The sequence below is a fragment of the Hypomesus nipponensis genome, chromosome 23 (assembly GCF_054491055.1).
Source record: "Hypomesus nipponensis isolate SF chromosome 23, ASM5449105v1, whole genome shotgun sequence".
Classification (NCBI taxonomy): Eukaryota; Metazoa; Chordata; class Actinopteri; order Osmeriformes; family Osmeridae; genus Hypomesus; species Hypomesus nipponensis.
The window spans coordinates 11,513,893-11,759,233 of record NC_140383.1 but is presented as its reverse complement, the minus strand read 5'-3'; the positions used below and the strand labels follow the sequence as shown (position 1 = coordinate 11,759,233).

Sequence of the window (245,341 nt, the reverse complement as noted above, 5' to 3'; positions counted from 1 at the left end):
TGATCATTCCTTTCTTTGCACAAGAAGTGTTACTGTGTCATTGGGCAGTGCTATAGTATCACTTGTTATAGAAATGAATACAGTAGATACGGTACATCATTATTTGGAGAAAGCAATATTTATGAAGGGGTATACAACTGAATATATTTGGAGAAAATGTTTGCAAGAGGAAGACATTTTTTGCATCAGAGGAAGTTTGTGTGTGTATGTGTGTCTCACCCTGATTTGTTTCACCTGTCTCGAGTTTGTTTCCACCCCCCCAGGTGTCTCTTATCTTCCCTCATTACAAATTGAATATTTATCCCTGCATTAGCTGTTTGTGGGTTGCGAGCTCACCTTGTTTGTCAAGCCTACTAGCTCCCTTTGTCTGTTGTATGCCTCTTAGTTCTACTGGATCTACCTGGCCTGATTCCAAGCCTGCCTGCTGCCTTGTACCTACCTGACTCTGCATTGTGAATTACACTTGCCTACTTTGACTCTGAGCCTGCTTGCTGTACTGCACCTGCCTAACTACTCTTTTGTCAGCCCCTTGTATCAAAATCAGTATCTAAACAATGCTTTCTCCTCATCTGCATTGGGTCTAGCTTGGGTTCTGATCGTTTGAGTGAGCTGTATGATTTGGGGTAAGCAGCTCATATTTCCCATCACTCCAGGTACACAACCTGTGACCGAAAAAGAGATGGCAACTCTGCCTACTTCTGAAATCTAACCCTACTCTCAGTGGTATGATCACCATGGCAATATCTGCTCTTGTCAGAGGTATCTGAAAGCATGCCACTCCTCTGCTTGCTGCTGGTGTAGGTGTGTCAGGAATGAGTATAGGCTTACAAGTGTGTGCGTGTAGGGGGGGGGGGGGGGTCAGTCGACACTCATTGTTGAGTCACTCCACCTCCAAATGCCCTTTGTAAAACTGGAATGCCCACGTGTGTGTGTACTTTATCATAGACAAACCATTAGCTTGATATTTGTAACTTTTTTGATTGTTCTTTTCTCCAGTGTTTCCTTTTCTGGCTATGCAGTTAATGTACAAACAAGGACAGACACACACAGACTAGCATTTCTGTGACTGTGTTTCCGTATATGCACACATCAATAGCCCTGTTTATTATGTGAGAAGGCTGCCAAGATAACATCTAACAGTTTGTTAGTATTGCTTAACAGCAAGGGGAACAGACCTAACCGTGAACTTTGTGTTTGATGGATTATACGTGTGCGTGTGCTTGTGTGTATTATCACGTAAACACACAGGCACAACCTTCCAAAAGACCTAGTTTTTCTTTCAAGCAATAAACAATGTGATTGGACAGAATGTAACATCAACATGAACACAGAGAGAGATAGAGGAAATGAATACAAGGAGTCCAATGGAAAGACTAAGAGATAAATAAAAATGGTTGGGGCCAGACCTGGGTTGAGCAAGGTGATGAACGTTGCCAGTTGCCAGACAGTGACAGTGTGTCCACCTGTCTGGTTCATAATGAAGAGGGTGAGAAAGTAGAAGCAGTAATATTCACCTGCTGATGAAACAACAATGCTCTGCTCCTGTTATTCCCCCAGTGGTCCTGTGACCCAGGTGCTGCAGTATGAGTGTGTGAAGTGTGAAACTGCAGGTTTTACAGAAGGTTACCACAGGCTCACTTTAACAGGTTGGAGATATTTGGATCTAGGCTGGAGAAAAATAACTGGAGTTGGAGATTGAGAGGGAGATAAAGAGATGATAGGTCTAAAATGACAGGTCTAAAATAAGTAGTGTTCAGTCATTTTATATTAATACTCTGCATTAGGAATCTATAATGAATAATTGATGGAAAATGAAGCAACGTGGTTGCTTCCGGTGGACTACTTGAATGTTAAATCAGCTGTGTGTTTGTGTAAGTGTGTGACAGTTGTAAAACATGTGAGGGTATATGTTAACTTGTGTGTGTTAACTTGTGTGTATCCACAGCTAAACATTCAGCTTGTTCTTTACTTTATCTCTTTCTTCATCTTGGTTTACATTTACATGTATTCATTTAGCAGACGCTTTTATCCAAAGCGACTTCCAAGAGAGCTTTACAAAAGTGCATAGGTCACTGATGGTTGTCTCTTCCAGTGAGTGAAGTTAGAGTTTGTTGTGTTGGCCATAGACGGTGGAGTGGGGCAAAGGGGAAAACAATGGGAACTTGATGGGTTTGTATTGTACCAATACTGGAGAGAAGTAGAAGTGGGTCGAACCCAGTGAAACTGACAGGACTAAGGCCTGCACCAAGGCATAAAGGGTGTATAAGAAGGATTCTAACATTGCACACCAGGGCAAATATGTGCACGTGTGTGTGCCTGTGTGTGTATACATGTATGCATACATTTTATAAGATGTAGAGAGAGAATACAGGTTTTCAACATCCTGCTCTTTAACCCTGACAAATTCCTGTGAAGAGGAGAGAAATCAAATGAATCATTTTTTACAATCTGGTCGGACATTGAAAATATGTTAAAGTCATAAGAAAATACGTTTAACAAATCATTTTTCTCTCGGCAATACACAAAGTCTCAACTCTTTCTCTACATCTAACCTCCTCAACTGCAACCCAGAGGAGTCACATAAATTCAAGTTTTACTTTCTCAGATGATGTTACTTTTGATTATAGGGCTTTTCTCACATGCAGGCAGATGTATCATTGCTGGATATAATTGTGGAATGTGAGTTAAACGGCGACTGTGTGATCTCTGCTTCCATGGAGACTGACCAATTTGGAGTACCTAGGTCCCCGGTCAATGGTGCAACCTGCAACTAAACCGACACGTGGTAGCTGTGTTTATGTCTGTGTATGTTTGTGTATATGGGTAGGAAAGTTACCTGGAGCAATAAAGGGCTGGAAGAAGGAATATCCAAGTGTGTGTCTGTGTATGTACGTGAGAGCGAAACATTTTCCTATTAAGTTATTCTTACTTACTGAGTAGATATGGGATAGAGGTCTAAATATACTGACAGATACCCTGTCATATTTATTGATGCCGATAGCAACTACTACAGACTTAAACTAATGCTGCACAGCACACTACTACAGCTTAACTGTATGCAATATTAAAATCCTTTATCCCATGACCAATGATCAATATTTACAATCCCAAATGGATGACGCTAGTTTAACAATAAAGATCCACCTTTTTAATCTATCAAACATATATAGCCTATACTTTACTGCTTCCTCTATCGGAAATCGTTGTAAGCCAAAGCGCATGGAGACATACAAGATCAGTAAGATGCCAAATCAACTGACTTGAGTAGACTTGAATAGACCAGTGGGCTTCAACCCTGGTCCTTAGGGCCTACAGACAGTCTCGTATAGATCTTTCCCTGCTCTAACACACCTGATTCAAATTAATGGGTCGTTATTAGGCTTCTGCAGAGCTTCACAACGGCATTCATTTGTGTGTTGAAGAAGTTCCTGTTTTTATGTTTTCAGATAATTTTAAAAGTGGGCTACTTCTCATCTTTTCTACTATCGTCAGGAAGCTTAGCTTTTTTTAATTTCTTTTACCACATTGTTCCTTAATCTGCCATGGCTCAGTTTATTTTTAATTGCCGTTTTAAAGCGTTTCCCGTTCTTTCATTGGTATTAAAATATCCGCATCTATTAGAAAACAGTGTTTCTGTAACAGGCTACTTAATACGTAACTTAAGAATGAGTACGAAAACAGACAATGTGAATGATTGGAATTTATTGGAGTTTATTCGGCACCCTCAGCAGAAAGTGTACGCATTGATTTCAAGTCGCTGTCCGCTCTTTCTGAAGAGGTGAGGTGTCGCGCTTCACTAGGTCCAGAGAGGTGGAGCTGGACTTGGTCAGCTCCACCCATTTGGCTCTGCAGTGAGCACCACTTGGTTATTGGGTGGGACATGGAAAGTAGGCTAGCCCCACGCATTGGCCACGGTGAGACTGTGGGGTGGGAGAAGCCTATGCTAAACGCTGCTTCGTTTTCAAATTACAAATAAGGAAAACAACAGTAGCCCATTCACGATTCCGAGACTCATACCAGGAAATATCAAGAAATGCATCCACGCCTGGAAATTTGAAAGAAAGTAAACGTTATTTGACTTTGAACTAAGGAGACAGACGACTGGCGAGACAGACGTCGGAGAATATACGCAACTAGTAGCCTTGTGTAGTTTTATTTTTAGGCGGAATGCCTGGAGGTTATTCCGTTTGCAAGATACACTAAAAGCCTACACTAATAGCCTATACAACTCTTGAACTGTCCTTAAGAATCTGAAGAATTAAGATTAGGGTTGGCTATGGGCTGGATTTTGTGCACCATTGTCCACATTTAGTAATATTCCTATTGAATTACGTTTATCCAACCCACAGTTTTGCTTCCTTAATTGCAAACGCTACGAAATTGATCCTATATATGGCATCAACTGAATAGAGAATAAAACTAGTGTGTCTGGTTTACCCTATCGCCGGAGAAAATTTGTGATTTAGGCTATATAGGCAGGTCAGTGCAGGACAGATTCGCGGAACTTTATATGTAGAACGGTAGAGTTTCTTGGGTCATTGTAGCTTATGTGTTATCAAAGCTGATCCTCTTGGACTTCTTCTGAGACTGCTCACCAACAATTCTTTTGAGAATCGCCTCTGCAGTCTCTTGGATGCGTCGGGAAGGGATAATAGGTTGGGTCGCCGAGGCGGAGTTATAGGGGCATGTCGTCATTGTGAACAAAAGCTATCTGAAGGTGATAAGTGAAAGGAATACACCCGCTTCTCTAGTTTAACCTAGTCTACTTTACTATCTCACGGAACGTGAGCGGAGGGCATCGCGCGGGCTGCTGGCTGGGCGACCTTTCTTCACAGTGGAAAAGATTTCACTCAAAGGGACTGTATAGGAGCGTCCGTCCCACGGTAGTTGGTCAACTGCCACTCGTTTTTTTGCAACAAACCTTTGTGACCCGAGACGGATTATAGGCTCCTAACATCTTTGTGGGACTGCAGACAATGGGAATCCGTACGCTCCTTATTGCGTGTTCGGTGCTTGGTAAGTCTCGCCTGTTTGAGTGCTTCTCTTCAATGTAGCCGTGTCGGTCTGAGATACCGATTTCTCACATTTTGTTTACTGAATAGCAACACTTGAAGTCTGTTTCGACACACCCAAATAAGGGCACACCTGGCTGTATGTCGACAGAATCCAATCTGAGTAATAATGTGAGTGTGAGGGTGCGTCGGCCAATACGCCATTTAAGAGGTTTTGGGTGATGTGCAATTTTATTAGTCAATCAAATAACATGCCCTTGACCAACTGTAAGGTTTTGTATATGATATCGACCTGGACGAAAGATAAGTGTACGTATGTTTGTGTGGTATTCTAGGTTAATGTGATATTTGGACGTAAATCTCAGATTAACCCTCTGTGGACTGAGCTCCTCTGTTTAAGGATGAGCAGGATCAAACATGACAGGCCGCATAACTGTGTAATCTTGATACACACACACACACACACACACACACACACACCTACCTACATGTCAGTGTGTGTCTGTGTGTGCATGTGTGTTAAATGTCAGATAGTGAGGCTCTCCAGGATACTTTGGCGATGCTGATATTGTCTCAGATAAACAGTATGCCTGTAATGTTCTGTTTCACCCCTCACTTTTGCTCACTCACACACACATGTGGATAGCCAGTCTCACTAATTTACTAACACACACACACACACACACACACACACACACACACACGCACACACTCATTGCAAACTGTTCCAAACAAACACCAGATGGCTGGTCTGTTTCTGGACAGGAAGCATGTCAGAACGGGTGTGCATGTATATGTATGTGTGACCCAAGAATGGATCCTTGCCCACTAAAGAGCTCTGATTGGAAGAAAGGATTAGCTGTCTTCTTGTTAGTTCTGTATTCTTTCAGACGATGATGCACAAGATGATGATGCTGATGATGACACACACACTTACAAAATAAATATATAGTGTGTGTGTGTGTGTGTGTGCGCGCGTGTATTTAATGACTGACTCGGTAATGGCCCTTTTCCCTAGGAGAAGGACAGGTATTCATACAATTTGTTCAGTTCATACAAGTCACTGTCCTAGACTGTAGAGCACATACATCTTCACCTCTTCAGCTGTAGACGTGTCCTTCTCAGTCCTGCTGCTTTAGTTCTTATATAAATGCTGAGTGTTACAGACAAAGTGGCTGGCTTGGATCCTCCCAGAAACAAATAGCTTTCTAACGAATTACAAATTCACATTGTTAATGTGCATTGACCACACTTTACCATGAATGTGGGCATCGAGTTTGTGTGTGTGTGCATTTGTGTGTGTGTGGGAGAGGGGTAGAGAGGTACAAGTGTGGCTTGTGTATGGGAAAGAAAAGTGAGAGACTGTGTGTAGGTGTGTTCATTTGGTTTGTCTATGTGAGAGCCCAGAGTCTCAGCCATCAAGGTGTTTATAGCTAAACAGAGCGTGGTGGGATGTATGACTGTTGGGTCCATTGTTAATGTTCACACGTTACTGTTCTCCTTGTCTCAGATCAGCCTCTCAGTGCCAGTCAGAACCCATAGATGAGCCATAGTCTGATCTTAGACCACCAAACTTTGTATTTATCATTTTGCATGCCATGGAAATATCCAGCTTCTCAACTATTGTACATGTAAATGTAACTCCATCTCTGCTTAAGCACAAAGTACATTATTTCAGTCCTCATTAGTTGAGGTGTTTTCTTTCTTTCTCTCACTCTCATTATCTATATGGTTGCAGTTGTACATTTGTCAAATGCAGACTTTTTAAAGGATAACTCCCTCACATTTAACCAATGCCCCTCACCCCGAGGTATGTCAGAATGACAGCTGTGTGTCACTCACAGCCCAATTGACATGTGTTTTACACACACACACACACACACACACACACACACACTGTCCCATAACGGAAGGAATCTCATCCCTGGGTCAAGATAGACAGCCCTGTAAACATGTCTCCATCAGACTTGCTAATGTTACTCTGATGCTACAAGTAATTGGTTCTCAACGATATTTTAGAGTCTCTTACATTTACCCCAAATGTTTGGCCAGTAGGAGCAAGACAGTCTAAACTTGGATGGTAATGTGATCAGTCAGCCTTTGTATGTGTGTGGTCCTTCATCTGTGTGCATTCTACAGCAGTCAAAAGTTATTTTTGGAATTAGGTTTGCCTGAGTGTCTCTAGATTTTGTCTTGATTAATAGTTGTGTGTACATGTTGTGTGTGTGTGTGTGTGTAGTCTGTTTATATCCATCACAGTATGTCTTCAGACATTTTCTTTTAATCAGGCTTGTTGTTTCACCTGTCAACAAATGTAACAGTCATTCTATTCAACGGTCCGCTAGGGTGCTGATCAGCAGCTGCTTATGAATATTCACATGCAGAGCTAATTATTGGTCATTATGCAGTTGTAGGCTGAGGGTGGACAGTCCTGATTTGTCAGGGATTGATAGAGCTTTATGTTAGGGCCTGCATGGATGTCAGGCATGCCTGTCTGCCAACTGGCAATATAACACACAGTGGGTATGCATGTGTGTGGATAGGTGTGTGGGTTTGTGTGAGTGTCATTGTCATGCTTGCCCTCAGGACTGTTTACTCCCCTCCCAAATAGGGTTGGCTCTAACTCCCTCCTCACTCTACAGTCCTCACAAATTGTAGGCTGGTCACAACTGACTGTATATTATTGCTTCTAAAAATGACACGTGTGTTTGTGTGTGCACTTTATTCCTGAGGACCAGTCCTGATAAGATCAAAGGCTGTAGAAGTATTCTGTTGGCTGCCCTCTCTTTCTCCGCAGACACACACACTCCCTCCTTTAACATATTTAAGACTTAAGCTCCATCCAGTTTACAGCATGCTAATTATCTATGGACCACGGGTAAACCAATGTGTCTGTCACAACATACATAGGGTGCTAAGTAGACAGCAAATGGAGAGATATAGAATAAGGAATGTTTAATCATTCCAAAGACCTCTGTCCACCAAGTCCAAGTATGTGGTACTAGAATTGTACCACATACCATCTCTAAAATTATGGGAGACAGCATTGCAGCCCCAATGCAGCCCCATGGTCATCAGGCGATTGGAGTGTTCGCACAGGATCTGGGATTCACAGGGTTTTACTTTTCCACAAACACCCACAACCCTCTCTGCTTCAGTCTCCCACCTATATCCAGCCTTGCTGGTTCACACAAGACGCTGTTGCTATGGTGACAGCTCCCCCACTGCACCCACAATCCTCAAGCATTGTCTGTCTCTCCCTCTTCTTTCTTTCTTTCTTTCTTTCTTTCTTTCTCTCTTTCTTTCTCTCTTTCTCTCTCTCTCTGACACACGACTCACACATGCTTACTTATTCTACTACATTTTAATAAAAACATAAATGATGTAACTTTTATAGTCATCCCACATACATCAGCACTGTAATATTTTATCTGATTAAATCTTACACATACAGGGGCACACGCACATGTCCATGGCAGCCTATTGGTGGGTGCTGCTGTTATTTTAAATATGGTTAAAAAGACGAGCCAGTTATCATGGGAGTGAGCTAATAAGAAATTGATTGATGGATTTTGTGTGTGCGAATGTTAAGCCTGAAAGTACAAATGATTGACAAAGGCAGAGAAGTCTATTTGAAGAGACTAATTAATAGTTAATTAGTTTCCACTCCAAATCTGCATCTTAATACACAAACATAGGAAGTGATTGACAACTAGCTAGCCTGTCTATCTCACCCACCAACACACACCCATACACACCCATACACACACACACACACCCACACGCCCACACAACACAACAACAGAAAAGGACATTGTGCTACTGTGTCCTAAGTAAGTTATATATTTAATGAACCTGTCCAGTGTTTGGGTAGTGTTTTGGAATTACTCTGTGGCCAATGTTCTGGTTGAAAAATAGAGTTATCAGTCAAGTGGTGTGTTGATGGTAGTGAGGTTGGAGAGCAGTGAGAGGTTCACACTGCCTTAGTGCTGGATTATTATTTATTGCTCAATTGTTTTGGTGTCAGATTCCAATGTTAACTGGTCACAGTGTTGAACTGAGCCGCATGTGCAAAAGAACATAAAGATGTCAATGACAGCACACTTCTGTAGTAGGTAAGTCACTGAAGCCAGTGGTTTTATGTATAAATTGATGTGCAGTGGAAGCCAACAAATGATGAGCAGATGATGAGGAGAAAGGGAGACACATTTTTTTATTTGTATTCACTGAGTAACTCCTACTAGCGTAGATTTGCGACAAATGTTAAACTACAGTGGCGTAAAGTTGCAGAAAATCCGATATGATTGTTCAGGCTGAAGGGGTGTTGCATAAAATCAGACCCTCAATCAGATTTAGGACCACATATGAAAGTGGCTCATATCCCAATTGAAAATATTAGATACCATCAGATTTCTGCTGTTCACACTGTAAAAAATCCGATCTGAATCATGACCCAAAATCTTTGATTTGGAACACTTTTGCCTGCAGTCGGAATGTAGCCTTTGTCATTCAGTCTGGGTGTGTTGGATGGTGGACTTGGGAGGGTAAAGGGGGTGGAGACTAGGGAACACTGGGGGATGGAGGGACTACAGGAGAGTGGTGTTGGAGTTGGGAGCAGGTGGCTTTAATGGAGTTAATTGACTAGGAGGGCGGAAACTCGTGGCTGAGCTGGGAGTAGATGACAGAGTGTGTGTGTGTGAGTGCGTGTGTGACCTGAGTCCTATAGTGCCAAATATGATTTGGGGGTTGGCAAGTTAACAAGTTAACCATGGTTTTTTCCATGGTTGTCAGTGTTACAACGGTTACATCTCCATGGTAACTTATGCTGCACACCTAACCTGTTTGGGAGAAGGTTATGTTTGAAATAACAGACCGTGTACAAATAGTGAGAGGTTCAAAGGTAAGAGTTTAAGAGACCGACACAATCCTTTGATAATGGCTTTCCATGATCTAGAGATAGACCTTCGCACCTATATCTGTAGATATATATTTTCAGCAGAGGAAATTACTTATTTGTCAGCTTTTTGAGCCTTTTAAGTTTATTACCTTATGTTAGATTTGAAAGTAGTAATTTTTATATTTGTACTGTATTTGCTCGCAAATCCTGTGAACACTACCAAGGATGCCGCTGAAAGAATATGGCATTGTAATTATTGTCAGATCAACTTGTGATTGGATAGTGATACTGATAATATAAATGCCTAATAACTAGGTTATTTTTTAACAGTCTGTCACTTTTTGCCAACTTTCCATCCTGCCTTTGGCAGTAGCAACTGTGTTGCTTTTAGCCTGGATGATATTTATTTATATATTTTTGGTAAAAATAGCCTACTCCTTTTATAGTTTTCTCAAAATATTTGGCTCTGGTAACCATGCCCGTGTTTGATATCGATCATGTGGTGCAAAAACCAACCCTTTTACGCAAACCTGCTCAAAGCCTGATTAGGAACCAGATTTAACAAGTTGATACCCGGTGTTGTGACACCGCTTATGCATTATAGCTTTTGTCAGGCCACTAACAAGATACCCTGGGTATGTTGATCTTGCTTCATAGTGTAGGCCTCTGGACTGTATGTCTCAGTTCAGTTGGCCACAAAAACAAAATATTGAAGTGTCCATGATGGATGGAAGCAAAGAAAGAGAGCAGGGAATATGGGGGAGAAAAAGAAGCGACGCTGCCCATCCCTGACTCCTCTCAATTATTTATTAATTATATGATGGCTACAGTGTGGCCCTAAGCATATGTAAGCACACACCCATGTCCTGGTCCGCCCCTGCTGCACCTAGCCTGGCCCGAGCATCTGTGGCTGATGGGCCTGCTGGTGTTTTGTGTGAATACGGATGCCCTGAGGGGACATCATTCAGTGCCGGCTCATAGAGCACCGGGTCTTACTCTACTGTCTTCACTGGAACCACGGCGAAAGACAAAAACTGCACTCTAGTAGATAGATGTGTGTGTCAAATGAAGTTGGATGTGTATATATGCTTGTACAGTATGCGAGGAAGGGATAACGGGGCAGTTTGTGTGCATTTGTAAGAAAGAATAAGATCAGGAGAGAGGGTGTGTGCATCTGTGTGAGAGAATGTGTGTCTGTATGAGCGTGTCGGCAGCATTTTACTCCGCTCCTGTGTAATAAAGCTGTCACGTCAGTAACACTTTTCATGCCACCATGGGTGTTCGTGGTAATTCTGCCAAGTTTGACCAATATTGGTAATAGATGCCACTTGGATATTTCAATGGAGACACCATGGGGCTGTAGGCAACGTGATGGACAGCTAAATGAGCAAACAAGGGAATTGCAACCACGGTAAATGGGGACCCTTAACCAAAATGCAGTTTCCGTTGGTAAGTGAATCCCCATAGAAGTAGGAGGGGCGGCTTATGTTATTTTTTCCAATAAAGGTGCTGAAGTCGTACTTTTAAAGTGGTACCACTGCTTATATGGTCCCTGGACCAACTTTCACAAACAAAAAGCACAAAACAACCTTGATGACATCAGAGGACAGTATTTTCCTTTCTGTTGAGGCAAAATTGAACTTAAAGATTTAAATTGCGTTATTATATTAATGGACAGAGATTTGTTTTCCAACGTGGATGGGACAGCTTTTTTTAACAACTGAGGATATGGCTGTTCGATATAATTTTCTTAAGAAAAAGTGGAGGGGACAGATATCCAGCATCATCCTACCCCACACCTGATCTGACACTGCACACATTATGTTAAGGACCCTTGTAGATTTCCCAACTACTCTTCTCTTCTCTGGTATTTGCCTTTTGAAGAGTGCCTCTCTGAATATGTGATGGGATGCACGTGTCTGATAGGAAGCAGTTTGCGGAGAAGCGGGAAGCGACCAGAAGATGCCTACTAACTCTATCCAATGTTCTGAGTCGCTGCTCGTGGCTAAAGTAGACTTGCGACAGTTTGTTTACTCAGGGGGTTGCTACAGTGTAAGAAAGAGAGTGTGTGTGTGTGTGTGTGTTAGTGAGAAGTGCTTAATGTCTTCAATGTCTTCAAGCCACTGTGTCTGCTATTGAACAACGGTTGGTTCCTCCACTTTTCTGTGTGCGTCTCTCTCTGGCGCTTTCTGTCGTTCTTTCAAGCTGTCATCTCCCTTCTTGCTATTCACTTCCTGTCTTCCTCCTTTTCTACTGTTTCTCTCACCCAGTCCCGCAGACCCCAATATAGAGGCAAGAGTCTGACATGCCCTCATTATCCTTCACTTCATCCCTTCCGTGTCCCTTCTTATATTCTCATCCCTCTCTTTTTAAGTATTGCTTTCGGTAACGCATTATACTACTGTTTTTGTAATAAGCATTAGTTAATAGGTGCAAAGGCCCTTGAAAAGATGCTTATTAGTGTGCTTGCGATCAGCAAGGCACACTATTGTTATCTCACATATTCTTATTATTAGGGTTCCTCCATCATGAGGAAAGCTATTGTTACTGTATTAAGGTTTCACCACCAGGTGATGGTAGGCTATTAATAATTGTACAGTTGTTGAGACCTTTTCGAGGCAATGTTTATTTTTGTGCTTTCCTGCTACAACGTAATTTTTTCATAGAGATTCAGCATTGGTTGAAGGACAGAAACTACAGAGTAGTTTCTCTCTCTCAATCTCTCTCTCTCTGTGAGTGGCCGTAATTGTCAGTAGTTAAAGTTCTCTGCACATCTTTTACTAGCCTTTAATGTCTGCAATTACTGCTGTCCTCTCTCGTCTCTCCACTGTTTAATTCCACCCTATTCTTTGTTCCTCTTTTCTCTGTTCTCTGCTCCTCCCTTCCTTTCTTCTCTTCATCCTCTCCTCTCCTTTTTGGTTCCACTATTTTCTGTACTCGGAAACGGTTTAACCTGGAGTTTGGAGTGTACAGAGGCAAATGCTTGCGTGTGCGCACACACAGAAGTTGTGTACACCAGTCCCTCAGCGTGCCTCATGCAGTACCCTTGAGACTGCCTCGGCCGCTCTGTCTCTCCTCTCCTTCACTCCTCCTCCACTCCCTCCCTCCCTCTCTCCCTCTGCCTCTCTGATGATCTTCACAGGACTTCTCAGATGAGAGTGAGGCTCCCACTGGGAGGGAGGACACTTGCTCGGTCCTGCTCTTTATTTCCTTCTTTTTATTTTTTTTTGTAGTGGATGCATATTTCATCACCTCATGCTGCCTTGTCTCGCGGAAAGTCTGAGGGGCTCATTCAGATGAGCTTCTATCCTCCTGTGTGGGTGACAGAAATGGCCCCTCCTGTTGTATTTTTGCGAGGGGACACAGGATATTCCTGTCCTCACTAGCTATTCACATGGGCTGCACACATCCCATAATAACGACCTTCGTCAATGGTGATTTTCCATGATGCTGGAAAAAAGCATTACGCAAAAACACCACCCATCCCACACGCCCAGTGACATCACATACAAAAAGGCAGCTGATTGGCCACACCTCAGAGTCTGATGGGACTCGGAAGTTGAGCCCTGAGATATTGTGATCAGAATGTGATTGAATAAATGCCTTTTATAATGGTCAGGTCACGTACTCTGTCCAGTTTTGCGGCGTTGTTACCGCAGTGAAGTTATGTGGCGATATTCACGCTAGGAAAGAGAAACTAGTGAAGAGACAGAAACCTTCTGTCAACACAAGTTAACATTTACAAAAAGGAATGCAGAGATTATCACAATTGAATGTACATGCACGTAAGGTGTAAAGTGGTTTGTAGACCCTGTTCAACTAAAGAGGAATGGGGAGAGGGGGGGGGGAGAGGAGAGAGAGATCCCAGCTGCTTCATACAAAGCGACAAGAGAAGTGGTTGAAGTGTGTGTGTGTGTGTGTGTGTGTACATGCATGTCTGAACAGTGTAAGGTGATACAGATAGTAGGTCCCTTTCCAGTCCAGATGTGCTATGTGTCACAGGCTAAACTAGTGGTGTGTGTTTGTGTGTGTGTGCTTCCTGCTGTTTTAACTCAGGAGGAGACACCAACCACAAATGATTGGATTAGTGTTTAACCCCCCCCCCCCCTCCACCCCGCTCTTAGCATAATCCTCTTAGTAGCTTCCGCTATGTGTGTGTATGTGTGTGTTTGTAATTCTCAAATCTTCTGTCCCTGTTGCTTGATGGTCAGTGTCAGCCAGCAGTTAAGCACAGAGGTCATACCAAAGGTATGCAAGTGTATACTGTGTGCGTGTGTGTGTGTGTGAGGAGACAAAGGCTGAGGTTTGTAGACACAAATGTTGGGGGGTGGGGGAGGGAGTGTCTCCAGCTTGATAGATGAGTGGTTGTTTTAGGGCTTTAGTGTGGTAAATGCAGTGCAGCCAGAGGTGACGAACAGAAGTGAAAGAGGGATTATGATGGAGGGATGGACAGAAAGTGATCAGTTTGAGGTTTGCTTTTGGAGCGTCATTGTCAGACTTCCTCAAATAGCCTTCAGAGAGACGGGAGCTTTGAAGTTCCGAGAGCCGCTTATATCCGACACTAAAAGACACAGAGAACCGCAAGGCATGGAAGAGACAGCAGTTTACTCTGGGGTGTGTGTGTGTGTGGGGGGGGGGGGGGGGGGGGGGGGGGGGGGGGGGGGGTGGGTGGGTTGAGAATGAAGAATTTACCCAGAGGGAGGGAGTGGGGGAAGAGAGATGGAGGGAGAGTGTGGCACGTGGAGTTTGAAAAAAGCAGGGAGAGAAGACTGGAGGAAGGCACTAAGAAATTAAGGGGAGGGGGGGGGGGGAATGAAGATGCCAGCAGAGAGAGTGAGAGAGAAGGAGGGAGGGACGGATGGAAGATTTATTTTTATTACTACAAACATACAGTAGTGTACAGTTTCAGAAGCAGGAATGTGGATGATGTCAGTCTCAGGAAATGACACTACTGCTATCAGTAATATGAACAGGCGTTATTTGAGAAGCTGAAATGTAGCAGCATGACTGTGCTGTATGTGGTCAGACGGAGGGGCTCCGTGCAAGCGCTGCTAATCCTGTTAGCCCTGCTTTTCAAGTTAGCCCTAGTTAGCGTTGTTAGCCATGCTAAATGGCATTGTGACATTACCATACTGGCACCATAACATCACAAAGCAAAAGACAGCAGGATGCTTCTTGACCTCATACATGAGTTTTCCCTATTTTTCCCTTAAACATCTCTTCCTCGTTCTCTTTCTCTTCTTTTAGTTGTGTTCATTTCAGACCAGTTAGTGTGTTAGGAGTGATCCACTGGAATCAGCTGACCAGAGAGTTATTTATGTCTGTTAATTCTTCACTCTTATTGACTGAAAATCCTATTGAGTTGCGTCAGCCAACAACAAATCAGAGATTTGTGACGTTTTGCGAGAGCTTGATCAAATGTGCCTGCAACTAAAACGGAGACAAGTAGGAATAAGAGTATAAAATGGGAAAATGGAGGCTTCACTCGTAGTGTGGTCAGCCGAAACACTGAACACATATGTTGTAACTGAGATGTTTCTCCAAGAGAAAGAAAAACTGATCAATCTTGATCCTGGGTAAGGGTTATCCTGATCCAGATCCGGCCTGTTGAAAAGCACTGCCATGGCGTAATGGTCATTGTGCCTGAACAGACAAAAACCCTGTGACCTCACCCACGCTATACACCCCACATCTCCTTTCTCCATCTCTCTCTTTCTCTGTCTATCTATCTCTCTCTCTCTCTCTCTCTCTCTCTCCTTTGCTCTTTCTCCTTCTCTCTCTTTCTATGTCTCTCTCTCTCTCTCTCTCTCTCCTTTGCTCTTTTTCCTTCTCTCTCTTTCTATGTCTCTCTTCTCCAGGGAGGCTGCGGGAGCTTCAATTGGGCTGGCAGAAAACAACATGTTGACACCAGTTCTGTAACCACCGTTCGATGACACCTGTCTCTCCTCCCCCGATCTCTGTATGCATCTCACCTTCTGTCCCCCTTGTCTTTCTCTCTTCGCTTCCCCAGCTGGAGTGGGCCTGGCCCAGAGGGTCGTGACGGTGCAGGGTGGGCCGCTGGTACGCACGGAGGGCTCCCACGTGACCATCTGGTGCAATGTGACTGGCTACAAAGAGGGGGTGGAGCAGGACTTTGAGTGGTCCATGTACCTGACGTCGGTGCCAGACAGGGAGATCCGTATCGTCAGCACGGCCCAGTCAAACTATGCCTACGCCGTGTACGGCCAGCGCGTCAACAGCAAGGAGATCTACGTGGAGCGCCTCAGTCAAGATTCAGCCCTGCTCCACATCACCAAGGTGCAGACCAGAGACCAGGGCCTCTTCGAGTGCTACACCCCCAACACCGATGGCCAGTACTTGGGCTCCTACAGTGCACGCACCAACCTCACAGGTAAGACTGCTAGAAATGACGCACACACACACACTGAGATAGATGGCACCAGTCCTAGAAAAATCCTCACCCCTTAACCCCCTAGGGCTGTTTTAATGAATGTGTGTGTGCATGCTTGCGTGGGTGTGTGTTTGCCTTGCATTTTGCCAACATCTGTTCCCATGTGCCACTCCCTGAGACAGACAAACACATATGCCCACCATCCAATGCCATCTGAACTTTCATAGAATTCCAGGGGCACAGCTGGTGTGGTTGGATATCCGGCCCCCTTCCTGTCATCATTCTTGAGATGCTGACCTTGATACGGGTCAGAGGTTAAACCCTTGTGGGATTATGGTCAATTAGTTGGGAAGAGTCCCGGAGCAGGCTCTGGTAACAGCATCCTGAAAGCAGTATGAGGGAGACAGGTTTCTTACCGTTGTGCTGCATTAGCTTGTGTTACAGTAGCTAGTATTACTGTAGCTTGTGTTAAATTAGCCTTTGTTGCTTTAGGATGTGTCACCAGAGGCTGTGTTACAGACAGTGTTGTAGATATTTAAGGATGTAGTTAGTATATTATTGTAGTGTTACGGGAATACACGGTAGAGTTGTAGTTAATTGTCATATGGTATTGTAGGTGGTTTTTGTGGTGTATATTGTCATGCTGTGTTTGTGTACACTCGTGTTAAGGTACTGGGGTTAAGATTAGGGCTGTGAATCCAAGCTGTCTGCAGAATGAGAGCTATGCTGTCAATGTGGGCCATGGCTCAGATGTAAAATAGTGCTGCAGATAGCGTACCGTATTTATAGACCTGTGTGTGTGAGTTAGGAGGTGTTGAGGGACGGCCTTAACTCAGCCCTTCTATGTATCTCTAACCTCTTAACCCACTTCAGGGGGAACTTGCTCTCCCCACCCTCCCCCCCCCCCAAGCAGCTGCACATGTCCAGACACACAATACCCTTTCTTCTCTCTCTGAGTCTCTCTGTCTCTGTCTGTGTCTCGCTCTCTGTACGTTTGAACAGAGGACCCTGTCTTAGAGCAGGAAGTGTGTACGCTTCGGCTGTCACATGGCCATAGGGAAGTTAAGGGAGAGCTACCGACAGGAGGATAGTTAGGGGCGAGGGTAAGAGGAAGGAAATGAGATCATGGAATAAAAAAAGAATTCATTAAGCAGACTCTTTTATCCAAAGCGAAGTACAGGAGAGATCTATCCCCCCCCAAAATCTGTGTGTGTGTGGTGGTGGTGGTGGGGGGGGGGGTGGGGTGTATACTGAGTACCAATGACACACACAGAGTCTGAACGTGTAATGTGTCATTGGTATCTGTACGTACTTGATTGATGATGAGGGGAACCTTACACCTGCTGCACTGACAAAGGTGTAAGAAATACAGAAGAACACCTGGCTCCAATCTTGCCTGAAACTGTCTGTCTACGTGTATCAAATTGACTGAGTCACTGTCTATTGTTTGACACCTCAGACCTCAGCGGTGTGTGTGTGTGTGTGTGTGATGCTTCAGAAGATTGATACTGTTCTGTTAGAGCTTTTGAGAGACAACTGAGACAACCATCAGTCAACAACATATGTTTGTGTGAATCATGTATTATTACGAGGCTGGCCCTTGGCCCAGGATATGCCCCAGAGATAAAAGTTAACCTATTTTGGCCTCAGCCTCTATTTCTAGGTCCTATCCCTGCATCTCAAAACCGCATGTATTTCCTTTTTCTTTTAGTACGTACTGCAGCCTTAATTACGAAGTAAGGGCTGTGAGGTACATGCAGTATGCATACATTTGGGACATACTACATCTACATTTATTCATTTAACAGACGCCTTTATCCAAAGCGACTTCCAAGATACTTCCAAGAGAGAGCTTTACAAAGTGCATAGGTCACTGCGTTTCCCAGATTCGTTAAGAAGCTCTTAGCGTTAAGAGTTTCTTAACAAATCTGGGAAATGCGTCCAATCACAACAAGATAGCCCCAAAGCATTGCGGGCAGCCAAAACATGAAGTACACATTGTGAACAACCAAAAAGTAAGTGCCTAAGGGAAGAACCATAAGAGCATGTAGTTAAGCAAGTTACAATTTAACAACATGAATCGCTAAGTGCAAGTGTACCTGTAGAAAAGCAAGCAACAGTAAAAGTAACTAAAATAGAATATTTCACAGCGAATACAACAGTTTAAATCAGTTACCACTAACCAACAAGAGCAACAAGTCTCAAAGCAAGAGTCATTGTGATCCTTGAGGAAACTAGCATTGGGTTCAGCAAAACATTCCTAAGTACCATTATACTCCTGGAACAAGGGCGTCTTGAGCCTTCTCTTGAATGTGGAGGGACAGTCTGTATCTCTGATGGAGGTGGGGAGTTGATTCCACAACTGGGGGGCCAGGCAGGAGAAGAGCTTGTGTTGGGACCGGGCGGTCTTGAGCGGTGGGACCACCAGGCGGTTGTCTGAAGAAGACTGCAAGTGGAGGGTGGGGGTGTAAGGCTGGAGGAGAGACTTGATGTAGTCGGGTGCAGTCCCATTCACTGCTCGGAAGGTCAGTACCAGGATCTTGAATCTGATGCAGGCCGTGATGGGTAGCCAGTGGAGGGAGATGAGGAGCAGGGTAACGTGGGAGCGTCTGGGTAGATTGTAGACCAGGCGGGCTGCTGCGTTCTGAATCCTCTGAAAGAGGGCGGGTTGCGCATGCTGGCAGACTGGCAAGCAGCGAGTTGCAGTAGTCCAACTTGGAGAGGACAAGTGCTTGGACAAGCAGCTGGATGGAGTGCTCAGACAGGTATCTCCTGATCTTCCGGATGTTGTAGAGGGTGAATCTACACGACCGAGAGACCGCAGCAATGTGGGCCGTGAGGGAGAGCTCGTCATCCATGGTAACCCCAAGGTTCCTGGCAGAGGATGAGGGGGTCACCGTGGCAGAACCCAGGGTGATTGAGAGGTCGTGGGAGATGGAGGGGTTCGGCCGGAATGATGAAAAGTTCTGTTTTGGCGAGGTTCAGCTGGAGGTGGTGCTCGGTCATCCAGGTGGAGATGTCTGCGAGGCAGGCCTCAATCCTGGCTGAGATCCCCGGATCGGTCGGGGGGAACGACAGGTACAGCTGCGTGTCGTCAGCGTAGCAGTGGTAGGAGAAGCCATGGGAGGTGATGATTGGTCCAAGTGAGGTATTGTACAGAGAGAAGAGGAGAGGTCCAAGGACAGAGCCCTGTGGGACACCAGTGGAGAGCTGGCGAGGGTCTGACAGTTTGCCTCCCCAGGAGACCTGGTAGGATCTTCCCGACAGGTAGGATGAGATCCACTGAGTGCAGTGCCAGTGATGCCCATCACAGAAAGTCTGAAGAGCAGGATCTGGTGGTTAACCGTATCAAACGCTGCAGAAAGGTCTAGCAGAATGATGACGGATGACCTCAAGCCGCTCTGGCAGACTGGAGGGCAGTAGTGACTGAAAGGAGGGCTGTCTCTGTGGAGTGGCTGGTCTTGAAGCCCGATTGGTTGGGCCGACATACTACTTTGTCAACACATTCTACTTTGGCCCTCTTGCATCCATCACAGTTGACCAGAGATCATGCGCATACTGTCAGATGGCAACCAGAGCTCTGCTGTTGTTACTTTGTAATGTCTATTAGTTCAGTTGATGTCACATATCTTCTGCTACGCTGAAGATTGTGGGTCAGAATAGCCCAAACAGCCTGCTGGTTTGCGTACTGCAAAATGCGACCGGATGCAGTCGGACATCCTGGTATTGGTTCTAGCATACTAGTAGGTAATATGAGTATTGACACGCAAGGTATGTTGAAACTGTACATAAGTTCTTTGAGAAGTAGGAACGTTTTTGGTTCAGATCCTCACATGGTCTTTGGCCGAATCCCAATACTCCCCCTTACCCCTTCCCCTTAGTTTTGCGCGTTCCCGTGAGAGCCAGTGGTGTCCCAATACTCTTTTTAAGCTAGGGCAGGGCTAAGACTAAGGGGTATACACCCCTTAAAACCAAGTAAGATCGGGAGCTTACTTGAAACCTAGGGCTATGTGAATACTGCGCGACCGGCAACAATGGCGGCCAGATCATCCAGAGTCCGATAAATTTAATATTTTCGGCTTAATTAATTGATAAAAAAATTATGACAGTCTTGTTTTGTGTTGTACTCAGTCCTGAACATATATATTTGCAACCATTTTCCTAATTGAAACGTTTCTAAAAATCACTAGTTTGGTACGCTAATATTACAGTGCTGAATTGCACAACAGTCGCGCATTTCTCTGACTAGCATGTCTACAGTTTTAAGTAAACTCTATTAGCAGCGAATTTTGTTTAATATCAGTGCATAACACGACTTGCTTCGGAGATATTGATACGTGCTAGATGACGTACCTGTAACCAAGTGGTGTTCCATTTCTTAGGGATATGTAGCCCTTCCCCCTCAGTTTCGAGGGCCAAGGGCTAGGGGTAAACTAAGGGTAAGGGGAAGGGGTAAGGGGGAGTATTGGGATAGTCACACACACACACACACACACACACACACACACACACACACACACAGAAGGAGGATTCATGGGCAGCTTGTGGGAGACGAGGACAACAGCATGACACAGCCATGTGGACGGTGCTTGTCCTACGCACCAGCCTGTGTGTGAGGCTGTCCAACTCACACCAGGCTGTGTGTGTGTGTGTGTGTCTACATGTGTGTGTCTGTGTGATGGAGAAAGATTCTGTTCAGGCTCTGTGAGAATTGAAACAAGCAGCAGACTGCTCTTACACACTGTACTACTCACAGTCACCATCACAAGGGAGCTGCAATGAGTCAGACTAAATTACAAAAAGACAGCCTGCTAGTTATAGACAGGGTACTTTACTGTAGGAAAGGGGAGAGAGATAAGGAAGGGGAGAGGGGGAAGGAGAAAAATGAGAGGGTGGTGGAGAAGACCAAAGGAAGGAAGCTTGCATATGAGGAAAAAGAGAGTAAGAGGTGTGTATGTGTGTATGTATGTATGTATGTACTGTAGCAAGCATTACTTACTCCTGAAGGTGTCAGCAGGCTCATTCATTTTGTTAAAATATTTTTAAATTGAGAAGCAAATGTGTGAGTGCGAGAGGAGATACAGCGAGGGAGCACATTGTGGGATGGATCAGGAAAGAAGAATTCAACATTGAGAGTTGAGCAGTACAGCAGATGCACAGGACAGATTTACCGACAGACAGTGACGGAAAGAGTGGAGAAGAGATAACGTGACAACTTGATAGGGAAGCTGGAAGAGGACAAGACCTGAGAGAGAGGAAAGATGGAGTAGGGAGGCATAATCTGTCTCATGTTTGTGTATTGATTACGAGTGCAAGTGTACTGCCTTTGACTGGAATACATTCTCTCTCTCTCTCTCTCTCTCTCTCTCTCTCTCTCTCTCTCTCTCTCTCTCTCTCTCTCTCTCTCTCTCTCTCTCTCTCTCTCTCTCTATCTCTCTCTCTCTCTCTCTCTCTCTCTCTCTCTCTCTCTCTCTCTCTCGCACACACACATCCACACACTTCCTTCCTTCCTTCCTTCCTCTCTCTAATATGTTGTGTTACGGGGATATTGCATTTGTAATGTGTATATGTCATCTGTAATGTATATGTGTGAGGTTCTGTACAGACTGTGGCAACAAATATCCTTGGAAAAGGACGAGAATCTATTTATCCATGCATATCTATTTATGCATCTCACTGTCTCTCTGTCGCTCTATAAATCTAATCTAATTTGATTTGTACAAGCAGTCTCACAGAGGACTTCCCATACACCCATAGTACTGCACCTAAATTAATCAACAACAACTCAATCACTCACACACTAATACACTCCCTAACAACATCAGCTTTTGCGATGGTGATCTGGCCACTTGTCTGCTCTGAATCCTTCTCTTTATTCTTTAACCTTTGCCCTTTCTGACCGCACCTTCTCCTTTTCATTTGCTACCACTTCTATTTGACTGTGTATGTGTATGCGACATTGAGCTTGTGAACACACAACATTTTATTAGTCGAATACTCCATTTCCCAGCATACTGCCATTTCCCAGCAGATCTCATCTCCCCTAACAGACAGATCTGCTTGCTCAATGGCATTACCACTGGTCTGACTCGCGTGCGCGCGCACACACACACACACACACACACACCACATCCCGCATCCATCCGCTCTCTCTTTCTCACTCTCACACACACACCCTGGTGGGCTGTCAGTAAAGATGGATTTTCCACCAGTTATTGACTCTAGAGGGCCAGTGTTGAAGAGCTCCCATTGGAACACATTCACGCGAAGCATGGCAGAACATTAGAAAGGGCACAACGCACTCATACACACATGGGCCCAGTAGGACAGAATGTCTTCAATCAAAAAACAAATGCAATGCATGGCCCATGATGCGGGTGATTAAGATGTTTGACAGTTGATTTGGTTTTATCTTCCTTGGAGTTTGTGTGCATGGGTAAAACCGTTTCCGTTTTATTATAGATTCTTCTGTACATCCACATTGATTATCAGTAAACGCATTAATTCGACATAACAAAATTAACTGATCTATGCGAAAATATATTCAAATATTAATATTGCTGTTAGCTAGTCAGCATTTCATCCATAAACTAAACTCTTAGAAATAAGATGATTCAAACAATTGTGCCAGAGTTATCAATGAGCACTGCTTATTTGGCCTCATCTCGCTGTAATAGTGATACAATATCATGCTAATAAAGTGACAGTATGCCCTGTTGAACCAGATGTATTCATTTTTTGGAACTGTAATGAGTCTTTCAAATGTAACACATTGGTAATACAATAACATTTGCACGAAACCTTCCTCTTCACTCTATACCACGGATTTCCAACATTCCTCATGAAAACATCCGCAATCCAACAAAACAACATTCAGTAACAAGACATTCAAAAAGGGTCTACATAAGCACTCATAACACTTACATACACGCTACATAATGCCTGGCATCAGCATACATAAGCTATCATAAATGTTTGTACCATCTTGTCATAAAGAGTTATCATGCACTTTCACTGTCAAATTGTGTCAGTGACAAATGTGACAGTGGACAGTTGACATATCATATTGATATGTTATGACACTTTCAACAACAAAATGACAGTACTTTACAACAACTGACATTGTCGTTCTGCGTGTTCCTCATTAAAGGGACCAATCACCCAAACATTTGAAATACATATTTTTTCCTTTTACCTGTAGTGCTATTTATATATCTAGATTGTTTTGGAGATGTCAGCCGTAGAGATGTCTGCCTATAATGGAACTAGATTGTGCCTGCCTTGTGGTGATCAAAGCAACACAAAATACATAGTAAAATCTCATTAGCAGTGTCCTTCCAGAAACCATGGCTTAGCACTAACCTTGTTGTTGGCAGTTTCATATAGGAACAATTTTTTAAGTAACTGAGCCACGCAAGAGACCTTGCTGTTGAGTTTCAGAATAATATTTGATCACCTCTTCTTTAGTATTGTGTTGTTTGGTTGAAATTGCCACTGTGGAGAGGTTTGTGTGTCCCAGGGATCCTGGGAGCTGTGTTGTCAAGGGCAATACCCCTGGGAGGGTCTCCCAGGGAAAATGCACAACACATTTACACCGCACCCACTCAATAACTACACAAATACACTCCATGGAAATGTTTTTTTTACAACGATGAAATGAATGTGAAATGAGAAGGGATTTTAAATGCTAGTATTATGAGGGCGTTATCCATGTGTGTATGTTTAAATATGTTTCAAAATAAAATAGAAAATGGGCCAGAAAAGCGGCAGTGTTCCTCTGTGTTGATTAGCTTAGCTAAGTGCTAGGCTAACCCTCAGGGCCTTGCTGCCTCCTCTCAGTGGGAGATTAACGCTACACAGCGGCACAATGAATATGAATGCCCCATGAATATGAATAGAAATAGGAAAACTAATGTTACCAATGTGTGCTTTAAAGTGTATATCTGTTAATAAGGCTGTGTGTGTTAGTTTGAGTGTCTAAAGTCAGAGAATGGAGGAGGGATGTGCCACGTGTCTAGGACAGCGTAGTGCTCTGATGTTTGGTGTTTGTTTGGGCTAAAAAGGAAGCAGGATAAAACAAGGGGTCCGGAATTTTGCGGACTCTGTGTCAGTCTGTCTTTCACTCTCAGCTTTCAATGTCACTCTTTTTCTCTCTCCATGTCTCTCTTTCCCAAACACGCCCACACGCCCTCACGCTTGCGCAAACACACCCGCTCATGTCAAAACCTGTGAGTGTGAATACACACTGAGAGAACCATCTTTCAGTCTCCCTACAACCTTCTCTAAGGGACGTGTGGATGTTCAAACTGTTTCTCTCTCTCGTTTCTCTTTCTCCTTCTCTCTCTCTCTCTCTCTCTCTCTCTCTCTCTCTCTCTCTCTCTCTCTCTCTCTCTCTCTCTCTCTCTCTCTCTCTCTCTCTCTCTCTCTCTCTCTCTCTCTCTCTCTCTCTCTCTCTCTCTCTCTCTCTCTCTCTCTCTCTCTCTCTCTCTCTCTCTCTCTCTCTCTCTCTCTCTCTCTCTCTCTCTCTCTCTCTCTCTCTCTCTCTCTCTCTCTCTCTCTCGCACGCACACTCATTCACTTTCTCCAAGACAGACGGGTACACACAGAAGACACACGCTGCCACCTGTGTCTTAGTACAAGGGTTGCACCTTGCCTGGGGGGACTGTGAGAGACAATTGAGAGTGTGTGCCCCCTCTCGTTTGCTTCAGCTCAGACAGACAGAAGCTGTCCTCATTTGCTACCCTCCTTGAATGGTGCCCCATCTGCACACTCATAGAGTCCCCATCCTGTGTGACCACCTTCCCAGTCACACACACAAAGAGACACACACAGCATAACAGCATTTTCTTCTTTGTCAGCTAGCACACACCGTCCCCAGTCAAGCCCGGCTTGCCTGTTGTCCTCGTCCTCTTCGTCTGACCAGATGAGAGATGCACAGCCTGCCCCGGTTTAACACTAATACATGACTCAGTGCTTCCATACCACACACACACACACACACACACACACACAACCACCTTTGAAGATACTGACAGCACCTGGTATTGCCTAGGAGACAAACTGATGAACACACACACACACACACACAGAGACAAAGCCATGGTCAGATGTCAGGTCTATTACTGTCAGCAACCCTCGGGATATCTTTAATTGTTCACAGTTCCTGACCATCTGCGTTTGGGGAGATGGAGTGAGAGAGGCAGCATAGAAGGATGAAGGAAGTGGGAGTGGGAGCGTGGGGAACGTTGTGAAATGGGAGGGATGAGTAGGAGGGGATGAAAGAGAGGAAAGATTTGGGAGATTGAGAGAAGCTGTCAACTCATTTAACAATTTATCGGATCTGAATGTGCTTATGCATCTTCATAAATGTGACAGGTTCAGATATTTTTGTAGGTTGTGGTCATTGTTATCAGATCAAGTGCTTTCAAATGGTGTTTCATGTATTGAAATCTTAATTGTTTTTAAGGGGAGATTTGAATGAATGCTCGTTTGAATGTTGGTACCCCTTAAATCAACGAGCAGAGAAAAATCACATTGAAAGATGTTTACTTTTTCCAGCCAGGTAATGGGTGAGAACAATAGCTGGTTAACTCAACCCCCCCCAATCCCTCCCCATCCCCCCTCTCCAAATGGACAACGATGTAGCAACTGCGCTAGCTAACATTGCTAACAACTATTTGACTAAGGAAGGCACACAGACTCATGGCTATCGATTCTCTGCATGTTTACCACATAATACCTTCAGAAAGAATATGCAGTCATTTTATTCAGCACCTATCACAAATGTTTCCCTCATGCACAAGCTTTTTAATGCCACTTAGATGGATAAGCAAGAGAGAGAGAGATTCATGGGAGACAGAAAATCTCTAGGACAGTGCAGACACACACACACACATGATGAGGAATAACCTATATCCCTCAGTCCTTTCTCTTGGCTGGTGTATTCAAATTGTATTTACAGTTCGACAATTGGGTGAGACAGGAAAAAGCAAGCGTGGAATTAGGAGGTGGATAGAGTAGAGGGAGATAAAAAGGAATAGAGAGCAAGAGAGAGAAGAGTGACAAGGGAGCGTGAGATGGGATAAAATGGAGGGCGAGATTGAAAGTAAATGACGAGGAGACGTGAAGAGATGCAATGTTCTGTGTTTTTGAGGTATTGATGAGGGTTCCTTTGATGCAATCAGAGGATTCAAGGCAGCGATTGCTTTTCTCCTAACACTCTTCCATGCTCTCAGGGAAATCGGTCTTTCATACACCCACCTCTTTCTTCAAACTACCTCTCATCTCCCACCCCTCCTTCTAATTGTTCACTTTTCTGCCTCCCATGAATCTCTCTCTCTCTCTTGCTCCTTCCCAAGATGAGGTTCTGTGAGAAGGAGTAGGGTGTGTGTGTGTGTGTGTATGTGTGTCTGTTTGCGTGTGTGTTGTTACACCCAATTAGCCCAGGTTAGTCCAAGCTGGTGCACACACAAGGTTGAATCCAAGGGCCACACCTGAGCTATTTTAATTACCTAATCATTTTGAAGGGGATGTTTGGTTAAAACAACACCAACTTCATAATTGTAAGAAATAGGGCATAGAATTGATGTGAAAGAAGTGTTTGGCTGTTTGTGTCCTTTTTCATTATACTGCAAAATGTGCTCAATATAATGTACCGGTATTTGTCTATGAATCCCTCCTATCCTTATAGTCAGCCTGCTAACTCAACTCCACCATCCCATATCACTCCATCTATGGTAACACAGCCCACTGGCAATCTCTATGTCTGTCTGATGCTCTCTGTCTGTATTTTTCTCTCTCTCACTTTTTAATCCAATCTGTCTAATACAAACAATGCCTTTTTGCGACCTCTTTTTCTCTAACATGTCCTCACTCGCACTCTCTCTCTCTTATTTTATGCACACACACACACACACACACACACACACGTGCACGAGCCTGAGGTGGTCCGGCTGTCTTCCTGAGTGCTGGGTGTGTGTGTGTGTGTCTGTGTGTTGTGAGTCAATGACAGTGAGCAGTCCTTCTCCTGCCTGTCACTGGCCTGTGGGCAGTGGAGGAGAGTGGTGGTGGTGGTGGGGCGGGGGGGGATGTAGTCGAAGGGGCTGGGGGGGTTAGATTTCTCTGTGTGTCAGAGCAGCTGTCCCCTTTGGGCTCCCTGCTCTGTGTGTGTGCGTGTTGAAGAGAGGCTTATTCTCATTCCGCCATCTGCCTTGAGGTATAATGAGCGGTAATATCTGCAGGGGTTCTCCTGTCATACAGATACAGGCAGAAATACATTTTCACACTCACCATAAGGCCAGTTCTAAATTCAGTGACGTTGTATTTGGAACTCTTTGACGTGTGTGAGTGAAGAGCTTATCACTTCTGGTTGAACTGGGCTGGGTAGTGTAGTGTGAGAGGACACAGACCTGCACCACTCTCTCTGTGATAAACCATGTGTAAGAGGAAAGGGAGGAGGAGAAGACAAAACAATAGGATAACACTTTATTATCCCCAGGCGGGGACATTGTTATAGCAACAGAGACAGGCGACAAATATGAATAAAACATGAATAAAATATATATTATTTATATATCATAAGAATATATATAAAAATACAATGGACAAATAGTAAACATATAATATGAACATGTAAACAACAACACCAACAACAGTATAAACATATAAACAAACAATATGAACATGTAAACAACAACAACAACAACAACAGTATAAACATATAAACAAACAATATGAACATGTAAACAACAACAGCAAAAATAGAAACATATAAACAATCTAAAACATGTGACATGCAAAGAAAGCCTCTCCGACTTCACTTTATCTTTCTTTCTGTCCCTCCTCTCTGCTGCACTCTCTCTCTCTTTTCTTGTCAGATTATAGGAGATTGGACATGGTGTATTTTTATAGAACCGTGTGGGAGACTGAGAGATGGCTAGGTGTATATGTGTCAGAGTGAACACACACGCACACATGGAAACGTGCAGAATGTGGAGCTGTTCACTGCAACTTAAGCAGGCACACATGTACACACACACACACACACACACACATATATAGAGTATCATAGGCATTGCTGGGAGAAAGGCTCATATGGCTGTATGTGTTGTATTATAGATGCCTCCCTGCTGCGTGGGGGCAGGGAGAGATGGAGAGGGAAGGAGAGGGAAGGAGAGGTAGAGAGACACAAACAGTGGGAGTATGTGTCATCCTCCTCTCCCTCTTCCTCTTTCTCCTCCCTCACCCTCTCTCTAGAGGGCTTATTCAATCTTTTCTCCTACTCATCATCAGCCTTTTAGAGATGGAGGGGGAGACAGACAGACACAGACAGACAAAATACTTTTCTTCAGAAGAACGGTTTTGGTAGTACACATTTGTTTTTGGGGGGGGGGGGGGGGTTCACTGAACAGTAAATGACGTCATGTACAATGCTAAGCTACTTAGATTCACTTTGATACACACACTTTGATAGTACTAATCAGACAGTATCCCACACGCTCTGAGAGGGTTTCATCCACTGCTTTCTTTCTCAGCAGTTGTCTTTATTTTCCACTGTGCAATTACTGCCAATTCCTCTCTCGTGTCACCAAAGGACCATTCCTTGCACGCACACATGCATACCCACTCGTGCATTCTTTGGGTCTGCATTGGCTCATTTTGTGCTCCCTCTTTTTTCGTGTGTGTGTGTGCTCAGGAGTACCGAGGGCATGTTCAAATGGCGGCAACCCAAACTGAGGAGGAGTTCTTATGGCGACACAGTAAACAGGATGTCAGATATCTGACCTGTCTCTCTCTCTCTCTCTCTCTCTCTCTCTCTCTCTCTCTCTCTCTCTCTCTCTCTCTCTCTCTCTCTCTCTCTCTCTCTCTCTCTCTCTCTCTCTCTCTCTCTCTCTCTCTCTCTCTCTCTCTCTCTCTCTCTCTCTCTCTCTCTCTCTCTCTCTCTCTCTCTCTCTCTCTCTCTCTCTCTCTCTCTCTCTCTCTCTCTCTCTCTCTCTCTCTCTCGCTCTCTCTTAAACACAAACACACCGACTTGCTGTATTTTATTTGTATTTATTTATTTACTTTTATTGTGATTGACGCTGACCATTTTGACCATAGAACCACCAGAGTGCAGTACTCTTTTGCAGTACCTCTGTTGACTAACCTATAGGGGATGTGCAATGTTCTATATTAGGACTCCTAAGGTCAGCTGAAGGCCCCACCAGCTGTTCACAGCCAGACAATGAAACAGACATGACTTACTTTTGACAAGGTTGACCACAATCACTGTAACTTTCAGTTGTAAATATGGTGGGGCAGAGGGGGAGTAGAGATGTATAGAGATGTTACAGTAATGTTGTGACATGGGGTGGGGGGGGGCAGTGTTGTGTAGGAGGGTCGTAATTGCAACAGCAAGCTGTTGCGTAGGTGTGTTGTTATGGCAACAGCAGTGAACCATCTTCTCTTAAGCTCCTTTTCATACAGAAAACCCCTTAATATTGCCGTAAAGTAGTCCTGTCATTATGCCGGCATTGCTCGTTTACATTGAAACAAACAAAGCCAGAACCGTGTGTGATTTTAGAAAGCGTGCTGGGGTTCTGGAATCAGAGGTGCAACGTCAATGTTGTTTTATAGTCCCTCCATGCCAGTTCTCTCTTTTACACAGATGTCGAATCAGCTCTGTGACTACCTCCATTGCTGGCTTATTGCAGGGACAAAAATGACCCGGCATTCCGTTTTCATCGTTTTTTTACAGACCTGTGAGGCGGCATAAAGGCGCAACATTCCTATCTTGAACAGGCGGTGTAAAAGGGGCTTTAGATTCCCTAATCTCCTCCCACTCCCCCTCTCCTCTCCCGTCTCTACTCTCTAACAGCAGTGAGCCAGTATTTCTCCCCCCCCACCCACTCCCTCTTCTCTCCTTCGCCCTCTGCCGTCTCTCTTGTCCCATGCCCTCTCTCGTCTTCTCACCTCTCCTCTCGCAGCACCAGCCTGGATCTCTTTCCCTCCCTTGACCTCTCCTCCCTTTCACGCATCTTCTCTTAGTGTCCCTAATCTCATTTCATCTCCACTCCTCTGACAGGACCACCTTCATTCCGGCCTCTTCATTCTCTAAGTAAAACTTTTGTCACGCCTGTAAGCCCCTTTTCCCTCCTGCTGCTGTCAGAATATTTCTGCCTTGCCACTCCTGTCGCCCTGTAAAAGAACACTGAGTCTCACACTGAACTGCTTGCCTTCATCTAGACTGAATCCCAATGTGACATCCCCACAACTTCCCCAAATGTTTCTTTCTGCTTTTATTTTGGCCCTATGCAATGCTGACATTATGCACAGATACAAACCAAATAATGACATTATACACAGGTTTGGATCTGTTTCTTAATGTTTTCTGTCTTACATGTTTGTTTGTTGCTCCAGAGCATTGCACACTTCCTGATTTTGGTCAGTGGAAAATTGAAAGCGGGGTGGGGAATGAGCCTGTGTTAAGTTGTAAACGTAAGCAGTTTGTGGATTGTCTAATGTCAACTTACTGTTGTTATACATGGGAAGGAGGATGCAAATTGTATTTGTTAAATTAAGATAAATGGTAAATGTAATTTAGGGTTTAACGTTTGTCTTTCCCCATGGCTCTTGTGGTTTGGCCAGCCTGTATAAATACCATCCTTTTGTCTCATTAGAGAGGAGAGTTATCTTATGCAGACCTGCTCTCCTCCCATGCATGTGCATTGTTTGGGGAAATAAACCATTCATGTAACGCATTCCACCTACGACTGTTTGGTTCCGCACACTCAACATGGTCAACTCTTCTCCCCCCTGGCCTCCGTGCCTCACCTCACCTCTGCTTTGCTCCTCCCTCCTCCTGTCCTTCTTGTCGCCCCTCTCCTCCTTGCCTCGCCCCACCTCCCCCTCTTCTCCTCCCTTCTTTTTCATGTGTCTCGTTATTGAGTGGAGCTTGTTAAACAGCCCTAACCTGATGTCATCCTCCTCCTTTTCGATCTCTTCTCCCTGATCTCTGCCTTTGTTCCATTATCTTACTAGCTGTCTCTTTTCTGCTCCCGCTATCTCTTCATGTTGCTCACAAGCGCATGCACACACACACACACACACACACACGCAAATGCACGTACGTGCTCACCATGGACTCCCGCTGTTTTTAGCAGCTGTCCAAAGTGCTAACCAGCTGACTTCAGGATTGATGCAATGTGGCCTTAGACATACTGCTGTGCCAATAGAATCCTTTACAATCATCTAAGAGCTTCTGTAGGCTAGCACACAAACACACACACACGCACACACACACACATCTAGACAAAGCACTTCCAATTCCCAGCATGTAGACAGAGCTCAGCACAGTGTTACAGAAAGGCATGATGGCTGAAAGGCTGCCTGTTGTGTCTCGACCGTTGATGCCTTTATACACGCTGTCTGTTCTACATGCGTGTTCACAACTGCATGTGCCTGTGAGTCACCCCCCAGCCAGACTGTGGTCCCCTTCATTGAAAGTGAACCACATCCGAGCCTGCTCCGGCCAGTCTAGTGATGGGCCATTTCCTAATGAGATAATACACACAAAGGAAATGAGTCAAAGACAGGCAGATGTTCAGCAGACTTGCACGCACACACACACACACACACACAGAGAGACACAGACACACACACACACACACACAGACACAGAGAGAGAGAGAGAGAGAGAGAGAGAAAATCTGGTACATGTCATCATGCTCGCTCACGGAATAGTCTTGTCGTCAGCGGAACCTCGTCTCCCGAGCAACCACATTGTGTTTAGAGCGGTGTGGGGCTGACACGTTTCTATCCTCCTTCTCTCCTCTCATTTACACTTTCCTTTCTCTCTTTTCTATGACCCTCTCTATTAGTCTTCTGTTCTGCTGTCCCTGTCCCTCTGTTCCCTGTCTTACATTCTATTTTTCTTTTCTTTATCTCTCCCCCCTCTTCTCTCTCCACTCACTCCATATTCCTTCTGGTTTTACAGCCATAGATCATTAGATGACACGTCCTCTTGTGCTCCTAAGATCATTGTCTGTATATTTAGAACATGTGATCTTCTCAATCTTCAGGGATGGGGCTGGGTGTGAAAATGGATGGGAAGGGAGAGAAAGGTGGAAGAAAGATGTTGAAGGTGTAAGATATGTGGAGAGAGTGTGGATAGGAGTTGTCCATTGTGGGAAGGTGCTCTGCGGTTAGTTTTTTCGGCTGAGAAAAGCACGGGGGGGGGGGTCTGTGTATGGTGGTTACAGGGGGTGGATGTAACGCCAGCGTTCGACCTGTTTCAACAATATCCTGGGCTTGTACCTGTTGTAATACATGACATTAACACCCCTCGGTAAACATCCAATCGCATCATAAATAGCCCTTTATATGAGAAATGTCTCATAGGGCATAGTATTTCAGTGAGAGATTCTCCTCCAGAGACGGTTGGTGATGCAGAGAGAGACCAGGTGCAGACCACAGGCTGAATACAATAATGCAGCATGAACAGAGATAACCAAAGTAAACAAGGGGATTGGATGGTGAAGACAAGAGTTTTTAATTAGCAGAGCATTCGTCATGTTATGGTGTTGGGAAGTTTGGGCAGGGGTCAGCTCCAGGGTTATTAGAGAGACTTACGTCCACGTCGTCGACGAGGTCCAAACATTAGCGAGCTGGCAAATGTTGACAGGGGGAGGGGAGAGGAAAGAAGAGTTGGAGATAGCGGAGGAGCAAACCACGGTAACCGCGAGGTTACCATCTCCCTTCTACCTCCTTGAGGTCCGCCTCCACAAAGCTGTTTCTATCCTGTCATGTCAGAACTGCGATCTGGAGGTGCTTGAACAGGAACAGAATAACTCCCACTGTGGTCATGTCTTTTTGAACTCACCCATTTCTCCGTTTCTCTCTCCCATCTGCAGTCATCCCCGACTCCCTGTCCGTTACCGCGGCAGCCCAGACCCTCTCCGAGGTAGAAGGCAACACCCTCCAGCTCACCTGCGAGGTCTCCAAGACAACCGCCCAGCACACACACCTGTCGGTGGGCTGGTACCTACGCTCAACCGAGGATGCGGCGGCTCCATCCCAAGAGCTGATCACCTTATCACGGGACTTTGTGCTGCGCTCGGGAGGGCCATACAGGCAGAGGATGGCTGCCGGGGACCTGCGATTGGACAAGACCAGCGCCACAGCATACAGGCTGACGATTCACATGCTGCAGCCAGTGGACCAGGGCCTGTTGTACTGCCAGGCGGCCGAGTGGATACAGGACCCAGACGGAAGCTGGTTTGCCATGACACGCAAACAGGGGGAGAAGACACAGCTGCGCATCCAACCCACTGGTAACTCTATTTCTCTCTCTCTCTCTCTCTCTCTCTCTCTCTCTCTCTCTCTCTCTCTCTCTCTCTCTCTCTCTCTCTCTCTCTCTCTCTCTCTCTCTCTCAAAGACAGAGACCACCCTCCCGACACACACACACAACATACTTGGTCTCCGAGTAATGATCTCCATCTCACACTAAGCTCATTACAGTACTAACGAGGACTTAACCAAACCCCCACAGACCACCCCTTGTTTTGTGTGTGCACATGTGAATCTGTGAGTGGGTTTTCTGTACAAAGCCTTTGTTTGTGTGTGCGCACGCACGCACCAATCATCATATCCTGCAGCTGTTTAACCTGCAGGCCAGGGGTGAAACGCCTCCTCAGCTCCCCGCTTCTTGCTCACAGATTAAAGCTTGTCTCTATTAGAGTCCGTAACAGGGGACGAGTGGAGGGGTGAAGGAGTGGAGGAGAGAGATGGTGGCACAGTTGCCTCTATTATGCAGCATGTTCAAGGTGGGAATGTCGTGCCTTTACCTTGCCTCGCAGTAACGTATAAGTAATGAGATATCACTGTTGTACCTGCAATAAGCCGGCAGCGCAGGTAGTCACAGAGCTGAATTGATCTTTGTGTAAAAGGGAAAGCCGGCATTGGCGGAACTACACCCACGCGACGTGACGTCATGCCTCTGATTCCGGAACGCTGGCATGCAATTTAAAATCACACATGGTGCGGCATTATGCTGACTTTGGTTCAGTGTAATCAAGCAAAGCCAGCATAGTTATGGGTCTTATTTATGCCAATAGGGAGCTCTGTATAAAAAGGGTTAGAGACAGGGAGAGAATGGTGGAAAGAGCAAGAGAGAGTGAGGGATGGAGGGAAGTAGGGTGAATCAGCTTATGATAATCAACTGGAAATAAGGACACACTTACATACTCGCACAAGCACCATAACAAACACCTGTATTGCATAATACTGTCCAAAAGACTCTGCCAAGACTCTCAAGAACACAGGCATATGGGTGATGCTTGAGTATGTACAACAATGAGCTCAGTGTTCCCCTCAGAAAGAACAGCAGGCCCTGAACCAAAGGCAATCTCTCAGCCGATTCTGATCAGGGAGAGAGAGAAAAGAAATGAGACGGAAGAGAAGAAAGAGGGTTATAGAGAACTACAGAGCCAGAAGGTGGTGGTGGTGGTGGTGGTGGTGGTGGGGGGGGGGGGTAAATATGAAGACACTTACAGAGACGAGTGCATGCTAGCTCTTCTCTCTCTCTCTGCCTTGTTCTCAGTCCCCCATCACTACCATGCTCTCCTATAATCTATAATGGATGGGAGTGTTGTAGCGTGACAACAGGAACAGTGAGTGTGAGTGTGTGTGAATGAGAGAGAGAGAGAGAGGGTGTCTGTGATAGATGTCAGTATGATGTCAGTATATGTGTGCATGCAAGCGTCTCGGCTTGTCGTGTCTTCAAGTGTTTCGAAGATGTTTGTGTGCTTGTGTTACGACCACATGTTAATGTACTCTGATCAGCCATAACATTATGACTACTGACAGGTGAAGTGAATAACACTGATTATGTTGTTTTCATGGCTTCTGTCAGTGAATGGGATATATTGGGCATGAAAGTGCACTTTTTGTCCTCAAAGTTGATGTGTTAGGAGCAGGGGCGAAGCTAGGTTCCCATTTTTGGGGAGGCTAAGCCCCTATAACCTATTATTTTTCCTCTGACCCAGCAAAACTAGGGGGGTCTGGGGGGCATATTCCCCCGAAGAAGTTTTTGAAAATATCCTTTTAAATAGTGTCCTTTTTATTTTTTTTATAAAAAATCTTTGGGGGAGGCTAATGAAACTTAGGGGCTAGATACAACCATGGTTAGGAGCAGGAAAAATGGGCAAGCAAAAGGTTTTGAGCAACTTTGACGAGGGCCAAATTGTGATGGCTCGACGACTGGATCAGAGCATCTCCAAAAGTGCAGCTCTTGTGGGGTGTTCCCGGTCTGCAAAGGTCAGTACCTATCAAAAGTGGTCCAAGAAAGGATAAGCGTGAACTGGCAAACTGGTCATGGGCGGCCAAGGCTCATTGATGCACGTAGGGAACAAAGGAGGACAGGGTCCGAACCAACAGACAAGCTACTGTAGCTGCAATTGCGCAAAAAAGGTTCCCAACTTACAGGACCAACGACTGCTGCTAGCGTCTTGGTGCCAGATACCACTGCACACTTTCAGAGGTCAAGTGGAGTCCATGCCTCAACGGGGGACACCTACACAAAATTAAGCAGATGGTCGTAATGTTAACTTATGGCTGATATATTTCTATCTGTAAATTTGTGTTGTATATTATTTTTCTCTCTGGTTCTCTCCCTCACTCTCATTCATACATTGAGGTGCATATTTACATTTACATTTATGAAATATGAAATACATTGGTGTCAAAGCTGTTGCTGGTAAAACCACTGACAAAGGAAATCTAATTTTATCATGGAGTACAGTACATGAATATTGAAATTAAATGACTATTCCCCTGCATAGGTAGGGACAAATGTAGGAGGAAGAAAATGGCAACTAGAGTTTGCCCACCCAGATGATACCCATAGGTCTGGCTCAGGGACTATAATACACCTCTATTAACCATCCTTCACCTCCCTCCCTCCCTCCCTCCCTCCCTCCCTCCCTCCCTCCCTCCCTCCCTCCCTCCCTCCCTCCCTCCCTCCCTCCCTCCCTCCCTCCCTCCCTCCCTCCCTCCCTCCCTCCCTCCCTCCCTCCCTCCCTCCCTCCCTCCCTCCCTCCCTCCCTCCCTCCCTCCCTCCCTCCCTCCCTCCCTCCCTCCCTCCCTCCCTCCCTCCCACTAGCTCTCATCTTTCACTGCATCTCATCAACTGTTCTCTGTCCCTCTCTGCAGGTTTGAATTTGAACATAATCGTAATCAGTTGTCACTCTCCACCTCTCGCTCTGTCTACATGTGTTTTTCTTTCCTTCTCTCTCTCCGTCCATTTTCATCAGCTCTCTGTGGCTTCTGGGAGAGTTGAGACTGCATGTCCTTGTCGAAATAGGTCAGAGCTTAGACCCTGAAAAACAATCTTGCATGAATATGGGCACAAACGCAAACTTGAACACACAGAGTCCTACAACCCCCAGGCCCTCAGACAAGCTTAGATGTCACAATACAATCTCCTGCCGGTCCATTGGACAGTGCAGGACGGGCCGCCACTGGCCTTTGTTTTGGCAACTGGGTTTCTGCTCTGTTCCTGCTGACCTGTGTGAGTCGTGTCTGTGTGTGTGCATGCGTGAGAGCACGAGCAAGATCGACTTTTTTTTGTGATGGGTGTTATTATAAGGCTTGCTGCGTGTGTGTATGTGTGTGTGTGTGTGTGGGGGGGGGGGGTTGTGCGTGAGTAGCATGGCTCCCTTCCCACATCCCTTTTGCGCCCCTGTAGGTAAAGTTTGACTATTGCCATGGCAGGCTTTGAACTTTTCCACACCAGGCAGCCTGTTTAAGGTCTTGGTAATTACAGCCTGGGGCAGGCATTTCAGCCTCTGGTAGAGAACACACACACTCTCCATGCCTACAGGGCTACACACACGAGGGATGGTAAGATTCACGCATTTGCATCGGCACACCGGCATTGAAGTTCACAAAGCAATTGCCCCGATTTTAAAAAGTGTGCATTGGAGACAATTTGGAATGAACTCGGGTTAGTTCATGGAAGGTTGCAAGGAGGCAGGTGTCTTGCTCAGGCCTCAAGGACTTGCAGTGTTGACTGTTTGGTGTATTTTGACTAGAGTTCATGAAATTCAGAACGAGACGGGGGCCACAATGGAAATGCACTACCGTGCTCCCCAATCTTGACGTCTCAGCGACAGACAGTGTGTTGGCTTCCACAGGCTGGTAGAACGCCAAAGGACCCAAAAGCCTCCAAAGAAAGAACAGTCCTCTCTGTTCTGCCCGATAAAGGGCCTCAGTGTTGGCCGTCCAGTTTACTGTTCATGTGCACTCCCCGGAACTTGTACAAGTTTACCATCTCAATATTCTCCCTGTTCGTTTCATACATATATCATACAAATAGCCACTGATAAACTTCCCTCCTTCAAATCGGTCGCTAAACTAAAACTTTGCGAATGCCTGAGAAGGCGAAAGTGAGCCAGCTTGATGACTTCCTTGTCCTTTTTCAAGATTCAGGATCATTGCCATTTATGGCCCACTACTAACTCATTTGTTTGGCATACATAGAGCCTAGAGTATTTCAGACAAAATCCCTCCATAGCATTGTTGAGTAGAGTGCTGCTTTGCCTGTCATAGTTTACATCTCTATGAGCCCGAAGAAATGGGATCAAATAAAATCTATTGACAAAATAAAGTACAAAAATGAAAAATGTAACCCTTGAAGAAATATTGTGATGCATAGGTGTCCCACCATCAAAGCATCACTGTAATTGATGGAACAACTTGTAAATGTGCATAGTTATGCCTAGTGTTTGGATTGGTAACATTAAAAGCAGACACAGATTTATAAACAATTGAAATTGATATTGAAATCGGGATAAACAGTATCATCATGGTCAAGTTAACTGCAAGCACTTAAGGTGAGCCATTGCTTAGCCAAATACACTTAAAATGACACTCCCAAGAAATCTGAATGCACTAGGTATTTGAGAACTGTTGGAGAGGCGTTCAGGTGATGTGGGTACAGGGCTATTTTCAGATTTTTTTTAAGTACCAGACTGAATAGTTTAGGCTGGGAGGCACCCTGCCCCAACTCCTTATGCTAAAGACTAGACATGCTGGGTGAAGTCTGTGCTTGAATTCAATTATACAGTTAATAGGCTGACATTTCCCCTTATTTCGGTGTAACTGTATTGTCTGGTTTGGGAACTGCACAATAGAAAGCACACAAAATCTGTTTATTTAGAAGAACTAGCAACCGGTCAGTCACAGTCTGCAATATACAGTATACCACAGGCACTGCAGGTTAGATTTCCCCTCTCTAAACTGTTTCTCAAGCCCTCTCTCTCATTCTCACAGCTGTCAGTGGTCAATTCTCATCAAATCTCTTGGCCAAGTCTTGCACGAATTCGAGGCATATCCAGGCCACAGATTATCATGGAGGACAAAAGAGCTACAGGTTCCACCTAATTGCTACAAATCAAATGTTTGGCGACACTTCAGTTAAAATAAAGAGGGGGACAATTCGCATGCAATTTGCAAAAGTACACACTGGAGAAACAAATATGTGTAGAAGAAAACCACTGTTTATGAGCAAAATTATGATTTGTGTTCTGCTGGAGAAGAACTGAAGAAATACAATTCTCAACTTTTCAAAACGCAACTTTCCTTCTGTACCATATTGAATATTGAGTCGCATCGTACCATGTTCAATTGCATTGAGTTGAATGAAATTGTGTTGAATCGCACTGCCTCACAAAATGGGTGAACCATATTGTGTCACAAGAATAGTTACTTCATATGTATCTTTACAGTATCGGAATGTGCATCAAGATGTGTATTACATTGGCATCAGTGGTGGAGATGCACATCCCTATCACACACCAAGCACACACACACACACACACACTCACACACACACACACACACACACACACACACACTGATGCAGCTCCTCTTGAGCATATTAATACTGTAAATAACAGCATTCATGAGAGGCATCTGCAGGGAGAGGACATGGTCTTTTAAGACTGCTTGCAGGGAATCATAATAAGATGTGTGTTCTTGGGGAGGTCAAATCAAGGGGAGAGGAAGGAGCTATGTTTTTGAGGGGAAGGTTCACCTTAAAATCTTCACTAAAACACCTATAGGCCACGGATATTATTGAATATTTTGCATATTTATGTCAGGCATATTTTATGAGTTCATTTGACTGGAGAGGAGCACAGCCATGCACGTTCAGCTACAGAAACATGATGTTCTTTTAACTCATAGTTATTTTATTTCATAATAAATTATGGAACCGATTTCAATATTGATAATGAACTGCTTTTGGTAATATAAAGGATTTAACAAGGAACGTTTTCTCCTACAAAATAGTTCTGTATTTTGACTTGTTTCCTCCACTTCTCCTCTCTCTCACCCCCTCTCTTAACCCTCTCTGACCCCTTCTCTTATCCTCTCTTATCCTCCCCTTTCCCCTCTCTTCCACCAACAGACCGTGACTTCAGCATCCAGGTGAGTGTGGAGCGCCGCTCCTTGACAGCAGGTGAGCCCCTGGAGCTGCGCTGCACCATAGAGGGCCAGAGCGTTGCCGAGCGCTTCTTCTCCGTGTCCTGGGTGTTCAGCAGCTCGCCGCTTGCCCTCATCGGACCCAGCGCCGTGCCTGTCCTGGGGCCCGACTATGTGGCCCGTGAGGCCGCCGGTCACATGACCATCCGCAAAGAGGCTCCCAACGTGCACCTGTTGAAGCTGCAGCGCCTTCGTCCCGAGGATGCTGGGAAGTACATCTGCCGTGTAATCGAGAGGGAGAGGACACCGACAGGAGTTTTTATTGAACGCAGCAAGAGGTCCCGTAATGTACAGATCACCGTCCAGCCCCTCCGTGAGTAGAAGCTTCCCATTGGCCCCTGTGGTAGCAACCTAGCCTCTGCTCGTCTGACTGTTACCCTACGCCCCATTGATGCATTGGTTAAAACAAACTCCTTTTTAAGTTTGATCGCCACGTCTCTACCTCTCTTGTTTTCTCGCTGTCCCATCACTCTGTACCCCTCTCTCTCCTCCTTTATCGCTCTCTCTCACAATAAAGAAACGGTCTCTATTTCAGTTTGTGTTCAGTAGTGATGCGATCTCTCTTTGTACTCCTCTGTTCTGCTGCCCTCTTTTGTGTGTATAGGGCCAAAGGGTGGTAATGCTCTATTATTGTTCTCCTCTTCCCTGGATGAGCCAGGGGCTGGGGCCAGGATAATGGAGGGAGAGAGATGGAAAGTAGCAATGGCTGGCAGAGGCAGAGCTAACAGCCGTGAAATGAGAGCGTAGAGAAGTGAGAAAAGCAGAGAATGAGGCCTTACTCTCCAGGGCAAGCTAATGGATCCCCAGGCTAAATTAATGTGTTCTGCTGGGTCAGAGAGGCCCCAGCTGGGCAATGCGGTGTTGCCAGTAGGGTGTGGAGAGACAAGGAGATGATTGAAACTCATTTTCTATAAAGGCTTCAATGCTACTGCATAATCTCTCACTACACTCTCTGTCTTCTACAGCTATCCACTCTCTCTATGCTCCTCTCTCCCCGTTAGTACCTAGTTCCTGCCATCTCCGAGTCCCATAGAGAGAGACTGTAGTGTAGGTCTCTCTTTTGGTCACTTTCTGGGGCGGTGTTGGTCTTCCCTAACAAAGACCCATAAGGCAACCCCTCCAAAATACCACCACCTCTATCTCCCCGGCCCCACACCCATCTCTACCCCTCCCTACCAGCCCTGCAACACCATCAGGCCAAACAATGCCCCCGCCCACAGAATTCCTCGCGAACCATGTGTTTGTCTAACAAAGAGCCCGCCTGTCCCATAACAGCTGTTTAATATGGTCCTGTGAATGTCTAATAACTATGATTACTGAAAGCAACGGTCTTGTAGGTTGAGTCTGCTAGAGTTGGTGCTGTAGGTTTAGACCGAATGTTTGGGAGGAGACAAACAGGGGAGACGGGGAGTGAGGTGTGGGGCTGGACAGGGCTGGTTGGAAGAGAAGAGAGATGTAAAACAGAGTTGACACACCAAACCGGATGGATGAGTTTATCTTGAGCTGCACGTAAAGCCCCTCGCACACTGCTGTGAATCCCAAACAGAGGGAGGACAAGGGAGGGAGGGATGGAGAGAGGGAGCGAAATTCGAGTTGAAACGAGGAGACTGAGGAAAAGGGACTAAAAAAGAGAAAAACAGAGATGGAAGAAGGCGAGGAGAGAGAGAAACGCCACCATAGAGTGAGACGAGAGCAGTAGTATAAAGAGTAGTATAAAGTATTTAGCTTGCAGGGAGACATGAAATGAATCAGGTGAGACTCCGAGAGAGGGATGAGAGATGGAGAGGGGAAGGGGAGAAACAGAGGGATGTCCTTTTGTTCAGTGCAGTGTGAAAGAGCTTAAAGGAAGCTTTACTCTGTACTTTTATGGAGAGCCATGTCTAGTTACCAACGGTTTCACTCTTCTATCACACCCTGAACAAAGAGGGAGAATAAGGGTGGGGGTGGGTTACAGAGGCTGTTAGGGGCCTGTCCTTTCCCTTCTTTCTTTCTCCTCTGAGACCCTCTTCTCTCTCATCCTCTCCTGGGTCTGGACTCCTGAGACAGAAATACTGATCCCAGCTATGTTGAGTCTGACATGCGAGCTAGGATACACCAGCTCATTCTTCTGCAGGGGTCAGGAAAACCTTAACTCTCTCCGTCTGTCTGCTCAGCCGCCTGTCTGTCTGCACAGCTGCTGTCTGCGCAGCTGTTTGCCTGCACAGCTGTCTGTCTTATCTGCTTAGCTGCCTGTCTGTCTGCGCAGCTGCCCGTCTGCAAACCTGTCTGTCCGCTCAGCTGTCAGTGCCTGGAGACAGTATGGGTTGACTGATCTGTGCAGACAGTCAGTCCCTGTCAGAAACATGCATGACCTGCTGGTCTGCCTAAGGTTCTGTCAGTCGGTTGGTCCTTCATATTGTGAAATATGTCATACCTGTACATAGAAGTACATTTGTTTCCTTTCCAGTTTCGACCCTTGACCCCTATACTTTCTCTCTTTCCAGTCTGTTACATCTTTGTACGCCTACATTTTGTACATCCATCCTTCTCTTCAAAATGGATCTGGCCCATAAGTCCATGAACCAGCATGTGATGAATACATGCTTTGCAATTATATTACAGACAAAGAAGATCATTATGTATCAAGGGGAAGGTTAAGTCCTGTGGTTAGGGCAGTTGAATTCAGATGAAGAGGTTACAGGATAATATTCTGTGCTGTTTGTTGTTTTGGATTAAAGTGTATGAATGATTATTATTCATATTACAGACCATAAGCAACATTTCTGCATTAATTCCTTTTTTCCTTTCAACTTTTTTCCTTCTTCATTACATGTTGTTTGCACTCCCTCCCTATGATCTCATCTAAATCATATGTCTGAATCTCTTTCTACCGTATATTCATCATCCCTTACTTCTTCCCCTTTACTCCACATCTCCACCCTCCACCCCCTCTCCTTGTTTCCTCCCATGCACCATCTCCCTCCATTCCATCCATCCAACTTCTCTCCCTGTCTTTCTCCTCCACCCATTCCCCTCTCTCATCCTCCCACAGAAAGCAACATCACCATCTCCTTGTCCACGAACTCCTCCGAAGTTCAGGAGGGGGGCATGGTCCAGTTCACCTGTACTGTCCGCTCCTACACCGGCCCTCTCTCCATGGCCTGGCAGTGGACCGACCAGTCGAGCTCGGAACCTGCCCAGGACCTGGCCACAGTGGACCAGGACGGCAGCGTCCGACCCGGCCCTCGATACATGGAGCGGGCCAGCTACGGGGAGGTCCGGGTGGAGCGCGTCCGTCCTGCCACCTTCATCCTTTCTCTGTACAACGCCGGGCCCGGGGATGAGGGTCAGTATCGCTGCTCGGTGTCCGAGTGGCTTCAGACCGGGACCGAACCAGAACTGAGTTGGGAGAAGATAGGAGAGAGGTCTGCCACCAAGAGCGTCACCATCAAGACTGTCGGTAGGTCCACACGAAGACGCACACGCGTGCACCCTCACATGCGGTCTCACTAGGATTTCATGCGGGGACGTTTTCATAGTGGCAGTAAAGGTGTGATGAAGAGAGAGAAGGAAGGAGAGGGGAAAAGAGAGCGGTGCACAGAGGGAGGGAGACAGAGCGAGAACAGCATGGTTAATTCATAGGGTCTTCAGAGGGAAGGTGCCAACACAATGTCTTTATCCCAATAGAACAAACAAGAACACTGAAGAACACTGAATAATATTGGACAGATGAAACTGAGAGACAAAATCAAGCGTGTACACGGTGTACTCGTTCGAGCGCTCTCTTTTACCGCTGCACACATTCACACTTGACGACAAACTAACACAAATGTGCAGAATGCCAATGCAGTAAAATGTGTTCAGCAGTTATGTGGCTGCTGTCTGTCAGAGCAAGCTGGATACTCCTCATGTAAAGCCCAGTTCAGCTACACACACAGCTGAACAGCCTCGTACAGGAAGTCACTGAAGATGTACTTTGAAGGGCTAAAAAGCCAAGAGCTTAGCTCAGCCCTCACACACACACACACACACACACACACACTTTGCCGGGATTTGGCCCTATAGCATGCCACTGGGAAGTAGGGAAGACAATACATCAGCTTCTATGTGGCCATTTGTTGAGACAGAGCAACAACAGCTACATTATGTAAATACAGTGTGTTGGAGGGAGTGCTGTTCTTGTGAGAGTGTTTTGACATTGACACATTGAGAAAGGGGACAAAGAGAGTTGGGACGGTTGAGGGGCCCCCTGCTGGGGTTTTGTGTCGCCTTCCTCCATCTATGTCATATTGAGTCTGTATATTGATCAGAAAAACATTTCTGTATATCCTCATTTCATGTATTTCTCCTGTCATACACAAATACTCAAACGTGCACAAAGACTCGCAAGGTCTGCAAATAGATCCCTGTCAGGTTCTGTTTCTCAGTACAGACGGACAGAGAGGGAGAGTTATGGGAAGTGGGAGAGGGAGATGGGCTGAAGGAGAGATGGAGGGAGAGAAGAGATGGATGGATTGAAGGAGATACGGAGGGATGGGTTGAAGGAGAGATGGAGGGAGATAGTTTTAGTGTGATGAAGAGTTATGGCCTGTGGTGGCACTCCCAGCAGCGTCCGGTGCTCCAGACATAGAACCATCGATTATATACCCTGAAGGACGTCAGGGACGAGAGAGAGAGACAGACAGAGAGAGACAGAGAGAGACAGAGAGAGACAGAGAGAGACAGAGAGAGACAGAGAGAGACAGATAGAGACAGAGAGAGACAGAGACAGACAGAGAGAGAGACACACACACACACACACACACAGAGACACACACACACACACACAGAGACCAGTGTATCACCATTGTTTTAAGCCTCACACACATGTCAAATTGTGTTCCCTGTGTTGTCTCTCCACCCCTGGGGAGTCCACAGGGATCTAGCCAGCTTTCTGGTGCATTAGAGCAGACTATGGAACTAACCCCTATGCACTTTGGGTAAAGAAGAGTAAGGCTGTATCTCACTTTCCTGTGATGGGGAGGACTACTATCTTAAACATGGAAGTCAATTAACTAATCAATGTGATTTATGAGGCCAAATATAATTTTTTAATTGGACACTAAAGCTTCGTAAACTCAAATCTAACCTTGCTACGCCTTCCTGCCTTCCCAGAATCTTCCTTTGTTGTGTCTGCCTCATCAAGAACGCCCAGCGTGACCTATGGTGAATCATTCGACCTCCAGTGCCTGGTCAAGCCTCGCCACAACCCCCGTGTGCCTGCCTCCGTCACCTGGCGCTTCCTTCCTGCCTCGGCCAGCGAAGGAACCGAGTTCCGTGACCTGGTGACCTTCACACGAGAGGGAACCCTCCAATGGGGCGAGCAGCTACTGGGCCTGGGCACGCGCACCACTGTGGACCGTTCCCATGCCAATACCAACTTCCGCCTGTCTATCACACGGGCAGGAAGGCGGGAGGCGGGGACTTATCAATGCTCCGCCCAGCTATGGAGAAGAAACTATGATGACACCTGGAGCAAGATCGCCAACCGCACCTCCAACCTGCTGGGGATCAGTGTTCTACAGCCTGGTAGGATACCCTTACACACACACACACACAGCATGAATCCTGTATAGCTTCGGGGAATTCTTTCAGTTCTGTCCTCAAACTCTTTCTGTCTGTTGTTTTCAAAATCCCACTGCCTTCACACCCCTGTGCCCTGTGCACATTAGAGGAGCAATAATGAGACGTTGAGTGTTCTGCACACTCTTTCTCTCTCTCTTTCTCTCATACACGCACACACACTCACATCAAGCTGATCAGTCAGTAGAATATGTTCATTCTTGGTTCACTCTTTTTCTTGCTAATTCCCCTCCTACAGTTATAAGCATGCACATGTATATGTTGCCACCACTTACAAGAGATGACACATGCACACACCTACACACATGCACACACCTATACACACACACACACACACACACACCGTGGTGTTTATCAGTGATTACCCCTGGCAGCATGTTGTGTAGAAGTAACTTGGAGGCTCCTTTCTGTGTGTTTTTCTGTGTGTGTGTGTGTGTGTGTGTGTGTGATGGGGTGAGTGGGTGGGTTCTTTGAGGATTTTTCAGGTGAGGAGGAGGACCTGCCCAACCATGAGATTAGGCCAATGACTACTGGTCAATATTTGTCTGACACAGACACACACACTCTTCCATATGGCCTAGCTTCCTCTGAAGATCTGGCTTACTTGAACTCACACAAAGATACACATGCACACACACAGGAAGACAACTGTGCTTGATTGGCTGTCTAACCTCAGCATCTCAAGAAGAGTGATCCGTCCGTCTGCACCCTTCAGGAGGCATTTGACCATCGACATCTCATCCTGAATGCTCCTTTAGTCTCCATTATGTGCTTTTTGCTCTGTTTACCTTCCGTGCAGACCAGCAGGGAACACACACTCTGTTTCTCACACACACAACACAGACAGACAGACAGACAGACAGACATTCCTTTTGTTTTCTCTCAGCACCCCTGGGGAAACAGGATCTATCCAGCTTTCTGATGCATCAGAACAGACTACGGAGCTAACACTAAGGCACTATGCTACCGAGGCGTAAGGCTGTATCTCACTTCCTTGTGATTGCGAAAAGGATCGTCTTGGTTGAATAAGAACCCTATGTGTCTTGTGAGGCCAAATTATTCACTCTGGTTGGACCATAAAGTTTGCAGTTCAAATAAAAGAGTCAGAAATTTAGCTCTTTTCTGGTCCAATCTCTGTGACTATTCGATCAGTTACCTTGGAGATGCGTGAGATAAGAGTTCCTGAGGCAACGATCAGTTATCATGGCGAAGCCATCGGTTACGGCAATTTCAGGATTGTTCAGTCCTTAAGCCAGCATGTTATTGTCAGTTTCCACTACACACACAGAAGCACGTTGTTCATCTCATAGTTCCTGTGTTTGCTTCAGAAGAGGTCCTTCCGTTGTCAGGCCTTCACTGATGATTCATCTGGCTGAAAATATCTCTCATCTCATCAGTTTTTTTTTGTCTTTCTCTCTCTGTCTTTCTTTGTCTTTTTTCCCCTCTGTATATTTGAACCACTCATGGCTACGGTAAACAGTTTAATGGCATTTGCAGTGCTCTCTCTCAAAGAAGCAGAAAGGCTCGCTGTGTGATGGAGTGTGAAAGGCAGCGTCTGACCAAATGTATTATTGAGAGCCTTTAAATCCTGCTTCCAGAGGCTCTCGCTCATTATGCACGTATTCGTCTGAATGCCTATGTGACATCTGCCTTGCTTGCTTATACATTTAAAGCAACTGCTTGTTCATAAAGAGGAGGCAGACCTGGACCCAAACCACTAATCTCAGTCCCTTCCTGGGTCTGTCCCTATTCCTTTGTCTCTTTAATCGTGGTTTAGGCTGGACAGGGCTAAAATTGGGAGGTGTACACATGTGATGTGCCAATAATGTTTGCATGACCTCATACAACCTATAAAATGAGTAGTGAGAGCCGTACCGTAACCCCAGCTTTCTCCCCCAAGCCCCCAGAGCACCATAACAAGCTACTGCACATTGCTAGTCCTCTCCAGAGGTGTGCTCTTTTGTAGACCCAGAGTGTCTCTGTTTTTCCTCTATTTCCTCCAGAGCTCCATATTTGTTATTTTGTTGGACAGTTGTACAGAACACACACACCATCTCCTCTCTCATACACACACACAAACTCAATGTACTGAATCTCTGTAATGAAGATGCTGCTCAGAGCGGCTGGTTTGGGGAATTGAGTACATTTTCGTGTGTGTGTGTGTGTGTCTGTGTGTGTGTAGTTGAGGAATAGGATATTAACGATCACATTTTATTGGCTCTGCTGGAATGGGGAGGATGTGAGATGATGATTATGAGATCCACATTATTACACCCTTCATAATGTTCCCTACTGTACATAGCAGACTGTACATGATTAAACAGATGTACTTAGACTGGAAGTTGTCCATCCTCTAAACCATCCTTATCTGTCATTGATCCCTCAGTGACTGTCTCTCTGTCTTTCTCTCTGTTTCTGTTTACCTCAGAAGGAGAGCAGACTGCAGCAGCAGTAACTTACTTGTGTCCACGCTCCCTCCATGCTACTCAAACGTCTCTTCCTGACCCCTTCCGGTTGTTTGTGTTGCTACAGTGACAAGATGTCCCGGCTTATCAGAGAACGGATTTTCTCTGTCCATTTCCATTAGTCTCTTCCTGCTGATTCACTGTCACACAACCCCCCCCCCCCCCCCCTCTCTCTCTCTCTCTCTCTCTCTCTCACTTTCTGACCCCTACCTCCTCCCCCCTCCCTACCCCCATCCCTCTATCAATCTCCGTTCCCATCCTTCCTCACTCCCAGATTGCCTGTGGGCTCTTCCCCAGTCAGTGTTAGGGGAGATTCTCAGAAATGCTGCCAGGCCTATCGGTGTTGTGTTCTTATTGTGACGGGGACCTGTCACTGTTACCATGCCACGTTACCATGCCACAAGATGTGCCCTGTAGCGTGCCCCAGGCACAGCGCTGTCTCCTGTCTGAACACCAATCCACTCTCTCTCTCTCCCACACACACACACACACCATGCGTAATATATATGAAAAGCCGCTGTCTAACTAAATTATTTCATGGAAGGCCCTCGATTAAACACAACAAATTCTCTCAAGGTCAGCCCATCCCCATTGCTCCGCTACTGCACCCTCTGCCGTTCTCTAACTTACTCCCTTATCTCTCTCTCTCTCTTTCTAGACACGTCCACTCTCCATTTTGCATAGGCACATACCCTAAACCCAATTGCCCTGAACCCACACCCTGCCATCCTTCCCAGACTCCTTCGGCTATCCAATCTTGAGTTCATCTCTTTGTCTTCCCCAAATCTGCAGACACAACCATATTTTCTCGGTTGCTTTCTCCATCTCTTTCTCTCTGTTCCTACTGCAGACTGTGTGTGTGTGTGTGTGTGTGTGTGCACAACTGTAATTGAAACTCAGGGAGAGAATCTCACTGCTTGTGCCCGTCATGAGCTGCGTCTTATAGAAGGAAATGGGGATAAGTAGCAGAAGGCACCATCAATGCCAAATGGTTTGGGCCAAATGGACAAAAAAATGGTATATAACTGGCTCATCTCCTTTATAACTGGCTCATCTCTCTCTTTCTCTTTGACTCTCTCTCAGTACTGTGGCTCTCACACGCACAGGCATGCCCATGTAATACGGTTGTGCTACTTCCCATTCTTTTTGTGGTTGCTGTGGTCATCGGGTTCCCATCATCTGTGTCCATCCTCAACCCTTTACCACCCTCATCTTATCTGAGCCATGTTTTTTCCTCCCTGATTTCCTGTTCTGCTGCTCTGCAATCAGTGATCAGACAGAAAGAGGCAATGTGTGTGTGTGTGCATGTGGTTGGAGCTTCCATGTAGTGCTCCGATTCCATAATCAACCCAATCTTAATGCCATTGCTGGTGTGAGAGGAGGTGAGGGGGCGGGGGGTGGAAAGCTATCTCTGACACAAAAGGATCAGAGATACATGACCATCATTAGCATAGAAATGAGGCTCTATTAGAGACTGTTCTAACCCAGGGACAGTCCCATCCTTCCTCTTTCCTCCCTCCCCCCTCAGCCAGGAACAGCCCTTCCCCCCTCCATTCCTTCATCCTTTTTTCCATTCATTCATTTCTACTCACCGCAGACAGCCCACTTACTCCTCCAACCCTCCCGCATCTCTCCTCAGTCAGGGATAGTCCCCTCCCTCTGCCCCTCCAGTCCATCTTCCCTCTGCCGAGGGCAGCCCCTACTTCTATCTCTCCTTCCCCCACACTTCCATTCATTCCTACATCCTCCTGAAAGATCTTCCCACAGTGACAGGGCTTCACACCAGTGGGGAGTCTCTGTGAGGTCACACCAAGCCTGAGTGAGCTGTACCTGGAGAACGGGAGGCGCTACAGCCCTGGCTCTGACATGCCCTGGGGCGAGGGGTGGATTACCTTGTGGCTGGGCTGATGCTAATGCTAGCAGAGAAGCAAGTGGTCTGTAAGGCAGGATAAGCCCTCTGGAGAGGAACTGCAGAGATGCCTGCCGTTCTCTAAGCCTCAAAGAGAAAATCCTGGGAATATTGTCTGTACATGTCTCTCCTCCTCTTCTCTGAATGTCTCTTGCTCTGTCTCTCTCGATTTTCATCTAATTGTCTGTCTCAGTGGTGGGGTGGTGCACTTTAGTTTACTTTTTACATTTAAGAAAATACTTCCATTTGAAGCAGTACCCTCATATGGCCTCTTCATTTTAGGTCATGAATAATCATCAGGCATCAGATGAGCTTCCTGAATATTCATGAGTTGGCAAGTGACAAGGCGACCGGTGATTGGTAGAGCCACATAACCTGTCTAGCACAGCAGGGGTGAGAGAAAGGGTGAGGGAAAGAGGATTGAGAGTGTCAACATAAAGTGTGAGATAGGGAGGGGGCAATAGACAGACTGAGGAAGAGAGACGCGTGATGGAAAGATGGAGACGGAGGGAGACCATTCATTTATGAAATATTAGGTCACCAAATTCTTGCCCCCTCTCTGCGTGTGGTTGATTTGGGTGATTTTAAACGTCTCTTAGAGTTTCACAGTCAAAGAGAGGGGTGGCGGCTGTGTGCCCTTTATGTAAATGTTACATTTAAATGAATAAAAGCGTCTTCGTCTCAGTTCTGCAGCTGCATTAAGAGGCATCAACACCAAGTTGGATACACATGATGAGGGGGGACCCAATCAACTTTATAGAGAAGTGGTTACCGCTTGGTCAACACACTCCACACTCGCACACATACACTGACAAATGTACCTAACCCTGCAGAGAAGCTGAACTATTTGATGATGGTGGGTGGGGGGTCTCCAGTCCTGTAAAAATGCCTCACACAGGTTGATTTACTTTCTGTTTCTGTATTTGGGGTGGAAAACGAGCAGAGCAGCAGAATCTTAACAAACTGATCATTTGGTTGTGCCTGGCAGCATTTAATCAGATCTTCTTCAACTCAGACTGGGATTCACAGCGGTGCACTCACAGGTATGCCGTCGTCCTGGGAGACGGGGTTACCGTGGTAACAGGAGTTGCGGGGGTGGCAATTGAAAAGGGGGAAGGAGGTGGGTGTGATGGCACCATTTGTGTTCAAGGTTAACTCCTAAATGATTATTGTCTGCGCCCTGATTGGCTCCCAGTTCCCTGAACATTTCTTCTGTCTGACTTGAACACTACGGAGGTCTCGGAGGGACAATTGAAGCAGGATAACTTATCTTGTGGAGAGAACAAAGAGAGAGAAGAGTACTGACTTGAACCGGTTGTTCTTGCCCACACACATACAGGACTCTGCACTGTAAGCGAGTTTGGTACCAACTAATGCAAAACTGGGATGACAAGTGTTTCCAATTATGGATCTGTCTTATTCTAGGTTGACACCCCTGAGACTCATTAAAGAAACACACTGCACAGAACATATAACAAATATTCTAGTAGTCAACCATCTCTCACTTGCTCTCTCACTCTCTCTCACACACACAAACACACGCACACACACAGCTATACATGATAGATGACCTGGTTGAAAATGTATGATTGAAAACTCCACAGATACATAGTGTACATGCTGTGATTTCCCAGCACAGTGTACAACTCTCATCAGAAACACACACACACACACACACACACATGCACTTATCCTCATCCCTACTCCATGCTCAGTCCCTCATGTCCCGAGTCTATGCTCTGTGTGACTGGCGTGTGTTAGTTAATGTATGTATGTGCACTGTGGTTGGAGGACCCTTCTTTTCTCCTCTGTGGATGTAAACTTGGATTACGACCCAGGCCCACAGAGGCACAGTGCCTCAAGTCAGTCCCATCCAACATGGTTGTGGGTTGTGGGTTTCTATGGGTAGCTCTCCCTGAGAACCATAGCCAGAATTCTGTAGCTCTGTGCAGGATTCTGGTCAGGGTGATTGTCAGGCTTTCAGAGAACTGTCCAATGGGCCAAGAAGGAGATTTCTCATTTCAGAGTCTCTGGAGATGTTGTTGTCAGAAGCCCCAGTGCGGGTGAGCTTGAACGCCGCTAAGCTGTGAAAATGTTTCTCATAGCATTGCAAAACACAAGACCACACACACACAATCAAAAACATACAAACACAAGAACCAATAGTTGTGCATTCACCAGGCTGTGAGTTGTTAACATTATCTCGGCAGGTAGCTGTGCGGGCAGTCAATCCTATTGCGTCTTAATGTGTGTGTGTGTGTCTGTAGAAAATGTGTGTGCGTACATTTATGTATCCCATGGCCCAGTGTAGTAAAGAGCGTGAGCTGAACCCGTGACATTCATTGTCATCATGATGATGCTGCACCTTATCCATGTGTTCTGCTGTTCCTGTGTGCAACGCATTCCTCTATGTATGTGCTGTATGCCTGTCATTCTGAACTTGGAACATAACGCACGTTAGGTCTAATCCTTCCTGTGTGCGTGCGTCCGTTTGTGTATGCCTGTTTGTGTAGATGCTTCATCCCCAGGGAGCCAGCAGGAGATGTGTGTGTGCAGTCACACCTAGTAAACCTGCAACTAATCCCATGTTACACCTGGTCTCTCTGTGACCAATCCTGTCACAGTGCCCTGAGCAGGCAAAAAAACACAGCTCCTCCCTGACGTCTTTTTTCCCCCGTCGACTCTACACTCTTTCTCTCCCTCCGCCTTTTCTGTCTTGCCCACTTTTTTGGTCTCTGCTTCTCTCTTTCTGTCAATAGTCTGTCGTCTGACATTTGTCCCTTTTTCTGGTTTTCACCTACACATGCACCCGAAAGCAGACACTCCCCCAAATGTCTCCAATTATATCACTCAACAGAAATGGTGTAGTGTAACTGTACCCGTCACTACTTACTTCTGGCAAAAAGAATTACTGTTCTGTTAAAATTCACGTTTGTCTTTACTTTCTCTTTGACCCCTCCCCTCTCTATCCTCCCTCCCTCCCTCTGTCTTTCTGTCCATCCAGTGAACAAGCTGCGGGTCCAGAAGTCCAACCAGTCTCTGGTCTACCTTGAGGACAGCAGAGTCCGCGTCAACTGCTCCATCACCTCCCAGACGAGCTCAGACTCCCAGCATGCTGTGTTGTGGTACGTGCGGCGTGCAGCGGGGGCGGAGCAGGACGAGCTGCTCCTGAGGATCGAGCGCTCGGGGGCGTTCCAGTACGGGGCCTACGCCGACGAAGAGTGGCTTCGCCGGCGTGTGCAGGCCGAGCGCCTGTCTCCACACCTGTATGCACTGACAATGAACAGGGCAGAGGCCAGCGACTCCGGAACCTACTACTGCCTGGTGGAGGAGTGGTTGACCGACCCTGAAGGAGCTTGGTATCGGCTTGCTCGAGACTCTTCTGGCTACACTCATGTCCTCGTCCAACAGCCAGGTACTGGTGCAGGCTAATTCATGTGAGGGTTCTGGTGTCGCAGATAGATGCGACGTGGTGCGTAATGGGTGTAAAAGTGCTAAGAATGTGTCACCTATGTGATTGACCCTGTTACCGGTCATGGTTATTTTTGAGACCGTTAACTGGTTGGGAAATAGAGACAATGACGTTGCGTACAATTAAATACACCGGTATGTGCCTTCTGAATTCTCGTATACTTTAATTTTTAATTATACAATTTAGTTTTCCTTTTCTTTCGTTGATGTTTTGACTATGGCCAGAGGCCATTACCTCCCCTCCTGTAGGAGCGTTAATGTTAGCATAAAGGGGGTCATTGTAGGTGGTGAATTGAAAGGCCAGAGACGCTTGGTGTTTGTTCATGGCTTGGGAACCACAATTCACTTTTGGTTAGATTCTCAGGGAGATAATTGATTCCTTTATATCTGACTCCAATTTTAGAAATGTGCACAAGTGCGTTACCTGTAACCTTGAGCTCTAACAGTTAATGACATGAAACTCTGACGTAGGTAAAAATCGTCTGCTTGATCAGAGCACCGACCCTAAAGTATGCGTGCCGTTTATCATTACTATAATATGGATTTAACCATAGTAGACCTAGTATGTAAACCAATCACGCAGAGGCTCTGGTAAATTCCTTCATAGCGTGGAGATCCACTGTAAGTGACTCAGAGGCCTTAAGTTAAAACCTACTCCAAAAGTCTATGTTTATAATCAGTTAGCCGCATCAACCAGACTGGATCAAAGTTTTCACAGCCGTAGCTTAATAGATACATTTCAAGGAGAACAAATAACTTAAAAATGCACAATAATGGTTTATTATCTAAATAGTAAGATAATCAATACAATGATAATGAAATATCATCAAATGCAAAACATACCTTCAGAGCAAAGGTTAACAAAGGTATTCACAATGAAGACTAGGCGCCTAACGCACCGGAGCTGTATCGTAAACAGAACTCGAGGTGATTGGTAAAACTTCTTCCTATATACACCCAAACCTGACTAAAATGGGGACACCGGTCATATGACTGAAAAGTTTGTCTAACGCATACAAATTCAAATTGGATCATTAATCAAGGTTGCAGTAGACCAAGTTGTACCCTTGCAAGACAAGGTAATGTGTTAAACACATGTTGGTCTGCTGCAGGCACAAACTCTGTAAACCCTGTACATGTTACAGTATTACAATTATTACTAAAATGTAATACATAAAATAAGAAACAAAAGCATATCAAACATGACATTAAAAGCTGTTTAGAACGATATTTACAAAAACACAACTTTTAATGATAATTTCCGAGTCTTTCTCTGTCCACCTTCCTCTTCAACTGTTGAGACCACCTCTCCAGAGGTGTGTCATTAAGGTGTGATTGTCATTTTAGCATTCATGCAAATCAACAACTGTCCCAGACGAGTGTCTGGGTGACCAGTGACAAAGGGGCTGCAAAAACAGCCTCATATCTGTTATTGAAACTCTCCAACCTTTCAGACAAAACTATCAGTCCTATATATAACTATAACCCTTATAACAAGACTGTTTCTTATGATGAAGAGTTGCGGCACCAACAAAAGAAACAATTGTATTTATACACCTTTTAATGTCTGTACACAAAATTCAGCCACCTACTTTAATATTTAAATATACAAACACGCTTTCAAACCATAGGCCTAGGTGTAGTATCAAGTTGATTATTGACAGGCAAGCTCTCGACCCTCATCAGAAATCTTACATTAATGTAAAAAAAATGTGTCTACCTTTACACACCTAGTTCAAACAGTTTAGGTTTAAAAAATCCAATAGTGATATGAAGGGAAATTTTATTTTTCTCATTTTGACAGTAAATGTAGGTGGTCTTTTGTCTGTTATTCACACTCTCCAACGAGAGTACAAAATGTCAACTGTGGGTTTTCTGTCATTTTACAGTGTGGGGGTAGGGCGATTGCAATGTAGCCAGCTGTGACTCCTCTTACATTTACATGTAAATAGGTTCACTGTCTTGATAATAGCCCATTTGGGATTAAATAGCAACTGGCCAGTTGGTAAAATGGGACTAGCCACCAACATTTTGGCAAAAATAGACCGGCATCTGAAATGGTTGCCTGTATTTGATATAAAGATATCCAAAATCTCAATTTATTGCTTGATTTATTTCCTCCAAAAGTTGGTCAAATGATTTAGTTCCTCCTAGTTGGGCCATTATTTTATTTTTTTATTCCATGTGTTTAAAAGGAATAGGCATAAACACTCTCACACTCTTTCCAGCCTGTGAGGGCAGTAAAGCTGGTTTGAGCCATGGCTGTGAGTTACGTGTGTACAGCAGTGAGTTTGTTTCAAAATATCTCCACGGTATGCCACCTAACCCACAGCAATAAGTGTAAACGTGATTACATCTTTATTCCAGTTAATAAAGCTAAGAAGTTAGTTAGGAAATTGCCTGTTGACTAGTTAACAGGCAATAGAAAATGTTGGCTAGAAGTGAATTGGCTCCCACAGTGACTACACTCCACCTCCTTCCTTTGCCTTTCTCTCTCCCCCACCGCCTTGGAGGCTGTCTTGCACCGATGACCTCATCATGTCTGGCTGTCCCGGGCAGCGCTCAGGTGTCAGAGCAGGGCACGGGAGTGGATCGAGCTCTGGTTCCAGCTGGATCACACACCCACACACACTGACAGGCATGGTCTGGCAGAGCTCTGGAGCCTCATCCATATGTTCCCCCACAAACCCCCTAGTGTCCCTGACCCACACTTTATCACCCATATCATCAGAGCTCAGCCTCAAACCAAGAACAACTGCCCTCCATGCGAGACACTCTCTCTTGGCCCCTTGATGTCTCCATACGGTATTAAACACACACACACAGTCTAGTTGTGCCAACACCACCTGATTCACACCTCAAGTGCACTTGGAGCCCCTTTCTAGCTGAAAGTGACGGCATCCAGATACAGTGGGTCCCTCCGTTGACCATCTCCTTCCTTGAGATCTGAGCATGTTTCGAATGCAGGATGATATCCCTAGGTGTCTGTGGCATTTGCCCGAATTGAACAGGAAAGTCAAACGGAAGGGCTTTAGCAAGGGCAAGGCTAAACTTGTCTTTTATGCAAGGAACAAAGTGGACACAGTTCTGCTGCAAAGAAAAGTCAAATGGCCCCACATGCTTATCTTTGTGTGGGTGTGTGTTTTACTTTGAGCTCCTTTCTTGTTTTCCTAGAGTGTGACACCTGGGCGAGATGGTAGAATGTGTTTGTGTGTTTGGATGATTGTGTGTTCAGGAGAGGGTAAGGTGTGCCTGCAGGTACCAAAGCTCACCTGTGGATTAGGTTATCATCAAATAGGCCACAACCACATGAGATATAGCTCTGCCTCCATATCTATTTATAACCATATAAATATAGAGATGTGAATATATATAAGATAAACAGCAGACTGGGGTTGATTTCCCTCAGGGGCGTCATAGGGGGGCGTTGTGTGTGTGTGTTTGGGAGGGGGAGGTTCTCATTAAGGTGCACTCAGCAAGGAAGGCATAATATATTAAAGGGATCTCTCTGCCTATCTGTAAGACTGAAAGGGGAAGTGGAAAGGCTATTGCTGGCAGCTGACACCTTGTGTTCCCCTGCTCTCCTCTTATTTTCTTCTCTCTGTTATCCTCTTCCCTGATTTTGCTGCACTGCATTTAAGTCACTGAGATATTGTTATTGCACTGTTCAATTGTTGTTGGTTCACTATGCCTTAATTAGCTAGCTACTGTAAATAAGATGTTATTGATGCACTGTAGTTTATTGTTGCACTAGCATTTTCTTTTACTTCACTATGCACTTCTGATCCTCTGTCTTTTTTTGCACGTTGCTTCAGATAAGTGTCTGCTTAAGAATGAAATGTAAACAGGAACTCTCATTTGGCTCGGATGAAGTCTCTCTACTTAACTGGATTGTAACCAGATGCTACCCGTCAGACAGACAGCCTAGTTCTGGGCAGCTCTTTCTCTGTGTGAGAAACTAAGAGGCCATCAACCGCTGGTGGCATGAAGTAGCCTGTTAGCCTAGTTATCTAGGATACAGTTTTAGCCTTGGGTGTTTTGGAGTTTGTTGTGCGTCTCTGTAAGCAGAGGCCGGGGAAGGAAGGGGGTAAATTCATTGGAAACGCTGTTCCATAATGTTTAGATTGTGTTTGTTTATGTGTGGTCATATTTAGAAGTACAAAATATATTAAAGAGCTGCAGTTTTTCAGGAGGAATCAAATGAGAACCATGATTCTGCACCCAGTAATGGATTTTCATCTAATGACTTATCCCCTTGCCCCTTCTCTTTCTCCCTCTGTCTATAGAGGTGCGCCTGCAGATAGAGGAGGCAGAGTCTAATGTGACAGTACACGAGGGGGGTCCTTTCCGTCTGGGCTGTAGCATTCTGTCACAGTCCTCCCGGGATTCCCGCTTCTCTGTGTCCTGGTATGTCCAGCGTTCCTCCGTAGGCCCCAGGGACGAGGAGGAAGGTGAGGAGGAGGAGGAGGAGGAGGAAGAGGAGGAGAAGGAGTGCGTGTTCTCCATCGGCCATGACGCTGTGTTTGGGAATGGGAACTGCAGCCCGGCAGAGGAGGAGGGGCCAAACTCCCGTCTTCAGTTTGAGAGGACGAGCTCGGACCTGTACAGTCTGGTCATCCAGGAGGCGCAGCCTAGTGATGCGGGCCGGTATTACTGCCATGTGGAGGAGTGGCTTCTGAATCCCCGCAATGCATGGTATCGCCTGGCTACCAATAATTCCGGGGTGACCCTCATCAACGTGCAGCAGCAGGGTAATTTCTGAATGTGCTCCTTCACTCCTTTCTTTGTTCTCTTTCCGTCCTCCATTGCTGTTCCCACTCTGCTCCCCCTCTACTCCCTCCATTATCTCCATCTCTCTTCTCCCTCCATTATCTCTCTATACTCCCTTTCACTATTGCTGCTTATTTGGTCCTTGACCCACCCTGACATTAAGTACACCCTAATTTCACCGTCACAGATATGCCCCTTGGCTCAGTTAACTTGATAGTTATTTCCACAAGCACATTGGTTATTCACTGCCTGTTTCCTTCATATTCTCATAAGTAAGATAATCCGATTTATTGTCAAAGCACACTCTGACATATGCCACAGTAATTATTTATTGTGAAATATGTGCATACATACATGCATACATACATACATGCATACATACATACAACATCTGCATTTATACACATGCTATCATGGGTATTGAAGCATAGGCTACAAACAGAATGGCAAATGGCCCATGTCTCTCTGATGCTGGAGGCTTTGATTAAGAGCTCTCAGGTCTTTGAGTTAGTTTCGAGACCCAGGTAATGGATATGGGTAACTGCCATAAAAAAACATCTCTACGTATCCCTATTCCGGGATATTCCCTCCTGGTGCCATCACTTTTATATAACCACTGAGACGTTCATGGATAAGAGAAAAACATGTCCCCCCCGCCGATGTCATCTTTTTTTTACCTGTTATACTCCTACTTTTACTTGTGTTGAGGTGCAAACACATGTTCTTGAGGTCTGTGTAACCATCATAATAACTTTCTCTCTTTCTCACTCTCCTCCCCAGTCTCAACCCTGCAGTCGGTGGTGTGCTCCAATGACTCTCTCTTCTATTTCATCTTTTTCTACCCGTTCCCTATCTTTGGGATCCTGCTCATTGCCGTGCTCCTGGTGCGCTACAAAAGCCGCAACAACAGCAAGAGCCAGGAGGGCAAGAATGGCGCCCCCTTGCTGTGGATCAAGGAACCGCACCTCAGCTATTCCCCAACCTGTCTGGACCCACCTGCTCTCAGCCTGCACCCTGGCTCTGTGGAATAAAACAAATGCGACCACAAATGTGCACACATACTGCGGACCAGATCAATTCCAAACCATAAAGGGGCTTTTTGCTCTCCTCTGGACCTCATCTGGCCTATCACAATTGTGTTCAATTAGTCAATCAACCAATCAATGAAAACATGTTAACCCCGCTCTATTCACCGTGGCTGTGATTGGATATATTTACAGCAACAGTGCTGTGTGTGTGTGTGTGTGTGTGTGTAAAATGGAAACGGATGTGAGCGTGTGCTATTTTGTTTGTAAGAGAGACGTCTAGAGAGTGTGCCAATATGAACACTTGTTTATAAGCTCGCCCATTTAGTCTTCTTTTCCCCCTCAAAATGATCTCCTAATTCCTAGCCTGTTGTGTTTCCTCTCTCCTAACGGTTGTCGGTTCTTCACTACATGTGTATATCAACGACTGCTTGTGTGGACAATTCTAGGAACTCTGGTACTGTATCAAAACCTCTAAGGATGAAGTTTTACTGTGGATCTGAATTCTGACCAGCCACTTCTCATCCCCTGACTTTGTTACCTTGAGGACAGCTCTGCTACCATTGACTCTGGATCTGTTGTCTCCTGCACAAAGACTTGCTGTAGGCTGAGATGAGGTGCGTGTGTGTGTGTGTTAGAGAGGGACCGTAGAGAAATGGGAGAAAGAGACAGTATTTGTTGCGCTCACTTGTTTGCCCTTGCAGACATAAAGAGAGACGTGGCAAGAGACTTGTACACATACATGCACAAATCTTAAATATGGCTGCTTCCCTTTTCTCCTCCTCTCCAGAAAGGGAGAGGGAAGGAGGGATGGAAGGACTGAACTGCTTTATCCCACTGTGGAAAAACCTGAGGGAAGATCTTCTTACTCCTTTCTGTCCTCTGCTACCAATGGCTGAGATCTATAGCATGGGCGGCAAAGCAGATTGGCTTGGAAGCAAGCTGTAAAAATGGCTGCCGACCTCCTGTTGAGGGATTATGGGACAGAAAGGGCGATATGTATGCTTCTGTTTAATCTGTTGATTTGTTCTGCATAAATGTATTGACACAGTGGGAATTATGTGCCGAAAAGAAAATTGATTCTCACACATTTTATACATTTCACAAATATTACATCCTTCTACTGTCTGTAAAAGATATGAATTGATCCTACAGAATTCTACTGAGTCGCTAGAGATCACTGCTAGAAATGAATGCACTGGAGCGATTGTACAGAGACACACTGCTGAATCTTTTTGGACTTTGCTCATGACAAGAAAGAATAACTTAACAGTAATGTTATAGGCAGTACAGAAAAAATGTATTTAAAGTGATTCAAATCCAATTTATGTTCGTTTTAGGTGTTCTCTTATTTATTTATGTGATACTATTGCTTTTTTATTAATTTTTTTTACAATTTTTTTTTCGTATTTGCTCTGAAATTCCTTAAGGACTGCAATGCTGATGTTGCCAGGAAACCGAGTCAAACAAATCATTCGCCTGTGCTTTGTGTCAATGGCAACCCAACAACTGGTGGCAACGTAGTAGATGATGAGTAGAAATGCTAGATGTGTCCTCAGAGCTGTTCCACAAAAGGTTTCATTCATTCAGGACTCAGTGGAACACTTTAGAAGTGCTTATAGACATGTGCAAAGATGCCTAGCCGCTTTACATACAGTGTAATGTACAGTTACACACAGCCACACACTAACATGGAGCCTCTGCTAGTTTAGTTTATTTATTGAAGAGTGCTGTGTGTGTATCACTAGTTAGGATGTTTGAGATGTGTGGAAGCCTAGGAAGGACTGAGACTGCCCTCTCTGTCCAGCAGTTTTTAACTGGGAATCGGAGAAGTAACATTCCCGTGTCTGACGTTGAAACTAACCCTGTCACTGCCAGACTGACAAAAACCTTGTCCTTCTCTTCTCAACAATCGTGTCAAAGTGTATATTTGCATGACAGTGTTGCAGGAGGTGTTCTATGTTTTATAAACTTTTGAACTCATTGTTGTGTTTTTTTTGACAGAGCAAAGCTACACCCTTCCACTTCCTGTGCCAAACCAAATGAGGGACCAGGAAGAGAATGATCTCTTGTCAATCATACTTTACTTTTCATTTTCCAGTACAGCCTTGATCGCTGGGAGGCATTATCGTCTCCAAATGTGTTTGCTACAGCTATTGGTTAAGTTGGATCTATAGCAGACAATGATGATAAATTAGTTCATACTTAAACTTAATCCATACATCCGAGGCTATATTGGTTTATCTTAACTCGCACAAGACAAACTGTCTAAAGGGCAGAGTGCATCCAGTACAAGGAAATGGAGGTACTGCCACTGATGTGTGACGTTCCACCATGATTGGCATGATTGGCATCCATCATTGGCAGAGCTGTACAGCTGACATCTGAACTCTGCTCCAGTACATTGTGTTTCCATATGGAAGCCATCCCCTAACCGCCTCTCGACGTGTCCTCAGCGTTCTCCAAACGTTCCACAGACGTTCCGATAGTATTGTGTCTGCGTTCTGAGGCGTTGCGTTGCATGCAGTGTTTAGTGCTGCCTCTAGGTTTAGCTGTAATGTAATATACCAACGTGGTGGTGATGATGATGAAGAAGATTATGTTTTCAGTTCGGCAAGTGCTGCTTTCTCCAGTGATGTCTTTTTTATGTTCTTTTTTATCTACAAAGTGCACTGATAGTGAAAAGGAAGGCCATAGCTTTTTAATAATGCTTACTGTGTTTTGTTGTATAATAACAAGTTTTATTTTTTATTTTAGACATATATTCTATTAAATAGTAACCTTTCAGACACATTGCTATTCTGTCAAGTTAATTGCAATAAAACATGTTCAGTGCAAACCAAACGTATGTACGTTCTCTCTAACTTTCCTTTTTTTGGAAACCCTAGTTTGATCACGGTTAGCCTGCGAGCTTGGGGGGTGGACTAGCACTCCCCTCATAAGCCACCCAGACACAAGTACTTTTGTTTCCTCTCTCCCTCTCTTTCACACTTACAAAATCCCATAATAGGTACATACTCACTCTATGACAGTGGCACTCTGTCTAGCCTGCTTTGTCCCTCTCTCTGTCTCAATCACATACACACAGTAGCAACAGTAAGTAAGTAAGACTTTATTTACATATCACAGTAGGACTTATCAACCTCCTATCACCCTCCTAAGAACTCCACCAAAATGTTCAGTAGAAGTAATCCAATTCCTTTTTGTCACATTGACATAGTCTGTTAAGCGATTCCATCCAGGGCTCTGTGGAGCTGCAGATGCAGGTGTGGATCTGTCAGGGATGACAGCATAACCCATACTGATGGGCCTGCTGATAATTCTGTCACTGATGCTGACAATTCTGATGATTCTGTTGATGGTGTCAGTCTTCACAACATGGCTGACTGAGACTAAAAGGTGTGAGGGGAGCCTCTGTCTCCTTTAATATCCCTCAATCAATTTTTCTCTGACTAGTCTCTGGTACACTGAATTCTCACCCTTCTCACAACCACAGCCCTCAACTAGTGCTGTCAATCGTTCTTTAGTTCTCACCGTACTCTTACACCGTACTCTTATTTCCTTTATCTCCTGTGTAGAAGGAAAGTAGAGAGCTGCTTGGATCAGCGGTAAATAAGAGCCAAAGTGAAGCTGGTGCCTGAGGACACTCCGATGCACAAACACATGTATACAGGCAGACAGCTCCTAAGCACCAGGGCCAGCAGGCAGGCCAGTTAGATAAAGATCCTTGGAGAAACATCTTTGTTTCCTGCAGATGGACAAATTCACTTCAGTATTCAACGCACATAGTTTATCATCAAGGGGAGAGGTCTGGCGTGGTCACAGAAGCACATGGTGTACAAACACCCACACACTCCAAAACGCCCACGCTCCTTCATTCATAATGGCCCACTCAGACACATGCAGGCCTTGTCCCAGCTCATCCATAATAGATAACAGATAAGATACCATGTGTGTACTTCCGATGGCTCTCTGCTAAAGATAAGAATGAAGTAAAGGGGTCAGCATACCCTCAACAACAAGCAGTATCCAGGAAGTGGAATGGGCCTGGAAGGTCAGGGTCAATGTAACCGCAAACATTCATTTAAGTGTTCCGAGCAGTGCTCTTCACCATAGGAAGACCTGCAGACGTATTACTGAGCTTTCCATTCAGCTCTCTTCAATCAGCCTATTATGTTATGTTTGTTTTTTCTTTCCTGTTATTTTTCTCTGGATCTATTCTGGTATTTCATCTCCAATAAAAAGATGTACCCCGAGCTTTACTCTGAGCATTACAATCAAGAAAATCTCTCAAACAAATCTCTCCAGATCCCCGCAGCATAGATTCTGAGTACGTAGTAGTGTTCTGAGTGTGTATGTGTCAGCCTGAGGGCAGTGCAAAGAGATATTTTGTAATGTTATTTAAAGCAATTAAAGTTGTTTTTTAAATTCTTAATTAGACTACATACCCTCAATCAGACTAGGAGGTTGTTATGCATAAGTAACGCCTGCTTTGGCAATGAGCTAATCAGTACCATGCTTCCTGCTGTCTTGAGGGATTCTGGGTAATTATGAATGAACTCAGAGAGAGAGATGTGCTTTTTGTACTGAAGATGAGAACAAGGAAAGAATGGAGGTGAAAAGTGTGGGGGAGAGAGGAGCAGACAGGTAATGTAATGTTTCTACCGTTGAGGAGTGGAGGGCCAAAGTTGGAGAGGAGATGAGGAAAATTGTGGAGAATGGGGGGAAAGGGGTTATTTGATTTTGTACACTATGAGGAGAGCATAGCAGAAGAGGTGAGTGAAGGAGAAGAGATCAGAGGAAAGAAGAGGGGTTTGGGGGTGAGACACTAAGAAGTAAAAAAAACAAGTGAGGAAAAGAGAGACGATAGGGCTCCTAAATAAAAGTAAGGGATTCGGCACTCTATATGGGCTCTCCATGTGCTCTGTACATGAACAGCCTCAATATCTCAGGATGGCTTCCGAATGGATGATGTTCCAAAAGCAACTCTGTATAGATTTCTCTCGTCACTCCCTACTGGTGGTGCAAATTAAAATGCACTCCATCATGCAGTACACATGCACACACACACACACACAGGTGTGCTCATGCTGAAGCTCGTAGACAGTGTGTTCCTGTGAGGGGGCCCCCAGGGGCCCTGCTTCCTCAGCAGCTGCTGACTCAATACAAGCTGGCTCTGGCGGGGCTGGGCTGAGTAGCTGTGTGGGTGTGCGCTCTGGCTGGGTGTCCTACTCCTGCTGCTGCTTTTCCTTCGCTTCCATCCCATGTAACGACACACAAACCCTTCACACGACATGAAAAATTCATCCTTTCCTGACTCATGATTAGTGGTATGTCCTCTTCAGGGGTTTGGTATGTTATTATGTGACTGTGTGTGCATGTGTTATTTGCCTGTCTGCAGTTAACGTTCTTGTACCATAAGAGCCTGCAGACATAAAGTAGAAACATGTTGCCACCACACACATACAGTATATGCACAGGTGTGTGCCTGTGTGAAATTGTCTATCCTGTTTTTACTGCATGTCTACATTTAGTTGCCATGGCACCAGTGCAATACATTCAGCATTCCTTTGGGTAACAACTTTATGAGTCGTGCCCATTAGAGGGCTGAGGGTCTGTGAGAGAGGGCATGCCTGTGTCAGTCTATTGGAGTCAGAGCTGGGGAATTGGGGTTGTATAACCTCCATTACTGCTGCCATCAAGAGTATTCCTATGTGAGCACTACTCACTAGTTTCACCTTCTTAATGGCCATTCCCCATTAGTACACAGGTTCCACAAGGCCAAGGCAGACCAATCTGTGGTGTGAAAAATTCTCTGTCAAACACACTTTTGGTATGTGATCCATTAAACATACAGATCTATTAGTGCATGGAAGATCGGATAAGTAATCATCTCATTTGACAAATGATCCCCAATGGTGCAATGTGATACTAAAAGGGAAAATCTACATTTCCAACATTCATATTTTCGCGGGATATGAACACCCTTTCAGTGAGATGCTTAATTGAAAAGGAAGTGCGGGCAGTTGAAACTATGGAATGTGTTCTTGTCGGGAGGTTTGTTCTCAAAGGGGGTGACACGAAGGAGTCCTGCATTCCTCCTTCCATTTCTGCTCTCCTTATTTCTTTATCTGCTCCCTCCCTTTGTCAGAGATTTGTTCCTGCATCTAATTCTCTTTTGAGAGATGTGTCTGAATGACCAGGAACCTTGTTTTTATTTTTAGGAAAAGATCATATACAGAACACAATTTCCCAATTAAAAACACATAATAAATTACTGAAATTAAAGGTGAAGTTATTGAAGTTCATTTTGGAGAAGGCATTTATTAACATACATGCATTTCACATATAGTTATAATTCAACGTATTGGTTACAACTCTGAATGTATTTGTCCATGCCTGCCACCTTGTGTCTGATTAAGAACATCCTACTGGTGAGAAAATTTAAGGCGGAAGACAATTTCACATAGAAAGGCTAACTGACTACCTTTCAGAACTCGTGACAACTCACACAACTTATCTAAGAGATGGTAGATATCACTGACCATGCTACATCTTTAGACTTTCTGATCTCCCCAGAAAGCCTTCCCAGCTCTCCCTGCTGCAGATTTCAAGCAGCCACTTTGAACAAATTCCAGCTCCCCACTCTGCAAACGAGCTGCACAGCTGCGACCCATTCACTAATTAGCAGCCCGCTCCACAAAAACGGAGCCGACAGGGCTCACAGGTACCAACCTGTAACCTCCAACGCAAGTACTGTAGTCTGATTACTTTAAGTGTGGCGTCCTGTGACTCCCAGATTGGGAGGGGCCAACCCGTATGAAGAGAGGTTCCCTGTGGAGAAGCACGGCGAGATGGGAGTACTTTTAAGAGTTTAGGTATCCATTGGTAAATAAAACACACGGCAGTGCAACTGTCTCAGACCTCCTGAATTGTATACATCTCAACGCTCTGACGCTGTGGTTTTCACAACTTCCTGTAAGATGACCATCAGTCTACTCCACCCCCACCCCTCAAGTAACACACTAAACAGTTACATTTGAACACATTTAATTGAACATATTAAATGTTATAATCATTTTGCAATTTTTCTAACTCACCAAAAATACTATTAAAAAAATTATAATACCGGAATGTTTACAATTCAAGTGTGAAATCATATATAACCAAGACTCCTCTGGTATCAGTTGTCGCATAATTGTTTGCAGGCCTATGCTGCTGGTGGTGGATAACCGTGGAGTTAACTGGAGAAGCGTTGGTGAAGGTATGGTAGATCTGATGATGATTTAAAGAGGGTCCAACTTCTGTGACTTCAGCACCCAATCTGCAATCCCCAACCCTCGTCATATACTGTTCCCATAATCACTCCTTGACCCTCCTGACAAGTTTGTCTGCCGCTTTGCTAGAACAGGCTGCAGTGGGCCATTTGCCGCAGGGTCATTCTGACGGTAGATGAGTCAACGATCCAGCGAGCGTTTCTGGATTGCCTCAACAACCACAGTACGCAGTAGAGCGATGACAGAGCGAGGATCGGGGCTGCTCACCACTGCACTGCCGGACACAATCATGTTAGCCCCCGCCTGGAGAACACACACACAAACAATTGTTATATTGGGGATCATGCTCCGATGGTGATGGTGATGATGAGGATTTTGTGTGTGTGTGTGTGTGTGTGTGTCTTACCTCGGCACACTTGTGGATGGTGTCAGGGCCCACTCCTCCATCCACCTCAATGTCCAACGAAGGGAATTGATTCCTCAGCCATGCCACCTGGGAACACACACATGGCACTGAATAAGAATTAGATCTCATGAGATTCTCAGTGTCCTTTATTAGGTAGACATCTCTTCACAAATCCTCCCACCACCAGTTGAAACTAAATGCTATACTTTCTACACTATTCGATGCTTTGGATGAAAGCATCTGCTAAATGGACTAAATCAAATAAATGTGATAAAGTGTCTCACCCACTCTCACACACTTGTTACCTTGGGCATCATGTCCTCCATAAACTTCTGTCCCCCAAAGCCAGGTTCCACAGTCATGACCAGGGCCATGTCTATCTGTCCTGCCCAGGGAGCCAACTCCTCTACTGTAGTACCAGGCTTGATGGCCACGCCCACCTAAACACACATTATAAGGATATTTTAAGAGGTTTAGTACACACGTCTTACAGCCATGGTTCAATGTTAACAACAACCCAACATCTACCGTTTGCATTTCTCTCTCTCACTTTCCCCCCCTACTCACCTTCATCCCACTCTCCCGGATGTCTTTAATGAGGTTGCCAGGGTTGGTGGTGGCTTCCAGATGGAAGGTGTACTGGTTGGCCCCTGCTGCTGCCATGGCCTTGACCCACTGCTCTGGCCTGGACACCATCATGTGCATGTCTACACACACACGTTTAGATCAGCATTCAATTGCTGTGTGTGTGTGTGTGTGTGTGTGGGGGGGGGGGGGGGGGGGTGCAATTTGTGCTGCCTCACCAAAAAAAGGGTCCAGTCCCACCGACTTCCTCAGGCACTCCACCATGGGATGGCCAAACGTGATGTTTGGGACGAAATGCCTATAGGGAACAGTTTAAGAAATAAGGGCCATTCTTGACGTGGGTACCAATAACCAATTAAGTTGTTTAAAACATACACGCACAATGTCGATTTGCTTCCGTCTACTAGATATCACAACTTGTTAGCCAACTCACTGGCTGTGTGCACAGAGAAAGTTTGAGTAAACAATGTTGCAATGTTGAGCAACCTTAAGTCGCTGTGGACTCTACACACGATACAAACCAGGGTTGCTTAATTAATGCAAGCATAAGCCACCAAGCAAGCTAGCTTCCCCTCTTGTTGAGCTCTTGACATCTTGGCATCTGTCAAAAGGTTAGTCAGCTCGCTAACGAGTTAGCTACTAGCTACTACAAGCTTGCCAATGCGTGTTAGCGCAGCTCACCCGTCCATAACGTCGAGATGAAGGTAATCTGCCCCGCACTCCATCATCCGCTCACACTCACTACCCAAGCAGGCGAGATCACTGCTTAGAATGGACGGGCCGATCATGGCACTGTAAGCCATTCTGGATATTGTACTGAGGTGCTCTGATGTCTTCTACAAGTGGGCTAGAAGCCTATGTTATCTTCCTTGCGGTAGACTTCCGCTGTTAAACGGACTTTCAAAATAAAAGTTTGAACAAACTACTTGATTTCACACACAACAAATGTACGGAATGTACAAATGTTCCGTACACAAAATGTACGGAATCCCGTTTTCACCACACAAGAAACGAAAGGGTTTTCTTAATTGCGATTCATAATTCCAAATCTCAGGGTTATTCTGCGGGGGGGGCTCATGTGTTTCCGTTACGGTAATGTATGTGTGTGTGTGGAGTGTGTTGACCAATCGGTAGGGTGAATTCAGGTATATTGGGACATTTTTTTAAATTCTATCTTCTGAGTTTAAGTTTGTCATCAAGTTCCAAACATAACCCAATAAATGAGATATTTCTGAATTCCTCAAGGTATCCACATTATTTAAGTGTAAAAAATAAGTCTTCATAATGTTTTAGAAATGCATGGCTCACTATTTTAGTGGAGCTAACCAAAAACTAATTTTAAGCAACTTGTTTGGTAATTTGGGACAGTATATGTTTGGTAATTTGGGACACAGACTCATTGTTGTAGATTAATGTATTGAACAATGATTAAACACTTAAAAAAACATTTAATGGATTTGTTAACCATAAATCCTTGAACTCCTGCAATGCTCCCTCCATTCTGTTCTCCTTCCACATGTTGTATTCGTCCTTTACTTTTCCCTGTTTGTTCACTCTCCCTTGGTCTGTCTGTCTCTTTCCTGGGTGCTATTCTATTTCACAAAATGAATTTGTTTCATAAATGAACAATTTGTAGATGCAGAAGACACCTACATACATTAAAAGAAGGCTAGGTTTAATGCTTGATAGCTCACTTAATATGTATTGTGACTACCACACAAGGCCTAAATATGCTTTTACTTCAAGGTTTAATAACATGGCCTTTATCAATAGTAATGTTTCAGGATATTATTTACATTAAATAATCTGACCCAAATTACAAGGCCCACTACACACAGCTCTGATGGTTATCAACTTTAGCCTCTAATTCCTTCTGCAAAAGTTGCCAAGGATACATCACTTAGGTTTTGTGTTGTTATAAATGTGACTTTTTCACTTTTAATCAGGATATGTATGACTAAACTATTGACACATTTTATTTTATAACCTGAAAATGTTGTCCCAAATTACCTGAAACATGCTGTCCCAATTTAGACCACACCATGTTTGGTAATTTGGGACACCAAGGAAATGTTTAAATTAGAATAAATATAAACAACTTCAAAACTGTTTATTTTTTATCTCTATTAACAGTACTAGTACTAGCAAATGTACAAAAAACACGAGCTAATGGTGTGTGTGTGTTTGTGTGTACACCCTTTTGCACAGTCTTTTAAATCTAGGAATGTGGCACCTTTATGCCGCTTCGCAGTTCTGTATAAAAGGTAAGGACATGGAATCTGGGGTCATTGTTGTACCAGCAATAAGCCAGCAGAGGGGGCGATCACAGAGCAAAATCGATGGCAGAGAAGTTTAGCGAGCCCAGGTATACATTTGAAGTTGACGAATAATTTTGAACTCCCCATTGAACAAAAAAATACTGCTTGGAAGGGTTACTGGTTTTACATGGACACACAAGTAAATTATTTGGGCACCAGTGTTTTGATCGCAGAGATAATAGATTATTGTTTATGTGGTCCCTGACAGAGTGGTAGGATATACAAGGCTAATATACAGTATATCTCCTTCAGTTCTCAACCTTTATTGTCTATTTTCCTATTTTATCTTTTACTCTTTTTTATCTCTTACTCTGTCAACCATCCAGTACATACTGTAGTGACAAGTTAATGTCTCACTCTCTTTTTGTTCTCTCTCCAATCGCCTCTCTCCTCTTCGTTTCTCTCTCCATCTCTATTCTCTCTGCTCCCCCTCACTCCTCACATCTCTCTCTCTTTGCTGACACCCTGCTCTGAGTTGTCATTTTTGATGACAGGCCCTAACATGTCAGATCCAAACACAATCTCATTCACTGGCCTGTCAACACTAACCAGTTAGCAGGGTAACGGATTAATCACCTGCTTTTTACTGGCTCATTATCTGAGCTGCGTTATCTAGTATCGAATAAAAAGATACAGTATATACTGCAATATATCCTGTACCCACCTCTCATATGTTAAAGCCTTGCGTTGATTTTGCATGGTGGTTCACACACCTCTGTGTGACTTGCATTGGTAGTCATAACTTGATAAGGGTAAAGATGTGGTCTGTTTAGTTGTTCTTACAATAGCTGGATATAAAAGGGAATGTGGAGCATTGTTCTCTGAATTCTGAGTTTGTTCCCCTCTGTTCCTTCTACTAGCTCTTACTTTCTATAATAATCATGATTTCAAACTTTCATTGTCACATGTTTGCCTTGTATTTGACTTATCGTAATTCATTCAGTGTTCTTAAAATATCTTCACTTAACTACTTAGAACACTTTTGTTTAGAGTTAACCCATAGTTAATTCCAGCATATTTGGTCAATAAAAATAAAAGTATCCAAACCAGTTTGCCTTTTTCCTTACACCAAGGGATTTTGTTTGGGCAATAAAACCCCTACACCGCTCTGCGGTGTGAGCAAGGATTTATAGAACTAGATTCACTCCTAAAACTGCTTTTGAATGTGCAGAAGGGTGGGCTCCCCCCATACAAACAAAACGCTCAACCTTGGGAAGAGGTGCTACTGGAAACCAAGTAAGAAGTCCATGGCAACAGTTCACATTTGTAGGTATAATGCAAGTAAAGCACATGAGCCTGGATAGATTTGACTTTTTATTTATTTCAAAACTCAAACCCCAGCCTTGATCTGGTTGTTGGGAGGGAGGGGTTTCCCCAGATGGGTTCCGACCGTCAAGCCAAACTCTTGGAGTGCATGCTTCTCCTGAAGCTCTGGTTTAAGCTGGAAGCCATGCTCCCTATCAAAACTATCCGAAGGGACAAAGGATAGCGGAGTTTCTCCTTGCAGCCCCTGAAGCCTGGTTCGCCAGAGCTCCAGCATTGTGGTGCGGGCTTCAGAGGTGATACCAGATGGAGCCCAGAAAATCTGAGGAGCCAGAACTTCAAAGCCACAGTAGTGGAGGATCCCATTCTACACAGGGAGAGATAGTACATGCATCAAATCAGCATGTCTTCCAAATCTCAAAGCAAAAAGGCGTAAGGCTCAGTAACTCCCACCTGTAGAGGCCACAGGGTTACATTCATGTCTCCATTGATGCCGTTGGAAGAGAACATGGACTCTTGAGAGCCAGTGGTAAAGGATAGCATGGCTTTCTTCTCCTAGGAAAAGGGAAGAGAAGTATGCATCAGTATAGACTAGAGGCCAGGGGTTCCCAATCCTGGTCCTCGGGTCTCCCTGCCCTGCATGTTTTAGATGTTTCCCCTGCTCCAGTGAATGGGTCATTATCTAGTTTTGCAGAAACCTGCTAACGACAATTCATTTGAATCAGGCTTGTTGAAACAAGGAAACATCTAAAACATGCAGGGCAGGGAGGCCCGAGGACCAGGATTGGGAACCCCTGGACTGGCCTGTAGAATAGTTGAAATGCTTAATCTCTGGAAAAAGCTGTACCATGGGAAAAGGGTTTCACTACCTTGAAGATACCCTGGCTGTACCTCTTCTCTGGGGTAAAGGCATAGCCCAGAGTGAGCACACGGTCGATCCATCCCTTCATGATGGCAGGAACAGAAAACCAGTACATGGGGAACTGAGGATATAACAAGTCAAATCACCAAATTAAAAGTTAAAACAACCAACACCATAAGACAAATGGGTGTTTATAATGCAACAACCTGAAAGATGATGATGTCGGCTTTGGTGAGTTTGCGGTGCTCTGCCATGATGTCATTAGAGAGACGGCCCTCCTGCCAGGCTAGTTTGGTTTCTTCTGCATAACAGAAATGCGTCGAGTCCTTCACCTCTCCTGGATGGAGAAGAAAAACTAATGTCAAGGAAAGCACCAAGAAGCCGAGTATAGCTTCCAACAAGCTAGGTCCGCTTTGTCTCCGTCGAGCAGTTAAGACTGCTGCCTCACCTGTAATATCCTCTGCAGTGGCAACAGCTGTGAACTTCATACTGTAGAGGTCAGACACCTCTACCTTGCAGCCCTGTGCAGTCAGAACCTCCACAGTAGCATCTTTAGCTGCGGCATTGAATGAACCAGCACTCTGGTGGGCATACACGATCAGAACATTCTTCTCCGCTGGAATACGACAAGACTTAAAATCAGTTCCTTGACATAGTTACACTGTTAAAAGCCCTGAACATGCTAGAAATCCTATGAAGACATCAAGTTGTTTCATCTGAAGCAATGGCAAACCAAACCTTTGAAAATATGACTACTCACCCATTCTTATCTGTGTGGTTTCTGCAAGTAATGTTGGGCTGAATCGTAAATAACTTGACTGGCCAGAGAACTCATACTTGCTCTGACCTGAGGCTACTGTTTTTATACTGCTGACCTGCTCACGCGTGTTCGTGCAGCACCCACTCACACAGCTGCTTATCAATCAGCGATCAGCTGAGACTTGATTGCTGATACTTGATGAAATCCATCCAGGCCCTTTCTTTGGCCCACCCACTTGCTCAACTTCCGTGTAATCATTGACGGAACAATCAACTTAAAGTAATTGCATTTCTGAACGTTTTCTCTAAGTTACAAAAAAGTGTGCCAAGCATGGTTAAAGCTGGCTCATGTCGACCAAAAAAGTATCCTAACCAGTTTACCTCTCTTCCCCATTATATCAAGGGATATTGTTTGGGTTGTTTGGCCTGAACAAATGTTCAGAAGTATACAATTGGGCTCCCTCCATACTGCCCATACTTTTCCCAATATAAAACCAAATGCTCAACCTTGGGAAGAGGTGCTACCGGAAACCAAGTTTTGTAACATTACATTCAATAAAGCCAATTCACGGGTTCAGTGACACACCAGCGATTGTATAAATTACATGTTTTCATTGAGGTGGAGGAGGCTGGTAGCAGAGCCAAGCCTGATGCAGTTGGAAAAACTCATTAGAGGAGAAAAAATTGAAGAAACCTTGGGAGGAGCTATTTAGTGAGGGATAACCTCTTCCAGAGACGGTTGGTGAAAGAGAAGTGCAGAACACAGGCTAAACATAGTCATACAACAGGAAAGTGTCAATGGGTGTTGAAACACCAAAATCCAGTGTTCAACTTGGGTCAGAGTTGGTACATGTAAGTTTAAGCAGTGGTAGCCAGAGGGCTGGGGGGCGTGGGATCGGCCCAGTATCACAGGCAGATGCATGGACAGGAAAGGACCAGGAACTCGCTGTTGTCCATCAGGGAGACCGATGTCAACTTGGCGACTAGATCCAGCTATGGCAGACTCTCACAGATCGATGTTCACTGGCAACCAGGTCAAACGTTGGTAGACCAACAACCAGGCAGATGCTGACAGCTCAAACCCCCCACACCACAAGGGAGGTGTGGAGGGGTGTGTGGATGGGGGACAGAGAGAAAACAGCAGGAATTAGAGAATGCAGGCAGCAAATAACAGTTACAGTAATAGTAAGAATGAGGTTAATAGTAAGAATGAGGTCCCCACCGGTCAAGTGTGAACTAGTGCAGCAATTTAGCAGACCCAAAAGGGTATTTGATGTAGCTCTAGACATTCAGACAGTGCCAACCCCCCTCAATTGGAACATGAAATCTGTTCCAGGGAAAAGAAACTCTAAAATAAGAATAAGATTGCCCCTTCCACGGTGTCTCCAACGAGCAACAGTGACAATATAAAGTAACAGGTTTACTTTATTTTTAAATTCAAGTTATATGATTCCTATGCACACATATAGATACTTTATTTGTAATTCTTTCTGTATTTTTCAAGGTACAAAAATGTGCATGTCTGTTTCATCCGAGTTGAGAAGCAGGAAATTAGCTTTCATCCAAGTTCTTATCCCAGAAACACATGTTTCCATAGCGGTAGTTCTACAGGCTTTAGGGACATGTATAGCTGGGTATCATCTGCATAGCAGAGAAAATGTACTCCAGAGCTTCTAATTATGTTTCCTAGAGGCAACATGTAGAGATATTAGCAGAGGGCCTAGAACAGAACCCTGCGGTACTCCGTATTTGACAATGGATGAGCGGCCATCTGTAAACAAATTGTGATCTGTCAGATTCTAAATCACTGTAGTTTTGCACCAGAGATCCCAACATCGTTCCCCGATGTTGGGATTGGATCAAATTCTCCTGGATACGTTCCAGGAGAATTTGATCCAATGTCAAATGCTGCACTTGGTCCAGGAAAACCAGGACTGAGAGCCCTTGTGTCAGAGATTAATAAGAATTGAGTACCTTTAGGACGAAAACCAAACTGGAGGGGTTCATACAAGTGATTTGAGGAAAGGTGTTCAGTGAGCTGTTGTACAACTTAATCCAGATTTTTTGCAAGAAATGGCAGATTTGAAATTAGCCTGTAGTTGCAAAGAGACCCGGGATGCATGTTTTTTTTTTTAAGTAGGGGCTTAATTGCTTGTTTAGAATAGTCAGGGACTTGGACAATTGAAAAATTCATTAATGTACCATGGGTGGTCCAATAGAGTTCCTTACAAAGTTTGGCAGGAAGGGGGGGGGGGGGGTTCAAGAAGCCAGCTGGTGGTCAGAGGGATTTTGTATTTCTTACCTCAGGATGAGCAATTCTCCCCAGTAGAATATAATCAAGTTGAGTTTACCAGAAGTAGGTTATGCACATGTAAATCCAGTTTTTCCCATTATTGGAGCGGGCCTGTACAGGATCGATTCTCAGAAAATAAGATCTGAAGCCAATTCAGGTTCTTGATCACTAACAGAACTAGCATGCAAAAACTGTATGTCTACAAACAGTCCACATTTGTAGGTATAATGCAAGTAAAGCACATGAGCCTGGATACATTTGACACGTTTTTTATTTCAGAACTCAAACCCCAGCCTTGATCTGGTTGTTGGGAGGGAGGGGTTTCCCCAGATGGGTTCCGACCGTCAAGCCAAACTCTTGGAGTGCATGCTTCTTCTGAAGCTCTGGTTTAAGCTGGAAGCCATGCTCCCTGTCAAAACTATCCGAAGGGACAAAGGATAGCGGAGTTTCTCCTTGCAGCCCCTGAAGCCTGGTTCGCCAGAGCTCCAGCATTGTGGTGCGGGCTTCAGAGGTGATACCAGATGGAGCCCAGAAAATCTGAGGAGCCAGAACTTCAAAGCCACAGTAGTGGAGGATCCCATTCTACACAGGGAGAGATAGTACATGCATCAAATCAGCATGTCTTCCAAATCTCAAAGCAAAAAGGCATAAGGCTCAGTAACTCCCACCTGTAGAGGCCACAGGGTTACATTCATGTCTCCATTGATGCCGTTGGAAGAGAACATGGACTCTTGAGAGCCAGTGGTAAAGGATAGCATGGCTTTCTTCTCCTAGGAAAAAGGGAAGAGCAGTATGCATCAGTATAGACTAGCCTGTAGAATAGTTGACATGCTTAATCTCTGGAATAAGCTGTACCATGGGAAAAGGGTTTCACTACCTTGAAGATACCCTGGCTGTACCTCTTCTCTGGGGTAAAGGCATAGCCCAGAGTGAGCACACGGTCGATCCATCCCTTCATGATGGCAGGAACAGAAAACCAGTACATGGGGAACTGAGGATATAACAAGTCAAATCACCAAATTAAAAGTTAAAACAACCAACACCATAAGACAAATGGGTGTTTATAATGCAACAACCTGAAAGATGATGATGTCGGCTTTGGTGAGTTTGCGGTGCTCTGCCATGATGTCATTAGAGAGACGGCCCTCCTGCCAGGCTAGTTTGGTTTCTTCTGCATAACAGAAATGCGTCGAGTCCTTCACCTCTCCTGGATGGAGAAGAAAAACTAATGTCAAGGAAAGCACCAAGAAGCCGAGTATAGCTTCCAACAAGCTAGGTCCGCTTTGTCTCCGTCGAGCAGTTAAGACTGCTGCCTCACCTGTAATATCCTCTGCAGTGGCAACTGCTGTGAACTTCATACTGTAGAGGTCAGACACCTCTACCTTGCAGCCCTGTGCAGTCAGAACCTCCACAGTAGCATCTTTAGCTGCGGCATTGAATGAACCAGCACTCTGGTGGGCATACACGATCAGAACATTCTTCTCCGCTGGAATACGACAAGACTTAAAATCAGTTCCTTGACATAGTTACACTGTTAAAAGCCCTGAACATGCTAGAAATCCTATGAAGACTTCAAGTTGTTTCATCTGAAGCAATGGCAAACCAAACCTTTGAAAATATGACTACTCACCCATTCTTATCTGTGTGGTTTCTGCAAGTAATGTTGGGCTGAATCGTAAATAACTTGACTGGCCAGACAACTCATACTTGCTCTGACCTGAGGCTACTGTTTTTATACTGCTGACCTGCTCACGCGTGTTCGTGCAGCACCCACTCACACAGCTGCTTATCAATCAGCGATCAGCTGAGACTTGATTGCTGATACTTGATGAAATCCATCCAGGCCCTTTCTTTGGCCCACCCACTTGCTCAACTTCCGTGTAATCATTGACGGAACAATCAACTTAAAGTAATTGCATTTCTGAACGTTTTCTCTAAGTTACAAAAAAGTGTGCCAAGCATGGTTAAAGCTGGCTCATGTCGACCAAAAAAGTATCCTAACCAGTTTACCTCTCTTCCCCATTATATCAAGGGATATTGTTTGGCCTGAACAAATGTTCAGAAGTATACAATTGGGCTCCCTCCATACTGCCCATACTTTTCCCAATATAAAACCAAATGCTCAACCTTGGGAAGAGGTGCTACCGAAACCAAGTTTTGTAACATTACATTCAATAAAGCCAATTCACAAGTTCAGTAACACACCAGCGATTGAATAAATTACATGTTTTCATTGAGGTGGAGGAGGCTGGTAGCAGAGCCAAGCCTGATGCAGTTGGAAAAACTCAGTGGTAGCCAGAGGGCTGGGGGGCGTGGGATCGGGCTAGTATCACAGGCAGATGCATGGACAGGAAAGGACCAGGAACTCGCTGTTGTCCATCAGGGAGACCGATGTCAACTTGGCGACTAGATCCAGCTATGGCAGACTCTCACAGATCGATGTTCACTGGCAACCAGGTCCAACGTTGGCAGACCAACAACCAGGCAGATGCTGACAGCTCAAACCCCCCACACCACAAGGGAGGTGTGGATGGGGGACAGAGAGAAAACAGCAGGAATTAGAGAATGCAGGCAGCAAATAACAGTTACAGTAATAGTAAGAATGAGGTCCCCCACCGTTCAAGTGTGAACTAGTGCAGCAATTTAGCAGACCCTAAAGGGTATTTGATGTAGCCCTAGACATTAAGACAGTGCCAACCCCCCTCAATTGGAACATGAAATCTTTTCCAGGGAAGATAAACTCTAAAATAAGAATAAGATTGCTCCTTCCCCGGTGTCTCCATCTAGCAACAGTAACAATATAACACTATAACAGTAACAGGTTTACTTTATTTTTATATTCAAGTCAAATTCCTATGCAGACATATAGATGCTTTATTTGTAGTTCTTTCTGTATTTTTTAAGGTACAAAAATGTGCATGTCTGTTTTATCCGAGTTGAGAAATAGGAATTTGCTGTCACACAAGTTCTTATCCTAGAAACATGTTTCCAGAGAGTTAGTTCTCCAGGCTTTAGGGACATGTGTAGCTGGCTGTCATCTGCAGAGCAGTGAAAATGTACTCCAGAGCTTCTAATGTTTCGTAGAGGCAACATGGATATATTAGGAGAGTGCCTAGGACAGAACCCTGCGGTACTCCGTATTTGACAATGGAGCTCCTGGATGAGTGTCCGTCAGTGGACATATTGTGTCTGTCAGATTCTAAATCACTGGAGTGTTGTACCAGAGATCCCAACATCGTTCCCCATACGTTCCAGGAGAATTTGATCCAATGTCAAATGATGCACTTGGTCCAGGAAAACCAGGACAGAGAGCCCTTGTGGCAGAGGCTAATAAGTTCATTGAGTACTTTTAAGACAAAATCTAGACTGGAGGGGTTCATACAAGTGATTTGAGGAAAGGTTCAGTGAGCTGTTGTACAATTTTCTAGAACTTTTGCAAGAAATGGCAGATTTGAAATTAGCCTGTGGTTGCAAAGAGATCCGGGATGCACGTTTGTTTCCTTACGAAGTTGGCAGGAAGGGGGGGGGGGGGGGTTCAAGAAGCCAGCTGGTGGTCAGAGGGATTTTGTATTTCTTATGTATAACTTACCTCAGGATGAGCAATTCTCCCCAGTAGAATGTAATCAAGTTGAGTTCACCAGAATGAGGTTATGCACATGTAAATCCAGTTTTTCCCATTATTGGAGCGGGCCTGTACAGGATCCATTTTCAGAGAAAAAGATCTGAAGCCAATTCAGGTTCTTGATCACTAACAGAACTAGCATGCAAAAACTGCATGACTACAAACAGTCCATGGCAACAGTTCACATTTGTAGGTATAATGCAAGTGAAGCACATGAGTCTGGATACATTTGACACGTTTTTATTTCAGAACTCAGACCCCAGCCTTGATCTGGTTGTTGGGAGGGAGGGGTTTCCCCAGATGGGTTCCGACCGTCAAGCCAAACTCTTGGAGTGCATGCTTCTCCTGAAGCTCTGGTTTAAGCTGGAAGCCATGCTCCCTGTCAAAACTATCCGAAGGGACAAAGGACAGCGGAGTTTCTCCTTGCAGCCCCTGAAGCCTGGTTCGCCAGAGCTCCAGCATTGTGGTGCGGGCTTCAGAGGTGATACCAGATGGAGCCCAGAAAATCTGAGGAGCCAGAACTTCAAAGCCACAGTAGTGGAGGATCCCATTCTACACAGGGAGAGATAGTACATGCATCAAATCAGCATGTCTTCCAAATCTCAAAGCAAAAAGGCATAAGGCTCAGTAACTCCCACCTGTAGAGGCCACAGGGTTACATTCATGTCTCCATTGATGCCGTTGGAAGAGAACATGGACTCTTGAGAGCCAGTGGTAAAGGATAGCATGGCTTTCTTCTCCTAGGAAAAAGGGAAGAGCAGTATGCATCAGTATAGACTAGCCTGTAGAATAGTTGACACGCTTAATCTCTGGAATAAGCTGTACCATGGGAAAAGGGTTTCACTACCTTGAAGATACCCTGGCTGTACCTCTTCTCTGGGGTAAAGGCATAGCCCAGAGTGAGCACACGGTCAATCCATCCCTTCATGATGGCAGGAACAGAAAACCAGTACATGGGGAACTGAGGATATAACAAGTCAAATCACCAAATTAAAAGTTAAAACAACCAACACCATAAGACAAATGGGTGTTTATATTGCAACAACCTGGAAGATGATGATGTCGGCTTTGGTGAGTTTGCGGTGCTCTGCCATGATGTCATTAGAGAGACGGCCCTCCTGCCAGGCTAGTTTGGTTTCTTCTGCATAACAGAAATGCGTCGAGTCCTTCACCTCTCCTGGATGAAGGAGAAGAAAAACTAATGTCAAGGAAAGCACCAAGAAGCCGAGTATAGCTTCCAACAAGCTAGGTCCGCTTTGTCTCCGTCGAGCAGTTAAGACTGCTGCCTCACCTGTAATATCCTCTGCAGTGGCAACAGCTGTGAACTTCATACTGTAGAGGTCAGACACCTCTACCTTGCAGCCCTGTGCAGTCAGAACCTCCACAGTAGCATCTTTAGCTGCGGCATTGAATGAACCAGCACTCTGGTGGGCATACACGATCAGAACATTCTTCTCCGCTGGAATACGACAAGACTTAAAATCAGTTCTGTGACATGGTTACACTGTTCAAAGCCCTGAACATGCTAGAAATCCTATGAAGACTTCAAGTTGTTTCATCTGAAGCAATGGCAAACCAAACCTTTGAAAATATGACTACTCACCCATTCTTATCTGTGTGGTTTCTGCAAGTAAAGTTGGGCTGAATCGTAAATAACTTGACTGGCCAGACAACTCATACTTGCTCTGAGCTGAGGCGTCTGTTTTTATACTGCCGACCTATTCAAACGCGTTTGTGCAGCACTCACTCACACAGCTGCTTATCAATCAGCGATCAGCTGAGACTTGATTGCTGATACTTGATGAAATCCATCCAAGCCCTTTCTTTGGCCCACCCACTTGCTCAACTTCGGTGTAATCATTGACGGAACAATGATTAGTTGTTACTTGATTTTTGAAAGTAATTACATTTCTGAACGTTTTCTCTAATGCTGGGGACACACTACAGGATAATTGGGCCGATTTCGCCCCTTCCGACAATCCTAGGTAACGTCCCGATTATCTTGATGGTTCTACAGATTATTTTATCAAATGTTCCCTTGGTGTGAGCCAAGTCATCTGAGACTTGATTGCTGATACTTGCTTGAAGGAACAATCAATTTAAAGTAATTACATTTCTGAACGTTTTCTCTTAATTATCTAAAAGTGTGCCAAGCATGGTTATAGCTGGTTCATGTCGACCAAAAAAGTATCCTAACAAGTTTACCTCTCCCCATTATATCAAGGGATATTGTTTGGCCAGAACAAATGTTCAGAAGTATACATTTGGGCTCCCTCCATACTGCCCATACGTTTCCCAATATAAAACCAAATGCTCAACCTTGGGAAGAGGTGCTACCAGAAACAAAGTTTTGTAGCATGATGCGCGACAAATGTGTAGCGGCCTGCGGAAACCCGTCGGATGTCGCAGCCGCTCATTGTTGGCTAGGCTATGGGCTAACAGATTGAAAATCGTTTTCTGTCAATATTGAGATGTGAGTTAACACCCTAAACTTTATTGTAATGTTCAAAAAGTATTGCTTATTAAAACCAGTTAATTTCAACGGTTTATGGACATGTTAGCTAGCAAGATTTTCAAACCATGTCAAATTGAATTATGAATTATAAGATGTCTATTCAAATTTTAACCAATCACATCTATCTTGCTAAACGTTAGCCTAGGAAAAATTTAAAATGACTAAACATGGATCCTGCCATTCTCAGGAATATTCAATCATAATACATTTAATAAAATTTACAAGCAATATTTCACCTAGGGTGATTTCAGGTAATGTGGGACACTTTTTGGTAGAGGCTCCAGTAGACTTACAAAATAACTGGTAACTCGCCCCAGTGGTGTTTTTCTAAATCGTTTTAGGGCTTAGGAACATTTTCATGCTGGAATGAAATGGGAATACACAATATTTTAGAAGCTACACACTTTCAAACATAACATGACCCCCTCTCTCACTCAGGCAGCATTTTCAGGTAATGTGGGACAGCTTGTCTAGTAAAGTGGGACAGTGATTGTCTGTCGTCCTAGTCTGCTGATATAATAATTATTAGTTTATATACAACACTACTAGTAGGTGCAAGGGTGTGGCAAGATTAATTTAGTTGTGGGGGTTGACTTATACAATAGGCATAAAGTGTAACTGATGTAAGCCTTAGTGATCTGCAGTCCATGTGCTAGCTAGCTAGTCCCCATTTGTTGGACTAACGTTTGCGGTCACGCTTACAAGTCTGAAAGCGCTGGTTCAATGACAGTGTAAGTTGTTATGTAGTTGGGAACTTAAGTGCAGTTTGATGCATTGGTATAAAACATTTGACAACTGTCGAATTAAATTATTTTTATAGCATAAACACAGCAATACTAGATGTCCCACTTTACCTTAAAAATGCTGTCCCACATTAACTGACATGATTAGGTAATGTGGGACAGTCACATTAAATGCGTTTTTTCTTCTAATAAAGCATTATTTTACAAATGTTTTTGTGTGTTTCAATCAGTGGTTAAACCCCTTCAATATGCTGCAATAGTACTCATTGTAACTTCATTTAAATTCCTTTGCCAGCCTTATCATTGAGAAATATAATGTCATATGCCGCTGAACTTTCGATGCGTTTTTTCTGTATAGACCTCTTGTCAAGCCAGATCACGCCTACTCTGATGTCAGACAAATAAAAACCACTGCATAGTGACTAGAAGTGTTGTATTTACGAGTCAAGATCAGCTCTGGTGATGGGATGTCAGTTGTGCACATATTAAATCATCAAAATGCATAACTGTCCCACTTTACCTGATGTCCCACATTACCTGAACTCACCCTACATGCCGACATTGCTCGTGATTTGAAGGAGACAATGCCCGTTATTATGGCAGGTTGTTGGCGTCCACATTGACACGTTAATGTGTTAATGCTAACATTGGAAGAGACATCTGATAGGCTGCAGAGAATATATTTTTTGAAAAAATGCATTTGTGAATCTAACCGCGTCAGTAAAGTTCCAAAAATCCACACACAAATGCAGGGATTTGTAACTTGTGTTCGTCGGGTTGCAAACAAATGTGGCGGGGTCTTTTATTTGTAAATCACAAAATACATTTGTGAATGGCGTAAAATTTATTTGTGAATCATGAAATACATTTTTACTCTATAGGTTTCCGCAGGCCGCCACACAAATGCATTCAACAAAAACAATTTGCCAGCTCAAAAAGACACTTGACGGAACTTTCTTTTGGGATTCTGTTTCCGACAGTTAAAAGTTCTTTGTAACACAGTTAGATACAGCCAGATTCTCTGCCTGAGCTCAGTAGTTAGCCTGCCACTGAGCAGCCTGGGTGATAAAAGTTACGCTAGTCTGCGCTGGGAAACCAACAAACCACGGCAATGGAACGAATCCCTCTCAGAAATAAGCGCGATTTATCGAAATAAACCTGGACTTTCCTTCATTTACTTTGATGGAATACCACCTGGCCAAACATTACAGATGCGGTGACCGAGTTTTCAATCCATCATCCGGTTTTGTGGATATGTGCCCTATCACTCAATCTACACTTGTTTATCATGCCAGAGGTACGTAAACTTAAGTGTTGTGCCTCAGGTTCATATAGAGTTCGGATGTATTTTAAATTCAAAGTTGCAAATCTTACAGCTACTAAGGTTAGCATTTCATGCGTTGTTATTGTGACTTTTTGCCTATTCAAAAATATCTCAAACCTTTTGAGATCACCACGTTGTTGTATTCTACAGTAAGGAGGACAATTTGACATGTTTTGATAGTTATTCCAGAGAGAGGGAATTGTTGATTTACATAAGTTTATCTAATAAAACGTGTGTGTGTCATCTACTTAAGAACAGTGTAGTTTTATTGTATTATTTTGTACTATTATTGGATCTGAAACTTGACAGTTGCAATACAATGTCATGTTATTGTTCATTTTCACGTAGCCTAATGCGTAATGCATTATAATATCACTATAATGCTAGTATAATCACATTGTATTGTGTGTTTCTCCAGACATAATGAATCTAAGTAACACACTTCTCACCAAATGATCAACATTAAATATGCAAAGAAGACATTATGATAGACAAAATATTAATGTGAAAGCTTGAGTTCGTATTCACTTGAAACTGTTTCTTCCAGATCTCCTATCGGTCAACATACTTGATCGTGGGCAGAGACTAGACAAAGAGGTCATCTTAAGGCTCCTGAGAGACTCAACCAGAGATGGGCTCAACCAGAGAGAAACAAGCTCTGGATAAGAGGGTCTGCTAAATGACCAAATGTAAGCTTCCAGAGACTAGATACCAGACAGGACCGAGAGACCAGGCAGAAAACAAAGAGAGACCTGAATTATGGAGACACATAAGTGTGACACCTGTGGGAAGAGCCTTTCCTCATCCAGTATCCTCAAGCAGCACATGATGATCCACACTGGAGACAAGCCCTACAATTGTGACCTCTGTGGTTATAGTTTTACAACAAACAGCATTCTGAAACGCCACATGTATATCCACTCTGGAGAAAAGCCTTACAGTTGTGACCTCTGTGGTAAAACCTTTATCCTGTCTAGCCAATTGACAGTTCACCGCAGAATCCACACAGGAGAGAAGCCCTACATCTGTGACCTCTGTGGCTATAGTTGTACAACAAACAGCAGTCTGAAAAGCCACATGTATATCCACTCTGGAGAAAAGCCTTACAGTTGTGACTTCTGTGGTAAAACCTTTGGAAAATCGAGCCAATTAACAATTCACAGCAGGATCCACACTGGAGAGAAGCCCTATTACTGTGACTTTTGTAATACATTATTCTCTACTTCTGGTGGATTGAAGGAGCACAGCAAGATCCACACTGGAGAGAAGCCCTACAGCTGTAACCTCTGTGGCTATAGTTGTACAACAAACGGCAGTCTGAAAAGCCACATGTATATCCACTCCGGAGAAAGACCTTACAGCTGTGACCTCTGTGGTAAAACCTTTAGCCGTGCTTCCCGTTTCAGAGATCACAGCAAGATCCACACGGGAGAGAAGCCCTACAGCTGTGACCTATGTAGTCAAACTTTTCGCAACTCTGGAAATTTGAAAGTTCACCGGAGGATCCACACCGGAGAAAAGCCCTACAACTGTGACCTATGTGGCTATAGTTGTAAAACAAACGGCAACCTGAAAAGCCACATGTACATCCACTCCGGAGAAAAACCTTACAGCTGTGATCTCTGTGGTAAAACCTTTAGCCATTCCGGCCAATTGACAGTTCACCGCAGAATCCACACAGGAGAGAAGCCCTACAGCTGTGACCTCTGTGATAAAACCTTTAGCCATGCAAGTACTCTCACTCTTCACAGCAGAATCCACACAGGAGAGAAGCCCTACAGCTGTGACCTCTGTGATAAAACCTTTAGCCGGGCAGGCACTCTCACTCTTCACAGCAGGATTCACACAGGAGAGAAGCCCTACAGCTGTGACCTCTGTGATAAAACCTTTAGCCGGGCAGGTACTCTCACTCTTCACAGCAGAATCCACACAGGAGAGAAGCCCTACAGCTGTGACCTCTGTGGTAAGACCTTTAGAAAGAATGACCATTTAATAGCTCACAGCAGGATCCACACTGGAGAGAAATTCCTACAGCTGTGACCTCTGTGGTAAGACCTTTAGAAGTTGGCAGTTTAACCCATAGACATGTAAATATGTCTATAGTTTAACCCTTGTGTTATCTTCGGGTCATTGTGACCTTTCAGGCATTGTGACCTCCCCACATGTTGCGACAAGTTTACCTCATACAAAAATTAATTGAAGCATTGTCTTTTAACCGTCGGGGTGTCTCATTTACATTACATTTAGCAGACGCTCTTATCCAGAGCGACTTACAGTAATTACAGGGACACTCCCCCCGAGGCAAGTAGGGTGAAGTGCCTTGCCCAAGGACACAACGTCATTTGGCTCGGCCGGGACGCGAACTGGCGACGTTCAGATTTCCAGTCAGATTCCCTCACCGTCCAGCCACCTGACTTCCCGTCTCACACACCCCCCACAGTGCAAAGGTTAAAAGAAAATGCTTTTTATTTGCTTTTGTATTGGGTAAAGTTGTCGCAGTACAATGATGGGTCGTTGTGAACCTTCGGGTCATTGTGAACCGAAGGCAGTACAAGGGTTAATATTTCACAGCCGGAACCACACTGGAGAGAAGCCCTACAGCTGTGACCTTTGTGATAAAACTGTAGTGTGGTCAGCCAGACCACATGGAGCCAAGATCTTGTCACACCTGAAGAGTCTGAGGGAGGGGGGGTTTGAACAAAGAACATACCTAAATTTTTGACAAGAGTTCTTCAAGACTTCACCTTTACCAGAAGAGTAAATGGTGGAGAATTATGAGGGATATTTCTGTAATGTTTGTTACTTTGTTTTAATGTTGTTTACTGAAATCTGGATTCTAGTGACTACTCCTTTTTCCTGAAAGATAACCAAGTCATCCTTGGTACCTACACAAAGCTATCATAATAAAACCATCATCAATCATTCAACTATATTTTGTAACTGTACCAAGATGTCCAAAACAATATTTGAACAATCTTATGAACCTGCCAGAGACCAGTTCACACCTTTCGTAGGTGTGAACGAAGGAGGGGGGAGTTGCAAACTCTTATTCCCCCAATCAACGTCTGACCCCAGACAGGTTCTCCTTCTAACTCTGAACTGTATAAAACTCTGAGATGACAATCAATCTCTGACTCCAGTGAAACCAACCATGGCGTGAACGCCATCAGGATTGGTTTTCCAAAGGTTGTCGCCCAGCTCCTGAGGTTCAACAATATAGGGATTGCAACATTTTCTGAACGATTCACAGAACAACCAAAAACGCAATTCTAATTGCGACCTGACCGCCCTCAACCTCATGGATCAACCCTGATCAAACGTAACTATGGCTAACGCTCTTTCCTTCCCAACATGGCATTGGCATGAGCTCTCTTTATGATTTGTAAGGATGTAATCATTGACTGTACAATTTCTGTCTTTTAAGTTAGACCATTTCATTTTGTTCATTGAAACCAATCTCTCATATCAAATTCATAATCTAACTTGTTCATATGATCCATAAATACCTTACTTGAATAAATTCATTGTGAAGATATTTTGACTTGTGCATGCTCACCAATGCTACAATTGGCTCTACATTTACATTTAGTCATTTAGCAAACGCTCTTATCCAGAGTGACTTTCAGTAAGTACTGGGACATTCTCCCTGAGGCAAGCAGGGTGAAGTGCCTTCGAACCGGCAACCTTTTGAGTAATAGCCCGATTCCCTAACCGCTCAGCCACCTGACTCACTTAGAACAAATTCATTCCCCGAGAATGACCCGAGTGTCTCGGGTGCCCCGAGACTTTATTATAAATTAAGTATTTCTATTTTATGACGAGCAAACCCCGCTACAAAACCTTTAGACGGATAAGGGAGTTCATAATTCACTGCAGAATCCACACTGGAGAGAAGCCCTTCACCTGTGACCTCTCTGTGGTAAAACCCTAAGACAATCTGGCCAATTGACAGCTCACAGCAGGATCCACACTGAAGAGAAGCCCTACAGCTGTGACCTCTGTGGTCAATCCTTCAGCCAAACTTGCACTTTCAGAGTTCACCTCACAAGGAAACACACTGGGGAGAAGCCTTACTTCTGTGACTGCTGCAATAACTGCTTCTTTTCCTCTAGGGAATTGAAGCACAGCAGAATCCACACAGGAGAATGGCCATACAGCTGCCCACTCTGTGACTATTCAAGTAAAACAAATGACCACCTGCGTATCCACAATAAAAAACAAAACACTTGAGATAACTTCTGTATGACCCACAGCTGGAAGAGCTATATTACCGATACACAGAATTTCTGTGAGGCTTCTCTCCTTTTCAGATCAAGAGGTCATGTTGTGGCGTTCCCAGGGTCTCACTTGTCCAGAATGACTTGAGTCAGTGAGGAAAAACTGCTGGAAAAGGCTTCAATGAGTTACAATGCTGTCAGGTATAACCTTTCAAGAACACACATGCAGACCACATGCTGTGCCATGTATGGAAATATAGTAAGGAAACTATATCTGAACTTGTCTACTCCATTGTATAAAGGCTGTTTGTAATCCATGGCCTCACTCATCTGACCGCTCTGCCTTGGACTGGTTAAATGATTCCAGCTCGTTCTAATAAACCAAGTCAACTCTTTTTAATTGTCGTTCTTCTTTCCGGCCACCGATTGACATCATCCTTACAATTAGCTAACCAGCCAACAACATATTATTGTTTATGAACCAAGCTAGGTAACATCTGTTTAGACTACACAACACTCATGTTGGCTGTGAGCTACTTTTTATTGTTTTGAAATCAGTTCAGTAACCTTCACATTAGCCTATTTGTCCTTTCTGCTCATCTTTAATTAGTCCTTGTGCCAAAAGTGCAATTCTCACTGCTTTCTCACTGCTCGCCACGACGCCTCCAGCTGCCCATAGCGTGGCCCCCTCTGCCTCCAGGCCTCCCCTCCCCGTGTCTGCAGCCCCCCAATTCAGTGTGATGGAGAACCAAGCCTCAGGCTTGGCTCTGTTACCAGCCTCCACTACAGTGCATCATGCTTGGCTCTGTTACCAGCCTCGCCCATACTGCATCAGGCTTCGCTCTGCTACAAGCCTCCATGAACCACAACAGGTTTGTCTCTACTACCATTCTCCATCACACTGAATTAGGCTAGGCTTTGCTACCAGCTCCTACCACACTGCATCAGGCTTGGCTCTGCTACCAGCCTCTACCAAAGAGCATCAGGCTTGGCTCTGCTACCAGCTTCTACCGCACTGCATCGGGCTTGGCTCTGCTACCAGCTTAGGCTTGGCTCTGCTACCAGCCTCTACCACACTGATTCCTGTACCATCTTCATACGACGGCACCCCTCCACAGCCTTCACTCCACACCCAAGAGGCCATCCTCCAAGCTTCATTCCCTGCACACATACACCTCTCCAGCCGCACTTCCACTATCCCTGTGTACCTTGGCGGCATCAACTTCTTCTTCACGTTGCTCTCCCTCTGCACGGCTCCCCCTCACTGCCGACCTGCTAGCCGCCTGCATATACACTGCGCACTAGCTACTCCTCCCCTTCCACCATTTCCACCCAAGAGGCCTGGCCTTTTTCGGCTCCCTTAGGCGCTTGAGTTCACGTCCACCTTCGACCCCTACGCTCACCCATGCATCGCCGGCATCCATGGGCGGCGCTAGGGAGGGGCTAGCAGGTGGGAGAATTCATCGGGAGAATTTACGGTGGGCCGCTCTGCCTGCTCATAAATTGGTCCAGCAGATTGCCCGCTTTTTTTCACACACCGAATAAAACGATGTGTTAAGTTACTGTGTGACTGTAACTTAACATAAGTAAGCTAATAGGCTACACTAGGTTTTAATCTAAATAACACAAGTGCGTGTACCAAGTTTGTTGCCACGGAGACAACCCTAAACAATGATTTATTGTTGTGAAGTTAGCAAGATTAAGCTGATGCAAAAATAATAAAATGGATGGGGAAAAGATGCAAGGAAGGAACTGAAAAAGCCAGGTAAAAAAATAGAGATCTGTCACTTCGTAAATCTAGGTTCCTGCTAGGGTGGGAAAAATGTTTTCTCAAAAGCCCTGAATTTTTCAGGTACAAATTTGGGTTGTAATTTCGAGCCCTAGGCGCGCTTGCATTCATGTGAAGTTCCGTTTTCACCTCGCATCAAAACCTTGACTAGGTTCTCGGTTCGGGTTAAGCCCCGATTGTTCAACGTATGGCTCAGCCCCTGGTGGGGGATGGGCTGGCTTTGGCCATTACACTGCCGGGCTGAAAATGGGTCCCACTCCAGCCCAGGCGGCCCTGATAGTATTTATATAATATATTGAATTGCGCAGCTCCCCCTGTCAATGATCTAACACCCCCTTAGCACCTGCATTAAAAATTATCTGCCGCCGCCCCTGCCGGCATCACGCTACATTCCCCAGACACATTCATCTTCACCCTAAAACGCAGAAGATCAGGCCAGCTGTTCCGATCTTCCTCTTCCGCCTTAACTCTCCACTCAGCCCCTATGAGTCCCTGGATAACCTGGCTCTCTCCAAATCAAGAAGCCATGCCCTCCCCTCCAGCCCACCATTCCTCACGGAATCAGGACACGTCTCCTCCCGCTTCTGGTTTCACCATCATCCTCGCCAAATCAGGTATTGACCCTTCACACTATTCTGCACATTCATTCAGGATCGGTGTAGCCTACTCGGCTTCCAGCCAGAGCGTTGCCGACCAAACCATCCAGCTCCTGGGTCGCTAGTCCTCTCCAGGCATACTGCTCATACGTCAGGACCAACATCCCCAACCTCTACCACAGTCAGGCTCGCATCAGCCTAACTGCAGCCTGTAGGTGAGTCGGTTCCTTTTGGGGATCTGCTTGAGCTGCTGCTCAGCCGTGATCCATTAGGGCTCTCTGCCACACCCCGAGTCCATGCCCGGACCCCAGGCCCGGCTCTGCTACCGGCCTCCACCAACCGCTCAAGGCTCGGCCCTGCTACCAGCTTCCACCACCATTGGGCTTGGCTAATGCTTCAATAAAAGCTATCTATTCAATCTATGTGTGTGATAACTGAACGTGTGAACCATCCAAATACTGTTAAAACTCTGCACTGTTCTTTATTTTCTACTGTACTTTCTCTTCCCTTGTCAGTACTTCAATTTTGGGATCAGCCTTTGTCCACATCCCTCAGTTCAATGGTAGCATCACAAGCTTTACCTGTGTTCTGTCTAAATTGATTATCACTATCTATTGTTGGGGCCCTGCCAGATTGTGCCAATATTTTTCCAGTGTTTGCTAGTGTCAGATTCCGTACAGACACCTTTTTTTGACCATGATTTTGTCTGTCATTTATGGATTCTGTATTTGCTGTTCATCTGTCCCTGTAACATGACTACCTTTACAAAAAAGAAGTATACTTCAAATGCATTTGTAAGTCTACTTAGTATAAAAAGTATACTTTTATCATGTTACTTAAAGTATACTAGCAGTGTTCGTATTTATATACTATTTATGTACTAAGTAAACTGAATTGGCCCACTTTTTAGGTCGATTTGTACACTTACAGTGTATTTCAAGGTTTACTTTTGAATACTGCGAAGTAGCCTGTGTAGTGCACTTTCAGTTCATCGAGTATACTTCCTAAAGTACTTCAAAGTATACTTTGGAATTCTCTTAAAGTAACCTGTGTAGTGCACTCAGTTCATTAAGTATATTTCCTAAAGTGCCTCAAAGTATACTTTGCAATACTTTCAAGTTCACTTTCAATTAATGTAAGTACTTCAAGAAAGAAACTAAGAATTTTACTATGACTTACTAGTATATTAAAATGTTCAGGGGCCCCTCTAATGCCTCTGATTTTGCATATTATCCATATTTTAGTATACTTATAGTATACTCGAATTCGAATATACTTGTTTTTTGTAAGGTAGACGTAGTGCTGTAGTTTAGGTTTGTCAATTAACCAATTGCGTTTGAAAGTTTAACGTGTTTTATTTAAATGTATTTGTTCTTTGGAGAAAGTAAATACGTAAAGTCACATTGTGAGAGTCTGCAGCAGCCTTTATGAACAGCACTTTCTGAACACGGACAGGACAAAAGCTCTCCTAGGGCGAAAATACACTGAAAAAAAGCACTGCCTGTTGAAAATGCTTTGTTACACAGCTCGCTCTATGGTCCAGAGCAGATGATATAAAAGGTTTTTTAGATAGATATTTTTTTATATGGCTCTGGTCCAGAGCCATCGAGAGAAACGTAGGGCTCTGGCAGAGTCGTTCAAAGGGAGTGTGGGCTGCAGCATTGGATAATTTGAGAGATGCTTTCAATGAAAGCACATCAACGCCCTCTAGCGGTGTATTTCACGCCTCCTATCCCCACCAGAATCCATTCTGAGCGATCGCATGGGGGAGTAGGTCAGCCTTTTAACGACGATGTATCAATTGGTTCTGCAATTTAGGTGAGCCCAGCGGCAAAGCGATTCTGACGCACCCAGGTGATGGAATCCGATCTCCATATGAAGGTGAGAATGCAATGCGGTGCATTTGGGATTTTGCATAGAATTTTCTGATTCGCCGACCCCGTCGTTATCCAGATACATTTGATGCTTAATGTAATGTAGCCTAACCGGAGAAAGGGTGTACTATACACCGGAATGAGAGTGAAGTTCAGTGCTACCGAATTCTGCTTTTGTTTCTCCGACAGACCCGGTTTGATTTGCATTGTGGTGCACAGACATCCACATTATTTTATATGCTAGGGGTACTCCTCACTAGGTAGACAACATTGTAACATTACGTTGTAAGCCCATGGGCTCGGTCTATGTCACAGACACGTTATGTGTAGATTTCCCAAATTGTTTGCAGTGTATGCGTCCTGTATCTCTCTCAGGCATGGCATTTTTCTCAGGCCTTTGCTTTGAACCTTCTAGAAATTCACCCTAATTGGAACACATCTAGTAGTCCTGTAACGGAAGACAGTGGTGAGAGATTGGAAGGAGGAGGCGGGCACATCTGGATGGGTCTGGAGAACAGGTCTGTTAGTCATGGTGGTTTGGGGTGTGTGGATCTGACAAGATCAATGTTTCCATTTATGAAGTTGTTGCAGGAACCTCATCTTTCTGCTTTCAGACTGTATTGGTTCAGAAGTCCTTATTGCATTTTCTGTTACACTATTAGTATTGGGTGTATTTTTTTACCTTACATAGGCTGGGGAACTGGTGTGCTGCCTTCACACAAAATAAAGTTGAGATTTAAACCCAATATAACTGTACATGTACTACAGGTATGTGCTATATGTAGCCTAGCACGTGTATGCTGTGCAAGTAGAAATAGGGACATACTATATGTACCCCTGAACACTGCCCAAGTCTGCTTCAGGTCTCCCATAGCAGAGTTATAATTGTAAAGACTAAGGTGTACAGGCCTATATAATTGTATTATTCCTTTTTGAAAGAGTTGCAAGGGAGTTAGCATACCAACCAAGTGGGTCAGTTCTCAACTCTGTGTGTGTCTGTCTAGGCCTATGTGGGTGTTGTGTTCAGTACTGTAGTCATGTGTTAATCAACAGCTGTTATACAGGGTTGTGTCCAGTGCATGAACAGATTGCAGATTACCCATCCTTTAAATAGCACTAGAAGGGTTTCTGTCCAAAAAATGAATTTGCTTGTTTGTCTTGAAAGTTGAAAAGACACAGTTTGTTTGTGTGTGTGTGTGTAGGTATGTGTAAGTTTACTGGGCATGACAGTCACTTGTTTAATGTCATCTTGCACTGATCTGCTTTGCATTGGTTATGGTTAGTAAATATGGTTTAAGACTTTATTATGGATGTGTGTGTATGTATGAGGAAGTGAATATGGATTAATTTAACTAACAGCCCCAGAGTAAGGCAGATGCCAGGGGCTGTGGTGCCGTAACTGGCACTGCATGACACAGAGCCACAAGGGCAGGGCACACTGAGGGCTGGACATGGGGGAGGGGATGAGAAGGGAATGGGGGGGGGGGGGAATAATGGGTGTGGGAGAGAGCAGATGTCATGGTTACCATGGCTGTCCACAGGGTTTATTTGTGCCACCCAAAGTGCCAGGCAGCACACGGATGCTGTGCTGGCATCTCCCATCACTCAACCCTCCTCTCTGCCTTGACATTGGGCCAAATGGTTCTGCAGCTGGGGGAATAGTTAATCATACACACACCCCCAGAAAAAAACACAGCCTCTGAAACACACACACACCACCTACAGAAAAATACACTCCCACATATACAGACACACACAGCAACAGAAGCACACACATCACCACCACCACCACAGTAACACATGCTCTACTACAGAAACACATACTGCATTCAGACACACGCACACTGATACTGACTATCACTCACACATCACACACAAATGATACACACTGTAAATTCTTACAATGACTGTACAAAATACACACAGATTCCTGGATCCAACAGCTGAAACACATTATTCCTCCCAGCGTGACCTAAGAGCAAGAGTGGAACCCAAAGAGAAAAACATTTCGGATCTGACCTTTGCGAGTTCTCCTGGGGAGTTCAGTTCATGTAGAGTCTCATGGACAGTAATGTCACTCCTAGTTTGGACCTCGATGTGACTGTCTGTGACTCTGTGAGTGAAGAAGATAATGTATGCAATGATGTATAGAGTAATGGGCCTATATGGCCTTAAGCCTTGTGTTCGCTCAACTGGCTTGATGCCTCAGTGCCTCTGCGCTTCTTCTACACAAACACGCTAACGACTGTGATTCTAAGATCAGTCTCACTTTCTGCTCCTGTGCACCGAACCAGAAATGTGAGGAGACACGTGGTTGGTTATCCTGAATATTTTATACATACATTACTGAATTTGCTGATGTTCACATATTCTGACAGCAGACATGAAGACAGATAGAAAGACAGGACAGGTAGATAAGCAGGAGACAGGCAAGCCAACCGACAGAAAGGCAGACAGAACGACAGGCAGGTTTGCTGGTGGGAGGGCGGGCAGACAGACAGACAGACAGACACAGATAGGTAGAAAGACAGGCAGACAAGGCTGGCAGACACAGATAGACAGACAATCTATGTAATTTATGTTAAACTGAATACTTATATGTTATGTTATGCCAGGTTGCTTTGCGTTGTCTTGTCCCAAGAATTCCAGTGCCCAGTCTGACCTTGTGTTGTTCTGGACAGACAGACAGACAGACAGACAGACAGACAGACAGACGGTGATTCCAACAGGCCCTATTTATGCAGTGAGGACTTAGTGTGTTACTGATAGTTGTTCTTTCCCACTGGGTATGATTTTATGCCTGGCCTGATAGTGTGTGCATCTGTGTCTCATACTATGGATGACTGACTACTTTGAGGGGAAGACCTGCCCCATATACATCTAGTGCACATGTGCAGTCAAACCCTCCAGGTTATACCTCTTCTCAGGGTGACCAGATGTAGGAGTGTGTGGTGTGTGTGCCTACATGCATGAGTGTGAGAGAGAGAGAGAGAGAGAGAGAGGTGGTGATGGAAAAAGAAATGAGCATGGGCCACATGTATTGTTTGAAACGTGAAACTGTCCACATCTGCGTCGCACTCACACACGCACACACACACACAGACACAGAGGCGATTACTGCTGCTACAAGGAGTCTCATGCCTCCAGTGTTACCATGGCAACTGCACACCTCCAGATATCTGGGTTAGAACTGGAACTCTCTGGTACTCTTGATGAGGTGAAAGTCAGAGACACAGACTCCCCCCACTTCCCCCACTGTGCAAACAAGACAAATACTGGATATGTTATCAGGAGCATTCCCTGGATTGTATCTGGACTAGACTCCCTCCATATTCCCTAGCTGAGTAGCTCTCAGTCACACGACACAGACACCCTCCCCTGCTGGTGCGTCTGTGCTTTGTAGCAAGGTTTACGTTGGTAATACAATTATTGTAAGATCCTTGGTCTGAAGGAAAAGCGGTAAACTAAGAAATGTATTTATAACAATGATGTCTCCCACATCTGACTTCCTTATATAATTGTTTAACACTTGCAAAGACTAATGGTTGTGGATTACACTAGAGCAAGAATGTTCAAAGTGTAGTTGTGTGTGAATAATATTTTATAACATTGCAAACCAATTTAACCCTTAATATGTTGATGTAGTAAATACAGAGTTATCTGTAAAGAAATAAACACATTCTTATTTCTATTATATATATTGTCAATAAGTATAGTAGCTCATATAGGTTAGGAATGAATACAACATGCTGCTAGAGATTGTTAGGAGGAGCAGGACCAAATCATTCCAGTGGACCACTTCACAAATCACAATAAACTTCAAACCTTGTGAAGAGCAAACACAAAACACACCTGATTCAAATGAAGGTGTTTTCATCCAGCTTTGCAGAACCTGGATGATAGATATATAGATAAGACTATTAATCCCATCGGAAAATTGATGTGTTACAGCAGTACCAACCCATTGATTTGAATAAGGTGTGTTGTCTGATGTCTGAAATGATCATTATCCTGGTTGGTGGGAGGAGATTAGGGCGGGGAAGATGATTGGCAGGGGGTTGTCATGGATACAGCAGGGAGGCAGAGATGAGCGATAAGAGACTGAATGAGTAGTCATGCATGAGAGGATTGGACACTGACAACAGAATATCCTTGTCCGAGTCTAACACACAACACATTTGCTTTCTAGGACAATGGCTGCAATTGGAGTTGTGGTTTTAGGGTAGAGTGAGGGGTTAGGACAACAGAGACAAAAGACAACAGTACTCTACTCACTAGCCACTTTACACACTACTCACACTAGCCACTTTACACACTGTCACTTTCAGCTACTAGTTGTACTATCAGCAATATTGCACTAATTGTACCCCACTGTCTCAAGGTTAGGTTAGGTTTATATGGTTAGTATAAGTTATGTGTATTAGAGGTTTTGTACACTGTACTGTATATTATATTATTTTAGATATTTGGGAGGTTTATTATATTTTAGCTTATCATAGATGTAATCTATGTTAAACTGAATACCTATATGTTATGTTGTGCCAGGTTGCTTCGCGTTGTCTTGTCCCAAGAATTTCAGTGCCCAGTCTGAACTATTGTTGTTCTGTATATCTGACAATAAAACACTTAAACTTGAACAGAGGAATGTACTTTTTATGAATGCTGTCTCCTGAATTGACAGATGAAATAAGAAAGACAGATGTTTGACAAACAGACACACACATGCTTATGATAGGGATCCTATTTGGATCATAAACCAGTCTGGTCTGTGATATCATGAGGAGGAGGATGGTGATCCAGGCTTACCTGTTGTTTTAATCCTCTTCCCACTCTGTCAGTCTGTCAGTGGTGACAAGAGACGAGAGAGAGGTTAGATCAGGATTCAGCCTGGTTGACTTGAACTCTGGGTAACATGCATAGTCATCGAGTGTGTCGAGTCATGTAATGCTCCACTGTGTTCAAATGTAAAACCTTGCCTTGTACCTGAGATTTATGGTTTTTTTCTCTGTTGTTTTTCCCTCTCTCTCTCTCTCTCTCTCTCTCTCTCTCTCTCTCTCTCTCTCTCTCCCCTACTCTGTCTTTCACTCTCTCTCCCATGTTCTCTAAGGCTCTGCAGGGTTTTTGCAATCAGGGATTCCCAACATTGTCTCTCCTCTGAAAGTCTCTAGCTATCTCCTCCTCTCTTTCTTCTCCTTCTCTATTCTTTTCCTTCATCCCGTCCTTCCGCGGTCAGACAGACATTCCCCTCTACAACACCCTAAGGCTCTCCTCAGACTCCCAGCCAATCACGGGGCCTGATCTGCATTGGCATGGACACCGAGTCCACTCACTCTGGGTATTCCCACTCCAGTCGCTCCAACAGGTCCAACCGGCATGGGTAAGCCCTCTACTTTCTCCCTTTCTCTCTCTCTTATTCTCTCTATCTTACTTCTGTCTCTGTATCTTGTACTATCTATCTTACTTCTGTCTCTGTATCTTGTACTGTCTATCTTACTTCTGACTCTCTCTCTTCAACTCTCTATCTTACTTTTTCCTTTCTTTCTCATATAATCTTTCTTTCTGTCCCCTTTCTCTTATGCTCTCTGTCTTACTTCAGTCTCTCTCTACTCTCTGTACAGCGCCTGTACTTCTGTGTCTCTTTCTCGACTGCTTTTTCTATTCTTAGCTCTCTTCAGATACAGCTGGTTAAACATAGTTTGATATCTCGCCTCTGTGGTGTTTATTTATGAGCCAGTGGTGTGGCATCATAAGAGAAGCGTTTGTCTCTACTAAGATGTGCACTTTAGTGCGTGTGCGTTTGTTTATAATTTAAGCCATGCGTGTCTGTTGATTGAAAACAAATTAAAGCAACAGACTAAGAGAGAGTGAAAAAAAGAGAGTAGGAGAGAAGAGCCCAAGAGAGAGAAGTAAAGAGTGGATTAGGGTCATCACAGCTGACTGCCTCTAACCTATTTTACGGAGAGGCTGCTGCCTGTTCAGTAAATTAAAAAGTAATTTTCTGTCTCCTCTCCTCTGCTCATCTGGTGGCATCTTCATTCTGTTCTTTTACTTCTTCCCACTGTGTGTGTATGTTTCTGTGTCAAGCGAGCGCAGTAGAGAGCGCCGTAAGCCCAGCAGTAAGGACAGCAGTCGTTCTGAGCGCTCTGTCACCATCAACCCCCCAGACACGCCTTCTCAGACCACGCCCACGCACAACTCTGAGCCCCTCCCAGGCGACTCAACAGCAGCCCCAGGAGAAGAGACACAGGTACTAAATAACATAGGAAACTTTTAATCTTGATATAGTATGACTCGCCATATGGTTATAAGATAGGAGGACTGTTAGCTTTAAGGGTGATACACATATGGGTAGAATAGGTAATGTAGGATGTGATTAATTTGTCAAGCCCCGCCCCTGAACCATTGATGAACTCTGTACTTACAGACCCCACAGCTGGGGTCAGGGTCATCACTATGGCAACCAGCTCATAATCGCCATGGTAACCCAGGGCCAAATAGGTCAGGGGATTAATATCAGTGTGGACCTTTGTAATCACATTGGGATACACTTGGTTGAACAAAGTTGGTTTTACTGTCTGTAGGCCAATGTGTGTGTGTGAGTGTTCTGCTTTACTCTGCTCTGTTGTACTCTTTCCTGCAGGTTTATGTTCCCAAAATTGCTGTTTGTAAACAGTAACTGCTGTTTACAGAAATATTCCAGTTGTGTTAAAGGGATTGGTGTGTGTAACCGATGTGAATTGTTTAAACTCACTTCTCACTCCAAACTCACAATACAGTCCACCCGCGCCAGCGAAAAGCTAGCTTTTTGTTGGCGTAGCAGGCTAGTAGTTGCACTTGCATGTTACAGGTTCTGGGATTGAATACCAGCGAGGGGAAAGCTCGGGAGGACTGACGAGCAGCATGACTACTTGTACTTGTACCCTGTTACATTAGCAGAGACACAACTGTGTGTGACACACTAATTTCTCACACACAATCCAGTTTGCAAAGGAAACGTTGCAGTGAAGTGGAACAGAACAGATTTCTTCAGGTTTTTCCTCACTCCCTGACTGAGATAAATAAGGAATACAGGAATACATAGAGAACATCAGCAATGGGAGGATTAGGAACTGAGCCGAGCAGACAGACAGACAGACAGGCAGGCAGGCAGGCAGGCAGGCAGGCAGGCAGGCAGGCAGGCAGGCAGGCAGGCAGGCAGGCAGGCAGGCAGGCAGGCAGGCAGGCAGGCAGGCAGGCAGGCAGGCAGGCAGGCAGGCAGGCAGGCAGGCAGGCAGGCAGGCAGGCAGGCAGGCAGGCAGGCAGGCAGGCAGGCAGGCAGGCAGGCAGGCAGGCAGGCAGGCAGGCAGGCAGGCAGGCAGGCAGGCAGGCAGGCAGGCAGGCAGGCAGGCAGGCAGGCAGGCAGGCAGGCAGGCAGGCAGGCAGGCAGGCAGGCAGGCAGGCAGGCAGGCAGGCAGGCAGGCAGGCAGGCAGGCAGGCAGGCAGGCAGGCAGGCAGGCAGGCAGGCAGGCAGGCAGGCAGGCAGGCAGGCAGGCAGGCAGGCAGGCAGGCAGGCAGGCAGGCAGGCAGGCAGGCAGGCAGGCAGGCAGGCAGGCAGGCAGGCAGGCAGGCAGGCAGGCAGGCAGGCAGGCAGGCAGGCAGGCAGGCAGGCAGGCAGGCAGGCAGGCAGGCAGGCAGGCAGGCAGGCAGGCAGGCAGGCAGGCAGGCAGGCAGGCAGGCAGGCAGGCAGGCAGGCAGGCAGGCAGGCAGGCAGGCAGGCAGGCAGGCAGGCAGGCAGGCAGGCAGGCAGGCAGGCAGGCAGGCAGGCAGGCAGGCAGGCAGGCAGGCAGGCAGGCAGGCAGGCAGGCAGGCAGGCAGGCAGGCAGGCAGGCAGGCAGGCAGGCAGGCAGGCAGGCAGGCAGGCAGGCAGGCAGGCAGGCAGGCAGGCAGGCAGGCAGGCAGGCAGGCAGGCAGGCAGGCAGGCAGGCAGGCAGGCAGGCAGGCAGGCAGGCAGGCAGGCAGGCAGGCAGGCAGGCAGGCAGGCAGGCAGGCAGGCAGGCAGGCAGGCAGGCAGGCAGGCAGGCAGGCAGGCAGGCAGGCAGGCAGGCAGGCAGGCAGGCAGGCAGGCAGGCAGGCAGGCAGGCAGGCAGGCAGGCAGGCAGGCAGGCAGGCAGGCAGGCAGGCAGGCAGGCAGGCAGGCAGGCAGGCAGGCAGGCAGGCAGGCAGGCAGGCAGGCAGGCAGGCAGGCATAGTCAGGGAGAAGATAGCTGACTCTAATCAGCTATGTTGGCCCGCATAACACCCATGCTTGTAGTTATTCAGACTGCTACTGTCTGTGTGTTGGCGTTAGTGTGCCTGTATGTGTGTCCTCATCCCTACCTGGTTATTATGAGCTGTCTGAGGCCTGTCATGCAGTATTACATCTATGGAGGCAAGAGCCTGTCACAGAGCCCGCTATTTAAATCTAGACTGGAGGGCAAAATGTAAAGCAAACATCTGTGTAAATACTGTCGCAATTCAGTTGATATGTCTGTCTGTGTTTGAACAAGAGAGATGTCTACTGAATGTGTGATGTCTACTGAATTACTGTCGAGTTGTAGTTACAACATTGTTTTTCTTTTCCTCCTCCCCGTCAGGATGAGAACTGGGGGGAAACCACCACGGCCGTGACCGGGACGTCAGAGCTGAGTCTGTCCCAGGAGGAGGTTGTGGGTCTCGGGAAGGAAACTGAGGAGGACCGAGGGCAGGCCTGTCAGCGCTATGCTCCCCTGGCCCTGGGCCTCTCTCTTGTGCTGCTGGTCCTAGCCTCCCCCTTGGCCTTCCTGGTGCTCCCGGCTCTGCTGTGGCCCGACAGGCTTAATGCCTGTGGCTCAGCCTGTGAGGGTCTTTTCCTCTCCGTCTCCTTCAAGCTGCTCATCCTGCTCCTGGCCATTTGGGCCCTGTTCCTGCGGCCAGCGCGCGCCAGCCTGCCACGCGTGTGCACATTCAAAGCACTTCTTGCCACCCTCACGCTCTTGCTCATCCTCTCCTACTGGCTTTTCTACGGTGTGCGCATCCTTGACGCGCAAGTAAGTGCTTATCGGATGCCTTGGACTTTGCGTGTTTGCGCATGTCTACGTGTGTGCATGTGCGTTTGCTTGTTGGCGAAGTGTGTGTTTGTGTGTCCCAACGCCCTGCCATGTGTGCGTGTGTGACAGGATGAGGACTACCAGGGAATTGTCCAGTTTGCTGTGTCTCTGGTGGACTCTTTGCTGTTCCTCCACTACCTGGCTATTGTGCTGCTGGAAATCAGGCAGCTGCAGCCGTGTTACAGCGTGTGTGTCATCCGCTCCACCGATGGGGAGACCCGCCACTACAACCTTGGACGGCTCAGGTAGCACACGCGCACTGACACATTCACACACTTATACATCCCCCCCCTGTCGCCTTGATATGGCGGATCATGGCTACAGGAGGGGGAAAAGCAGATCTCTACAATTTCTACGGCCCTTAGGCAAGGGTTGTATAACACTTCCTGAATGTGTGTGTGTTCTTACTGTTGCAGCTCCCTGCACTCGTTTGTCATGCTTATTAGACACATTTTCTTCTACTGTGTATCAACATACACATTTGCAGTCAATGTTACAGAGTCTTGTGATATAATAGTTGATCATCCAGAAATTGTGGGGTTGTTAATTGTGCTGTAATTAGCCATGCTGTTCTGCACAACCAGCCTTGCAGAAACAACATACCTCAATTGGAGAATGTTTCAGTGATGGCACACATACAAACAGAGCCCCAGCTTGTAGACTTGGAGGCTTGTGTCCTGGGCGGGTGCCAATTATGAATTGACCTCATTACCTAGGATGCACCAGCACAGTCTCTCTTTCAACTCAACAGTTAGATGGGGGGTGGTTCTTATAAAGGGTGTGAAAACAAAGGGAAAATCACAAGCGCTTGATGGGTCGGTATGTTTTTAACAAGCCTGTGTTCTGAGTTTGGGAAAGAAAGCTGTTCATCATTAATAATTTATCGAGAATTGATTTCTTGATAATATCCCCCTCCTCTCTCTCTCTTCCTGTCTCTCTTCCTCTCTCTCCTCCCGTCTCTCTCCAGTATTCAGAAGGCAGCTCTGTCCCTCCTGGAGTTCTACTACCGGGATTTCCCTCTCCACAACCCCGCTGTTCTTTCTGCCTCTAAGCACCGCGCTGCCAAACACCTGGCCGGCCTCAAGATCTACTCCGTTGAAGGTGTGGTATTCTAGTATTCTTGACATTCATCTGCTCTTTACATTTACTAATGTTCTGCAGTAGTTCTCTTTTCACTCTCCCTCATTTACTTGTTTCACCATCTCATTGTGGTTTTGTCTCTTTCCAATCTCTTTCCTCCTGCTATCAGCCTTTAAAAACAAACTGAGAACATACCTGTCAAACAGTAAGTCCTGATAGGTATCACCAGCATCCATCTTTACCCCTCTCTTGCTCTCTTCACAGCACTTAAACTCAGGAAGTAACTGCGCGCATCTCATGCATCACTGCCCCGCCATCATCCCTCACTCCCTCCATACGCCCCCAACACTCTGCACAATGCACAGATCTGGTCTACTGAAGCACACGCATAAGCACACATGCATACACCCAACAAAGCAACTTCTTAGCCATGCATCTGCCTCCCTCCTTGATTAATACACTAGCATACGTCGGTTAAAAGGTTTCCTGGCCCTGGAGCATTCGTGGTTGTTTAACGGTTTGGTAGAACCTGGTTAGCGAGCTGCTTTGTGATGTAAAAGGATGTGCGTGCTGGGATAGATGACATCCTTGCTGGTCCTACCCTCCCCCACATGAAAGTACAGCAGCTCAGTGGAGTTTCTACCCCCTAATAATTCATAACAGTTGGGCTTATTCTCTCCCCTCTCTCACTCTTTCACGTTTTCTCTGTCTCTCTCTTTCACAGTAGGATTCAGAAGGCTTATGTTTGACATGCACACAGATACTCACACACAAATGCTACCTCTTTAGGTGCTTGGGCTGTATGTCATCAACAACATTTGATCAAACTGGTACCACAGTCTTTGAAGTATCTCTGTCTCTGTCATTAATATTTATATGATCCACAAATAGTAACAAATATGAATTATTTTAATAATTCGTTATCTTTAGATATATCTTTATGCATTTCTACATCATTGACAATAATGACAGAATGAGGGAGACAGAAAAGCTGTAAGTGAGAAAGGGAATGACATACAGTAGAGGTCCTGGGCCGCTCTGATAAAGCCTAAGCCTATGTGGTATGCGTTTTTGAAAGATATGCGCCCCATGAAAGGATTATTTGAACGTGATGAAATTAAACAAAATGCTGAGTTCTGAGTTCACATACATATACAGTACTGTACAATGGCCCCCATTCACTAAACTAGGCATGAAACATTAGTGGTTTTCAGCCACCACCATTCTTAAGCTGTGATTGGCAAGATGAGAACGTTTTATGAACCACACGAGCCCTGTCTTAAGATCATTTCTGCGATCGGGTTCTCGGTGAGGTTGATAAATGAGGGCTATTGACATCAATACAGGAATAATACCTGTGACTAGGTCTATCTACCTGCTCAGGGTTTAAGTGCCTTGCTAAAGGACACAAAGACACTGTCTTAGATTCACGCCTATGTGTTCCCTGACCCTCCAGGCCCTGATAACTCTGGAAGCCCAGTTGGGGGGCAAGCAGCGGGCTCGCAGTCCGGGGGGGCGCAGTCGCGTGCCATGATCACGGCAGCAGCCAGACGAAGAGATGCCAGCCACAACGAGCTGTACTACGAAGAGGCCGACCACGAGAGACGAGTACGGAAACGTCGAGCCAGGTGAGAGAGGAAGAGTAGAGCACAGGACAGGACAGGAGAGGAGAGGAGAGGTTATCTGAACTTTGTATGTGTGTGTGTGTGTGTGTGGTGGGTGTTGTGTGATTGCCAGACTGGTGGTGGCAGTGGAGGAGGCGTTTACGCACGTCCGCCGCCTGCGTCAGGAAGAAAAGCGGGCGTCGCCGTCTGAGGTGATGGACGTGCGGGAGGCTGCCCTTGCCATCTTCCCCTCCATGGCACGCGCCCTGCAGAAGTATCTCCGCGCCACCAGGAGACAGCACTGCCACAGTATGGACAGCATCCAAAGACACCTGGCTTTCTGCCTCACCCACAACATGAGCCCCAAGGTAAAGCCTGGCTTCTACACCCTATACACAGTACGGCATCTGGTCACAGCCTGTGTCAAATCACTGAATCCAAACACAGTTGTTATAGATATATATGTATATTTCATTTTGATTATTAGGCCTTTCTAGAGGCCTACCTAGCCCCAGGTCCGACCTTACAGTATGGATCAGAGCGCTGGATGGCTGGCCAGTGGACCTTGGTGAGTGATGCTGCGGTGACCAGCGGTCTGAAGGATGGGACAGAGTTCCTGCTGCGCTGTCTGGACTTCAGTCTGGCCATCACCGTTAAGACCATCCCATACATCCGTCTCACTGAGGAGTATATAGACCCCAAGTCCCACAAGTTCACTCTGCTGCTCCAATCAGAAACTTCTGTCTGATGTTGTACAGAGCACTCACTGGCTGCTCCAATCAGGAACTTCCATCTGATGGGCAGAATTAGTCAAAGACAGGACTGATGCTGTTTTGCATTGGATTTTCTTTCTTTTTTATCTGCCACTAGAAATCTTTTATACTTTTATTTATACCTTTACTGGTCCCTTTTTCACTTGTAAATTATTTGTAGCAGTGATGGAATCAATGTGTTAATCTTAGCTGGTTTATGCATATGACATTTGTTAATGGAATGAAGTATTTCGTCTTAAATCACTGGAAGAAAGATGGTAGATGGTTCTCACTAGAACCGGGTCAGGTATTTCTCTATGCACTGTTAACGATCCTAACATTCCTGTAACTCCTTTCTTTTGGTGTGCTGGTGCGTGTCTGTGTGTGTCGATGTTTTTGTATGTGTGTGGGGAACAGTATGTGTATTTAAGAGTGTATGGGTGTGTGTGTGTGTGTATTAGCGTGTGGGTGCAGTATCCAACCAGGGTTTGGGTGACTATCAAGTGGACAAAATGCAGTTGAATCAAAACACTCCACTAGGAGATATTTCTTAAATGTATGTTTTAGCATCGAGACTTTTTTCCAAACTATAAAACATAAAATTGTTAAATCCATTAATTGCATACAATTAGAAAACAACTTTATTTTAGGGACTTACGGAACACATTGTTGATGTAGGCCTTTAAAAATCTAATATTTTTCCATAGGCTACATATTTTGAATTGTTGAATATGAGACTGCACATGCTTAGATATTTACTATGCTGCACCATGAATCCACACAGAAAACTTGTGTACATGAATTGAGACTAGATGTGAGATTTAATTGTAGCCTCCTCTCAAGTCAAAATTTAGAAATGTTGAGCTTTGCGTGGAAATGACCGTACGCTTCTGTTGTCCGTTCGTTTCGTCAATGAGGGCCACTGTCTTTGTGTTCAGAATGCCTACAGTTTATCACCAAACATAATGTGTTCAGGCTCACCACCAGCACCTCTCTTTTGACTGTATGCATTATTATATTTGAATGATGTTAATTTAAACCTACGTTTTGATAATAAGACTTGTGAAATGTTGGATGCTTTTCTATGTTGTCTGAAATGTAGATCTTGAGTTTATTCAGTTGAACACATACTCACTTCTTTAGATAGTATGAGACATCCAGTAAACTACCCATGGCTACCCAAAGATGGACCCATCATTGTTTTGGGTGTGTATGAGTGTATAGCCATCCTATGGGATTTAATTTCATTTATTTGTATATCCCGAAACACTTTGTACAATTTTGTCAGGCATCTCAATGACAAACATGTTATCAACATGCCTCAGAGTTATGTTTTTTCTTTTGCAGATAAAAGCATTCTGTTTATTGTATTAGGAAATCATATCATAGCCAGAGTTGTTGAACTCTAGGTAATATCCCTTTATTACTTACAGTTCTAGTTCTTTTAACATAGAATTCAGATAAAAAGGTTGAATTTACAATGATCGTTGGCTCCCCACACAACTGTATGATGGGTCGTTCCCTGTTTATAAAGAATTATTCTACTCTCCTCCTATTAAAACTGATGCTGATCTTAATACTTTCAAAACATTGTTTCTTTGAAATGTTTTAATTTATACAGATGTACATACATTTATAAGCCCTGTGTCAGTACTGTGAACTTCGGTATTTCTTAAATGGAGGCTCCCCTAAAAGAGGAGTTAGCCTAGTTCATCACTGCCCCCTAGCTAGTAAAGATAGAACTGTAGCTGGTAGAATGTGCTAATTATGTGAGCTCCAATCAAAACGTATTCATTTGACTGAATATAAATTCCATGTTTTATCATTTTTAGTTGACTAATAATTCCCTTTCTAATGTTCCTATTTATACCAGTGTTAAAATGATATTGAAGTGTTCTATAATTGTTGTCAGTATTGTAAAGTATTGTTCATTGTTAATTTTATAGTGATGGAAGTGGTTTGGATGTCTCCTTCACAGCAAATGTGCCTCAGTTTTAAAACACAATATTTATGTACACACACAGTATCTAAGGTATTATACTTAAAGTGTAGGAGCCTTGTTGTTTTTAACAAGGGGGTGGGGCTGTGTGGAGGGTATGTGTGTGCAAGCCTTCCTGCAGCAGACCAATCCAGTCCCATGATATCTGGTAACTTTTTTTAAAGACGGACAACACAAAATCACAAATACTCTGTCAAAATTCACATTTGTACAAATAAACATTTTGTATTAAGTTTTTCAACATGATGGAATACCTTGTGCTTCGGTGTTGTTTTGGCATCACGAGTAATAATGGTTTGAATTCATGTCTGAAATGACTGTGTGTGAGAGAGAGAGAGAGAGAGAGAGAGAGAGAGAGAGAGAGAGAGAGAGAGAGAGGGAGGGAGAGAGGGAGGGAGGGAGGGAGGGAGGGAGGGAGGGAGGGAGGGAGGGAGGGAGGGAGGGAGCGAGGGAGGGAGGGAGGGAGGGATGGAGGGATGGAGGGATGGAGGGATGGAGGGAGGGAGGGAGGGAGGGAGGGAGGGAGGGAGGGAGGGAGGGAGGGAGGGAGGGAGGGAGGGAGGGAGGGAGGGAGGGAGGGAGGGAGGGAGGGAGGGAGGGAGGGAGGGAGGGAGAGATAGAGATAGGCTCTATAGCTCCCTTCCCCCAACCCTCGAATAAGAGAACAGAGAGATCCCTCCTGCCACTCCACATCTCCTCTTCTCTAATTGCACACCCAGCAAATGTAAACTGAGGGATAAGCAGGGAAAAGAAAGAAAGAGAGGTATACGTGAGATAAATGAAAGGAACATAGAAACCAAGGCCGCAAGAAGAGAAAAGCAGAAATGAAGGACATTGTTGAATTACCACACGTACTACACAGAGATGCTTCGGATTCTCAGTGTGGCTGGGATGGGACGACGAAGAGGGGAAGAGAGAGCTAACCAAGATCAGAGCTTATTCCCTTCAAACTGGTACAGATGGACAAGTACAAGAGACTAGTACCACTTTGTTAACTTTATTGAAGTTGTGGAAAATGTACAGCAGAAAAGATTGATAAAAGTCATCTGTACACCTTACACTAGGTATTAAAGGCAGAATTTTGGTCGAATTTTACATCTAGAAGTCCAGTACACTGAACGATCAGGTTGACACTGATTCACTGTTCTCTATTCACCCGTTTACAGTTTAATCTCTTTGGCTTGGAAAACGGTTCCTCAGCTAAGTAATTTCTCACACTGTTGGACATGCTTGTGTCTTGGCGCTGATAAGTTACAAAAAATCTTAATACTGGTTTGAGGATTTGTGTCTCAGTGGAAAGTGAACATTATGATGTGGCTGATTATGAGGCTGACTTAGGTCAATGATGGAGAGGTTCTAGATGCACAAAGGAATCGAGAAAACTGCTCTCCTTTCCCCCTGAATTTAATCAGTGCTGACTGAAGAGTACAATACAGTGCAGGGGTTGGATAAATCAAACAATGATGTCACGAATTCACGATTTCCAATTCACAGTTAATAATGATAATTATTCATCATCATCGTCCTCATCATCATCCTCATCACCATCATCATCGTCCTCATCATCGTCATCGTCATCATCGTCTTCCTCAACATCATCATCTTCGTCGTCTTCATCCTCCTCTTCCTCGTCGTCTTCATCATTGTTATTGGAATTATCATCATCATCCTCTTCATCATCGTCGTCATCGTCCTCGTCGTCATCATCGTCATCATCTTCATTGTCGTCATCCTCAGTGTTGACCTTGCCCGAGAGGACGTCTTCTATCCAGTTCTCGAGCTCCTGAGCACTTGGCAGATCGTCCTCATCATCCATTTCCATCCATATGCTGTCCGCCTGCACACAGACACATTGGCCAGGGGGCCAGTTCCAAGGGTTAGTCACAAGTCAGTGTAAGACTGGTGGTGTTGGCTGCCTAGGTGAGTGTTAGGTGTGGACTTACATCGCTGACATTGACCACTCCAATCTGAGGTCTGAAAAGGTCCACCTTGAAGGTCTTCTCCCAGTAGGGGATCAGCTGAGGGGAGACAGCCACAAGACATACAGTCACACCTGGCCAGACAGCTATAATGGCAAGATAATCAAATATAGTGTGTGCATGTATCTGTGTGCGTGTGTGTCTGTGTGTGTGTTCTTGCACCAGAGGGAAGTCATCAGGGTCAATCCAGATGATGCTGAGATCTGGCTGGTGTGTGTTGTCTCTAGCCACCTCCTTCAGGATCTCTAGGAACTCATAACCATCTGAGAAGTCACAAGACAAGACAGGACAGAACAGGAGGGGACATGACAGGGTATGACATGACGGGAAAGGAGGATAGGACAGGAGGGGACAGGAAAGGACATGACAAAGCAGGACAGATCAGGACAGAAGAGGAGATATAGATCTACAGATCTGCCTATCAGTACCTTTCAGTTATACCAGGTCAATGTTGTAGATGATGCTTCAGATATAATTTATTACCAGGGTCTTCCTCTTCTGCAAAGGCCACGATGTGAATCCCATCTATATCATCCTCCTAAGAACAAGATAACATTATGAGTGAGTTTGTCTGGTTTGATGGTGGGTGAATTCTGTCTAAAAGATTCTGTCTATAAGACTCTTACCCAGGTCTCAAACATGTCCTCGGCTCGCAGCTTCCTCAGAGTGGGTCTGAAAAACAACACAGACAGGAACACTGTAATGAGAAAACTAGTACTGAAAATGACTATCAGCTCAAGTCCCTAACTAGGCTTTCATGTACTGTGTGAAATGTGAACCATGCCATTCTGCACCATTCTGGAGCTCCCTCACATCTTGCATACTCTTCTTCCCACCATCTCTCCTCCCCTTCCCTCGCTCCCTTCCTCCTTCTTACCTCCTATGCTGGGTGATGAAGGCCACTAGCTCCTCCTCAGAGTTGGGTTTGTCTGGGATGGTGACTGGCTCCTCCATAAAGGGCTCATAGAAGTCCACCTCGTTCATCTTCAGGGTCAGCTCCTTGGCCACCTGAAACAGCACAGACAGCCAAACCAGGATCACCCCTCTGTTCATGGCCTTGGGTGGCCTTTCTACTCATATGCCAGAGAGAACAGGTTTGTAAATGTAAATCTGAAATCCTGTACCTCATTTGTTTTTCTTTATATTTGATGTATGTATATGATAATATTGCTATATAGATTCAACTATAGCTTGAGACATGATAGGACGTACAGATTTTTGAAACGTGGCAAAGAATTTGATGTAGGGCTGGAACTTCTCTGCTGCCTCCTTGAAGGCAAGAAAGTCTGGATGAGATGAGAGAAGAAGGAGAGCAGAAGGAAGAAGAGGAAAATAATGGATGGGATGTGGAGGAAAGGAAATGAGAGGACAGAAAATGAGTGCAGAAGATGAGTGCTTGATTTTTTACATACATTTACTATATATTTCAGGTGGTGTGCTCTCTCATCAATCATAGCAAGCATGTGTGTGTTTTTTCTGGCCTTTAAGAAAATGTATTTGACACATCAGAGAACTTAAATAGCTGAACTCTGACCACTTATTCTAATCCCCTATAGCAAGATTTGACATAAGCCTCCAGACACTAGCACAGTCAGTTGTTACATGGAAGTGAAGGCCTTTGCAGCTGCGTGGAGCAGGATAAAAATGGATCTGTAAATCCCTGAAGATGATGAAGTTTAATGTGCCCTGTTTATCATAGAGGGTACCAGCCAAAGTCCCACACTGGTTATTCCCCAACACAGCACATGGGTATTCTATGGACCCTTAGACCATATTAACACCATAACTCACACAACACACAAACCCAAACAGGCCCTAACACACAAACACACACCAACACATACTCTACACATACATACACTCTGCTGCCCTCTCTCTGACACACACACAGACACACACTGTCAATGTTCTTTCTAATTCATACCCACAGATACTCACGCTCAGAGTCCTCGTTCTTGAAGTATCCTATGAGGCGAATGTCCTCGTCCATTCGGTCAAAAGCCCTCAGCTCCAAAGCATTCCCTATCACCTCCACTGGATCCTCCAACAGCTACAGGGAGAGAGACAGAGATAAAGAGGATCGGAACTGGGATGGAAAATGAGAGACTAAGAGATAGAGAAGGCAAGCAGAGCCAAAAAAAAGAGATGCATACAGGGAGTCTCTCCCCCCCCTCCCCAAACCAAGCACAGCATCTGAAAGTAACTGATCCAGGGTCCAAACTCACGTCCAGAAGGAACTCCACTATGGTATTCGCTGACAGCAGGCCATCAAACTCGATCACGTGGTCAGCCTTAAACACGTATACACTGCCCTCCTCCACCAGGCCTGTGGTCAGGGATGAGGAGTCAGGGGTCAAACACACATGATTTACAGCCGAGTTACCGACGGCCAGCTCAGTGACAAATAGTTGTAAACATCTTAATGGTCAGTTGCAGCCTTACCCAGCTTCCTGGCCACTTTTGCGTCTTTGTTGGAATCGACAATCCCAAAGCCAATGTCCTTCTCCTCCAGCACCTGGGCTGCCAGCTGAGGGAGAGAGAGCACAATGTCAGGGCGAATTCAGGACCACTGCAACGCTGCCTACTGTTCTCTCTGACTGGTCTCTCACTCTCTTGGTGTGAAAGGTGGACATAATGATGAATATTGAGGGCCGAAATGGATTGAATGGCTTATATTTGAAGGCTGGAATTATAATAAACACACACACACACACACACACTCACAAACACTTACAGTCAAGGAATGTCTGTGGTGTGAGTCCAGAAGGCCAGAGCTGATGCTGATTAGTTGTGACATCATTGACAAGCTAACAGGCCAGAGCAGGAAGTAGCCCTGGGCCCTGACACAGTGACCACTATATGACTACTTATACAATCCTGTCAACCATTCCTCCCTTTCTCTGTCTCTCTGTCTATCTCTTACTCTCAGATATGACTGTATCAGTTTGCCCCAGCCAGACACTGACCTCTGGTAATGATTCCACAGCTAATTGGTGCTCCTAAAAATATCTTCCCGATAGAAACAGCAAGGAAGCACCCTAATTGGTCGATCCATATCCTTATTGTACTGGGAGGGTCATGTGGAGCTCTGAGCGTCATTCTGGTTCAATAATTGGAACATTGTCAGGTGATAAGTGCTTTGTGTATCAGGTATGGTTATTATGATATGGTTGGATTGCTGATGGGGCATAGGGCTTAGGAGAGAGGTCCAGTTGTTACCATCTCATCTCTCTACCTACTGCCCATGGCTAGCTTTCTGCTACTGTTTATATTAACACTAACGCCTCTCATGTTTGCAACATACGTCAGTATATGTACTTTAGATGCCATGACCACATATGGGACAGTTATTTCAACATGTCTGTGGGGTAACTTTACAGACCACTAGAACATTGTGACAGGACAGGTCTATAAATAAATATTAACGATGGTGGATGACCCCACCATAATCACTACTTAATGAGACTGTTCTACAGGGAACCAAAATTGTTTCAAGTAGACTCAAAGACCCCTAAAGGAGTAAAACCATACTGTATATAATTGAACATGAATGAACTCATACAGTACACTATAGCTAGTTAGAATTTTTTTTTCTTCGAAACAACGCAGATTAGGGACACTAGTAGCTAGCCCTCCACCTGCTGGGTGAAATTGCTCAGTCTATTATCAGGCTAGAGGACGCTGCTCATGTTACTGTTGCTGCAGAGCTCAGCCTGGCTCCACACTGGTCCTGTGTGAAACTTGATATCCACTTTTGGAGTTCACACTGGAGACCACTGGAAACGTCAGACACTGGCACAATGTCACTGCCCAGGTCCTGCTGAGTTAGAGGATTAGTTTCAACAATGAAGACACGGTTGCAATTGGTTATCAGTTATTGCTAGCAACTCTTGAGCACCTTTTTCTTCTATGAACGTAATTTGTTTTTGTCTTTGGACCTTCTAGAGATAGCTATCTAAAGCTGCAGTGCTTTAACTGTGTCACACAGTTACAGTTTCTGTTTAAAGCATCTTAAACGGTATTGTAGGTTGTCTGGGCCAACATAAGTTAGGAGGAGTGACTCGCACAGAGGGTTACTGAAAGACGGAGATAGTGGAGGCTCAATTCATTTATAGAAATAACCTTCACTGACAACTTTCTGGAGCTTGGACATATACATACTCAGACACACTCAACTCACTCATGTGCACGCTCACAAACTCGCAAATTGACCTTCAATGGACATACTTTAATGCCAGTACATGAGGCTGTGTGATTGCCTTCCAGTCTACTCTGTTGCTCATTGACTAAAGGCCTCTCATCCAATCACATCTCGGCCTCATCATAACTCCCTTCATTCTCATATTATTCTCCTTCCCTATCCCTCTCCTCCTCACTATGTCCACCTCCCTACTCCCCTCCCAATATCTTATCCCCCCCCTTTCTGCTTCTTTTCCTCACCCACTTTCTACCTTTTACTCCTCTAAATCCCACACATCCTATTCCTCTTTTAATTCCCTCTCCTCCTCTTCCTCGGCCCTATCTTCCTTCTTCTCCTCCTCCTGCTTCTTCTTCTCCTCTTCCTCCTCCCTACCTCCAAGACCAGCTCAGTCATCTGGTGATGTTTCTGCAGCTCCTTGCTGTTGGGCAGGATGTCCTGGTAGAGCAGACACAGCATGCTGTGCTTCTTCAGTGCTTTCTTGTAGTTCTTGTCGTTGATGTGAAGGACACGGTCCTTCCCGTCATAGCGTGGGAACTCCAGGCCCTTCTCTGCCCAGCCCGAGGGCAACAAACTCAGACAGGGCAGCAAAAGAAGAAACCACAGAGAACGCATGGCTTGTGGTCAACTATGGAGGTACCACACACCCCAGACTCTGAGAGAGTAGCCGTACTCTTACACACAGGCCTCAGTCACACAGGAGAAGCTGGGCTGGGCAAGGTCAACCCAGTGCTTAGAAAATACTCCTCTTCCCTTAAAGAGAGGAAAGTAGGGTCACGTCAAAGTCGGTTCCTCAACGTTGTGTGGTTCAGAAAAAAAACTGCTACACAATCTCCCTCTGTTGCTCCCTCGCTTCTTCTCTCCACCCAAGACAAAGGGAAAGAAGAGTGGTGTCAGCCCTCTGTAGTGGGCTGGGGGATTGGATGCCGGTCATAGTAGTGCCCCTCACCCCCACCCTGACAGCACAAGCCCATTTTTAGGAGACCAGTTGTTTGGGGGCTAAAAATAACCAAGCAAGATAGAGGGAAAAAGAGAAGGGGAGGAGAGGAATAGCAGATTTTAATCAAGGAGGTAAAGAATTATGTCTCTGTTATAATGAGTGGGGGTATGTGTTTTTTGTGTGTGAGTGGGCGGTGTTAGAGATGGATTTAGGGAGTGCAGATATTTTGAGTGAACATGGTTCCTACAGAATAGCTTACTAGCATAGTGAATGTGTTCACATATGCAACGTGATCATACATGACATACTCATTGACAGCCTATGGGACGGTCTGCAAGCAGGTGTGTATATTCCCATGGAAACCGGTATGTGTATCTGTGTGTTTTCCCTCGATTCCCTCGCACAGGGAGTCTTGGCAACACCAATCCCCTACTCTCGGAGGGCAGTGAAGATGACAGTGGGGGGAGGGTAACCCTAACCCTAACCCTGGGAGGCACAAATTAACAAGAGGGGTAGAAAAGAGGGAATGTTCTACTTGTCGAGGGCACAGGAGTGGAGATGATACGACCAATCAGGCTAAAGTGAGATGGGTGAAAAAGAGAAAGGATGAGGAGGTTTAGACATATGGAGCACAGGATTTTAATCTATTAATCGGGAGGTGGTGGAAGATGTCCTACACGAGTGGGCTTTGTCGGATGGCAATCTTCCCGTTTTCTGCAAAACAGAGAGCCAGCAGGGCAAGGCCTTTTGTGTTCAGTATGGGGAAGCTTAGTGTGGAAGGGTTTGTCCCAGAGAGGACTGCAGGCATCAACGTGGTAACATATAGTGTTGCCATGGACATCTCAAGGGATTGCTCCAGTGCCAAGCAAGGATGGTGATGATCAATAAGATTGAAATCCTTGTATGTATTGTCGATGTTGTATGGGCTACCAAACTACAGAAAAATAGGGATGCTGGTAAAGCATTTCTTTGGTTTGGAGACCTTGCCTGCTGATTTCCATGCACTTGTGTGCTGATGTCAGAGAGGCAGAGAGAGCAGGTCATTAAATTAGTCTCATGGGAAGAAGGGGGGATTGGTTGACGCGGACCATGAAGACTAGATTATTTTTGAGTAGTGTATTAATAACTTGGCCACTGACCCAGCAAACGTAGAGGTGGTGAGGGCCTGGCCAGTCCCGCAACACAAGAGCTGCTCAGTTTCTTGGGACTTGCCTCACTACGAGCACTGATGGGATGTTGACAAAATGTACATTCCTTGAAAATGTGCAAGAACTGTAGATGCCAACACATTTTGTAGACACGTTTTTTCTGCACTACGGAAAAATTCACCAGATTGCTCAAATGCACGACTTTGAGCCTCGGCCCACCCCCTTTTTCTTGTGCTGGAGCAGGTTTACTTTTGACTTTCCATTTTAACAATGTGACATCCAGTTATTCCAATATGTTTTGACATTGTCTATCTAGCTATTCCAATGCATTTGGAAATGGCTGCAACAGCACCCCCACGGATAAACAATGTCATAACATTTGTCTATTGGAATATGTCTAACTTGATTCTAAAGACTACAAGGCTCGGTGTAAGGTGTTAAATTCCATGTTATTATTGCCTGCTCAGTGTCACCACCCGCAGTGGACTGAACCCCTGATTTAATAATCGATATGGCGATAGGCATGACCTGTATGTTTGGACGTGTCATCCATGTAACAGGTCTGACTTCACTGCAAGAATAAAAAACATCTCATCACATATATCACATTATTACACGGCTGTTCTTAGCTGTAAAATGCCCCATCACTTGAATGGGGCTTCCCAACGTTCTGCGGTCAATTATTTTTTGATGACAGACCGTTGCTATGAATAACTGACCGCTGTCAAGGGAAGTGGACTTTTTGCCTCAGATTCGTAGCACTCCGCAAGTAGTCCGGTAACTTTTCAACCCCAGCGTACTCCGTTGCTTAGCGACGTCAGCTGATTTGAAGCCTGAAGAATGTTCAACGTCTATATGAAGTTCAACGTCTTTGGCGAACTATTTCCCTGCTGATCAACACTACGAATGGTAACAAATAAATTGTAAAAAGACACACTGTTAAGTTATTTTTGTTGGCAAGTAGCCGTGTAATAAGCGGGATAATCAGGAAAATAAGCCCCGACAGGGCGAACAGCACCCCGACGCGAAGCGGAGGGGTTTTGTTTAGCCCTGAAGAGGCTTATTTAAGCAATAAGCCCCAAGAGGCCGTGGTTTACGCTGATTTTATAACACGGGTGGTTGAAATCAAGAATTCTGATTGGTTGAGAGTGAGTCACGGGGTGTGCTTTATTGAGCATAAAGTACTGTACGCCTTATTACATTTACCTTTAAACGGGAGCGTTCCATATTAGTGCGCACTCAGAATAACTAAAATGTTGCCGAAGAAAAAGACTGTCTACAAGTACTGGTGTGCAGCAATTTATTGGTTAGCAAGCTAGACTAGCAACATTCGGTTAATTTTTGAGCAATAATATTGCACTGTCCCGTGCTATCAGTGTTAACTAGCTGGTCTCGCTACTGAGACGTACGGACGGAAGCTCAGGTAGCCATTAGTTGCTAATTAGACATCCACTGATTTAATTTGAGCTTTGTAGCCACGTAATTACATGACCTGATCTTGGCTTCTTAAAATAACGTTTTCCATGGATGCACAATTAATGGAGATATCCAAATCAACATAAGATAACCTTAACAACAGCCTAATGTTCGTCTATCGAGTCCCAAGTCACTCCTAACTTAAACCCAGTGCCTACGAAACATTTATGATTGATTTAGAATGTTTACAGTAGGCCTACTGTTTAAATTAAATATTATTTTATTGAAAGTGTCCCATTGTCGTTGTTATTTTAAAGGCAACTTTTATAAAATGAGCATTCAGAATGAATGAGATGGTGCGAGATCTAGCTAGGCTAACAAACGTGAAGTTCACAACGCTGTTTGTCCGTTGCATAGCAACAGCCACTGTTTACAGGGACTATTTTCTCTCGGCTACTGAAATGCGATACACAATGTTTGTTGTCTATTATTTTGTGGTGGAATGCAGCTTTATTTACTATTAATAATTTCGCTGGCAACCGTATTATAAAAGCAATAAGGTATTCGGCAGTACGTCGGGCCTAACACCCTTAACCACGTACTTTAATGGCGATAAAGTACTGCCTCGAGTACCTTATTGCTTAATTAGAACAGGTAAGGGGAGTTGTTAGGCACGACGCGAAGCGGAGTGCCGAAAACCCCCTTACCTGTTCTAAAATCAGCGTTAACCACGGATTTGCGGGGCTTATTGCTTTTCTAAAACTGTTACTACAAATATTTGATATGGTTTCATCAATATAAACAATTAGAAACTAAATAGTTTAATAATAAACCGTCATTCTTCCGCTACTACAAAGTATAGTTCCTACATAAATCGTTGCCACCCAACAGCCAGATGGACACCTTTGCCGTCTTTTTAAATTTGAAATATTCGATGCGCAGTAATATTGAATGTTACAGAATGTTATGAGGAAAACCTGTGAGGTTATGCTGGATTTCACAACGGCATCGAATGCGATATAGCCAATCACAATCAAGGATGGGAACAACCAGTTTTAGAATTTCCCGATAATGACCGGCGTTCTATACATTATCCCTCACCTAAAAGCCCCGTCATACCACAACATTCTGGTCAACATTCTCTGAACGTCAATTTTGAGCGTTCTAGGGCGAGGTGGACACATCTGGCTTGTGCTTGACGTGTGAGTAACGCATGAGGAGCGTGAAACGGCGACCAAGTAAGACACCCCTGAAAACTATTAGCGTGTGATGACGTGTAACTGGCGCACGACGACCTGTGCCTGGCGCACAACGAACGATTAGTCAACGTTAGCTGATTTAGGGTTCATTACATTGCGAAGGGAGTTTACCCTAAAAGTGATTGCTTCCCTTGCAAGCAAAATAGATGCTGTATCAAGAAAAGAAAATATGAAATTATACAGTGAGATGTGCTGAAGAAAAACTTTAAAGGGGTCATTGATTGCAGAACCGAATTTACCATGTCATAAACAGTTGAATAACAACAGTTCAGTGGGTAAAATGCAGTGAACCCCAAAGCCCATTGATACCTCTTTCCTATGCAAATCCCCCAATTAAAAAATGTAGCTGTAAAATGGTAAGTTTTGAAAAAGCCACTGAACTGAAGTCAGTTCGGTGGCTCCACCTTTTTTGGCTCTGGTCTGTACCTTTGTCACCTGCTGCTCGCTGCTCTGTGTAGGCTACTTCCACGAAATTACAAAGAAGAACATTTTTCAAGGATATTGAAAATGAACTGTTCATAAATGCAGTGTTCCAGCCTGTACAGGGAATGCTGACACTTTTCAGAGTCTTCCCAAGGAACCAAACACTGTACGGGCTGTGATGTTTGTCTATGAGAAGATCCCTGTGCAGTTTGACCCTCAATTACACATTTTCTCAAACCATTTCACAGAGGACAGTTTTGGAAACCTGGGACAACGTAAAACAGGATTTGCTGTTCCCACTTTATGTTCATCACAACCGCAAGCTGTAGTACAATGTTGTTGTTAACAGTTATTAGCAATGCTAACATATCCTGTCTGTATTTAGCATCGGTAGAATTTGTGATGATTTAGTTTATTAGGGGGGGCTAACGTTATTTCATGTTCCTGACTGTTCCTGACGGTTCCTGACAGCTTATGAAGTATTTGCCTTTAGTAATAAACTAACCATTTCAAATCTGTCCTGTTCATTCAAATAAATAACCTGTGTTGTCATGTAAATATACAATTCAAGATGTATGTTTGTGCAGATCTATTTTTCGGCAATATATAGCTATATAGCTGTTTGCTTTGACAACAAAAGTGGAAACAACTAACGTAATCATTTTAAATGATATCTAGTCAATCTGGTGAAAACAGTGTTGTGTAGACACAATAGATTTATTTGTACATTTTTATTTCAAGTCTCCACCTTGATGTTTCAGTGAGTGCTGTTGGCCGTGTTGCGTCTTTGCTCCGCAGCTTCACTGGTGAAAAACAACCAATCAGCGCGCAGCTTATCTATATATTCATGAGCATACCATAAAAGAAGAAAACCTAGCGTTTCATTCTGGGGCCATTTCACAGGATGCATCAGGGCTCATAGAACAGCACCCGCGCCATTTTCAGACCAACCAATGTTACATACCCTATTCGGAGACCATAAGGAACATTGTGAAATACCCACAGTCAATCACCCCTTTAAAAAAATAATGTAGATGTATTGTCCTGGTATTTAAATGATCAATAGTTCCCATTTTCTTGGTTTTCATATCATCACAGACATGGTATGTTCTGGAAATCCCCTGTCAATGTATGTGTTACACAGAGTTGGCAAGTTAAGGGAAAGAATTAAGGGTTAACTGTCCCGTTATATTCAATTAATGGATGAGGCGCAGGCATACAAAGGTAAATTTGTGAGCTGTCTCGAGTACCCCCCAAGAGCTCCCCCCACCCCAGGATTTTTGTACCCAAATGTTGATAGGTCTGGTAATCTCATGCGAAACTTTTGATCAAACTTGAGAGCCCTGCTGTTGTTTAAGGCAGTTAGTTCTTCTGTATACCGTTGCCTGTCATGCAATGTATAGGACACTACATTCTCAGGGGTTGTTTTTAGCTTGTGGAGACAGTAACCTGATATCCAAGCTTCCTCAGTCATTGTCATGTTAGCTGGAATTTAACATAAACAGATTAGGCTTTACCTGGGTTTGTGTAAAAATATCAAATATGATTTCTTTTAAATTCAGTGATTTGAAGTCACCATATGGATGTACGTTTCTGTCTGACACATAATTCTGGGAGAAGAGTGAAATAGTGTTCATGGTAGCAGTTCTATTTTTACCTCTCATTACTCCCCATTTCATGTCAGCTTCTTTTAATAGTCTTTCTTATATGTCCCACTTTCTTCTTATTGTCTCCATCTTTTATTATCTCCAACTTCTGACACTTAATCTCTTTCACCAGAGCCATTTATTCTCTTTCTGTAAAATGGTTGAAATGATACATGAAGATCCAGAACCATCATTAGACAACTTTATTCTGATACAAAGCTAAGTACATCCACAACCAACCAATTGTAGTAATCAAGGCAGTTATGCATGTGTAGTTAGTTTTGGTCTCTGCGTGTTTATCTGTGTGTCTGAGAACCATGTGGGTTTTTCAGTTATTTATCTGTTATATTGATGTATCTAAATGCGGTCTGTAGCTGTGGGGTTGGTGATGACGTTACTTTGCTGTATGTTGGCCGTCCAGTCCTCCTCTATATACTTATGGTAGGGGTCATCTGAGTGCTCTCTCCTCTTGGACTTGACTGTGCTCACCAAGATGGCCACCATGATGAAGGCAAACATGCCAATCATAACTATCAGGTACCAGATCACGTTTCTGAAGTTCTCCTCTGCCAGTATTTTCTCCAGTGTCTGCTCAGCTTCAGAGGTGTTCCGACGCCAGTTGTCAAGATAGCGGCCCATGGCCCCAGTCAGAGAGTCCTCCAGATGGAGGGTAAAGTTTGACCAATCAAATGTCATCTCGGCCTGGAGGTAGGAGGACAGAGAAAGAATGGAGCTGATTTTATATCCAAGGTTGAACATAAGTGAAAGTTAAGTCACTACTCTGATACCCTTATAACTACATCAAAACCGTCTGACAAAAGATTATTCACATAGGAATCATACAAGCTTGCAACCAATTATTTCCATACACTCATGGACATCGAATTATACAAATCATACAACAATCCTAAACTAATCTTAAAAGCAACAGCTTATGAAGTATTTGCCTTTAGTAATAAACTAACCATTTCAAATCTGTCCTGTTTATTCAAGCTCTGACCTGTTCCGGATTCTTAAAGGTTCCGATGACAAGAAAAGCGGACAGCAAGAGTGTCCAACAGCTTCTGCTAAGAACACTGTGAAACACTTAATATTTTATCTGTTTTGCTTGCCAGAGAAAATCCTGTTGTATGCCTGTATGACCTTGAAAATGGCCTCTGACTTGCCGATAAGGAAACAGGAGTAAATAGATGAGGTCAGTCTTTGAAACAAAAAATGTACAACACTGCTTTGCTTTTAAATAAATGGAGGTACTTGACAAGAGAACGATTTTCATGTCAACTGATTGATGTGTAGTATAATGAGTAGAATCTTGTTTTATACCTTTGAGCCATAAGGTCTGAACTGAACTTTAACATTCTATTCTGAAACCTTGGCTGTAATCCCAAATGTTTTCACGTGGGGGCATGTCCTCCCTCTTCCTCCGTCATCTGTATTTAATTGCAATTCTCACTCTAACCACTAGGCTCCACTCATGCGCGACATTAGAACTACAGTTAGTTTTCGGGTTTTTTTCCACATAGCAAGCATCAATATTTTCAAACCAACAATTTAGAGTCTCAAGTTGAAACTCGTTTCTGTATACCCACCTAGCTGAGTATCATTTGAGAAGCAAACACACACAATGCTACCACATACAGTACTCCTACTGGAGGGACACACACAATTCTGCAGTAAACTGTATATTCCACACATCAAATAGATGATTGTCTCCATGCACAATTTATTATCATTGACCTAATAGTAGTGTGTAAATACTGGTTTGAATATCCAAAGAAAAAATAATCCTTGAAATATCCAAATATTCTATTCTGAAGTACCATGCATGCAGCCTCTGTGTTCTCTGATCCCTGTCCTCTTTTCACTTTGACGGCTACCACAATATCCTGCAAAGGAGATGTGGCTGTCTGGTGTCCGCTTTGTTCAAGTTCACCTCTGATTCCACCCTCCTACATCTCTCTTCCCCACTGTCTGTGGTCACATTAAGCCAGAGGTCACTGAAGGATGTAGAGATAATTAGATATTTAAAGTCAATGGCAGAGCAACAGAAGCAACCCTAATCCTAACCCTATGCTTTGTAGTTGAATTCATCAGTGACAAACCTGTGCTTAAGTTTGGAGTTGTATTGAGGACTGTGAGGTGACATCACAGACATGCCAGATTTGGCAGGTTTTACCAGGTCAGGCATGAAACATGACTTGAGATGAAAGGCAGTTGAGACTGTAACATAGGCAGTCAGATGCATATGCTGGCTGAGGGCACATGGTTCAGAGGTGGAGGAGACTATCAAAGGAGAGCTGCAGACGAGACAGGTGCTATGCAAATAAGAGCTACCACACAGGAAATAAAGTACTGTGAACATTTATTGGAGACTCACATGTTGGGGAAATAGTTAACATTATTCTGGACATGCCATAATAACTTAAATGTAGAGTACTTTCTGTTGAGACATGCACTATGCCAAACTATCCATGTGTGTATGTGTGTGTATGTGTGTGTGTGTGTGTATGTAATGTATGCGTGTGTGACAGAGTAAGCTAGAAAGAGAGAGAGTCTGAGTAAGGCCATATGTAAGTGAAATGTGTGAATTTGAGTTCTAGTCATAGTAGTAATTATACAATCACACATGTCAACTGTGACATTGATGTTTTGTAGAACAGGACTATGCCCATATCTACCCCGAATACCCTGATGATGGTATAATCTGCTGTGAACACTGTGAGATCTAGACATCATGGAACAGGTTTAGCCAACCCTGTTCCTGGAAAGCTACCTTTCTTTATGTTTTTGATCCTACAGAAATGTACCTCACCCAGAACATTGTTGGGAAATCCTGCTTAGATTGACAAACAGAAAGAGACACCCAGTGGCCCCACAAGCATTCCATGTAGGCTACCTCAGATACAGCTCTTTAAATAACATAATCCCACCATAAAATGCAGCCAATAAAGGTAATTGTACCTTGTCAGCAAACTGAAGTAAAAAACGTCAAAACACATTCAAGAAGAAAGCATACACATTGTTTTGAAACAGTGTCGCAGTGGGGTGTTGCGTTCCCTCTTTCGGGAGGCATACATAACAAAGTGTTGGCAGTTGAAAAAAAATATTCTGAAAAGACACCAAAACATGTTGTGAAAAATACTTGGGGACCCAAACATAAACTGATGTGTGAGGTTTACCAATGTCATCATAATGTTGACTTTGCTTCAAGGTGTAGGATGCTGCCTTTTGACTGTTACCATACACATTCATTATTGTACTGCCCAAGTGCAGACAACACAACAGAGACTTTGACAGAGAGGGTAAATTCCAAAAAAGGTCAAATGGAAGGAGTGTGATTAGGTACTTAGTGACCCTCTACTGATCATTGCAAAAGGGAGATTTCTGATGACCACAAGTGTTGTAGTGGAATCAGGAATATCACAGTTCTTTCATTAATTCTAGCTTCGAATACCTTTATGATCATAAATTAAATTGTATTTGTATTTATTTCCTGTGTGAGAGCATGAACATGCCATCGGTTCCACATCAGCATTGAAGATTTCAATAAAAGATTTCACAACCCAGAGTGATGGGCTTCATCTCCATAGCTAGCATGTGACCAGTGGGTCTAATACATCTGACGGTCAGGGACACACCCCCATGGTATGTGTGGAATGCACTAGGGGAATGTGTATGTGTTAGTAGCAGGAATTTTATTTCAAAGCTGGCCTATGGCTGATTCCGGCACGTCGCTTCCCATAAGAGGACCTTCGCTGACATGTTTATGTCCCCTCTGTGTTAGACTGATGGCACGCCGTCGGTCTACTGATTGTTTTCAATCACAAGCAGCTGTACAATTCTACATGAATAACAGGACCTCTTATTTTAGGTTATAGGACATAGTTAGGGACGAGTCCAGGCACTCAACTTAAATAGAAAGGATAGTACAGGGAAGGAAACAGTAACCGTGTCCAAAAGCTGATCAGTTCCTAGCTCCAGTCCGCTTTTCCTCCTTTGTCCACCCCTGGAATGCAGGTGGTTGTCATATCTACTTCTGCTCCTAACATTCAACAAACAGTGCTGCAGGCACTCTAGATAAAGTTGCAAAAGTAGGAATAATGTAATATCCATGTGTTGACCAACTAGGGCATGATTAGCTCTCTAATGTCAGTACCAGACTTGTGATGTGAGTTTTCTTGTGTGTTGTGTCCTAGAGACAACTCCAGAGCAGGCATCTTTACATTGAGAAGGTCTGTCCTTAACCACTGATCAGTTAACAACAATAATTAAATATTACAACTAATGATTACTATATTACATTTATACCATTTGGAATGCTCTGAATATAATAAACAATGTTTGATCTATCCCCTGCTATATTAAGCTCATGAAAACATAACCTGTGGTCATGTCGAGACATGCATAATCTATGAATTATGTTGGTCGTATCATTGATAAACTGTCATGATGCTGTTTGCTTATGTTTGCATAGCCATAAGTTAGTCCTTTGTAAGATGCAACGAGGAAATGTCTGTGACACTAGTGTAGGTCAGAGGTCACAATGTTACCAAAGTGTATAATGCCATGCAACTTTGAATTAGGAAAATAGGAGGAAGGTCCAGGCCATTTCTAGAAGTCCAGAATCTAAAGACTAAACAAAATGTATAGCTGGTACAAAAAGCTGCTGCTTGACTACTGACCAGAACAAAAAAGTATAATCATATAACATCTACTCTCATATCTCTACACTGGCTCCCAATCCAAGCCAGAGCTGATTTCAAAGTCCTACTACTAACCTACAAATCTCTCCATGGGTTAGCACCACCATAGCTCACTGGTATCCTTGCACCCTATCACCCGATTAGGACACTAAGATCCCAAGATGCAGATGGTGGTTCCCAAAATTAATTAAAAAAACTGCTAGAGGCAGGGCGCTCTCATATAGAGCACCTCTTCTCTCTGCAACAAACTACCTGTCTCAATTAAGGAGGCTGATACCGTTTCGACATTCAAAGTTAAGTTCAAAACGTTTGCATTTAGTAAGTTCTACGGCCGCTAAAGTGTGTGTGTGTGTACTTTTAATACAAACCTGAAGTGTGTGTTTGTCTGTATATGTAAATGTATTACTTTTAAATTACAAATAAAGCATCTATTTGTCTGCATAGGTATCATATAACTTGAATCTTACAAATAAAGTAAACCTGTTACTGTATATTGTTCCTGTTCTTGTTTCTGTTGCTAGTTGGAGACAATGGGGGACAGGGCATTCTTATTCTTATTTCAGAGTTTTTCTTCCCAGGAACAGATTTCATGTTCCAATCGGGGAGGCTGGCGCTGTGTAGTGTATAGGGCTGCATCAAATGCCCTTTTTTCTGCTAAATTGCGGCACTAGTCCACACTTGACCAATGGGGACCTTGTTCTTACTGTAACTGTTAGTTTCTCCTTGCATTCTCTAATTTCTGCTCTCTTTTCTCTGTCCCCCATCCACACATTGTTTTCTCCTCTAGTGAGTTTTTCATGGAGTTTTACCTTGTCTTCCTTGAGGGGTTAGGTTGATTGAGAGGCAGTTCTGTGGGCGTATGTGAAGCCCTCTGAGACATTGCTTGTAAAAAGGGCTATACAAATACATTTTTATTTGAAATGCTATCTAGCATGCAGCTTCTTCTTTCTGTGCTTGCAAAGGCTATGTTGATTGTTATCCCCCTTATGTTTCTTGTGAGAGTAGTGTGAGAGTCAGTTGCATCCATGCAATAAGAGGTATATGTAATAAAACATGCATGTAACAAGTGATTTTCCATGTATTTACAGTGAGTCAGGTTAGCTTCACACTCCAGTCCACCTGTGACTCTCCGCTCTTCTTCAGTGTTGAATGAGACCTTCAGAATGAATCTTTTGAGATGTAAAGTGGCCAGAAACATGTATGAAGCTAGTCTATGGATAACCACAATTCTGGAGCAGGTAGGCAGAGAAATTAGACATCAAAGTGGTGGATCTCAGACTCTCTGGTTATGGTTTCTCAAGTGTAATCAGGATGGTGTGATTTGGAAAGGGGTGCCCTCAGTACACATAGGCAACAGTTGGGCTTGGTATGACTTCCATGTGTTAACAATCAATCAAGAAGGGAAACAATGGACTGCATCTTTAAAATGCTGGAACCTTTTTATTAATTTTCAATCTGAAAACCATAAAAATACCAATATATATTATTTTTTAATAGAAAAAATAAAACTAAAATCTTCAGCCTTTTCTGGTGACTTTTAAAGACAATTTTTAAACAGCCTGTTCCAGACTGGAAACAGGAACTTTATTTTAGTTAAACCTAGCTACAGTATGCTTCTGTAGGAAAGCAGTCTAAGGACATTGAATGATTTCCCAAAGATGTCATGTACTACTAGGTTGATTGATCACATATCTTTTAATATGGGGCAAATTGCACCAAGTATAACTTGGTGCATTATATAATTTCAGAAGACACAAAACACAGTCTATCTATGCATTGCAAATCAAGACACATTTGGTAGGAGATTTTGCGAAGCAAAATGTACTAAAATATATATATATATATAAACACTCATCAGAAAAAACTATACAAGTATGTTACTGTGGGGGGGACAAAATAGTGAAGAGAAGACTGAAATCAACACCCTCACAAACATATACATCATAATATTAACTGAACCAATAAAAGCCTTCCAATGTTAATTATGCAAACTCATGAACTAAGTTCCAAACAATAATCATCACACAGAAAAACACAATACAGGCTCATGAATAGTTTAAAGGACCGTAAAGAATGGCTTGTCAAATAGTGTAACTATTAGATAGTCTTCATTAATAAAGGCTTAACACCAAACACAGCATCAGTTGAATTACAAACACAACATTGAATAAAAACCAAGATCAAAACAAGCCCATGAAGCTTGGACTTAACAGACGTTCTCACACCATATCCACATCTTGTGATGTTTGTCAGCAACAATCATTAGCAGAAATTAGTCCAGTCCAATTATGACACTAAAGTATCTCTATAGAATGGGTTACTAGAGGGGTTAGTGTTCATTAGGCTTCAGCTAATTTCAGTGTTTCCCATATTAACGTTAGCACAGAAACACCATCATTATGTGCTTGTATACATATTTATACATGTTTATTACACATACATACATATTGCATATTGCATATATTACCTAAGGCAAACATATTCAACCAATATCAGTTGTATTGTTTAATATATGTTAATATATTATGTCATATATGTGTACTACTCTGTGAAATCAAAATCCTCTCTGGAATATCAGTTAGCACTTTACAAATCCAGGATGTTCAATTTATAATTGAGTTTTACCCTTTAGTAATGAAACAGGTGGAAGATTTCGAATTTCAAAGCATTTACTTAAGCAAGCCAGTGTACCAACTGATTTAAATATGTAAACAGTTGAAGGCTCTGTACCCCTATACCTGTTTAGAGTTTCAAGTGACTACATTTACCCTGCATTGTTTATCATAACCCATTTGTGTACATTATAAACAAGGCATTTGAGGACTTTAGTCAGAAAGATGCTTAAATAACAACTCAGACAATTACTACTCCCTCTCCTTCTGTCGGTCAGTCTGCTGGTCCCTATGGTGTCTGAAGGAACTACAGAGAGAAGTAAACAAACAGGAACACCCCAAGGGAGCACACCAGCACCAGACCAAGGTTAAGGAACATTTTGATTCTCGGAGGCTCATACAACATCATAATATTGGACGCCTCATCGTCCTCCTTTGAAAACTTGCATGGGATCCCCTCCTTAGCTCCTAGTATTTTGCCACTGACCTGGTTGAGCACTTTAAGGCAGAACCCCTTTCCCTTGTCTTCAAGGCAGCCCTCATGGCTATTATCCCGTTGGTCACCAGGTGTAGTTGATGGGGTCGTCTCTGTGGTGCTGGGGGTATTAGGCTCAATAGATGGGAGAAGGAGCTTGATGTTGGCCCCGTCTAGACATGGGTCTTTACACAGATCCACTGGAAGGTCCTTATGGATACTCCCATTGCCAGTACTGTGTACTGGGCTCCTTTCTGTAAATCGGTAAGACGCCTCCCGGTCATCCCGGAGAACCTTCCGGATTTTTTGCAGCCCCCAAATAGTGGTGGTCCAGACACGTTCCTTGTCAGGTGGGGGAGTGCAGAGGCTGACCACCACCGCCACCAACCCAGTGAGCCAAAACAGACCTGCCGCCACATACATGTAGTGGATATGCTTGATAAAAAATGGCCGCTCGTCAGGCTTGTCACAGGGAGGCTCCCGGTAGATAAAGGCCAGGATGAGACGGACCGTCCCAAGCATACACCCTGTCATGCCTCCCCAGAATGCACCCGTCTCATTGCAGCGCCTCCAGAAGACTCCCAGCAGGAAGAGGGAAGCAATGGGCGGAGTCAGATAGCCAGCCATTTCCTGTATGTAGAGGTACATCTGTCCACCCTGCATCTCGATGATGACAGGGACCCAGGCAATGCTGATGACCACCATGAAAACCACAAACATACGGCCCACCAGCAGCAGCTCCTTCTGGGATGCACCACGCCTGGCGGTCTGGTAGATGTCCAGGGTAAAGATGGTGCTGGCACTGTTAAAAATCGAATCCAGGTCACTCATCAGCGCAGCAATCATCACGGCCATCATTAGCCCCCGCAGTCCCACAGGCATTACGGACATTACTAGCCGAGGGTAGGCAATGTTGGAGCAGCCGGCCTTGGAGCCACACACAGCCAAACAATGCTCTGGCCCGATGCAGGCGATCTCATCTACAAACAGGATCCTGGAGATCATCCCAGGGATGACAATGAGAAACATGGGGAGAACCTTCAGGACCCCAGCCATGAGAGTGGAACCCTTTGCATGAGCAATGTTCTTGGCTGCCAGCACCCTCTGGACAATCACTTGGTCAGCACACCAATACCAAATGGACGCCGGGGTCTGGCCCAGAAGGAACCCCGGCCAGGGGATGTCCTCATCCAGGGGGCCTCGCAGAATGCGCAGGGAGTTGGGCTTGGGCTCCACTCGACAGGAGGGGGAGTAAGAGAAGTTACCACTAGCCATGATGGCCGTTATGTTGGGAACTGCCTGCATGTATTTGGTTCTGACACCCTCTAGACCACCCACCTTATGCATGCTAATGACCGTCAGGCTGAGGGCTCCACCAATCATCAACACCGCCTGCAACATGTCGGTGTACATAACAGCCACCAGTCCACCAGTCACTGTGAGTAGAGCAGTCATACTGATGAGTAGGACGATTGACAGGTACAGGTTCCAGCCCAGTGATTCCTGAATGAAAATCGCTCCAGCGTACAGGTCTACAGAGAGTTTGGTGAATATGTAAAGCAGAAGAGACAGGCAAGCAAAGTACACCTTCAACCTGTCGCCACCATAGCGCTTGGACAGGTATTCTGGCATTGTGTAAACCCCAGAGTGGATGTAGACAGGGATGAACACCCAACCAAGCAGCTGTAGCAGTAAGATGGCGTTAAACTCCCAGGCACCCACAGCAAAACCGCTGGCTGCTCCTGAACCCGCCAGACCAATGAAGTGTTCGCTGCCGATGTTGCTGACAAAAAGTGATGCCCCCACTACCACCCAGGTCATTGAGCGTCCTGCCAGGAAGTATCCAGTGACAGTGCTTCGGTTGGCCTTCCACATGGCCAGGAAGCCAATACCCAGCACCAGGATAAAGTAGAGCACTACAACGGCAATATCCCAAGCCTCCATCTTTGGACTCATCTTTATTCTCAGGACTCAACCAAACCTCTATAAGAAATATGAGAAATCTCTTGAACCATGCACAAAAAGGCTAAATTTTAACTGAATCAATGATCTATATTCTTTGGTTTGCTGTCTGGATGGAAGCTGTATCCACTAGGAGGTCAAATTCAATAAATTTGAATTTATATTAGATTTGCGTTTGAGGGGTGTTCTCCTCCAGCACTGATGTTTTAGTTTTAGGGCAAGGTTGCTGCAGGCCTCTTGTTTAGTAAAGCCTAGAGTTAACATTCCTGCAAGACAGCAAAGACAAAAACCTGATTAGAGTTTTGTGATAGGAAAGGGGGCACAGCAAGAAAGGTAAACCTTTGCAACTTAAAGCCAAACCTTAAGGTGACCCTAAAGGGCCAGCTTGAACGGATCACTTCAAAGAGCATAACATCCATACACCACAAAACACAATAATAATCAGGTCAATAAGAATATATATATTTTAAATTAGCTCATTCAACAGTTCTTATCTTACTCCATTTCAATGCCCAGTTAATCCTGTCACAATTTATGGCTGGAATTTATTTTCATTCCCTGACTTACTTTTTAAAAAATATATTTAAATTAGTGCTGTCAGTTTAACGCGTTATTAACGGCGTTAACGCAAACCCAAATTAACGGCGTCAATTATTTTATCGCGCGATTAACGCTCTTTTTGGCCTAGCAAACTTTGTAGTTTTTTTCACATGCTGTTGCAACAACTACCGACGTTAGAAAAACTACAACACCACACCGGATCTAGCTAGACCGGAAACAAAACAACAGGCACGCCAAACACTCGTTTGGCTTGCGAGCTGGCTAAAGAGTAGTAGCAGAGCCCGTTTACGGATATTAGACATTCTCTGGAAGTAGGCTAACGTTACGTTTTGAGTGGAAGACGAGCGCGAGATGCCGAAATTGATGCCAATAAGATTCTGAATGGAAAGTTTGCTTTTAAAAAGTTGCCAAATGGTTCTATTGACAAGACCAGTGATCTGTGTGTTTTGTCGTTGTAAACTGAGCTATCATCGCAGCACGTCCAGTCTGAAATACCACTTGATGGCCAAGCACACAGCTGATGCGAATTCTCTGCCCCCTCGTCAAAGCCAGGCGATTGCAATGTTGTTTTCAATAAAAAAAATATTTGCACAAAGCAATCCGAACCACTTTTCTATGTTGATAAGAGCATTAAAATTTGAAAAAAGATTGGGACAAAAAGAAATCAGGGACAATTAGAATAGATAAAAATGTGCGATTAATTGTGATTAATCGCGAGTTAACTATGACATTAATGCGATTAATCGCGATTAAATATTTTAATCGTTTGACAGCACTAATTTAAATATATTTAAAATCGAACAGTATTAAAGGAGGGGTAGGAAATGTTGAGGACTTTTGATCATATTTGCTGAAATAAACTTCACATCCTGAAAGTAACCAATAAATCTAAAGGTAAAAAAAGAACAATTAAATCTGATATGTGGGCGTCGCAGGACTGTAATAAACACGACCAATCACTGGACGACTTTTGTACCAAATGAAATGATTGGACGGGTTACTTATCTGTCTACGTACTTACCTCCCGCAGTAGTCAGGCAGCGAGTTCATGTGTTTTGGGGTAGTGGCTTTGAAGGGAGGGGATGGGATATTTCGGTTTGAAACCTTTCTAATCAGTGTTGCCAATTGAGCGATATTTAGATTTAGCAACTTTTCACCTTCTCTAGCGACAAAACATCTCATATAGCAACTAGCGACACATCTTGCGACTTTCTGCTACTTAGGCAAAGTCCACTTTCGTTGCTGAGTAGCAGGAATATAACTCATTACATCTGTGTTGCCAAAGAAAGTGTGTCCTGTCCCTTCATTTAAGTAATCATGTAATCTAGCAAGCTTATGTTATTACTCACCAATCTCCACCAAAACCAAGTCGTATTCTCGGACAAAATATTTGTTTTTAAATAATAATAAAAGTATATTCAAGTAGGCTACATACATTTTAATAACAGGGGTTAATCCAAATACATTTCAATAAATCTTTTGAGTTTCAAGGCACTATTAATTTCCAAAAAACTGAATTAAACTCTATAAATCCTTTTAAATGGCACACAACTTGGAGAACCTGTACCAGATCTAAATTTGACAATAAAAATGTATCTACAATCAACATATTTGTCTATAACATCAAAATGCAATCTGTTTGTTTTGCATAAAAACACCAAACTGTATAATGTAGGCTAATATTCAAAAGCAGGCATGTTTTTTACCTCTGCAAAAGGTCTGAGATTGTGTGTTTAAGATTTGAATCAAAAGGCTTGAGCAACAGGTTCTGGAATTCTCGGCAAAAGGACTGAGATTGTTCTGGATTGCCGCAAAGACTGCGGCCTGTGTTCAGAAGGGTTTTATTACTTTTATTTATAAAACTTATGTTTTTATGGATTTTATGTAAAGCACTTTGAGCTTTACATAATTATTGTATGAAAGGTGCTATATAAATAAAGTCTTATTATTATGTAGAACTAACCACTAAAGCTACTTTTCAGAGTCAGTAGCGACTTCTGGTGAGATTTTTTTGGCAACACTGTTTCAAACTCAAGACAAAACTGCTAGGTTTGCAATAGCCTACTTTAGCTACCTACCCTGCCTTTAAGTTAGAAGAAAGCTTCTCACATCTTATCCTTAGCCTAAAGTTAGGGTTGTTTTTATGTCATTAATGTTCTAAGCCACTGTCTTGGTTTTTCCAGAGGGAAATCTTTTAGTGTAGTCTTTGGGAAAGTCTTTAACACTTCTTTAATCGCAAACAAATTATATATATTAAAAAAAAACTTTTATAGCCTACACTTTCCGCAAATCGCGTCACTGAGTGCGTTTAGATGCACACTACACCGATCATAACCCGATAATGACAATAATGCTATTATTAAACTGATCATGTGAACATCTATCTGATTTCCAAAGTCGGGTAACCCGATAGACACCTGGATTTTTGCCCAATCTTTCAATTCTTTGACGTGAACGCCTTACTCGGCTTTCTTGCGGTTTTTGGAAACTGCGCATGTCTGCCATTTATTTTGAAGTCACAGCGCGTATGATGAAACCATTTAGCATACGCAAATAAACAACCACAGGCCAACATTAAAGACATCTGCATTTGGTGATGGGTAGAGCTAGAGCCAGCGACGGCTACTGAGCGTAGATGCCGGAATCATAAGATTACGACGTCGTCTACTTTCCGTTAAAAGTGACATGAACGCCGTTGTCATTTGATTCTGCATCAAATAGGCTACCTATTGTAACATCCCTTTACAATAACATCTTACAATAAGCTATCCTCCAACGAAAAGCAAAAGTAGTTGCTAACATGGACAGGGGATCTGTTTACATTTACATTTAGTCATTTTTCGTCGTTTAACGTTTTATTGTGGTCCTAGCATGCTCGTGCAACAAAGTTGTTAGCTAGACGCCGAGCAGAGCGCTGCTCTAGGTTTGTAATATGTAGCTAGCCTCACCAGTAGGATTAAATGTGTTGATTGAATGAAACCAGAGATGAAACACAGCAGTAGGCTAAGACACGGCGACACATGCAGAAGGATGGTGTCGCAAGTTGTGTCCGTGGAGCATACAACGATTAATAAAAAGAATCAGACGCGTTTATTGAGTAATCGCTAATTACACATGTGTACGGAGTAGGCTACTCGTATTATTGGCATAGACCGACAATTGCTAGTACTAATCGGTTTCTCATGGTCATGTAAACGCACTCATTAATACGTTAATACACATGATAGTCAATAGAGCCACCACATCTTGCTAACAGCTTGTTATACGATTGTTAATGGATAGGCTATGCACAAATGGATGACTTGAGTCAATATGAAATTTGTAGACTAAATATATTTAGTCTACAAAGTCTATTTAACACATACAAGTAAAAAAGCACGTTTGAATATGGAAATCTAGGCCGGGTTCTCCAATCTCCGATGTAAGACGAACATTCTAGAAGGATGTAGGCTATTTGAACATCAAAGTCGGCCCAGGCAACATATGCAGGTAGTGCTACATAGCATATTTATTGTAGCAACTATCGATGCTGCGTATGAACTGCACATTATCCCGTGTAAATGACGAGACGGCTAGCCAAAGCACATAGGCTACACACATCTTCCTGTCTCACATGTCAGAGGAGGAATTATCTATTCATACTAGCAGTAGCTTTTATCAGTCACATAATTACTTACAAAACAGACGACACCAATACTCACCATTGATAACCAGTACAGTAGCCTACAACGTTCATGACAGCTTTACAAATCCATTTAGCTATATGCTGCTCTAAATGATGATACTGTACAGATGCCGTTTTTTAAATGACGTCTCTGGGTAGGTTTTATCATTGGTATGTAGGCTACCTCTCTGATGGTCTGATTCTTGATTGTTAGTTGTTTGCTGTTGCCGTTCAGGTAGGCTCAACCTAGTTGATGGTTAAACAAAGTAGGGCGAATCCAGCCCTTTTATAAAGAAGCATCGGCGGGTAGCTTCGAATTTTGGGCTGGGTTTACTTGACGCCACACGTACCAGACTCTCGTGACTACAAATTCAACACACCCACTCGCCACCCTGAATAATCCTTCGTTCAGGGGCAAAAATCTGATATCAACTTTGATGGACCACAATAACATTTACATTTTATCAAGAGCAGTTCCTCGGGTGAATACATAAAAGTTGTGCCCTAACACAAAGACTAATCTACGTTAAACAAAAAATATATAAACTTTTAATCTAGTATACCAGATTAGCCTATAGACTATTTAAATCCTGATGCAACTGGGGGGAAAGGAAAAAGTAACCTAAATTTAGAAGTGTTCAGTGGGTGTAGGCCTATGGTTGTTTTAATTAATGAAGTAGCCTAAAGGTAAAAAAAATATATATATATTTATGTAGGCTATTGTTCATGTCAATAATGCCTAGTCCTTTCACTTGGTGGATGAGGTAGGCTACACGGTTTAAAGAGAACTTTGAGGGACAGGTTACATGGCCTATTGATTTTTGCAATAGTGGATTGCATCCACGTTCTACCTCTAGCTGCTTAAGAATACCGTGCCCATGCAATTATCTTGCCTAAACTAGAATTGGCCTTTATGGAACAGTTTCATCCCCAACTGGTTCATTCAAGTTTTTGGGACGTTAATCCCCACTTGATTGGAACAGGCACATGATGTCAGGATTTGTACATGCATGGCCAGATTAGAAGTATCTAGAAAACCCTTGTTGATTAACTCACTGTAGGGGATGCTGAGACTTAAATGTGTTTACAGTGGTTTGTGCTAATATCAGTAGGCTGCAATTTGGAAACGGTTGGATTACTGAAATTTATGGAGTCCACAAATATATTCTCTACCTCTGTAGAATACCAAAAACAAAGTATGAATATGATAATGAACTGTTCTTTATCTTTGAATTTGGCGTGGCAACTTTATTTTCACTATCAGTTATTAGAATAAATATTAGCATCCTTGACTCACCCTTCCAGAAAATACACTGTTGCATGATCTTTTTGTATGTGGTCGGATCAAGTCTGAGGTGAATATGGCTTACCTATACATCCTAGCAACGCTCTTAGAAATATTGCTAAGAGCGTAAGTTTGGGATAGTCATTAGACTGACAAGTCAAAAATATAGCAGGATCTTCTGAATTAGGACTGTATTTGGCAGACGTCAGTAGTTTGTATTACCCTTTTCGGTGAGAAGATATTAAGAAGTTTTATCTTGAAACCCAATAACCTAAAAACACAAATAGTTATAAACAGCATCTCTTCCAATAAACAGCATTTCCTACTTTTGTAAACCTTGGCTTTCAACGCCACAGTAAAATTCCATTCTCTCGTTACAACGCACTGCAGTACATTTCCACTACAGCCACGCCCCCACAATATGGAAGGTTATCATTGGTGTTAAAACACAAGTTCATCTGAGGACTACAGATACCTTGTTAACACGACCATTATGAACGTCTTCAGACGTTTGGAGCAGAAAATAAGACGTTTAAAAATTGGTGTAATTTGTCACTGATGCGAAACCGTACAAACGATCACCGCAAGAGAAAATAACAAATCCACATTCAACCTACGAGGTTAAGACATATTATTGATTTATGGTGACATTGATAACATCTGCATTTTGTAAAATATTGGTTACTTATTGAGAACTAATGAAGTTTAAATGCATTATAATATTTCGAGTATGATATGATGATTCATGAAGTTTGTTCGCTAAAGTGCCCACTAGATGGCAGTATGAAAGCACAAATGTCATGTGCTTTCATAGCGATATATAACTCTGGGCAAGGGTAGTAGGAAGTCTGCTTTATTTTTCCCTGAGGGTAAATATTATAATTGGAACGGGACAGTTTCGGCTGGTCATTAAGGGCAGGTGGTGCATGGCTTAGTTACCTTTAGGCAGAGTAGGTGACGTTGTGGAGAAGCACTTTTTGTCATATTTGCTGAAATAGACTTCCCATCCTGATAGCAAACAATACATTTAAAGGTTTGACAGTGAAATCAAATCAATCCAATATTTGTGGGCGTTGCAGGACTGTAATAAACATGACCAATCATTAAGGTTGGACCGGCACTAATGATTGGATGGCATTCGGACTGAATGCTATGATTGGATGGGTCTGTCTGTCTACCTCCCGTTACTAGTCAGGCAGCACGTTCATGTGTTTTGGAGGAGTGGCTTTTAAAGGGGCGATTGACAGTTTTTTGGGGTTATTTCACACTGTTCCTTAAGGTCTCCGAATAGGGTATGTAACATTGGTTGGGTTGAAAATGGCCCGAGGGCTCTTCTATGCCCCCTGATAGATCCTCTGAAATGTTCCCGGGGAAAAAAACTAGCTTTTCTACTTTTATGGTATGCTCATTAATATTTAGATAAGCTGCGTGCTGATTGGTTGGTTTTCAACGAGTGAAGCGGGGGAACAAAAACGCAACACGGCCAACAGCAGCACTCATTGAAACAGCGAAGGTGGATATGGAGGATTATAGGGGCCAAAACTAAATAAATAAATAACTTGCATAGGGGTGGGCTTTAACCCGCCCCCTGACTTGGTGACGTGAGACAACAGATTTATTTTGCTGTGTGCAAGTTACGCTGTGGATAAATGTAAATGTAAGGATAAATAAATAAATGTAAGTATAAATAAATAAATGTAAGTATAAATAAATACATGTAAACACATGAAAACGTAAACATATATATATATATACACACAAATACATGTAACATTTATATATTTTGTGTCATTTATTTGAGCTTTGCGTTATATAATTATTTATTAATCCAAGTATTTATTTATTTAGTTTTGGCCCCTATAATCCTCCATAGGTGGAGACTTGAAATAAAAACGCGCAAATAAATCTATTATGTCTACACAACACTGTTTTCAACAGATTGACTACATATCATTTGAAATGATAACATTACTTGTTTCCACTTCTGTTGTTGAAGCAAACTGGATTGACTTGGGTGGGTAGAACGTTACGGTGCGTTCACACTGCAGCGACGCAAATCGCTTGCCATCGCTCGCCTTCCCACAGTTCACCACGCTCGGGGGCGTTTCAAACAGATTCATGTAGAATGTAGTTCTCTAAAGTCACTGTTGTAGTTGTAATGGCCAAGTGTGCAGACTTGGGTTTACGTACTCGCAACATCGATCAAAATACAACTTGTATACAAAATACAAAACTGTTTAATAGACATACAGTTTGACATGTGTAAAAAACGTTTTATTATATTACTCAGTTTCTGCTAATCTGCCGATACGATAGGGAGTTCCAGCCGGGCTAGCTAGCTAGCTAGTTACTACAGATCAAAGTTACGTAATGTCACTAAACTGAATAAGAAAGTACAAGCACCAACAACTTCGGCAACCTTGCGCCATGCTTCATTTTTTTTTAATTATTAACATCTCTGTACGAATACAGCTATGTATCATACAGGACTGGGTAAGCAGCCACACAAACGATTAGTTTCTCCTCCACCTTGAAACCTAGAAAACTAATGTTTACCATGGTTGCTACATTACAAGAAAACACTCCGATTGGCCATCGCTAGAGAAAATCGCTCCTCATTTGCATAAAGTTGAGAACATCTCAACTCTGTCGCGTCGCTACCCACAATGCACCACGCAAGCGATTCGCCTGGCTCTATTGAAAATGAATGGAAAACATGTTGTCGCTCGCATCGCGTCGCTGCAGTGGCACTGTTAAGCCCAATTTATACTTAGGTCGCAGACACTTTTGAAAAGGTCGCCAACATAAATGGCGTCACGGTCGACACTTTTAACCGTCGCTTGAAAGTGTCGCCTACCAGGAGAAATTTCTACTGGCGCTAATGTCGTCACTTAAAGTCGCGCAAGTGTGTTTGGCTAGATAGACGGCACGCGTCGTTGACTGCATTGTTTTGAATTTTCATTGAACGCTCAACAGCTGTTTAAGATGGAAGGAAAAGAGGAGAGATTGGCAGAGCAAGTTAGAACATATCTACACCTTGATAATGCCTGTCAAAATTAGCTACAGCCATTTTTCTCCGAACGATCACCTAGGCTACAAAGCGTAAACAATGTAACCATAGCTATGTGTTTGCCGAAGTATAAATGCAGCAGCTTCAGCGACACTTTTTTTTCTTCGTCTGCGACCATTTCAAAAATGTCGGCGACATAAGTATAAACTAGGCTTTAGGCTTGTGCTGGGGACAGACTACAGGATAATTGGGCCGATTTCGCCCCTTCCGACAATCCTAGTTAACGTCCCGATTATGGTTCTACAGATTATTTTATTAAATGTTCCCTTGGTGTGAGGTGTGTCAAGAGTGACCGAATCTGCTCGGAAGGACGTCGGAGGTGCCCCGATCGCGAATCCTAAATATTCAACATGTTGAATATTCAACATGTTGAATATTTGCGATCAGAAATCCTGATGTGTGTGGGGAACCCCGACGACGTACGCCGATTTTATCACGTGAAACAAAACAATATCCAATCAGAAAGCAAGCTGAGAGAAGACGGGGGCATAACAAATGGAGTCACGGCGCAGCACAAAGTGAAATTGAATTATTTTGTTTCCGTGAATTTTCTGTGAAAATCATTCCAAACACTATCATCGCAATTTCTTCCTGCATGCTTATTCTTAAATCTCGACAGATTTTGCGAAATCTCTTGTGTTAACAGTCGGGACACTGGTTGGAAATCTGTTTGTGTGTGGTGTGCTGTCGTTGTCAAATCATAACTCATTTGAAACAGACCAGCAATATTTACCTTCATAAATTCTTATTCACGTCCTCTGCCTCAGTAGAGCTAGTCGCCTGGCTAGAACTAGCTGTTGCTGCCAGTGAGCCAGTCTGACTGAGGCTAACATCAAAACAGTGTAACGGGGATGCAGTCTCACTCAGATTGCCAGTTTAAACAAATCAGACCAGCTGGCTAAAAGCAGGATTCCCATATCTCTTGAAAGCTACCCTGCTCGACTTTTTAGATATAGAATTGACTGTAAAACTGTAAAATTATGAACTTTGTGACATGATCTACGTGAATAGCCTACATGGTTACCGCTCGACTATGCGGTCTGTACCGTCTAAATTCTCACTCAAATTTTCGTGACCCGAATCAAAATTCTGATGCGACAGATCAATGGGTAATCGCTTTCTCTCTTAAAGGCTGTCCTCCTCGACCCTTTTGGTCTCTTTAAATCTAACTATTTGTATTATCCCTGGTCCTTTTGCCATTTAAAATGCTATCCTTTCCCGGTTGTCTGCAGCTACATTGCGCGCGCATCCCGATTGTTTACAAACAAATGATTGGTCTATTACATAATCCGTTTTTACAATATCACTTAGGACCTTTTATTACGTTATCGGTTAATTTATTACACAATTAAATCCAATAAAGTGAAGTGCACATTTTATTACATTTTCAGGCGTTCTGCATATTGTTGCATTATCGGCTACTACAGATTGTGTATATATATCAATATATGTCAATATATATCGTGTAAAGGGTGAGGGCAGGGACGCCGTATAGGGGGGGAAAGTTAGGAAGTTAGGCCCCAAAAAATAGAAAAACTAATAGAAAGGATCAAAAAATATAAATATATATTTCCTTTTTCATGGGGCCCAGAATTCCTGGCGGTGCCCCTGGGTGAGGGCAACGACCATGACGCTGCCTCACAGATCTCTTCCACTCCCACGCCATAGAGGATGCCCTGAGGTGCCCTGAACATCCTACTGATGACCTTGTGCACAAAGGCCGGGTTCGGGCCTGTACTCGGGGTGTAACGATATATCGTGATATATTTTACAACATGTATCATAAAGTCACATTATGGCAATACTTTTACAATATTTATCCTATTGTTTGAGCTATCAACACACGACTCACTGCACCTGCATCATTCACTGCATTCACATAAATAGTTAGGCCTATCTGTTGTATGTGGCAAGTTATGGAGAATGTTTAATGTTTGGAAAATCTGTTATTTGGATTTCAGTTTCATTTCTACATTTTGTTCAAATGATCAACTTGTAAACCCACTATTGCAGATACATAATAAATCGTGAGCTGAGTGTATCATTCCAATATATGCATGCAATCCACGTGTGGACAAAGTGCCCAAATTATTCCTCGCATAGCCGTTGTTAGAGGAAAGAGTAAAGGCCATCGCACACTGGGTCCGAAATTTTCGGTCCGTTTTTTTTTTCGTATTCGTCAGCCTAAAATTCGTCACGCACAGACACCTTGCGCACTGAGTCCGATGCGTATTTATTTAACGTTTGCGATAAAAAAAAAAACTGAAAAAAAACTAAATTGATTCGTCAAGCAGTGACGATGGTTTTGTTGCCCTATCTCTTATTAAAAAGAGAAAAATTATGAGAAATATGAAATATTGGGTCCATCCAATCCTGAAGTTGCGCAGAGAGGAAGGAGAGTTTCATCTCCTTATCGAGGAGCTCAGAAAATTTAAATTTTAAAATTGACCTCCGAATGTCAGTGGATCAGTTTGATGATTTGCTGGAACATAGGACACACACACACTATTGAAACAAACATTCAATACAACACAATTATTTTGTGTGCTATAATAATAGGCGATATGTATCATTTTAGGTATCTGAGCACTGGGGACTCATTCATCACCATCGCCAGCAGTTTTCGGTTGGGCATCAGCACTGTAGGGAAGATTATGAGGGAGACCTGTGACCAAATCTGGCTGCAGTTTATGGACTGTCGCTACCAGGTGTGTCAACTTGTCAGACGCCATTCTGGATTTTGTCGTTCGCTTCTACGGTGGCTCTGAATTGCCAAATAACCTATCAAAATGCTGGCTACGGATGCGAAAAAGGCAGAAAATCGAACCCGATCCGAACTTTTTTTTAACGGACGAAAGTTTCGGAGGCAGTGTGCAAGCGTGATTGACATAACGTGAGGTCGTAATTTATTTTTTTAACGTGCGAACATTTCGGATACGATTGAATTCGCACTCAGTGTGCAAGGGCCTTAAGTTGTTTTGAGAGAAACTCAGGGGTGCTCAGGGGTACACGCTGTTGATGGGCTCTAATGGAGGCTTACATAGAGCCTCCGCAGCACTGTGGACGAATCCCATAGGCGCTGATGCTCTTTGAGAGGGTCTGAGCCTGTACAGGCCAGCAAAGAAGCAGTGGTGAATATCATGAAACGTTAAAATAGGCTAAAGAATATAAACCACATTGTCTTTGTCTCTGCTGTTTGATTTGTTTGTGTGTGTCAAATAGCACTGTAGATCAGTGATTAGGATGAATTAAGCATGTGTGGCCCATGCAATAGTATGAATGCTACTCGGCCCGTGCTCAATTATGTAGAAGTGTACGTTAGACTGTGCCTAGCTATTACGCCAAGTAAAGTATACCTTAAATAATGTTATTGATATACTGAAACAAAATAAGAAGCTTATTATCTTATTGTTGACCGGCTACTGCACTGTCCCATATCAGAAAAATGTGACAGGCAAGTGAAAGGTTTGTAAACACTGCACATCTTGGATTATACCAAAATTGAGGGGAGGGGAGGGAGTGTTGATGAAACGGTGAACGGGTAGTTTATTGTTGAAATAAAAATAAACGGGATGCTAGTACAAATACTGTTCCACAAATGTTCTGAACGGATACCCTAGCTCCAGACTTGGCTTTGTAAAAGTAATGCTGAAATGTCAGATTTTTAAGATGAGCAACGCTCGTACCGGGAATCGTGAATATCCACCACACCCCTCCGCGGATCAGGAAGTGCGCTCTTCAAGTCAAACCCAGTATCAGCTGAGGATTCTACTCGCTGGGTTTACAGCGAGATGGGGAAATAAATGTAGCGCTAACGGTACCTTTCGTCTGTCACTGAACCCAATTTGCGGATCTATCAATCTAGATTAATCCAAATTTGTTCACCGCCCATTTGAGTTTTTTCGTTTTTACGTGAATGTTGTCTTCTCATGTTTACGGAAGCTTGCTTTGCAGTGGGTGAGTCATTGATGCGCCTTGTGTGATTGTTTACCGAGCCATTGGATGTTTTTATTTTTAACCCGCCTTGCCCACCTCTATATATCTTAATGGAAGACACACTATACAGCACATATTTTTCTGTGGAGCCGAAAATATTCCAAGTAATAGGTTTGCTGTACGGAAGTATTTGTTCAAGCTTATCATTAATTGAAGCAGCACATGAACCGCTCTGTCAACTCAAGAGACGAGGCTTATAGAGTTTGGTTTCTGCTCTGTAGGCCTATTGGATTTCTCTGTCTATCTCTATCTCTCACACACACAACCACACGCACACGCTAATCAAATTGACTTCCATCCCGATCATCAGACCAGCTTACATAATGCAGGTTACAGCTTTCAGATGTGTATGGGCACCAGACCATCACACCTATAAGCTTGGTGAACATCCCATTTCAAAACCATGGGCATTAATGGAGTTGCCTCCCCATTGCAGCTATAACAGTTGCCATTCTTCTGTGAACGTTCCAGCCTGGTTCCAGCCTGATCTGTACGTTCCTGTTTACAAGATAGGATGGACTGTAGTGGAGCAAGTTAGTTAGCACTGTGTGGTAGTTAGCATCACAATCTCTGTCAGACAATGTGTCTCTTTAACTTGTCTGTGGGGCATGGGTCCACCCACTAATTACACAGGCAGTCTCAGAACTAGAGCAAACTGCACAGGTCAGGTTAGGAGTATTTTGGTTTCAAATCAGCCAGACTCACTGCACACTTGCCGTAGTGTTGTGTTAGAAATTATTTGGACCCTCCTTCCATTTTCCTTTTTAGATCTACACTTAATCAGATGCTCAAGTCTCAGTCAAATTGTGTGTGTGTGTGCTCTTGTCTTTATATCCCCCTGTTTTCTGACACTCCTCCTGCAGCCTTTGTTTGAGTGCAAAGATTAGTTTACGACCGAAGTCGTACATTGTGTTTGCATACCCCTTAAGGAATTTTGGTTAGTCATTCTATCAACTGGGCTTTTCGCTATGTAAAGCATCCTAAAGGCTTTATAATCATAACCCTTTCGTTGGAGGCTGGTGCAAATATCTGGTGTGTAAAATGTGCTTTGTTGAAGCTGGTGGAATATCTGGTGTCTAAACATGTGGTTTTCTTTCTTGCTTTGGGAATGTTTCCATGATGCCTGTAATGTGCTATGTTTGAGGGTGAATATCAGTCTTTAGTGCTGATAGCTTTTGCCATTCAGGAAACTAAGAGATTATATAATAGGCCCGCTGTCCGTCTGCCACTTAGAATGCAGTGATTAGTCATCTCCTTTTCTCTCTATAAGGCTATATCTCTTTTCAGCCTGCTTTTCAGTCCTTCTGAGAAACAGATAGGTGCAAGAAATAGAGAGAGTTTAAGCATGGTCAATGACTAAATCAATCCCACACTCTTGCGTGAAGATATATTTATAGTCAGTCAGCCTGCCAGTCAGCCCTTCAGGTACTATGGCCCAAGTCTTTAAAGACTGAGGCTCTACTTTGAAAAGGCATGTACACTTCGCAGTCTTTCAGAGATGACAGACAGACATTCACTGTTTTGCTGAGCTGCTTGCTCAGCTCAGGCTGTCTGGTTGTGGAAGTTTGTTGACTAAGGTTGAATACCAGACTGGGGTGTACAGTAGAGCAATGGATCCCCAGAGCAGGCTATTGCCTTCCCTACACCATTAGACTGGTTCTACAGCACTACTCAGAGCACTATCCGGAGGTATATTTATTGATAAAATGGATGGGTCAGCTGTTCCTGGACTTCTCTCTTGGTGTGGAATGATGCATGTTGCCCTCCTCTCAGGCACGTGTATCCAAGCCTGACCAGGCTAACACCCCCCCCCTCTCTCTCTCTCTCTCTCTCTCTCTCTCTCTCTCTCTCTCTCTCTCTCTCTCTCTCTCTCTCTCTCTCTCTCTCTCTCTCTCTGTCATTCTTCATAAACACTCTCTCTCTCTGCTTAAACTACAGATGTCCAGATGTCTGCTGCTGTAATCCTGTCTGCCCATCTACCCCCCCCCTCTCTCTCTCTCTCTCTCTCTGTCTCCCTCTCTCTCTATAATGGATAGCTTTTTCTGCTATATGTGCAGGAGGTGAACAGTCAGCACTTGGTTTCATTACCTTCTCGTCCCCTGTCCTCTCCTTTCAACTCTTCTCTGCCATGTGTGTTTGTGCGTGTATCCTTATTATATGTATGTAAGTATGTAATACTTGATGTTGCCTTGAGGTTTCCAGAGCACACATTCTGTGCCTTTGGAACTAAGTGATACAGACAGATATTTCCTGAGTAAGGATAGATTTCTTGAAACTGTGTACTATCACCTTTTGTTTTGTAATACCTCTTCCTCACCCCGGTCCTCCTCGCCTCCCTCTTCTATCCTCCAGACCCACAGTTTCCGTGCTGGGACAAGACTGAGCCATCATGGATCCCGAAGAGGTGGAGCTACAAAATGACTATCGTTACCGTGGTTACGCAGCCGTCATCGAGAAGGCGCTGCGAAACTTTGAGTCCTCCAGCGAGTGGGCGGACCTCATCTCCTCCCTGGGAAAGCTGAACAAGGTAGACACACACATGCAACACAGCCCACATTCAGTACTCACAACATAATATTTCCAAAGAAAAGTGAACACATATGTGGTTGGTCTATCATTGGGCCAAGCCTCCCTGCTATATAATAATATTGCTGTTTAAACACACATAACACCCAGTCAATATGAAAAAGTCCTCCTAGTTTCATTGGTTTCAGTCTTATATAGAAGGTTGGTCATGTATTCCTGTAAAGCAAGCGGTGCTTTGTACTGCATCCACTGTTACCAGTAACTGTCTCTACATCTGCTTTTGAGCACTGATCTCAGTGCCCAGCCTCTACATAACTAGTCTAGTGGTGTCGTTCAATGGCCAGCCTCTACCTAACTAGTCGGTGTCGTCCAACGCCCAGCCTCTAGGGAGCCTAGTGTGAGTTGTTCTCCTGCCTGCTCCACAAGTTTCTGCTGAGGACTTTGGACTATGAGGAATACAAAGTCTCAAGGAGAGGAGGAGCAAGAGAAAATGCAGTCAATCATTAAGCTGTACATAACTCATAACAGGAACCAGTTCCTGGGCAGGTGGTTGGTGTGCATGTGATTGTTTTTTTTTGTAGAGTTTTTTTTTTTTTGGGGGGGGGGGTTGTTCTAAATGGCCTTTCAAAAGCCAGCCAGACTGCAGTCTTTTTGTCTCACTTCATCTTTACCTATCTGCCAAACGTCTCAATTTATTTTCCTGCCTCTACCATTTCCTCTCTCTCACTCTCTCTACCCAACCACCCTCCTTCCTCTAGGCCCTGCAGAGTAACCTGCGGTATTCCCTGCTGCCTAAGAGGCTGATTATTGGGAAGCGTCTGGCCCAGTGCCTTCACCCTGCCCTACCCAGCGGCGTCCACCTCAAGGCCCTGGAGACCTATGAAATAATCTTCAAGATTATCGGCACCAAAAGGCTGGCCAAGGACCTCTTCATCTACAGGTATGCATCTTTGTGTGCATATACTATATATGCTGTATCAATGTGGGAATAGCTGAAACACACACAGGTTGCTTTTTTTGTTTAGGCTCTGATGTACGTGTGTTTGTGTTATGCATGTGTGTATGAATGCTGTGTGTGTGCGTGCGCATGTGTGCGTTTTCTGTGTGCTGCAGCTCTGGCCTGTTCCCCTTGCTGGGTCATGCTGCTATGGCAGTAAAACCTGTCCTTCTGACTCTGTACGAGCGTTACTACCTTGCCCTGCAGAGGGCCCTGTTACCCAGCCTGCAAGCCTTCATCACTGGGCTACTACCTGGCCTGGAAGAGGGCCTGGAGGTGTATGACAGGTACAAATATTTGCTCTCATGCTCGCATACATTCACAAATAAACACACACAAATGTACTATGGCATAATGGTAACAGTAATCCCTGAACAGTAAAGAGCTTATTTCCCTGCAGGACGGATGCGCTGCTGGTGCGTTTGTCTCTGCTGGTTGGCCAGCAGGTGTTTTATGGAGCGCTATGGGGCAGTGTGTTGGTCAGTCCTGTCATTAGACTGCCTGCATCCATCTTCATCGTCACACATTTTGACCGCATGGCCTCCCCCAGCCAGCAAACACATATGCTGGGCTACGACAACGGCCTGGTGGTGAGTCTGCCTGCCTGCGTTTGTCTGTTAGTTACCCTCTGTCTCCGTGACAGCTGACAGAGTTTCTCGTCAATTCCAAGGGACCTCTTGATCACTAGTAGCTAAACTACTCAATAACATGAGCTATTAGGCTGCATGAGTTTGTCCCCTGACAACCTGTACATCCCTTTTTCCCAGATAAAGTCTCTTCGCTTGGCCCTTCAGGACTCCAATGTTCTGGTGCAGAGGAACATGCTGGAGATCCTCCTCTACTTCTTCCCCCTCGCCACCTGCCTGGTTAGTGTATATTCACTGTCTGTGTACTGTATGTGTTTGTTTGTGTGTGCATTTAACTCTCCCCTGTTTTCCCAACAGCACCCAGTAGAGAGCAGTATTCCTATGACGGTTGAAGACATGATCACAGTGGTGTCAGCTGCCTCTCTTACGCTGCTGCGCAGGGACATGTCCCTCAACAGACGCCTCTATGCCTGGCTCCTAGGTACACGAACACACTGCAGAACTCTCATTAGGATATAAAGCCTTATGCCTTGGTGACAGATTAACGTTTGTTTGTTGGTTTGTCGTTGCTGTCTCGGCATGTCCAGGCACAGACATTAAGGGAGGTATGGTAGCTCCAGACCCCAACCTCTCCACCACCATTGAGGAACACACTGCCAACTACTTCAACACCTACTCTAAAGAGCTGCTCGTGCAGGTGAGGACAACCCTACCCACACTACAATGAGATGCCTCACCAAGGTTGCACATATATACTTACTTACACTATAGCAACCAGCCGCATCACCACCCACCTTTCGAGTTTTGTGGTTAGTGTAGGATAGCCTCAGGGCTGCTGAGCTGGTGTTGTGGAGAAAACAAAACAGTATACTCTTTACTTAGTGGATTGAACTCTGAGACTGTGGCACACACTCACATACACACCAATATGACCTTGCTTGCTTCATGTAATAGCCTACACCTATTGAAAACTTAGTAAACTATTTTCCCAGTGCTGGTTTTTGGTTTTATTATTATTATTTGCCAGACGTGACTGACTGGCACCACTCTTCTTTTAAAAGTGACAAACCTGGAGGGTTTATAACACCTACCCAATACACGTACTTGTTAGTTTTGTAATTATGGAACCAATGTGATTGGGAGTCATTAAACATCCTATTGTGTGTGTGTTCTCACTCTGGGGTGTCTGTCTTTAGGCTCTGATCAGCATCCTGAAAAAAAAAGACGTCAACGTGGAAAACATGATCGGTTACCTCCGACCTTTCCGCGTCCTCATCAGCCTCCTGGATAAACCAGAGATAGGTAAACACACAACGGAGACAGAGACAAACATGCTCGATTTCTCTATCTATATGTCTCTTTCTTTCCATGTCGATGACGATGTTGATGAAGGTGCTACACTCCGCAGGTCCCCCAGTCCTGAGCAGTGTGCTGCTGGAGGTGGTCAGGGCATTCTACAGCTACTGCCGAGAGATGCTGGGGGAGGACATCTCCACCTCGAGCCTCTCCAGCAACCAGCTGGCCAGGTGGGAGGAGGATGAAACACATAAATATCAACATTAATATGCCTTGCGGAAGTGAACTGATAGTTTGAGAGACATATTAAAGTAAGATAAAGTTCAAACCCAGGTAAAGAACCATCGAGTGGGGGCAGATATGCACGTTATTCACACAAAATGTTGTGTGTTGTAAGAGAAGAATGGGACGGAGGGGGGCAGACTGTTCCCTGTTGTGGAAGCTGTGGAGGAGCAGGTGAATGGATGAGGAAGTAAAAAAACTGACATCTGACTGTTGTTGGATGATGGACTGATGATGCTGTTATTAGGTGATGGTTGGATGAATGGATTTATTGATTGATTGGTTTTGAAAATAAATAAATAAAATGTTTGCGCAATTTATTGATACACAAAGTGACACAACTAGAATGTGCTTGTGTTGTGTTTGTGTGTTCCAGTCAGTTCAAGGAGAACAAGAACTCATCAGAGATAATTAAAACAGTAAACTTGCTGGTGAGCTCTATGGACATTGAGTATCTTTGGGACTACATGACCCAGTTATTCTGCAAAAGCATCAGGTAGGACAAAAACACACAGTGTACACGATTCTTAAATACCACAGAAATACTTCATATCATGAAATATTTCACACAATACAGTATTTATCAAGGCTGTGTCTGACCGGAGGTGTTCCATCTCATTTTCCAACCGCCCCCCCCCCCCCCCCCATCGCTCTGTCCTCCCTCCCTGTCTTGACAGTGATCCAGTTGACCAACCCTCCTTCCATCAGCCGGAGAAGAGCCAACAAGCTACCTCTGTTTCTGAGATGTCCAACCTTATCATATTTCTGCTGGATGTCATCCCTCTGGTACAAACACACTCAGGCGCATGCTTGCACATAAACACACCCATTCATACAAGTAGGTGCACAGACATGTACACACATCTAAAACATGTACCTGCCTGCCTGTGCGTGTGTGTGTGTGCGTGCGTGCGTGTGTGTGTATCCTTCCCAGGAGCAGCATGCAGATATCCAGTCCCAGCTTCTGCCTGAGATGTTGTGCTCCATGCTGCAAGCTCTCAGGAGTCATATGACCACCCTGGACTTATCAGATCTGAGACAGGGCCTGTGCGCCTGCTTCAAGGTACTCTGCAGGATCCAGATGCCCGTGGCTTATATGGACATGGAGCTGGAGTCTTCCACACAGGATGCAGAGTTTCAGATCTTGGAAGAGGCAGACAAACAAAGTCAGGTAACATAGTCATGCTCTGTGAAGATATTTTGATTTAAGATGTATTAGGTGTTGAATCAAGTGATTATCCATTTCCCTCTCATACAGGTGACTGAGAAGTGTGGAGAGAAGGACCATGAGGCCAAGGACCATGGTAACGGTAACCTTGGCCAACAGGAGGCCAATGAGGAATCAGAGCCAAATAATGGTACCAGACAGGAGGAGGAGCCAGCAGCAAGGGTGTTCCTGCCTCTACGGTCCGAGGACAGTGGATTGGGCATCAGCGCCTCTCCATCAGAGCAGCACCTCCTACCAGGGGTGTGGCCTGGGCCTGAGGGTACAGAGTCATCCAAGGGTGGGGGGACTGTGTGGAGGATGAAGGGCAGCATGGACACCATGACACAATATCTGCAGGACATCCTGGCTTATATAACTACCAGGTAAAACCTCCCTCCCTGCCATGCCCTTTCAAAGTCACTGGACAAAGTTGACAGACATACTTTAGACGGTCTTGATGAACTCAATCGTTCTCGTTCTCTCTCGCTGTTCCTCTGTTCCTCTCTCTCAGGTACCTACTGGTCCAGGTGGAGGATGTGAGCGGGGGGCAGGAGGATGAGGTGATACAACCCGACTCTCTAGCCTCCTCTCCGGGGAGGAAATACTCCTTTGGGGGCCGGGAGGGTGCTCAGATCTCCATGCCTCAGATCAAAAGCAAACTGGCAGAGCTCTTCACCCCCAGCAAGCACAAACTGCGCTCATTTTCAGACACAGCCTCAGACCCTTCCACGGAGAAGAGGCGGGGCAAAGCGGGGGCACTAGACTGGGGTGGGGGCTACCTGCCGAGGGGAAGGGCGGAGATTACCGAGGTGTGTCGGCAGGCGTTCACAGCAACCTGTCACCTGCTGCTGGAGGCTACAACCTTCCCTGTCTACCTGACAGAGCAGGAGAACCAGGATCTCTACAAGGACATGTTCAACAGCACGGGTGAGAGTGATGTACACAGACTTCCACACACAAGTCTTGGAGACATGTTGAAAGAAAGGATCAAGCAGTATCTGATTGCATGTGTTTTACCGTCAGGCAATGATGTGGGCAGCCTGCCAGAGTGGCTGAGGTCCTTGATGACCCTGTGCTGCCTATCCAGAGACCATCATGTCCAGCACACTGCTGTGTCATCTCTGCTAGAGCTGGTCAACCATTCACAGTCCCTGGCCCTGGTCATCCAGGACAAGACCAGACGCCACCAGGCAGGAGATGCCAACCTCTCGAGCGGACGCCTGCAGATGGTCACCATCCCGCCAATCTACCCCGGCCTGCTCAGTGTCATCGAGGAGGGCACCGACTTCTACCAGGTCAGAACCCTACTACAGACATGATGATGATTATGATCATGATAGTCATAAATCACACACTGGTTGGCATTTAGATCATGTGAGGCAATCTACTGTATATTCAGGGCACTGGCACTGAAACAGTGTGTGCGTGTGTGTGTCCCTGTCTGTCCGTCCAGCGCGTGGCCCAGATGCTGTGGAGCCAGTTGGACACAGAGAGGAGGGAGCAGCACATCTCCTGCGTGGAGCTCTTCTATCGACTACACTGCCTGACGCCTTCTGCTAACGTCTGTGAAGACATCATCTGCCAGGCTCTACTGCAGAAGAACAAGGTAGAATACACACACACACTGCACCTATCATACCCAACAAACTGTTGTGATTTCCCAACAGAGGGTCAAGGGGAAAGTGGGAGTTCCCATGAAGAGATGGGAGGAGATGCGTAAATTGCACTTAATTATGTATTCCGCGGTATGTACAGAAACTGCCCGCGAAAGCGTGCTTCCATTTTGCGGTGAAATGTATCCGCTTTTTAAAAGCAGGCGTAAACCAGGACTTTGGTGGCTGATCCATGATAGACAGAGAGAAAGAGGCCCATTCAATTGCGCGTTTAAATGCTTGCAATGTACGGTATAGTGGGCGTAGAAAGGCGCTATTTACCAGATGACCTGCAGGTTGCATAAATACGACCTAAAATAAAGTATCACAGCGCAATCTGCGGGTTGGCCATGGCGTTAATAACACTACGTTTGCAAATGTGAATCTATATAAGACATGGTATGTGTTAGGATCCCTATCACTGGCTGAACAACATTTGCGTAACGTGTCCTCCGGTGGATTGGTCACAGAGAACTCTGTCTTGTACTTTTATATCGAATGAAGAATTTGTATTACTCCAGCAATCCTGACGATCCAAGTACACCGTGTCTTCAGAATATTTCCTTAACACTGTGAACAAACACTGGGATATTTACCTGCATGTTCTGTACCTTCCTGTAAACTAACAGCCTCAAGTTTTGACATGTTTAGCCACAACACATTATATAGCCCATAGCTATGAGGAAAATCTCCCGCCCTGCATAATACTGTTTCCCGATGTTTCTTCCCACATTGGCCAAGGTCAATCATTCTTCAATAAAGCCGTCAAGTATGAGTGTTCTCACCCTTAGCAACTTCCCGCTTCCCTGTCCTAGGTGTCCTAGGGAGCCGTTGTGATTGCGTGTTATGATTCTTGGAATAATATGATTCTTGGAATCATAACAATCCCTGTCTGGTATACGAGCACGCCCAACCGTCCCCCATAATGCTGACTCACCTTGGCCACCCCTCGTACTCTTAGAGCATTCTATTTTTCTCTGGCACCATATCTGTTGTTGTCCTTTTCTCAACTACCACATTCCCTACTGAGACTAGTTCAGAACATGTTTCTGCTGCACAGTTAACACAAACCTAGACCTTCTTCCTGACCACTGGATACCCCACATGCCTGCCCTACAATCAACAAAATCAATACAATTCTATTATCAATAAAATCTATACAATCCATATCAGGCATTGTTTTTAGTGTTCTGTGTCCTGTTTTTCTCTTGAGACCATGCGCCTGGAGGCTCTCAACAGGTTTTCCATTCTGTGGCATCTGACACGGGACATCCAAACCAACAGAACCATGTCACTCAATCGCTCCTTTGACAGGTACTCAATTATCTTGTCACCTGTAGTCTTGTAGTCTTCTTGTCAGTAGTCTTGTAGCCAGTAGTCATGTTGCCAGTATTATTGTAGTCAGTAGTATTGTGGGCATTGGTCTGGTAGTCAGAAATTGTGTAGTTATAGTCATGTAGTCAATAGTCATGCAGTCAGGCCAGTCTTGGACTCTCTGTTACAGGTCGTTGTGTGTGATGGTGGGCAGTCTAAACTGTTCTGATGGGTCCATGAGTGCAGCAGCCCAGTGCTGGTTGGTCAGAGCTCTGTCTCTCGGCGATGTGGCCCGCATCCTAGAGCCTATCCTGCTCCTCCTCCTCCACCCCTCCACTCAGCGCTGCTCTATCCAGAGTTACAAACTCAGCCTCACCACAGGTCAGCCTGGCGATGTGTGTGTTTTCTCATCTTGCGTATGTAGTTGGCATTTATTCTTAGTTTGTTTTTGCAAATCTTCTCGCCTATTCCCAGGGAACCTAAAGTTGCTTAGCAACAGAAGCCGCAGCTCTACCAAGGGTTCAAGGACATCTACGGATGCCATGGCAACAGAGAATACTGCAGTTGATTACATGACCTTAGTGGACAGGGAAGCCTTGTGGGCAGAGCTAGAGGGCAATCCAGACGCAACCAAACTCTCAGATGCCGTGACGGCCTCCCACAGTGGCAGCGAGGAAACCGAAGAGGAGGAGGATGTGGAGAAGGAAGAGGAGGACGAGGAGGAGAGCGACCACACAGAGTCAGCTGACACCAGCGGCGCCCAGGTCTCCACGGAGAGCTCGGGCTCTGCCCCCTACCGCAGCAGCACGGAGGAAGGAGGTTTGACCAATGGCCTGCGGAGAGTGGAGTCCGAGCACACACAGGCCTCAGATTCACTGTCGAGCGAGGAGGAAGAGGACCTGGAGCTTGAAGCCATGGCGAGGTCTCGCCTGCAGAAGCAGGAAAGGGAGAAGAGGGAGGCCGTCGACTCGCTTTTCAGGCATGTGCTGTTATATCCTCAGGCCAGCGGGGGGCAACATCTCCTCCAGGGCTTGACTTTACTGTCGAGCTTGCTGAGGAGTTCTGCCCAACAGCCACTGGTGGACGCCCTCTCTTCCACTTCCTTGGACACAAGCTCCTCCTCCCACCTCAACCTCGTCTCCAATCTGCTACAGCGCCACCAGCAGGCCCTGGAGGGAGGGACGTTCTACGGCCACCTGGCATCCCCCACCTCTACAGCTTCCCCACCCCCAATCTTGCTCCTGGAGGTGCTGGTGTCCCTGTGTTTGCGCTGTCTGAGGTCCCACTACCCCTCCTACCTCAGCCTAGGGCCCAGGGACATGCAAGAGAACCGGGAGGTGCAGGTGAAGAGCGTGGAGATCCTGACCTGCCTGATAACCCAACTGGTCTTTGTGGCGCGTGGCCAGCAGGAGGGCTTGGATGCGGGCCATAGGCAAGGCCAAAGCCTGAGGAATGGATGCAACCTGGAGCCCATCCACAAACTTCTGTCTGGGTGTAATGTGCAGCAGTATGCCCTGCTCTGCCTCTCGGCCTCCATGTACATAAGTCAGAGAGGGGCAGAGAGGGAGGTTGGCGGTGGGGGGGACTTGTTGGAGGATCATGGGGGACTGTCGGAGGTGAGTCTGGTCCACCTGGGGCAGAGTGGGGGGCAAGAGCAGTACCCGCTCCAGATCGAGCTGCTCAAGCTTCTCCAAGCGCTTATAGTCCTGGAGCACCATATCTGGCCAGGGGGGTCAGGGCACCCTGAAGAGTCCCTCAACTCCCCCGCTGCCTCCACCCCTCTAACCCGGGAATGGCAGACGGCCGTCCTGTTCCAGCAGTCGATCAAGGCAGCTCAGTACGTCCAGACCCAGCCCATCACAGCACAGGGCATGTTCGTGTCTGCGGCGGCCAGGGCTCTGCAGCCTCAGTACGGCTACGGCATGCACCCCCACTGGCTAGCGCTCCTGCGCGGCTCCCTGCCCTACCTGGGTAGGTCTCTGAGCATCATCGTGGCGCCTCTCATTACACAGATCTGCAAGAACCTGGATGAGTTGGCCAAACAGTACGAACATGACGGGGGCAAGGCCCCACAGAGGTACGCATACATACGTACACGCATGCACACTGTACACAGGTACCACTGTCTTTTTTGGCCGTGTGTCGTGAGAGATATGCATGTGTTTAACTTATGTGTGTTAAGTTGTTGATATCACGTTAATGTGTCAACAACAGAAGAGAGAATATCGCCCCTGATTATCCACTGACTTTGTTGGAAGGCCTGACCACCATCACACACCACTGTTTGCTGGACCATAAGGTGATGCGCGCACACATACAGCACACTGGTACGTTCAATCCTACGTTTCTCAATTCAATTGAGATTGACTGGATCTTTTTCATTTCCTCGCCATGCTGCCCTCACACCCCGTCAGTCTCTGGTGGCCTGTGATTCAGCAGACGTCCGCAACGTCCGCAACGCCGTGATCGAGGAGTTGCCGCACATACTCAATAGCATGGCTCTGCTGTGGGGCGTGATCAGGAGGGAGGAGTCTCAGAGAAGGGGCTCTGACTCCCCCCAAACCATCAAACAGGCCTCCGTGTACTTCAGAAGCGCCAAGGTGTGAACCGTGGGAAACGTGGTTTTGTATGCGTGTGTTGAAGCGTGAGTGAACATATGTGTGATATGTTCCGTGTGTGGGTGTGTGTGTGTGCAGGTCCTGAGGCAGCGTGTGCTGGACCTGCTACTGCCTCTGACAGGCCAGTATGGGGTCCAGCTGATGGCCTCAGTAGGAGCTGTCTGGAGCAGCAGAAGAAGCAAGAAGAGGCACAAGAACAAGGTTAGAAAAGATGATGTGTCTCACTCAGTCACTCACAAGCACACGTACACTGACTCACAACAACACGTTTGTCTTTCGTTTACACTTCTGTCTTTCTCTCCGTTTTGCTCTCTTCTCTCTTTCTCTCTCTTCAGATCTTGCCTGTCGCCAGTGAATCTCGTCTGACTATCGTGGACCTGGTGACATCACTGAGCACACTCCACGCAGAAACCATCCTCCAACTAGTTAAAGAGGTGGTGAAGAAACCTCACCAGATCAAAGGAGACAAGGTATGCACATGCAGTCACACACTTGCTCACTCAATCACACATCTCATTGACATATGCACGTGTTAACTGTGTTCTTCTCCTTCTTGGTAGAAGGTCACCCTGGTAGACATTCCCATGCTGCAGTTCAGCTACGCCTATATCCAGAGGTAAAAAGAAATATAACATACAGCCTCAGACATAACTGGACTTTCCCCTGTAACTGACTGCATTTGACCTCCACTCTCAGTGTTTCATCCCAAACCCTCCAGGAGAATGTGGCACCTCTTCTCAGTCTGCTGAGAGAGTCTGTCCAGCTCAACCTGGCTCCACCTGGTCACTTCCTCCTTCTGGGGTCAGTCAGATACAAACACACATATACAGACATGTCCCTGTTCTCTCCGCTCTCTCTACATACGCACACAAACTACCATTTGCCCCTGTTGTGTCTTCTACAAATAAACTATCATTTTTCTCTGACGGAAAGCAAGGCTTGATAAACACTTAAGCATACAAGCTCAATATCAAACTTCTGTCTCAGGATCCTGAATGACTTTGTAAACCGGCTACCCAACTTGGACAACAAGAGGGACACCAAGGACACGCAGGTCAGCCAGCTAACCAGTCATCCGGGACCTGCTGCTATGGTTAGTGCCAGAGCTATAGGTTATGATATGGTTCTGACTCCTCCATCCACATCTGTCCTCCATCCCACACCAGGAGGTGACTCAGCGGATCCTGGAGGCAGTGGGTGGGGTGGCAGGGTCTTCTCTGGAGCAGACCAGCTGGCTCAGCAGGAACCTGGAAGTTAAAGTCCAGCCCCAGGTCTGCCCCGTCGATGAGGAGCCGGACGATGTAGACACAGACATTGACCTCTACGGTAACCACAAAGACCACGCACACGGGCAAGCGCACTCACAAAACTGAGCGCATAGTCATGCACTTTACGTACAAAGACATACACACAGTTTTCCTACTTCACAGAACAAATTGAAAGCAGACTTTTCGGTTTGTCATCGAATCTTAACTCTCCACACACGGACACATACATATCAAATCAAACTGTAATTTCAGGAATCTCTGTCTGTCTCTTTCTGTCTGTCGGACGTGTCACATGAAATTGTTTGGATGAGCGGTTTGTGACAAATAAATATAAACATATTTGCCACCAACAGGCACTGCGCTAGTGTTCACAGGTTTCCTGTCAAATGAGGAGAGGTAAAATAGTTGGTTAGCTTTATATCCATCACCACATATTTTTAGCTACCTAGACATAGAGTATAGTTTGGCTTTCAGCAGTTAACTTAGCTGGCAAGTGTAATTGAATTTTAGATTTTATGTGGGTACAAATTAGGTACAGTGTACAGTTTACATTTAGTCATTTAGCAGATGCTCTTATCCAGAGTGACTTACAGTAAGTACAGGGACTTTCCCCCGAGGCAAGTAGGGTGACATGCTTTGCACAAGGACGCGTCATTTGGCACGGCCGGGAATCGAACCAGCAACCTTCGGATTACTAGCCCAATTCCCTAACCGCTCAGCCACCTGACTCTCTCCAGGTGGCTGTTACAGTTACAATATGTACAGTTAAATGTATGTGATTTTCAAGATTGATTTGAATTAGGGTTCCATTTTCCATTGTCCATTGTTCCATATCCATTGTTAGCTTGTAGCTGACAGGAAAGGAGATAGTGTTGTGTCATTTTTTTAAATTAAGATGAGGCTGCTCATGCTGCTTACACAATGAGGCTCTTTGTAATTCCTCTGTACTTTGGGTCAGTGCTGACCTTGGGCATTGATCCCTCAAACGGGCGCTGCACTGGTACAGATATACTGTACTTGACTGAGAAATGACTTACAAATACAAAATGATACAAACTGATTCCAGTTTTGTATTCAGACCTCCACCACACTGGACCAAGGCCAGAAACAACAGCAGAACCTGCCTTGTCATCATAGAAACACTGCTGGCATTGAGATGGGGGCGTGCACGGACGTATCGGCTCAGCACTCTCTCCTGTTAAACAACTTTTGGTGCACATCCAATGTGTAATACCAAGGCATTCAAATTGAAATTCAGATAAAAACACTGCTGGCCCTGTACTTCCCAAACCTACCCCAGGCCTTTTAAATATGGAAATCCATGTTGGCACCCAAAGTACTGTACTTCCTGGCTGGCTTCCTAGGAGCTGACAGACAGACAGACGGGTTTTCATGGTCAGTCCAGTGAAGAAGAGATCATAATAGTCAAGAATGTACATCTGTATTTGCCTTATCTTGTCTCATCTGTGGCGGTTCGCTAGTTGGTAATACTATAGCCGACACCTAAAATATTATGGTGCAGGACAGTGCATGAGACGCTGAGACGGTAAATTGCCGGTAATATATTGGTTGTATTTCTTCTTTCAGGGATGACAGAACCTAGTAAGCACACTGCTGTACTAGGTGTTCAAAAAGTAAAATAAAAACACTGTTTACGTCAAAGCAAAACCTTAACACAAAACAAAGAAACTACAGGCGGTCCCTCAGAAGCCATTAGCAGGAGTATCCCGGCTCCGTGCTCCGCTGTTCTCCTCACACAGTGTTCACCTAATCAGGGCCTCTGAAAGAAAACACAATCAGGGTCATGCATTTCACCTGGTTGCTTCTCCCCCGTTACTTATACTTATCATGTACATTAGGTGTCCTTGGGCCTACATCCCGGGAGAGGGTGCCCACGGACCCAGTATTCCACCTGAACCATCACACATCCTGTTTCCCTGGCTCTGCCCCCCTATTTCCCCGTGATGGTCTTCTATCTCTTATACAATGTATCCTCCTCCCCTGTCTCTCCTCCCTTTTTAGACTCTGTAGCTCAGGCTAGCACAATGGTCTCCTCTTCTGCCCCCTCCGTCTACAGTGTACAGGCCCTGGCACTACTGGCTGAGGTAAGTGTGTGTGTGTGTGTGTGTGTGTGTGTGTGTGTGTGTGTGTGTGTGTGTGTGTGTGTGTGTGTGTGCGCGTGTATTTGTGTGTAACACTTTGGGGTGTGTGTGTGACACTTTGCTCCCTTTCTAGATCCTGGCCCCTCTGCTAGACTTGGTATATCGCAGTGACGAAAAAGAAAAGGCTGTTCCTCTCATCTCTCGTCTCATGTACTACGTATTCCCTTACCTGAAGAACCACAGGTGACAATCACATATCTTTAAGCACAAACAACTGTTAAGTAACAGTGCCTCAGCTAAACAAAAAAAAATCTGAAAATCAGACCTCTTCATCTGATTTTAGATACAGCCCATAAAGATTAACCAGAGTAAAACATGAGCCCCTTTTTACACAACCTGTTAAAGCTGGGAATGTTGCATCTTTATGCCGCCTTGCAGTTCTGTTTCAAAGGCACGGACATGGGATGGGGGGGTCATTGTTGTAACGGCAATAAGCTGGCATCGAAGTCAGTAACAGAGCCGAATCGATGTCTGTGTAAAAGGGACAGCTGGCATGCAGAGATTATGCACTCTTACAACAACGATGATGTCACGCCTCAGATTCCGGTGGCATTACGGCTGCATACTATGTAAAAGCACACATGGGGAAAAATAAAGCCGGCTTTGTTGGATCAGGGTAAACAAGCAAAGTTGGCATCATGACGGGTCTTCATTACAGCCATATTGCGGGATCTCTGTATAAAAGGTGCTATAAACTCTTCAAGTTAAAATAAATTTATATACCCATCTATCTGTATCTCATATTTTTCTCTCTCTCCAGTGCCTATAATATGCCCAGTTTTGGGGCAGGTGCCCAGTTGCTGGCCAATCTGAGTGGTTATGCATACACTAAGAGAGCCTGGAAGAAGGAGGTCTTTGAGCTCTTCATGGACCCCCTTTTCTTCACGATGGATGCATCCTGCACCCCCCAGTAAGAACATGCTGTGTTTATGTTGTTGGGAAAATTGAAGATGTAACACATTTATCCTGTATAAGAATGATTCTGTGTTCAGCATTCCTTGTGTGTAGAGAGAGGCCTACCCCCAAATCTAAACTTTGGGGAACACGAGGCATATGTAAACAAGGTGACCTGGGCTGACCACTCTCTTACTGGAGAGGCCATAAAAGATGTCTGGCCTTATCTGTGTTGGGTGAATCATGTGGTCAAGCTTACAGGGGTCAAAAGGCACACACACTCTAACACGCACGCACACACGCGCGCCTGGTCTGCAAGGAGCCAATGAAGAAGAGCAATGGAACATTTGCATGCCTTTGTCTTAACCAATGACTGTAAAGAGCGGTTCTGCTTAAATAGCTAGCTAGCGCAACATGCTAGCGGACAAAACTTTGTAGCACAATGGCGTGTGATGTTTTTGTCTCCTTGTGGGCCGGCCGCAAGCAATAAACTTTCTTAAACTTGTTCATCGACTGTGCAATGCTTGATAGATTAATATTTCTGACATATGTGTTTTGTGGGTGTTTTTTACAATGAAACACAGAAGCACTTCATCTCCTGACTACTCCCTTACAGTACCTGTTTATGTTTCCTGCAGCTGGAGTTCCATCATTGACCACCTACTGACACACGAGAAGACTATGTTCAAAGACCTCATGAGTAAGTTCTTTTGTGTGTGTGTTACCGGCAGGGATGAGAAAAGATATATTCCAATGTATTTAAAAATAAAATACCAAATACCCTGATTTTAAGTGTATCAAAATAAACGACAAAATACAGCAGCCATTCCACGTATCAAAATAAACTACTGTATTTTTGTATTTAAAAAATACAAAAAATACTTTTACAAGAGACCATGAAATCACGTTGCAAACCTTCCATCTATTGGCCTATTTGATCTATCCCTTCACCAGTACACTGACTCATTTGAGAAAGTCAATGTTTGATTAAAAACTGCTTTTTCCGCCTAACTAGTAAGTCAAGTAAATTTAATTTATCCCACTAGGGGAAATGTGTTTGTAGACAGGTATTAAAACACATTCAATCCATCATAAATACTACATAAATAAAACACATTCAATCCATCATAAATACTACATAAACTAAATACTTGTAAAGCAATACATCTGACATATGCAACCAGCAGATTAAATATTCACATATACCTGTGATCAATGGTATGCAAAATCATAATCCTACTAAACGGCTACTTCAGTTAGGGTACATTTCACAATACATTATTTATTTATCAATCATTGGATACGTACATGGAACTCGAAAACTTAAGATTTTAGCCCTTTGTCAACAATTATTAAATGATCAATATCTTTAGATATTAAATGTAGCCAGACATGTAATCAGAAAGTAGCAATAGAACTTGTCAAGGTATATCAACCCAACTCCAACTACTAATCTCAAGTCTGAGAAAATTACTGAGTAGACCCCAATCAGATGCAGCATCTATACTATAATGCAAGTAATTCAGTCAGTCAGTCTGTCTGTGCAAATTTATAGTGTTTTTTGGGGGGAAACAATTTGCTTGGAAACAGGCACTGTGCAAAGGTTGTAATTTTGCAGGTGTCTATCTCAAAACCCTAGGACGTGTGGTTCTGCGGTTGACAGATGAGAGCTTCACGTTTGCAAAATATGTTGTACTGAGTTTGGGTCCACTGTGTACTACATCATAACAAATGTCTAGATGTTTGTGGGGTTAATACTATTTAACAGAGAACCAATATAATACATTTTGATCAACAGGACATAAGTAATTGATAATGTAGGAAACAGCAGACAATTGTAGGCTTCATAATCATTTTCATTAATGAACTAGACTAGAGCATAGGCACTTAGGGCCTCATTTATTAACAGGATTACGTCCATTTCAAGTGTAAAATAGCGGGTAAAGACATAAAACTGTATTTACAAAGGCAGCACACTTGAGTAAAAACACAGATTACCGCTGACGGGAGGTTATAAGGGAAAGTGGAGATGGGAGGAGAGGTGTATTTCTTCCTTGTAACATGTTAATGTTAGCTGTAACTTCGTGAACCAATATTTCTATCTCCTGTTCGCTGAACCTTCTTTTTATTTTCCTCGAATCACCCATGGTGGCAGTAACATGCAGGCGATTTCTCCTGTCTTTAGGGGCGCCCTAATTAACACTGAAGGGGCGGAGTAAGGCGCTGATTGCCTGACGAGGATCTGGTTTGATAAATAGGCCTGCCACGCAAAATGAGGAAATACACTGTGTGCTGTTTGTGGTTGGGAAAAAGGCGCAGATTAAGCTGCGGTCTCAGTGTTAGTTAATGAGGCCCTTCATGCCTTGTGACTTGATGATATGGAGATTGAACAAGTACTTTTGAGAATTTAAATTGTGATCTGAGAAATGTTGGTACCAAAACTTCTGAGAAAAACATATGACTGGCTGCATCATGGGAACTGTGCACTTTCTATAGTTCCAGTCTGTGTGTGTGTGTGTCTCACTCATATCTTATTCACCAACTGCATGACGAGAACTGTGCAGTAGTTTTTACAATGTCATGTAGACTAGTCACAAAGTATTTTACAGTATTTCGTTATGACAAAATACAAGTATACTAGTATTTTGATACAAAATATATAGCTATTTCCGTCAAACCAAACCAATCAAATACAAATGACTAAATCCTATTTCGTATTTGAAATACGTAATTTAAATATATGTATCATAAATACTGCCCATCCCTGGTTACAGGGAGGATTTCAATGTCCATTGATTCACTTCACACTAGTCACTTTAAACTCTGTCACTTTCAGCTACTGGTTGCACTATCAGTAACATTGCACTACTGTACCTCACTGTACTTCGCCATCAGGCTCCTGTGTGGTCATTGACATAGTCACTGATTGTCCTCTTAGTTGCTTACACACTGTCACTCTGAGCTGCTGGTTGCAGTAGCTGTAATTTTGCAGGTTAGAATAGGTTATAGGGTTTTAATAGGTTTTATGTGCATTTAGGGTTGGTTAGTATAGTGTATTTTTTATTGTTATCTGTATATTTAGTAAGTTTTAGTATTTAAGCATAGATGTAAATTATGTTCTGTGTACTTAGGCTATATGTTATGTTATGCCAGGTGTTTGCGTTGTCTTGTCTTAAGAATTTCAGTACCCAGTCTGACCTGTTCTGTGTACCTGACAAATAAAAGACTTGAACCGGTACTTGGATTGATGTACTGTATGTATTTACCTTTGTTGCAGGCATGCAAAGCAGCTCGCTCAAGCTGTTTTCCAGTGCAGACCAGAAGCCCATGTTACTGAAGAGGCAGGCCTTTGCCATGTTCAGTGGAGAGTTAGACCAGTATCACCTCTATCTGCCTCTCATCCAAGGTTGGGTCACTTTCACTTCCATCTGTGATGTTCAAGACTTGTGTGTGCTAGCTGGTGTGCACGAATGAGTGAGCGCCACAGAAAAGTACTACATCCTTAATAGTTAATACATAGTACTTAATGCATAAACATGATCTTCTTCCTTTCGTCCACCAGAGCGTCTCACAGAAACTCTGCGTATGGGTCAGACCCCATCTGTCTGTGCTCAGATGTTCCTCATGTTCCGGGTTCTCCTGCTCAGGATCTCCCCACAGCACCTGACCTCCCTATGGCCAATCATGGTCACGGAACTGGTGAGCGGGCACTGCCTTGTGCAGACCTCCTGCTGCTTTGGACTTACTGGTGGTGTTAATCTAACACCTGTGGCTAACTCCTGAACTACAGACTTTCATTTTGCTTTTTGTAGTGACTACAGCTGTACTTACATAGTACAATGCATGAAACGCCACTTGTGGAAATACTACTGTACATTTTCATAATTTGTGCCTTAAACTGTCGCAAATGCCATACAGAGGGTTGTGGGTCAGAATATCAGAAAAGCATGCAAAACATTACATAATGCAACCGGATGTACAGTAGTACGTCATTCTGGCAAATACACATTTCATCCATCCACAATCGATGGATTAACATAGACATCAAAACAATATACACACACGTAGCACTCAATGTGCAAGCCACAAATGGGTTACATCAAAGCAATGCTAACTAAACCCAACAATTGGGATTAACATATCATAAATACATATGAATATTTCCTGTTGATGTTTATGTCCACTATTCCTGGGTACATGAGAGCTTTCTTACAAAAGTCAAAAGTTCCTGCTGGAACCATGGGGCAACAATGAAAGTTCCTAACTGACGTTGAGATTTGGTTAAAGGCTAAAGCGGTGTCTTTTATTTGTTCAATGGACAGATACGAACATTTGCTCGGTTGGAGAAAACCTTGCGGGAAGACAAAGAAGTCTCAAAGTGAGTTCATTGTGATTTCAATTTATGAATGACTGAATCAACCCACCAAGAATCCACCAACCAATCTCCTCTGTCGTACCTTCCAGGCTGACTAAGGTGGTGAGGGGAGCCCTAGACAGGAATGGCTCTGTGCTACACTTCTCCCAGGTAGACCTGAACATGTACCTGTCTGCCTGCAAGTTTCTGGACACCTCTCTGGCCTTCCCTCCGGACAGGATGCCCCTCTTCCAGATGTAGGACTTTCACCACTCAGCTCAACATGGACTTTATGTGTGCCTGGCATGTCTTAAACCTGTGTCTTAAAAAAAACAAAAAAACACTTCTTCTACTTGTGTGTGTGTGTGTAGGTACCGCTGGGCGTTTGTTCCAGAGGTGGACGTTGAGCGCTACGGTGGTCCAGAGAACAGTCTGCTGGAGGAACAGCCGGAGTGTAAGCCGCATGTTGTCAGAGTACTGGAGGGACTGCAGCAACGCTATGGAGTAAGGAAACACACGCACACACAAATTGCTTGACGTGATCAAATCTCCATGTCCAATTCTCACAAGGTACCATCCTGTCTTGTCCAGGCAATGAACGACCTGAGTGAGGAATCCTCCACAGAGCGTCTAGAGTTCCCCCTCCTCACCCTTCGCTCCCTCTCCTCAATAACCCAGCTATGCCCCTTCCTTCGTACTCTCTGCGGCTCTTTCCAGGGCCCTGCCCCCTGCCTGTTCCCAGACGGCAGTCCGGCACTGCCCTACCCTGTGGCAGAATACCCTGCAGCCAGTACAAACACGGTCCTAAGAAGGCTGGAGCTTATCACTGAGGAAGAGTTTCTGGATGCCATGGAGGGTTAAAACTCAGAATCTAGATGTGGGATTTGCAACTTAAGAGTGAGAACTACTTCAGTTGAAATGTTGAAGTTCTTGCCTTGTCAAGCCTGATCTAGAATCCTTGAAAACATAAAAAGTGGAGCCTAAATTTAAACTTGTAAAATGAATGGGCACAACCACTGAGAGCCATGTTGTATTGTATGCTACCTAAATCTGGAACTGTTTGCAAATGTCATTTTGAATGTGGAGCTAAACATTACTCTTGTCCAATTGTGTAAACCGCATTCATTCATGTGTTATTTTATTTGTAAGTACAAAAAATTGGAAAATACTGGAATTTACAGACAATGTTGTAATATTCAGTTGAGTTTTTTTGTTAATTTTTTTTTGTGGGGGGAGGATGCAATCTTCTTCTATAATTTGCTTTGACGCCATTTTGTTTTTTATCTGATATTAACTTTCAAGTACCTATCTGCAAAGTCTGTCAGTTCCTATTCTTTGAATGTCACAGTGATCTTCTGTTTTACTATCGTGCAATAGTGGTCGACCGATCAGTCTGTTGGCCTATTAATTAGGGCAATTAAATGCTTTTTTGATGTACCTGGCATCGGCCGCTGGCTGCACTCTCAAGGCCGATTTTGGCACCTTGTGACAATTTCATAATTTTACAGGGAGACATCAGCCAACCCAGATCGCCACTCCTAACCTCAGATTCTTTGTGAATGGACACAGACTCAGACCTATACTAGGTTTCCTCCTATGGGTCATGGAAGAGGGAATTGAGTCAGAGTGAGCAATTTGAGGTTTGTTGACTTAGAGTGAGACTAGAGTTGCTAAGATTAAAAAGGACATTCTAACAGCAGCTGCATTGTAACACCAATAAGAACAATTTAACAGGCAGGCTGATCCCTCTAGTTAACTGAGCTTTTTCCTACAAGCCTATGTCTGTCTATCTGCCTACCTGCATGGCCCTCTGAATGTAATGTGCTGATAATGGAGCAGTGTAGATGGATACTCTACGTGGCCATTTCTGGACAGGTCTAATGGGACACAAAGAATATTGTGTTTACTTGTATACCTTTAAAAGGTTTGTGAATAGATGAGTGTCTTAAGTGTTAAATCAGTCCTAATGGTCAATAAGATTCCTGTTTTATTGGTAATTGGATGAATGTGATGTACTGTGTATCCCTTCAAATATGTTAATATAAGAAAATAAATACTTATTGTCATTTTGTTGATTTATTTAAGCAAATTGTGCGTTTCAGGGCAATAGTTTGATGTGCTAGTATTCATGGTTTTATGCCTCACATCTGAATGTTTCATGGCCCTTTCTCTCAGACGTAAGAAGTCACAAACTTCTGTGTGACAACAAGCTTGGACCCACTTGTGCCCCCCTAAATGTAGAGTGGATAATTATAAACATGGTATTGTGCCTGCTATTGCCTGCAATACAGTGAAGAAAACGATATGACAACAATAATGTTGAATGTGGCCCCTCTAACAGTAGGCTACAACTTCCCCCAGCTCTTTTGTCGAGAATATATTCGGGGCTAAACGAAAAGGTTCGAGGCTGCAGCCCCGGCATTAATGGCATGGCAACGCCGTACACAATGTCCTATTATTGGAATGAGGTAACGTGATTTATGTTGTAGTTGTGACTGCTGTTATCATAGTCAGGGAGTCAGGTGGCTGTGCGATGAGGGAATCGGGCCAGTAATCAGAAGGTTGCCAGTTGGATTCCTGGCTGTGCCAAATGACGTTGTGTCCTTGGGCAAGGCACTTCACCCTACTTGCCTCGGGGGGAATGTCCCTGTACTTACTGTAAGTCGCTCTGGATAAGAGCGTCTGCTAAATGACTAAATGTAATGTAAATGTAGTCACTGTCTGGTTAAAGCGAGCATCGTTCTTTGTATTCTTTTGTAAGAATCACTTTTAACAGAACTACTCCCTTCTTATTCTTGATTACATTGTACTTGCCATTATAGGCTACTTACTAAATGCACTATATGCCAATCGTAATAGAATCGTCTGGTAAATTAGTATAGCTACAATATTTTACAAATGTATATAAAAAGGCCTCTGCTCACAGGTCCCTCCTAGATTCAACTCATATTTCCCTCTCAGTAAACTTGCCACACAACTGTTGACAATCATATCCATTTTATAGATCCTGCTTCCCACAGCCTAGTAGTTAGTATCTCCTAACTTGCAATGTACCGTGCTTGGTTTTAGTTCCTGATAAGTCAAGCCTGGACCTTCCCTTTGGCTAGTGAAAAACATCTAATAAATGATGCCATTTTTATTCAGAATTTCGATGAAAAAATAAATAAATAGTGATAATAAGAGTTTTAACAAGTTTGAGGCTTGATCATGAAAACAGGTCAGGGCTGTTTATGGCAGGCAACACAGACATATTCCTCTCAGTTGGATTTGAGCACAACACTGATGGAACCATCTGAGGCAGCTGTCACAGCCAACCTAAGATTTTGGATAAACATCAAGACGAATTTGTGAAATGACAATGTATAATCAAACATTAGGCAAATGAACAAAACTGGCACTGTCCCCTATCATAACATTACCTCTTATTCAAAGAAATACCAAGGCTTCATTATAAATGTGTCTAGAAGTGAAAAAAGTATTGTATTCAATACCAGTTGACAAGCTATTACCCAGTTAGTGTCGCCACCAGATTGTCCACATCCCCGCATAGTTGGGGTGTGTCAGATCTTATAGCCCCAAGATATGGGGGGGGGGAAGGATTTCGGCAGTTATGAAAAACAGTGTTGCCAAAATCCTACTCCCCTTCTAACTTTTACATTTTTGCAACTAGTATCAACATCTTTTTATGGCACACTTAACAGGGCATGAGGAGCCACCAAAATGATTTTAACTAGTGTCAAAAGCTAGGCTTTTGAGGATTGTTAAATAGAACCCGCGAGGGAGGGAGAGAGGGGGGGGGGGGGTGCATTTGAATCCTTGGCAATGTATCGCTTTAAAACTTGTCTACCACCCTTAAAAAATGTGTTGGAATGTCCAGTTCTTGCACATTTTTTAAGGAACAAACATTTTCTTTCTTTATCGACACTGGCATGTTTTCCGGACTGGTCCGCATCCAATAAGCAAGCAAGCAAGCAAAATGTATTTATAGAGCACTTTAAAATCCAAAGTGAACACAGTGCTGTACAGTAAAACAATAAATTAAAACATAAAAGCCCTGAATACAAAAACTTACACGTCTCATACAATACAAATACAAAAAAATAACACACCATACAAAGACCCAATACCATCTATATAACCAAACATTAATTTTCAATTTCAGTTTTCAAAGGCCCAAATTATAGAGTTGAGTTTTGAGAAGAGACTTAAAAATAGGCAGTGAAGCTGCCTGTCTAATGTATGGAGGTAATCATTCCACAATTTTAAAGCTGCTACCGCATAAGCACGATCCTTTAGCTTGCACTTTGTTTCAGGCACACTTAGGAGCATTTTACCGGCTGACCTGAGAGAACGGGTGGGTCTATAGGGATGTGACAGCTCAGAGATGTAGAGGGGGGCAAGGCCATTTAGGCCTAGCAAATAAAATAATATCAAAATTGATCCTTTGATACATAGGGAGGCAATGGAGTGAAGATAAAACGGAGGGAATGAGCATGTATTTACGTGTGTCAGTTAGAAGACGTGCAGCAGCATTTTGCACCAACTGGAGACGAGCGACAGAGGACCCACTAACCCCCACATACAATGCATTACAATGATCCAATCTAGTAGTGACAAAGGCGTGGATTACTGTCTCAAAATCCTGCCTAGACAGAAATGGCTTTATTTTGGCCGATTGTCTCAAATGAAAAAAACTTGTTTTAACCACTGACCTATAATCTGTCTGTCGAGTTTAAGGTCAGGGTCAATTTGAACCCCTAGGTTAGTAATTGTTGGCTTAATATGTTGGCATAAGGAACCAAGATCAGCACAGAGGGTCCCGGTGGTGCCACCAAAAAACACTTCTGTCTTACTTTCATTAAAACTTAAAAAGAGCCATCCAGGCCTTTATGTCATCAAGATTATGGACCAGCAGTTTCATTATTTTTAAGAGGGACATAGATCTGACTATCATCTGCATAACAGTGAAAAGACATACCATGCTTCCTAAGTATGGACCCCAGTGGGAGCAAATACAGAGAAAAAATAAATTGAGAAAACTGTGGGACCCCACAAGACAGAGGCGCAGAGGAGGACACAGAATCTCCACAGCTGACACAGAAGGTTCCAAATAAAACCTAAACCATTTCAGTGCAAAGCCCTTGATGCCCACCCACCGCTCCAAACGAGAAATCAGGATTTCATGGTTCACTGTGTCAAAAGCAGCAGTCAGATCAAGAAGCACCAGAATAACACAATCCCCAGAATCAGTTGCTAAAAAAATATAATTAAAAACTTGAATAAGTGTCGATTCTGTGCTAAGTAAGGTTTTAAAACCAGATTGGAAAACTTCAAGAATATTGTGCTCATCTAAGAAGGCCAACAATTGACTGCATACTATCTTTTCAAGGATTTTTGAGAGTTCAGATATAGGTCTAAAATTTGCGAGATCTGCAAGATCAAGCCCAGGTTTTCAAATTAAAGGTGGCACTATCGTATGTTTAAAAAGCTTAGGGACCACCCCTGAGGAAAGGCTAAAACTGCAATAATAGATGGACCTGAAGTAGAAACAACCTCCTTGAAAAGTCGAGGAGGGATAATATCACTTGGAGACCCTGAGGGCTTTCCAATGCCCAAAAAGAGCTCATATACATGACACCTTTATAAAATCCACCAATCACATACCACGATAATCAAGGCTAGTAAAGTAGGAAGTAAACATTCACATGTGCATTTTGGTGAGCAGGTATATTGTCAGTGGGTGACTGGGCTTCAAATGTATGTAAAAAAAAGTCAAACAAATGGGTAATTCAGGTATTCTCTAAAGAAACATTGCAACATTCCACTTAAACGAGCATATTTGTTATATTTTTGCGCTGCTATTAGTCGAGCTTGGAAAGTTGAATGTGTATTTGTTTTTTGTTATCTCTTGTTTAGCCTGTTTTGTGAAATACATGCCTAAAAGGTGCATAATATTTATATAGGCCTTCTGAAATTATATCGGCATTATAATTATAATAACTTTTCAATTGGCAATTTTTTGCCCTACGCACAGTGCGCGTAATGGGAGCGGCGGCACTGTCCAATCCAAGGTCTGTCTCGCTGTCCTCGATACAGTTTTAAATAAACTGGCTTAAGTAGGTTCTGAAAGTACTCAACAGCATTCTGACATCGACCCGCCCCTTTTATATCGATGCAGCCCAGGCTCTGCCATTAACTCTATCAGAGCCTGTTTATTCTCTGACTCTATGGATGCAGCGGGTTCGCTTTCGTTTTCCCAGAAGTCATTGCATTCTCCTTTTCTCGCGATCTCGCAAGTAGCCCATCCTAGTCAATAGAGTTTTTCAGACTGGGGTTACAGTGGAGCATTTCAGACCTGTATCCGAATTTGGACTACATAAAGTGGCCCAATTTGTAATAATTGTGAACCGCTTGGTCCTTGTCAACATTTGGAGAACATGGCATCGCTGGCAGAGAGGAGGGTGCCGTTGAGTGCGGTAGGAAGAGCAACATTTATACTTTTGCTTGCGTTGTTGGAGGCGTTTTAATGTTTATTCAAGGTGCTATGGTTGTCGGAGTAATTTAATTTGTGCTAATACAGGTGGTCCACTGGATTTGAAAAAAAAAAAATGCATTTGTCCATTGGAAATGGTCTTAAGATCCTTTAAAAATTGACAGACTGGGCTATCTAGCTGGTTTTACTATATTTTAGCTAGCTTGTTTGTTGCGTTAGTTTCAGATGGTGAGCCCCCCCCTCCACCAGTATTGCATGCAACTCACATTCAGATGATATTCAGTTTTCAAACACCGTATTGACATCCTGATCTGGTGACATTGACAGTTTTTCAGTTTCTTTTATGCCTAAACAATACTTCCTTGTGCGCCATTTCACAGTGCTCCTATCTAGTTGATACTGGAAGTTGTTACTTGCAAGCTAGACTTATTACAATAACTTCCATTCTTTAATTCAATTTTCGACATGAAGGCGACAGCCAGTGTTCCTTCACAGGAGCGCGCACACACACACTCGAACATTAAGATTTCAAACTAAATCAGCATCCCCTAATCTTTAATTGAACCAACATTACATATTGTCCTTGCACAATTCAGAACTTTCCTCTCATCCATTCCCTTGTCTCTCTCTTTCCACCATTGTTTACAAAAATATATTCTTTCCACATCACTCTTTTCCAACCTATCTGCACTGTGCTTTAATGAAGTGACAACCTGCCAACTTTTTGCACAGTAAAAACAAAAATGACTTGTTACACAGTCATACACGCTATCTCTCCCATTCACTCATTCGGCTTGCAGAGGTGAGTTAGGAATGCCACACAGTGTGTTGTAGTTGGTCAGTTGATTTGTCTCTGCTTTGAGGTTCTAAGTGTAGGGGGGTTTATATCAGCCAAACAACCAAAACTATGTCCCTAGATTTAGCCTAATGAAAGAGGGGTAACTGTACAGTGTATTAATATCAACCAAATATGCTGGAATTGCAGTTTGTTGGCTATTGGTCCAAATCAGGGGCCGTGTTCACAAAACACTTAAGAGAAACATTTTTTTACTTTAAGTATTTCACAAAGCATTTTAGCGCTAAAACCAGCTCCTAAATCACTCTCTTCCCCTCCCAGCTCTGCCCCAAGTATCTTCACAGCAACTCCACCAGCCACACCCGGCCCTTCAGTGCCATGGCAGAGCTCATAGGTGAGTCTTCGTCAGCAGGGTGGGGCCGTTGTCCTCAGCCACAGAACAGATGTTTTAATACATTCACATTTCAGCTGAACGTGGCCCAAATCAGATTTGTGACACAGGTTTATTACCTGGATGAAAGTGTGAACAGCCCAAAGTGTATTGAATCGGACATTTTCAAATCGGATTTGTGCCACTTTCATATATGGTCTAATGCTTTGGGGCTATCTTGTTGTTATTATCAGTGACCTATGCACTTTGTAAAGCTCTCTGTTGGAAGTTGCTTTGGATAAAAGCGTCTGCTAAATGAATAAATGTAAATGTAAATCGGATACAGGTCTGAAATTTTGCACTGCGATCAACAGGTGAAAAAATTGTATCTGATACATCGATTTTATTGAGCATTAAAGGTTGCAGTGTTAGCTTTACACCGGGACAACCGGTGTTGTGCCAAATTCACACCCCCTGCCGGAATCTTTTTACAGCAGCAGTTTCAAATTGTGAGATTTGCATAGGAAAGAAGTGTCAATGGATGTCAATCAGGTTCACTGTATCTCCATTTTACCCACCGAACTGTCGTTATTCAACTATGACAAGGTAAACTCGGTTTTGCATTCAATGACCCCCTTAAAATGTTTGTTAATTCTGAAATGACACTTAGAGTTTTCTTCTGTCTTTATAATCATGAGATATGGCATTGTATATTGAGCATGTACATGTATTTTATGAGTAGGCATTCTATAACCCCCCATTTATGTCCATCATTCAATGTCAATTTGACTTGCATACACAGACACACACACAGAAATATACACACGCACACACACTCACACACAGATCACACACACTCACACGGAGAGAGACATACACACACTTACACCTGCTACATTTAAGCACCAAAAAGCAGTCTGCTCCCACAATCCCACTTTCTTTACCCTATGTAATGTGGGAACCTGCAAAAGTTTATTCGAAAACATTCTAAACATTAAAGTTTTTCTTGCATTGTACGTCTCACAAATACACATTTTGGGAGGGACAACATGCAAATTAGTTATTTGAATTGAATGGGTGTGAATTTGGCATAAGACCAGCTCGAAGGCTGTGGGACGTAGGGGTGTGGATGATGCTGCAGCACCCCCTGGTGGATGGTAGAGGACATGCACATTCACAACAAATTTAAAAACATGTTTTTTAATTTAATTTGGTTGGTTATGTTATGTTTATATTATAATGATAATTTGATGTAAGGAAAGGGTGAATCTTAGGTTCTACATTTTTTAGTCCAGTTGGTAATTAGGTTCAGGTCTCTCATGGCCACACACTTGTCAAACGGGGGCACAAGAAAATGGCTATGTAAAAGCATATTTTGGATTTCTTTAGGAATCCATAAATATGATCCGATGTCCTTGCATTTTCCTGCTATCCGTTCATTGCCTGCTTTGCAAGTAAATACAGTGTTATATTTATACTGTTTTATTGTCATGTATGTTTTTTGTGTAAATCCGGCATTCCCATGAGCCAGTGCCAAGCCGCTGTTTGTGTGTGTGTAGCCTATATTCTGTCTATGTCTTCCTACACGATTATACTATTATTCCTTTCACAGACAAATATTATAAGTTCTTCAAAGTATACAACTTATTTTTTAAGGTCCATAATCATGTAAGCAAATATCATTTATAGTGATCTTTTTCATATGACATTGATCCATTTTCCTATTTTTCTTTGAGTGTTGAGGGTGGTACCTCCACACTCCTTGTGTCATCCTCACAGCACCCGACTTGAAACATCTTCCCACTGCTATGGTCTGCTCCGTAACATTGTCATAACTGTTTCAATGTGTGTATGTCAGTAAATACACACATTTCAAACAGACAGAATATTACATCAATCACACAAACATCAGACAAATGTACAACTTGGAGGCGAATCACCGCTGCAGCCAAATTACATTGCCTTACATTCCATGCACCAGAATGGTGCATGGAATCGTTTTCTATGTATTTAACATAATGCCTATGAAGCCTAGTATAGAGGATGCAAACTGTTCTATGTAGTGTATTTCTATTTTGACTTATTTCTCACCTTGGATTTTTTTAAATCTCAGACAACGCGTACGACCCTGATGTAAATGCCAAGCAGTTTTGGATTAATAAAATGCAGATCAACAATGAGGACTGCCTTATCTTCATGGATAATGGCAAGGGGCTTGACTACGATAAGATGCACAAGATGCTCAGGTAGGGATGCGTGCCAGCTTCGCTTTAAACGTGTATATGTGTGTCTTTTTATCGTCTCTCTCTCATTATGTTTCTGTCTCCCTTCTATGTCTTTTTCCTTGTGTGCATTTATCTCTCTGACTGATCTGTCCAGTACTCACTGTTATAATTGGACCAATACAAGGAATAAAGAGATAAACGATATCCAATTTAAATGTGTAATTGGTATATGCCGATAACCGTGTCAACGTAGAACTCTGGCAGGGCAGGAGACCCCCCACACCACCCTTCTTGAATAACTAAACACCAAAGTTATCCACGAGAATGAATTCCCCCCCCCCCCCCTACAGATCTGCTGTGTCTCTGTCTGAATCCTTCCATCTTCTCAGTTTCGGATACAGTGACAAGACTCCCGGCCATGGGCGAGAACCAATCGGTATCTATGGTAATGGATTCAAGTCTGGTTCCATGCGCCTGGGCCGAGATGCCCTGGTTTTGTCCAAGTCCCAGGATGCCGTGTGCGTGGGCTTGCTCTCCCAGAGCTACCTGGAGGCCATCAAAGCAACACAGATCCAAGTGCCAATCGTCAGCTTTCAATGCAGCTCACACAACAGGTATGTCCATCCGTGGAGAAACACACGCATGCACACACAGATGAGACATGCTCCATGTATGTTAAGAATCCCAGTGTATGTCACACTTTGCAGATATTTTGCGTTCTTTCCAGGCATCATATGAACGTGTTGTGCTTTATCTATGTTCTGTGGATTCATGTTATATTTGTTTGGATCAGGTTGTATTCATGGAGTTATGTATCATGTCTGTTATGTTGCAGTGATGGGTCTTTAGAGTGGGACCAACTGCGTCCCTGTGAGGACCACAGGGCCAGTCTGGAGGACATCCTTACCTACTCTCTGTTAAAGACTGAGGACCAGCTGGTCACAGAGCTCAGAGCTATCGTCTCAACCTGCTCCACTGGCGCTTCGGGGACACGCATCATCCTTTGGAATTTACGCAGGTAAAATACACGCACAGGCTCACATGTAGATACACACACACACACACACTCAAACACAAGCCCATGCTCACACATGCACGTGAATGTAAACGCACAATAGCATTTTGTATGTGTGTCTACATACAAACACACACACTGCACTTTAGTGGTCGTATGTATTGGATGTATATGTACAGATTAAGATTACCACACATGCCTGCAGAACATCATCAGGAGAGACAGAGTATGACCTCACAGACCGCTACGACATCAAAATCCCATACGACGTATACAGCTCCTTCACTGAGGAGGGCAAACGCCCAGTGCCTCATGCAAACTCAGTCCCTGATACTGATTTATCACTACGGGTAAGCTAAGAGAAGAATCATTATACATCCTGAAATCTACTGTTAAGATTATTCAAATATATGTGTACTTACATCTGGGGGAAATAGTCAGTTCCCACACATTTGATTCTTTGCGTACAGTATATTATCATATCCATCTCTCCAATAACTGTATAAAGGTGGAATAAATCTTGGAAGTCACCTCAGTAATGTGTTGTGTCCAGGCCTACTGCGCTATCCTGTACTTGAAGCCTCGCATGCAGGTCATCATACAAGGCCAAAAAGTTAAGAATCAGCTGATCTCTAAGAGTCTGGCTTACGTCTGCAAGGACCAATACAAACCCAACTTCCTGGTATCCTTTTCCGCTGAGAGGCTGGTTTTAAAACAATCTTTCAGATCTATCTGTGTGTCTGTTCATTTGTCTATGTGTATGTCTGTTCCACACTGTAAAAAAACAACTATTAAATTACAGTGCTTTTTCTGTAAATTATACGTGTTTTTTCTGTATTTCCGAATGACAGGAAATACAGATAGAAAGACAATGGCAAAATGTTAATTTATATATTTACATTCAAATTACAGCAGAATATTGTTACTTAAAAATACACAAAACTTTTTTTTTTTACAAATATTAATAACATTTTCACAAAAATGTTCTGTTAATTGTTAAATGTAATTTAATGGGTTTAATCTGGTGTCCCAGCTCCAGTTTTTTTTTTACTTTTTTTTTTTTTTTACAGTGCACTCCTCTCTTGCCTCCATGTTTGCAAACATTAAAAGAGTACTCAGCCAAATTGTAGTTGTTGATTGAAACCCTAGCACTCACCTTACTTATCAATCAATAGAAATTGCTTGCTTAGGTAAAATGTCCACCACAGTTATGTCATGATGTATGTTAAAATAACCATGTGAAAAGAAATGTCCACCGACCTTGTGAGTGTTCTTCCTAAGTTTTGTCCCAGCCAGGGAAACGCATCCCCATCACCTTTGGGTACAACACCAAGAGCAAAAATCAATATGGTATAATGATGTACCACAAGAACCGTCTAATCAAGGCGTACGAAAGAGTTGGCTGCCAAAACCAAGTATGTGTGTGTGTGTGTGTGTGTGTGTGTGTGTGTGTGTGTGTGTTAGAGAGAGAGACTAACTGTCCTCTTCTTGCAGGCCAATAACAAAGGTGTGGGGGTCATCGGTGTCATTGAGTGTAACTTCCTGAAGCCCACCCACAACAAGCAGGACTTTGACAACGAAGACAGTTATAGGTGAGACAGTGGACAGTTGCTGGGGTATACAGAATCTTCTCCTTTGCAGCGATAGCCTACGGATAAAGTTGAGTTAGTTGAGATGTACTGTTATATTATATGTAATATTCTCTGTGCAGGAAGACCATGAAGATTCTTGGCATCAAGCTGGAGGACTACTGGAAAGAAATCAACCACAAGAGACTCACAAAGGATCCCAATAACAAAGTAGCAGTGGAGGACATTGAGTTAGTTCCACATTTAAAAGATATAACAACTATATATATAACTGTACCAGGACCTTTTATATAGGCTTGGCTGTAAATATGATTTTACTGTGTGTAAATGTGATCTGCCATTTGACAAAATATAGCTGTTTTTATTGTATGATATTGATCTACCAGGTGATCATATACCTGGTGATCATGGGGTAATAGTCTGTGTTACGACCCTGTAGGAAACGACCAGACCAGAACTGGGTGCAGTGTAACAAGTGTCTAAAATGGCGGAAGCTTCCGGATGGCATTGATTGCGACCGGCTTCCTGTCGAGTGGTACTGCTTCAACAACCCAGACCCACAGTACAGGTGGGTACACAACCCTTTGTGTGTGTGTGTGTGTGTGTTTTAGTCTGACAGTCTATCACCCGTCCCTCCCAGAAATTGTACAGTAGATCAGGAAATTGAAGACTCGGACGATGAGCAGCCTTACCAGAAGACCTACAAGCTACAGTGAGACTCACAACCCACAGTACCATCACTAGAGCCTTCATACAAACATATCAGTACATCTGTTTAATCTACCAGTAAGTACTCAACAACGAATCTTCAATTGATCTGGTTCTACTTTGTTTCAGGGAGAAAAAACTGTTGGAAGAGAAAGAAAGAAAAAAGGTCAATAGCATGTCTGTGTACCAACTAAGTTGTAGCTATACAATAATAAAGTAATCGATTCATTTGGACACGTGCTTGGTAAAAATCCCCAAAACGAACCCTGTAGTGGCTCGTGTTTGGCCCATGTGTCTGTGCTTCAACCTAACAGCCATACTGTGTTCACTCTTACTGCCCTGCCCTGTGTATTCTTCAGAAAGAGGAGGAGCTGGCAAAAGCAGAACAGGAAAGGGCTTGTCAAGAGGCGGCTCGGAAGGCAAAACTAAAAGAGTTGGTGGGTTGGACATCATCATAAGACACTTCACATTGACATTTGGTGGAGAGAATCTTTTTCAAACCATTTTTATCCATTCAGCAGACAATTTTATCCTATCTATCCTTCAAATAGCATCAATTACTATATAGTCACTCATTACACACGCGACTGTCTCCTTGCTGTCTGGAGCGAGGGGCCTCAAATTGTATAAATAGGCTGGTATGATGTTCACCAAGGGACCTATTGACCCTAGAAATAGAGAAGTCATTTCTTACTGGAAACACGTCCTATAATATAAAAAGTGCAGCTGAAAATCAAGGATCAGTAGAGAATAGTTCTAATGCAGACCAATCTAGGCACGTATGTTGAATATGGTGAATACTTAAAACGTGTGGTGTCATGTTCCTCCTATGTGATCTTTAGGCTGGAAGGAATCGGAGGCGGTCTCCAGCTGGTACAGACCCTCCACCCCTGGACACTGAAAAGTCCAGAGCCTCTCCTCTCTACTCCCCTCAACACTCTTCACTCTCACAAGGCGGTATGCCATGTTTGAAGGTCCACTTTAGATCCACTACAGATTCATTTCATTTCTGGAGTGATATTTATGGGACAGTAAAGTCATTCTTGCCGTGCTGTAATATTGTCATATGTTTCTCTGTCTGTCCCCCTCTTTCTCTGTCTTCCTTTTTTCTATCAGGTGCCAGCAGTCCCTCCAGTGGCAGCCTGCCCACCCGCCGTCATGTCTCTTCTACCCCCTTACGGTAGGCCATATGCGTCGATTTAGGGAGGGGTAACTTTCAGTTATATATCCCTAATAATATTACAATTTATTTGTATTTGTCATTCCATTGGGCGTTGTTGTGCGTTTCATACTCAGCCAGAGAGTGTTAACGGTCCGCACAGTCTGGATCAGTGCACTCTGAAGGGTAGGCTGCACATGAACAGAGTCACCTCAAGCCACTTTGTCAGTCAGTGTACTATCTATTGATGGAGACAGATGATGGATGGAGATGAAGTAGTTTGATTATAATCTAATAGAAATACTTTTTTACGTTTTCTAGTTGACTGTAAAAAAAAATTGTGAAAAAAAGCGTTTTTCCCTAATGTTCTAAGCAAGAACATGGGCATAAAACGTTACATGTAAAATGTATATAAAAACTGAATGCAATGATTTGCTTATCTCATAAACCCACATTATTCACAATAGGACAAAGAGAATGTGAAATGTATTGCTTTAATTGTTGGCCCTGTCAGATTTCTTCTGTTGTTTGTTTACAAAGCTAACCACATTATAACCTCTGGTTTACCTCCCTCCAACACATTCCACACCACCCATGTGTCCCTAACAACTTTCAAGCCAAACCTACGCCCTGCTCGCCAGCTGAAAAGCAACACCTATAAGTGATTCTTTATCTTTCTTTCTGTCTTTATAATCCATCCCTACCCCCTCTGTGTGCAGGGAAAAGAGAACACAGCCAAAATCCTTGGCTTATGAAATGAAAAGAGCCAGACTAGAAGAAAGTCATGGCAACACTTCACGGCCAGTCACACCAACTATAGCAGGGAACGCCTCAAGCTCGAATCTCTTCGCTTACAGTGATGATGACAATGATGACACCATTCTGGAGACCAATATCACTCTTGATCAAGTTTCTGGTAACGCTTCCATGGACTCGCTCCCTGATATTGCCGCCATGGGATCAAATTCCAGTGTTCCTACAGGAACCAACCCTTCCCCTCCACCTGTCCAAATGCACCAGCTACTACACACAAGCGTCAAAGTTCAGACAGAGACTCCAACCATAGTGAAGGAAGAGCAGGAGCAGTGTGGGAGTAAGATAAAGGAAGAGGCTGAGAGAGATTATGAGAAGGAGCAAAGGACGCATGGGACGTTACAGCAGGAAGCGGACCGAGGGCAGGAGGAGAGAAGACAACATCAGTTTACGAAGATCAACGAAGATGCCAGTGCAAAAAACAACAATGCAACTCACATCAAAGAGGAGGGAGACCTGGGCGATGAAGGGACAAGACCCTCGGGTTCAGGTCCATCCAGACCAGACCCACAGTTTGACACAACCGAGGCTCAGAACCAGCAGGACCAGCTAATGGAGCTCATGCAGGCCGTAGCCCAGGAGAGAGACTCCTACAGGTAGTGTGTGTATGTCTGTCTTGGTCTGTGTAGGTGCGTGGACACATCTTCATCAGACCTTTCTACCTTCCACAGGGAGCAGGTCCACCAGATGACCTCCCAGTTACAGGAGACGGAGAGCAGACTGAAGCAACTCCAGGACCAGAAGACAGAGCACGCTCACCAACCCAACCATACAGAGAGACATGGAGGGGAAGGTGAAGGGGAGGCAGGGAGCGACACACTGTACTATAAGCATCTGTATGAACAGGCCAAGCGAGAGGCAGAACAATTGAGACTGGAGAAGGAATCCAAGTTAGCTGACAGTCACAGTACTGAAGAGCAGGGTACAGTGAGTGACGAGATGGCCCTGCAGGTAGACCAACTGCTACAGACCCTGGACCAGAGAAACAATGAGAGGGACATGTATCAAAACCAGGTGAGGGCTAATAAGACACACTTTCTCCCAGATCATTCTCCTTTCAATGAGGCAGCCTTTTGTACATGCTCATTATCAGTCTATGGTCAGCTTGACCTGCTCTCTCTCATCCGTTTCTCCTCCAGTAGAGGACACAGATACTCAGACAAAGAGGACTAGCTCCTTTTTCTGGCTTCCGTTCTATGGGTTTTTCCTTCTGAACTTCCTTCTGAACTCTGGCAATACCCCTAGTCTCCCCACTGTAACTCAGGAATTTGTTGTTTCTTACTCGCGTCGCCTTTCTCTGAGACTAGTCAAGTCATGCTACAGCTGGACAGATAGTGCAGCCCTGACCTCGGCCTTCTTCCGTACTACTGGACATCCCCCACATATTAGCCTATATGACTTATAATCAATCCATTTTACACTTCAACATAGGCAGAATCCATGTCTGATCAACTGTGTTATGCTACTCGGTGTGCATAAAGTAATAAAGCAATTCAGTTGAACCAGTTATTGTATTCACACTACGACCTATGTTTTTCTCTTCTCCTCTGGGATCTTTATGTTCTGCTCTGTCTCCAGGTGCAATGTCTGGAGGTGCAGAACATTGACCTTAATTCCCAGTGTGAACATCTGCAAAAGGACCTGGAAGAAATGAAAGAGGAGTTAGAGAGGGCTAAGGGTTCCCTAGCAGAAAGACAGGCTACTGGGCCTGGGGTCAGCCAGACTGGAGTGGCACACCCAAGGGGACAAACAGAGGGAGAGTCAGCTGGAAGGTGGGGTATATGGAATGTATGAATTAATTGATGTTTATTTGTCATGAAAGTTTGCACAGACACAGAATTTACTTGCAGGAGAGTCTACCTAGGCAGCCATTAGAGGCGCCAATATGTAGGAGGGATGCGTCTTTGATATATTTGTATATATTGTCAAAAGCCATATATGAGCAGACCATTTCCCTTGTATTTAGCTATTAAATACTTTAATATGAAACAATGACAATGCTCTCTGTCTGTGCAGGTTGAGGGATCTGCGAAGGAATGTGGGTCGCCTCCTGGTCTCCTTCATGCCTGAACTGGATCTGGACCAGGTCAACTATGAATGTGATGCCATAGATGGGATGCTGGAACATGTGCTTCCTGCTGTGGAGTCTACTTTTTCAGTGGGAGACAAGGAGTAGAGAGAAAACACAGGAAGAAGAGAAAGGGGATGTTGATTTGGATTAAAAGCATTTGTCAAATTGGAAAAAGATCTGACTTTCTTTTTCAGAGATCTTCTGTTTTACTATAGTGGTCAAGCGATCAGTCCGTTGGTTGATTAATGAGGGTGATTAAATGCTTTTTTGATGTACCTGTCACCGGCCGATGCCTGCACTCTCAAGGCCAATTTTGGCACCTTGTGACAATTTCATAATTTTACGGGGAGATGTCAGTGGGTGCTGTTACCCTTAACGTTACCTGAGAGAAAAGACAAGACTAACTTTCAATGCTCAATATATTTTAACTGGCCAGTCTTAAAAACATTGCTTTATTTTCTGTGTAATTTTTTCCAGTATTTATGTGAGAAAATGTGAGTTGGGAATTGTTGGACTCAATCCGCTTTTCTTCTTTTGTATGTAGCCATATTGGAATGTCTTTAAAGTATGGAAGATTTATATTACATTGGTGAAGGTGTTTATGGTGCCACTTTTATTATTGGTAAGTCTATCTTTTTAATTCAACTTTAAACACAGGAATGTAAAGTGCTGTAAAGTCAGTAATGGAGACAAATAGTAAAGGAGGAATACTATTCAGATGTTTTCTCACGCTCATACTTCATGCCACCCCTGCATAAGTCAGTGCCCCACTTGAACCACCCCCAGTCAAAAAAGTATGGACACGCCCCTGTTCTTGAGACATCATGTTATACAAGGATCAATCAATCAATGCCTGTGATGCAGTCGGTGATTAAGATGTTGGTACGACATACACAGATTCCTGGAACTATACATGCAGTACCTGTGATCCAACTGATGACAGTGGCTTCTGTCCCTATATAATAGATCACAATTGAAATGATTGTACTTGTTTGACCTCCACATCATCTAGTCACTTTCTCACAAAAACCGACATCTTAATCACCGACTGCATCACAGGCATTGATTATCATTCCTTTGACCAAATTGCCAATGCTATAAGTACATTGTTGATGTACACCAGGATTTGAAGAAAGTCTCGGCGTCATAGGATGTATGAGTGGTTATTTACAAAAAATACTATGTCTGCTTTTGAATATTAGGCTAAATTGTTAAGATTGGTGTTTTTATGCAAAAGAAAGACATCAAACTTTTATATTTTTATATTTTCATTTGTACATAATAAGTTGGATGTACTTGCATTTATTTTATTTTTCTACTTTGTCTTTCTGAGAATACGGCTGGTAGGCTGATCTCTAAGTTTCTTCTGCTTCAGAAATGTAATGCTGTTGAAAGTTTAAATTGCATTATTCTAAACCACACCTCTGGACAGATAAAAATTGTGAGATAGCTTCAGCAATAAACTCATGACAAATCAGACTAGCTGCTTTTTTCTTCGATATGAGTGGACAAAACTTCGGCCACCCGGAATAGGCGGTGGGCCGAAGCTCAAAATCGTGCATTTGAACAATCCCTGGCGATGGATGAGCTGTATTTTTCTGTGTCGCCTTACAACTTTTCTACAACAACCCTTAAAAAATGTGTTGGCATGTCCAGTTCTTGCACATTTTTCAAGGAACAAACATTTTGTTTATTTTTCGACACATGTTTTCGGGACAACTATGGTCCGCGTCAAATAAGAGCTCATAAACATGACACCTTAAACAGGCTCTGACAGCAGTTTCCAAAATATGCGTCTCTTGCGTTGTCCAATCGTAGCAAGAGAGCGCATACTTGTCACTAGCGGAAGTTTCGAGTGAATTGTACGCGGGAAATTGAGTGGTCCATCTACCAGCTGCCTTACCCGGTGTTGTGTACTGTCGGCGAAGGACGAAGAACAATTAAGCAGTAGCGAAAGTAACGGAGTCACAGGTACTGGAAGCCTAAACGTGTATATATCTTATTCTTGTCAAATGCAGTTATTTATTTGAGGCACGTACGCACTCGACAGTGAAGATAGTTTCTGTTGAGCTAGCTAGATGGTTTGGTGAAATGACTAGCTACAGTAGCTATTAGCTGGGAACAAACGTCTAACGCGACTGATTAGGGTTGCCACAAAGCCAAATATTTAAGGTTTGCGATGCACATAGACTAGGTTAAGCGTCCGTATTACTGCCTAACCTGGACTATGAACAACTTTTTACCCGCTCATCTAAGCAAGCACACTAGGGCTGTGAAACTTGAGAACGAAAGATGGCTCATAGTCTTACTGTAACGGTGGTTCCCAATACTAGAATACTCCACTCTTGCTAACAGTGCATTCATTCTGTAGGAAACCTGTCGCCCTACTCAGTCTTTTAGTCGGCCTAGATATTTGTCTTTCTGGACTGATTGTAGAATGAAGGTGATTACGTGTGAAATCGCGTGGCACAACAAGGAGCCGGTCTACAGTCTTGACTTTCAACACAGCTCAGAGGGACGCATAAACCGTCTGGCCACCGCTGGAGTGGACACCACTGTTAGAGTAAGTAACCCCTGTCTCTCATTCACTTCATGCACACACTCACATTCCCTGGCTTTAATATATCACCTGTCGACCTTCTCGATCACACATTCTCAGTCCTGTAAATAACACATCAGTATATGAACAATAACCACGACTCTTCTTTCTCATGGATGTATTTTGGCTAGTATAATTGCAATAACGACTTTTGTCTCTCTCTGTGGTCATTCAGCTGTGGCGTGTTGAGACTGGTCCTGATGGGCGGGCGGTTGTGGACTTTTTGTCAAACCTGGCTAGACATACCAAGGCTGTCAACGTGGTTCGCTTCAGCCCCAATGGAGAGCTGCTGGCGTCAGGAGGAGACGGTATATTTATAAGATCAGTGATGTGATGCTGCAAAAGTTTACAGCATTATCTCCTTGTGTGTCTACAATAAAATCTGTGTGTGTCTACCTTCCTCCTTGCTTTTTTTGTGTTTGCAGACGCAGCTATCCTGCTGTGGAAACTCAATGACAGTAAGGAATCAGAACAGCCTCCATGCTTCCAGGAGGAGGAGGATGATGCTCAGCTTAACAAGGAGTGCTGGACTGTGGTCAAGACCCTGCGGTGAGCTTTTGCCTAGCCAACACCAGCCTATATGATATAGCATAGTTTACATAAACCTACTGACGTGTGTGTGTGTGTGTGTTTAGGGGCCACATAGAAGATGTGTACGACATCTCCTGGACCAGAGACTCAAACCACCTGGTGTCTGGATCTGTGGACAACACTGCTATCATGTGGGATGTCAACAAAGGTGTGTGTGTGTGTCTTTGTCTCTTTCTCCGGTCTGAGTCTGTGTGTGAATGTTAACAAGCCTGTTGTATTCCAGGTCAGAAGCTTTGCATCTTTAATGACCATAAGAGCTATGTTCAGGGAGTGGCCTGGGATCCCCTGGGCCAGTATGTAGCTACGCTAAGCTGTGACAGGTAGGGCAAGCTGTTTTCACCGTGTTCTTTTCTCCTTGTGCGATTCTCATTGTTGCCTCCTCTATTTACTTGTGTCTTTGCTAGTACCACCAACATTAAAAATCAAAGTGCATTTGCATGGAAGTTCTGGCCTCTTCAACAAACAAAGTATATGACCTGACAAAATACAGTTTTTGTTTTTTACCTTGTAATCCTGACTCTCCGTCCTCCCTTTCTCTCCCTTTATCAGAGTGATGCGTGTGTACAGTACCCAGACCAGAAAGAAGGTCTTTGGTGTCAGTAAGATGAGCTCTGGATCAGCTGGAGAAGGAGAGGTCTGTTATGAGGACACAATGACGCAGTACACAGTCCCTATTCTGTCTTATACAGAATATTAATCACATACTATCTCTGTGCCCAGGTGAAAAACTACAGAATGTTCCATGATGACAGTATGAGGTCATTCTTTAGACGCCTCACCTTTACTCCAGACGGATCCTTCCTGCTCGCCCCAGGTACAAAGTCAGAATACATTTTTCCGAGCAGTTACCTTAAAAAGGAAGTAATGGCGTTCTGTGGTGTCATTTGCTAGGATTAAGAGCAACTAATTCATTTTCCCCCACCATCATCTCTTCCTGTCAGCGGGGTGTGTGGAGGCGGGGGAGAATGTGACCAACACCACCTATGTCTTCTCCAGGAAGAGCCTCAAGAGGTAAACACAGCTAATTTAACCATCACTTACATTCATCCATTCACTTCCAAAGTCGTCTGTAGTGATAACCAGGCCCAAACGTAATGCGCAGATTTTTTTTCACATTTACTGCGGTTATTCAGACTGAAAATCTGTGGAATTCCGCTAGCCTTCCTGTTCTTATGTCGGAGCGACCGAAGATGTTCCACAACAGTTTGACGGCAAATATGGTCGATTGAATGTTGACAGACTTTACAAAAAAAGTATTGATCCATCCTCATAAAGATCGTCTGAAAACTCCCTGGCCCTGTCTCTTGCTGTAATTTTGGTCGATAAATGTTTCCTTTTCAATTCTTAGCATTTTTGGCTAACGTTTTAATAATAGAGACGTAATATGAGTTGAAAAGTGTATTTACATTTAGCCTCAGACCAATGCGTTCTACTTGAAAATCTGCGGGTTTTCGTCAGAATTCTGCGCCCGCGTACTCCGTTTGGGCCTGGTGGTAACTCATCCCTCATCACATGATGAGCATGCTGTACTGACAGTCTGAACGTGGATCTGTATTCCAGGCCTATAGCTCACCTGCCCTGCCCTGCCAAGGCCACCCTGGCTGTCCGCTGCTGTCCTGTGTACTTTGAACTGAGGACCAAGAAGGGAGAGGGTAGGGACATGCATTTTAACATGACACACTCGCACACACTTGTGAAAACCGCATTCTAGACCTAAAAAGGTTCATCTCCTTCATTAGTATTCCATTTCTCTCTCTCTCTCCCATGCAGATGGCTCTCAGCAGCCATTCCCCAACACATTCCAGTTGCCATACCGACTGGTGTTCGCCGTGGCGTCTGAGGATAGTATCTTCCTGTACGACACGCAGCAGACGCTCCCTTTTGGCCTGATCTCTAACATCCACTACCACACTCTCAGTGACCTCACCTGGTAATGCTCACATACACACACACACACACACACACACGGTCATATGCCAGCAACTTCACCTGGTAATATACACACCTAGCATGAACTGTTGTTCTATGCCCTGTCCAGGTCTGGAGATGGCTCCTTCCTGGCGGTGTCATCTACGGACGGCTACTGCTCTTTTCTGTCCTTCTCCCCTGGAGAGCTGGGCACCCCTCTAAAAGAGCCCCCTGCCCTGGAGGTCATTACCCCAGGCAACGGCTTGGAGAAAAAGGGCAAGAAGGCAGCAGTAGCAGGCAAGATGATGGTGTCCCCTATTCCCCACAGCACAGAAGCAACCCCCCAGGCCACTGCTCCTGCATGTGTAGCTCTCCCCTCCAGCCCCATCACGCCCCTCTCCTCCCTGGCCTGCCCCCCTGCTCCTCAGGCTGGTGGAGAAAAGAACATCCAGATTACCAAGACCAAGGCCCAGCCTCGCAGGATCACCCTCAGTACCCTCGAGGCCTGGAGTAAACCTGCCACCCCCAAACCCCAGACCACTGCCCCCGAGACAGGCAGCCCCAGCACTCCCTCGACACCCCAGATTTGCCTCACCCCGACCAGCTTGTCCACAGCCCAGCCCCGTCTCCACCCCCTCACCCCCTCCACCCCCAAGTTCAGTAACAGCAGCACTGCAGGGCCCAGCACCCCAAAGACCACCACCCCGAAAGGACCCACCCCCAGGTAAGTAATCGCAGGCAGATGTGAGATGGTATATATTGTTGAGATGGCTAGGTTTTTACGTCATTGAATCATGCCTCTAATTAAATGCCTTTCTCAAAGTAACACTATATTATTGACTTGATAATATGGAGTCAATACCACATTGGCAAATGAAATCAAAGATCAAATTCTTGCTCACTCGTGTTATGTACAGTAAGTGTGTGGGACCCAACTTAACCAAATGAAAATGCTCCACAGCACTCTCCAGTTAATTGCGTACTATACACAGACAATATATTTACAATCTGAGTGTGAAGGTAATGAGTAGGGGAGAGACATGGGATGTTCAGATGAACCTTACCTGAAGACTATAAGCCTATTCCTTCATTGACAAACTTGGAACTTCACACATTCAAGTTGTTTAGTACCACGTTCACCCTTCTGTTGGGTTGGATTGCACTCTATAGAAATAGGACACAAGATGTTGGATACACAAAAAGAACACTTCAAGGGTAAAGTCACTGTCACAACCTGTTTTCAGACGGATATCCCTGACTCCTGTGGTGACTTGTTCTCCAGCCGCCAGTCAGCAATTCAGTGCACTCACCTCCACTGAGAAAGCCAAACACGGTCAGTACCTCCCTCTAGAAACACGGGGGTTGGCCCAGAACTCTAAGACAAGGGCCAAGATAGGTGTAGAACAATCACTTACCGTAATTTTCGGACTATAAGGCGCACCGCTATATAAGCCGCAGCAGCTAAATTGAATGATGTGTACATATATAAGGCGCAGGTGTTTTAATGTTAAGTTACCATATGTAAGGGTTCGTGCACAGAGGAGATTGTCGGGAAAGAGATGGCTGCTTGAGGAAGCTCCTATTTATTAACCATCGGCCGTCACCTGTAAAAATCCATAGATTAGCCGCACCGTTATATAAGCCACAGGGTCAAAAAATGGGACAAAAGGCGCGGCTTATAGTCCGAAAATTACGGTAATTTGTGTCAGTGTTTTCTCTGTTATAAGAAAGAGCTAACTACTATGCATAGCTCTTGCATTTGGCAAGGTATTTGAAATAAATGTAACTGCGGTCATTGGAACTTGAAAGGATAAGAAGTAATTAGAAATAGAAAATTCATTGCTCAGAATGAATGTTTCATGTGCTTTGGACATGGACGAATAATAGCTCTGGCATAATTATCTGCTCTATTTGTTCATGTTGTCACAAAGTTATTGCTCGGTCTCTGATATATGCCTTCACTAAGTTCTATTCTGTCTCTCTTTCAGAACGTCCCTCTCCCCCCACAGACCCTGTGTTCCTGCCCCCCGACTCCAAACGCCCCAAGACCAGCACCCTCCAGCATTAAGACAGTTTCCCCTTCCACCTGCAGGGACCCCTTATGACCAACATGAGTATAGGACAGCAATAATACTGCTGTCAGCGGTCTACCCGCACACACATCTTCGTTTGCCATCTTCCTTTAACTGTAACGTTTTCATTTACCCCCCCCCAGACACACACACACACACACACACTAACACGCACACATATACACCACAATCCAGGTTAACATTTTGTATTTTATAACTCAGTAAAACAGAAACATCTCCCCTCGAAGCCCATGTTGACATCAGTGTGTTGCCAGATAGTTGTTATTAACGCGTAATGCCACCTCACTACACACTTGTCTGACTAAATCTGAAGGGCAGCAACTCACTTCAGCTGTATAGAAACTGCCGCTGGTAACAATGCCTTATTATTCTGAACTGTTTTATAGGTAATTGTGGATTATACTGTGGATTTGTATAACAATTCAATATAAGAATGCTTGTGAAAACAAATGTGCTGTCTCATTTGTTCATATTTTATATGTACCAGTTCAATAAGAAAATGTTATTGAATGGCAAGACAATGGGGTACAGACAATATAATTTTGGCTTTGTAGCCTACTGCCTTTGAGAATAATTGATGCTATGAATTCAAAGCCTCCCATTTGAGTATTGGTGCAGATTTAGGATAGCAAGGCTTTGGAATTATTTATCTGATCCTATACAGAGTATATTTTAAGAAAATCTTCAGAATGTTCATTTAAGGATGATCAAATTTAGTTTGCAGTTCATTGAGCTGAGGTCTCTTTGTCATTACTGGTTTTCTCCAAGAATCAGTTTGATGGGAGCCCAATTGGTGTAAATGGGTTTACTAGAGGTTTACATTTTTATAACTTAAGTCTCAGTGTATAGCATATTTCTTTAAATTAAAACACGAGGTTTTCATGCAAGCAAGTTCTGTTGAATATTAGGAAGTGATACTGGATCATGTACAACGAGAAGAGGAGTTGATAATAGACTATATTTCCTAGTAGTAACTTGACAGAAGACTGCACCAAGTGAGACAAAACTGACATCAACAACCGATCTTGATAATGTGGGTAAAAAAAAGAAGTCTGACTGGCAGTTTCAACGTCCAATCAGAAGGTCGTTTGGGAAATCTGTAAAGTGTCTACTAATGGCAGTGAAGGAAGGAGGGGGTGAGGCTGCAAGTGATTGAACGGGTTAGGTTGTCATTTAGTAACCAACAGAAGGTTACGAGTTAAAAAATTTGGATTATTTGATCATCTGACTGGCCTTGCGCAGAGAGGAAAGACAAGAAATGAGTCGGATACCTCATATGAGGGTATTGTTGGGCTTTTTATTAGACAATGATGTCTATTTAATCTTTCGGGTTTGATTAGGGAGACACCAGTTCGCCTCACGCTAGGCTAGGTCGTTCAACTCGCGATGCTGGTGAGATAGCTGCATCATCATGTTGTTTTGGACTCCCGAGTTTCAGTGAAATAAATCTGAAGTTACGCCAGAGGTAAAGGGAGTCTTCGTCATTTGGCCACCCAACAACGTGTTCTATCGATAACAAACATGAACTGGTCGCATTGATTGCTTCTCTTAGGGTTTACTGGCATTACATCTGTGATATTTTGGAACCCATTGGGAAGTAACCAGTTACATTGTATCTCGTGTTAATGCCTAGCTTTGGCGCGATATCCCTCATTTCCCTCGTTCACGGTTTCTATTTGGCTACGTTATTATTTTTGTACACAGACGTGACCTTAGCTGAATTGTTATGAAACTGAAATAAATCAGCAACATTTTTGTTGTCATAGCTTATCTAAGACCCATAACTAACCTACATACTTTTAAAATCGGAAGGAGAAATGCATATTTTGTATCTGGATTACCATGGTTGTGGGATCCATACCCTAAATTCTGGTGCTGGATGATTCATGTAATCCTAATCCTGAAATATATGGACCATAACCAAAAACATGCTGAATAGATCTAACTACAATTTATATGTTCAAACGTAGGCTAATATACAAGAGGATAGGCCTTCTTGCTGTTAGGCTACCAACAACTTTCACATACACATCACATAAATTGTTTAGCTGATTGTCACAGTTTTAACAGGTTTGTCTGTGAAAATTGTTTCAACGAATCGAAAATGATAAGAAAGCACAGCTCCGTGTCAGTAATCGAACCGAGTTTCTTAGTCCAATATTAGTATGTTTTCAAGCTTTTTTGGTAGGTGTTGTTCACCATCCATAGCTGTCATCAGATACACGTGGAGTTCATGTCAGGACACTTGAGAACTTCTGGCCAAAGCAGCTCCCAGCGGTGACTTGTCGGCGGAGGTGACGGGGGTAGCCTCCAGAAAGAGGATTCAGTTTGTGCTGCCGGGTTTTGGGCGGCGGAAAAGACGTACACAAATAGTTTAAAGTTCCTTCGATAGAGAGGCAAGTTAAAATGGCCGGCGATTGCACCTATACTCTTTACAGGAATGATGATACCCTCTGTCTGCCCAAAGCTTTGCCGGACCGGGCGCAAGAGCTCATGATTGAGACTGACAACACTGGTGACTTGATTGGGCGTGGGTCAATGGCGTGTTCACCCAACTTTGAGATCATAGACGGGCTGCAGTACCGTAAGAAGTTGGAGCAAGGATTCATCCACTATCGGGAGGTTTTAGACCAGGACCGGCGGCATGGGGCAGTCTCCACCTTTCACCGGCGGCGGCCGGGCACGCGCCACCTTTCCCTGGAGGAAACCTATAAAGCCGTCGCCGAAAACTATTGGTGGGACGGTGAGTCTTCAGTTGGATTCGTTTTTCAGTTGTTTAAGGAGTGTTTTACTAATGACAGTGTGCTTGAGACGCCCCGTCTTCAAACCGGGCATCTATTCTTAACAAGACACAGTTCCGAGAAGTGTTGCATGAATCCCATACCTGGCAGACATAGAACGAATAAGTTGGTAGGCACGTCTCTGGGTCTGACTTCCTCCAGTAGTTTCTCCATCTTCTTTTAGTCGAGGTCAGGTGTTCTCTACTGAAGAGAGGTTTCATCCTAGACAGGCAGCTCTGACCAGATGTGGAAATTGTAACCCTCAGATAGTTGCCACTTGAAAGGAATGGTTTAACTCCACAGGCGTTCCGTCAAAGGTGTCGTGATAAGGAAATCTTTGAGGGTTTAGGTGCAGTTCTATGGGCATATGTGAAGTAAAAAGGGCCATACAAATACTTTTTATTTTAGAAGTCTCTCAAGGAAAACACTGCTATAATGTGTATACTTTTGTCTCTGGTTTGTAATGATGATAATGCTGTTGATGACTTTAATGATTTTTCCTCAGGGATGTATTTCCACATCAGGGACTATGTACTGGGGTGCTCAGATTGCCAGAAACAGCAGAGCCAGAGAACCATGGTAAGAGAACCTCAGAACCACCCAGACGGTGATGTTCTGGTTCTGAAAGCCAGAAATTGTGAAGGCATAGCAGACCATCTCCAACTCACCAGGCTGTGCTAACCCTATCTTACTGTCTCTCTCTGTGTCTCTCTCTCTCGTATCAGGAGTGTGGCAGCTTGAAAGGGAGTGTCTCCAAGACAATGATGTCACACAGCCATGACATTCTGAGTAAGCTTCGGAGCCAGCGAGATGCAGGGCTCTTCTGTGACATCACACTGAGGACAAACGGACAGTCTTACTCGGCCCACAAGGCAGTGCTGGCTGCGGTCAGCGAGTACTTCCAGGAAGTCTTTGCGGAGATGGATTCCACACCCAGCTTGAAGACTGACATCGACTTAACTGGTGGGGATAGGACTGAAATGGAGCTTTAATTAGATGAATGACGGTGTGTCTTTTTTTCTACCTTTCTTCCAATCTTACACTTCCTCTTCTTTCAGGTTTCAGGGAGGACAATCTTGTGTCCCTGCTGGACTTCTCCTATTCCTCCACTCTAAGCGTCCGTCCTGAGGACCTGCCAGAGGTCAGCACCATGGCCCGACACCTGGGCATGTGGCCCGCAGTCGAGGCCTGTTCCGCCCTGCAAAGGGAACAGAAGGGGACTCTCCAGCAACTCCAGACGCAGTTCCAGAAGGACAGGAAGAGCATAAAGCTAGAACCTAGGGAGGGAGGGCTTCTTGGTGCTGGGAAAGATGGCTTCAGGTGGACCCTGGACCAATCCAATGAGTCTTTGACAAACTTCCCTAGACGCTCGCCTCGCATCCCCCATAGTCAAGGCCCAGGACCCACCAGTCTCCACATGCCCCTCAGTCCCACAAACAGAATGAAGCTCATGGATTTTAAATCGCCCTCTAGTAAGAGGACCCGGCCCCCTCGAAATACCCCCTCTTCACCCCACACGCACACGCGTCTCTTGCGCTCCACCCCCGGAGCGGCCCAAGAGGTCCAGAGATTGCTGCCCAGGCCCGAGAGCCCTAGACGGGGTCACAAGCGTTGCCCATCCTCCAGCTCCAGACAGGAGCCCAAGACTACTGTTCCCCTGGTCAGGGTCAAGGAGGAAGAGGAGGAACAGAGGGAGGAGGAGGAGGACCATGTTCGTGTGTTGGAGAAGTATCGCCTCATGAATGTTTTAGGGCTTCAAAGGACCTCCCTTCTGTCTTGTCAGGAGGAGCTGATTGGTTGGAGACAGAAGAAACGCCTTCGCAAGTTAAAGGTCAACAACTACTCCCTGACCAAGCGGAGGAAACCATGCCCACAGGTCCCTGGGCTTGCGTTCCGAAGTCTTCCCCTGTCCCTCCCTCTATGCAATGCTGTTAACACCCGCCTACTCAAACAAGTCATTAAGACTGAGCCCAGTGATCCAGTCAACATGGAGATAAGACTGAAAAGACCAAGGTCTGCCCCTAGACCTGTTCCACCCTCTGATAGGAGCATGCGCAGTAAAGTGCTGTTACCCAACCTGCAACATCCAATTTCCAGGCAGCCCTTTGGTGGTCGGGAACTCAGGCGTTCTGTAAGAGGGAGTGATGGCGCTCCTTTTTCTGCCCAACCTCCACCTTGTCATGACAACGCCAAGCCTCTGAGGAGGAATGTTGTCAGGATCAAACCGGAACCGTACGACTATGCCATCTCGGCACCGCCTCTCCCTGTACACAGTTGCCATGGTCTCACACACATGCGCAAACCTCCGCTTACTTGGACACACCCCCAGGACAGGGGCAACACCACGGGGACCGTCCGCTATAACAGCGGGCGGCCAGTGGCAAAGACCAAGGTGAGGATGATTAGAGGTAGAGAGGTTGGCAAGGCTCAGCGCCCCATCAAAGAAGAGTGCTTCAGGACGGACAGCAGACTTCTTCTGGAATCGGGTCTAGAGGAATCTCTTGGAGTTCTCGGAAAGAAGAGAGATACTGTGGCAGTGAGCACAGATCCCGACGTTGCCCCTGTCCCCCATCTGTACACTCATCCACTCTACCGGGCCATCAAAGAGGAGCCAGTGGACCCCCTGCCGGTGGGGCTGCCCTTCTCCGAGCCTCCCTCTCCAGACCTGGGCAAGCGCCAGAGTAAGCCCCCTGTCAAGTTGCTTGACCCTGGCTTCCTCTTCAGCTTCTGCCGGCCCCCGGGGGGCCCAGTGGTGAAGAGGGAAGAGGAGAGTGTGGATATCTGCTTGACACGCTCAGTGTCACGGGGAGAGAGGTTTGGGGATGGTGCGGGCCCAGTTAGGGTCCTGAGAGCAAGAGGACTTCCCCCAAACCCCACCTCAACTCAGGTTAAGAAGGAGAGAGTGGAGAGGAAAACGGGCCACGACAAAGGTCACAGACAGGGCACTCGCTCCTACCATCACAAACACCAACCCCCCCTGCCACACAGTCTCTCTCGCCTGACTAAAAGCCCCCAGCAAAGCAGGTCCCCCACACATGGCAGGCGCCGCCACGCAGTCAGCGCAGCAAGGTCAAAACCTGGGACCCCACAGGACATACCAAAGGTATGATACTGAGGCAGGGACCAGGAGAGGAGGGGGCAATCTGTTTGCTGTGTGCTCATCCTTGGTTTCTAGAATCAGATGATTGGGGTTTCAATGGTTTAATTGCACCTATACACACAGGCTCAAAAGGCTCTAACTCAGCTGTGGGATGTTTTCCAGTAAACTCCAGAACATTCATCTCGTCAGCTGCTGACTGTCTTGCTCCTTTCTTGCAGAAGCGCACCGGGCCCCTCCCCTTGCATGGCCGAAGCTCCGCCCTCCAGCAGTCGGTTCGCAGAGCGCGGCTGAAGCAGCTGAGAGGACTGAGGTCTGGGAGGGGTCAAGGGTGGGCCTCTGGGAGCTCCACCCCCAAGGCGCCTCACTCCTGCCTGGAGTGCCACTCGTCCTTCCGAGACTGTGATGCCCTCCTCATACACCGCATCCGGCACATTAAGGGCAAACACTGGCCCTGCCCTGTACGTGTACCCTAACTACCCATAACCTTACCTCTTATTGCTCAACAACCCCAAGCACTGGCCCTGCCCCATACATGTACTACAAAAAACCCTTTCACCCTATAATTTATTCCAAATTTTCCTCTCACTGGCCACAATAACTGCCCCTTCAAACCCTCTCACTGCCTCTGTTTTCTAACAATGCCTAACTGCCCATCTTACCCTTGAATTATCCCAAACATTGCCCATACCTTGTATGTAAACCCTATCTGCCCCTCTCACTGCAAAACAACACCCCCCCACCCCAACACTTAAATCCCAAGTGATCGTCTTAACTTCAACCTGGCATTTATGACATTGTCTGCCTCAATTGACTCTATTGTGTCTCTCTCCTCTCCTCTGTAGCTGTGCAGTAAGACCTTCTTCAGACAGAAGAATGTAAGGAACCACATCAGAACACATGACCAGCGGTTGTATCGCTGTCGCAGCTGCATGGCAGCCTCCTGAGGCCGGCCCCGGGGTTCAGGGACCTGCAGGGGACTGAGGTGGGTGGCCGGGTGCCTCTCTATTCTAGCTCCTTGGGCCAAACCACATAGGACAGGTTGGGTGTGCTGACGGCATTGTTGTCAATGCAAAAATGAAATTGATTATGAAATGTGTCAGGCAATTCCTAATGTGTGTTACAGCTAGGGATGTCATGGCAATGAACGTAGTACATAGAAATGTACAACTTAATGTCATTAAGTTGCGATTTATTACAGGGAGAAGGTCTGAGACAACTGTAACAATGAAGAGGGATGGGCACAATGTGAACAGAAGCTTGTACATACAAATCATCATTGACACACGTGCACATTCAAGCATAACGCTGTGTGCCCCTGTGATGTAGTTACCGTGATCCTGATGACTATGTACTATAGTGATGATCGATTGTTGATGTTCTGTTATTTAAATAAGATTATAATTTAAAGTTCTTGTTTGCGTTGCCGTAGCTACAGGTGATACACTTCGAACGTTACACTCAGGGGGTGGGGAAACTGATGTCATTGTATAAGAATTATTATTATTATAACTTTTTTTTTTTTTATATAGTTTGTTGGGCATTTCTTCTTTACTGGCATAATTACGTGGTAGAGTAACAGGATATAGGGGTAGGGGAGAGGACATGCAGAAATGGCCAAGGCCGGAATCAAACCCAGGGCCCTGAGGTACGCGCTCTTAACCGGTGACCCACCGGTGTTTCCCGTTACTGCATGAGAAAGACATCACATTTACGCGCTCATTAGATGTCTTTGTAATTGAATGGAGAATTATGATAAATATTATTCCTTCTGCCATTGTTGCTATCGTTATTTTTCTATGTATAGACAAATCTTGAGTGCACTTATTCCATAGCTTTTATAAACCTAAGAGAGGTGGAAGAGGTGTATGTGGAAGGTTCAAACAGATATCTAAGTTGGGAGTACTTGAAGCAGGTTGGAGATGATGTGAGCGGGTATACTTGAATGATCACAGAGGATTAGGAGGTGGGGTGGGAGTGGTGTGCCAGTTACTGAGGCTGTTAAAATAATCTTTAAAATGGTATCCTGCCTTTCTTGGTCCCCTACTTGGGAATTTCCCTAGACATGACAGGATTGGTCACAGCTGTGTAGAAGAGCACATTTTCACATTTGAGAGAAATATGTCTGTTTAGGGTATTGATGATGGCCCAAGTCACATGGGTCTTTAGTTGTGGTAGGTGTCCCGTTGGGTGTGTCAGGTAGGTTATCATTGTGGGTCGGCTAAAGTCTCCACTTGTGTCAGTCGAATTGGCTCACCTTCATCCAGGGTTATATATTGTGAAGGCAAGGTGGCCGAGGGAATGGGGATGAGGGGGGTAACGTCACTGAATGACGTTCTTGCCTCTCGTCTTCGATGGTGTCCCACTGAAAGGAAGCGTGTCAGTGAGGTTTTAATGTGAATCTTTACCAGTGTAACCAACACATCTTTTCTTCTCTCTGCTCCTCCATATCACATCCCAGGCTTTTAACTGTCATACTTTTTTTTATAAATGTGATTCTTTCCCTCCTACTACACATTTTTGAAACATTTGAGGTGTTTCAGAATTTGTTTAACTGTCAAAGTTATTCTCTCTTGTACAATAGGTAAGGTTTATTCAGTAAAAAAAGTTTATTCAGTAAAACATATTTTGTCTCCTATAAACATGTTGTGTAAGTTAATGAGGCCCTCTGGGAGTTGTTTAGCAACACAGAGCTCAGTGCCAGTGGAATGTCAATTTCATATTTTGGAGTGGCCTGCTACTTTCCAGTCAATTATGTTCCATCAATCCTGTTCCAACCAATTGCCTTTGGCAGACCTTTCTCCTTGGCTTATTTTGTTAAACCACTGTCAATCAAACATGAGCTGGAGGAAAGCACTGAGGTTCAGAGGTGCTGTTTCTTTTTTTTGAATTTATTTTGTTATGTAATGCTACCTATTGCAGCTTTAAGAAATTTCTGAATTAGATTTTATTGGCCAAATGATTCTAATGAAGCTATCCTGTAAAAAATAAAGCATGAAATAAAACTTTTGCCTTTTACATTTCCATGACTGTTCTGTTATTCAGTCCTGTAGTGTTGATATTAATATGGTTCACAGTTTTCCATCCTCCCAGTGGGTCAATAGTGGGAGATCATTGATAACTACAACATGTAAATTATAGAACATGGATCCATTTTATCAACAGAGATAATGGACGTGACCAATTTTTTGAAAGCATGCAGTACCTTATACTGACATTAGAGGGCAGCCAACACAAGGTAAACACTCACAAGCAGTCGGTATACAAAATGATTAACTGAATCAGATAGACACATCTTTGGATGGGTCTGAGTAGACATTTGGATGAGGGTGGATTGGTATAACACTGAGGTAAAAGTCATCACTCTACTGTTAGATTATAGATTTTATTGTAACGCAAGCCTCATATGACCACATACATAACAAATATGGGATTTATACGGAAACACTAACTGATTCATTCTATCAGATGAAGTTTGACTGTTTTCCTTCAAGCCAGTAATCACATCCAAATAGTTGTGTTTCCTGCCTGGTTCTTAGGGGGCCATTCTATCCTGTGGCTGTGAATGCGGGCAGGGGGCTTATGGGAGTTTAGGGAGCTGAGGGAGTCCGCCCAGGAACAGCTGACAATTTATGCTAGAGGGGCCCCCACATTCTCAAAGAGAAAGGGGTGGGGGGTGCTGAGAGAATCAGAGAGAGAGACAGAGGGTAAGGGAGGGGGGAGAGGTCGAAGAGGATAAGAGGTGGGGGTGAAGGGGTGCTAAAAAGGAGGAGAGACCAGAGAGCTATGGTGAGGAGAGAGGGAGACAGTCTTGTTTGTAGCTTGTCAGCGATTGCTGGAGACAAGCTTCCCCTCCATGTGTGAAAGCTACTTGGCAGGAATGCTTGGGCCATACCAAGTGTGGCCAGCCAGGAGGGGTGTTCAGGGAGGGAAACAGACCCGGAATGAGCAGCCAGTATGTGGCTCAAATAATCCTTAGGCAGCGTCTGTGCTTTGATGTGTGTCTTTGTGTGTGTGTATGTGTGGGTGTGAATAGGGTTGCAGGGGAGAGCGTTGTGTATGGATATGTGGTCTCTCTCACCAGCAGCAACAAAAGAAGAGGAATGAAACACCCCCTTTTCCCCCTCCCCACCTCTCCAGAGAAAGGAAAAAAAACTGAAAGAAAAAAGATGATGAAATCTGAAGGGGTCCTGCAGTGTGGATGTTTTTCTGTGTGTGTGTGTGTGTGTGTGTGTGTGTGGTGAGGGAGGGAGGGGGGGGGCATGTGTGTATGTTACTGTGTGTTTTGTGGGGTCGGTTTGCAAGTCTTCATTGCATGCACATTTTGTGTCACATCTACACTGTGTATGTGTATGAATGTGCACAACTATACTGATCTTCAGCTTGTGCCTCCTCATCTCCCCAGCAGGGGTTGTTCTAGTATTGGGAATGAGTGTGTATGTGTGTGTGAACGTGTGTGCATGGGTGCGTGTGTTGTTATCCTACAGTAGCCTGTTGCTCTCTAAGACCCCCTCAGATCGGCAGAGAGAGTCTTCTCATGTCCACAGACATACTGTCTTAGTAAACACATGGGTTCTTCTCTATGAATAAAGAATGTTCAAGAATAAATGAAACATTTGGATTTTTGTGAATTGTGAACATAGTTAATCAGTTCACTACCTCACTCCCTTCTTTTCCCTCCTCCCCTTTTCCCATTGCTCTCCCCCCACCCTACACTGTTCTGTCTCTCTTTTTTCTCTCACATGCTCTCTCTCTCTCTAACCTTCCCTCAGTCACTCTCTGTGTCACTTTCTGTCCAATACACAGGCACACATACACACACAGACACGTATTCACATAATGCATACACACACACTAAATATCTGTCGCTGTTGGCAGTCGCACAAGCTTTATTTCCAGACTGAATATTTTTTGTGTGTGGAAAAGCTGTAAAGTTCCGGAATGTCCAGTCAGCAGTAGTGAGAGCAACCGACTGACTTATAGACTGAACCTGCAACAGATCTTCATGCTCTTCTGTTTTTTACTACACAGTTTTAACATTGTCTCCAACCAGGATGTGTAATTATTTCTGAGTTAAGAGGAGATTCAGTTTTGGATTTAATACTGTGTTGGGGCAAATTAGTTTGTATGGCTGGGGTTAGGAATGATTCATTCGTGAGGAAATGGTTGTAGGAAACAAACACACATGTATATTACTGAAAGAGACAGGAATAGGTGGAATGGTTGTGGTGACCTGGTTTGAATCTCCCCTCGAGGAAACTTAGAGAGTACAGAAAGAAAAGATGATTGGACAATGCAAAGAAAGAGAGGAAAAAAAAGGAAAAAGATGGAGAGGAAGGAGGTGAGTATGAGGTGAGAAAGGAGAGAGTGACGGATGGTGAGCATGGAGAGAGGGAGGAGGGACAGAGAGTAAAGCACGGCGAGGACAGAGGGAGAGATAGAGGGAGGAAAGGAGGGGAGGAGGGGGTGATCTCTGGGGTTTGAAGCACATTAGTATTCATGAAGAAGAGGGGGCCACAGACAGCAAAGAAACAGCAGAGAGCAGGAGAATACCACACACTCACACACAGGCATATGCAGGCACGCACACACCTAGATTTACCACCATAGCTCGACCATTTGTATGTGTGTGTGTGTGTGTGTGTGTGTGTTTGTGTGAGAGCTTACTTATTAGAGGCTGTCGGCCTGCACCTACCCTCCATGCAGCAACAGACATGCACAAATAAATATGCATGTGAGCTGCAGCTGGGAACACACAGGAATAGAGGGCCCAGTTTGCTCTTCTCTACCTTGAAGCTGTGTGGATGTGTCCAGACATGCAAGATCCCAGGGTGACATGCCACCCCAGACGCCTGGACAGGCCCGAGCTCAGAGAGAAGGGGTTTAGTCTCGTTTGGGTGTGTTGTTCCTCCAAATTAAACGCAATTTAAAGGTGAAATGGAATTATAAAGGGAGGGAGAGCAAGAGAAGGGCAAGAGGAAGAAGGCAACAACCCAGGGTGTGCTATTCTTAGTCTCTGCTCAGACTTGGGGGAGAGTGTGTGTCTGTGTGTGTGTGTGTGTGTGTGTGTCCGTGTGTGTGTGTGTGTGTTTACTGTATGCGTGTGTGTGTGTGCGTGTGTGTGAACAGGCTGGCAGTGTGCAGCTGACAGCTGATTTGCTGTGACACCAGACACACTGCCTGCCGTGGACTCCAGTGGCCTAGATATGAGAGCCCCTTGGAATCACCCCCCTCCCCCATCACACACACATGCGCGTGCACACACATACACAGACATCTCTGCTGGAGTCTGATGCATTCAGGAGCTCTGTGCACAAGAGAAGAATTTCACACAGAGGGATGAGACCATGACGACATAGGGAGGGGAACAGAAAACCAGAAGGGAGAGTGAGAAGTTGAGGAGATTTAGGAGCTAGAGAGAAATAGTAAATTAACCGATTGAAGAGAGAGAGGGGGGGGGGGGGGAATTAGTCAAAAAGAGAGAACGAGAGAGAGGGAGTCATAGGAAGAGGGGAGAGAGATCACTTATCATGTTAACAGTCTGAAGCACTGCATAGAGATGGAGGAGGTTGGTTGCCATGGTACCAGAGGCTGCATCCTTTTGTTAAATATGTCACTCAGGGGGGATCAGGGTAATGAGGAAGGACTCTGTGTATGTGTGTTTATGTGCTCGTGTGTTGTGTGTGGGTGAGAGCGTATATCCGCGGCGCGTGCTTGCTTCTGTGTTTGTGTACACGTGTGTACATACACATCTATGTGTGTGTCTGGTAGCTCAAGGTCTACTCTGAGGGATATGTGTAAGGGATGATGGGATCTTTAACCATGAGAGAGGGAGGAAGAGATGGATAGGAGAATAGAATAAAAGACAGGAGGAGAGCCGTAATGGTATAGGAGAGCAACTTTGAGCAGAGAATGTGTGCGTGTTGTGTCAAAATAAAGAAGAATCAACATCATTTCATATTTTCCTCTCTCGATCTCCGACCTTGTAATTCTGTCTGCCTACTGGGCTCTCTCTCTCTCTCTCTCTCTGTGTCTCTCTCTGTCTCTTCTGTAAAACAGTGTTGACCCTCCCGTTGAACTGAGGGTATGCACAGACATGTTCCATCTCAATCCCACTTTTTCCTCACACAGACACAGCACCATCCTCTAGGCCTCATATTCTTCCAATCATGTCCTTTCCTTCTCTTTTTTTCTACCACCTTTCTGCATACTACTTCCCCATCTGTCTATCTCACCCTCCTTCTCTCTCTCTCCTCTCAGACAGGGATAAATAATTTGATTAGGAGGGTTTTCAAATTCCACCACTCTGAGAAGCGTGACGTTAATCTTTTATTATCTGCTCTCTCATTCTTCCTCTCTTTCCATCCCATTTCTTTTCTCCTCTCTCTCCTTCTATCTTTCTTTTTCCCTCTTTCTTCCTCTCTTCATCGCTGTCCATGCTCTATTCTAATATATGCACCATTATGTTAGGGCTGATGCAAAAAAAATCATTTTATTGACTGAAAGACTGTTTATTGGTAAAGGTACCATCACAAGGAGGACACGCACGTGCACACAAAAACAGGAACAAAGAGAGGGTGAAATGAATGAGAGGATAGCAGGTTTAAAGATGAACAAAAATCGGCCAAGAGTGTGATAACACAACACGTACACACATTGTTTGTGTGTCTGTCTCTCTCTTTGATCTCAAGCTCTGTCCCACACTGCATATTAAGATGCCCAGGCCCTGTTTGGTATTCTGGGGCAGGCACCAGCGATGCCAGTCTCCATATCCTCTCCCCGCTTCCCTCTGAAAGAGAGCAAAACCCCTCTGTCTGTCTCAAGATGTTTATCCCACTAAATGGGTCTGAAATGGCCAGAGAATGAAGGAGGGAGAGTAGGAGGGAGAGGGAGGGAGAGGAGGAAGAAGAGGGAAGGAGAAGGAGGGAGAGGAGGGATGAGAGATAGAGTGAGTAAGGAGGATGGAAAAGGGAAGAGAAGAGGGGGAGGGAGAGAGGGAGGGAGGGAGGGAGGGAGGGAGGGAGGGAGGGAGGGAGGGAGGGAGGGAGGGAGGGAGGGAGGGAGGGAGGGAGGGAGGGAGGGAGGGAGGGAGGGAGGGAGGGAGGGAGGGAGGGAGGGAGGGAGGGAGGGAGGGAGGGAGGGAGGAGGAGGAGGAAGAAGGATGGGGAGGTATTAGACACCACAGACAGCGATATAGAAGGGAGGAAGAGTGGCAGAGAGATGGAGCTGATTTTAGCAGAAAGGATAAATTAAACGCTATTATCACAATGGGCCAGTAATACAGCCTGTCTGTATACACACACACACACACACACACACTGTCACATGCACACACACATACTCTCAATCTGCCTCCCTCACTGAAGGAGGGATGGTGTAGTTAGAGAGAGTGACAGATTAGAGCAGGGGATGAGGAAGGGCGAGAGAGAGAGAGAGAGAGAGAGAGAGAGAGAGAGAGAGAGAGAGAGAGACAGAGAGAGAGAGAGAGAGAGAGAGAGAGAGAGAGAGAGAGAGAGAGAGAGAGAGAGAGCCCAGTAGGCAGACAGAATTACAAGGTCGGAGAGAAACAGAGAGAGAAAGAGTTTAGTGGTGGGTGACTGCTCAGTGTTTGGGATTAGTATATGACTCTAAAGCTCTCTCTCTCTCTTCCTTCTCTCTAAGCCCTGGGGAAGGCACAGCTTTAGTTAAACTGCTCTATTAAACGACGCCTGCTGAGAAAATCAAATTATAACTTTCTTTAATCAGCGAGTATCAGTGGCCCACACAGGAGCAGCCAGCTCAGACACGAGGGAGGTAGAGAGAGAGGGAAGGGTAAGAGAGAGAGAGACTGAGAGAGAGACAGAGAGAGAGAGAGAGAGAGAGAGAGAGAGAGAGAGAGAGAGAGAGAGAATTGCCAAAAAAGAGAGATTCATATTTAAAGTAAGACAGGCGGAGAGGAATGGAGAGAGGAAGCAAAGTAACGAGGGAGAGAGAGAGGGAAGGAGACTGTGACTGGAGACCTGAGGGAGGACGATATGAACCTGTCTCCCGTCTGCTTTGGTTCCCATAGCAACAAGATAGAGTGAGGGGGAATATTGGTAGTGGAATGTGTGCATCCATCGTTTCCCCTCTGCAAACATTCATAGAGAGAAACAGAAGAAGGAAGAGAAAAGGATTGAATATGATACATTTAAGCTTTCTTTCAAACTACATAATTTTATAATTTAGGGTGATTTATTTTCCGATGTACAGTGTATGATACAGGGAACATTTGTTTGTCTAGTCTGTAATGCTCCCTATTCTTGCTTGTAATTGGGTGTAGCATCCTTTATGGCTTAACCAACAATACCCAAGAACCTTAAACACTCCAGTTCAAACACAAATCCTCGTTAAGAGTTATTCTACTCACACTGCTCCCTGACTGGTCATTAACAGTACCGTTCGTGTGCTGGTTTAACACAGGCGGGCGTTGACTCGTGAATGATGTTAATGCACATGGTTTTACTTTTCCAGCATGTTTATGCTCACCTGCCGTGGAGAGCACACAGCATTGCTACTAAGAGAAGAAGACATAAGAGGAAGGAGGCAAAACATGGAATACATGATGTACAACTGGTGGAAGGAAGAGATTGTTCTGACTTTAATTTATGAATCTCTTATATCGTTATTCCTCCATGGAAGGGTTGCTCTGTTTGTGTCCTTAGTATCAGAAAACATAGGGGTGGAGAGAAAAGGAGAAAGGGAAGGAGAAGGAAACAGCTTCCTGCATGCGAAACAAAATGTCTAGGAATAGAATAGAATTGCAGGCTCAGGTGGGCAGTGCCTTAAGCCTAATGCCTTAGCCATCTTTGGGGATCTGTAGCTGTGCTTGTCTCTGTTACTCATAGCAACACTGCATACCATGATAATAGTCTGCCTGATGATTGGCCGACAGTCAGTGACCTCATCTCCGGGCAAGTGAGCTCACGGTCTCAGTATTTTGATAACCCTGCATGGGCCTAAGCTCAGGTATCTCCACACAGCACAACCTCTTTATGAAATCAGCTGACAAATATATCACTTTAACTGCTCTACAGTTCTAAACTACCCCATCATTGTAGTTCTACTGGTTATTTAACAATGAATAAAATACAGCAGCACCTACTGCAAAGAGGAGCCCCAGTCTGGGATTCTAGTGCTGAAGCAATGATTCTATTCTATTCTCTACTTTCATAAGTGTTGATGCGTTGGAATGTGGTGTAAATGCTTGGGCAAGAGCAAGGATGCATTTATCAAAGTATTAAATAATGCAGAAGGTAACATGACAAGACAGTAGTCAATGCTAGTGTTCTGTAATAACTCACACTAACACACACACGCACTCTCTCCATTTTTCTCTCTTGCTTATTCGCTTTCTCCATGACACGCACACACACAAATGCAACTCAGGATTGGGTGTATCTGAATATACTTCTTCCTCTCAGACACGGTGCAAGATCTGGTTCTTGTTTTACTGTTTCTCTGACGCTCCCAGTCAGCCTTGCCAAACCAGCACTGGCTGGAGAATCAGAACGCCAACCTGGAAAGCTATGCTAGTGTTCATGTCAAATGCTTCCTGGTCTGGGAATACTGCCAGCCTACTGTTACTCACAATGAGCTTATCACAAACACACAAACTCACATAAACACACACACACCAGACATGCACACATCCAGACATTCACACTCACACACACACACACACACACACACACACACACACACAGAGACATTCACATGTACATACTCTCAGACACACAGATGTTCTACACAGCTCGGTGGTCTGTCCCTGATCTTCACAAGCATGCACCAACATGTCCAGAGTAGCTTTGGCCTGCTTGTCATTAATCACAGGTACACAAAGATCCTCTCTGTGTGCATCATTGTTGTGTATCTATGTCCCTTATCGATGTTTGAATTTTCATAAAACACAAACATAAGGTTTTTAAAGTATATCTAAATTAATGTTGGAATGCCCAAACCTTTAACAAATCAGAGATGTAATGAATGGTGATGTTGATGCAACAAGCAGTTTTAAGCATGTCAAGATTGATTTGTTGCATTGTCTGATATGAATGATTACTGACTGTAACCCTAACTTGTGTCATACAATGAGACACACATCAACAGCCTGAGCTGTGTGCACATACACTCATTTAATGGAGTGTTATTCAATAACATTTCTGGTAAAAGTTGGACTTTAACAGCCATGCATGAACACACACATCAATAATCATATTTTGTGGAGTGTTATTATGTAACAATCGCTTCTAGAAGTTGGACTGAACACCCATGCATTAACACACAGATACATCAACAACTAAATGGTTCAGTCTCTCAGAGGAACAAAGGCATTAAATGAAAGTGGTGCTCTTCTCCTTTTAATCGACATACACATCTAATCCAAACATGTAATCTTGACAACTGATGATTGACTGATGATATACTTTAATGTGTTTAGTCTTGTGTTGATATTTACATGCATGTGTTTGTCTCTCTTTAATTTGAATACCCCTCCCATGATCTCTGCTAATCTCAGACATAAAGAAGCTAAAAAAGAATTCTACTGCTACACTTTCAGATAATGTGTGCCTTTGAGTGTATGTGCTAATAAATGATAAGGCTGTGTGTGAGAAAAAAGTAGTTTAGGCCTGTAGAAAACGTGACAAATGTCCATCTAAACAGTGCCTGGCAATTTATATTATTTACTATATAGTTAAGTAGTTTCATATTATCATGCTTGTGATCAAATAAGTCAACTTGGCCGTGTTTACAGTCTTGTAAGGACAGTTGTGTTCTCTCGTCCTCTGTCCGGCAGTAACATTCTCACTGGCACACAGACCTGACCTAGAATTGCTACTTAGAATTCGGACTAAACCAATGCGCTGGAACGGGTGGGGGGATGACAGGAAATCTTGACTGGATGAAATGGAGTAGGACCACTGGAAGCTCAGACGAAGGGGGAGACATATTTCTATTTTATAACGTTGTCCGGATAATGTTGGGATTTTATCCCCACACTTATAGACCTTTGTCTACACAGCTGAACACGTATTGAGGAAACATTCCAGGTGAGTTTCTGGTGAAAGTGTCGCTGTCGCCGCTCATCTCCTGGCAACGGCACACGCGGGTCCTCCTCCCGGGGATATCTCACTCCGGTATCCGTTCTTCTCCTACCTCTGTCCCTGAAGACTGGCCTCAAACCCATCGTGCCCAGTCTGGCAAGCGGCGAATTCTTTTCTTAAACAATGGTGATTTTATACACATTTTATCGGTGGATTACTATTCAGAACGTTCTCAGGAGTGCATACTCGGCGCGGAGGAATATTGGTTTTTACCCCTATTATAGCCTACCGAGGACCGCTCGTGCTTCGTGAAAATGAAAATAGCATACGATGTAGCACGAATGCTCCACATTCTAAAAGCATAATCTTGTCTTGGGTAATGTATTTAGGAAAACAAACACATGTAGTATGATTTAAAAAACGTGCTGTGGATTGTATAGGCCTACTGAATTTTGTAGGCAGGCTATCACCTATAGCCAGCCTTCCAAGCGAATTCGGTAATTGCTACATTGTTACAATAGCCAATTCTGAACTTGAAAATGTACAGCGCTGTTCGTGGGAGGGGCTTCATTTTTATTAGACAAAGCCAAAAATGTATCTCATTAATTGTTGTTTGTGTGCTGTGCCGGGGCTAGCGTCGTCGTACCGAATCGCACCCGCCGCTAGTGCCTCCCTCTCGGGGAGGACTTTGTTTGCGCTGACTGGGGCTCCATGAACGCAATTGTGCTGAAGTATTCCCTTCCCCCAGTCCTGGCGAAACAGGAACAACTTCTTTTAGGAAAAAAAGTTCCTGGAGTTTGAAGCGCCATGGAATACTTTGGCCGCCAAGTGTTGTCCAGTGAGGCGCTGAGATTTCAGGGGCACAATTACGTGGTTGTTAAAAAAAAAGAGTCGTTTTAGCTTAAGTCTATCTGGTATGTTTTTCTTTAGATCTTTTTAATTGTGACAATATGTTCGCGGAGTGTAGATTTTTTTTTTGTTATGTGTTGGAACGCTAATGTATAACCAAGGCCAGATAAAAAGCCCATGTTTGAGAGTCTGAAGAAGTTTTATATGAAATTGGTAGCGTATTAGGCTATAGCCTTAACTTGGATCACACTAAACTGGACTAATGTATATGTCGAAATTGATAAAGGCTTAATAATCTCTCACAAAATGTATTTTTTTGGTACAAAGAATATTCAAATCGTGGATTTGTTGTCTTTTTACAAATACCCTTATTTCCCTTCATTAAAATGGTTTAAAAAGGGAATTTATCTTATCACTTCATGGAGGTCATGCTATAGTGAGTGTTATTTACCATAAAGATACTGGTCATCAGTGTTGAAGACAGAAAGAGGCTATCCAGCCAGGTCTATACATTAGTGGATACATTAATAAGGAGGCCTTCCTTGACTTCTTTACTTCTTAAAGATTGTCTGTGATATAAAAACATTGAATAGATTAGAGCATCTTGACACCGCTAGCACCAATCCAGTTAGAATCAGAACTGTAGGGTGAATATGAAGATTATCAGTGGATGAAACAGAACAGACTTCACTGCTGCCAGACCTACAGAATACTTGACTCAACTAAGAGCCATTAGATATCAGGCATTGCATATTTATTCAACATCTGAGTGCTCTTTAAAGGCCATTGAAACAAAAATGTGCTTATTAGAGAATGATAACATATGTCTAACAAACTGACCAATGTTTTGTTCTCTACCTTGTTGATCCATCACTGTGTGGTTAAAGTTTCCTTTTTCCCGTGTTCCAGGTGTGCTATTTGTGGCTTAGGGTTTTGTGAGGTGGATTTGGACCAGTGTGCAGCTCTGTATCTGTGCCTGGGAGGAGTTGGAGAGTAGACACCACGGTCCTGGGGACCCAAGGGCCGGTGCTCCATATGAGGCCCTGCTGAGAGGGCAGGGGGCCTTCTGAGGTAACCTAAATTCAACACACACTCTCTGTCTTATAAGCATTAAAATAATGTACTCTGTGTTTCATCACACCACACATACGGAATATGGTGGTTTCCCCAATGAGCCTACTTGATGATGAGACCACAGCTTCTGCATCTAACTCCCTCTCTTTCTCCGGAAGCTGCCACCTTTTAAAGCTTAGCATTTTAACATGTTTTCAAATGTGATTAGACCTATTGCAGTGGAGAACGTGTGTTCACTTTTTGTTCATTAGCATTTTGGTCTGCCTTTAGATGCTACACCTTAGGTCATAACCAGGTCAGGAGACTGGGAAAATTGACATAAGACACCCTGATATGATTTATTGTTCCCAATTTGATGCCTTGTTTTCTGCATTTTCTCTTGAAGAGATTAAACCTTGAGCTTTATTTATTTTAGTAGACTTAGGCTAGGTTTCAAAACTTGGTAAAATTTGTTAGACGTAGGTTAGGCCTACAATTTAATTTACTCTGGTATACATAGGTTAAGACGAGAATTGTATTTATTTAGTAGACACAGGCTGGGGCCAGACGTATTTAAATGTGCCATGTTTGGGGTTACCCATTCCAGATTGATACAAGGTCTTGTGGGGGAGGCTCTGCTCTGCTATGGCTGCTGGACCCCCCTGTAATTTGAAACCTGTGAATGCCTATTGAACAAGCCACTATAGCAGAGAAGTCTGGTCTGCGCTGCTCTTGCACTAGCTGCACGTCTGCTCCTCTGGTCTCTGTGACTGTGTGTCTGTTTGTGTGTGTGTGTGTGTGTGCGCGCGCAATGTACGTGTGCATCTGCATGCATGTGTGTGTGTGTGTGTGTGTGTGTGTGTGTGTGTGTGTGTGTGCATGCATGATTGGGACACTGAGGACAGGGCTTTCTAGCCAGAGCGTACTGCCTGAGAAAGCATTCAGCCTGTTTATTTATCTGTTGTCTAATCCAAAGAGTGTTAACCAGGCAGGAGCAGCAGGAACGGGGGAGATGGATGTGGACATACACATGGAGAGAATATTTATTTTCTTCCTGGTGATTTGGCCTCGCGTCTTTCCTATCCCTTTTCTGCTTAGTGGGATCAGATTTATATCCTGGGCTCACTCTAGGGTATAGCAGGAGAGAGAGAGACAAAGATTGAGAAGCAAACAAAATTGTATTTGCCTCAATTTTACGATTCTGCCCTCATGAAGGGATGCAGGAAACAAGCACACACTCACACCAGCAGACATGTCAAGGTGCAGACACTCAGTCTGTGTACACAGCTCTTCGCTCAATTCATGTTAAGCCATGCCGTCCCAAATCTGGAACTGGACTACGATGGCGTGAGTGAATAAGGTCAGGTGGTCGAGCGGTTAGGGAATCGGGCTAGTAATCTGAAGGTTGCCAGTTCGATTCCCAGCTGTGCCAAATGACGTTGTGTCCTTGGGCAAGGCACTTCACCCTACCTGCCTCGGGGGAATGTCCCTGTACTTACTGTAAGTCGCTCTGGATAAGAGCGTCTGCTTAATGTAAATGTAATAAGGTTGTGGATGTATGCATGTGTAGCCTGCGTGTGCCGAGAGTCTGTGTGTGGCAGCTCTCCTCTGGGGCCATGTGTGGATGGGCAAGGCTGTAGCTGTCACTCATCCTGCACGCTGCTGCATGTGATTGACACGTCAGCCCTGGTGGGGGCAGGTCCTCCTGACCCCAGGTGAGCCTTCCCAGCCGACAGGGGAGCCCGGGGCTTTGTCACAGCCGTGTGTGCCTGTCTGTGAGTGTGTGTCTGAGTGAAATGTTCAAGTTGCCTGCCTGCCAGCCTCTTCCAGACCCCCCCCCCCCCCTCTGTGTTCAAGCTCAGAGCCTCAGACCCTACTGTCACAGTCAACGGTGGCACCTTGTCCCTCTGCACCCAGTCTGTATTATGTAAAGTAGTGGTTGCATGGCCAGCACTTGGATGGCATTGTGCCTTTTATAGTCTCATCATTTTAATCCTTAAAGACCGCCGTTGGTCCATCAGAAATCCTTAACTGATCAGTCTTATAATAGCCTGCATAAACATTTTTCTTGTTCATATCCAGACCTCACTTTTGAGTGTGGTTATAGGGATCGAAACCGACGTGAGCACAAATGAGCCGGCCACATTTGGCGATTTGGGAGCTTGAGGAAAACGGTTTGCTATAAACTACCTCGGAGCATTATTGGAGACAGTATCTTTTTGGTTCTAAATCGACCTGACTTTCACCTTGTGTGACTGTTGGCTGTACTCGTTCTACAGGGTGGTTATGCCTAAAAGGTGGAGGGAGTGATGGTCTGAGGGGTGTGGTACTGAATTGACTGACTGATTGGTTGACTAATTGGCTGGTTAGCTACTACTGTTTACTCCCACACGATTGGCTCCAGCAAGTTCATCCTGTCCAGATTCCTTTGCTGCTATGGATTTAGTAAACGTATGTGGGAGGGATCAGGATATAACATAAGTAGCCTAGTCCACACTAGTAACCTGTCAGCGTGTAGGCCTGTATTACTTGCCTAATTGGGCAAGTCCTTGCCAGAGTGTTTAAACTTCTATGAGAATATGACAACAGACCACTCTGCTCATGTTCCCTCCAGAGTGCTAATGCTGCCCCCAAGAGACAGGGAAATGTGTACGGTAGGCATGTGTGTGCTATCCAAGTGTAATGCCAATGGTCCAGCGGTTTTCACTTCTGCAGCAGCTTAATCCTGTCTCAGCAAGGCTACTGTGTGCATGGGTTGGGGGGGGGGGGGGGGGGGGGGTACTTCATGTTATGTTGGAGATGTGTAAACAAGTTGAGGTGAGAAGCATGGGCTGTTGTTCCCACTCCAGTCCTCCGAGGGAAGGATCGAAGGTGGGTTTGGGGGGTGTTCGCGATGGCCCGGTGGGCGGTGTGTTGCTGGGGAGTGTGCGCTGCCGTGAGCCCCCGAGGGTCAGACCGTTGGGATTTCCCACAATACTTCCAGCCACAGGGAGACGTCCTCCCAGCGTGAGCGAACGAGGAATGTTGCCGAAGTGTGGGAGCGACCAAAGTGAGGGGGGCGGGCGGGGGGGGGGGGGGGAAGAGTCACAGACGAGAGCACACTGGAGAGTCTGGGAGGGAGAGAGGGGGAGGGAGTGAATCTGAATCTGTGTTGAAATCTGTGATGTCCAGTTGTACGAATGGATGTGTTTTCCGATTTTAGACACCCGAGTGTGGGGAAAAACACCAGTTTGGTGTACGACTGAGGTATGTCATAGCTGTGTCTGTCTGAGTACGGGACGGAGAGACACCGAGAAGCAAATGATGGGCTAGAAAGGTAGAGTGGTGTGAGGTTTGCGAAACCTATACAGGCGGACAAACGGAGGCAGGGAAGGACAGACTCAATAGAGACTGGATAAGATGGGACAGAAAGAGAGGCAGAGGGGTTGAGTGTAGTCTGGAGTGTTGGAAATAGGACAGAGGCAGAAAGGGACAAAGGGAAAGAGTGTGTGGGGCACAGAGAGAGAGAGGGGGGGGGGGCGAGTGGTCAGGGGATAGACAGAGGGAGAGAGTGTAGTCTGGAGTGTGTGAGACAGAGATGAGAGCCACAGACTGCTGAGTACCAGTCCTCCTGCCAGTGTTGGCCGCCACATATGGCACAGTGCCCGGACTACGCCAGCAGATGAGTCAGCTGTGTGTGTGTGTGTGTGTGTGTGTGTGTGTGTGTGTGTGTGTGTGTGTCTGTGAGAGAGGCAGAGTGGCCCAGTGCTGTGACCACGTCTCTATGATGACACTGATGGAAGTAGCAAGGGGGCTGTTATCATTACTCGAGTGTCACCATGTCATGGCCTCAGTGAGGTGTGTGTGTGTGGCCTCATCGGGGACCAAGAAGGGGAGAGAGACAGAAGAAGAGTTGGACACAACAGGAGGAGAAAGTCTAACCGAGAAGAGGGCAAGGCCAGGTTGAGTAGAGCTTGGAACGGCTAACTGGTGGGAATGGAGAGTGACAGTGACGAGGGGAGCGTGTGACTTGAGGAGCATCGAGTTCTGGAGAATGCGGAACAATTTAAAAGTTCCTTGTGAATATTTGCAGTGGCGGAGGAGGAGGAAACAAAAACTCAGTAAGTGTGTGTGTGTGTGTACATGGGCAAGCTAAGTAGATCTATGTCTGAGCCAGCCCTTATGGCGTCACAGCTTTATCTTTAGAAGCACTCGTGAGTTCTGATCATTCTGAAGATGTTTGAGCACCAGAGGTATCTGCAGGCCATGTGTGTTTACATTTACATTTAGTCATTTAGCAGACGCTCTTATCCAGAGCGACTTACATTAAGTACTGGGACATTCCCCCGAGGCAAGTAGGGTGAAGTGCCTTGCCCAAGGATACAACGTCATTTGGCACGGCGGAGAATTGATCCGGCAACCTTCTGATTACTAGCCCGATTCCCTAGCCACTCAGCCACCTGACTCCCAGACTCCTCTGTTTCCGGGCAAGAGGAATCTGCAGCATGTGTGTGGCAGCTCTCGTCAGAAAGCAGGAAGGTGTGGTTCCTAGCGACGGGAGTCCTGCTGTGTCGGTTCAGCCATCTTGCCTTGAGCATTGTGAATGAGTGGGACGCTGGCAAGCTGTCTCTTCATGCTGCTGACTGTAAGTGTGACTGAACGACTGGCCCCCTCCCTTGTTGGGTAGTGTCTGTGGTGAAAAGTCACCCCGTTTCTGCTTTTTTTCCCATTTGTCTGAAGGACTCTTTGGGATGATTATGTAGTAACAGGCATGGTTAGTCCCACAGGCATGTTTGCAAGTGTAGGTAGATACCTTTTATAGGAGCGGCAGAGCACACATGGTGTAGGCTCCCCAGAGGAGTGTATGTGAAGTCTCAAACTGTATAGACTTACAAGTATTTACAGATGGTGGTCAAGCTACTGCTGTGTGTGTGTGTGTGAGAGAGAGAGACACACACAAGAAGAAAGGGAGGTGGATAGAGAGACTGCTCTGTTGTGGCAGAGCTGCGAAATGGGATTTGCATAAATAAGGCTGAAACATCAGCAGGCTTTTTACAGCCAGAAGGGCTGTATATGTGTGACCTGTGTGTGTTTGTGTGTGTGTGTGAGTGAGAGCAGTGTGCGCTTGAGGGAGAGAGCAAGGATACACTCTGAGCCCTGCCGCTGAACTTGTAGTGTCAGGATATGGTTCCTCCCCCACAACGTATGTTTTGCGTGTGTGTGGTCAGTGTACCAGTGTGTCTGTCCTGTACATAGTGTGTGTGGTCAGTGTACCAGTGTGTCTGTCCTGTACATAGTGTGTGTGGTCAGTGTACCAGTGTGTCTGTCCTGTACATAGTGTGTGTGGTCAGTGTACCAGTGTGTCTGTCCTGTACATAGTGTGTGTGGTCAGTGTACCAGTGTGTCTGTCCTGTACATAGTGTGTGTGTGTGGTCAGTGTACCAGTGTGTCTGTCCTGTACATAGTGTGTGTGGTCAGTGTACCAGTGTGTCTGTCCTGTACATAGTGTGTGTGTGTGGTCAGTGTACCAGTGTGTCTGTCCTGTACATAGTGTGTGTGGTCAGTGTACCAGTGTGTCTGTCCTGTACATAGTACTAGGGGTGTGATATTTAATGAGTGCTTGGTTGCCTTCATTGGTAAACCCCGAATCTGCATTTACACGGCTGACGGTGGTCCTGTTTTTTAGGGCCTTCTCATCAACTGTGTTTACCTCACTGCTGTGAACTGCAGCTCCGAGCAGGCAAATAGGATTTGATGGATTGCTGAGGCTTCACAGATGTAGAACCTATTTGTCATTCGTTTTTGTATGTGCGCGGTGAATGTGTTTGTGTGGGCCATGTCATCAAGCACCCTAATTTGCGTCTCCTGAATGTGTGATCGTGCTCAAGGGTGACTGACCAGTCCTGCTGTAATGTGTGTGAGCGCGTGTGTAATGCTAGACAGCACGTGGTGCTGCTCGGTCAGGCAGAGCCAGGCTAGATCTTGTAATAGTCATGTTGTTGTTGTTGTAGTTTTTTTTAAAACTTAAATCAAATTTCAACTTCTTTTAAAGCCACTGTTGCAACATCAGACATGTTGTACCTAGGCAAAAGAAAGTTAATTTTCCTAACTGATTCAGAATTGGGTATATTTAATCCCTCAATCATACAAGTGAGGTGCCCAATGGCCAAAAAGAATAAAACAAATACAAAGAACAAAGTAACTACTGATAATGATGATCACATAGTGAAATGACCTTCAAAAATGACTTAACACAAATGACAATGCCTGGTGAGCTTCTGTTAAATAGTTTCAGAATAATGATTATTGCTTGCTTGTGTTTGTTTGTGTGTGTGTGTAATGCATTAGTGTTTTTCCAGTGAGCTTGGGACAGAGCTTTCGGGGGGTCAAACTAGAATCATTTGCTGTCCTTCCATCAGCCAAACACAAAGCTTCCCCTAGCCTTCCGATGAACATGCTTGAATACTTCACATTCAGATATCTGTCTGGCTCTCTCTTTAGTATGAAGCCCTACAAGTGGCATTGACTGAAGGGACTGTCAATCACTGTCACGGCACTGTTGCGTGGACGTTCCTCAGTAGGTTTGATGTTTAACTTCAGTTTTTCCTCCTTCTCTTCTCTGCAGTGTGCCCGAGGGCTGTGAAAGCCCCTTGGGGAAACTTCCACCGCACGCACAATTTCTCCCGTTTCCTTCTCTCTCTCACGCGCGCGAGTATACACACGTGCACACACACACACACACACGCAGACAAAACGCTCCGAGCCAGAGAGAGAATGTTGGAGGTCCAAGAGGAGAGGGCGGCGGCGGCAGGACCAGCGGCGACACATTTCAACAAGAAGGAACGAGGGAAGAAGGAGAGGGAGGAGGCCAAAGACGGACGAGGGAATCTGGGGAATATTGGGAACGCCGTTCCTGGCTCGGGGTCCAGGAACGTGCGAGCCAAAGCTCCGCTCGCGCACACGGGCAGCTCTCACCAGCTCATCACCCCGCCCTGCTCTGTGGTCCTGGGAGCTCCCTCAATGCACGCCAACAGACTGAAGAACTCCCCCTCCGCCAACACACAGAGGTGAGAGAGCATGTCAAAGTGTGTGTGTGTGTGTGTGTGTGTGTGTGTGGAGTGTGATGTGCGTGTGTTGACGTGATGTATCGCCCTGTCCAGTGAGGCGAAATGCTGAGAGGTAGTGGTTTAGTGGGCATGGATCCATGTCTGTCAACTTCATGTCAGGTTCTGTCAGAGATAGAGATGTGCCTGGGTATAACCTGAACTCTCTGAAGACCTGTGTGGTTGTAGAGCCACGTGTAAAGTGTTTTCTATAAAGTTCTGTTCATACTGGGGGAAGGTGTGTAATAGGTGTGAACCTAAAGCACATGGTATATATTTGAAATGTATTGTGGTAACGCTAAATATAATGAATTATCATAAAAAATTTGTAGCAATAAAACATGCTTAGAAGAGGTGAAAGGCCCAGGTGTGGTAACTGCTTATTTACAGAAGTATACTTGATTTCTAATAGGCTGTACTGTAGTACTCTGTTAAGTTAAGGTCAAGTTTTACAATAAATGGAAGATACCACAGCAATAGCGACATGGGAAAACAAGATGACCTACGTTTCACTTTTGGCAATGGACAGCCTATGGAGTGAGATAATGGATTATTTCAAATGTTAAAAATATCTGAATAGAAACTAAAAAAAATTAAAAAACTGTGCCCGACATGCAGAATGGAGACCCTCTGCTGTTCCCGATATATGGGTGCATCATCTATCTATACCATAATGCAAGGAATGTGTGTGTCTGCAAGTTTTATATTTTTTTCCATGTGATTCGGGCACTGCAAATGAGTAATTATACAGGTGTCCGTGTCCATCTCAGGGCCCAAAGACAAGGTTGACGTTGTTTGGATGAGCTGATTGGGTGTTAATGCACTTGGTAGTTTATAAGCATGTGAAGGAAAGGGGCCCATTTGGCAACTCGGGCAAAGTTTGTGCATAATGGCCTGTTTGATATTTATCCCCTCAGGAATACACGTTGATAATGTCAGGATAGGAGGACAGCAGTTTACCACCATGGTGGCCAGCAAAGCCAGAGGGGGCACATTTTCTACCAAGTATTTAAATAAGGAATTTATCAACTTCATAACAAATGTTGTTTGTGGATCTTGAGATCCATGGCTTCATCACTTAGTGCAGCTCAGAATGGCGGGCGACACGTTTATATGTTTAAATGCCTTATTTACCACCAGCAGCTCATCTAAACAACAGCACACACGGCACTGCACGTCCTTGGGTCCTGAGCAAGACACCTGACGACTTCAAACTTCATAACGTTTCCGGTTCTCTACATAGTCAAGCCACAGACAAACACACAGCAATTCATAGATAGATGATAGATGGCAAAACTGTGCATGTAGTACCATCTCCTGAGATGTGCTTGCTTGCAACAGCCATAGGCTAACCCTTACCCTCGGTGACTTTGTGAGTTGGAGAACGAGCATCAGTAGTGATCAGTTATTTTAATATCAAATACTTTTTGTCAAGGACACGTTATTATGTGTGTTTATACATTTCAATTAGTTGAATATTACATACAAAAATTACATTAATTATGAGTGCTTAATCGTACGTGTGGTTCGAAGTTGCAACAGCAGTTCCAGACGACACAGGTTCCCGCTGAATTACTATTGGCACAGCAATGGTTACATGATTGTATTGAAATTAAGCTGCCAAAATGGAGGGCATGTATTTGCACGTCCTCCATCCTCTCTCCCTCCATTTGCCTCAGCTCCATTGCCAGCCTTGTCGACAGGCTGTGCTGAAACCAGTGCCAATGACTTGAAATGATAAGGTTCCAGACCAATGTGGCCAAGGCCATCAACGGAAGGAGAATTGGGTGGCGAGGAATCCTCGACATCATTTGACCTTTCAGCTGCAAATGTCACTTGATTTTATAGGCAAAATTAGTGCCCTCCATAGTTTCTACCTTCAACCAGCTAGCTATAATTATTAACACGGATGTGTCAGTGTTTCATCGACCATTTCATCGACCTCAATATGGATACGTGCACCTCACCTGAAGAAACATGAGAAAATCCCCCACCCACAGCTTTCAACCAGAAAGCCTTTTTTTTGAATGCTTAAGAGTTGCATTACTCTTTAGGTAGAACTCTGCTCTAGATACCAACAGGAATACAGGATGGGATTGTTAGTTTGCTAATTGGGGCTCCATTGCGCAATAAATCAAGCAATTTGAATAAGATGACAATTGCTGTGATATTTCCGTATTATAAATGCTGAAGAGAAATTGCAACAAATCTTTTTTTTTTTTTTGATTATAATTCTAATCCATATAATTAGAAGTTAAAACATGACAGAATTTCTTTGTCCCTCAACAGCAACGATGCATTTCTCATGCGGCTCCCACATGGTACTGTGGACTGGAGGGACTCGGAAAGAACTTAGTGTGTGTGCGCGCGCAATCACTCTCTGGTAGCTGGTGTGTATGTTTCAGAGCCTGCCTGGGGTTAGGGAGTACACAATGTTTGGATGTTCTCTCCGCTGACTCATGTTTCTGGAGCCTCTGGAAACGAGTGTCTGGACCGCCAAGCCCAGACGAGGCTCCCTGCCTCGCAAAAAGTGTGCGTGCACCTGTTTTGGTGCTGTTGTATGTGTAGGGATTTTGAAAGCCTATGCTGGAATATGTCTTGGGCTACCTATGTGTCTGAGAAGGGTGTACAGGTTTGACGGGGGCGTGCGGTATGTGAGTGGGATCCTTGTGCATATTTGTTTGTAGGCTGTGAATGTGATTTTGAGTGTTCATTATTTGTGTGTGGGGAGTGGTAGGCGGTTTTGATTTCTCTGCTGGTTGGAAGCGTCCTGTTATTCTAAGCACTTGTTCTCGTTGGCATCCAACGTCTCCCCTCTGTTCTCAATAGGGGTGGTGGTGGTGGGGGGGGATCGATTCACATTCGAATCGCGATTCAGTGTTCTAGCGTTCTTTTTAGAAAATATTATATTGTATCCCCCCCAAAAATGTTGATTAAAAATTGTGAATCGATTTTTAATGGATTCGTGACATCAAGAATCAATTTGAATCGAATCGTGAGGTACCAAAAGGTTCCCACCCCTATTTCTCACTCAATCCATTTGGATAAAGTGTTCTCTAGTTCTCCACTATTATTCATTCAGACTCTCTGGAGATGGGGGAATTCCCACAGCAGTGGTGTCTGGTATAGTAGGCCCCATTCACTTAAAAAGTGTTTGATGTGCGTGCCTATGACGATAGCATGTGTCTGTGTGTGAAAGAGGAAGTAGAGTTTGGAAAGGGGGGCATTATGGTCCATGCATAGTGAGCCATCTGACTGAGTCATCACGTATGGAGCTTTTTTTAACACCTTACTTCCTAGTCCCAGGCTTCGGCCTGATCCGTCCCTGGTGTCATCGGGGAAGTGTTATCCCTGTGAGCAAATGGTGAATTAGCTGCCAAATATTAGGAACTATTCGGCTTGGATAAATGAGGTCAAAGCTGTATGCAATTTCTGTTTTTTCCTACTGCAGTCCTAAGCCCAAGACGGACGTCATGGTACGCTCGCCACCCGTCATGTCTCCCTCCCAACTGGACTCCAAACTGCCCAATCAGGGAAAGCCGGGGAGCACCGGCAGCCAATCCCAGGCATCTCCCTGTGACTCCAAAACCCTTGTAAACAAGGGGGGCAACCTGGCCTTGAAGAATGGCCAGGGCCTGGCCTCCGGCCAGGGGTTGAAGGTCAAGGTGAAGAGAGAAAGGAGCACGTCGGTGGAGTCCTACGAGCAGCCTGAGACTGGTGCCCCGACTGCAGATGACAAAGGTGAGACAGCTGCTCCGTCCCGTCCAATCAGACGGGACAGAGTCAGATCCTACACCGTATCCCCTTACAGACACCCAGGTGAAACAGCAGGATGGAAGTGCTAGTTTGGGGAGTGGGAGTGAGGCACTCACTAAAATACCAGTGGACATGTAGATGAGTCATTAGAAATAAGAGGATGCATCACACATCACACTGACCTCTCTCGTGTGTGTGTTTTGTGTTCCAGACAGCAGCAGGGTGAAGAGGATGTGTGTGGCTGAGAGGAGGCAGCCCTACAGCGGTGCAGACTGGTGCTCTGGTGGAGAGAGTGATGAGGATGACAAAGGATTCTTCAGTAAGTCTGCTGGCATGAATTGTGGAAGTGTTAGTGATGGCTGTATTGGTAGCAGTAGTAGAAGTATAGTTCTAGCTATAGTAGGAAGTGTGTGTTAGATGCAAGCCTTCTACAACTACCTTATCAGTGGTTCATACAACCTGTTTTGGGATGTACCATGACATATACAACATGAGCCAGTCATGGCCTCGTCTTAAAAAAAAAAGAAATTAAGGAAAAATAGTAATAATTAAGGATCAGTTTCAACCATCTTCCTTTTCTTTCTTTCATAAGGTCAGATAGGTTAGTCACATAATAACTAATAGTGTAGAGTAAATATAAAACACAACATTATTATGGAAATAATGTACCAAGTTTGATTATTATTTTTCCACAGTTGGTCTCTTCCAAACGAGACCTAGATTTGTTCTAATTTCTAAATCACTTTTTAAATTCTGTCGTAATTTAAAGAAAAATCAGCTGACTAGATATGAATAATTGACATGTCATGTCACCTCTTCCCACATCCAGACTGTAACTCCAGTGATGTGAAGCCCCAGGACTCCATGTCCCACAATACCTCCAACGCCGGGCTGAGCCGTTCTTCTACACCTTCCCACAATGCACTGGGAGGTGTGGGCCCCACCTCAGACCCAGTCGGCGGACCGAAGGGCGGGTCTAAAGTTGTCTACGTTTTTACCACAGAGATGGCAAACAAGTAAGGAGAGTGTGCGTGTGCGCGTGTCTGATCAATACTGCTTTTGTTACACTAGTCTGACCTTTAATATAGACGGATACAAACCAGTATTTCAGTCATGTCAATCTGAGATAAAACCATTAGAAACACATATACAAACACATACACACTTTGTATCTAAAGCTAATGGTTTGAAATGAAATCACTGACACTGATGTCAAAAGCTGGGATTGTTTCTTTTGCCTGTAGCTGTGTCTTTGATCTTTTGTTTTTTGTTTGTCGTCAATGTTTATGTTTATCTGCTGGATCTTGACCCTCTTTCTACCTTCTGGTTCTGTTCCCAGCTATGCATGCGGTCTGTGCAGCATGTATACAAGTGACAGTGCAGTGGGAAAGTGTGTGTCAGTGCGTAGCCTGCAGTTGGCTCAGATTAGCACTGTTGGGAATTAGAGATCAAAGCTCTGGATGTTTAGTGGGAGGTGTGTGGGTGAAAAGTAGTTTGTGTGTCAAATTGTTTGTTTAGTCTGTTGACCTTGGCATTTCCTTCATGCTCTTTAGTCTAATACGCGTTCTACTTGCTCACACAAACAAATGCACACGTACGACCCAAGCTGTCCGATGACTGATGTGAAACTGTCTGCTCTGTGGTCCTCAGGGCAGCTGATGCAGTTCTTACTGGCCACACAGAAAATATCATCACCTTCCACATGAAGAACATCTCCAACAGCAAAGACAAGGCACACCTCCTCCTGGTAACCACACACACATTCACAAGGATAGAAAGATATGAATATTATAAGACATCCTTCCATTTGCATTCCATTACTCATCTCTCACTGGTTGTTTCAGAACACCCAGCCAGGAGGACCCTTGCGTAATGACTCCAAGCCCCCACAGCAGCCCTCATCTCACCCCCAGGACCAGAACCACCAATCTGGGTCCAAACCATCTTTACCTGGCCTGTCTGAGCCACCTCCATCCCAGCCTTCCACCCAGGGGGGCACACCCGGTGGCCTTGCCCAGGATGGGGCCTCCTCAGCAAACTTGGACCCCAAGAGCCTTCCTGGCAGCAGCCCCAGCAACCATTCAGCTCCAAATGAGCAACCTCCAGCCAACCAGTCCGAGCCAGGCCACAACCAGCCCCAGGGAGGAGAGGTAGGCCAGATGGGGGGGCCTGGTGTGGCAGGTCTGACCCCCCAGCAGCAGCAGCAGCAGCAGCTGGCTCAAGAGCTTCTCAACATGGAGGCGAACACGGAGGGCCTGTCCCAGGAGCAGCTGGAGCACCGCCAGCGCTCCCTCCAGACCCTAAGAGACATCCAGCGTATGCTCTTCCCTGATGACCGAGATGCCCCTCCACCCGGGCCCCCACAGCCCCACGGTGGACCCCACGAAGGCATGTCCGAGGGTGGGCAGCGCAGGCCGGAGCAGGGCCCTCTCCAGGCCATGATGGCACAGTCCCAGAGCCTGGGACCACCAAGTGGGGGTGGGGGGCCTCGATCCCAAGGACCACCCTTTGGGCCCCCACACGGGCCAAGAGACATGCCCCCCTTCCCCCAGGATGAAATGGGCCCCCACATGGGCGGTCCAGGGGGATGCGTGGATGGCGACCAGATGACCCCAGAGCAGGTGACTTAATGCACTCAATTAAGTTTAGCATTTTGTTTTCTGTACAATATGACACATAATTTGTTATTAGAGTTTCTTCGTTCAGAGAAAACCTATTGTTATTGCTAGTATTCTTCTTCTCATTATTATTATTCTCCTTTAAACTGGTCAACTACCACTGCACAATTCTGGATAAAATGAGAATCACAATACAGATTACCCTGCTATATGATTGTGCCCGACTGGCACATCAACTTTGGACAGCTGAAAGGGAACTTTCCGGTTGTCAGTTTAACTAGTGCAGTGCCCGTTGGTGGCACATGCTATTGCAGTTAGCAGTTGCAAGGTCCATGGCTCCAACGCTTGGTGCAGTTCAACATATTAGTTGGTGTCTTGTGAGATTCATGGCTTCATCGCTTACGTGCAGATCAACGCAGCTATATTAATTATATTGCATATTGCAGTTTCTGGAGACCTATAAGCTGATTATTTAAATGTGTGGCATTACCCTGGGGTGCTGCCACTGTTGCAAAGCACTGCTTTCAATGTGCATGATTGTGACTTTCATTGTCTTGTCTGAATCCAAAAAACATCGACATCACAAGATGTGAACCTTTTTGAATGGGCACAGCGTGGTTGGTGAGAATCCTAATTTCGTTCTCAACACCATCAGCGGGGGGGTATCTTCTGGATTCATTTTGTCATTTTAATTTGTCCTTACACAACTTCTCTCTCACTTTATTCGTTGATGTCTCTCACTCGTTCTGTGGTTTATTTTCTTTCCTGTCTGTTTATGTTCTGCATCGTGGTGCAATGCCGCATTGTCATTGGTTGAAGATTTTCCTATAGGTGGCGCTACAGGCCACTCTCCCAATTCAAAGTGAAGGCATTTCCATTATATTTGTCAGAAACTTGGTACACGCCTCATTTCTCCTGAGGAACAAAAAGCCTCAAGGAGCCATAATGTCCGCCATCTTGGATTTTTCTACAGAGCAAAATGAGGGCGCTGAAACTATCTTAATCTTCTTGGTGTCCCATTGGTTTGAAAGTTGGTACACATGTGTCACTAGAGTTGGCAAAAAGCTGAGAGATATGTCATAAAATGGTGGATATAGTAGCATATTGGTAAATTGAAAACCATGGCACATATTTTATGAGTCCATATATAAATGCCACATTGACCTATGGACTTATCTGCAGGTAGTGCCAATTTGCAAATCCAACTCTCAGTTGCTCCATTGTGATGCGCACTCCAAATTTTCACTGACACTTGGCCCTTGACAGGCGCCAGCTTGAAGCCCACATACACATTCAAATCTTTCCAGGGGTGGGTGGGCTCACTGTCTGTGCTGTGGCAAAATTGGCCAAAGCTAATGCTAATAGTGTGCTAATGCTAATAAAGCTAAGTCTTCTTTTCCTTAACATGAAGCTCAATCAATAGAAAACTGTTTGGTACATTCGGATCTACTTTGGCTCACTGAAACTAGAGGCCCACAGGTGGTATTACAGGCTACTCCCCAATTCATGCCAAAGTGATGACATTTCCACCCCATGTGTCCAAAACTTCTGTAACTGAGTACACACTGATTGCTCTTGGAGGAAAACATTTTTTAACGATCCCAAAATGTCTGGATGAAGTATTTTTCCTTTATCAATTTGTGGAAAAATAACAAAGATGTACATAAAATCACCCATTGATCCAATTGCCTTGACATGTTGTAAATGTCCCATGTCAATTATCAAATTGTCCACAACGTAGTGGAATATAGCTTGCAGCTATAGTGCATATTTTATTTAAATGTGAATATTGTACTCTTGTGATCCGACCTTACCTGCACATGTTTGTATGCTTGTGTATTTATTAGTATTTTCTTTATGATTTTCTTTTTCTGGCCCAGGTGGCGTGGCTGAAGCTGCAACAGGAATTCTACGAGGAGAAGAAGAGAAAACAAGAAATGCAGCACCGGCCACTTCCTCCAGACATGATGATGCACCCCCATGGGCCACGTGGCATGATGCGTGGGCCACCCCCACCCTACCAGATGGGCCCTGGGGAGATGTGGGGGGGTCCTGGGGGCGGGCCCCCAGAGCATTACCAGGAGCGTATGGGGATGGGCCCCGGTCCTAGGGGCATGCCCTCCCACATGCAGAGAATGCCAGGCTTTCCTCAGGGTATGATGAACCCAGAGATGGAGGGTCCCCCCAGGCCAGGCATGGGCTGGCCGGATGATATGCCCCCTAGGATGGGTGATGGCAGGAGCTTCCCTGGAGGGCCAGGAGGAATGTTCGGTGGCCCTGGGGGGCGAGGGGAGCGCTTCCCCAACCCCCAGTCCGTCCAGGAAGCAATGTTCCATCAGGGCATGGCTGCAGAGAAGGGACTACCTCCCGGAATGATGATGGACATGCAAAGAATGATGGGGCACCAAAGAGGTAGCATGGAGCCTGGCAACGGGATGGGTATGTTTCCTAGAATGCCTGGCGAAGGTCCTATGAGCCCCTCCTCCCGCTTGGGGCCCATGGGTGGCAGAGACATGGGGCCTGAGTTTGGCATGGGCCCTGGACCCGGACCCCACATGCACCCCTCTAAGCTCCGTGAGTCAGCCATGAACATGAGCCCAGAGGAGATCATGAGGATGAGAGCAGGTGGAGGGCCTCCCATGGAGAACATGGGGCCCCAGGGCCGGCCCATGCAGGGACCCCACTTCTCCGAGCAGGCCCAGCCAGGTGACTTCCCCCTGGGGCCTGGTCGGCCCTTTCCCGGAGGTCCTGTTGGAGGTATGAGAGGCATGCATGGAGAGCAGGCCTTTGGTCTCGAGCACCGTTCCACCCCAACCGGGGGTAACGGCCGCCACAACCACTTGCCCCCGGCCTCTGGGCCTCCACAGGGCCAGAGAGGCCGCAAACCTGCTGACCTCAATGTCCAGGCAGGGGGTGGCAATTCCCCCAGTGTCAACCCCCTCAAGTCTCCACCTCTGAGGCAGGTCCAGTCCCCCATGATGGGTTCCCCCTCTGGGAACCTCAAGTCCCCCCAGACCCCCTCCCAGCTGGCTGGCATGCTCTCCGGCCCCCCAGGCCCTAACGCCCCTCCGGCTCCGGCCAACTCCGCTCCCATGAAGTCCCCTCACTCTATGATGGGGTCTGCAGGGGCCTCCCCAGTCCACATGAGGTCTCCCTCTCTTCCCAACCCCTCCCCAGGGTGGGCCTCCTCCCCTAAACCCCCCATGCAAAGTCCAGGAGTGCCCCCACAGCCTGGGAAACCCCCCCTCAGCATGACCTCCCCCAACATGATGGGCAACATGGACCAAGGTACATTAACACTCTTTCTCTTATTACTCTCTTATTACTTCTGTTCTCTCTAGTTTTTCCTTATTCTATCGTGATTCTTTGATTAAACCTTTAATGTCAATTTTTTTTATCTACTGTTTTTTCATGGTTCATACTGTCATAGAAAAAAGGGCAACATTTGAAACCATAGCTATACTAGCTTCCTACTACATGACTGGTAGAAAATTACCTAACTGCCTTATATGACTGTGTAAATTACTGGTATAAATAATGTTATACCATCTGTAGCTGGGGCAGGATTTGATTTTATGAATAAGACAATGTATCAAGTCAGAGCACCATTCATGCCTACGAACACTCATCTCATCTTCACTTCAAAAATAAAAATCATTGGATTATAGCTCATTGGCATCTCCTTGTGGTAGTACACTGGAACTGCTCAGTGTTGCACTTACATTAACCTCCTTATTGATGGCTGTTTGTAGGATGCTTGAGGTTGTGTATAAAGACATCATAAAGTTTCTCTTACATTCTAAATCAATATAAAAACCACATATTTGCCTAAGCATATTTAAGTTTTGCTCTCAACCTCCCCTCCATTTGCTCTTTCTCCTCCTAGGGGGAAATGGCCCCCCGGCCCCACCCTCGTCAGGGGCCCCCTCTGGCCCCATGTCCCTCCCCGGCAGCGTCCCGTCCGGCAGCCCGTACACCATCCCCCCCGAGCCCACGCTTTCTCAGAATCCGCTCTCTATCATGATGTCACGCATGTCCAAGTTTGCCATGCCAAGCTCCACCCCCTTGTACCACGACGCCATCAAGACGGTGGCCAGCTCCGATGACGACTCACCTCCCGCTCGCTCTCCTAACCTCCCCTCCATGAACAACAACGGTAGGAGGTTTACACATGCGTCATCACATCACACACACACGAACACACTGGTGACGCCATTCCGGTAATGAAACCTTTTGATGGATGTATAAGATTGCAGTCTAAGACTCCTCCAATGCTTTATTGTCTTCCCCTGTAGGTATGGTAATGAACCACCACCAAGGTGGCCCTCGCATGATGGGCCCCGGTTCTTCTGGACCCATGCCGGCCCTCAGCCCACTGGGCATGACCCCCATGGGCTCCCAGCCCCTCTCCCATGGCATGCCCCCCCAGATGCCCTCCCCAAATGCCCCCAACATGGGCCCTGGCATGATGCCCCATGGCATGATGATGCCTCCCAACCCCCAGGACCCGGGCATGAACAACCCCCAGATGATGCCCCAGGGAAGAATGGGCTACCCCCCTCACCGAGGGCAGGGCTACCCCCTTACCCAGTCCCCTTCCCAGCAAGGCCCATTCTCACCCCACAATGGCCCCGGACCACAGGGCTTTCCTGGTCACCCCATGGGCTTTCAGGGGGAAGGCGGCCCTATGGGGGGCCGAATGGGAAACATGCCTCACGGCGGGGGGGTAGATGGGGGAATGTGCAAGCCCAACACCCCTGGTGGGCCAGAGTTCAACAACATGCAGGGAGGATTCAGCGATGCGGATCTCCATGAAGTGATGCGCCCCGGGGCTTCGGGCATCCCTGAGTTCGATCTGTCCAGGATCATCCCGTCTGAGAAGCCCAGTCAGACACTCTCCTACTTCCCCCGTGGGGGAGGGGGAGACAACCCAGGTGGCAAGCCCCCACATCCCTCTGGCTTCTCCATGCAAGGCATGATGGGTGAAGGCCCCCCTAGGATGGGTATACCCATGCAGGGGATGGGGGGCATGCAAGGCGGGCCAGGTGGGGGCATGGGCCCCCAAGATATGCCCATGGGTAACCCTGGCCACAACAACATGAGGCCCCCAGGGTTCATGGGCCAGGGCATGATGGGCCCCCAGCACCGTATGATGTCCCCTGGGGGGCCTGGGGGTATGATGCAGGGCAGACAGATGCCCCACCCCGGCCCGGGGGGGTCCCCTAACATGATGATGTCACTGCAAGGCATGGGTGGCCCCCCCCAGCAGACAATGATGATGGGGGGCCAGATGAGGCCGCGAGGCATGGACATGGACATGGGCTTCAGTCCCGGGCCTGGAATGTTCTAACCCTGCCTCTACCTTGTATCTAGAATGTTCCACCACCGGTACACATGATACGAGAAGTTTTGTTGATATCGAAGTGGTGGTCGGTAAATGGACTCAAAATACAGGAAGTACAAATGTCCAGATGTTTATCTTTATGTGCGAGTAAAGGAGAGCTGTGGGGTGGAACCTGTCCTATTGGAGACCAGGACTGACCCTGAGTGGAGGACGCTCGCTCAAAAGAACATTTCACTTTGACTTCATGAACAGAATGTATGGGATTGTTGTTCATCAATTTCGCAAAAAGAAAACCGTTCTTTTTTTCTTTTTTTTTGATTATCTGACGAGGATAGAGGAGGACTCAAAGAATCAAAGAGGAACACGTGTTGTTTGCGGAGGAGATGCAAACAGTAGACGTTGACTTTTTTCCAAATCATAAAAAAAAATCTTCCGATTTGTCCTGAAAATGGAACACCAGTATGGAATAAAAAAGACAAAAAAATGTGCTTTGTGAAGACTTCAGTGGAACTCCATCTTGTCTTTTGGCTCCATCGTTTTTGACTGTTTCTGTACAGTACATACCTGTGTGTGTGTGTGTGTGTGTGTGTGAGTGTGTCAGAGTAAGAGACAGTGTGGGTGTGTGTTTGGTATGTACGTCTGTATGTATAGGCATTCTATCAGTGACCTCTTAGCTCCTCTCTTACCCACCTTTCATTGGCGGGGGCGCCCCCTAAAATACTGTACTGTTTACTGTTGGTGGGCTACTCAAATTTTAGTCTATTTTAATTTCCTTTGTAACTCCAGTGTATAACAAACCAAACTATGACCTCATAAAGATGATAGTATTATTAAAAAAGCACAAACATGGATCATCTGCAGAAAGTGTCTTCTTTCTCCATTTTAAACATTAGAGAACATCTCTGGCGTGAGTCTCCCCAGAGTCTCTCAGCACCATGGTAGTAAAAGGAGAAGGGCAGCACGTCAAAGTGTTGCAAGTTCTTGGTAACCTGCCCCATGACGATGTTGATACTGCTGTTCCACTCAGATATGTGCTATCTGTGTGTTCTGCTTCCTTTTTTATTTTTTTTCTCCTCCCCCTCACCCCGTTCCCTCCCTCTCTCCACTTGTTGACTCTGGTAATGACCATTCCCATAGCAATAATGCCCAAACAAACAGGTGGACAGACAGACTGGGTGTGCTGGCTGGGTGCTGTGGTGAAGTGTACCTGCCAGGCGTCAGAGGTGTGCTAGACTGGCTTGGTGTAACCATGGTAACAAGGCAGGTGTCCATGATGAGGACTTTCTTTTGAAATGTGAACACTTGCTTCCTGCTTACCATCCGGACAACTTCCGGTCCCTCTTGTTGTGTACGCTTGTCATGTTTCTCCATCAGCTCTGCTGCATAATAGCCTGCCAGGGGCTTTGGCGGTGGACTACAAATAAAAGATATTGTTTTGGTATGTTATTTGTCGTGTGTGCTACATAAAATACACCCTACATTTGAAGGCTCGCTTTCCAATGCTTTAGATCTGCTTTTCGTTCTGCAGCAACCTTCAACAATTCTAATACTTTTTTTACACCCTAACTCCCCCTGGTGGCATACCATCTAACTATAAAGGCAGGAATCTTTGTAATGTCTAAATATCTGTAACAATTATCTTGAGAACTGGGCACCGGATGAAGTTGAAATTTAAAATGTTTATTTCTCAAGACCCAGGGACGTGCAATGTTGCATGGGCGGTTCGCAACAAATATAAATCTGCACTAGCGTTTGCTGTAGACACATCAAGATTCATTAAAGCTATACTGCATACAGATTGGATGTACAAGAGAATGCACATTCTGTCTTACAAGAACTAGCAACCACTCACTTTGAATTATGTACCATGGGCACTTGTTTAAAATAGCCACACAACCCATTGGAACTATAGATGTATCTTGAGTTTAAATGAGACAGCACTGTTGACCAACTCTTTTTATTTGTCTGCACCACACCACAGCAAACTCAAACAAAAATCAAGGTGATGAGGAAAATTACAAAACAAACCAATGCGTGTGATTATTAATTACCAATAATATATTTATATGCACAACCATATCTCCTTAAAGGCAGCACCTGCTCTCACTCACACACACACACCCCTTTCAAAAAGAAGAGGCCCTTTGAAAAGCCTAAAATATAAGGAGTGGGTAAACACTACAAACACACATTCCCTTATACACACTAACCTTCGGATCCTTTTTGGGGTCAATTTTGAATTTGGTAAAATCTTGACATCCTTAATAGTTAAAAGAAGTTGAAATATATGTATTGATAAATTTGATAAACTCACACATTTTTGTTGAGAGAACAGTACTTCACTATACCTACACACACACACACAGTAGTGCTCCAAAATGCCTGATAGTTTCTGAGTTGCCTATCCCACCCCCAATGTCTTAAGGGATTTGAGGGTTCACTTTTGGGTGTCGCAGTATGATGTGTTAAGGGATTTCAAGATCAAACACTTTCCAGTGTGAGAAAATGTCACTGTTGTCAGGATTGTGAGGAGGAGAATGTTGCCTAAAATAAATGAGGTGAGAAACTGATGACTAGAAAAGAGTACAATCCTGATCATGGTGAAACCTTGTCTCTGATAAAGAGGAATAACCTGATGGGTTGCAACCTAAAAGAAATAGACACGTACAAAAAGAAAAAAAGAATGACAAACTCAAAATAAACATTGAATGAACCCAGGGCCCACCCTATTTGCCATAATGAATGTCACAGATAAAACATTTGCATTTGAACTGTTAATTTCATAAAACTATCTTGGAGATGACAAACATTTTGTAAAGTAACAAATGGAAGGAACTTGATAAGACACACATGCATACTTGGGGCAATTTTAGCTGGAGTGTCCAAAAATGAATCTACAGCGAGTTTATAGGATGCAGAGACAAGTCGTGCTATTATTTCAAGCAACCATGCCGCTCGAAAACATTTTCTCCAGTATGATTCAATTTGATAATCGAGACAAGGTCAACACGCCGTGAGCAATACAAGCTATCATCAGGGGTGTGTGGGACACGTGGGTGTTGAGCTTGCTTTGTCTACAATCCTGGGCCTGAAGTCACTGTGGATGAACAACTGGTTTATTTATGAGGTTGTTGTCCCTTTAAACATACATACCAAGCCAGCAGGGGAAGTACAGCATAAAGACATTGGTGGCATGTGATGCCAGAAGCAGTTATGCTCGGAACCTGCAGGTGTACTCAGGAAAATCTGGTTCCCGAAAAGTGCCAAGGAATGCGTGTGGTTTTAGACATGGACAAAAGTCTCAAGGGGCACATTAGCTGTGACAACTTCTTCATGTAATATAACCTGGGATTTACTGAGAATTATTTTTTTTACCATGGTGGGAACAATGGTAATAAAAATATTAACATGAGCAAAAGACAGACGTCCCTTCACTTATACCACAACACTTGTCTCTTAACGTCCCATGAAGAACAAGAATGTGGTAATGATGAGTACTTATCACAAGGATGCTGAAGTCAACAACACCGAGGACAAGAAGCCATAATCCTGTATTATAATACATTAGAATTACATTAGACCAATTGTGTTTTGGAATAAAAACAATAGGTATAATGCAAATGGAATTATTGTGGTATCAAATAAATAAATAAATAGATAAAAGGGGAATTTGACTATTTTTGATTACAAATAAGATAATAGAAAACACAGTATTGGGGATATTAATATGTGTATTATGCCTGAATTACCTGATTTATACTAATAGACACATTGGTTCATGAATATCATAGCTGCAGCCAGTTTCCAAACATAACAGGAAGGTTAAACACTGTCATTATAAAAACTATGTACATGAAGCGCTAGTTTCCCCCCCAAGAGAGCTTGATATGAAGGTGGTTCAGTCAGTCATTTAGATTGCTTTGAGCTATGTTTCTCCTCAACAGTTTCAGATCAGATGTGCTTGTGATTTACAAAACATCTGCTGATTTTTAAGTGCCTTCACTTTAAGTCTTCACCTTCCTAATGTATGACCACCATTGCAGCTAATTTTTTTCAGACAAAAAATAAGAATCGCTGTCCCAGAATGTAGTATGGGCAGATAAGTATTAAGACCATACCGTCATTTAAAAGCTTTCTGAATGAGTATGTGATGGGTTGGTTGTCTGAAGCATGGTTTGCTCGATTGGTTGATACCAAGGCAGTTGGCTAGGTGTGAGAGAGGGGGTTTGAGTTCAGCTGCGAGTGGTGGTCAGAGAAAAGGGTGTTGGAGGTAAGGGCTCAGTGCTCAGTCAGGCTCTCAGAGCGGTTACAGAGGGAATGGTACAGTTCTGATGTAAGGGAATAAGCAGACAGGGCCTGCCTGAACTCCTGCAGGGGGCAGTAGACTCCACTACAGCCTGGGATCAGCTGGTCCTGGAGGGAAGGCGAAAGAGACATTAATAATGTCCCCTGTATGAGTACAGGAAAAGATTTTAATTGGAACACCCGAAATACTTATTTAGGACACCATCAGAGCGTACCTGTCCTATGTAGGAAACTTTGACAAAGGCCTCTTTTGTCTGCTGATGCTGGTGCAGCTCCAGAGTGATGTCAGCAGCGTACGGTGGCCAACGCATGTCAAAAATGCCCAGAGCCATGAGACAGGGCATCAGGGTGGTGTCGTGGGCAGAGTACAAGAACATCTTCCTATGAGCCAGAGAGGACAACAATGCTACTGTATACATTTCATTTGAAGGTTCATTTGATGTCGTTGTCACATGTCTGAAATGGCCGCAATATAGATGAAAATGAAACTTTTCAAACATGCTATCGTGTACATATTTGATTCCCATGTGTGTGAAGTGTGTTCCCGGACGGGCGGCCGACCTGCTTGGCTCTGTCGGTGCCTTCTGGAGCTTGTCCTCCATGTTGCCCATCAAGGTGTGGAGGAGGGGACCCACGCACAGCTGCAGGTTCTCCCTGGACCAGAACAAACGACAAGAACCACACCAAACTCGAAGTTAGTCCTTGTCTTTCAGGCTATTTCGCATAATGATGACTCTTGGGGTTCGGGTCCAGAGACAGGCCAAGCAAAGTCTAGACTAAATAACTCTACGGCCTCACTCTCCTCTCCTGACCTCTTGCTGGGTTCATAGATGTGACAGATCATGTCCACTGCTCTCTGCTCCACTGTGTTCCTCCAGGTGTCCAGGACTGGAGGGCAGGGAAGCCCATGGGTCTGCTCGCACAAAGAGCAGAGAAATATAAATCCCTTTTGATTTGATCTTGTGCTGTGTTGTGTTAAAACGAGTTGCGTGGTGTATTATATCATGCGGGGCAGTGTTAAATGCAGTTGTTTTGTATCATGGCGCAGTGTATCATGTTGTGTGGCGCAATGCTGTGTGGTAGCTGTATCACATGGTGAAGCGTGGTAAGTTACGTCACCTCTCTGGCCACCATGTCATCTCTGATGAGGATGAAGTCCAGACGCTGGTGAAGACCAACACCGAGGGCGCTTTGAAGCATCTGCAAGTCTGCAGCAATGTCTGGCAGTGTGGAAGACTCCGCCCAGCGATGGCTTGACACACACACACACACACACACACAACCACTTACTAGCAGGGACAAGAGCGAATCTGAGCCAATCAAACTTCAGCTAGGATCATCCTCAGCCAATCATGCTAGTCAATCCCATCCAGTCACACACATAAACCAGTCTTGAGGCAAGCTTGTTATCTTGTTACCATCCCAACGTCACCTAAAATATAACAATTGGAGTGTTAAGAGTTGAGCCAGAAGTTCTATTAGTTTTTGTGACCTACCCCCCTAGCAGTTTGAGAAGTTTGCAGCCATGGTAGTTAGGGTACAGGATCTCTGACTTTGAATCCGTCGTTAAGATGGGAACAGCGTCTAAAAATGTGAGGAGAGCAAGAGAAATAATGTGAGGGGAGGGGGCAACTGTTAGATAGAAACTTAAACACCCACACAGACATTTTACCATTCTGAGTCTGCTGAAACAGTCCTGCTACCAGACATTTGGCTGATTCGATAGTCCTCACAATGTTAGTAGAGCGCACACTAGCAAAGAGAAAAAGATGATAACAGACTCTATTATAAAGCAAACTGGAGCAGAAACGGAAATTGAGATTTAGGCGTTTCCAATGCATTTGGCTTATCATGGATGTGGGACTAACTGTGGTCCAGCCTCTCATAGTCTACAGTTAATAATTATTTCCAGTATAATATATATTACATGTTTTCTTTCTTCAGTTTGAATGAATGCATTTATTTTAAGTCATTTGATTGAGATCCGTGAGTTACTTACTAGACCTCAGACGGACTGAAAGATGAGGAGAGAAAGGGTGTGTCCTGGATGTACTTCCTCCTCAGTCGCTGACCCAACTCATACAGCTGCTGCATACCTACTGTTGTCAACTGGCCTGGGAAGGTACCGCCCTGCAGAAAGGAACAGCGTCAGGGTTCTGTGTTTAACAGGACCGAACAAGTGAAACATCAAGACCTGGTACCCTGGTTAGAGATTAACTCTGATTGAGTCTCTAATGATGAATCTTCCCTGACACAACTGGAATAAATGTTGGTTTGAGGAACTATTTGTTTTGGAATTGGAGTTGCTGTCAAGATAGACAATGAGCTTTGAGCAGCATCACTGGTCTGACTAGGGAAAGTCTCATTGGATCCTGGTAGGAGTAATCAACTCAGTTCAGCACAAACATGTTTATTACAACAGCACCACTTTAGATAGTAATTTAAAAGCATTTTCGTTTTTGTGTACCACTGTTTATAACTACTGTATACATTATACCACAGTAAAAACTGCAGAAGCATGGCACACTCACGGTCAAAATGTTGCTCCGGTAACTGTCCTCCACTGGTGCCGGTGGCCTTGGACCACCATCCAGGTCTGTCACCACGTAGCTTATCTCAGTGTGCGCTGGAGGCTCCAGGAGGTCGGGAACCCACTGAGCCTAAGGCACCCAGGTACATATAAAAAAATAAATTAAGATACAAAAAAAAGGAATGTCAATGAATAATAATGAAAAACATGTAAATGTAGTGTACTAACTCACTTAGCTTTTTTGTTAATTACAGAGACTAATTATTTATGTGAGTAAATAATATTACTTGTCATTATAGCCTATCTGCTGGCCTCTTTCTCTGGGGTCTGTTATCCTGATGTGACAGGTGTTCTCACCTCCATGACGTCTGGAATGGACTTCAGCGGCGTTCGAGCTCCATGGCGGAACAAAACTTGCACTAGTTTCAGCTCATAAGCGGAAGCAGTAATCGTACCTTCGGCGGGAGTCGAAGAAATGTCGGTATGAACAGGCTCGGGTTTCTTCTGCGACCACAGCATCGACCCAAAGGCCATGGACACTGATACTGACCCCACCACACGAGCTTTGGTCCAGAGGTTTCTCATGACTGCCCTGCTGTAAAACGAAATAACTGGTTACATAAGCCGGTGAGCATTCTATCCATTCCACCTACAGTACTAGCTAGCCCCCTTACTCTTGGCTAGCTAACTGGTCAGCGTACAGTAGTATAACTGTCACATGTCAGAAGTGGTGGCTACAGTCGCTGGATAGACTTTAGCAATTAAGTTTGGTTTCCAAAGCCAGCTAAAATGTGTAACTTGGCGTTACTTACTTTTTAACCTGTACGATGTGGATCCGCTACAACCAGCCGGCAAGTTCCTAGGTGTTTAACATTTGACTACCCTACCGTAAAACCCAGAATAGTTTGAAGACAGTTACTGTAAAGCAGTCAGGGTAATATGGCGTTTCTACATATGTAGTCTTTTCTCTTAAACTCACGCTTCATTTTAAAGGGAAAAGACTACACGTCCCAAAATGCTCAACGTTTATCTGGACGGATTCCATTCCAGAACACTGTCTCCTCAAAATGTAACCTATTTTTCTCACCTTTACAAATATGATACGACAGTGCCTTGCCAGTAATTTTCATAGTTCATTATTAGTGTATAATTCATATTTAAACGTATCCTTCACGATAAGATATGTGCCCTATATGTATGGTTTTCATTTTCAACCCGTCTTGCCTGAGGACAGGAAAAAAATGTTTGATGCTGGTTCTACAGGAGCTATTTTCTATCCTTTTTGTGGGTTGCATCTATCTCCCTAGAACAAGTCATGAAAAAACTATTTAATAATTTAAAGAAACAAACAAGCCACACGTTTACATTTATTACATGTTTTAACAAATCACACAGTGAGGATGCGGGGAGGTATTTTATTTTATTGCAAATTTAATTGACAAAAGTATTGATAGACAGTTGATATGGTACAGTAATCTGTGAATTTGAATTTAAAGTAGTTATTATAAGCTTACGTCGAGTTGGATTGATTCTTGTCCCCAGTAGAAGGAACTGTATGATGTATCCCATTTCCCGAGTCTCATAAACCTCAGTGCAAAAGCCGTTGGCTATAAGGTATCATAGACTTGCCATACTTCTACTTTACTGTTGACACACAATCATTCAATATGAAGAGTACTTTAACAAAACAATTGATATAATAGTTCATGAATTATTACAATATGGCTTTACCACTATTCAGGTAGGTCTCAACCAGTCATTAACCCAAACAAAATAGAAAAGCATGAAAGAAATGTCTCCATCTAGTGGTCAAAACAGAAACCACCAGCAAACGCCAGGATTTGACAAACATCATTCTGTTTGGCTTTGGCTTGACATTTCAAATACATTTTCTGTGCAATGACAATTAGTTTTGACTAATAGTCTAATACTAATAATGTATTTAAAAAAGTGTTTTCTATCTAAGTTGATACTCTGGAGAATAAAAACCCTGTCTTATAATCAGTGTGCCTTTAGACACTTTCTCAGAGTACACCCGCATTCTCAAAAACGATCAGCGTCATTTTTTATTGCATAGTTTATTGCATGATTCAGCGTCATAGTTTAAACTTTTATGGCATTCAGCATTTGCTTTCCACATCGCACCTGTTATTCTCCGTTCCGAGAGATAAGTACTTCCTGTTCCAGGTTCCCCAAATCGTCAGGAACCAAACACATAGATAGCTGCTGTGGCTATTTGAAGCAGACACAATTAATAAATGATATTTTTGCAGTGACGTGTCACTATTTTACTTTCAAGTTTCAAGCTGACAGCCGCATGACAACCGAGGATAACCTGTGTCGTTGCATGCCACGTATCAAAGGTCCATGGTCATAACTCATAGGATTATGGACGGTCTTCCACCCTGACTGTGTGGGTGTGCAGATGAATGGAGAGTTGACTGTAGAACTACTGTAATACTCAGAAATATCAAGAAATAAATTGTGAAATTACTTCAAGTTTTTTCCTAATTTCAACATCATTTTTACTGCATTATAGTCAACGTAAAAAAGATCAAACATGTTCTTGTCTTTCCACCAAGATCAGCAAGTTTCACATTGCTCGTAGTGTTTTGGTTTTGTATGCTGCTGTTCTCCGTATCCAACCTTCTTTTTGAGACACACAGACACAGATTTAACTCTCTCTCTTGGTAGTCTTAGACCCACACATTCTCTTCATTGTTCTTTCTGGGGCCTGTGTTGCTTTTCTTGTCCTCACATCTCCTTATATTTTTTCTGGTTCCCCCTACTTTTGAGATTTGGTCCAGCAATGTTGTATCTTAAAGTCTACACCACTCTTTAACCCCTCACTTCCCATCTTTCCCTCTGTCATTCTTAGAGAGCAGACATTCTTTTTATTCCCCCAGACTTCCCATTCTCCCCCACCTATACCCCTAGATGTGCTCCTAAATGGCCAAGTCGTCAGGACGGACCCAGCTGCTCGTCCCACTGGTCTTGCTGAGACGTCGTTTGTCCTTTACATACCCAGCATGCGATAGAGCAGGTGGAGGGGAGCAGCTTGTGGGAACCTGGTCATAGCTCATCCTCAGGAATCTCCCTTCCACCTCCACGTTGTCGTGGTGATGCTCCAGGTGGTCGAGGCTGTGATGGCGCTCAGTTGCCATGTTGGCAGAGTTCTGCTGCTGCGCCATGCGCTGGTTGAAGGGGTGAGAGGTCATTGAAGAAGCCATTGGACTCATCGCCTGTGGAGATGTCAGGCACTCGCTGAAATCAGGGGGAGGCGTGCAGGACTGGGGGGAGGCGCAGGGTGCAGAGGTGTGTTCCATGGCATCAGGTATGGCTACAGCATTGTTGATGGCGGACTTCTGAAGGGCTCGATTTCTCAGACACTTCCTGGCTCGCCTCCAGCCCAGGTGATAGAGCTCAATCACCGAGAGGAGCAGGGACACGCCTGCCACTACCAGCATGAAAACAATGAAGACGTTCTTCTCTGTGGGTCTGGACATGTAGCAGTTGACTGGGTTGGGACAGGGCCAGGCCTTGCAGTGATACAGTGCTCTGAGGAACACTCCATAGATCATGTACTGAATCACAATGAAGGTCACCTCCATCACCGTCCTAATGAGGATGCTGAGGATGTAGGTCTGTAACAGTGCCCCACGTAGGCGGATACGCCCCGGCACCTCCGAAGACTGCTCCTTCTGCTGGAGGTACTCCTTCTCCCCCTCAGTGTCCTCCCCATCTTGTCTCCTCTCCTCCTGCTCCTTGCGTCGGCGCTTCTCCTCCCTCCTGACCGTGTGCATGGCATGGCCCATGTATATCAGCGAGGGCGTGGACACAAACACAATCTGCAGCACCCAGTAGCGGATATGAGCGATGGGGAAGGCCCTGTCGTAGCAGACGTTGGTGCAGCCAGGCTGCTGGGTGTCACACAGGAAGTCTGATTGCTCATCGCCCCAGGAGGACTCTGCGGCCGTGCCAAGGACCAGGATCCTGAAGATGAAGAGGACAGTCAGCCACACTTTCCCCACTGAGGTGGAGTGTTCCTGGACATCCTCCAGAATGTTCCCCAGGAGGCTCCAGTCCCCCATCACTGCTCACCTGGGTGGCATGTAGAGAAAAGGATAAGAAGAAAGGTGGTAGAGTGGAGAAAAGTGAGGCAGAGCAGAAGAGGAAGAAAAAAGAGAAAGAAATTTGAGACCAAAGGAAAACAAGCAAAGTTACGCAGATCCATGATGAACTATATCACCCCATGACCGATGATGACAAAAAAAAATAAGAGCAGCATGTGCATCTGTGTGAATGTGTATGTGGTTGGGGACATGTATAAATAGCCTGTGAGATGCCCAGGGATGAGTCACCACAGCCTGAGAACCAGCCTTTTCCCATGACACACAAAAGCATGCACACAATTCTTTGGGACTGTTATGTTTAAATTGCAAGGTCGTTTTAGTAAAGCGATATGTTTCAATGTTTTCGTTTTTTCATCTGGCCCCTCCCTCCCTCCCTGTCCAGCTCCAAGGGACATGGGGCCGAAGAGAGTCAGAAACTACAGCTAATCTAATGGAGCTCTCTGACCTGAATGGGACATTCTACCACTAGCCCATAGCACTGTATGTTTGCATGCGTGTGTGCATTCACAGCAGCAACTGAGCAACTGCCTTCACTCACCATCATAGTGTCACTAACATCATGCTTGAAAATGTGCTCTCCATACACATTCCACCACTCTTTTCCTTTCCTCCAACCTGTGGTGTGTTGCCTCTTGACCCCATCTGAGTGAGTGCTTACTTGAGACCCAAACATGGCAGTGACAAGCTGGCTTGTGTCAGTGTGATTGGTATCTTGCACCCATCCATACACGTCTGCATGTGTGTGTGTGTGTGTGTGTGTGTGTGTGTGTGTGTGACCCAAACCTGCCGCTGACAGGCTTAGTGTCTTTAGGAGATGCCCCTATAAGGCATTCAGGCAGCTTTACGGCTGTCATAAATGCCCCCATCATCGAAGGGTTAAACTCATCGCTCACTGAGTTAGACACAGACACATGTGACACGTTAGGGAAAAAGTGTCAAATCCAACATTTGAAATGTCCCAACATTGTCTTTATAACATTACACAAGTGTTTAAAGTAAAGCAAAAATGCTTTAAGATGAATAAACAACACATTTTCTCAACATTGCACTTACACTGCCGCACAAAGACGAAAAATAATACAATTTAAGACAATATTCATGTAAAGAATCTGGGTGCCAAAAACCTTTGCACGGAATTGTATATGTTCTCATAAAATATATACACATGCAGGACCAATACAAGTTATTTACCTTACCTCATCTCCCTCTGTTCATGGTCTCACTATAAAGTCTCACCAACAGGAGTTAGGTAGCCGATGCCAGTGTCTGAAGAAGACACACCAGATCTGATCTGTGTGTCACCCTCGCTGTGAAACGACCATGACCATGAGAGGACTGGCTGCACCCCCCCCCCCCCCCCCCACCACCACCACTCTCGCTCTCTCTCTCTCGGTCTATGTCTCTCGTCCTTGGAATGGGTGGAAACTGAAAACTGTAGGTTCATTTGCTCACCGCGAGCTGGTGGTTGGAGAGATGGGAGGGTGGACCTTTGTCAGTGTATGTACGTACTTGTGGGCCAGACTCATTGACTTACATGGACCTAGCTTTTCTGATTTAACTGGCAGGGACCCATGTAGGGTTGGTGATGTGGAGTGGAGCAAGGGAGTCAGAGGCAGGGCCATCACAATGGTAAGAGGTCCACATTACCACACACACCACCTTTTTACAGCGATGTCAGTAGTTAGTCGAGGAATCCCTGTGCTTTAAATGACGGTATTTAGGCTCTCAGACAAGGATTGCTTGAGATGAGCTTTTGCAAACAGCAAAAAACAAAGGTAATCTGTGACTTTGTCATAGCTCTTTATTTTGTGCCTCTTACATTCCCATAGTCCCCAATGAAACTTGAGTTGCTTTTAATGAATTTTCCATTTGTTTACTTGAAGTGTCAATCCTGGTGTTTTGTTATTTGATAAACATCTCAAAAGCCAAACTGGTCTCTGTTCCCAGACAGAGTTGGCACACTGAGAAATAACAGTGTCTGACAGGGGTATGAGGGTGGACAGGGGCATGTGGGAGAGAGGTGGGGTTTATTAGCAGCAACAATTATGAGAAGAGGGCCCAGGGTATGAGCAGTGGCAGGGGGCTTAGCAGAGGCAGTAAGAGAACAGGCCTCAGGGATAGAGTAGGGACAGGGTCATGGTAAGGGCATAGACTTGTCACTGGAGAGGAGTTTCGACGCACACGCAGTGGTGCTTCCTTCCCAGGCTGGGCGCCTACAGCTTCCACTTGTAGTTTCTTCCCTCTGTCCCTATGTAGGGGGCCGGAGGGTTAGAGGGCCAGAGGCTAGGCACCTTGCAAGAGGAGACAATCCTATTCTATGCCAATTGGACATGAAATTTGCCACTGTGTCATGGAGCGACAAATATGGTTCCATTTGTATGATCTTAGCAACGTGTTACCAGTTCCAGTTTTTTTTTACTAGGGCATTAGTGGATGAGCAACATCAGTGTGTTATATAAGTAAAGGACTGAGGTAACTGATCGAGGTACAGTTTTTTGGAAGGTAGCGGAGACAGCAAGGGAAAGTTTGTTCACTAGAGAGAACCCATCTTTACCTCTGTGTTTATGGATGCTGTGGTGATCCGAATTTGAATTGAACAGCCTTCCCTATATATAGGAAGGTATAAATACTGAAATCCCTTCCTTATACAGTGAAATGTGCTCACATACTTACTTTCTCAAATCGTTTTAATTAAGACATTTTCACACAGTTAAAGTTTCACGGCATCAGTTCAAATACTGTGGAGGAAGTCTGCCATGTTGAAAAATAATAAGAAAGCAATAGCCTACCCAAACAGTATACTCAGTGTGGGTATAGGAAGTATGTGTTATTGTGCAGCTATGTTGGTGTGTGTGACTGTGTCTGAATGAGAGACCATCCAGTGAAATGACCAGTAACCAGGTAACCATAAATGACAAAACATCCATTTCCCAGCATGGGCCGTGATTTCTGGAGCTAATAACTGCGTAATAACAGTGGACTTACTGTAAGGCAGCGCATCCTGTGGGAAACTCTGTAGTCTGCCTGTACACTGTCAAAGCCATCATATCTGTTTATAATATCAGTCTAATGGACACTCTGGCCTGGTGATGGGGCATTCAACATGGTAGATTAAGAACACTGGGTATTGCATACCACTGAAATATGTCACCTTGACGTTGGTCAGACAAAGTACTGGGCATTGTGTGTGTGTGAGGGAGAGGGAGTGAATGGTATTGGGAGAGCTGAGGGTCTAGCCTACCTCATATACTGGCTGTGTATAAATAAATGAGAGAGAAATAGGGAGAGATGACAGAGAGACAGTAAATGACAACAGAGGGAAAGACGAGGGAGCGAGAGACATAGAATGTGTTTAGAGCAATGAGAGGACAATGAGTTCAACTAAACTCTTCCCTTTGACAGAAACCAGGCTCGTTAACTGACTTGTAAATGAGGAGATCAGACCCTTGGTGAGTCTTGGTGTGAGGTAGGGGTGTAAGAGATAATATAGGCACAGCCTAAGTTACATTATTACAACGTTTTTAGAGAAAAGGGGTGGGAAAGAGAGACAAATAGGCAGACAGATAGAAAGAGACAAGGTGACGGGTGAGAAAGAGGTACAGAGGCATTATAGGGACACCAGAGCGAGAGAGAGATCAGAAAGAACCCAGATAGAGACCAGCGAAGCCAGCTTGTCCGAACAAGAGAATGCCGAAGGTGTTGGGTGCTACAGTACCTGAGTGGAGAGACAGAGTTGATTCCTAGCTACAGCTATACTGGCCTGGGTTGGGAGGTGACCGGCTGACAAAGCCATAGGAATGACTGCAGTATGTTCCCTGCCCTCTCTCCCTGCGCAGCGAAACAACAATAAATTCAATCAGGCACCCAGAGAACTGTCCTGCCCTTTACTCTCAGTTGAACTGCGAGAGCATTGCCTTAGAGGGCAGTCCCGTTCCTCTGCTGCTTGCCACACACACACTGATACACACAACAAGTCCTGTAGGTAACATCATCAGGCAAAAATATATGAGAGAACGCTAATCAACCGTGCCGTCGCCTCTCAGTTTAGGTGCTGTCAATTTGATTAGGAACCAGATTACCCAACATTACCCAATGCAATCATGCCATCAGCCCTCCCCTGTTCACCCCCAACTCATGATTATCACCCATGTCTCATTCTTTATGTCTACCTCTCTTCTTATCTCCCTCTCCTCTCTCCCACTCTTCCTCTTCACTCTCCTTTTTCCCCTCTCTCTGTTTCCTCTCAGCGGTGACAACAGGGGGCAGGGTTGATTTAAACTTTGCCTCCATTAACAATATACTAATCCTACAGGCCAACTCATACTCTTATCAAGCAATTGTTGTATTCAATCATCCCCCACTAGTAATCGATTTATTTTTCTCTTGATTGTGGTCACTTAACTCATCCTTGCTATCAGATGATGACTTCATTTATTTCTGAACAGATATAAAAATGTTTAATTGCAACATTTCCCCTAAAGCCTCAAATTCAACAGTATGGGAAGTTTTGAAAGCTCACTACAAGGTCAAATGATTTCTTTAACTGCAAAAAAATATCTAATCCTTGAGCTAGATTAACAACACTTCAATTATCCTACCTCGGAACTCTCTATGGATAATTTAAAACTTAAAATGAAGTTTGACCTCCTTTTGACATATCAGGTGTAATGGCTTTTAATCAGGAACAGGATAACAAGGGTGAAAAAGCAGGTAAGATACAAGCCAATCATTTATGAGGTATCAGAGCCAAACAGCTCATCAAGGGGTTATGTATTGAATGTGAAGGGTTCACATCTGACCAGAGAATCATTATTGATACGTTAAGAGATTACCATAAGAGATTGTACACATCTGAACCTGTACCCAATTTATTAAGTATATCTGTTATATATCTGAAGACTACCTCCTTGTCCCTAGACCTTAAGACTAATCTGGAAGAACCTGAGACAGGAAGAGAAAATATCTGCTATATCCTCCATGCAATCAGGTACGTCACCAGGTCCCAATGTTTTTCCTTCAGTTTTATAAGAAGTTTCCATCACAGCTTTCCCCTCACTTAGTTTCAGTTTTCTTGGTCTCTTTAACCGGAACTCCCTTTTAACCGGCCCCCTACACTAAATCAAGATTACATCTCTTAGTTGATTAAAAAAGGAAAATATCCTTCAGATTGTGACTCCTATTAGCCAATCTCATGACTGAACAATGTCATAATATGTGCTAATGTACTGGCCAACCGGTAAGAGGTTGGCCAGTACAGTTTTTTTTAACATTTGTCGCTTCTGCAACACAATTAATTCTCCTGCTGAAACAATTTCTGAATGAATGCTATAAAAGCTTTTGACAGATTTGAGCGGAATTACTTATTTTCACAATTAGATACATTTGGATTTGGACCAACTTTCCAGGGTAAAATTATTATACTTTACGCCTTCCCCTCACTGTCCTCACAAATATTCAATACTCAAAATTATTCTTTCATCCAAATCTTGATGATCTTTATGTAGGCTATTGAGACATTAGCCATGATCTTGTACCAGTTACAATTCACTTTGACTTCCTGGGTGTGATCTGTCAAGAACAAATGGCACCATGTCATGGGAAGCGACTTTAACCCGGGGCCCAGAGTCATACACTGGCAGATTTGCAACTTCATACAGGTTGTTGAGCTATTTGTGCCACAGACACACAGACACAGACACACACACAAACACACACACACACACACACACACACAGGGTTAGGGTTAGTCTACCCTACTCCATTACAACCACCATCACATACTTCTACACAAATACAATCTCTAATAGTGAGCCATTTGGAAATATCTAAAGGAATTTTGTATACAACTGCAATCATACAGGAACAGTTTAGGGTTCAGGCTGTGGGGTCCTATACATAAACCAACAATGAAGGATAGAAAGAGATGACAGGAGGTTGAGCAAAGACATAGTCTGGTCTAGTCCCTAAAATAACTATGTAGAATAACACAACGCTGACCTTTCCTTTTGAACTTGAACTTGCACATGAACACGGTCGGAAACACGCATCCGTTTAGACATGCATATATTAAGACTTGAGATTAACAGTTGTAACCTAGTTCAGTGGTCTAGTTGATACTTCGGGGAGTTAGAAGTGACCTGGATAAATACAAAATGTGTGTGTGTGTGGGTGTGTGTGTGGGTTTGTGTGGGTGTGGGGGTACTTCCCCAAAAAAACTAAGTAGATCATCTGCCTCTGATGGACAGTAATATCTCAACAGGCTGTGCAGCCATGTATCAGTCACACCATGAGCTGGTCTTCTGCGACCTTACATGGAGGTTTGGCTCCCCATCTCTCCACTTCCACACACATACACACAAAGCTTTGGTGTGGGCTATTGTTTTACAGTGGTATTACATAGGCTTCCTCAATCATGACAGGCGGCTGTTTGGTTTATCAAGTACAGTGGAAAATATGCTGTGGCTAAATTAAATGATGGAAGTTGTTGGAAGAGTACAAGATTATGTTAGTGCTTGTTTTAAGTACTGTCTAGTTCCCACTTGGTATAAGGTCACTTTTCTGCTCAAAGAAAAACTCACTAATTTAATTTATAGTTTTGAAATATCTTTTAACATTTAAGGTTGTGTTGTTGTTGTTCAGAAACTCAACTCAACGACTTTTTGTGCAATGTCTTCTTTTTAATGTACCTCATGCATGCAATTCAATTTAAAATGGTTTCATCTGACATCCCTGTCTGCTTAATAATCCTTTATATAAGACAGATCTTCAGTCCTAAATTAGATAAATAGATAAATAAAGAGCGCAGAGCAGGAGAGAATTTCGGAGGTCATCGGAGTGCATTTGTTCTTTCAGCGGCCGGATGAGTTTGAGTACAAAATAAATATGACAAAGTATATGGAGAAGGCAGGGACAAACAAGGAGATAATAGGAAGGCGATACAGAGGGAGAGAGAGTGAGACTGGCACGGTGGGCAGGTCAGCAGCAGAGCGGAGTTTGCCCACTTGGAATGCCAGTTAACACCCACCAGGTCCCCCAATCATTTCTCCATCCCTTGGAACCGTCAACATGCATCTCTTACACAAACAAGGCTTAGGACACACACAGACAGCAATCACCACTGTTAACTGTGTTCGAAGTTGAGATTGAGAGGGTTGAGAGGGTTGAGATTTTGTCGCTGTAAGGAGAGGTGGTGACAGCTTACCTGTCTGTCTGTTGACAGATGATCCGGATCTCTCACACTGTGGTCAGTCTCCTCCTGTCGTCCTCTGTTTCAGAGAACTTCTCTTCTTCCTCTCCAAGCTCAGTATGTCAGGTCAGGATCTGGACTGGAGATTCCAGAGGGCCGCAGTGAGGACTTGAGCTCGGCAGGGTGGATGGAGAAATGAAAAATTGGTGGTCAGATATGGTGTTGCAGTTTTCCCAGGACACCCACCAGCAGACTGATGCTGACCGGTGATGGGAAGAGAAGTTTCAAACAAGCTAGAAAGTAGAGTTTTGCAGCAGTGAAGGGTTTGTTGTAGTGAGTCGTCCTGGGACCTGAATGCTCGCAGACACGGGGTGTATGGAAAGAAAAGCAGCTGCATCACATGAGAGCATTTCTCCTCTGCCCTCCCCCTCCCCCTCGCCCTTCCCTCCATCCATCCCTTCCTCGTCCTCCATCCCCTGGCCTTCCTCCTTCCATTCCCCCTCTCTCTTTGTCTCTTACTATGTCTGTTCTCCCCCCCCCCACCTCCACTCCCCCCCACCACACTTTTTCGGTGGGAAGCATTCCTCTGCATTGGAAGAGGAAGTGGAATTGTTTTCAGGATCAATGGGAATTCCGCTCTGGGTGAACTTACAGGGCTTTTGTAAACTCTTTGTTTCATGTTGTCATTGACTCACACTGGGTTGTAGGGCAAGTCCAGCTGTGATCTCAAAGTATGATGATCAAGCTCCCCATAGTGCCTTTTAAGTAAACCCTAGTCAGGCAGAATCCCACGAGATGAAGGTAAGTGGAAAAAGGTATCTGGTGTCTACTTTATGACACTGCCAAGGTACAGATGCCAGTGTGACCAGGAACACTCCTCCAGACTCTATGGTGACAATACCTCTTTTGGTCAAGTCCTGTTCTCTGCTTTCCTCTCCTCCTTTTTTTTCTTGAGCTAGATCCTAGGAGTCGTCTCCATTTTGCTCCTTCTCCCCAATTAATTCACCTCTCCCCTTCCTCCAATCCTTTGATTCCTCCCTCCCTCTCCTTCCTCATGTCCTGTAGCCAGCATCGGCGCCTGGCCAGGCTGGTTTTCAGCCTGCAGACCTATGATGTCATTATATAATGGTCATCTTTTACGTTTCATTCCTCCTTGCTGCAGGCCTGCATTTGAACAAAGGCAGCCATTCAAACGACTGTAATTACGCATCCAGGGCACACACACACACACACAAAGTCAGGCTGAATTAATGGCAGAGGTACTGTAAAATGTGACATTGGACAGTCTTTACATTGTGAAAATAATTTTCATGTTGGAAAACACAAGCATGCGCACATGTACGGTCTCATTACATTCAGATAATAGAAAACACACACAATAAAACACACACATGCATAATACACACCTCACAGAAACACTCCAGGGCAAAGACTGGACACTGATTTCCCAGTTATCATCTCTTTTTAGGTCCCCCAATCAGAATAAAGGTGACTGCTAAGCCGCCTGGAGTTTCATACACTCACTCTCTCTATGGACTGCTCCAGTACTCATACCTGGCCCTGATCTGAGGTACACAC

General features: G+C 44.6%; 17 protein-coding genes across 36 annotated transcripts; 8 read left to right on the top strand and 9 right to left on the bottom strand.

The window, feature by feature from the left end:
* Nucleotides 1–4,596: 4,596 nt before the first annotated feature.
* igsf3 (immunoglobulin superfamily, member 3) lies at nt 4,597–61,045 on the top strand. Its single transcript, XM_084689920.1, has 9 exons — nt 4,597–5,016; nt 15,920–16,300; nt 33,190–33,609; nt 39,748–40,134; nt 42,853–43,260; nt 44,955–45,368; nt 52,801–53,211; nt 57,554–58,018; nt 58,818–61,045. The coding sequence occupies exons 1-9, from the start codon at nt 4,977–4,979 to the stop codon at nt 59,066–59,068; spliced, it is 3,177 nt and encodes a 1,058-aa protein (XP_084546046.1). The 5' UTR covers nt 4,597–4,976; the 3' UTR covers nt 59,069–61,045.
* Nucleotides 61,046–65,366: 4,321 nt separating this feature from the next.
* rpe (ribulose-5-phosphate-3-epimerase) lies at nt 65,367–68,271 on the bottom strand. Its single transcript, XM_084689874.1, has 6 exons — nt 68,012–68,271; nt 67,549–67,628; nt 67,313–67,452; nt 67,051–67,185; nt 66,746–66,832; nt 65,367–66,642 (listed from the first exon to the last, which is right to left on the bottom strand). The coding sequence occupies exons 1-6, from the start codon at nt 68,131–68,133 to the stop codon at nt 66,520–66,522; spliced, it is 687 nt and encodes a 228-aa protein (XP_084546000.1). The 5' UTR covers nt 68,134–68,271; the 3' UTR covers nt 65,367–66,519.
* A 2,678-nt stretch (nt 68,272–70,949) lies between these two features.
* LOC146234245 (NAD(P)H dehydrogenase [quinone] 1-like) lies at nt 70,950–72,640 on the bottom strand. The gene is made up of 6 exons (XM_084689121.1): nt 72,534–72,640; nt 72,222–72,389; nt 71,980–72,110; nt 71,781–71,894; nt 71,365–71,466; nt 70,950–71,278 (listed from the first exon to the last, which is right to left on the bottom strand). Exons 1-6 carry the CDS (start codon nt 72,535–72,537, stop codon nt 70,979–70,981), a joined length of 819 nt encoding a protein of 272 aa, XP_084545247.1. The 5' UTR covers nt 72,538–72,640; the 3' UTR covers nt 70,950–70,978.
* A 2,438-nt stretch (nt 72,641–75,078) lies between these two features.
* On the bottom strand, nt 75,079–76,591 carry LOC146234244 (NAD(P)H dehydrogenase [quinone] 1-like). The gene is made up of 6 exons (XM_084689119.1): nt 76,456–76,591; nt 76,144–76,311; nt 75,902–76,032; nt 75,703–75,816; nt 75,494–75,595; nt 75,079–75,407 (listed from the first exon to the last, which is right to left on the bottom strand). Exons 1-6 carry the CDS (start codon nt 76,457–76,459, stop codon nt 75,108–75,110), a joined length of 819 nt encoding a protein of 272 aa, XP_084545245.1. The 5' UTR covers nt 76,460–76,591; the 3' UTR covers nt 75,079–75,107.
* Nucleotides 76,592–78,671: 2,080 nt separating this feature from the next.
* Nucleotides 78,672–82,282, bottom strand: LOC146234243 (NAD(P)H dehydrogenase [quinone] 1-like). Of its 3 annotated transcripts, none has more exons than XM_084688897.1 (6): nt 82,243–82,282; nt 79,739–79,906; nt 79,494–79,624; nt 79,295–79,408; nt 79,086–79,187; nt 78,672–78,999 (listed from the first exon to the last, which is right to left on the bottom strand). In XM_084688897.1, the coding sequence occupies exons 1-6, from the start codon at nt 82,265–82,267 to the stop codon at nt 78,700–78,702; spliced, it is 840 nt and encodes a 279-aa protein (XP_084545023.1). In that variant the 5' UTR covers nt 82,268–82,282; the 3' UTR covers nt 78,672–78,699. The 3 variants fall into 3 exon arrangements, with proteins under 3 accessions (XP_084545023.1, XP_084545025.1, XP_084545024.1); XM_084688899.1 differs by having other exon boundaries at nt 82,253–82,269; XM_084688898.1 differs by lacking the exon at nt 82,243–82,282 and adding an exon at nt 80,051–80,180.
* Nucleotides 82,283–82,483: 201 nt separating this feature from the next.
* LOC146234242 (uncharacterized) lies at nt 82,484–86,564 on the top strand. The gene is made up of 2 exons (XM_084689568.1): nt 82,484–83,002; nt 83,577–86,564. The coding sequence occupies exon 2, from the start codon at nt 83,789–83,791 to the stop codon at nt 85,067–85,069; it is 1,281 nt and encodes a 426-aa protein (XP_084545694.1). The 5' UTR covers nt 82,484–83,002; nt 83,577–83,788; the 3' UTR covers nt 85,070–86,564.
* Nucleotides 86,565–96,637: 10,073 nt separating this feature from the next.
* LOC146234241 (vang-like protein 1) lies at nt 96,638–106,242 on the top strand. Of its 6 annotated transcripts, none has more exons than XM_084688934.1 (9): nt 96,638–96,882; nt 97,590–97,752; nt 100,118–100,549; nt 100,679–100,854; nt 101,577–101,710; nt 101,859–101,894; nt 103,170–103,317; nt 103,427–103,661; nt 103,781–106,242. In XM_084688934.1, the coding sequence occupies exons 1-9, from the start codon at nt 96,815–96,817 to the stop codon at nt 104,039–104,041; spliced, it is 1,653 nt and encodes a 550-aa protein (XP_084545060.1). In that variant the 5' UTR covers nt 96,638–96,814; the 3' UTR covers nt 104,042–106,242. The 6 variants fall into 6 exon arrangements, with proteins under 6 accessions (XP_084545060.1, XP_084545059.1, XP_084545062.1 ...); XM_084688933.1 differs by having other exon boundaries at nt 103,146–103,317; XM_084688936.1 differs by lacking the exon at nt 101,859–101,894 and having other exon boundaries at nt 103,182–103,317.
* A 780-nt stretch (nt 106,243–107,022) lies between these two features.
* Nucleotides 107,023–113,108, bottom strand: casq2 (calsequestrin 2). The gene is made up of 11 exons (XM_084689620.1): nt 112,597–113,108; nt 110,466–110,550; nt 110,249–110,349; nt 109,962–110,073; nt 109,236–109,309; nt 108,901–109,031; nt 108,650–108,695; nt 108,507–108,561; nt 108,186–108,286; nt 107,988–108,062; nt 107,023–107,881 (listed from the first exon to the last, which is right to left on the bottom strand). Exons 1-11 carry the CDS (start codon nt 112,834–112,836, stop codon nt 107,552–107,554), a joined length of 1,350 nt encoding a protein of 449 aa, XP_084545746.1. The 5' UTR covers nt 112,837–113,108; the 3' UTR covers nt 107,023–107,551.
* A 6,132-nt stretch (nt 113,109–119,240) lies between these two features.
* On the bottom strand, nt 119,241–120,171 carry LOC146234239 (potassium voltage-gated channel subfamily E member 2-like). Of its 2 annotated transcripts, none has more exons than XM_084689569.1 (2): nt 120,019–120,171; nt 119,241–119,755 (listed from the first exon to the last, which is right to left on the bottom strand). In XM_084689569.1, exons 1-2 carry the CDS (start codon nt 120,019–120,021, stop codon nt 119,411–119,413), a joined length of 348 nt encoding a protein of 115 aa, XP_084545695.1. In that variant the 5' UTR covers nt 120,022–120,171; the 3' UTR covers nt 119,241–119,410. The 2 variants fall into 2 exon arrangements, with proteins under 2 accessions (XP_084545695.1, XP_084545696.1); XM_084689570.1 differs by having other exon boundaries at nt 120,054–120,170.
* A 5,099-nt stretch (nt 120,172–125,270) lies between these two features.
* On the bottom strand, nt 125,271–133,299 carry slc5a3b (solute carrier family 5 member 3b). Its single transcript, XM_084689567.1, has 2 exons — nt 133,068–133,299; nt 125,271–129,071 (listed from the first exon to the last, which is right to left on the bottom strand). The coding sequence occupies exon 2, from the start codon at nt 128,797–128,799 to the stop codon at nt 126,676–126,678; it is 2,124 nt and encodes a 707-aa protein (XP_084545693.1). The 5' UTR covers nt 128,800–129,071; nt 133,068–133,299; the 3' UTR covers nt 125,271–126,675.
* Nucleotides 133,300–141,131: 7,832 nt separating this feature from the next.
* On the top strand, nt 141,132–164,604 carry dop1b (DOP1 leucine zipper like protein B). 3 transcript variants are annotated; one of them, XM_084688894.1, is made up of 38 exons: nt 141,132–141,342; nt 143,734–143,908; nt 144,666–144,847; nt 145,021–145,191; nt 145,305–145,494; nt 145,672–145,770; nt 145,849–145,972; nt 146,079–146,188; nt 146,688–146,793; nt 146,900–147,017; nt 147,446–147,565; nt 147,747–147,855; nt 148,004–148,240; nt 148,328–148,659; nt 148,788–149,203; nt 149,300–149,571; nt 149,730–149,882; nt 151,142–151,242; nt 151,433–151,623; nt 151,717–153,319; nt 153,457–153,541; nt 153,657–153,842; nt 153,939–154,061; nt 154,196–154,330; nt 154,421–154,476; nt 154,557–154,661; nt 154,848–154,914; nt 155,027–155,186; nt 157,151–157,233; nt 157,364–157,473; nt 158,051–158,200; nt 158,823–158,884; nt 161,462–161,590; nt 161,747–161,883; nt 162,507–162,562; nt 162,649–162,795; nt 162,910–163,042; nt 163,130–164,604. In XM_084688894.1, exons 2-38 carry the CDS (start codon nt 143,771–143,773, stop codon nt 163,397–163,399), a joined length of 6,966 nt encoding a protein of 2,321 aa, XP_084545020.1. In that variant the 5' UTR covers nt 141,132–141,342; nt 143,734–143,770; the 3' UTR covers nt 163,400–164,604. The 3 variants fall into 3 exon arrangements, with proteins under 3 accessions (XP_084545020.1, XP_084545018.1, XP_084545019.1); XM_084688892.1 differs by having other exon boundaries at nt 154,848–154,953; XM_084688893.1 differs by lacking the exon at nt 141,132–141,342 and adding an exon at nt 143,421–143,544 and having other exon boundaries at nt 154,848–154,953.
* Nucleotides 164,605–168,776: 4,172 nt separating this feature from the next.
* morc3a (MORC family CW-type zinc finger 3a) lies at nt 168,777–181,256 on the top strand. Of its 2 annotated transcripts, XM_084689344.1 has the most exons (20): nt 168,791–169,014; nt 170,149–170,221; nt 172,311–172,443; nt 172,812–173,036; nt 173,258–173,440; nt 173,643–173,787; nt 173,991–174,119; nt 174,730–174,852; nt 174,932–175,029; nt 175,149–175,256; nt 175,466–175,594; nt 175,667–175,738; nt 175,864–175,900; nt 176,094–176,171; nt 176,577–176,691; nt 176,851–176,914; nt 177,613–178,302; nt 178,378–178,720; nt 179,285–179,478; nt 179,723–181,256. In XM_084689344.1, the coding sequence occupies exons 1-20, from the start codon at nt 168,976–168,978 to the stop codon at nt 179,880–179,882; spliced, it is 3,138 nt and encodes a 1,045-aa protein (XP_084545470.1). In that variant the 5' UTR covers nt 168,791–168,975; the 3' UTR covers nt 179,883–181,256. The 2 variants fall into 2 exon arrangements, with proteins under 2 accessions (XP_084545471.1, XP_084545470.1); XM_084689345.1 differs by lacking the exon at nt 179,723–181,256 and having other exon boundaries at nt 168,777–169,014; nt 178,378–178,499; nt 179,285–179,451.
* Nucleotides 181,257–181,625: 369 nt separating this feature from the next.
* chaf1b (chromatin assembly factor 1, subunit B) lies at nt 181,626–187,418 on the top strand. The gene is made up of 14 exons (XM_084689956.1): nt 181,626–181,748; nt 182,214–182,340; nt 182,552–182,684; nt 182,802–182,925; nt 183,012–183,115; nt 183,191–183,287; nt 183,517–183,601; nt 183,688–183,781; nt 183,909–183,978; nt 184,528–184,619; nt 184,738–184,897; nt 185,006–185,599; nt 186,120–186,208; nt 186,864–187,418. The coding sequence occupies exons 2-14, from the start codon at nt 182,215–182,217 to the stop codon at nt 186,941–186,943; spliced, it is 1,848 nt and encodes a 615-aa protein (XP_084546082.1). The 5' UTR covers nt 181,626–181,748; nt 182,214; the 3' UTR covers nt 186,944–187,418.
* Nucleotides 187,419–188,103: 685 nt separating this feature from the next.
* On the top strand, nt 188,104–195,863 carry LOC146234234 (uncharacterized). Of its 3 annotated transcripts, none has more exons than XM_084689494.1 (7): nt 188,104–188,250; nt 189,436–189,711; nt 190,254–190,327; nt 190,474–190,711; nt 190,807–192,851; nt 193,067–193,306; nt 193,691–195,863. In XM_084689494.1, exons 2-7 carry the CDS (start codon nt 189,462–189,464, stop codon nt 193,790–193,792), a joined length of 2,949 nt encoding a protein of 982 aa, XP_084545620.1. In that variant the 5' UTR covers nt 188,104–188,250; nt 189,436–189,461; the 3' UTR covers nt 193,793–195,863. The 3 variants fall into 3 exon arrangements, with proteins under 3 accessions (XP_084545620.1, XP_084545618.1, XP_084545619.1); XM_084689492.1 differs by having other exon boundaries at nt 188,104–189,711; nt 193,691–193,830; nt 194,047–195,863; XM_084689493.1 differs by having other exon boundaries at nt 188,105–188,250; nt 189,145–189,711.
* Nucleotides 195,864–204,744: 8,881 nt separating this feature from the next.
* bcl9 (BCL9 transcription coactivator) lies at nt 204,745–227,050 on the top strand. 6 transcript variants are annotated; one of them, XM_084689191.1, is made up of 11 exons: nt 204,745–204,913; nt 206,666–206,827; nt 213,414–213,855; nt 217,343–217,632; nt 217,859–217,966; nt 218,477–218,663; nt 219,298–219,394; nt 219,492–220,268; nt 222,146–223,553; nt 224,152–224,421; nt 224,561–227,050. In XM_084689191.1, exons 3-11 carry the CDS (start codon nt 213,563–213,565, stop codon nt 225,613–225,615), a joined length of 4,485 nt encoding a protein of 1,494 aa, XP_084545317.1. In that variant the 5' UTR covers nt 204,745–204,913; nt 206,666–206,827; nt 213,414–213,562; the 3' UTR covers nt 225,616–227,050. The 6 variants fall into 6 exon arrangements, with proteins under 6 accessions (XP_084545317.1, XP_084545316.1, XP_084545319.1 ...); XM_084689190.1 differs by lacking the exon at nt 204,745–204,913 and adding an exon at nt 204,950–205,093; XM_084689193.1 differs by lacking the exon at nt 204,745–204,913 and adding an exon at nt 205,134–205,404.
* Nucleotides 227,051–227,552: 502 nt separating this feature from the next.
* On the bottom strand, nt 227,553–233,492 carry acp6 (acid phosphatase 6, lysophosphatidic). Of its 2 annotated transcripts, none has more exons than XM_084688716.1 (11): nt 233,257–233,492; nt 232,802–233,039; nt 232,446–232,574; nt 231,914–232,044; nt 231,587–231,666; nt 231,411–231,498; nt 231,034–231,166; nt 230,727–230,827; nt 230,476–230,568; nt 230,130–230,295; nt 227,553–230,022 (listed from the first exon to the last, which is right to left on the bottom strand). In XM_084688716.1, the coding sequence occupies exons 2-11, from the start codon at nt 233,027–233,029 to the stop codon at nt 229,888–229,890; spliced, it is 1,284 nt and encodes a 427-aa protein (XP_084544842.1). In that variant the 5' UTR covers nt 233,030–233,039; nt 233,257–233,492; the 3' UTR covers nt 227,553–229,887. The 2 variants fall into 2 exon arrangements, with proteins under 2 accessions (XP_084544842.1, XP_084544843.1); XM_084688717.1 differs by having other exon boundaries at nt 232,802–233,036.
* Nucleotides 233,493–233,852: 360 nt separating this feature from the next.
* On the bottom strand, nt 233,853–244,105 carry gja5a (gap junction protein, alpha 5a). The gene is made up of 2 exons (XM_084688718.1): nt 243,779–244,105; nt 233,853–236,545 (listed from the first exon to the last, which is right to left on the bottom strand). The coding sequence occupies exon 2, from the start codon at nt 236,533–236,535 to the stop codon at nt 235,390–235,392; it is 1,146 nt and encodes a 381-aa protein (XP_084544844.1). The 5' UTR covers nt 236,536–236,545; nt 243,779–244,105; the 3' UTR covers nt 233,853–235,389.
* Between the last annotated feature and the right edge of the window lie 1,236 nt (nt 244,106–245,341).

Excerpts from the sequence above, each read along its gene's own strand:
- igsf3 (XM_084689920.1), top strand. The coding sequence starts at position 4,977 with ATGGGAATCCGTACGCTCCTTATTGCGTGTTCGGTGCTTG. Across the intron at positions 45,369-52,800 it reads GATCAGTGTTCTACAGCCTG|TGAACAAGCTGCGGGTCCAG; the intron begins GTAGGATACCCT and ends CTGTCCATCCAG. Across the intron at positions 53,212-57,553 it reads TGTCCTCGTCCAACAGCCAG|AGGTGCGCCTGCAGATAGAG; the intron begins GTACTGGTGCAG and ends CTCTGTCTATAG.
- rpe (XM_084689874.1), bottom strand. The coding sequence starts at position 68,133 with ATGGCTTACAGTGCCATGATCGGCCCGTCCATTCTAAGCAGTGATCTC. Across the intron at positions 67,186-67,312 it reads TCCGGGAGAGTGGGATGAAG|GTGGGCGTGGCCATCAAGCC; the intron begins GTGAGTAGGGGG and ends ATGTGTGTTTAG. Across the intron at positions 66,643-66,745 it reads CCATCCACAAGTGTGCCGAG|GCGGGGGCTAACATGATTGT; the intron begins GTAAGACACACA and ends TGTGTTCTCCAG.
- LOC146234245 (XM_084689121.1), bottom strand. Across the intron at positions 71,467-71,780 it reads ACAGCCAGGGTATCTTCAAG|GAGAAGAAAGCCATGCTATC; the intron begins GTAGTGAAACCC and ends CCCTTTTCCTAG. Across the intron at positions 71,279-71,364 it reads TAACCCTGTGGCCTCTACAG|AATGGGATCCTCCACTACTG; the intron begins GTGGGAGTTACT and ends CTCCCTGTGTAG.
- LOC146234244 (XM_084689119.1), bottom strand. Across the intron at positions 76,033-76,143 it reads CACTGCAGAGGATATTACAG|GAGAGGTGAAGGACTCGACG; the intron begins GTGAGGCAGCAG and ends TTCTCCATCCAG. Across the intron at positions 75,596-75,702 it reads ACAGCCAGGGTATCTTCAAG|GAGAAGAAAGCCATGCTATC; the intron begins GTAGTGAAACCC and ends CCTTTTTCCTAG.
- LOC146234243 (XM_084688897.1), bottom strand. The coding sequence starts at position 82,267 with ATGTCGGCATGTAGGGTGAGTTCAG. Across the intron at positions 79,907-82,242 it reads GGCATGTAGGGTGAGTTCAG|CGGAGAAGAATGTTCTGATC; the intron begins GTAATGTGGGAC and ends GTCGTATTCCAG. Across the intron at positions 79,409-79,493 it reads CCGACATCATCATCTTCCAG|TTCCCCATGTACTGGTTTTC; the intron begins GTTGTTGCAATA and ends TTATATCCTCAG.
- LOC146234242 (XM_084689568.1), top strand. The coding sequence starts at position 83,789 with ATGGAGACACATAAGTGTGACACCTGTGGGAAGAGCCTTTCCTCATCC.
- LOC146234241 (XM_084688933.1), top strand. The coding sequence starts at position 96,815 with ATGGACACCGAGTCCACTCACTCTGGGTATTCCCACTCCAGTCGCTCC. Across the intron at positions 101,895-103,145 it reads GAGAACATACCTGTCAAACA|GCCCTGATAACTCTGGAAGC; the intron begins GTAAGTCCTGAT and ends CTGACCCTCCAG. Across the intron at positions 103,662-103,780 it reads CCCACAACATGAGCCCCAAG|GCCTTTCTAGAGGCCTACCT; the intron begins GTAAAGCCTGGC and ends TTTGATTATTAG.
- casq2 (XM_084689620.1), bottom strand. The coding sequence starts at position 112,836 with ATGCGTTCTCTGTGGTTTCTTCTTTTGCTGCCCTGTCTGAGTTTGTTG. Across the intron at positions 109,310-109,961 it reads CAAGAACGAGGACTCTGAGC|ACTTTCTTGCCTTCAAGGAG; the intron begins GTGAGTATCTGT and ends CATCTCATCCAG. Across the intron at positions 108,696-108,900 it reads TTCATCACCCAGCATAGGAG|ACCCACTCTGAGGAAGCTGC; the intron begins GTAAGAAGGAGG and ends GTTGTTTTTCAG.
- slc5a3b (XM_084689567.1), bottom strand. The coding sequence starts at position 128,799 with ATGAGTCCAAAGATGGAGGCTTGGGATATTGCCGTTGTAGTGCTCTAC.
- dop1b (XM_084688892.1), top strand. The coding sequence starts at position 143,771 with ATGGATCCCGAAGAGGTGGAGCTACAAAATGACTATCGTTACCGTGGT. Across the intron at positions 148,241-148,327 it reads AGGCAGACAAACAAAGTCAG|GTGACTGAGAAGTGTGGAGA; the intron begins GTAACATAGTCA and ends CCTCTCATACAG. Across the intron at positions 158,201-158,822 it reads GATGCATCCTGCACCCCCCA|CTGGAGTTCCATCATTGACC; the intron begins GTAAGAACATGC and ends TGTTTCCTGCAG.
- morc3a (XM_084689344.1), top strand. The coding sequence starts at position 168,976 with ATGGCATCGCTGGCAGAGAGGAGGGTGCCGTTGAGTGCG. Across the intron at positions 178,303-178,377 it reads CAGGAGAGAGACTCCTACAG|GGAGCAGGTCCACCAGATGA; the intron begins GTAGTGTGTGTA and ends TACCTTCCACAG. Across the intron at positions 178,721-179,284 it reads GGGACATGTATCAAAACCAG|GTGCAATGTCTGGAGGTGCA; the intron begins GTGAGGGCTAAT and ends CTCTGTCTCCAG.
- chaf1b (XM_084689956.1), top strand. The coding sequence starts at position 182,215 with ATGAAGGTGATTACGTGTGAAATCGCGTGGCACAACAAGGAGCCGGTC. Across the intron at positions 182,926-183,011 it reads ACTGTGGTCAAGACCCTGCG|GGGCCACATAGAAGATGTGT; the intron begins GTGAGCTTTTGC and ends GTGTGTGTTTAG. Across the intron at positions 184,620-184,737 it reads GAGGACCAAGAAGGGAGAGG|ATGGCTCTCAGCAGCCATTC; the intron begins GTAGGGACATGC and ends TCTCCCATGCAG.
- LOC146234234 (XM_084689492.1), top strand. The coding sequence starts at position 189,375 with ATGGCCGGCGATTGCACCTATACTCTTTACAGGAATGATGATACCCTC. Across the intron at positions 189,712-190,253 it reads CGAAAACTATTGGTGGGACG|GGATGTATTTCCACATCAGG; the intron begins GTGAGTCTTCAG and ends ATTTTTCCTCAG. Across the intron at positions 193,307-193,690 it reads GCAAACACTGGCCCTGCCCT|CTGTGCAGTAAGACCTTCTT; the intron begins GTACGTGTACCC and ends TCTCCTCTGTAG.
- bcl9 (XM_084689189.1), top strand. The coding sequence starts at position 210,843 with ATGCGGAACAATTTAAAAGTTCCTTGTGAATATTTGCAGTGGCGGAGG. Across the intron at positions 213,856-217,342 it reads CCCTCCGCCAACACACAGAG|TCCTAAGCCCAAGACGGACG; the intron begins GTGAGAGAGCAT and ends TTCCTACTGCAG. Across the intron at positions 219,395-219,491 it reads ACAAGGCACACCTCCTCCTG|AACACCCAGCCAGGAGGACC; the intron begins GTAACCACACAC and ends TGGTTGTTTCAG.
- acp6 (XM_084688716.1), bottom strand. The coding sequence starts at position 233,029 with ATGAGAAACCTCTGGACCAAAGCTCGTGTGGTGGGGTCAGTATCAGTG. Across the intron at positions 231,499-231,586 it reads GTTTCAGCAGACTCAGAATG|ACGCTGTTCCCATCTTAACG; the intron begins GTAAAATGTCTG and ends TCACATTTTTAG. Across the intron at positions 231,167-231,410 it reads CTTCTCAAACTGCTAGGGGG|CCATCGCTGGGCGGAGTCTT; the intron begins GTAGGTCACAAA and ends GTGTGTGTCAAG.
- gja5a (XM_084688718.1), bottom strand. The coding sequence starts at position 236,535 with ATGGGGGACTGGAGCCTCCTGGGGAACATTCTGGAGGATGTCCAGGAA.